This window comes from Sus scrofa, chromosome 13 (assembly GCF_054392235.1).
Source record: "Sus scrofa isolate SSC_HxYL_T2T_F1_AM1 chromosome 13, Sscrofa_HxYL_maternal_Yorkshire_Landrace_v2.0, whole genome shotgun sequence".
NCBI lineage: Eukaryota > Metazoa > Chordata > Mammalia > Artiodactyla > Suidae > Sus > Sus scrofa.
In genome coordinates, this window is record NC_139395.1 from 109884087 (window position 1) to 110151584 (window position 267498).

At 38.3% G+C, this 267498-nt stretch overlaps 1 protein-coding gene and 1 pseudogene across 4 annotated transcripts; one reads left to right on the forward strand and one right to left on the reverse strand.

Moving 5' to 3' along the window:
- Nucleotides 1-97055: 97055 nt before the first annotated feature.
- LOC106505720 (sarcoplasmic/endoplasmic reticulum calcium ATPase regulator DWORF) lies at nucleotides 97056-231626 on the reverse strand. Of its 3 annotated transcripts, none has more exons than XM_084990080.1 (4): nucleotides 150920-151559; nucleotides 99836-100876; nucleotides 97285-97380; nucleotides 97056-97186 (listed from the first exon to the last, which is right to left on the reverse strand). In XM_084990080.1, exons 2-3 carry the CDS (start codon nucleotides 99846-99848, stop codon nucleotides 97289-97291), a joined length of 105 nt encoding a protein of 34 aa, XP_084846206.1. In that variant the 5' UTR covers nucleotides 99849-100876; nucleotides 150920-151559; the 3' UTR covers nucleotides 97056-97186; nucleotides 97285-97288. The 3 variants fall into 3 exon arrangements, with proteins under 3 accessions (XP_084846206.1, XP_084846205.1, XP_084846204.1); XM_084990079.1 differs by having other exon boundaries at nucleotides 97285-97383; XM_084990078.1 differs by lacking the exons at nucleotides 97056-97186; nucleotides 97285-97380 and adding an exon at nucleotides 231521-231626 and having other exon boundaries at nucleotides 99889-100027; nucleotides 100780-100876; nucleotides 150920-151148.
- On the forward strand, nucleotides 101668-104702 carry LOC110256323 (neo-calmodulin pseudogene; annotated as a pseudogene). The gene has a single exon (XR_014822583.1). The product of XR_014822583.1 is annotated as a neo-calmodulin pseudogene (transcript).
- Nucleotides 231627-267498: the final 35872 nt, after the last annotated feature.

Genomic DNA, 267498 nt, shown 5'->3' on the forward strand with positions numbered 1-267498 from the left:
ATATTTCAGCAGATAGAATGTGGACAGAAGTGATGTATGCGACTTCAGAGTCAGATTATTTAGGAAGGAGAGTGCGTGCACTCCAAGGTACAGACTACAACATACAGATGTGGTGCTGATGAGCTAGTTTCCACCTGGGAAGAAGGAGTAATAAGATAGGTAGAGGCTGGGCCTGGGCAACCTCACTCTGGGCCTCTTCTGGACCATTTAATGAGAGAGAAACTCCTATCTTGTTTGAATCAGAATGTTTTGGGGTGAAGGAGAGGACTCTGTTGCATTAGTTTAGTCTGTGCAAATGCAAGGAGTCATTATAAAAACACTGGCTTCTGGAAGGAAGACACAAAATCTTAAATATCTGTATCTGAATGACCAGTGAAACTGTATTATACAACCTCAGGGACTGTGCAATGTGGAAATAATATCTACAAGGGGGGAAAAGAAAACCCGTGGGCTTAAACTTCAGATATGTTATGTTACAGACTGCATGACAGTCTGGAAATCAACCTATTCAGGATTTAAAATGATGAGAGAAAATTAGAGAAATTTTCTGGTGTCTTCTACAGCCACATCTTTCATATTAATTCCCAAGCCATCATAGTCAAATGAATAAGTAATTAAAATTTAAAAGACAGTTGGATGTTTCTAGGTAATTAATACAAGCTACTCCCCAAACTGGAGAACATAAGCAAAGCTTTCTTCTACTTAACATGAAATCCAGCACAGCTGGGCACTCTTCCTGGGTGGTTCTTCTCTTACCCATGACTGGAGCTTTTACCCACCATCCTGGGATTCTTTGCCTCCCACCACATGGATGATTGGGGGTTCAGAATGTCGAAAAGAGGCTGGGGAGGACACACAGAATACCCTGTCACAAGGCCTAGGAGTAGGAGCCAGTTTGTACTCATAGCTATTGACCAGAACTAGTCACAGGAAAGACTAGGAAATATAGGGAGCCCATCAATATTCATTAGGATTTACAGTCTCTTCCACAGCAGCCCTTTTGACTGTTCTGGAAAGTGACAGCCCTGAACATGTTGGTGATAACCTGTTGTCCTCCTAAACATTTGATCCCCAGCAACTCTGTGAAGTATGCCCTGAGGTGTAATCTGTAACATATTGCAGAGTTAGGAAGGATTCAGAATAGCCCCCATTCTACAAAATTGGTCCTAATTTTATGGGAGCACAGAGATAAAAATTAATTTTCTCATCATTTCATTTGAAACCCTTGATGAAATTCTGAAATTACATTTTAACTTAGTTCCAACTCAGAATTTAATTGCCCTTTTCAAGTTATACCTATACATTGCTGTGGGCAATGATGAACCATCTTAAAAAAAAAATTAAAAAGATGGGTCAGGAGGCAGAAGACGTGTGCTGTCAATCAATCCATATCCCTAACTGGCTGTGTGGATTTGGAAGTATTGCCCTGCCTGGGCTCCCTCTCCTCATCTGTGAGAAAATAAGCAAAACATTAAAGGCTGGGGAGAAGGGAGTTGAAATAGATGATTTCTGTGGCATCTTCCACCTCTGGTATTCCATGGATTGCTGTTTTTTTAATTTTTAGTTTTTATATAATTTTTAAAGGTTACTTTCCATTTATAGTTATTACGAAATTAATGACCATATTCCTTGTGTTGTACGATACATCCTTGTGTCTATTTTACACCAAATAGTTTGTATGTTCTACTCTCCCACCCCTATATTGCCCCTCTCCCCCAACATGTAACCATTACTTTGTTCTCTATATCTGCAAGTGTGCTTCCTTTGGTTATATTCACTAGTTTGTTGTATTTTTTAGATTCCACATATAAGTGATATCATACAATACTTCTCTTTCTCTGTCTGCGTTATTTCACTTAGCACAATGCCCTCCAGGTCCATTTATGTTCCTGCAAATGACAAACTTCTATTCTTTTTGAGGGCTGAGTAGTTTTCCAGTGTGTGTGTGTGTGTGTGTGTGTGTGTGTGTGTACACCATGTCTTCTTTATCCATTCATCTGCTGATGGACACTTAGGCTGTTTCCATGTCTTGGCAATTTTAAACAATGCTGTTATGAATATTGCCTGTATCTTTTCAAATTAGTGTTCTTGTTTTTTTGTTTGTTTCAAATATATAGCCAGGAATGGAATTGCTGGGTCATATTGTAATTCTATTTTTAGTTTTTTAAGGCACTTCCATACTGTTCTCCAAGTGGCTGTACCAATTTACATTCCCACTAACAGTGTAGGAGTGTTTCCTTTTCTCCATACCTCCTCCAGCATTTATTTGTAGACTTTATATGCTAGCCAGTCTGACTGGTATAAGGTGATACCTTATTGTAATTTTGATTTGCATTTCTCTTATAGTTAGTGATGCTGAACATTTTTTCATGTACTGTTAGCCATTTAGTATGTCTTCTTTGGAGAAATGTCTATTTAAGTCTGCTTATTTTTTGATTGGGTTGTTTTGTTTTGATATTGAATTGTATGAGTGTGTATATTTTGGAGATTTATTCCTTCTTGATCACATCATTTGCAAATATTTTCTCCCATCTATAAGTTGTCTTTTCATTTTGTTTATGGTTTCTTTCACTGTGCAAAATCTTTTAAGTTTAATTAAGCCCTGTTTGGGATTTTTTTGGGGGGGGGGTGGCTTTTGGTTTGTTTGCTTTTCTTTCCACTTTTTAGGAGACAGTCAAAAAAATATATTGTTTTGATTGATGTCAAAGAGTGCTCTGCCTATGTTTTCCTCTAGGCCTTAGACAGTGTTCTAATTTCATTCTTTTACATGTAACTGTCCAGTTTTCCCAGCACAATTTGTTGAAGAGACTGTCTTTTTTCCATTGTATGTTCTTGCCTCTTTTGTCATAGATTAATTGGCCAGAAGTGCATGGGTTTATTTCTGGGCTTTCTGCCTTGTTCCATTGATCTATATGTCTGTTTTTGTGCCAGTACTATGCTATTTTGATGACTGTATCGTTGTAGTACAGTCTGAAGTCAGGGAGCCTGATTCCTCCAAGTCCATTGTTCTTCCCCAAGACTTTTGGTTTTTCAGAATCTTTTGCGTTTCCATACAAATTTAAAAAATGTTTGTTCTAGTTCTGTGAAACATGCGATTGGTATTTTCCTAGGTACTGTATTCAATCTGTAGATTGCTTTGAATAGTGTTGTCAATTTAACACTATTGATTCTTCCAATCCAAGAACATGATATATCTTTCCATCTGTTTGTGTCATCTTCAGTTTCTTTTATCAATATTTTATAGTTTTTGGAGTACAGGCTTTTTAATCTCCTTGGGTAGACTTATTCCTACGTAGTTTATTCTTTATGATGCAATGATAAATGGGATTGTTTCCTTAATTTCTCTTTCTGATAGTTTGCTGTTAGTATATAGAATTTCAACAGATTTCTGTATATTAAATTTGTGTCCTGTAACTTTACCAAATTCATTAATGAGCTCTGCTAGTTTTTCTGGTGGCATCTTTAGGATCTTTCCAAGTGTAATATGTCATCTGCAAAGAGTGCCAGTTTTACTTCTTCCTTTCCAATTTGGATCCTTTCATTTCTTTTTCTTCTCTGATTGTTATGGCTAGGATTTCCAAAACTATGTTGAATAAAAATAGTAAAAGTGAGCATCCTTGTCCTGTTCCTGATTTTAGAGGAAATGCTTTCAGCTTTTCAATGTTGAGTATGGTAACAGCTGTGGGTCTGTCATCATGGCCTTTATGATGTTGAGGTATGTTCCCTCTATACCCACTTTCTAGAGAGTTTTTTTTAATCATAAATGGATGTTGAATGTTATCAAAAGATTTTTTTGCATCAGTTGAGATGATCATATAGCTTTTATTCTTCAGTTTAATGTGGTGTATCACACTGATTAATTTGCAGATATTGAAAAATCCTTGCATCTCTGGGATAAATCTCACCTGATCATGTTGTGTGGTACTTTTAATGTATTGTTGGAGTCAGTTCACTAGTATTTTCTTAAGGATTTTTGCATCTTTGTTCATCAGTGATATTGGCCTATGATTTTCTTTCTTTCTTTTTTTTTTAAATATCTTTGTCTTATTTTGGTATTAGGGTGATTGTGGCCTTATAGAATGAGTTTGGGAGAGTTCCTTCCTCTTCAATTTTTTGGAGTAGTTTCAGAAGGATAGGTGTTAACTCTCATCTAAATGTTTTGTAGAATTTGGCTGTGAAGCTATGTGGTCTTGGACTTGTTTGTTGGGAGTTTTTTAATCAGAAATTCAATTTCAGTACTTGTAATTGGTTTATTCATATTTTCTATTTCTTCCTGGTTCTGCCTTGGTAGATTGTACCTTTCTTAGAATTTGTCTATTTCCTCTAGGTTGTGCATATTTTTGGTGTATAGTTGCTTGTAGTAGTCTCTTATGATCCTTTGTATTTCTTTGGTGTCAGTAGTAACTTTTCCTTTTTCATTTCTGATTTTATTGATTTGGGCCCTCTCTCTGTTTTTCTTGATGAGTCTGGCTAAAGTTTTATCAGGTTTGTTTATTTGTTTATCTTTGCAAACAATCAGCTTTTAGTTTCATTGATCTTTTGTTTTTTAATCTATATTTTATTTATTTCTACTGTGATTTTTATGATTTCTTTCCTTCTACTAACTTTTGGTTTTGTTCGTTCCTCTTTATCCACTTGCTTTAAATGTAAATTTAGGTTGCTTATTTGAGATTTTTCTTGTTCCTTGTCTCACTATAAACTTCCCTCTTGGAACTCCCTTTACTGTGTCCCATACGTTTTGAATCATCATGGGTTTTTTTGTTGTTGGTGTTGTTTGTTTTTTGCTTTTTTGTTTTTTTGTGTGTGTGCTTTTTAGGGCCATGCTCAGGGCACACAGAAATTCCTAGGCTAAGGGTTAAATCAGAGCTATCGCTGCTGGCCTACACCACAGCCACAGCAACATGAGCTCTGAGCCACATCTGTGATCTTGACCTACACCACAGCTCACAGCAATGCCTGATCCTTAACCCACTGAGGAGTGCCAGGGATTGGACCCACATCCTCATGGATACTAATTGGGTTAGTAACCTGCTAAGCCACAACAGGAACTCCTGGATCATCTTTATTTTTTTTTTTAATTTGTCTCTGGGGTTTTTTGTTTGTTTGTTTGTTTGTTTGTTTTATTTATTTTTGTCTTTTTAGGCCCACACCTGAAGATATGGAGGTTCCCAGGCTAGGGATCTAATCAGAGCTGTTGCTGCTGGCCTACACTAGAACCATAGCAACACCAGATCTGAGCCATGTCTGTGACCCACACCACAGCCCATAGCAATGCCAAATCCCCAACCCACTGAGTGAGGCCTGGGATCGAACCTGCAACCTCATGGTTCCTAGTTGGATTCATTTCTGCTGTACCATGATGGGAAATCCTCTGGGTATATTTTTAATTTCCTCTTTGATTTCTTCAGTGATCCATCAGTTGTTTAGTAGCATATTGTTTCACCTCCAGGTGGTTTTTGTTTGTTTGCAGTTTTTTCTTGTAGTTGATTTCTAGTCTTATAGTATTTTAGTCAGAAAAGATGCTTGATATGATTTCAATTTTCTTAAATTTACTGAGCCTTGTTTTGTGGCCCAGCATGTAGTTTATCCTGGAGAATATACCATGTGCACTTGAAAAGAATATTGTATTCTGCTGCTTTCAAACATGGATTGCTAATTTTAAATTTTATCTCAGTCCTAGCATGGAAACCAAGGCATTTTAAGAGTGTCCTAGACCTTGAGTATTCTCACTTTTTAAAACTTCACCCTACTTTATAGCAAACATATTAAAATGTACTCAGATTTTTACATAAAATATAATTTGTGTGAATTTATACATGAGTTTCCTCTTGTGGAGTCAGTAACTTTTTTCAAATCTAAAATATTTTATTAACTTCAACACTGTGCAAGTAGGGCCCAATGATGCATTGATCCTCTAATGAACCATTCTCCAGATTCTCACAAAATGTATTTCGGTATAAGTTGGTGGGGTCCACCATGCAGTTCCTCCAAAATGGAACATATGTTAAAATACTCTATTCTTAATAAATAGTGGCCACATAAGTCACTACCCACTGGGAAAGTCAAAAAGCTAGAATAAGAATGGGCAGGAAGGGTAACATAAGCTGAGAAGACCCAGAGCTATTCAAGCAATGTGAGTCAGCAGACTTGATGGCTCTTACATGCTCTCAGAATGTGATGATAGGAATAAGTCCAGTGTATTTAAAAAGTCCAGGATTTCTCCTCATGGCCCAGCAGGTTAAGGACCTGAAGTTGTCTCTGTGAGGATGGGGGTTTGACCCCTGGCCTTGCTCAGTGGGTTAAGGATCCAGCATTGCTGCAAGCTGCAGCACAGGTCAAAGATGTGACTTGATCCAGTGTTGCTGTGGCTGAGGTATAGGCCTCAGCTGCAGCTCTGATTCTACCCCCAGCTCCCAGGAACTTCCATAAGCTGTAGATGTCACTGTTAATAATAATAATAATAGCAAAAAAAGGGTCTAGATATTTTAAAAGGAATTTAATTTTATGTGAAAAGATTATTTATAGAAGCTAAGGTACAAGAAAATGAGAAGTAGACACCTTAAAAATTACATGGGTTCTCAAACTAATTGATCTCTGTTCCACAGAACTTCAGTGGTTTGAACCCTTCCTACAAAAGGTTAGGCAGCTAAGTCAATCCATATTTTTCACTAACTTCCATGAGCCCTCAGAGAGAATTATTGTTAAATTCTAGATCTGCTTTTTAAGCCAGAAAGGCAGTCTAGCTGCAAACACTAAGGAATTTTTCAAAAGAACACTTCAAAAGGACTTTATGCCCAGGGATCTTCAGACGCTGAGCAGAGGATAGGAAACTGCTTGGTGCATAAATCTAGACTCAGCCCATCTAGGCAAGTACCCACTTATGGTGTTCATTCCTTATGACTCCAGCTCTAACTTAATAAGTCATCGAGGGGTCAGTGAGATTATCTGAGCTGGTGAAGACTTTGGCAATCCAAGAAATTCTTAATAGTCTTACCAACAAAAATCAAAATTAAACATCATTTGTGGCAACGTAGACTTTCAAAACACCTGTCACCAGGTTGATCTGATGGCTAATAAGCTTATTTATCACTTTGTTCTACAGAAAGAAGATAGGGAATACTTTTTTCTTGACACTAATAAAACTGAATATTTATGTGATAAATGCCTTCAAGATGCCAACTTTATTAAACTAACATAATAATCCCTTTGTTGGAATGCCTGTGGCTTATGTACCTGAAAGAACAAACTTAGAATTACTTGGCATTGGGAGTTCCTGTTGTGGCTCAGCAGAAACGAATCCAACTAGGAACCATGAGGTTGTGGGTTCAATCCCTGGCCTTGCTCAATGGGTTAAAGATCCGGCGTTGCTGTGAGCTGTGGTGTAGGCCAGCAGCTACAGCTCTGATTAGACCCCTAGCCTGGGAACCTCCATATGCTGCAGGTACAGCCCTTAAAAAAAAAAATGCAAAAAAAAAGGAATTACTTGGCATTCCCAGACTTGATGACTGCAAGTCTTTTTTTTTTTTTTTATCCAAGATCATGAATAAAGTTATCATGTGAGACCAGTAATAAAAATTAGTGAAAAATATTTTAAAACCATAATTCATTCTGGAAATTAATTGGATTTGGCAAGTACTTAACTAATTACACTCCTACTTTGCAACTTGGAATTAGGTCAAACCATGAAGATAGGCTATACAAAACAGGCCAGGCTAATAAAGGAGGAATTAAAAAATTCAGATGAACCCAAAATGAGCAGAACAGCTGCCTAATACCTAGCAGTTAATGAAAATCAAACTTAAATGGTAAGAATAGCTAGCAAAGTGGTTGCAATATATGTAGTAATGGACCACATCAAGACAACTATTGATAGGAGTTCCCCTCATGGTGTAGCAGAAATGAATCTGACTAGGAACCATGAGGTTGTGGGTTCAATCTCTGGCCTGGTTCAGTGGGTTAAGGATCCAGTGTTGCCATGAGCTGTGGTGTGGGTTGCAGACGAGGCTGGGATCTGGCGTGGCTGTGGCTGTGGCTGTGGCTGTGGCTGTGGCTGTGGTGAAGGCCGGCAGCTGTAGCTCTGATTAGACCCCTAGCCTGGGAACCTCCATATGCCACAGGTGCAGCCCTAAAACACACACACACACACACACACACACACACAACGACTATTTAGAGAAAAAGAAGAAATACCACAATGGGAGGAAAGGATTCAAGTTTACCAAGGTAATGAATTCTATTTCAAACAATTCAAGCTCTGATCTCAAATGATCTCAGACCAACCAATAACTCAATTTTGATAAAAGTGAGGAAAAGATAGAAGAAAATCCATTTATAAGAATATATAGAGAAATTGAAATAAAATTAAAATGATATTATTGCAGAGTTTCTACTGTGGCTCAGTAGGTTAAGAACCCAGTGTAGTCTCTGCAAGGATATGAGTTCCATCCCTGGCCTCACTCAGTCGTTTAAGGATCCAACATTGCTGTGGCTGTGGCACAGGATCCAGCATTGCTGTGGCTGTGGCACAGGCCTGCAACTATACAACTCTGATTTGACCCCTCGCCTTTTTATGGTACAGCCATAAAAAGAAACAAAAAAATGATCTTATCACTGTCTCATCAACAACTTCAAAAGGAAAAAGCACAGCCCTGGAAGTAAGGAAACCTGTCATGAAGGAGGCTGTGATGTTGGGCAGGTTTCTTAATCTCTACATGCTTCAATCTATCTTCTATATTGAGGGACTCAAACTAGATGATTTTTAAAGTCTATTCAGCTCCTGTGTGTTTTACCAAAGCACTTGCTAAGTCTCAGCATGATTAACTAAGGGAAATGGCACATTACAGTAAGAATGAGAGCCCAAGGGGGTCCCTATTCTCTCTTTTATTTCTTATCACTAACTTGGGCCCAAAATGCCTGCATTCAAAGTTCACTCCTCATTTCCTTAATAGGACATTCCTTCCTGTGTTGGGTTGGCAATGTGGCTGCCTTCAGGATATAATGCAAAGTTGCCTGGAAAGTCTTCAGTGTGCTGTTTTGAAGGGTATGCAAAATAGTACAGCCACAACAAACCCACTAACCCTTACCTTATCCCAATTATCACTGTTTAAGGGGTAGAGTGTACTTATTTCCTCTTCCATCAGGACCAGTTCTGAGACATAAGGGAGTCCTTGGCGCCTTAGGCTGATCACTCATAACTTTAATAGTATCTGTTCCTCAGGACCCTCCCTCTGTCCTAACTGGTCCTCACATACAGGACCATACCTGTGCAGATACCTCCTGTGCACAGACACATAGGCTTCTGTTGGGAGGAAAAGGTTAAGCCTTGTCTAAAGCAGATGCTGGCACAGAGAAAAGGCTCAACAGCTATCAAGTGAGTGGTTCACAAGCATTTTAGATGTAACAAACCTAATCTTATCACATTCTCTCAAGACCCTGCTGGCTTATCCAATAAATAGTATCCATGCTAATGTGCTCAAATGACAATCTCCCAAGTCAGAGGAAAACCTTCTTTAAAAAACTGTTGAGACTAAATGCCTTAGTGCTAATGCCTCACATAGAAGTCAGAATGGGAGACATAAGAACAGTTCAGAATCATTCCATCTTTACAATACATATGCAGCCTTCTCTTTCAATCATTTACCTTAAAATGATTGAAAGAGAAAAATTATAATATGCTATAAATTTTTCACTTATTTAAAGTCACTAGTATGGGCAATTTTAAGGCTTAAAGCATAAAAAGAAGCATGGAAAAGGGATTGGGAGAGGAGGGAAGTTCTATTTTTGAGCTCCGCTAAATTGCAGGTATAGTGCTGGGTGCGTTACATAGTGTCTCATTTAAGCCTTGAGCTGTTGGATCTTCTGTTTATTGACAAGGAAAAAGAGGCTCACAGAATTTGGTTTGCTTATTCAGGATTACTTACCTGGGAAAATGGCAGAGCTGGGATTGATGTCAAGCTTTTTTTTTTTTTTTTTTTCTTTTTAACAGTTTATCTCTTTCAATAAGACCTTTCCATTTGTGTTTGGCTCAGATGTGACAGAGTAATCAAAGAAATCACAATAAATCTCTGTTCCCACACCTTGTGAAATGTTTCATTTCTCTCCACCAGCCCTTGTACTCTGCCTTTTCAGGGCCCAGACCAACACTTGAAAGAAGTCTTTATTTCTTATTCACATTACCTTACACCAATGCCTGATCATGATAGGCCACTGTTATGGATTCATTATGCACCACTGCCACCACCGCCTCCCCCTGCCCTGTAAAAACATGGAAGTTTTAACCCACAGTAGCTGTGAATGTGACCTTATTTCAAATAGGGGTCTTTGAAGATGATCAAATTGAGTTCATAAGGGTGGGGTGGGCCCAACACAGTATGATCTATATCTTTTATAAGAAGGGGAGGGAGTTCCCGTTGTGGCACAGTGGAAATGAATCCAACTAGTATCTATGAGGACGCGAGTTCAATCCCTGGCCTTGCTCAGTGGGTTGGGGATCCAGCGTTGCCATGAGCTGTGATGTAGGTTGAAGACTCAGCTTGGATCTGGCGCTGCTGTGGTTGTGGCGTAGGCCGGCAGCTGCAGCTCCAATTCAACTCTTTCCCTGGGAACATCCATGTGCAGCGGGTGTGGCCCTAAAACCAATAAAAAAAAAAAGGGGGGAGGAAACTTGGGCACAAAGGCAGGCATGGCAATGGGGAGAACTCCCTGTGAAGATAAAGGAAGAGATCAGGGCAATGCATTTATGAGTCAAGGAATCCCCACATTTGCAAGAGATCTACTAGAAGCTGAGAAAGAGGCCTGGAACAGACTCACCTGCACAGCTCTTAGAAGGAATTAACCCTGCTTACACCTTGATTTTTGGACTTCTAGCCTATAGAAACATAAGACAATACATTTCTGTTGTTTAAGCCACTCCACTTTGGTATTTTGTTGTGGTAGCCCCGGAAAACTGACAGCCACCATGCAGACTCTGTAACACATAGCACAATGGGAGACAAGCTGCAAATTATATAACACAAAATTATTCAGAAAAGTCAAATAAAAATTCAGAAGACAAAAGAAATCCAATATGTGATCAATGTTTATTTATTGTACTCTAATCAGTACAGTATTTAGAAAATGAGACCTCACTCATTATCACAGATGTGACCAAGTATTTTTAACTATATTAATTGTTCATAAAAATAAAATCCTTTAGTCTGGAAAATAATTGTAATGCCCCCAAGAACTGTATTCTCCAAGATTCATGCATGTGAAATTGGCAAACTTGTTTTCAATTCACAGAGGAAATCGATATTGCTCAGAAACTGGAAGATATTTAACTATTGAAATCCAGTCAGAGCTTTCAATTCAGTGTAGGCAGGTTGTGATTCTGAAGCTCTACGGAATGAAGAGTGATAGGCAAGGACAGCCTTCATAAATACCTTTCCCCAGAATATTTAGGAATAGCTTCTAACCATCAAACTCAGGCCATGCTTTCATATGCTTTTCTAATTTGCTTAAAAGTACAAAGAGAAATAATTCAAATAATATGGAAAATAAGATTGTGTTTTAGTGGATCCAGTGCAATTTGTTGGCAAATATTGAAATTCGTTTGTGAATTAGGTGTAAAATCACCAGACACAGAGTTAAGATAAACATGATTCCATTCTGTAACAACTGAGGTTAGTTGTTACTACAAAAAAGAGACCATGATAACAGGTTATATAGATTTTTCTGTATTTTTCTATCTTATTTCTCACCAGCCACCACACTTCTTCCACATTTGTTCCAGCTCTAACTTATAAGAATGCATCATTCAAAAAACTATTTAAGGAGTTCCCTTGTGGGAATAGTGATTAAGGATCTGGCATTGTCACCACAATGGCTCAGGTCAATTCTATAGCACAGATTCAATGCCTAGGCCTGGAAGCTTCTGCATGCCACAGGTGCAGCCAAAACAACAACAACAACAACAAAACTTAAAAATTTATTGGAAACTATTAACTTTTTCATTAATTCAACAAATATTTATTTTGTTTCTGTAGTGGGCCAGGCACCATCCTAGGATACACTGGTAAATGAAATAGGTACAATTTCTGCTTTTGTAAAACATACCCATTTGTAAGTTTGTGTTTAGTGCCAAAGGAGTGCATAGATATGGAATATTCCCACAAGAAGTTCATGGTATATCACCATGGCCAGCCATACCCAAGATCTCTCAAGTAACAATACAATATATGACACAGGATGAGTCCAGTAGGTGATGTTAACAATTACTGCTGAGTTAAGGAAAATCACTGTATTTCAGACACCCATTGCTGTTCTGCCTAGAACCCTTCTTCTTCTATGAAATGTCCTTACCCCCACTCTATATCCGTGATTAAAGCAGAGGCACTTATACTTCAATGTGACCCTGACCCCAGGAACTATGCACATCACCTACAATCATCTAGAATCTGAAATGGATTATGATAATTGGTATAATTGAGTTGAAACCCAGAGAGCAGCTAAGGTTTTGCTGTCACCTGTGATGTAAAGAAAGTTGACTTAAATCCCCATTTTTGTCTTGTGACTTATAAAGTATCTTCAGCCTCCAAGTTCTGCTCTGCTGATTGCTTTTTTTTTTTCACTCTGCCTTGTGAGTGCACCTTTATTTCCACTGTTTTGAACAAAATATACGTCCCCCCCCAATAAAGATAAAAGCCACATGTCGCGAGACCTTTAAATGTGTGGCATACTTTACTGAATGCTTTAGAAATACAGATAGGATGTACATCACCAAAACAGACACCCTTACAGGGACTATTAATGTCTTTATCCTAATCTTTAGGCTCTTCTGCCATGTTACTCAGCTGTTTTCCCCAGTCCCCTCTCTGCTCACTGCAAACTCCTACTTATTTCTCAAGCACAGCAAGTGGGCCACTTATTACCAGGTCTTTCGCTATTCGATTGCATATTTGGGGATGATCAAGACCTTTTCCTAAACAAAGGTAAATTCTTCCCTAAAATAATTCTGTTCTCTGTTAATCAGATTTTTTTTTTTTAAATCCCCTCTACAGAACAATAACCAAGTGCTTTGGAAAAAGATAAAAAGGAGACAGTCCTTCTGGAAAGACTTAAAAGGTGATATTTAGTTGGGTTTGAAAGGATTAGCTTCCTCAGGCCAAAAAAGAGATGAATGGCATCCTTTGTGGAGGGGATCCCATAAGAAAGGATAGAGAAATATAAAAATACAGAGCAGGTTCCAAGAGTTTCGCTGCTAACCCAGGTATTTCTCAAGTAGAATTCCAGGTCAGATTGAGAAGGTGATTTAAGTGAGGGAGAGAATCTTGAAAGATGGTCCATGGAAATAGGAGTTTACTATGAATCCTCCAAAGTTTCTCTTCTTCATGACAGGAGGACCCTGTGTTTTAAGCTATCAGCTCTAGAAATTGGTTTGTACCACTTCAACAACATATATTACTTAGGATGTGATAAGCACACTGCTAATCATTGGTGATGTAAGATGAATACAGTGCTGAAAATGCTTATACACTGGGAAAGATCTATTGCAAAGCTTCTTACACACAGTATGGCCAGATGGACACACAATCTACATCTAGTGTGATATCTTCAGCCTTTGGGGTAGATTGAGATAGTGATCTCTTCAGCCTTTGGGGCAACTAGGAGGAAACTGGGATGGCCAGAATCTCCACCCAGTCTTCCCCAGTCACAGGAAAACTTCTCCCTTGACATCCGTGTGCAATGCAAATATCCAGCAGAGGATGAGGAGGATACTGTTGCAGAAGCCCAGGTGAGCTGGGTGAGAGTACAGTCATGGGGTTGGTAAAGAACAACTGAATTTGGGAGCTCTTAGTGTGGTAGAATCAACAGATATTGGCAGTTGAATTCTTATGGAAAATGAGGATGAAGGAGAAGATAATGGAATAAGCATGAGGAGCATTTGAATGGGAAAATTTCTGTTTTGAGCCACCCATCAAACTGAAGTAGATATAAGTTTGGAGAATTGAAAATATTTGAACCTGATCCTGGGGGGAGAGAGTTTGTATCCAAAAATGACTGAGAATTTCTGGAATTCAATGGTTTGTTTTCTGTTGTATCTTCAAACTTTTCCCTTGTTAAACACCCCAAAATATGAGCCTTGACAGAGTCTTGGCTGTGGGCAAGTTGGAGGTGGGATATTTATAGAGCTTTAGTTCTGGGCTGAAATGGCTTATTAGCACCTTTTTCAAAATGAGGAGCTGATTGGGATTCAGCAAAAATTGTGACAATAGTTTAGGGTTGGTAGACCAAATAAGGCAAGGGTTTTGAAGCAAGCCTTGATTTGTAGCCAGTTGTTTGATAAGCAAGAGTTTGCCCACGTGAGCAGACCACTGTCCCCAACAAATTAATTTGTAGGAACTTCCTAAAAATAAAAAAGGATTAAGCAGATTTGGACTCAGGTTTACTCACTGCCATCTAAGTTAAAGCTTGCATCTAAATAGCAGGGCTCCCTTTCTATCTGAAGCTCACATCTCATCTCCTCCACTATATTGTTCTACGAATTATCCCCACTTCTTTCACATTTTCTCTTTTCTTCTTCATTGGATCCTTCCTTCCTAATGTGTTGTCTTCTAATTTTCTTCTCACCTATTTGACTGTTTTTTAAAATTTCTTTTTCTGAGTTCCCATTGTGGCTCAGCGGAAACAAATCTGACTAGCATCCATGAGGACGCAGCTTCGATTGCTGGCCTTGCTCAGTGGGTTAAGGATCCAGCATTGCCATGAGCTGTGATGTAAGTCACAGATGCGGCTTGGATCTGGCGTTACTGTGGCTGAGGCTGTGGCTAGCAGCTATAGCTCCAGTTGGATCCCTAGCCTGGGAACCTCCGTATGCCTTGAGTGTGGCCCTAAAAAGACCAAAAAAAAAAAAAAAAAAAATTCTGCTAAAGCCACCTAATCCTCTATTTCTTATATTGTGGTGCTTATATCTATTTATTACACCATGGTTCAAAGAGTGTCTTTTTTCATACTCTCTACACTCTCTTATATAGTATCTTCTATAAAAATTCCTTCAACTATCACTGACTCTCAACTTTAGTATTACCTGTACAATTCTGTCTAGAGCTCTAATCTCATAAATTTGAGCATACATTTTTTACTTGGCTATTAATATATATACATTCATTTGAAACTCTATATGTAGAAAATAGAACTGAAGACTTTCCCCCAAGAATTTGTTCTTCATACCTTTGAGAATGGTGTTACCGTTCACATTGTTACATTCAGTATCTACCCTCCTTTTCCCTCATCATAAAGTTCTAAGTTCTATGGATTTTATCTTCCAATGTGTCCTGCTTCTGTCTACAACTTGCCATTTCTCTGCTTCTTCCCTAGTTCAAGCCCCTATTACATGGATTTTTGCAGTATCCTTTCTTGAGTATCCTTATCCCTTCCAAACTATTCTATAAATAGAAGTCCTGGGTATACTCTTAATGTCTCCTTTTTTCTCTTTGGATAAAGTACAGAAAATAAGGAAATGGCCTAAGGGTCTATCAATGGATGATTGCATAAAGAAGATTATGGTATATGCATACAATGGAATAGTATTTGGCCATGAGAAAGAAGGAAATCCTGCAGCTTCTCACGACTTGGATAGACCTGGAGGACATTATGCTAAGTGAAATAAGCAAGACAGAGAAAGACAAACGCTGCATAGTTTCACTTATATGTGAACTCTAAGTAAAAGGTCAAATTCATAGAAACAAAGAGTAGAAAAGAGGTTGTCAAGGCCTGGGGTGGGGAAATTGGGACAAATCGGTAAAACGTTACAAATTTTCAGCTATAAGATGAATAAGTTCTGAGGATTCCCCCTTCCAAAATATTATGCAATTCTTATCAGGGATTATAAGGCACTATTTTATCTACTTCTTTTGACTATACAGAGTCTTTTGAGTTTCCATACAAATTTTATTTCTTCTTTTTCTATGAAAAGTGACATTGGTAATTTGATAGGGATTTCATTGAGTCTGAAGATTGACTTGGGTAGTATAGTCATTTTAACAATATTAGTTCTTCTAATCAAAGAGCACTGTGTATCATTCCATTTGTGTCATCTTCAATTTCTTTCATCAGGGTTTTATAATTTTCCAAGAACATCTTTTATTTCTTTAATTAGATTTATTCCTAGGTATTTTATTCTCTTTGATGCAATTGAAAATGGGATTGTTTCCTTAATTTCTCTTTCTGATGGTTTGTTTTTAGTGTATAGAAACACGATATATTTTTGTATATTAATTTTATATTCTGAAATTTTACAGAATTCATTTATTCATAGTTTTTTGGCAATGTCTTTAGAATGTTCCATGTCATCTGCAGTGAACAGTTTTACTTCTTTCCAATTTGGATTTATTTTATTTCTTTTCCTTGTCTGATTATTGTGGCTAGGACTTACAACACTATGTTAAACAAAAGTAGCCTGAGTGAGCATCCTTGTCTTTTCTTGATCTTAGAGGAAATGCTTTCAGCTTTTCACTATTGAGTAGGATGTTGGCTATAGGTTTGTCATACGTGGCATTTATTATGGGACTCTATACTCACTTTCTGGAGAGTTTTTGTCAAAAGCTTTTTTATGTATCTATTGAAATGATCATATGAATTTTTTTTTCCTGGACCTGTGGTATGTGGAATTTCCCAGGCTGGGGGTGAAACCCTGTGCCACAGCAGCAAATTAAGCCACTACAGTGACATCTGTGTCTTTAACCTGCTGTGCCACAAGGGAATTCCCATATGATTCTTATTCTACAATTTGTTAATGTAGTGTTTATGTTGATTGATTCACAGATATTGAAAATTCCTTGCATTCCTGGATATATCCCACTTGATCATGCTGTGTGATCCTTTTGCTATATTGTTGGAGTTGTTTGCTAGTATTATGTCAAGGATTTTTGCATCTATGTTCATCGGTGGTATTGGCCTGTTATTTTCTTTTTTTATGATATTTTGTCTGGTTTTGATATCAGGGTGATGGTGGTCTCATAGAATGAGTTTGGGAATGTTCCTTCCTCTACAATTTTTGAAAGAGTTTCAGAACTATTTTTGTTAAGTCCTCTAAATGTTTGGTAGAATTCACCTGTGAAGACAGCTGGTCCTGGATTTTTGTTAGTTGAGAGTTTGTAAATTACTGATTTCAACTTCATTATTGGTCATTGGCCTGTTCATATTTTCCTTTTTTCTTTTTTTGTTTTTTAGGGCCACACTCAGAGCATATAGAAGTTCCCAGGCCAGGGGTCAAATCGGAGCTACATCTACTGGCCAACACCACAGCCACAGAAATATGGGATCCGAGCCACGTCTGTGACCTATACCACAGCTCACGGCAATGCAGGATCCTTAACCCACTGAGCAAGGCCAGGGATGTAATCTTCATCCTCATGGATACTAATTGGATTTGTTTCCTTTGTGCCACAATAGAAATTCCTGATATTTCTATTTCTTCCTTGTTCAATCTTTTTTTAAAAAATAATGTTTATTGAAGCATAGGTGACATACAATGTTGTATTAGTTTCAGGTGTATAGATAGCATTCCTGGTTCAGTCTTGGGAGATTATGCATGTCTAGGAATTTGTCCATTTCTTCTAGGTTGTCCACTTCAATGGCATATAATTATTCACAGTTATCTATTATCTTTTGGTATTTCTTTAATGTTGGTTATGACTTCTTTTTCATTTCTGATTTTACTTATTTGGAGTGCTCTCTTTTTTTTGATAAGTCTGAATAAACTATTATCGATTTTGTTTATCTTTTCAAAGAAACAGCTCTTAGTTTTATTGATCTTTTCTAATTTTTTTTTAGTCTCTATTTATGGTCTGATCTTTATGACTTTCTGCTAATTTGGGGTTTGTTTGTTTTCTAGTTTCTTTAGTTGTAAGGATAGATTCTTTATTGAAATTTTTATGTTTCCTGAGATACGTTTATATTGCTATAAATGTTCCTTTTAGAATTACTTTTGTTGCGTCCCATAGATTTTGGAACATTGTGTTTCTGTTTTCACTTGTCTAAAGATAATTTTTAATTTCCTCTTTCATTTTCTTCAGTGATCCATTGGTTGTTTAATAGTACATTGATGTATTCCTTTTGAATAATTTTCATTTCTGCCACATCTTACGTGACCTTCTTAAATATAGGCATAGCACCAAATCCTTCCCTGTCATATCATATATCACCCTGTTTTTAATAATTATTTTATTCCCCCACTAAATTGATGTCCAAAGGGGAATTAACCACTGCTCCCCATTACATCTAACAGCAAGGATAGTACAGATGGTCAATAAATGCTTATTTAATAAATAGTTGGATGGTTAAATACTGGGTTATTTGGTCCCTTTAGATGGCTCAACTCTCTGATAAAATCCTATGACCTTAAAGGAAACCTACAACAGGTCTAGCCCCTGAAAAAAAGTTATACTTCTTTTCATCCTAATGTGAGTATTTTATATTGGTATCTCAACTCAAAGAGTTTCTGTAGAAAACTCTGGTTGAGCTTCCTGATAGCAAGCTTTAGACCAAAGCAGGGTCTAGCTTTTCTTTGTTCTCATTTTTGTGTTTGTCATCCCTCAATAGTTTGTCTCATCTTTTTGTCCTTGGTTTTATATTTTTTTAATTTTTACTTTAATAAAAGTTAAAAAGGTATGTGGTTTAAGAAGTCAAATTGGGAGTTCCCATAGTGGCTCAGCAGGTTAAGAACCTGAAGTAGTCTCCATAAGGATATGGATTTTATCCCTGGACTTGCTCAGTGGGTTAAGCATCCAGCATTGCTGTGAGCTGAGGTGTAGGTTGCAGATGTGGCTGAGATCTGGTGTTGCTGTGGCTGTGGTATAGACCTCAACTGCAGCTCTTATTCAATTCCTGGCCTAGGAACTTCCATATGCCACAGGTGTGGCTGGGGAATGGGAAGAAGACAAGTAGTTTTACAAAACTTGTGAAAAACAGCAATCCCTTAGCCTCTCAACCTATTTCCCACTCTCCAGAAGCAATCATTTTAAAAATGTTTAGCTTTCTAAATAGCACACTTGTACTGCTACTTTTTGATATTTTATTTTTAACCATTATGCCTTGTTTTCCCAGCACAGGAAAAGAAAGCATAACTCTCTCTCTCTCTCTCACACACACACACACACACACACACACCATTGCACAGGTCTAACACTTCCTTTCCCCCTCCTCCCGCATATCCAGAGTTTACATAAACTCTTTTCACAACTGAGTCATTCACTAAGCTCTGGTAATGTTACATTCCTTGCACATTTTTTGCATCCATGGAATTAATTTTCTTCTTTTTATATTTATTTTGGTTCCTATATACTTATCACTAGCTCAACACCAAACTCTCCATCAGTTGTCCAAATCTCCTCTCTGTACCTTGAGATAGATATTATTTCTATTTCGCCTACTTGAAATTTCTCATTGAGTTTTCCAGTGGGCTTCACTCTGTTCTCAGTGTCCAACTTCTGTCCCAGAGCCCCTTTTCTGTCACCACGAGATTCCCTTCCTATCTCTTGTTTCTTCCATGTCTACCTTGGGTGTACACAAAAATCATCTGGGGAACTTAAAAAAATCCTGATGCCTGAGCCCCAGCCAGATCAATTACTTCAGAACTTTTGGAGATAGGGCCCCCAATCAGCTTATCTTTAAGCATTCCAGTTGATTCCAACAGGCAGCCATAGATGAGAACCACTATTCTGTCTGAATCTTTCTTTGTTTACTTTCTAATTTTTGTGATGCTCTGAGAAAAAGTATTAAAAGATATAGTTTTGAGATTTTGCTTACCCGAATATACTTTTATTCTGCTCTTCACTTGACGTATAAATTGTCTAATGTAGAATTCATACTTGGAAGTCATTCTTTTCTCCAAAATTTTAAAGGCATTGCTCCACCAGTTCTCAATGTTGCTTTTGAAATCTGAGGTTTTCTGATTCCTAGTCTTTTGTATATGACCTGTGCTGTCCCCTCTAGATTTCTATAGGATCTTTCATTTGCCCATATATTCTAATATTTTAAAAATAATTGCCTTGGTGTGGGTCTATCTTCATCCATTTTCTTGCATGTTCACAGCACTTTTTAATCTTGCAACTTGGGTCTTAAAATTCTGAGAAATTTTTGTTAATTAATTTATTAAAGACTTACCCTCCTTTTTTTTTCTGTTCATTTATTCTGGAGCTCACAGTTTTCAAATATTGGATTTTCCTAACCTGTCCTCAACCATTCTTTACTTTCTTACTAGTTTTCCATTTCTAAGTCTTTTAGTCTCTGTTATGGTCTTAGTTGTGTTCCCCTCAAATTAGTATGTTAAAGCCCTATCTGCCAGTCCCTCACAACATTGGAGACAGGGTCTTTAAAGAGGTAATTAGGAGTTCCGTTGTGGCTTAGCGGAAATGAACCTGACTAGTTTCCATGAGGATGTGGGTTCCATCCCTGGCTCTGCTCAGTGGGTTAAGGATCTGGCGTTGCTGCAAGCTCTGCTGTAGTTTTCAGATGCGGCTTGGATCTTGTGTTGCTGTGGTTGTGGTGTAGGCTGGCAGCTGTACCTCTGATTAGACCCCTGGCCTGGGAACTTCCATATGCCACATGTGTGGCCCTAAAAAGCAAAAAAAAAAAAAAAAAAAAAAAAAAATCTAGGTTAAAATGAGGTCATTAGATTGTGACCTAAATCCAATATGATTGGCGTCCTTGTAAGAAGAGGGAGCTGGGACACAGACATGCACAGAGGGAGAATGCCATGTGAGCATGAAGGTAGCCATCTACCAGCAAAGGAAAGAAGCCTCAAAAGAAATCTAACCTGCTTACACCTCAATCTTCAACTTCTAGCCTCCAGAGCTGTGAGAAAATAAGGTTCTGTTGTTCAAGCCACCCAGTGTCTGTGGTACTTTGTCATGATATCCCTCACAAACTAATAGTCTGCTTTTCTCTATTTTATAGCATTAATTTAAAACTTTTTTCCATATGCTATCACATTTTTTTAATTTCTGAGGGTTTTTTTTTTTTCTTTTAGGGTTGCACCTGCAGCATAGGGAAGCTCCCTGGCTAGGGGTCGAATCAGAGCTACAGGTGCCGGCCTACACCACAGCCACAACAACATGGGATCCTAGCTGCATCTGCAACCCACACCACAGCTCACAGAAAAGCCAGGTCCCCAACCCACTAAGCAAAGACAAAGATTGTACCAGTATCCTCATAGATACTTGTTGGATTCATTTCCCCTGAGCCACAACAGAAATTCCCGTGAGATTTTTTTTTCCACATTTTTTTTATTACTCAAATGAATTTATCACATCTGTAGTTGTATAATGATCATAACAATCCAATTTCACAGGATCTCCAACCCACAACCCAAGCACATCCCCGCACCCCCCAAATTGTCTCCTCCAGAAACCATAAGTTTTTCAATGTCTGTGAGTCAGCATCTGTTCTGCAAAGAAGTTCTGTCTGTCCTTTTTTCAGATTCCACATGTCAGTGAAAGCATTTGATGTGGGTGTCTCATTGTATGGCTGACTTCACTTAGCATGATAGTTTCTAGGTCCATCCATGTTGCAAAAAATGCTGGTATTTCATTCCTTTTAATGGCTGAGTAATAGTCCATTGTGTATATGTACCACCTCTTCTTTACCCACTCCTCTGTCGATGGACATTTAGGTTGTTTCCATGTCTTGGCTATTGTAAATAGTGCTGCAGTGAACATTGGAGTACATGTGTCTTCACGAGTCTTGGTTTTCTCTGGGTAGATGTCCAGGAGTGGGATTGCTAGATCAAATGGTAGTTCTATGTTTAGTTTCCTGAGGAATCTCCATCCTGCTTTCCACAGTGGTTGCACCAATTTACAATCCCACCAACAGCGTACTAGGGTTCCTTTTTCTCCACAACCTCTCCAGCACTTCTTGTTTGTAGACTTTTGGATGATGGCCATTCTGGCTGGTATAAGGTGGTACCTCAGAGTGGTTTTGATTTGCATTTCTCTAATAATGAGTGATGTTGAACATCTTTTCATGTGTTTTTTGGCCATCTGTATGTCTTCTTTGGAGAATTGTCTGTTTAGATCTTCTGCCCATTTGTTGATGGGGTTGTTTGTTTTTTTGGTATGGAGCTGCAGAAGGTATTTGTAAATTTTGGAGATTAATCCCTTGTCAGTTGATTCACTTGCAAAGATTTTCTCCCATTCTGTGGGTTGTCTTTTTGTGTTATTTAGGGTTTCCTTTGCTGTGCAGAAACTTTTCAGTTTGAGTAGGTCCCATTTGCTTATTTTTCTTTTTGTTGTCAATACTCTGATAGGTGGATCTGAGAAGATGTTGCTATCGTTTATGTCAGAGAGTGTTTGGCCTATGTTTTCCTCTAGGAGTTTGATAGTGTCTGGTCTTATATCTAGGTCTTTAATCCATTAGGAGTTTATTTTTGTGTATGGTGTTAGGGAGTGTTCTAATTTCATTCTTTTCCATGTGGCTGTCCAGTTTTCCCAGCACCACTTATTGAACAAGCTGTCCTTTCTCCATTGTATAGTCTTGCTTCCTTTGTCATAGATTAGTTGGCTGTAAGTGCATGGGTTTAATTCTGGGCTTTCTATCCTGTTCCACTGATCTATATTCCTGTCTTTGTGCCAGTACCATGCGGTTTTGATGGTTGTTGCTTTGTAGTATAGTCTGAAGTCTGAGCGCCTGATTCCTCCAGCTCCAGTTCTCTTTTTCAGTATGTCTTTGGATATTCTGGGTCTTTTTTGCTTCCAAAGAAACTTTAAAATATTTTGTTCGAGTCCTGTGAAAAATGTCCTTGGTAATTTGATAGAGATTGCATTGAATCTGTAGATTGCCTTAGGTGGTATTGTCATTTTGATAATATTAACTCTTCCAATCCACGAGCACATGGTATATCTTTCCATCTATTTGTGTCATCTTTGATTTCTCTCATCAGTGTCTTATACTTTTCAGAGTACAGGACTTTTGTCTCTTTAGGTAGGTTTCCTCCTTGGTATTTTATTCTTTTGGATGTGATGGTAAACGGGATTGCTTCCCTAATTTCTCTTTCTGATCTTTCATTTTTAGTGTATAATAATGCTAGCAATTTCTGTGTATTAATTTTGTATCCTGGACTTTGCCAAATTTGTGGATGAGCTCTAACAGTTTTCTAGTAGAGTCTTTAGGATTCTCTAGGTATAGTATCATGTCATCTGCAAATAGTGATAGTTTTACTTCTTCCTTTCCAATTTGGATTCCTTTTATTTCTTTTACTTCTCTGATTGCTGTGGCTAGGACTTCCAGAACTATGTTGAAGAGTAGTGGCAAGGGCGGACATCCTTGTCTTGTTCTTGATCTCAGCAGGAATTCTTTTAGCTTTTCATCATTGAGAATCATGTTTGCTGTGGGTTTGTCATATATGGCCTTTATCATGTTGAGGTAGGTTCCCTCTATGCCCACTTTCTGGAGCGTTTTTATCAGAAATGGGTGTTGGATTTTGTCAAAGGCTTTTTCTGCATCTATTCAGAGGATCATAATGGTTTTTATTCTTCAGTTTGTTAATGTGGTGTATCACACTGATGGATTTGCGGATATTGAAGAACACTTGCATCCCTGGGATAAATCTCACTTGATCATGATGTACAATCCTTTTAATGTATTGTTGGATGCGGTTTGCTAGTATTTTGTTGAGGATTTTTGCACTGATGTTCATCAGTGAAATTGGCCTGTAGTTTTTTTTTTTTTTTTTTGTGGAGTCTTTGTATGGTTTTGGTATCAGGGTGATGGTGGCCTCATAGAATGAGTTTGGGAGTATCCCTTCCTCTGCAATTTTTTGAAATAGTTTCAAAAGGAGAGGTGTTAGCTCTTCTGTAAATGTTTGATAGAATTCGCCTGTGAAGCCTTCTGGTCCTGGACTTTTGTTTGTTGGAAGTTTTTTAATCACAGTTTCAATTTCAGTTCTTGTGATTGGTCCATTCATCTTTTCTATCTCATCTTGGTTTAGTCTAGGAAGATTGTACTTTTCTAAGAATTTGTCCATTTCTTTTACGTTTTCCGTTTTATTGGCATATGGTTGCAGAGTCTCTTATGATCCTTTGTATTTCTGTGATGTCTGTTGTTACTTCTTTTTCATTTCTAATTTTATTGATTTGAGTCCTCTCTCTTTTTATCTTGATAAGCCTGCCTAGGGCTTTATCAATTTTGTTGATCTTTTCAAAGAACCAGCTTTTCGTTTCATTGATCTTTTCTATGGCTTTCTTTGTTTCTATTTCATTGATTTCTGCTCTGATCTTTATGATTTCTTTCCTTCTACTAACTTTAGGTCTTGTCTGTTCTTCTCTCTCTAGCTGCTTTAGATGTAAAGTTAGCTTGTTTATTTGGGCTTTTTCTTGTTTCCTGAGGTGGGCTTGTATTGCTATAAACTTTCCCCTTAGAACAGCTCTTGCTGTATCCCATAGGTTTTGGAGTGTCGTATCGTCTTTGTCATTTGCTTCTAGGAATTTTTTAATTTCCTCTTTGATTTCTTCAGTGATACATTGGTTGTTTAGCAGCATGTTGTTGAGTCTCCACGTGCTTGTGTTTTTTGCAGTTTTTTTCTTGTTGTTGATTTCCAGTCGTATAGCATGTGGTCGGAAAAGATGCTTGATATGATTTCAATTTTCTTAAAGTTACTGAGGTTGGATTTGTAGCCCAGGATGTGATCAATCTTAGAGAATGTTCCATGTGCACTTGAGAAGAATGTGTATTCTGTTGCTTTTGGATGGGATGTCCTATAAATATCTATTAAGTCCATCTGTTTTAATGCTTCATTCAGGGCCTGTGTTTCCTTATTGATTTTCTGTCTGGTTGATCTGTCCATTGCTGTAGGTGGGGTGTTAAAGTCCCCCACTATGATTGTGTTACTGTCAATTTGTCCTTTTAAGGTTATTAGCAGTTGCCATATATATTGTGGTGAAAATATGTTGGGTGCGTAGATATTTAAAATTGTTATATCTTCTTCTTGGATTGATCCTTTGATCATTATGTAATGTCTTTCTCTGTCCCTTAAAATATTCTTCATTTTAAAGTCGATTTTGTCTGTTATGAGTATTGCTACTCCAGCTTCCTTTTGATCCCTGTTTGCATGAAATATTTTCTTCCATCCTCTCACTTTCAATTTGTATGTGTCCCTAGAAGTGAAGTGGGTCTCTTGAAGACAGCATATATTGGATCTTGTTTTTGTATCCATTCAGCCAGTCTATGTCTTTTGGTTGGGGCGTTTAGTCCATTAACATTTAAGGTAATTATTGATATGTATGTTGTTATTGCCATTTTATTCATTGCTTTGGATTTGTTTTTGTTGCTCTTTTTTCTTCCCTTCTTTTCTTGTTCTTTCCTCTTCTGGTTTGATGACTATATTTAGTGTTGTATTTGAGTTGATTTTTCTTTGTTTGTATATCAATTGTAGATTTTTTGGTTTGCAGTTATTCTGAAGTTTTGATATAAGAGTCTATATATATGAGATTGTTGTAAGTTGTTGTTCTCCTAATTGCAAGTGCATCTGCAGTGTCCTGCATTTGTACCCACCTCTTCTCACGATTTCTTATTTTGGTGGTATAATTGTGCATGGATGATTTCATGTCTTTACTGTATATATACCTTTACCGGTGAGCCTTGTCATTTGTGGTGTTTTTGTTTCCTGTTGCTGTCCTTTCTTTTCTGCCTAGAGAAGTTCCTTTAGTATTTGTCGTAAGGCTGGTTTAGTGTTGCTGAATTCTCTCAGCTTTTGCTTATCTGTGAAGGTTTTGATTTCTCCTTCAAATCTGAATGAGAGCCTTGCTGGGTAGAGTAATCTTGATTGGAGGTTTTTTTTTCCTTTCATCACATTAAGTATATGGTGCCACTCCCTTCTGGCCTGCAGAGTTTCTGCTGAAAAATCTGCCTACAACTTTAATCGGGTTTCCCTTGTATGTTATTTGTTTCTCTTCCCTAGCTGCTTTCAAGATTTTCTCTTTGCCTTTAATTTTGGTCCATTTGATTAATATGTGTCTTGGTGTATTCCTCCTTGGGTTTATTTTATATGGTACTCGTTGTGCTTCCTGGATTTGAGTGAGTGGTTCCTTTCCCATGTTAGGGAAGTTTTTGGCTATTATCTCTTGGAATATTTTTTCTGTCCCCTTCTCTCTCTCTTCTCCTTCTGGCACCCCTATAATACGGATGTTGGTGTGTTTAACGTTGTCCCAGAATTCTCTGAGACTCTCTTCATTTGTTTCAATTTTTTTTCTCTTTTCTGTTCTGCATCTGTAATTTCTACTAATCTGTCCTCCACCTCACTTATTCGTTCTTCTGTCTCCTGTATTCTGCTGTTAGCTGCTTCTAGTGAATTTTTTATTTCAGTTATTGTATTTTGCATCTCTTCTTATTTAAGTTTGATATCTTGTATCTCCTTGGTCAGTATTTCCTGTAAGTTATCCATCTTTGCCTCCTGTTTATTTCCAATGTCTTACATCATCTTCAGCAACAGCAGTCTGAAGTCTTTTTCCTGGAGGCTAAGAATCTCCTCATCACTTAGCTGATTTTCTGGGGTTTTTCCTTTCTCCCTCATCTAAGTTATAGTTCCCTGTCTTTTCATTTTTATAGGTTTTTGGTGTGGTGACCTTTTTATAGATACTAGAGTTGTAGCCTCTCTTACTTCTGGTGTCTGCCCCCCTTGTGGCTGAAGTCAGTATGGGGGCTTGCTGTAGGCTTCCTGATGGGAGGGGCTGATGCCTGCCCACTAGTAGGTGGAGGTGATTCTAATCCCTCTGGTGTGTGGGGCTTTGTCTCTGGATGGGATTAGAGGCAGCTGTGTGTCTGAGGGGTCTTTAGGTAGCCTGTTTACTAAGGGGTGGGGCTGTGATCCCACCTGGATTGTTGTTTGCCCTGGGGCTTCTCAGCACTGACTAACAGGTGTGGCCAGATTTTCCCAAAATGGCCACCTCCAGAGAAAGTCACTTGTTGCTGAAAATTCCCGAGAGCTTTGCTTCCCATGTCCTTCCCTCACAACAAGCCATATTCAACCCTGTTTTCCCAGGATGTCCTCCAAGAAACTGTAGTCAGTTTTGACCCATATTCCTATGGAGACTTTGCCTTACCCTGTGAAGGCACACATGAAATTCTGTGTGCACCTTTTAAGAATGGGGTCTCCATTTCCCCCATCCCACGGAGCTCCTGCGAACAAGCCCCACTGGCCTTCATCGCCAGATGCTCCAGGGGCTCTTTCTTCCGTTGCTGGATCCCCACACGTGGGAGTTTTATGTGTGGCTCAGAACTCTCCCTCCTGTAGGTGAGTCTCTGTGAACCAGTTAGTTTCTAGTCTATGGAGCTTCCCACCCAGGAGGTATGGGGTTGTTTATATCACGAAATTGCCCCTCCTACCTCTTCATGTGGCCTCCTCTTTGTCTTCTGGAGTAGGATATCTTTTTGAAGGTTTCTGGTCCATTTAGTTGAAGATTGCTCAGCCTTTAGTTGTGAATTTTGCTGTTTTTAGGAGAGAAGTTGAGCTCCAGTCCTTCTATTCCACCATCTTAATCCCATCTCTCCCCTGAGTTTTTTATTGCTACATTTATAACACCACCTTGCTCACTGCTTGGAGGAGGATGTAATATCTTTTCTTATCTCAAAGAAGATATTAAGATAATTTTCCTTTCAATGTTTTCATGTTTATGCATAGTTTTGATTTCCTCAGGTTGTCTATCTTTTTGTGTGTTTTTTAATCTTTATCTTTTTTGTTAAGATCCCTGGGGTGTCTGATTACCAGCACATCTTTAAAGAAAAAAGGCAAGTTTAAAAAGTTGATTTGAAACACTGAGTGGTGGAAGGGGTCTGTTGATTGTGGCCTATGCCCTTTGATCTTGAACCCAAGAGCTGAAAACTAGCAGTCCACAGACTGAGTCCGGAAACAAATACAGCTGTGTTTTGTTTTGTTTTTCAATTAGAATTGCATGCATTTAGCTGGGAATGTAACATTTAACTATCTGCAAATCCTATCACTCTTTCTTCGTTTAAGCTACTATTAAGCTTAAAATTCCTATCTAGTACTTTTTTCTACTAGTCAAGTTCTTGCTTATCCTTTAACACAAGTTCAGATGTCTCTTCCTCTGTGAAATCTTCTCTGATACCCTGAGGCTGATTTAAACTTTACCTACTCTGGATTCCACCATCTTTCATTTCTCCATTAGAGCCCTTGCCCTGGTCCTCCTTCATATGAGCTATTTGATGTGTATGTTGGATACTCCATGTGACCGTCCTATGGAGGTAGGGACTCTTTTCAGGCATGTCAGTATCTCATATAAAAACTTTAGTAAATGCTCAAGAAAAAGTTGCTTGAAAACCTTTCTGCTCAGTGGGGCAGGGTTAGATGGAAAGGGTGAAAGGAGAAACATGGGAATATAATTTGATGTTCTTCCTGGACGATTAAATTTGATACTCATCCCTGAGTACTTTATTATTAAAATCACAACCCTAAATTAAGCAACATGCCATACAAGGCTGCAATATGGCTTTAATATACTTTCTGGCGATTTCATAGAGCATAATTTATTTCACATGATAGAACATTTCTCAAGTTGTTACAACAGAAAGAAGGAAAAACACAAACCCCAACATATCTAAATGAAAGACATCTTATTTCTGCATTTGAAGAAGTAATTTATCCTCATTTGTGATCAGGTGCCCTTTCAGAATTCAAATCAGATAAAGCATAAATCTTGGCAAAGTTGCTCATGTACAATCAGTCATAGTTTGTGGCAAATATTTTGAAAGCAGTGTTTGGGTATCTGAGGCCTTAGCATTTCAACTGTTTTTACTTCACCCCAACTTCAGTTGTAAAGCATCCTCAGTGTTTGTGAGTGACATGGGTTTTTACCATGCTTCCCATTTTCACTTAAAGCTCAAGGAGCACAATCTGTGCTCTCACCCTTGCAGCATCCCATCTGTAACTGAACTTGCCTTTTTCCTTTTCACTCAGCCATGCATGCTGGCCCAATGAGACCGCATTAGCTAAATCTGTGTTCCCATTAATATTTCCCTCCCAGGACAGTTTGGACATTATGGTTTTTAAATTATTGAGGGAGCCCCAGGAGTTACCAAATATACTCATTCATGTGAACAGTAAACAAAGTTGGTTTGGAGTCACACAAATTCTGCAAAGATCTTGAAGACCAGATGGGTTTTGAGAACTGTTTCACCAAGTACTCTTAAACTAGACATGGAGGTTAAAGCTAGAATGTGGTGCAGACAGCCTGAGTTCCCATCAAGCCACTGCTTTGTGCCACCTGGGTGGCCTCAGCAACTATTAGCCTCTCTATAAGCCCCAGTCCCCATCTATGAAATAAGCAAAATAATTGAATCTATTTCTGAATATATTTGTGGAATGCAAATGAAATAATGTGCTTGGCACATGCTGTAAATATCCATGGCTGTGTTTTTTGGGTTTTTTTTGTTGTTGTTTTTTTTTTTTTGTATTTTTATTAACAAGAACATCTCAGCTAAAACAGGGTGTCATACAAATAAACCACAAGAACAATTATCCACAGTTTTAGAAACCGGTTAGACTACTGTACCTGCCAAGTCCAAAGCTGGAATAAACTGAATGAAACTAGAAATATTAGGATTTAACAAATGACTTTTAATACAACATTGGAGAACAAGAATGATAGAAGAAATGGCAGTATATGGCTTCTAATTTTCTTGTTTATATAAAGAAAACTTCAGAAAGCAAGAAATAAACTGCCAGGTAAAAACCAGTTTTTAAAGAATCTTTTGCTCTTATTAGAAACCTAAATTTAATGGGCCCTCAAATTCAAATACTTCCTCCTTCCCAACAGTGTTTATTACAGCCCATATGCAGGAACCAGCTCACTTTCAGAAAGGAGGGCTGGGCTGCTAATGGCAAAGGCCATTGGAAGCCAAACTGAACAAAAGAATAAAGTTGTGCCTAAGAGAGAATTTGCTTAACAAGTTTTATTTGTCTTTCTGGGTCAAAAAACAAAAAAGCAATTTTGTTTTGTAAATCCATTTAGGGCCACACCTACGACATAAGGAATTTCCCAGGCTAGGGGTCGAATCAGAGCTGCAGCTGCCAGCCTACGCCCCAGTCACAGCAACTAGGGATCTGAGCTGTATCTGCGTGCAACCTATACCACTGCTCACCACAACGCTGGATCCTTAACCCACTGAGCAAGGCCAGGGATCGAACCCATGTCCTTATGGATAGGTTGAGTTTGATACTGCTGAACCATGATGGGACTCCAAAAAAGCAATATTTTTAAGGCAGAAGTATGTCATAAAATGTACTTTGCTTTGCTTTCAATTTGTTCATTGTTTTTGGGCTAAGTCGGTATTGAGTTGACACACACAATATTCAGTAATGTTGTTTTCCCTGAGTATTTGGATTGGTTGATTTTAAATTAACCTAAATTAGCCTTTCTCTGTCAACCCCAGAACATTGTTTCTAAAATTTTAATAAATATGCTAGGAGAAAATTGTACCAGCACGGATTAGTTTGAAATAGAGATGTTCATTATATACATTTATCAGCATGTCAAAAGCACATTAGCATATAAAAGACTGAGATGTCCTGTGGTGAAGAAATCTATTTCATTCTTTAATCCATATTTTCCTAAAATTATTTGAGTCTGGAATCTAGTTTTCCCAGCTCCTGTTTTAGAATCCTATAGAACCCAGTTTGCAGAATTCCATTTGGGGGAGATACTGAGTGTTATTTGGGCAGGGCTCATCCTGAAATCAATGGAAGGGCTCTCAAGCTAAAAGTTGTCAGGGTTCCACATATCAAAGATAAGAAGAGGACCTCCTATTGAGCATTTAGAAAATCTTAAGGAAAACACTTCTTCCCCTCTCCTTATTATTTTTTTTTTTTTTCGCATGAGAAAGATATCCCCTCAATACTTCCCACTTCTTGTCTTACTCTGGACTCTTCTCCTTGGAGATGGTGCTATCAGTGGCTGTCGTAATAGCCATGGGTCAACATTTCTTAAATGGAGATATACATCAAAAGTGAGAATGAACAAAGACAGCAAGCCTTTTCTCTTTTCTCTGCATCTGGACCAGGGACAATTAGGACCCTGGGTTAAGTGTCTACTCTAAAACAAAACTTTCCCAGATAGATTGTTCTAAGGACAAAAAAAGGGAGGAGGGAGGTTGTTTGCAAGTCCATTTTATTGGTCAGACTAAGTTGTGTCTTGCAACCTAGGCTTCCTCATTGCTGATGCTGATATTAGTCCTTCAGGGACTAACTTTACTGTATTTTAACTAGCTCAGAATTTGGGCTGCGAAGAAGGGTATTGAGTCCACCTCATAACCTCAACAGCATATTGCATTATTTTTCCATGATATTTTACATACATTAACTCGTTTAGTCTTCACAACAACATTTTTTAAATTTTATGGCCACATCCATGGCATATGGAAGTTTCTGGGTCAAGCTGCAGCTACAACCGATGCTACATGCCGGATCCCCTAACGCACTGTGCTGGGTGGAAGATTGAACCCGTGCCTCTGCAGTAATCCAAGCTGTTGCAGTCAGATACTTACTGTTTTATTTTATTTTTTTGCATTTGGGAGCTGCACTTGTGGCATATGGAAGTTCCCAGGCTAGGGGTCTAATCGCAGCTGCAGCTGCTGGCTTATACCACCACCATAGCAACACAGGATCCAAGCCATGTCTGCAACCTACACCACAGCTTTCAGCAGCACCAGATACTTAACCCACTGAGAGAGGCCAGGGATCAAACACGCATCCTCATGGATACCAGTTGGGCTCATTACCACTGGGGCCACAACAATAACTTCCTAAAATTATATTTATTAATGAAAACTATTCACTTCCATGTTACAAGTCTTGGCTTACACTAATTGTTTGGTTGAGCTGAAAGGTCATATGCAAATCTTTATGGGGTTTTTTTGTTTGTTTTGTTTTTTTGTCTTTTTGCCATTTCTTGGGCTGCTCCCACGGCATATGGAGGTTCCCAGGCTAGGAGTCCAAGCGGAGCTGTAGCCACTGGCCTTTGCGAGAGCCACAGCAACGCAGAATCCGAGCTGCGTCTGCAACCTACACCACAGCTCACGGCAATACCAGATCCTTAACCCACTGAGCAAGGCCAGGGTCCAAACCCACAACCTCATGGTTCCTAGTCGGATTTGGTTAACCACTGAGCCACGACAGGAACTCCCATGTGCAAATCTTTAATTGGTAAGTGATCAGAACTGCCTTCCAAGCTGCCAAAAGTGCTCAAGTCAGACAGATGTCATCAGGAGATTCTTAAAGAATGTGTAACTCAAGTCAGACAGATGTCATCAGGAGATTCTTAAAGAATGCGCCACTCTGACCACTGGAATATTCAGCAGAGAGACTTTCTCAAAAGATTTTTGAAGTGCTTATTGATAGTTATTTTTTTAATTTATTTTATTGAAGTATGGTGATTTAAAATGTTATATTAATTTCTGCTGTACAGCAAAGTGAGTCAGCTATATATATCCTTTTTCATATTCTTTTCCATTATGTTTTATCACAAGATATTGAATATAGTTCCCTGTGCTCTACAGTAGGACCTTGTTGTTTATCCATTCTAAATGTAATAGTTTGCATGTACTAAACCAAACTCCCAGTCCATCCTTCCCCTACCTCCCCCACCTTTGGCAACCCCTCTGTTCTCTGTGTCTGTATCATAATTGTTCTTAAATGCTTTTCTATATGAGCATTACAGAATGGGTGTAACTCGTATTCACTGGTATAACATTGTTCTCAATAGGGTTCTTAGAAACTTCTTTATAAGTGTGCTTTTTTTGTTGAAATGTACTTGACATAACATTGTGTAAATTTATTTATTTATTTTTTGTCTTTTTGCCTTTTTCTAGGGTCGCTCCTGCAGCATATGGACATTCCCAGGCTAGGGGTTGAATAGGAGCCATAGCCACCGGCCTTTGCCAGAGCCACAGCAATGCGGGATCTGAGCCACGTCTGTGACCTACATCACAGCTCACGGCAACGCCAGATCCTTAACCCACTGAGCGAGGCCAGAGAACGAACCCGCAACCTCATGGTTCCTAGTCGGATTCTTAAACCACTGCGCCACAACGGGAACTCCACATTGTGTAAATTTAAAGTGTACTGTATGCTGATTTGATACACATACTGTATTACAATTGCCATTATAGTGATAGTTGGCACCTCCATTGTGTCACATAATTGCCATCTATTTTTCATGACTGGAATAATTAAGACCTGGTCTCTTAAGAAGTTTGATTATAATACAATATTGTTGCCTATATTTGCTATGCTATGCATTCTTTTTTTTTTTTTTTTTTTTGTCTTTTATTTTTTTAGGGCCACACCTGCAGCATATGGAGGTTCCCAAGCTAGGGGTCAAATTGGAGCTGCAGCAACCAGTATTGATAGTTATTTTTAAACTTTAAAATATCATAATAATAACTAATATGAGTGTGGGGTTTGAATAGTATTCTTAGAAAGGGCACTACATTTTACAGGTGCAGAAAACAGCTGGGCCCAGGAAATTCAAAGAAATCTTTTGTTTCATCCTCTTTCAATATAGGGAAAATCAGTTTCCAATAAGGCCGCTGCTGGGCAGCTGATCTGACTCACTCTGGAACCACCCTGAGCAGTGGGGTGAGGAGGCTACAGCGCAGTGTACCTGTCACCAGGTGGCCTGCCCTTCACAGCTGAGCAGACACTGTTGCTCTCTCTCTTCCTGCTCCTGCCACAGAAGCTGGCAAGCCGAATACTCCCTTTTCCAACCTATCCCCCTTGCATTTAGGAATGGGTATGTGACACAGATAAGCCAATGAGGTGAGAAGAAGCATGCTGGGGGATTTCAGCAAAGCTACTGTTTTTTTCTTGTAAAAACAATGGCTGGCACACATTTCCTCCTTTTTCTCTTCTGCCAAGGGGCTTCTATTTTATGTCTGCTCATGTATGGGGCTTTGGAAGCAATTCTGTGACATTTTTCAGTCTCTGAAGCAGTGTCAGAGGCCTGCTTCCTCCTGGTTATGGGTCTATGAAAAGGTTTTTTGTTACTTGTAGCCAAAGTACATAGGTGAGGTCTAGTAACACCTTCTCTTGTGGTTTTTTGTCTCTTTGTAATAACATTGCACTGGATGGATTTCTCTCTCTTGGGGGCGGGGGGGAATCTTGAAGCATTCATATTTCATGGCTGGTGCACTCTCATTCTAGAAAAATGATCTTAAGTTCCCTGTTTATTATAAATATCCTTGGTGAGTTTTCCTCTCGTGTTTGGTGTGGGATGGTCTGCAGTTACCTCACTTTAATTGGACCAAAGTGTTTCTCATTTAAAACACAAATTATCCAAATGAAATCTGCACATTCTTGCTTTTTCACAAAGGCTTTTACATTTTATTTGATATTTTAGTCGTTATAGTCTCCTCGTTCATAAAACAAAAGCATATAAAAAGGATCACAGTGAAAAGTCTCCTCCATTGCTAGAACTGATGTTAAAAACTACTATCAGGTATTTTTCTTTCAAATAAAACTATTAGCCACGTGGAGATTGTACAACAAAGACTCATGCCCCACATTCCTAAAGCTAACTTGCTCCCTTCATCCCCATTTTATTCGTTTATTTATTCCAAGGATTTTAAATTCAAATATAAGGTAATAGAAATGTGCACTCTTTTTTCCCCCTTTCCTACCCAAAAGTTAGCCTAGGCATGCTGCTCTGGGTCTTGCTTTCTTTGCAGAACCACATGTCTTGGAGGATTTCCATTTCCGTGACTGGCGTCCACATGTTTACAGTGGCAAAGTATTCCATTGTTTGAATGTACATGAGATGTTTAACCATCCTCCCTATTGGATGCTTGGACTGTTTCAGTGCATAATGATGGAACCGAAAGCTTCATACACACGTCATCTTTCACAAGGGAAAAAAATATCTATAGGATAAATATCCAGAAGTGGGCTTGCCAAGTCAAAGGGTAAATGAAGTTTTAATCTATTTTATATATAGCACTGTGTATATGTCAATCCCAAACTCCTAGTTTATCCCTCCCCTGCCCTTTTTATCTTTAGTAAACTGTTTATTTTCGCTGTCTGCAGGTCTATTTCTACAATGCAGTTATAATTTTGATTGTTAGTGTCAAATTACTCTCCACAGGGGTTGTACCAAATTTACATTCCCACTAGCAACATAGGAATGTGCTTGAAGGCTAACAGATTTTTATCAATTTGGCTGGGTGAGAAACAGATCTTAATATACTTTTAATTTAATTTAGTTTAATTTTTTATGAGGAATTTTGAACAGCCTTTGTAAGTTTTTGGGACCATTCCTATGCCTTGCAATTTTTCAAAAATTATGTGTACTTTTTCATTTAAAGGAGCCCTCTTGGTGTTACAGAAGTTAGTTCTCATTTGTAATATAAATTGAAGAGCTTTTTCCCAGTTTGTTGTTTGCTTTTTAATACATTTCTGGTGAATTTTTTTGCCATTGTGAATTTTTTATTTTTACTTAGCTAATTTTTAGAGAGTCTGAATTTAAATCATAGAAAGAGCTTCCCTGTTCAAATCTTATAAAGAAATTTATCATTGTGTCCTTTTAGTAATTATATGGTTTCTTTTTTTGTTTAATATGTTTTTTAATGGGCCATGCCAGTGGCATGTGGAAGTTCCCAGGCTAGGAATCCAGCTTGCAGTGACTTGAGCCATAGCAGTGACAACACCGGATCCTTAAACTCTAGACCACCAAGGAACTCCGTTTCATTTTTTTACATTCCTTTTTATATATACATTTTAAATTTATATATACATTTTGTCCATTTGAAATTTATGCCAGTGTACAGTGTAAGGAAGAGATGCAGCTTTTTTTTCTCAGTTATTTTTTTCCAGTTAATTGTACCAATGGTAATTACTTAAAAAAATTCATATTTAGTGTCCTTAAATATGAATTTTAAATGTCTGGCTAAATGTAATAAAGTTTTGTTATTTTCTAAGCTAAAATTCATAAAAGAAAAGGGCCTAGAAAAGTAACTACTGGTTTGTATACAATCCACTTGAAGATGGCAGCAAAAATTTAAATATGCCTTTGAGATTCTGTCTTTAAATAAATAGTAAATGGATACAAATGGATGTAGAAAGTTTTGTAGGGAAAATGTTAGGAGAGAATTGCTATGGCTTTTTATCATTTTCCTTTTACAGATTTAAAGCAAAGATTATATATGGGACTTGAATAACCATTTCGTTGTCAGTAAATGAACAACCTAAAAAGGAATTTGATACAATCTGACTCAGTGACATTTGCAAACCCCACCCCCAATCTGCCAGATCAAAATATCTAGAGCTGGGACCAGGGGATCTGTTTTTATAACATGTTCCCAGATGATTATAATGCAGACAGGCCTGCAAAAGTCAGTGAACTCACATCCAGGGGCCTCTGACTTCTAGCTAAAAAAGAAAGGGCAGAAGCCAAGTTTAGAACCTCAGAGCTAGGGAGAATGTGAAGGCATGATTGGACCCCACCCACGGTCTTCATTCTAATTAAAGGATACAAAAGTGTCTTGTCCCTTCCAAAGTCTCAATAATCCACAAACATCATCAGAGGCTCAATTTCAAAGTCATCACCCCAACAATCAAGAATTCTTGTCTTACCACAAATGATCTATCTGGCTTTACTTTGAATCACTTTCTTTTTGGTAAATCCTATTCTCCCAAAAAAGAGAAATGAATAAATATTCCTTGAGCTTTGTGAGTATGCCAAGCATTTCACATATCTTAATATTTTAACTTGATCTTCCCACAAACCTTGTGAAGTGACTACCATGGTCTCATAATTACAGTCAAGAAAACTGATGTTTTGGAGATATTGCATAAGTAGTCCAAGGGCACTCAGTAAGTGCTAGAGTAACAAAGCATTCAGGACCTGTTTTGTCAAATCTTTCTATGGAGAAGAAAATGATTGATAAGCATCTCTTTCCATGACCCTTCATACAATACCCACAGTCATTTGAAGATAAAGTAATCAAGCAACTTTAAGTCTTTACGTATTTATTTATTTATTTATTTTTCTTAGGGAAGTACCTACAGCTTATGGAAGTTCCCAGGATGGGGGTCAAATTGGAGCTGTAGCTATCAGCCTACACCACAGCCACAGCAACTCGGGAGCCACATCTGCGACCTATACCACAACTCACAACAACGCTGGGTCCTTAACCCAATGAGCAAGGCCAGGGATCAAGCCCCTGAGTCCTCATGGATACTGGTTGGATTTGTTTCTGCTGCACCACAACAGGCACTCCCTATGTGTTTAATTTACATTATCTTAAATACTATTTTGGACCTGAAGAGCCTGTTTTTAAAAAGCACTCTTCCTACCTTATCACTCCTCTCCATCTCTTCACCTGTTCATTGTTTCCTCCATGTACACCTCAGTTCCTGACTGTAAATACTCTAATCTACCCTGTATTGCCTGCCTCTGTGGCTAGAATGAACATTTCTCCAGGGCAGACTCTGGGTCTGTCTTCTCCACTATATCCCCAGGACTTAGAACCCTGGAAATGCTCAGTCAATATTCACTGAAGGAATCACTGAAAGTGGATTCTTCCCTAGGACCAACTTGTTTTCTTTACAACTGCCCAGGTTTGAGATTTTGTTTTCACTTCATATCATGGACATATAGCTGGATATTTGGGTTAATAGCTGCTTTAGTAACTTGCTAGATATAGAATCTCCTTGCTTTGTTTTGTGGGAGGGTAAAGATCTACAAGAAGCAGAGTTTTGAAAATCATTATCTTTGTATCTCTTCACTGGGCTCACTGGTGTCCCTCTGCTTTTCCTTTTTTCTTTTCTGTGTAAATTTCCTTTCTCTCCATTATACAAAATCCATAACACTCTCATTCACTGAGTACTCCCCTATATGCTGGGAAGTGTAATTTGTGTTTTATATGGTAACTCATTAAACCATTCCCAAAATCTCAGTGAAGTGCCTTACACCCCGTTTGTACATAGGAATACTGAAGTTGGGAGAGATTAAGTCACTTGTCCAAGGAGTTGGCAGTAGGATTTAAACCCAGGTTTACATCCATTTAAATCCCAAGCTTTCCTCAGACCATCTTCAGTGTGTAAGAGAAACCTGATTGCCTATAACATCTCTATAGGCTCTTAAGCTACTATTCTCCAAAGACCTGTTCCTAAATGATCTGCTTCATGAAAAAAAGTAGAGGAAACATCGCATTACTTTTCTAAATCCTATTAAATATTGTTCATTTTATAATCCCCTAAGGTTTGTGGGAAATGTAACCTCAGTCACTTTCTAGGAGGTATCAGGAAAAGACTTCAGTTGTACATAACTGAGACTTAAAATGGCCAGAAGAGGAGTTCTTGGTGTGGCACAGTGGAAACAAACCTGACTAGTATCCATGAGGATGCTGGTTCAACCCCTGGCCTTGCTAAGTGGGTCAAGGATCTGACATTGCTATAAGCTATGGTATAGGTCACAGAGACAGCTTGGGCCCCATGTTGCTGTGGCTGTGGTGTAGGCTGGCAGCTGCAGCTCCAATTAGACCCCTCACCTGGGAACTTCCATATGCCATGGGTGGCCCTAAAAAGCAAAAAAAAAAAAGTTTAAAGAAATAACAGTTATTCTATCAAGTGAGAAAAGTCTGGAAGTAAGGAATCCAGATGTGGAATCTCCACTAAGCCTTCCAATTCCCAGGATCCTTCTAGTTTTCTCCTCTTGAAGTACACAGCTTTCATTTACAAATTTGTCTCATGATCCTAAGTGACTGCTGGAGCTCCACTCATGACATATAAATTCCAGGCAGACAGGATGGAGAAAAATTGAGGAGTGATGTTAAATAACTTTTCCAAAGATCCAACCTATCTAATTCCACCTTCCTCTGTACCAAACGTGGCCATGGAAACTTTCTCCATGACTCCTGCTGATGGGCAGTGGGTGCTTAGTTTCCTAATAACCACCAGCATCCTTGACTGTGAGGTTCTGTTACTTCTAGGATACACTGAAGATGCAAGCCTCAGCCACCATGTTACCCACCCTTATTCAAAACCTTAGACAGTCTACTTGTTTCAGTTATCTTTCGCAGCATAATAAGTAGCTTCTAAACTTAATAGCTTATTGTTTTCTTTTTGGTTTCCTTTGCTGTACAAAAGCTTGTCAGTTCGATTAGGTCCCATTGGTTTATTTGTGCTTTTATTTCTGTTGCTTTGGGAGACTGATCTGAGAAAATATTTATAAGGTCGATGTCAGAGAATGTTTTGCCTATGTTCTCTTCTAGAAGTTTGATGGTCTCTTGCCTTATATTTAAGTCCTTAAGCCATTTTGAGTTTATTTTCAAGCATGGTGTGAGGGTATATTCTAGTTTCATTGATTTGCATGCAGCTGTTGAGATTTACCAGCAATACCTGCTGAAAAGACTGTCTTTTTCTCATTTTATGCCCTTACCTCCTTTGTCAAAGATTAATTGACCCTAGATGTCCGGGTTCTCTATTCTGTTCCATTGGTCTGCATGTGTATTTTGGTACCAGTACCACACTGTTGTGATGACTGTGGCTTTGTAATATTGCCTGAAGTCTGGGAGAGATGCCTCCTGCTTGGTTTTTGTTCCTCAGAATTGCGTTGGCTATTCTGGGTCTTTTATAGTTCCATATAAATTTTTGGATTGTTTGTTCTAGTTCTGTGAAAATGTCATAGGCAATTTGATAGGGATTGCATTGAATCTCTAGATTGTTTTGGGTAGTATAGCCATTTTTTCAATGTTAATTTTTCCACCCCAGGAGCATGGAATATCTTTCCATTTCTTTACATCTTCTTTAATTTCTTTGATTAACATTTTATAGTTCTCAGCATATAAGTCTTTTACCTCCTTGGTTAGGTGTATTCCCAGGTATTTGATTTTGGGGGTGCAATTTTAAAAGGTATTGTATTTTTTGTATTCCTTTTCTAATATTTCATTTTTAGTATACAGAAATGGGACTGATTTCTGATTGTTAATCTTACATCCTGCTACTTTGTTGAATTTGTTGATCAGTTCAAGTAGTATTTTGGTTTGAGTCCTTAGGGTTTTCTATGTATAGTATTCTGTCATCTGCATACAGTAACAGTTTTACCTCTTCTCTTCCTATTTGGCTGCCCTTTATTTCTTCTGTTTGTCTGATTGCTGTGGCTAGGACTTCCAATACTATGTTGAATAACAGTGGTGAGTGTGGGCATCCTTATCTTGCTCCAGATTTTCGTGGGAAAGCTTTCAGCTTTTCTCCAATGAGTACTATATTTGCTGTGGGTTTGTCATAAATGGCTTTTATTATGCTAAGGTATGTTCCCTCTATACCCACCTTGGTAAGAGTTTTTACCGTGAATGGATGTTGGACTTTGTCAAATGCTTTCTCTGCATCTATTGAGATGATCGCGTAATTTTTGACTTTTCTTTTGTTAATGTGGTGTATGACATTGATTGATTTGCTTATGTGGAACCATCCTTGTGAAGCTGGGATGAATCCCACCTGGTTGTGGCATACGATCTTTTTGATATGTTGTTGGATTCAGTTGGCTAAAATTTTGTTGCGAATTTTTGCATCTAAATTCATCAAAGATATTTGTTGATGGTTTTCTTTTTTGGTGGTATCTTTGTCTGGTTTTGGAATTAGGGTGATGGTGGTATTATAGAATGTCTTTGGGAATGTTCTGTCTTCAACCTTTTGAAAAAGTTTAAGGAGGATGGGTATAACTTACAGAATGGGAGAAAATAGTTTCAAATGATGAAACTGATAAGGGCTTAATCTCTAAAATATACAAATTTATACAACTAAATAGCAAAAAAGCCAACAACCAATTGAAAAAAGGGCAAAAGACCTGAATAGACATTTCTCCAAGGAAGATATACAGATGGCCAACGAGCACATGAAAAAATGCTTGACATCACTGATTGTTAAGAGAAATGCAAATCAAAACTACCATGATATACCACCTCACACCAGTCAGACAGGCAATCATTAATAAGTCCACAAATAACAAATGCTGGAGGGGATGTGGAGAAAAGGGAACCCTCCTGCACTGTTGGTGGTAATGGAAGCTGGTATTGTTCTCTATGGAGAACAGTATGGAGGTATCTTAGAAAACTATACACAGAACTACCATATGACCCAGCAATCCCATTCTTCGGCATATATCCAGACAAAACTCACTTAAAAAAGACACATGAACCTGCATGTCTATTGCAGCTCTATTCACAACAGCCAAGACATGGGAACAACCCAAATGTCCACTGACCGATGATTGGATTAGGAAGATGTGTTATATATACACAATGGAATACTACTCAGCCATAAAAAATAACAAAGTAATGCCATCTGTAGGAACATGGATGGAACTAGAGACTCTCATACTCAATGAAGTAAATCAGAAAGAGAAAGAAATACCATATGATATCACTTATATTTGGAATCTAATATATGACACAAATGAACCTTTCTACAGAAAAGAAAATCATGGACTTACAGAAGAGACCTGTGGTTGCCAAGTGGAAGGGGGAGGAAGTGGGGTAGTTGGGGAGCTTGGGGTTAACAGCTACAAACTATTGCCTTTGGAATGGATTAGCAATGAGATCATGCTGTGTTATCACTGGGAACTACGTCTAGTCACTTTTGATGGAGCATAATGTGAGAAAAAAGAATGTATATATGTATGTGTAACCAGGTCACCATTCTGTACAGTAGAAAAAAAAAATAATGTATTGGGGAAATTTTAAAAAATACCAAAAATAAATAAATAAATAAATTTAGAAGCCTAAAATACCACCAGATATTTGCTCATGAATCTTCATTTTGGGCAGATCTTGCTAGGAAAATCTCATCTTCCTTCCACGTGGTATTGACTGGGAACATCTGTGCAATGGGTTTTTAGCTGGGAAGACTAAAGGAGCTAGAAAGTCCAAGATGGTCTCTGTTTTCCTTCAGGGGCTTCTCTATGTAGCCTCTTATCACTTGGTGCTCTAGTCCTCGCTTTTTCCATGCTGGTTGGGTCCAAAGCAGGAGGATTTCCAAAAAGAATAAAGAAAAACTGACAGTCCTATAAGGAGCTGGGCCTGAGGCTGGCAAGGCATGGCTCCCTCCATGTTCTATTGGGCAAAAGAATCCTTAAAGTCAGCCCAAATTCAAGGGGAAAGAACCTCCACACTGAAGGAATGTTGCCAGTGTAAGCTACCATTCTATGGCCTCACTTTGAGGTCAGACCACTCTTCTGTTCTTTAAACATCAGCTTCCCAATACTGCCTCCTTCTCCTAGGACAAGCCCATGGTAATTTCTTGAGAGACCTAACCTTTCAAAACAAAGATTTCCAGGCATTAAAGACAAAAAGTTGCTAACAAAATATACCTGCCTCCTTCTAGGCAAGGGAGCCAATAAAAATAGACTTCTTATGAAAAAGAATTGTTCTTTTCTTTCCTTTTTGAAACAAAAAAACAGTGGCAAAGTGTCAAGAAATTTATCATTTCAATAACTTATCTAGTTATGGTCACATTCATATTTTAAAAATATAATTAACTTCTAATTCTCAGTTGTCATTTGGTAGAGCATAGATATAAGAAAACAAAACTTGATGTTTATAAAGATTTATTTTGACAGCTTCAACCTCATTTGTACTCAAACATAGTAATCATTACCATTTTAAAAAGCAGAAAAGTGATTGAGTTGGTGCTCACATCCTTCCCCTTCTCATCATTTAAGAAAAAAAAAATGTGGGGAGTCATTAGTACAGAAAATCAGCTCAATGTAGCTCTAGCAAAAAGAGAACGTACTGGTCCCTAAGCCTGGGAAATCAAGGTGGGTCTAATTTGACATGGGGCTGGTTACAGGGATTCAAATATTATCCTCACTGCCCTTTTTTTGCCATGTTCTTGGCTGCAATTCTCAGTCACTTGGCTGGTCTCCCTCCTGTTGCCGATGAACTTCCTCCACGTAACTATAAAGATAGTGGCCAGCTGCCTCAACATAATTTTCTGCAAGATTAGCCACTCCCAAGAAAAATAACTTCTCCTCCCATCCTAATAATAATCCCAGGGAAGACCTTTAGTTTCCTGTTTAGGTCACAAGTCCATCTTTGGATGGATTACTTCCCCAGTGGGTGGTGTAGGATTCAGAAAAATGACCCCACCCCAAGGAGACTCTCATTTTAATCTCTTTAACCTGTGAATATGTTACTTTACTTGGCCAAAGTGACTTTGCAGAAGTGATTGCATTAAGGATCTTTAGATGGGTAATGTAGCCTGGATCATACAGGTGGGCCCAATGATGTAATCATGATCCTTATAAGAGGAAGGCACTAAGGCATCAGAGAGAAGGTGTGTGGTAAGGGAAGCAGGGATTGAGTTGATGTGCTTTGAAAATGGAGGGAACTATAAGCCAAAGAATGCAGGTTTTCTCTAGGAGCTGAAAAAGCCAAGGAAAGAAATTCTCCTCTAGAGCTTTCAGATGGAACCAGACCAGCCAACACCTATCTTGGATTCTGGCCTCTAAAACAGTAAGAGAGTGAATTTTTTATTTTTTAAATTTTAAGCCACTAAATTTGTGGTAATTTGTTATAGCAGCAATAGAAACCAATACAAGTGGGTTTCCTGATTTGGCTGGTTTAGTTAACAGTTTTTCACCTGTGGTCCAGAAATAGGGTGAGAGATGCCAGAGATTTGACAGGGGTGAGGGTATATGGTTGTATGGTATAACAAGACCACATCAAATCAGGGAGGATTTTCCTAAAAGGAAAATGCCTTTGTTACAAAAAGAAGTGGGTAGAAAAGAAGGTTTAATACATGAAATTAATAAGCAAACAACAACTCCATAAGTAAATACCATAATCTAATACTACCAAGAGGGAAAAAATGGAGTTCCCATTGTGGCTCAGTGGGTTATGAATCTGACAGGATGTGAGTTCGATCCCTGGCCTTGGTCAGTGGGTTAAGGATCCAGCATTGCCATGAGCTGTGGTACAGGTACAGTTCGGATCCCATGTTGCTGTGGCTGTGGTATAGGCCGGCAGCTGCAGCTCCAATTCAACCCCTAGCCTGGAAACTTTTATGTGCCACAGGTACAGTGCTGCCCCTGCCCCCACCCCACCCCCAAAAAAAAGAAGAAGGAAAAAACACTAAAAATCAGGCAGAAGGAAAGAACAAGGTAAGTGAGGAAAGGGCCTGTAGGACTTAGGGCGAGGCCTGGATAATCAAGCATCCGCAGAAGTAACAGCCATTGTTTTCCTGCTTTAAAGCCCTGGAAGTCAGAGAAGTGTGAAGACTAAAGCTTGAATCTTAGGATCAGTAATACCTAAGCCCCAATCCTCTACTAAAAGCTGACACTCTAATCTTGGTTTTCAATGACAAAGTGAAAGATCTGGTGTTTCAAGAACTTTTCCACAATGAATGCCTAATGTCATATAAGGGGAAACTGAACATAAACACTGAGAGCCTCACAAAGGACCCTAGGCCAGTGAAAGTTTCCTTGAGTTTTGATTTTAAAATTTACAATTCAGGTTATTTACTTTAATATAAAAACTAATATTTTGAAAGTCCTGTGTAATTTTCTCTTCTTATATATGTAAGTTAACTGATGCTCCAGGAAGGTTTGCCATTCTAGCTTCAAATACTCTATGATTTCAGTGATTTATCCGGCAGAGGTAGCCCAGCTATGGGATTAGGACCAGGACCCTTTTAGACCTCCATTTCTAAGTCAGTAACCATAGATCTGCTGTGCCCATCATCTTCCATCTAACACCTGAGCTGGGAGGATGACATCAGCAGCAGTAGTGAGAATTTAATTGTGGTGATGAAGAGAAGTCGGCCAAGTTCCCTTCAGGAAATGCTTCACAGCTACACAAAGGGGGAGCTGAAGTGGTAGGGTTTTGTTTGTTTGTATAGTTGATTTACAAGGTTGTGTTAGTTTCAGGTGTACAGCAAAGTGATTAAATTTATCTACACCTTTCCAGATCCTTTTCCATTATAGGTTATTTCAAAATATTGATTATATTGATTACAGTTCCCTGTGCTATGTAGTGCATCCTTTTTGGTTATATACTTTATATATAGACATGTATCTGAATCCCAAACTCCTAATTTATCCCTCGCCCCCTCTTTCCCCTTTGATAACCGTAAGTTTGTTTTTTATGTCTGTGAATCTATTGCTGTTTAGGAAATAATTTAATTTGCATCTTTTTTAGATTCCACATATAAGTGATATTATCTGATATTTGTCTAATTTACTTAATTTAGAACAATAATCTCTAGGTCCATCCATGTTGCTGCAAATGACATTATTTCATTCTTTTTATGGCTGAGTAATAGTCCATTGTATATATGTACCACAGCTTCTTTATCCATTCATCTGCTGATGGACGTTAAGGCTCCTTCCATATCTGGGCTATTGGAAATATTGCTGCAATGAACATTTGAGTCCATGTATATTTCCAAAGTATGGTTTTCTCTAGATATACGCCCAGGAGTGAGACTGCTGGATCATATGGAAGCTCTATTTTTAGTTTCTGTTTTTGTTTTTGTCTTTTTGCCTTTTCTAGGGCTGCTTCCCACGGCATATGGAGGTTCCCAGGCTAGGGGTCCAATCAGATCTGTAGCCATTGGCCTGTGCCAGAGCCACAGCAATGTGGGATCCAAGCTTCATCTGCAACCCACACTACAGCTCATGGCAATGCCGGATCCTTAACCCACTGAGGGAGACCAGGGATCAAACCCGCAACCTCATGGTTCCTAGTCGGGTTCGTTAACCACTGCACCACAACGGGAACTCCTATTTTTAGTTTTTTAAGGCACCTCCTTACTGTTTTCCATAGTGGCTGCACCAATTTACATTTCTACCAACAGTGTGGAAGGGTTCCCTTTTCTTCACATCCTATCCAGCATTTAGAGACTTTTTGATGATGGCCATTCTGACTAGTGAGGTACTATCTCATTGTAGTTTTGATTGGCACTTCTCTAACAATGGACGATGTTGAACATCTTTCCAGGTGCCTTTTGGCAATCTGTATGTCTTCTTTGGAGAAATGTCTATTTAGATTTCCTGTCCATTTTTTTGATTGGGTTTTTTGTTTTTTGATAATGAACTATATGAGCTGTTTGCATATTTTGGAGATTAATTCCTTGTTGGTCGCTTCATTTTCAGATATTTTCTCCCATTCTGAAGGTTGTTTATTTGTTTGGTTTAATCTTTGCTATGCCAAAGCTTTTAAGTTTAATTATGTCCTGTTTAATTTTATTTTCATTACTCTAGGAGGTGGATCCAAAAAGATATTGCTGTGGTTTATATTAAAGATTATTCTGCCTGCCTATGTTTTCCTCTAGGAGTTTTAAAATATTTGGTCTTGTATTTAGGACTTTAATCTATTCAGTTTATTTTAGTGTGTGGTGATAGAGAATGTTCTAGTTTCATTCCTTTACATATAGATGTCCAGTTTTCTCAGCACTATTCATTGAAGAGACAGTCTTTTTTCCATTGTATATTCTTGCTCCTTTGTTGAAGGTAAATGGACTATAGATGCATGGATTTACTTATGGTTTTTCCATCCTGTTCCATTGGCCTATATTTCTGTTTTTGTGCCAATACCATGCTGTTTTGATGACAGTAGCTTTGAAGTATAGCCTGAAGTCAGGGAGCCTGATTCTTCCAGTTCCATTTTTCTTTCTCAAGATTTTTTTTTTTTTTTGGCTATTTAGAGTCTATTGTGTTTCCATACAAATTAAAAAAAATATTCTTGTTATGAAAAATGCCATTGGTATTTTAATAGGGATTGCATTGAAACTGTAGATTGCTTTGGTTAGTATAGCATTTTGACAATATTTATTCTTCCAATCCAAGAATATATACATGGTATATATTTCCATCTGTGTCATCTTTGATTTCTTCTATAGCATCTTATAGTTTTCAGAGTAGATATTTTATTCTTTTAAATTGGATGTTAAATATGATTGTTTCCTTAATTTCCCTCTCTGATCTTTCATTTTTAGTGTATAGAAATGCAAGAGATTTCTGTGTATTGTGTATCTTGCAATTTTACCAAATTCACTGATAAACTCTAGTCCTTTTCTGATAATATCTTTAGGATTTTCTATTTATGTTACCATGTCATCTGTAAGCAGTGACATTTTTACTTCTTTTCCTTTTTGGGTCCCTTTTATTTTTTTTCCTTCTATAATTGCTGTGGTTAGGACTTCCAAAACTATGTTGAATAGCAGTGGTGAGAGTGGACATCCTTCTCTTTGCCTGATCTTAGAGGACATGTTTTCAACTTTTCACCATTAAGAATGTTAGCTGTAGGTTTATCATATATGGCCTTTATTATGCTGAGGTAGGTTCCTTCTATGCCTACTTTCTAGAAAATTTTTTTTAATCAGAAATGGATATTGAATTTCATCAAAAGCTTTTTCTGCATCTATTGAGATGATCAATGATTTTTATACTTTAGTTTGTTGATGTGATGTATCACACTGATTGATTTGTAGATATTGAAGAATCCCTGCATCCCTGGGATAAATCCCATTTGATTAAGGTGTGCAATCCTTTTAATGTATTGTTGGAATCAGTTTGCTAGTATTTTGTCGAGGTTTTTTACATCTATATACATTAATGCTATTTGCCTGTAATTTTACTTTTTTGTGTGTGTGGTATCTTTGGTTTTGATATTGGGGTGATGATGGTCTCATAGAATGGTGTTTGGGAGTGTTCCTTCCACTGCAGTTTTTTGGAAGAATTTCAGAAAGATAGGTGTTAATTCTTCTCTAAGTGATTAGTAGAATGTGCCTGTGAAGCCATATCGTCCTAGACTTTTGTTTGTTAGATTTTTAAAATCAGAAATTCAATTTCAGTACTTATAATTAGTCTGTTCATATCTTCTACTTCTTCTTGGTTCAGTCTTGGAAGCGTGTACCTTTCTAAGAATTTGTCTATTTCTCTTAGGCTGTGAATTTTATTGGCTTATAGTTGCTCATAGTATTCTCTTATGATCCTTTTTTTTAAAATCTCTGTTGTGTCAGTTGTAACTTCTTTTTCATTTCTGATTTTGATTTAGGCCCTCTACTTTTTTTTCTTGACAAATCTTGGTAAGAGTTTATCAAGTTTTTTAATCTTTACAAAGAACTAGCTTTTAGTTCCATTGATCTTTTCTATTGTTTTCTTCATCTCTATTATGTTTATTTCTGGTCTGATCTTTATTATTTCTTTCCTTCTGCTAACTTTGGGTTTTGTTTGTTCTTCTTTCTCTAGTTGCTTTCGGTATAAGATTAGGTTGTTTGTTCAAGATTTTTCTTATTTCCTGAGGTAAATTTTTATCACTGTAAATACCCTCTTAGAACTTCTTTTGTTGTGTCCCATGTTTTAGATTGTTTTGTTTCCATTTTCATTTGTCTCTAGGTGTTTTTTGATTTCTTGTTTTATTTCTTCTGTGATCAAGTAGTTATTCAGTAGCATGTTTTTTAGCCTCCGTGTGTGTGTTTCTTGCAGTTTTTTTTTCTTATAGTTGATTTCTAATCTCATAGTGTGGTCAGAAATAATACTTGATATGATTTCAATTTTCTTAAATATACCAAGTCTTGCTTTGTGGCCCAAGATGTGATCTATCTTGGACAATGTTCTATGTGCACATGAAAAGAATGTGTATTCTGCTGCTTTCATAAGGAACACTATAAAGTCCATATGGCCTAATTTGTCATTTGAAGTCTGTGTTTCCTTATTGATTTTCTGTCTGGATAAATTGTCCTTTGATAAGGGTATGGTGTTCATGTCCCCCACTATTATTGTGTTACAGTAAATTTCTCTTCTGATGTCTGTTAACATGCCTTATTATGTGGAGGTGCTCCTATGTTGGTAGCATATAACTTTAAAATTGTTATCTTTTTTCTTGAATTGATCCCTTGATCATTACGTAGTATCCTCCTTTATCTCTTGTAACAGTTTTTTTTTTCAGTTTCAAATCCAATTATCTTCTTTTATATTGGTATTATTATTTTTAAGTTATTTCCCCAATACAATTTTTTTTCTACTGTACAGCATGGTGACCCAGTTACACATACATGTACACATTCCATTTTTGCACACTATCATGCTCCATTGTAAGTGACTAGACATAGTTCCCAGTGCTACACAGCAGGATCTCATTGCTAATCCATTCCAAAGGCAATAGTTGTGTCTATTAATCCCAAGCTCCTAATCCACCCTACTCCCTCCCCCAACCCCTTGTCAACCACAAATCTATTCTGCAAGTGCATGATTTTCTTTTCTGTGGAAAGGTTCATTTGTGCCTTATATTAGATTCCAGATATAGGTGATATCATATGGTGTTTGTCTTTCTCTTTCTGACTTACTTCACTGAGTATGAGAGTCTCTAGTTGCATCCATGTTGCTGCAAATGGCATTATATTGTTCTTTTTTATGGCTGAGTAGTATTCCATTGTGTATATATACCACATCTTCCTAATCCAGTTTTCTGTCGATGGACATTTGGGTTGTTTCCAGTAACAGTTTTATTTTAAAGTTATTTTGTCTTATATGAATATTGCTACTCTAGCTTTTTTTTATTTCTGTTTTCATGGAATACATTTCTCCATCATCTCATGTTCAGTTTTTATGTTTCCCTAGATCTGAATTGGGTCTCTTGTGGACAACATACTACTGGTTTTATTTTTTGTATCCATTCAACCAGTCTATGTCTTTTGGTTGGAGCATGTAATCTATTTACATTTAAGGTAATTATTGATATGTTCTTATTGCCATTTGGTTAACTGTTTTGGATTTTTTTTTTTTTGTATGTCTTTTTTTCTTTTTTCTCTTGTGATTCAATGAGTATCTTTCATGTTGTATTTGGATTGCTTTTTCTTTCTTGTGTTTGTGTTTATCACTGATTCTTCATTTATGATTACCATGAGGTTTTGACTTAGCAGTTGAGAGACATCATAATGTATAACACATATATATGAAAAGCATATATATACAAAAATCGTATATATACATGATTGTTTAAAGTTACTGATATCTCATTTCAAATGCTTTTCCGATATTCTCTTCTCATGATTACTTGTTTTAATATCATATTTTACATTTAATTTGTGTATCCCTTAACTGCTTGCTATTGTGAATACAGATAATCTTATTGCTTGTGTGTTTTAACTTCCCTATTGGCTTTGTATGGGGTTTCCTATCTTTACCATATGTTTGCCTTTACTGATGAGCTTTTTCTTCTTGTAATTCCTGATTCTAGTTGTGACCTTTTCTTTTCCACCTAGAGAAGTTCCTTTAACACTGGTTGTAAAGATATTTTGGTGGTGCTGAATTCCTTTAGCTTTTACTTGTCTATAAAGATTTTGATTTCTCTATCAAATCTGAATGAGATTCTTGCTGGGTAGAGTATTCTTGGTTGTAGGTTTTTCTTTCATCACTTTAAATATATCATGCCACTGCTCCCTTCTGGCCTGCAGATTTTCTCCTGAAAAATAAGTTAATACCCTAATGGGAGTTACCCTGAATATAGTTTGTTGCTTTTCCCATTCTGCTTTTAATATTCTCTCTTTATCTTTAATTTTTGTCATTTTGATTTTAATGTGTTTTGGCATATTTCTCTTTGGGGTAATCCTGTATGAGACTCTATGCTTCCTGGACTTGGATGAATAATTTCCTGGGTTAGGGAAATTTTCAGCTTTTTTCCTTCAAATATTTTCAAGCCCTCTCTCTTTTCTCCTCTAGGACCTCTATTATGCAAATATTAGTGCACTTGATATTGTCCAAAAGTCTCTTTAAAATGTCTTCACTTATTTTCATTCTTTTCTTTTTTCTGTTCAGTGGCAATGATTTCTACTACTGTCTCCAGCTCACTGATCCATTCTTCTATATCAGTTATTCCACTATTAATTCCTTCTAGTGTAGTTTCAGTTCAGTTATCGGATTCTTCATCTCTGTTTGGTTGTTCTTTATATTGCCTGACTCTTTGTTTAATACTTCTAACTTCTTGCTCTGTGCATCCATTCTCCTCCATAGTCCTTCGATCATCTTTATGATTATTACTCTGGACTCTTTCTCAGGAAAATTGCCTACCTTCACTTCACTTGGTTCTTCTTTTGGAGTTTTATCTTGTTCCTTTGTCTGGAACATATTCCTTTCTCACCTCATTTCAGCTAAGTTTCTGTTTTTATGTACATGGTAGGTTAGTTATGTTTCTCAACCTTGGAGAAGTGGCTTTCTGTAGGAGACATCCTATGTGTCCCAGAAGTGCACTACCTTCTCATCACCCAAGTTGTGTGTTCTAGAGGTTCCCCATAAGAGGGCTGCATGGGTCCTTCTGTTGTGGCAGGCTGAATATGAGTGATCTTATAGGCTTGGTTGGCTCCTGTTCTGATTGGTTGCCAGGGCCTGCCTTGTGTGGATGCTGCTTGCTGCTATTTAGTGGAGGTCTGGTCATGAGGTGGCTGGTTGCAGAACCCTAGGAAGTCCTAGGGCTAGTGCTGGCTCACTCATGCATGGAGTCAGGGTACTGAAGACTGGAGTACTGCCCACTCATTGGCAGGTGGAGCCAGATCCTGGGGTTAGTGCCAGATTTCTGGCAGGGAGAGATATTTTGTAGAGTATGGCTGCAAGGCTCAGGGATCCCAGAGGTCATTTCAGATGGGGGGGGGGAGTGGTTCCTGACACAGTTTTGTATATGATCCAGTGTGTCCCAAAGGTTTCGCTGGACTACTGGTGGGCAGGGCTAGGGCCCAGCTGGTCCCAAGATTTGCTGCTGGTGACCTCATAGTTTTGCTGATTGTGAGATCATAGTTATCTCATTTTTGGTATCTTCCCCCCTGGTGGATAGAGCTGGGCCTTGGCCCTCTGGTAGGCAGGGTCATGTCTAGTGGTGTGTCTAGAGGTTGCTGTGGACTCAGGAAGACTTTAGGCAGCCTCCTTGCTGATGAGCGGGGTTATGTCCTGACCCAGTTAGTTGTTTGCCCTTGGGTGTTGCAGCACTGATGCCTACAGATTGTTGGGTGAGGCCAGGTCTTGGAGCTAATGAGCCAAGATAGCAGTCACCAGCAGCTGTGTTCACATTGTTGAATGTTCCCAAATATGTCTGCGCCCAGTGTCTCCATCCCCAGGGTAAGCCACAGCTTACCCCATACCCATCCAAGACTCTTCAAGACTAGCAGATAGGTCTGGTCCAGGTTTCTGTCAAAATAGTTTTTTTGCCCTGGTACTGATATGCATGAGATTTTGTATGTGCCCTTTAAGAGTGCAGTCTTTATCTCCCCCAATACTGTGTGGCTCCTATAGTTAAGCCCTGCTGGCCTTCAAAGCCAAATGCTCTGGGGGGCTCATTTTCCCAATGCCGGATCCCCAGACTGGGGAGCCTGATGTGGGGCTTAGATCTCTGACTCCTGTGGATGAACCTCAGTAATATAATTCATCAGGTGTGAGTCACCTACCTGGGTGGTATGTGATTTGATTATATTGTGAGTCCACCCATCCTATCCACCTCATTGTGGCTCCTTCTTTATGTCTTTAGTTGTAGGTGATCTTTTGTGGTAGTTTCCAGTATTTTTTATCAGTGGTTGTTTCGTAGATAGTTGTGATTTTTGGTATGTTTGTGGGACGAAGTGAGTTCAGGGTCCTGACATTTTGGCCATGCTCCCTCAAATTGTAATAGTTTTAAAACATGTCTAAAAATTCTTTTAACAGTCCTCACATCAAAAGGTTGATTCAAAGTCTTCCCTTGAGGCAGAACAGGCTTTTATGACTGCCTTGACTAAGAATGCAGTAGAAGTGAAACTATGGGACTTCTGAGGCTAATTTAGAAAAGGCAATTTAGAGGGAACTTTTTACCTTCCCTCTTTGAATTTTGACCTTTGTGCCCAGCTGCCATAGCATGAAGATGCCTGAGCCAAATGGAGAGGTGGCATGTAGGTGTTCTTGCCAACAGCCTCCACTAAGATTCCTGCTGTGGCCACCATTAGTTGCCAGACATGTTAAGCGAGGAAGGTTTCGAGTGGACTCCAGTCATGGTCATTGTTAAGGAGCCTTTGAGACAACTCTAGATCAGTTACTGTCATAATGCAACAGCAGAGAGACCTTGAGTAACAACAACCTTAGTCCATTCAGCTCAAAGAACCAAGAGAAATGAATAATAAGTTATCATTGTTTTATACCACTAAGTTTATACAGCAATAGATAATCAAAACAATGGTAGTATCTATAGGACTGAATCCCTAGAAAGGGAAAATGATGGACTATACGGCTCCAGATTCTACTACCTCATCTCTAATTTCGCTTTCCATTTCCACATTGGATTATAAACTATCTAGTTATTTTTTCACCTCCCTATCTAGAAGACAGTGGGTACTTCATTAATGTGTGATCGCATTAGGGAAAGGGAGTTTGGGGACAGGGGAGGCTGAGAACTGAACACAGGTGATGAAAGCAACAATCTCAGAACCCCACTGAAATCTTTCATGGCCTGAATTTGGTGAAGAGCTCCAAGGAGGGCAATGCAGCCTGAAGGTGCTGGTGATGCCACCAACTCCTTCACCTACCACTCGAGTGACCATGGTGTTTCATATCCCAGGGTGTGTTTCTTACACTGGAGGACATAATCCAACAGAATCAACAAGGTCTATCTTCTAGAAGTACTAAGTGTACTCTAATCATTCATTTTACAAATATTTATTGAAAATACACTATATGCTAGGGACTAAGTTTAAGTGACTCAAAACAAAATTTTAGATTAAACACAAATGTATTATGGAGAAAAATGAAAAAATTAGCATAGATTTTTTAAGAAAAGAAGAAAGAACATTCAAGAATATTCACCCTTGAAGAGGCATTATTTTATCCTCAGAACCTCAGAGGTGGGAGTGCAGAGTTTTAGAAACTCCCATGTAAAACATTAATGAAAATGTTTATAGTGTAATGTTTCCCTTTATCATAGGTCAAAAATTGGTTGTTCATAACCTAGACTATAGGCATCTTATTTGAATCACAAGGTGATTTTGTTGTTGTTGTTCCTGTGTTTTATAATTTGAATTAGTGGCTGATATTTAAAACTCAGAGGTGTAATAGTAAAAGTTGGATTTTTGGCTTCTCCTGAAAAATATTGGAAGAGCCCACAACCTTGGTCCTCATGTGGCTACACTCAGCTGGTGCCCAGCATCAGCTTCCTCTTTTTGTTTAGACAAGACCTGGACCCAGCACTCACCAGGGTCCTCGCCACTTCCTATCCACATCAACCACCAGGTTTATGGCCTGCTTCTCTTGTCCATAGCACCTGTCTGGGGCTGGGAAGTATTTGAATATAAATCCCCAGTTCCAGGTTGAATTTTTGGGGTCATTTTTCAATATTTAATACCAATTATTTCAAATTTCTAAAATTTTCAGGGTACTAGGTTTTTTTTATAATTATGTACTCAGTTTTCTTCCAGTTTTATTGAGATATGATTGACCTACAGCACTTTAATGCATACAGCATATGATTTCACTGCCATATATCATGAAATGAGTACCACAATAAGTTTAGTGAACATCCATCATCTTATAAAATACAAAATAAAAGAAAAAGAAAAATGTTCAGGATAATTTTCATGTCAGGTCCAGGAATTGAACCTTATCTGCCCAAGTCCCAAATTAGAGAATTAAAGTGCTGATGTGGACCCACTTTTCTGACCATGGTCATAGGATTCTGAAGCCTGCCACATAACCACAGGGTTCAGAAAGAGCCACAAGATTTCTGGAATTACTCTCAAGGAAAGAATCAGCCTCAAAGCATGTATCTTCCTCAAAGCATGCATCTTCCTCAAACACAGAGTCCCAGGAAAATTGAGCAAAAAGGGAATGAATAAAAGGAGGTTAAGTGAGGTTGTTGTAGAGCCTGAACTCGCCTTGTGGGATCCAGACTCCTTCCTACAGTGTTGGGAAACAGGGAGGAGGACTCCCAAAATGTCTTTGGATTCTGTCATGAACAGGTGGGGGTGGCCTTGACAGGCATGGACAGCTACATAACTGAGTCCAAGTTCCTGCAGTTCCTACAGTACTGTGTGTGTGTGTGTGTGTGTGTGTGTGTGTTTGTATGTGTCTGTGTGTGCACACACGCATACACTCTCATACAATGACCGTATCCACCTCTGGGGCAGCGAATATTCACCATAAGTCATGGTTTTGTTTTCTGGGTTTGGCAGCCTGCAGGCTGGCAGGAATAGAGGTCTGGGATTTTGCAACAGCTGTTCGTGTCACCTGGGAAGGCAACCAAACATGCACTAGGATCTTTTTTTACTTTTTTTGCACTGGGATCATTTTTATCAGCCCATGAGCACAGACTTTGCCTGCCAAAACGCCATGATTCTCAGCTAGAAAAATAACATTCCTATCTGGTACCAGTGTGGAGTCTTAAATGTTGGAGTCTAAGTTCTTATCTTAGGCCACAGAGTCTTAAATTGCTCACATTTTCTCTAATCCCAATTTAAGGTGATTAACTCCTATACCACCTTTTCAGAAGCTACCATAATATGCAGAGAATCACCAGTAAATAGAGTGTAGATAAAATCTCATTCTACCTCTTTCACTTATCTTAAAACATCTTTCTTATGGTTTTAGGAAATAGCTGCTCTGTCCTCCATTCATGAATTTAATATAAAAACTTCTCTACTAGGCAACTGTTACAGGCTACTTTATATCACTTTGCAGCCCTGGTCCTTCCAGACCTCATTTTTAGCCCATCATCTATGAAAGTCACCCTAATCCCTTGATCTTCAATTCACCTCTCCCTGGACCCTTTCCAGCCTCTCCGTGGAGAGAGGCACTGTGTCCTTTGGACTACAGCCATGGGAGAAGTGCTGATGATGTGATGACCACAGGCACTGCCTGTTCTGTGCAAATGGCACAGAGCAATGACAGAGGGATACCAAAGGGAGATGCTGGCTCCCCTTTTGCTGTGGGAATCTGTATTAACATGTTTGGGATAATGAATCCAGCTAGTTTCGTCAGCAGATGCAATATGAAAACTTACCAAATATACTTAGCTATCAAACTAAATATCTGAGCCATAATTAAATACTGGAAGACAGTTAAAAGCCTGAAAAGTCATAACAAAGTCTACCAATACCACTAATTGGGACTCTTCAATGCTCTCTCCTCTAAATGCCTGCAAAATAAGATGCTTATTTTGAAGGCTTCCTGGTTTAACAAAGAGAGGTTTCAGGGCAAAAAGCCCTTAACATGTATGTAATATTGGAGGAGAGGGAGTAGAAATTTTTGTTTAGGTCAGAATCATCTGCCTGCTGTTTCCAGATTCAATAGCAGTATTGACAGAAAATTCTAGATAAAATTTATTGCCACAAATTTGTGTGATTGTCACTTTGATGTGCAATGATTTACTTTTAATAGCAATTCTTGGTGTCATCAAATCTGGGCCTCTTATTACAAAGTACTGACTCCCACACTAATCATTCTTCTACTGTAACTTTTTTTCCCCTCTGCTTCTGTGGCATTCTTAAGGCTTTTGGTCTTCAGTCCTTTAAGATGCAAATAATACTGAGAGAGCATATCTTTTTGTTATTATCAGTGGATATCATGGGGAAAAAAACCTCAGAACAATTTATTGTCAGTAGAGGATACAAAGGGGATACAGGAGAGGCCTCAGAGAGGCAAAAAGAGCAAAGAATAAGGAGTGTGTGTGTATGTGTGTGTTCAAATTTGGAGAAAATGGCAGAAGTCAATTCCAGAAAGAAATTAAAAAACGCTTCTTCCTCCTCCTCCTCTTTCTCCATTCAACTACTTAATAATTTTGCCACAAGTTAGCTCTGCCTCTTGGGTCCCTGGCAACTTGCCTAACTCCCATCTTATTCAACTTATAAATTAAAAGGTCCCAAGGAAACTAACTCTAAGCGGCTCAATATTACATAGGGACAAAGAATAGTGGCTTGGTTCCAGGAAATACTGCACCACTCAGATGAGGCCACAAGCTACCTGTTTCTAGGACGCTCCTGGTCACTACTCCCAGGAAAGGACTCATTGCTGCAATCCTATGAGAAGCCAAGCATGCCTTCCTGATGAAACAGCATGCCAGCAGATCAGGGTTTTGTTCTGGGACAAAGGGGAACATACGTAGGCTATTCTGAGAAGGCTAAAAAGTCATGATTACCCCACAGATTGACCCAGAGAAATTCATCAGCATGTGGGCATTGCAGAAGAAAAGCATTTTATTAACATAATTTTCCTTTTTATTTAATACAAGTGGTAATTCTTGTCTAACTATCATGAGTTAACAAAGAGCAGAAGAAGAAATATTTTGCTTTTGAATATATGCATTATTATTTTCCTTGGGAAAGGGGATGAGTGGGCTGGATATTGAAAAGAAGGAACCAGAAGTCATAAACAAGGCCGTATTCTTGGCTCCCACTTAGAAGGAAGTAGAATATTTGGAGCAATATCACACACATCTGCTAAACATCCATGCTCTTTGGTCATCTATAAACCAATTCCTTCCAAATCATAAATATATACATGTTTTTCCAAAGAGAAGAATCAATACTGTTGTTTATTCACACTTTCTTAAAAATGTTAAATTTTACCAGACATAAAATATTATGAGGAATCTTTTTCAACTTATGCCTGTTTTTCCCTCTTAAAAACAGTTGAGGTTCTCAGTGTGAGATTCTTGTGAACTCTATATTTGAGACAGTTTCTGTAAAATAAACTAAAACATTGTGTTTTATGGATAATTTTCCCCTCAACTAAAACAGTTCATCCATTTCAGTTGATATTGGCAGGAAAATATCCACGTATTTCATTTTGGTTGGTTATTTCCATCAACTATAAAAAAGGAAGAGTGCCTCAAAGATACTTATGTCCTAGAAGATGGCTAAGCAAAAGGGTAAAACATTAAAAAAAAAAAAAAGAATGCCATCTTGTGAGCTGCAAGGCTAGAATGACAATAAGACATCAGCCTAGAAAGTAATGCTATGGTATCCAAACAGGTGCCCTCATGTTATATTAGCCATTGAGATGTTGATCCTCACTGAGAGAGCTATATCCTCTGCCTACATGGATTCAGATGCTATCTTATACTTGGACCCCAAAGGAAATGACATTGTTCAGTATGTGACCTAGAACCAGGTTCTCCTGGAAAAGCAAATTATTTGGAGAGGCTTTCCAAGAATTCTAATTTACCGTGGGCAGTGCCACTGGGTGTGATATTGTATGGTTTAGAAAGCCGTAAAGAACTGATTTCAAGATGATTAAGGAAAAGTCCAAGGGGTTTTAAGTGTTTGAATTCAGAGGAGAGCTGTTTTTTTTTTTTTTTTTTTTTTTTTTTTTTTTTTTTTTTTTTTTGTAGTTAGCCTAAAACAAAGTGGACTTACCCTAAATCCTGGAAATAAAAACTTGGAAATACCAGTTAAAGCAAATGAGTTGTCTTGAGCCAAGCGGTGGGAGAAGTAAACTCAGTAAGCATTTGTTATTTTAAAATGCTGATTCACAGTTAAAAAAGAGTTTAGATAAATTCATCATTTCTCAGTCCATAATGTATCCTTAAGAAAAGCCAATGATATTTAGGATACATTTTTTGGTTGATGTGTACAAGGTCAATGATAATCCTTTCACAAAATGTCTGCAAAAGGCCTGAAGGGTTATGTAGCTTGGTCTCTTTCATAGGGGAATTTTATAGAGGGAAAAAATAGGTCAGGAGAGGCTAAGTAACTCAGATAAGATCACACAGCCAACTGATGACTCTCAACTTGGTGCCAGACCTGGGGCGCACAATTTTACTCAGACGCTATTCAAAAAATATATACCTACAGGTAGACAGATACACATATATAATAGAGGTTCAAAATGTGCATTATTATATTAAAAAAATTCTGTATAACCTTTCAGTAAAGAATTCCATTCAGCTTTACTAAACTCAAGTTTTTCTAAACTTTCTTGACCATAAAGCCATGCAGCAATTAATATCCCATGGAACTAAATCATGAAAATTCTACATGAAAACTTCATTTGTGTCCATAATTATCCTATTTGGTCTGCTGGTTCATTTTTTTTTAACCTACTTAATTCAAGCTAGAAATATGGGAAGCACATAAAAATAGATTTTTAAATAAAACCCCAGACAGTTTTTCACTCAACCAGGTCATTAAAATAACAGTGAAATTCCAAGGTTACATCTGCTTGGATCTGCTGTATGACACAGCATGATACAGAAACAATTGTGGCCTCTATACTTCTATACACATGCCAACTACTACAGCAATGGCACACTATTTTCACAGGCAGATCGCCATCGCATTACATACATGACAACTGTTATAAAGAGAACTGTTTTCAGAACTTACAGATATTTTGTGATATAAAACAGAAAGTGGGGAGTTCTCGTCGTGGCGCAGTGGTTAACGAATCCGACTAGGAACCATGAGGTTGCGGGTTTGGTCCCTGCCCTTGCTCAGTGGGTTAAGGATCCGACATTGCCGTGAGCTGTGGTGTAAGTTGCAGATGCGGCTTGGATCCCGCATTGCTATGGCTCTGGCATAGGCCGGTGGCTACAGCTCCGATTGGACCCCTAGCCTGGGAACCTCCATATGCCGTGGGAGCAGCCCAAGAAATAGCAAAAAGACAAAAAAAAAAAAAAAAAAAAAAAAAAAAACAGAAAGTGGATATCCTATACAGCACATCTATGTCTGTGGACCTTTAATGTGTCATTAAGAGTATATTTAGCTTGATCTATAGTCTTATCTCTAAGTTAAACAAAAGGGGATTCCTTTAATGCTTTATAGAGATTTATAAAAACTTCATTCTGTTTTAAAACCTCCTCAGCAGTTTCTGTAGCCTCGTCATTTCACCTTTGTGAAATGAGAATGTTGGGCTGTCAGACGGTAGGGAAATTCTTATACACTGAAGGGTTTGTATTATCTTCTGGCTTAAGAAAAATAGACCTGCAGAGGTAGCATTCATTTTGCCAGATGCAGCAGAACCCTCTGTTACAGGCACTGACACTGCTCATTTCACCCCTTATGGCAGAATAACTTCTAATGAGAATCATGCTTACTGGAGTTCCTGTTGTGGCTCAATGCTTAACGAATGCAACTAGGAACCATGAGGTTGCAGGTTTGATCCCTGGCCTCGATCAGTGGGTCAAGGATGCGGCATTGCTGTGAGCTGTGGTGTAGGTGATAGATGCTGCTTGGATCTGGTGTTGCTGTGGCTCTGGTGTAGGCTGGCAGCTACAGCTCTGATTAGACCCCTAGCCTGGGAGCCTACATACGCCACCAGAGTGGCCCTAAAAGGACAAAAAAAGAAGAAGAAGAGGAATCATGCTTACTCCAGCAGGTATTGATGTCATCTGAGTTCTCTTGAGATGAGCATATTATACACACACCCCCTCCCCAAAACTCACGAATGCCTGGAAGCTATTTGACATCCTCTTGGCCTTAAAATGTACTCAGCACCACTATCTGACTGGTAGTTTTAGGGGCTTTAAATGCCTGTCTAGTCAAAATTCTGCCCAAGTGTCATCTGTAAGCAATCTGTATCCATGTTAGTTCCCTGAAGACTGCTTCTCTTGAAACAGCTGCTAAATTAAATAGAAAGGTACCTAGATAAACTCATGTGGTTATCATAGTCTAATACTGCTGGATTGCAACCCTTGGGAATATTGAGGAGATTATGCTTACATCTCCAATCAATGAACCAATGTTATGACTTACTTTCTAAACAGCAAATTTTTTTTTGAATTTGTTCTTCTCCACTTTGGATATTTTTAGACTGAGGTAGGAAGGACTATTTCTTTCTTTTTTTTTTTTTTTTTGTCTTTTTTTTTTTTTTTTTTTTTTTGTCTTTTGTCTTTTTTTAGGGCCGCACTGGCAGCATATGGAAGTTCCCAGGTTAGGGGTCTAATCAGAGCTGTAGCTGACAGCCTATGCCAGAGCCACAGCAACGCGGGATCCGAGCCACATCTGCGGCCTACACCACAGCTCAGGGGTTGAACCTGCAACCTCATGGTCCCTAGTTGGATTTGTTTCCACTGCACCACAATGGGAACTCCAAAGGGAAAGGGCTATTTGTTGTAATTTTGCCCTTAATTATGCCTTTGTGTGTTTTTCCTCACACATAATTTGCTCTGTGAGAACTGGGGGATAATAAGACTAATACCTCTACAGTTGCATAGGATATATGAGTTTCAAAGAATTTACAGAACTCAAAGTAATTGTCCTTGAAGAGTAGTTTCTCTCTAACTATCTGCCTCATAGAATAGTTGAAAGCAAACTTGATTATTTGTAAATCTGGTAAATTGAGTAACTGGATGCCCTATATTTTTGTTTTTTGAAGCCTATGTGCAAGCCAAAAAGTCTGAACAAAACAGTGAGATGATGTGTGATACTAAGAACAGGTCAAGTTCATCCATAATAACTCAGCCTTTTAGGTACTAATGGATTAACATAAACCTCAGTAGAAGCAGAGTTCAGCTATCTGGATAAATAATAAATACATGTTTGGTGATATTTTTACTCAGTTTTCTTCTAGAAAAGGCAGTTACAGAAGTACTAATTTCTTTGAGATTAAGGGAGATATTTCATTTGATGTAATAATTTTAAGATGATATCTCTACATTTTTTATTACCCAATAACCTTTCTGATGGTATTAAGTATCCATTTTTAAATTACACGCATAACATAGAACAATCTTTCCAAGAAAGGTTTTCTATTTTACCCTATTACTAAGGCAGCTGAAACCAACCTTTTTAAAACTTGCCGTCTCCTTCATTTTCCTCTTCTCTACAATCTCTCCCCCTCTCTCTTTATTTATTTATTTATTTTTTTGTCTTTTTAGGGCCTCACCCACAGCATATGGAGGTTCCCAAGCTAGGGGTCAAATTGGAGCTGTAGTTGCTGGCCACAGCAATGCCAGATCCAAGATGTATCAGCGACCCACAGTGCAGCTTGTGGCAATGCCGGATGATTAATCCACTGAATGAGGCCAGGGATCAAACCCACATCCTCATGGATACCAGTTGGGTTCTTAACCGCTAAGCCACAATGGGAACTCCTCCATAATCTTTTGATGTTGGAATTTGCCAGGGCCCAGTCCTAGGGCCTCTTCTCTATCTACACTCACTGATTTGGTGATTTCATACATGCAATAAATGCTATCTATATGCTGATAGCTCCAAATTTTATATCTCCAGTTCAGACATTCCTCCAAAATTCCAAAGTCCTATATCCAAATTCCTAGTCCACAGTTCCACTTGTATTTCTTTTTAAGTTGAAGTATAGTTTATTGACAATGTTGTATTAGTTTCAGATGTGTAGCATAGTGATTCATTTTTGGGTTTGTTTTTGCATATTATATTCTATGATAGGTTATCATAACATATTGAGTATAATTCCTTGTGCTATACAGTAAATCCCTGTTGCTTATCTATTTTATATATGGTAGTTTGTATCTGTTAATCCCTTACTCCTAATTTTTCTCTTCCCTACCCCTCTTTCTTCCCTTTAGTAATCATATGTTTGTTTTTCTATATGTTAGTTTCCCTCAGTTTTGTATATAGATTCAACTGTGTTATTTTTCAGATTCCACATGTAAATGATATCATACAGTGTTTGTTTCTATCTGACTTTTTTCACTAAGCATAATATTCTCCATCCACGTTGCTGTCTGGCAATATTTCATTCTTCATCATGGCTGAGTAATATCCCATTGTGTATATACCTAATCTTCCTAAACCAATTCAGTAATTCTGTTTTTATTTTTTTTAAGGTATCTCCATACTATTCTTCATGGTCACTGTACCAATTTACATCCCCACCAACAGTGTAAAGTGTTCCCTTTTCTCCACACCCTCTCCAGCATTTATTGCTTGTAGACATTTTGATAATGGCCATTCTGGCTGGTGTAAGTTTGTTTTGATTTTTATTGCTCTAGTAATTAGCAATGTTGAGCATCTTTTCTTTCTTTCTTTCTTTCTTTTTGTCTTTTTGCCATTTCTTGGGCCACTTCTGAGGCATATGGAGGTTCCCAGGCTAGGGGTCAAATCAGAGCCATAGCCACCAGCCTATGCCAGAGCCACAGCAACGTGGGATGTGAGACGCATCTGCAACCTACACCACAGCTCACGGCAACACTGGATCCTTAATTCACTGAGCAAGGCCAGGGATTGAACCCATAACCTCATGGTTCCTAGTCGGATTCGTTAACCACTGAGCCATGACAGGAACTCCCTGAGCATCTTTTCATATGCCTATTAGCTGTCTATATGTTTTCTTTGGAAAAATAGCTTTAAGGTCTTCCGTGCATTTCTTGATTTGATTGTTTTTGATATTGAGTTGTATGAACTGTTTGTATATTTTGGCGATTAACCCCTGTTGTTTGCACCATTTGCAAATATTTTCTCCCATTCCACTCTTTGTCTTTATGGTTTCCTTTGCTGTGCAAAAGCAAAGCAAGTTTTGGTTAGTTCCCATTTGTTTATTTTTGCTTTTATTTATTTTGCCTTGGGGGACTAACCTAAGAAAATATTGATATAATTTATGTCAAATTGTGTTTTGCCTATGTTAAATTCTAGGAGTTTTATGGTGACATGTCTTACATTTAGGTCTTTAAACCATTGTGAGTTAATTTTTGTAAATGGTGTGACAGAACGTTTTAATTTCATTGTTTTACACACAGTATTCCAGCTTCCCCAACACCACTCATTGAAGAGATTGTCTTTCCTCCATTGTGTATTTTTGCCTCCTTTGTTGTAGTTAATTATAGTTAGTGGTTTTATTTCCAGATTCTCTTTTCTGTTCCACCTATCTATGTGTCTGTTTTTGTGCCAATACCTCCACCTGTATTTCTAATAAGATCTAAACCTCCTCTTTCCCAGAAACTAAACTGCTGATCTTCCCACAACAGCTACCCTGCCCATAACTTTCCTCTTCTCACTTGATACAGAAGCTTTGTTCTTGGCAATTGTTCAGCTCAAAACCTTAAGTCATTTTAGACTCCTCTCTTTCTTTCAAATCTTACATCCAATCTAATTGGAAATCAAGTTAATTCTATCATCAAAATAAATACAGATATTGACATAAAATCATGTTTATTTTAGCATATAGATAAGTAGATACATAAACAAATGTAGTATGTATATAGATGTAGAATGGTAGGTAGAAGAATGCCACTTCCACTAAGATATGTACATTATAATTCTTGGAGCCTGTAAATATCTTACCTTACATGGCGAAAGGGACTTTGAATATGTGATTAAGTTTAAAACTTTGATATGGGGGTAATAATATGAGTTATCTGTGTGGGTCCAATGTAATCACAACAATCCTTAAAAGAGAGGGAGGGATGTGATGACAGAAACAGTGTGATGCAATGTGGATTTGAAGATGCTATGATACTGATTTTGAAGATGGAAGAAAGGGCCCATGAGCCAAGGAATGCAGGAAGTCCAGAGAAAATGGAAAAGTCAAGGAAACAAATTTTGTCCTAGAACATCCAGAAGTAGCACAACACTAAATGTAAGATAATTTGGAGAATTTTATAACACCAAAAATAGGGAAGTGCTCTCAAAAATGGGACACTTTGGGAGTTTCCGTTGTGGCTCAGTGGGATTCAACTCTTAGCCTGGGAACTTCCACGTTGCAGGTGTGGCCCTAAAAGGCAAAAAGTAGAAAATTTTAAAAAAATGGCATTTCAAAAGGACACTGGAGCAAGGCTGAAAGATTTTACAATGGCCAAGTTTGGGAAAAAATGAGCAAAAGAATAATAATAGTATTAGATTATAACTCAAAGGGGAAAATAATCCATGAATTTATGCTGATATAAATAAATAGTAAAACACATAAACACATTGAGTAGACACAAATTCTCTACAAAAATTCTAATTTATTAATGTGGAAGGAAGGAGGGGTATAAAACATCACAGCAATAACTTCTGCAGGCAAGATCCACTGATTAATGGAAATTTTTAAGAAACAAGATATTTACATAACTTCAAAGAATTTCCCCCAAAATATTTATTAATTACCATAGTGATTTTATCATATGTCCACAAATTCTTTTATATTCCTCCCTCTAGGATGCAAATATCAATTTCTTACCCCTTGAGTGTGAGCTCAAATACTTAGTGACTCACTTCTAAGAAAAAGCGTATGGATAGAGGAAAACAGTAGCTTTACAGAGAAACCTAGAAGATAGACTTCAACCAAGTGATCACAGTTGCATCACTGGTGTAAGTCATGTTGTTACCATGTATTACGTGTGAGGATGGGATGAGAAAGGCTCATCCTTTTTGTGGTATTCACCCACTAATCTACACCCTTAGTACAATTATCAGAAGATATCAAACAAACCCAAATTGAGAGTATAAAAAACACCTTGCTAGTACTCAAAAGTGGCAAAGTCAGGAAAGACAAGAACTGGGAAACTGCTACAGACTGGAGGAGATCAGGTCATGACAAATGGGTTCAATGTGGTATGCTGGATTGGATCGTGGAGCAGAAAAAGACACTAGCATAAAAACCAATGAAATCCAAATAGTCTATTTCTCCACAATAGAATGAACATTAACTGTCCCACATGAAAACAGGATTCTGAGTCTTTTTTTTTCACTGACATATCCCAAGAACCTGGAATAGCGTATGGCACATAATCCATGCACGATATATTTTTCTCATTGTTTGGGTTTTGTCTGAATTATTTTTAAAACTTTTTATTTTAAAAATAATATAGATTCATAGGAAGTTGCAAAGAGAGTACAGAAAAGTCCCTTGTAGTCTTCATTGAATTTCCCTCATTGGTTACATTTTACATTGCTTAATTCCAGTTTGAAGACCTACAATTAAAAAAGACTGATGACAAAAATAAACCAATGGGACCTAATCAAACTTACAAGCTTTTGCACAGCAAAGGAAACAAACAAACAAAAAAAGAGACAACCTGTGTAATGGGAGAAAATAGTTTCAAACAGTGCAACTGACAAGGGCTTAATCACTAAAATATACAAACAATTTATAAAACTCAACAGCAAGAAACCAACAATCCAATTGAAAAATGGGCAAAAGACCTCCAACAGACATTTCTCCAAAGAAGATATACACATGGCCAATAGGCACATGAAAAAATGTTCAATATCACTAATTATCAGAGAAATGTAGATCAAAACTATGGTCAGGTACTATCTCACACCATCAGAATGGCCATTATTAATTCACAAATAACAAATGCTGGAGAGGATGCAGAGAAAAGGAAACCCTCCTACACTGTTAGTGGGAATGTAAATTGGTACAACCACTATGGAAAACAGTATGGATGTACCTCAGAAAACTTAACATAGAACTACCATATGACCCAGCAGTCCCACTCCTGGGCATACATCCAGACATAACTTTTCACTGAAAAATGTACATGCACCCCTATGTTCATTGCAGCAGTCTTCACAATAGCCAAGATGTAGAAACAACTTAAATGTCCATCAACAAATGAATGGATTAAGAAGATGTGGTATATATATACAATGGAACACTACTCAGCCATAAAAATAACAAAATTATGCAATTTTCAGCAACATGGATGGAACTAGAGACTCCCATTCTAAGTGAAGAAAGTCAGAAATAGACAAATAACATACGATTGCACTTATGTCTGGAATCTAACATAAGATACAAATGAACCTATCTACAGAAAAGAAAAACTCATGGACTTGGAGAAAAAACCTGTGATTGCCAAGCAGAAGGGGATGGGAGTGAGATGGACTGGGAGTTTGGGGTTAGTAGATGCAAACTACTACATTCAGAATGGATAAGCAATGAGAGTCTGCCGTATAGGACAGGGAAGTATATCTAGTCATTTGTGATGGAATATGATGGAAGATAATGTGAGAAAAAGAATATATATATATGACTGGGTCACTTTGCTGTACAGCAAAAATTGACAGAACATTGTAAATCAACTATAATAGAAAAAATTAAAAAAGAAATTTTAAGAAGACTCACAATGCCAAATATTGGTAGGGATGCAGAAGACCTGGAACATTCACATATTGCTTATGGGATTGTAAAATGGCAACCATTTTAGAAAATTATTTGATATTTCATTTTGTTCAATTGAAATATACTTGATTTACAATGCTGTGTTAGTTTCACCTGTACACTAAGACACACATACACACATATATATGTATATTCAGATTCTTTTCCCTTGTAAGTTATTACAAAGTGTGGAGTAGTTTCCTGTGCTGTAGAGTAGGTCATGGTAGTTATCTATATATAGTAGTTTGCATCTAAACTGCTAATTTATCCCTCTCTACCTTTCTCCTTTTGTTTTTTATAGGTCTAGTTCTGTTTTATATATAAATTCATTTGTTTCATTTTTTGAGATTCTACATATAAAATATATTAATTTGTATTTGTCTTTTTCTGTTTTACATCACCAAGATGATAATCTCTAGGTCTACCCATATTGCTGCAAATGGTCTTATGCCAATCTTTTTTATGGCTGAGTAATATTTCATTATGTATACATACCACATCTTGTTTAACTATTCATCTCTCAGTAGATAGTTACATTATTTCCATGTCTTCGCTTATAAATAGTGCTGCTATGAATACTGGAGTGCATGTATCTTTTTTTTACACTTGAAAAAAAAATTTATTATACTCGATTTACATTGTTTTGTCCATTTCTGCTATACAGCAAAGTGACTCATTTGTATACATACTCTCTTGAGTTATCTTTCATTATGTTCCATTACAAGTGATTGGACATAGTCTCCTATGCTATATAGCAGGATTTCATTGCTTATGCATTCTTAATGTAACAGTTTGCATATATTAAACCCAAACTCCCAGTCCATCTACTCCCTCCTCCTTCCCCTTGGCAACCACAAAATTCTGCTGTCCATGTCTGAAATTCTTTTTCTATTCTGTAGATAGGTTCATCTGTGCCATGTTTTAGATTCTACATATAAATGATATCATATGGTGTCTTTCTCTTTCTGACTTACTTAGTATGAGAATCTCTAGTTCCATCCATGATGTTGCAAGTGGCATTATTTTGTTCTTTTTTATGGAAGAGTATTGTTCCATTGTGTATATGTATCACATCTTCTTAATCCATTCATCTGTTGATGAACATTTAAGTCATTTGCATGTCTTAGATATTGTGAATAGTGCTGCAATGAACGTAGGGATGCATGTCTCTTTTTGAATGAAAGTTTTATCTGGATATATTCCCAGGAGTGGGATTGCTAGATCATATGGTAGTTCTATTTCTAGTTCTCTGAGGAAACTCCATACTGATTTCCAAAGTGATTGTAACAATTTACATTCTGACCAATTCTGTAGGAGAGTTCCCTTTTCTCCACACCCTCTCCAACATTTGTTATTTGTAGTCTTATTAATGATAACCATTCTGACCAATGTGAGGTGGTAGCTCATTGTTGTTTTGATTTGCATTTCTCTAATAATTAATGATATTGAGCATTTTTTCATGTGCCTGTTGGCCTTCCATATGTCTTCTTTGGAGATATGTCTATTTCGTTCTTCTGTCCATTTTTCGATTGTGTCATTTGGGATTTTTTTTGCTGTCAAGTTTTATGAGTTTTTTACATACTTTGGAGATTAAGAACTTGTATATTGCATCATTTGCAGCTATTTTCTCCCTTTCTGTGGATTATCTTTTCATTTTTATAATGGTTTCCTTTGCTGTGCAAAAGCTTGTAAGTTTGATTAGGTCCCGTTTGTTTATTTTTATTTCTATTTCTTTGGGAAACCGCCTAAGAAAACATTTGTATTGTTGATATAAGATAATGTTTTGCCTATGTTCTTCTCTGAGTTTTATGGTGTCTTATGTTTAAATCTTTAAGCCATTTTGAGTTTATTTTTGTGTATGGTGTGAGGTGTGTTCTAGTTTCATTGCTTTACACACAACTGTCCAGTTTTCCCAGTACCACTTGTTGAAGAGACTGTTCTTTTCCCATTTTATATTCTTGCCTCTTTTGTTGATGATTAATTAACTGTAAGTGTCTGGGTTTACTTCTGGGCTCTCTATTCCGTTTCATGGTGTCTGTGTGTTGGTTTTTGTACCAGTACCACACTGTATTGATTACTGTAGCTTTGTAATATTGTCCAAAGTCTGGGAGAGTTATGCCTCCTGCTTGTTTTTTTTCCTCATGATTGCTTTAGCAATTCTGGGTCTTTTACTGTTCATATAAACTTTTGGATTGTTTGTTCCAGTTCTGTGAAAAAATGCCATGGGAATTTGATAGGGATTGCACTAAATCTGTAGTTTGCTTTGGATAGTATGGCCATTTTAACTATATTAATTCTTCCAATGCAGAATCATGGGATATCTTTCCATTTCTTTGAATCCTCTTTAATTTCCTTAATTAATGTTTTATAGTTTTCAGCCTATACGTCTTTCATGACTTTGATCAGGTTTATTCCTATGTATTTAATTTCTTTGGGTGGGATTTTAAAAAGTATTTTTATATTCTTTTTTTAATATGTCATTATTAGTACTCAGAAGCACAATCAATTTCTGAATGTTATTCTTATATGCTGTTACTTTGCTTAATTAATTGATCACTTCAAGTAGATTTTGTGTGGAGGTCTTGGGGTTTTCCATATACAGTTCATGTCATCTGCACAGAGGGATAATTTTACCTCTTTTCTTCCAATTTGGATACCTTTATTTCTTTGATTGTTGTCATTAGGACTTCCAATACTATGTTGAATGAAAGTGGTGAGAGTGGGCATCCTTGTCTTATTCCAGATTTTAGTTGGAAGGCTTTCAGCTTTTCTCCATTGAGTATTATATTTGCTGTGGGTTTGTCATAAATGGCTTTTATTATGTTATGTCCCCTCTATACACATGTTGGTAAGAGTTTTGATCATGAATGGACGTTGGGCTTTGTCAAATGCTTTTTCTGCATCTATTGAGATGATCATATGGTTTTTAACTTTTGTTAATGTGGTATATGACGATTGATTTGTGTATGTTGAACTATCATTGTGAATGTAGGGTGAAACCCACTTGGTTGTGACATATGATCTTTCTTATGTGCCACTGGATGTGGTTGGCTAAAATTTTATTTAGAATTTTTGCATCTGTATCCATCAAAGATATTGGCCTATAATTTTCTTTTTTGGTAGTATCTTTGGTTTTGGTATTAGGATGATGGTGGCTTCATAGAATGTCTTTGGGAGTGTTCCTTTTTCAACATTTTGGAAAAGTTTGAGAAGGATGGGTATAAGTTCTCCTTTGGTAGAATTCACCTGTGAAGACATCTTGTCCTGGACTTTTGTTTGCAGGGAGTGTTTTTATTACATACTCAATTTCATTTCTCGTGATGCGTCTGTTTAAATGATCTATTTCTTCTTGATTCAGTTTTGGAGGGCTATATGTCTCTAGAAAGTTGTCCATTTCTTCTAGGCTATCAAATTTGTTGGCATATAATTGTTTGTAGTATTCTCTTAAGGTTTTGTTTGTTTGTTTTGGTATTTCTGCAGTATCTATTGAGATTTCTCCTTATTCATTTCTTATTTTGTTTATTTGGGTTCTCTTTGTCTTCTTGGTGAGTCTGGCCAGAAGTTTGTCAATTTGGTTTACCCTTTCAAAGAACCAGCTCTTGGTTTTATTGATTTTTCTTGCTTGCTTGCTTGGTTTGTTTTTTTTTTTTTTTTTTTTTTTTTTTTCTTTTTAGGGCCACATCCACAGCATATGGAGTTTCCCAGGCTAGGGGTCAAATCAAAGCTGTAGCTGCCAGCCTATGCCAGAGCCACAGCAAAGTGGGATCTGAGCCACGTGTGTGACCTACACCACAGCTAACAGCAATGCCAGATCCCTAACCCACTGAGCAAGGCCAGGGATTGAACCCGCAACCTCATGGTTTCTGCTGAGCCACTATGGGAACTCCTTCATTATTTATTTGAATCTCTGTTTTACTGATTTCCTCTCTGATCTTTATGATAACCTTCCTTCTGCTGATTTTAGGTTTTGTTTATTCTTCTTTTTCTAATTCTTTTAGGTGGTAGATTAAACTATTTATTCAAGATTTTTCTTTTTGTTTGTTTGTTTCTCTTTTTTGCCATTTCTTGGGCTGCTCCTGTGGCATACGGAGGTTCCCAGGCTAGGGGTCAAATCGGAGCCATAGCCACCGGCCTACACCACAGCCACAGCAACGCAGGATCTGAGCTGCTTCTGTGACCTACACCAGAGCTCACGGCAATGAAGGATCCTTAACTCACTGAGCAAGGCCAGGGATCGAACCTGCAACCTCATGGTTCCTAGTTGGATTCGTTAACCACTGAGTCACAATGGGAACTCCAAGATTTTTCTTCTTTTTTGAGGAAGGCCTGTATCACTCTGAACTTTGATCTAAGCAACATTTTTGCAGCATTCCATAGATTTTGAATGGTTGTGTTTTCATTGTAATTTGTCTTGAGGTATTTTTAATTTTAACTTCCCTTTTGGTTTCCTCATTGACCCACTGGGTTTTTTTGTAGCATGTGTTTAGTCTGTATGTAGTTAGCTTTTTCTCATTTACTTTCTGTGGTTGATTTCTAGTTTCATGCCATTGTGGTCAGAGAAAATGTTTGAAATGATTTCTATATTCTTAAATATGGTGATGTTAGTTTTGTGCCCCAGTATGTGGTAAGTCCTTGAGAATGTTCCATGTGCACTTGAAAAAATATACATATTCTGATTTTTTTGGATGTAATGTCCTGAAAATATAATTTAAGTCTTAACATTTATATTGTATCACTTAGGAAGGATCTCTGTTGCTTTATTGACTTTCTGTCTAGAGGATCTGTCCATTAATGTAAATGGGGTGTTAAAATCTCCTACTATTATTGTATTTCCATTTATTTCTCCCTTTATGTCTGTTAGTATTTGTTGTATGTATTTGGATGCTCCTATATTAGGGGCATATGTATTGACAAGTGAAATATCCTCTTCTTGAATTAATCCTTTTATCATTACTGTCCTTCTTTGTCTTTCTTTATGGCCTTTATTTTAAGGTCTATTTTGTCTGATAATAGTGTTGCAACTCCCACTTTCCTGTCATTTCCATTCACATAAAATGCCTTTTTCCATCTCCTCATTTTCAATTTATATGTGTCCTTTGCCCTAAAGTGAGTCTTGTAGGCAGCATATTGCAGGGTCTTGTTTTTTTTTTAATCCCGTCTGCCACTCTATGTCTTTTGATTGGAGCATCCAGTCTATTGACATTTAAGGTAATTATTGATAAATATGTATTTCTTGCTATTTTAAACCTTGTTCCAGTTGATTCTATGTTTATTCTTTGATCCTTTCTTTTTCATTGGTTTAATGATTTCCTTTTATTTTATGCTTGTGTCTTCTTTTTAGTTCTTGAGAATGTATGTGATTGCTCTGTTTTTCAAGTTATGTTAACCCCTTGCTTTATCCTCATAGTCATATAGGCTCAAACACTTTCTTAAAAAAAAGAATCTAGATTTTCTTACTTTCTTTCCCACATTTTTTGATTTTGGTGACTTTTTTTACATCTTCATGTTTATCCTTTTGCTGTTCCTGTGTTTATTGTTGCTTTCACAATTATAGGGTTTTTTTTTTTTTCCTTTTAGATCTGTATACTGACTTATTTAAGAGATTACTTTCCAGTTGTGATTTCCTCCATCCTACTTCTTCTTACCTTTTTCATATTTAGAGGAGAACTTTCAGAACATCTTTTAGAATGGGTTTAGTATTGCCGTATTCTTTTAGTTTTTGCTGGAGAAGTTATTTCTCCTTCTATTTTAAATGATAATCTTGCTGGGTGGAGTATTCAAGACTGCAAATTTTTTCCTTTTAGAACTTTGGATATATCTTGCCACTCTCTTCTGGCCTGTAGTGTTTCTGCAGAGAAATCAGCTGATAGCTTTATGGGGGTTCCCTTGTAATCAACTCTTTTTTTCTTGCTGCCTTTTGAATCCTCTCCTTATCTTTAACTTTTGCCATTTTTATTATAATAGATCTTGATGTGGGCCTGTTTTTTGCCTGTTTGGGATCAATTTGTTTGGAGCCTTCTATGCTTCCTGTATCTTGATATCTGTTTCCTTTAGATTTGGAAAGTTTTCAGACATAATTTTTTCAAATATATTTTCAATTCCCTTTTCTTTTTCTTCACCTCCTGGAATCTCAATTATGCATAGATTGGCCCACTTTCTATTATCTCATAGATCTCCTATATTGCTTTTATATTTTTTCATTTGGTTTTCTGTCTATGGTCCTGATTGGGTGATTTCCATTATTCTCTTTCAAGTCACTTATTTATTCCTCTTCTTTATTGATTCTGCTCTTCAATGCCTTTAACTCAGCTTGCAACTCTGAAAATGAATTTTCTATTTTTCTTGGCTCTTCCTTATATTATCTAGTTCCTTTCTAAAGTAAACTGCTTTGCTATTCACATATGCTTTTAATTTCTTCAGTATTTTCACTATCTCTTTTTGAATTGATATCTGCAGCAACCTGTTTCATTGTTTCCTCCTTCAGGGGAATTCTGTTCTCTTAACTTGGAATGGTTCCTGAGCTTCTTCATTTTGCTTATATATATATATATATTGTTGTTGTTGTTGTTCTGTGAGTTTAAGGAAAACAACTGCTGCAGTCTTGGAGGACTACTTATATGGCAGAGCACCACTAGGTAGTTTGCGAGGGCTTACTTTTTTTTTTTTCCGAATGAGGGCTTCTTTTCATTTGGATGCTTGCTGTCTCTTTCCTCACTGTGTGCAAGCTGTTAGCTTCTTGATAGCAGGTGTACCTGTGTAAGGCCTATGCTTGGTTCCAGGAAGATGAAGGCAATGCATAAAGCCAGTAACCAGTGCCTGGTTGCTAGGCCCATGAGAGTGGCAAGGAATTGTGGGGAGGTGGCACAGTTTACTCCTGGTTACAGGGTCCTGGCTAGTAGCAGTGACCCTCAGGGAGGTATAGGTGGTGCCCAGAGCCTTTGGCAATGGCAACAGCAGGGTATATGCATTGCCAGGGGATTGAGAGCAATGGGCAGCACTCAGTTGCAGTCCCCTCCTCTGTGGTGACCCCAGAGGTGACTGGGTACCTGTTCATGGACCCCCAGTGGTGGCAGGCCATGCCCATCTCTAGATCCTCTAAGACTATAAGGGTTTGCCCCCACCACCTGAAATACCATTCAAGAGCTGCCCCACCTCCTGAGAGCCTGTGTGTGGGCAAATAAAGAAATTCCTATGGCAGTCCCAATTCTTCTCTTTTTGTCCTCCCCCACAATGGCACCTTGCTTCTCCTGTGGGCCCAGGTTTTCTTCTGTGTTCCTTCAGCTGTGGGATTCCACTCCACAGCCCAGGAAACATAGTTCCCTAGCCCCTCATGCTGTCTTCACGCAGCCAACCCTAGTTCTCTCCCTGGAACTGACATCCAAAACTTGAGTCTCAGCACCCAGCCCCTGCCCAAGTGTCTCAGGCTGTGGTGTCTGGGGGTGGTGGTTCAGATGGTTTGCTCAGCTCTCTTTATTCTTTTCCCTCCTCAGTCCATCTGTTGTGATTTTCTCTGAGGCCTAGAGGTGGCCTTCCAGGGTGTGGGTCCCTTTCATCTTTCACAGCTCCCTCTCAGGAATGCTGATCCCATCCTGATTACTTATTTCCCTTCTCTCTTTTGTTCTACCCAGTTATGTGGAGAGTTTCTTGCCCTTTTTGGAAGTTTAAGGTCTTCTGCCAGTGTTCCTTAGATGTTCTGTGCCAATTGTTATACATGTAGATGTTTGGTTTTTATTGTGTTTGTGGGAGAAGGTGAGTACCATGTCTTAGACCTCTGCCATTCAAATCACACCTCATATATTTTTGAATTATGGTTTTCTCCACAGAGATACCCAGTAGTGGGGTTCCAGAATAATATTGTAGTTCTATTTTTAGTTTATTATGAAAACTTCATACTGTTCTTCATAGAGGCTGTACCAACTTACATTCCCACTAACAATGTAGGATTCTTTTTCTCCACATCCTCTCCAGCACTTATTATTTATAGACTTTTTGATGATAGCCGTTCTGACTGGTAAATGGTGATACCTCATTGTAGTTTTGATTTGCATTTCCCTAATAATTAGTGATGCTGAACATCTTTTGCTGTGCTTGTTTGGCCATCTGTATATCACCTTTAGAGAAATCTCTATCTATATCTTCTGCTCACTTTTTAATTGGGTTGTTTGGATTTTTTGATATTGAGCTGTATGAGCTGTTTGTATATTTTGGAGATGAATCCCTTGCTAGTTGCATTATTTGAAAATATTTTCTTCCATTCTTTGGGTTGTCTTTTCATTTTGTTTATGGTTTCCTTTGCCGTGCAAAATCTCCTAAGTTTAACTACAACTGATTTGTTTATTTTTATTTAGGAGACAGATTCAAAAAAATCATTGCTGCAATGTATGTCAAAGAGTGTTCTGCCTATATTTTCCTCTAGGAGATTTTTATTATCTGTTCTAATATCTAGGACTTTGATCCATTTTGAGTTTGTTTTTGTGCATCGTTTTAGAGAATGTTCTAATTTCATTCTCTCACATGTAGCTGTAGTTTTCCTAGCATGCCTTGAAGAGAATGTCTTTGTCCATAGTATATTCTTGCCTCCTATGTCATTAGATTAATTAACCATTGATGTATGGGTTTATTTCTGGTCTTTCTATCCTGTTCCATTGATCCGTATTTGCTTTTGTGCTAGTACCATACTGTTTTGATGAATGTGTCTTTGTAATATAGTTTGAAGTCAGGGAGCCTGATTTCTTCAGCCCCATTGTCTTTTTCAAGATTGCTTTGGTTATTCATGGTCTACTATGTTTCCATACAAATTAAAAAATTTTTGTTCTAGTTGTGTGAAAAATATCATTGGTAACTTGATAAGCATGGCACTGAATCTATAGATAGTTTGGGGTATTATAGCCACTTTAATAATATTGATTCTTCCAATCCAAGAACACGGCATAGATTTCCATGTGTTTGTGTCATCTTTGATTCCTTTCATCAGCATCTTACAGTTTTTGATTACAGGTTTTTGCATTCTTATGTAAGTTTATTCCTAGGTATTTTCTCTTTTTGATGCAATGGTAAATGCGATTGTTTCCTTAATTTCCCTTTCTGATCTTTTATTGCTAATGTATAGAAATGCAAGAAATTTCTGCGTATTAATTTTGTATCCTGAAACATTACCAAATTCACTGATGACTTCTTGTAGTTCTCTGGTAGCATCTTTAGGATTTTCTGTGTATAGTATCATGTTACTTGCAAACAGTGACACTTTTATTTCTTTTCCAATTTGGATTCATTTTATTTGGTTTTCCCTCTGACTGCTGTAGCAATCAGAGAAAACTCCAAAACCATGTTGAATAAAAGTAGTGAGAGCGGACATCTTTGTCTTTTTCCTGATCTTGGAGAAATGGTTTCAGCTTTTCACTGTTGAAAATGTTAGCTGTAGGTGTGTCATATATGGCTTTTATTATGTTAAGGAAGGTTTCCTCTGTTCCCACTTTCTGGAGAGTTTTTATCAGAAATGGATGTTGAATTTTGTAAAAGCTTTTTTCTGCACCTATTGAGATGATCATATGGTTTTATTCTTTAATTTGTTAATGTGGTATATCATACTGATTGATTTTGTGGCTATTCAACTCACATTTCTGGAATGAATTCCACTTGATTATAGCATATGAGTCTTTTAATACATTTTTGGATTCAGTTTGCTAGTATTTTGTGCATGATTTTTACATGTATGTTCATCATTGATAATGGGCTGTAATTTTGTTTTTTGTGGTATTCTTGTCTGATTTTGGTATTAGGATGATGGTGGCCTCATAGGAATTTGGGAGTGTTCTTTCCTCTGCATTTTTTTGAATAGTGTCAGGAGGATATGTGTTAACTCTTTTCTAAATGGTAGAATTTGCCTGTAAAGACATCTGGTCCTAGATTTTGTTTGTTGGGTTTTTTAATCAGAAAATCAATCTCAGTATTTGTAATTGGTCTGTTCATATTTTCTGCTTCTTTTTAGTTCAGTTTTGGAAGATCATATTTTCTAAGAATTTGTCCATTTCTTCTAGGTTGTGCATTTTATTGGCATTCAGTTACTTGCAGTAGTCTCTTGTGGTTCTTTCTGTTTCTATAGTGTTGGTTCTAACTTCTTTTGATTTCTGATTTTATTGATTTGGGCCATCTCTTTTTTTTCTTGATGAGCCTGTCTAAGGATTTATCAGTTTTATCTTTCCAAAGAATCAGCTCTAGATTTCATTGATCTTTTCCATTGTTATTTTCATCTCTATTTCATTTACCTATGGTCTGATCTTTATTATTTCTTTCCCTCTACTAATTTTGAGTTTTGTTTGTTGTTCTTTCTCTAGTTGCTTTAGATATAATGTTAGTTTCTTTGAGATTTTCCTTGTTTCCTGATGTAAGATTGTATTGCTATAAACTTCCCTCATAGAACTACTTTTGTTGTGTCCCATAGATTTTGGATCATTCTGTATTTGTTTATGTTTGTCTCTACATATTTTTTTTTACTTTCCTTTTTGATTTCTTCAGTGATATATTGGTTGTTAAGTAGTATTTTTTTAGCCTCCACACATTTGTGTTTCTTGTGTTTTTTTTTCTTACAGTTGATTTCTAATCTCATAGCGTTATTTTTGGAAATATACTTGATATGATTTCAATTTTCTTAAATTTACCCAGGCTAGCTTTGTGGCCCAGAATGTGATTATCTTGGAGTATATTCCATGTGCACATGAAAAGAATATGTATTTTGATGCCTTCAGATGGAACTCTCTAGAAATATCAATTAAGTCTATAGTCTAATGCATCATTTAAGGCCTATGTTTCCTTATAGAGTTTCTCTCTGGATGATGCCCATTGATGTGGGGTATTAAAGACTCTACTACTATTGTGTTACTGTCAGTTTCTCCTTTTATGGATGTTAACATTTCCTTTAAGTATTGAGGTGCTCCTCTGTTGGGTGCATATATATTTCAATTGCTATATCTTCTTTTTGGATCGATTTCTTGATCTTTATTGTTACAGGGGACAAATAGTGTCCTTATTTGTCCCCTGTAATAGTCTTTATTTTAAAGTCATTTTGTCTTCTATTAGCATTGCTACTCCAGCTTTCTTTTAATTTTCACTTGCGTGGAATTCCTTTTTCCATCTCATTTTCATTCTGTATGTTTCCCTAGTTCTGAAGTGGGTCTCTTGTAGACAGTGTGTATATAGTTCTGTTTTTGTACCCATTCAACAAGTCTATGTCTTTTGGTTGGAGTGTTTAGTCCATTTGCACTTAAAGAATTATAAATATATATGTTCTTATTACCATTTTGTTAATTGTTTTGGATTTATTTTTGTGCTCCTTTTTCTTCCTTTGCTCTTTTGTTCTTTTCTCTTGCGATTTGTTGACTTTGTGACCTTGTCAAGATTGTGTTTTGATTTCTTTTTCTTTTTTTATGGGTATATCTATTATATATTTTTCATTTACAGTTACCATAAGGTTTTGATATAGCAGTGTGTATATACTATAATTAAGTTGCTGATCTCATAATTTTAATTTTTAAAATTTTTTATTGTTATTTCCCCAATACAATTTTTTTCTACTGTACAGCATGGTGACCCATTTACACATACATGTATACATTCTTTTTTCTCCCATTATCATGCTCCATCATAAATGACTAGACATAGTTCTCAGTGCTACACAGCAGGATCTCATTGCTGATCTCATAATTTTAAATGCATTTCAAATATCCTGCATTTGTACTCTACTCCTCTCAAGATTAGGGTTTTGATATCATATTTGTTTTATTTTATTTATTTCAGGGCCACACTCATGGCATATGGAGATTCCCAGGCTAGGAGCCAAATCTGAGCTGTAGCTTCCAGCCTACACCTCACCCACAGCAACGTGGGATCCAAGCCATGTCTGATATCATATTTGTGTGTGGATGACTTCCTACTATGAACTTTCCCATTCATAATTTTCTTGTTTCTATTTGTGGCCTTTTTAATTCCTTCTGCCTAAAGGAGTTTCTTTAGCATTTTTTATAAATATGGTTTGGAACTGCTGAATTCTTTTAGCTTTTCCTTGTCTATAAGGTTTTTGATTTCTCCATCAAATCTGAACAAGAGCCTTGCCGGGTAGAGTATTCTTGGTTGCAGGTTTCTCCCTTCCATCACTTTAAATATATTGTGCCACTTCCTTCTAGGCTGCAGAGTTTCTGCTGAAAAAAAAATCAATGGATAATCTAATGAGAATCCCACTGTGTGTTATTTATTGCTTTTCTCTTATTGCTTTTAGTGTTTTTTTCTTTAAGTTCTCAATTTGATTTCTATGTGTTTCAATGTGTTCCTCCTTGGTTAATCCTATATGGTATTCCCTGTGCTTATTGGAATGGGTGACTGTTTCCTTTCCCATATTAGGGAGGTTTTCAGATGTTAACTCTTCAAATATTTTTCTCAGGCTCTTTTCTTCTCATTCTGAGACTCCTATGATGCCATGTTGGTGCACTTGATGTTGTCCCAGTGGTCTCTTAAACTTCCCTGACTTTATCTTTATAGGAACACACCCTCAGCATATGGAGGTTCCCAGGCTAGGGGTAGAATTGGAGCTATAGCTGCCCACCTACACCACAACCACAGCAATGCCAGATCTGAGCCGTGTCTGCAGCCTACACCACAGCTCACGGCAACGCCAGATCCCTGACCCATTGAGTGAGGCCAGGGATCAAACCAGCAACCTCATGGTTCCCAGTTGGATTTGTTTCCACTGCACCATGATGGGAAGTCCCAGAATTGTTAACTATAGGATATATGTTATATAGTAGATCTCTAGGACTTATATCTTGCATAGCTGTAACTTTGTATCCTTTGACTAATTATTAAAACCCTGTTTACCCTTTCTTCCAGATCCTGGTAACCACAAAGATATTCTCTACTTCTGAGTTTGTCTATTTTAAATACTTTATGTGTATTGTTATGAAGTATTTATCTTTCTGTATCTGACTTATTTCACTTAAAATAATGTCCTCCAGTAGTTTCTGTTGTGGCTGAGTGGTAACAAGTCTCACTAGTATCCATGAGGATGTGGGTTTGATCCCCAGCCTCACTAAGTGTTAATGATCTGGCATTGTCATGAGCTGTGGTGTAGGTCACAAATGTAGCTCAGATCTTGCATTGCTGTGGCTGTGGTGTAGGCAAGCAGCTGTAGCTCTAATTCAACCCCTAGACTGGGAGCCTATAAATGCCACAAGTGTGGCCTTAAAAGCAAAAAATAAAAAATAAAATAATATCCTCCAATTCATCCATGTTGCCACAAGTGGCAGAATTCCCTTCGAAACTAAATAATATTCCATTATATATATATATCACATCTTCTTAATTCATGCATCTGTCCATGGGTGAAAGTTTCTAGTTTATAGAAAAGTGATTAAGATATGTATAATATATAATGGATACATATATATCCATATATATATATATATACTTCCATTATACATAATATTATTTACATAATATATATAATAGGTATAATGTAAAATATAATGGAAAATAATCTAAAGAGTACATATGTTCATATATATATATATATATATATATATATATATTCTTTTCAGATTTTTATCCATCATATTTCAACACAAGATATTGAATATAGTTTACCGTGCTATATAATAGGACCTTATTGTTTAATTCTTTTATATACAGTAGTGTGTACCTGCTAATCCCAAACTCCTAATTTATCCCTCCCCACCCTTTCCCCTTTGGTAACAGTAAATTCGTTTTCTAGGTCTATGAGTATGTTCATTTGTATCATCATTTTTTTTTTAGATTCCACATACAAGTGATATTATATGATATTTGCCTTTCTCTATATGACTTACTTCACTTAGTTGTCTCACTTAGGACTTACTTCTACAACCATCCACATTGCTCTAAATGGCAGTATTTCATTCTTTTTAGGCTGAATAATATTCCATTGTTAGTTCATTCTTCTGTCAATGGAAATTTAGGTTATTTGCATGCCTTGGCTGTTGAAAATAGTGCTGCTATGAACATTGGAAGGCATATATACTTTTGAATTATGGTTTTCTCTGTGTATATGCCCAGGAGTGGGATTGCTGGGTCATAAGGTAGTTCTATTTTTAGTCTCTTAAGGAACCTCTATACTGGTCTCCATAGTGGTTGTACTAATTTACATTCCCACCAGCAGTGTAGGAGGCTTGCCTTTTCTCCACACCCTCTCCAGGATTTATTATTTGTAGACTTTTTGATAATGGCCATTCTGACTGTGTGAAGTGATATATTATTGTAGTTTTAATTGGCATTTCTCTAATAATTAGCAATGCTGAACATCTTTTCATGTGCCTGTTGGCCATCTGTATGTCTTCTATGGAGAAATATCTATTCTAGGTCTTCTGCCCATTCCCATTTTTTGGTTGGGTTGTTTGTTTGTTTCCATATAGAGCTGTATGAGTTGTCTGTATGTATTTTGGAAATTAATCCCTCGTGGGTCACTTCACTGGCAAATATTTTCTCCCATTCTGTGGGTTGTCTTTTCATTTTTTCTTTTTATGGTTTATTTTGCTATGCACAAGCTTTTAAATTTAATTAGGTCCTGTTTGTTTTTGTCTTTGTTTTCTTTAGGAGGTGGAGACCAAAAAAATGTTGCTATGATTATATCAAAGAGTGTTCTGCTTTTGTTTTCCTATTATATTATCTGGCCTTATATTTAGGTCTTTAATACATTTTGAATTTGTTTTTGTGTATGGTTTTAGATAATGTTCTAATTTCACTCTTTTTTTTTTTTGTCTTTTTGCCATTTCTGGGGCCGCTTCTGCAGCATATGGAGGTTCCCAGGCTAGGGGTCTAATCAGAGCTGTAGCCACCGGCCTACACTAGAGCCACAGCAATGCTGGATCCAAGCCGTGTCTGCAACCTACACAACAGCTCATGGCAATGCCGGATCCTTAACCCACTGAGCAAGGCCAAGGATCGATCACACAACCTCATGGATCCTAGTCGGATTTGTTAACCACTGAGCCACGATGGGAACTCCTAATTTCATTCCTTTACATGTAGCTGTCCAGTTTTCTCAGCACCACTTATTGAAGACACTGTCTTTTCCCCATTGTATATTCTTGTATCATATGTTGTAGACTAATCAACCACAAGTGTTTGGGTTTATTGCTGGGCTTTCTATCCTGTTTGATTAACCTATGCCTTTGTTTTTGTGCTAGTACAATACTGTTTTAATGACTGTAGCTATGTAATATCATCTGAAGTCAGGGAGCCTGATTTCTTCAGCCCCTTTGTCTTTACCAAGATTGCTTTGCGTATTTGGGATTTACTGTGTTTCCATACAAATTTAAAATTTTTTGTTCTAGTTGTGTGAAAAATGTCAATGGTAATTGGAAAGGAATTACATTGAATTTGTAGACTGCCTTGGGTAGTATAGTCATTTAATAACATTGATTTTTACTATCTAAGAATATAGTATATATTTCCATCTGTTTGTGTCATCACCAATCTCTTTCATTACTTTCTTACAGTTTTCAGAATTCTTTTTTTAATATAGAATGATTTTTATTTTTTTCCATTATAACTGGTTTACAGTATTCTGTCAATTTTATATTGTACAGCATGGTGACCCAGTTATACATACATGTATACATTCTTTTTTCTCACATTATCATGCTCCATCATAAGTGACTAGATATCGTTCTGAGTGCTACACAGCAGGATCTCATTGCTAATCCATTCCAAAGGCAATAGTTTGCATCTATTAACCCCAAGCTCCCAATCCATCTCATGGTTTTCAGAGTTCTTTTGCCTCCTTAGGTAGGTTCATTCCTATATATTTATTCTTTTTTATGCAATGGTAAATGGGATTATTTCATTAATTTCTGTTCCTGATCTATTACAGTTAGTGTATAGGAATGCAAGAGATTTCTGGGTATTAATTTTGTATCCTGCAACTTTACCAAATCATTTATGAACTCTAGTAGTGTTATGGTAGTATCTTTAGAATTTTCTATGTATAGTATCATGTCACCTGCAAACGGTGATGCTTTTACTTCTTCTTTTGTGATTTGGATTCCTTTTATTTCCTTCTCTTCTCTGATTACTGTTGCTAGGACTTCCAAAACTATGTTGAATAAAAGTGGTGAGAGTGAACATTCTTGTCTTGTTCCTGATCTTAGAAGGAATGCTTTTAGTTTTTTGCTGTTGAGAATGTTAACTGTGGGCTTGTCACATATGGTCTTTATTATGTGAGTTAAGCTCTTTCTATGCCCACTTTCTAGAGAGTTTTTAATCAGAAATGGATGTTGAATTTTATTAAAAGCTTTTCTGCATGTATTGATATGATCACATGGTTTTTATTCCTCAGTTTGTTAATGTGGTGTATCAAACTGATTGCTCTGCAGATATTGAAAAAAATCCTAATATCCCTCTAATAAATCCCACTTGGTCATGGTATATGATCATTTTAATGTATTTTTAGATTCAGTATGCCTAGCATTTTGTTGAGAATTCTTGCATCTATGTTCACCAGTGACATTGGCCTGTAGTTTTTTGTGTGATATCTGATTTTGGTATTAGGGTGATGGTGACCTCACAGAATGACCTTGAGACTATTCCTCCCTCTACAATTTTTGACAGTTTCAGAAGGATAGGTATTAACCTATCCTATTAATTATTAATTTCTTCTCTAAATGTTTGATAGGGTTTGCCTGTGAAGCCATCTACTCCTGGACTTTTGCTTGTTGGAAGATTTTAAATTATAGTTTTAATTTCATATTTCTGCTCATATTTTCTATTTCTTTCTTCTTCAGTCTTGGAAGGTTGAACATTTCTAAGAATTTGTCCATTTCTTCTAGACTGTCTGTTTTATTGGCATAGAGTTGCTTATAGTAGTTTCTTATGATCCCTTTGTACTTTTGTGGTATCAGTTGTGAATTCTCATTTTTCATTTCTAGTTTTATTGACTTGAACCCTCTCTCATATTTCTTGATAATTCTGGCTAAGTGTTTATCAATTTTGTTGATCTTTTCAAAAAAACAGATTTTAGTTTCATTGAGTCTAATATTTTTTGACTCAAGGGCTGTTTTTAGTATAGATGCCTGCCACTACTTTCCCGTGTGTGTGCTGGCTATTATCCCCTTTATAGGGAGTGTGATTGGTGTTGTAGTGACTTAGATATATGTTTATATGTGTATTGTATATATATAATGGCCATCCTAACAAATGTGAAGTGATAGTCTATTATAGTTGTGGTTGCATTTCCCTGATGATTAGTGATGCTGAGTACCTTTTTATATTCCTTTTAGGTGTTTGCATATCTTCTTTGGAAAAATGTCTTAAGTTTCTTTGCCCATTTTAAATTGGGTTATTTGGCTTTTTGCTAGAGATATAAAAGTTCCCTATATAGTTTGGACATTTGGTTTGTGAATAATTTCTCCCATTCCACAGATATCCAAACTGGGATAGTCAGTCACCTTTCCAATGCCCATATGAAGCTTTACTGAAAACATTAAGATATATATGAGTTCAGTCTTTGCAAAGGACGTCCCACCTGGCCAGTCTTGTGCTCAAGAGCCATCTACTAGTGGACATCTAGATAGTAACCCCAGAAAAATTTGTCTTAGGGAACTCTGTCTCATGGACCAATACTTCAGAAAAAGACCACAACCTATACCATAATCCTTATAGCCACTAGAGAAAACATGATTAAGTGCTATCTCTGAGGACATAACCATAGAACACTGTGTCTGACTCAAGTAGTCTTTTTTTTTTTTTTTTACTTAGTGGACAGCACTTTGAGTACAAAGTGGGTTTTTTTTGTTGTTTTTTGGGTTTTTTTTTTTTTTTTTTTTTGTCTTTTCAGGGCCAAACCTGCAGCACATGGAAGTTCCCAATCTAGGAGTCTAATCGGAGCTGTAGCCGCCAGCCTACACCACAGCCACAGCAACTCAGAATCCAAGGTGCATCTGCAACCTACACCACAGCGCATGGCAACGCTGGATCCTTAACCCACTGATCGAGGCCAGAGATCGAACACACAACCTCATGGTTCCTAATTGGTTTCATTTCTGCTGCACTATGATGGGAACTGCTGAGTATAAAGATTTTTGTTTATTTACTTATTTTTGGCTGCGTCACAGCATATAGAAGCTCCTGGGCCAGGGACTGAATCTAAGCCACAGGTGTGACCTATGCCCCAGCTGTGGCAATGCTGGATCCTTAACCTCCTGTGACGCAGCAGGAACTCCAGGTTTCATATTTTTTAAAAAAGATATTTTCAACTTTTCTTGAAATATTGGATGTTCTGATAATATTGGTCTAAGCTCTTACATGCCATAAATCTATTCCATCTGAGAGTAGCAACTTATTACCTCAACTGGGGCATTTGTTTCCAAATTGTTATATTCTCCACAAGATCAATTTTACACTTTCCCTCACCTGCGCCCTGCAGGCCATTGAGTTTACAACCTATTCTTTAGTTGAAAGAGGATACAGAGAAAGGAAGACATGCTTCAGAAATGAATGATTCAGATTTCAGTTCTGCAACTGGCCAGTTTCTTAGTAAACTTTCAGAATTTTATCCACTTCCTGTTTGAAAATCCAGGAATCAAACAATTTCACTGTCATTAGAACATAAACATGAGTTTGAAAATATATAAATGACCTTGTTTGAAAGAAAACAGTAAAAGAGAGCTATTATCAATTCTACTTCAAATACAAACTCATAAAAAGTGATATCAGATTTGTGGTCACCAGAGGGGAGGGAGTGGCGAAGGGGGAATTGGATGAACACAGTTAAAAGGTACAAACTTACAGTAATGAGATAAATTAGGACTAGGGATGTAATGTATATCTTGATAAATAAAATGAACACTGTTCTATATATTATATAGGAAAGGTAAGAGTAAAACCTGAGTTCTTATCGCAAGGAAAAATATTTAATTTTGTATCTATATAAGATGATTGAATGTTTACTAAACTTACTGTGATAATCATTTCATGATGTAAGTTGAATCATTATGCTGTATACCTAAAACTTAGTGCCCTAAGCCATTTCTTTCTCAATAAAACTGGCTGAAAAGAGACCCTAGATCTAAATTGTACTTAATTGTATGGTATAGATCCCAGAAACTCAACAAAACAAATATGCATTATTTAGCTTAAAGAATATATTTTTCAAGTGTTGAGGCAAAGGAGAGAGGGAAGTGTATGCTAAGAAGAAAGTCAATATTGTCTCTTAAGAGGAAAAAAAAAAACCAGAAATGTCATTTCCTTTTCTAAACCTTCATTAGATGATAGGGAATCAGTAACACTTGCGTTACCTAGATTAGCTTCTTATCCAAAAGCCCAAGAGTCATGTATAGCGATGATCTTAGATCAAAAAAGTATATCTTACATTAGTTACTCTGCTTCTCCACACTGATTTCTTTTCAAGTGGCAGCTGTCTTGAATTTACTCTCGCATACATTTAACTTAATGCTAAGTGAAATCAGATGAGGAAATAAAATCATGTCATTGTAAAAAGATCTCAAAACCTGCACAAGTCTTTAAACCTTGTTACAGACCTTACTTTGGCTTTCTAAAGTCTAACTCAAAGCAAATAATCTTACTGTGTTATGTTTTTATTTTTTTAATTTACTCTGAGGTTCATATACGTATATATTATATACGTACTTCCAACAGCAATCAGAATTAAAGTCACTATTTACAAATTCTTCAGAGTAGACTTTAAATAGATCTTTTTTTATTGACTACAGTGTAAGCCAAAGGTTGTAGACAGATGTTCTAACAGACAACTTTTAAATATGTATTTCAATGAATTTGAGTAGGAAGAAGTGAACACTCCATTCACAAAGTTGTCAGTATTCTCTATTTTCATAAGTTGGTTTTCCATCTCTCACCTCTTTTACCTTATGTCCCCAAAGGCATGTGAGTCTGGGACCCCTGAATTGTCAACATGTCTACTAACATAGAATTTGCCACAACTAAATTAATACCAGATTCAGAAAGAGAGCAAAAACTATTCTGTAATTTTTTTAATTTTTTCTGTTTTTTAGGGCCACACCCACAACATCTGGACATACCCAGGATAGGGTCAAATTGGAGCTGTAGCTGCCAGTCTACACCATAGCCACAGAAATGCCAGATATGAGCCACCTCTGTTGACCTATACCATGGCTCACGGCAATGCTGGATCCTTTAACCCACTGAGCAGTGCCAGGGATCAAACCCATGTCCTCATGGATAATAGTTTGGTTTGTTTCTGCTGAGCCACAATGGAAACTCTTGTAATCTTTAATTTAGAAAGAAATTCATGGATTTCAAGAAACAGACTGTGTCTGGATTTTTATTGACACATGCCCAAGCTGAGATATTTCAGGAAAGTTAGAGAGATGGCTTGGAGACAGTGGTTCTCAAACTTGAGCAATTGCGCATCTGAGTCACCTGGAAAACTTGTAAAAATACCACTTGTTGGGCACTACCCCCAAAGTTTCTTATTAAATAGCCTTTGCATTCTAACAGGCTTCCGGGTGATATTGATACTACTTGCTCAGAGACCAAATTTTGAGAATTACTGAGTAAGATATACCCGTAGACTTGACATAGTTTTAAAAGGAAGGACAATTTTTTGGTCAAGTTTCTCTTTTAGGACACATACACATATAGCCACTCAGACTTTATTTTCTTTACTAAATATTAAAATTCCTTTAGATAGACCCTAGTGGTAACAATAGTGATGGTGGTAAGTTACTGGAAAACAATAAATAAGATTTAGAAGGATGGAGAGAGATGGGTTAGGAAGGTGGTTTGAGGGTTAGACCTTATACTCACAGAATACACTGACTTGAGAGAGACCATTCTCGAGCCAGACAGCATGAACAATATTATAGCTTTGGCAGTTCCTTTTGTGGCTCAGCAGGTTAAGAACCAGACATAGTATCTGTGAGGATGCGAGTTCAACCCCTGGCCTCACTCAGTGGATTAGGATCTGGTGTTGCCTCAAGCTGAGATGCGGGTTGCAGATGCAGCTCCAATTTAACCCCTAGACCAGGAACTTCCATATGCTACAGATGCAGTCTTGAAAAAAAGAGAGGAAAAAAAGAAAAAAAAAACCTATTTATAGTTGTGGACACTTATTTTCAAAGATGATTCATAATACACAAATCTCTGGTCTGGTTGTAAAACACATTATCAACTTGGTAGAGGAAAAAATCTGTACACTCTTATCAAACTATGAGTCAGACATTTTTTAAAAAGACAATACGTTGAGTGGTTTTGTCAGAAATCAGTCTTATTAATTACAATGCAGTTGATATTTACTGAGTCTTTAGGTTTCCATTGCTCTTTAATCTTCTATAGGCACTCACCCACTCATACACCATCTATGCTAAGGGCAGAGGAATTGCAACAGTTTTTCCAGGGCTGAGTATTGAGTCGGGTTTTTTTCCTTTACTGTTTCTTAGACCAAGGTGATTAATCAGAAGGGCACTAATGCTTCACTACCTGGGCTTTGACCTCCCCCTAGATGAAATCCCAGTTGATAACTGTTAAGCAAAATATTCTCAGGCAATGAGTTGCAAATGCTTCTCGGTAGCTAAGTTTCTTACTGCGACATAAAAAAATTCGGATATGGTTTGAAAATGTAACCTGGAGCTCTGCCCTACCCTTGACCCTGGGTCTGCTTTCCTCCAGATGATGCATCAAAAAACCCTGCTGTCTGCTTTGATTTCACTTTGTTCCTATTACCTGACATATTTACATGGCATGCCACTTTTCTTCCTCAAAGTTTTCCTTGTCACTAACTGTGGCCATAAAATTACAAAGATTAATAATGAGTTGTTGCTGCTGCTGTTATTGTTTTAAAACCTCTTTGGATTCCTGGATTAGAGTTACCACTGAAATGTCTTCTGATTTGTTTTTTTCTCTTTTTCTAGAGTGAATTTATGTAGAGGTATATATTCTTTTAAAAGTCTTGAAGAAGGTTACTTTTGTGGGTATCATTGCATCATATATAAGTCCCTGGAGTGTAAAGCAAAGTCTCTAAACTTGAAATTTTTAAAATCATCACTTTCTAGAGGAATATGCCAGGCAACTCCCAGTGAGACTTTCAGACCTTATTGTCATTGTATACCACCCTCAGCAGACAGGCAATCAAGGATGGTAGGAAAGCAGATATATTAAGCCTTCCTCTTCCTTATAATAAGAAAAAGAAAAGGGAGGGGGAAGAGGAATGGGAGGAGGAAGATTAAAGAGCATCTCCCCCACCCCAAGCAGAGTTGTTCAGAGTGCTTTAACTACATGAAGATATATTTTAATGGGATATCAAAATATAAGCAATATAGCTATGTGCAACCACCTAAATAAGATCTAAAACATTTGTTGTAAGAGTTCAATGTTCTCCCCAGCTCTACCTGGCTTAAATGCACAGACTTTGAGACAGCATTTTCTATAGCAAAAAGAGTATACAGCATTTTCTATAGCAAAAAGAGTATACAGCATAACATAATCATCTCAAGGTTAAAAAAGAGACTGCCTGAGCTAAAGTTCTGATACCGTCAAACTGTGTGGCTGGAGCTTGTTGCTTAATCTCTCTGCACCTGTTTCTTCATCTTTAAATGAACATAATCATACCTATTCAAGAATTCTGATATAAAATTAAATGAGCTAACACATGCAAGATGCTCAGAACAGTACCTGGCACATGATTCAGAGCCTTAGATCAAGAATTTAAGTTCTGCTGAGCCAATGACCAGCTGTGAGACTTTGGGCAACTCTACTTCCGTGAAATCTCATCACACACATCTAGATACACCTATCTTTCACGAGAATCAAGTGAAATAATGTATAAAAAAGCCCTTTTACAATTATAACCTGCAAACTATTTTGTAAATGCATTGAAATGATTTGGGGTTGATACCCGGTAAATCGCTATTAGTGGTAACCGCTGGAGAAGGGAATCTAAGCTTTTTACTTTCTTCTAAATTGTTTGAAATGTTTAGAGGGAAGTTATTTATTGCATATGTATCTTTTAATGACAGTGCCTTCTTCATACATTATTGTTATTAGTGAGAACTATGTAAGCGTCTAAAAACCCTTGACATCTAGGAATTATAGTTTTACTCCCAAGCACCTGCGTGAATATTTGTACATTACTTACAATATGAAAATATTCAACCCATTCTCCATATCTGCAGATATTGAGACAAGTTTAAAGCTTTATGTCCCTTTGCTTCTGGAAGGAGAGTCATGTTGAGCCAAAATGTAAAAGCTTGAAAGAAGTAGTTATATAAATGTAGATGTTGGGAAAGGGGTTGGAGTCTACTTTGGCCAAGAGTGGTTCTTTCCTGGAACAGAATTGGACAAACAGGCTTAGAGCTACAAGCAAGAAACAGCCAGCCCAGAGAGGGTAGGTTGAGGATAAAAACTGAAAGTGCTATTTAAGTCAGTTCTGAGGCCCATTTTGGCATAGGTAGCACTGCTTTAGAGCTCCACAAACAGCAACTTGACCACAGACCACCACACAAGTCCAATGAGAGCTGCAAGGGGAGGGATGTGGAGAAGTGGCAAACCACCCATAGTGCCTGGGAGAGACCATGGGTTGTGTGAGAGCTGGTAACCAGAAGGAGCAGACATTTACATGCCCACATAAGACCTTCCTGGGTTCCTCATCAGAAGGAAGGCAAGAATCAGGGAAGTCTGAATGCCTGATATCAAAATTCATCCCACTACTGTGCACAGGCTGCTTAAACCAGAAAAGAAGTGTTGGTTATGTATAACAGAAGAGGAAACGTGAGAGAATATGACATAAAAAGAGCAGAAGGAAAAAGCAAAATTGGATGGATTTGGTGACTTTCTTGAAGAAATAACTGTACACTGACTTCAATCTGTCCGTCTCTTGCCGACAGGCTCAAAAACAAGTTTTTACCTTTAGCAAGATAAATGAGGAATATGCCCAATGCCTACAAGATGCTGATGAGGTTACCATCTTTATTAGACTAAGAGATTACATTTTTAAATCAAAATGCATCCTATCCTGGGTTTGCCTTCACATGATGCAAATGAGGGAAAATGTAGCTTTGAGCACATCAACATGTAAACCACTAAAAAGCGTATTTCCATTTACTCCTCATTTGTGAACACATTTTATAGAGCAAGTAGCCTATAACTCAAAACGGTTTCTCCTTGACCCTTTTCATTCACCATCAAGATTCTAATCAATATCCTATTTCCTTTAATATTCATAGGCATAAGGGTCCAAAATGAACTTTGACAGATATATATTTGTGTTATTTGTAATTTTGAATTTATAAGGGCATGTATACCCAGCCCAGAAAATGACTGAAAGTGGACTTAAATCTAGGACAATGACCAAAGTCCAAAACTCTGGACTATTGCTGACCTTCTGAAAAAAACACAGCTCTGTGCCCACTCATGATTCATTCAGATGATTTATAAGAAATTGCATACCCATATCACTTTTACAAACCAAGAAATCATTTTCAAAAGAGAGTGGAATGAAAGTAAAACATTCACCCATCTCATTCTCTGAGAAATTACCAAAGCAAAATGTTATTCTTCAGCTCTTGGGTCTATTTCTTTTCCTCTAAAGGAATTTTAGGCTAATGTATATTTATATTTTAAGTGGAACTCCTCTGCCTGTGCAAAAAAGAAAGAAAAATCGGGAGGCTATCTGAGAAGCTGCAATGAGCAAAAAGAAGAGATAATAAAGAATTATGATGCGTTTTTTAAAATAGGAAATAATTTCCTCAGAAAAAGAGAAGATTTATTTAATTATAAAATCTATAGATGGATATTATAGTCATCCCTGGGTATCTGCAAGGGATTGATTCCAGGACCCCCACAGAGAGCAAATCCACAGATGCTCAAGTTATATAAAATGGTGTAGGGATGGAGTTCCCGTCGTGGCGCAGTAGTTAACAAATCCGACTAGGAACCATGAGATTGCTGGTTCGGTCCCTGGCCTTGCTCAGTGGGTTAAGGATCCGGCATTGCCGTGAGCTGTGGTGTAGGTTGCAGATGTGGCTCGGATCCCACATTGCTATGGCTGTGGCATGGGCCAGCGGCTGCAGTTCTGATCAGACCCCTATCCTGGGAACCTCCATATGCCACAGGAAGCGGTCCTAGAAAAGGCAAAAAGACAAAAAAAAAAAAAAAAAAAAAAAAAAGGTGTAGAGAGTTCCCATTATGACTCAGTGAAAATGAATCCAACTGGTACCCATGAGGATGCAGATTGGATCCCTGGCCTCACTCAGTGGGTTCTGGATCCAGCATTGTCATGAGCTGTGTAGGTCGCAGACTCGGATCCCATGTTGCTGTGGCTGCAGTGTAGGCCAGCAGCCATAGCTCCGATTCGACCCCTAGCCTGGAACTTCCATGTGCCACAGGTGTGGCCCTTAAAAAAAAAAATTAAAATAAAATAAAATAGTGTAATATTTGCATAGAACTTAAGCACAATCCTTCCATATACTTTAAATCATCTCTAGGTTATTTATACCTATTACAACATAAATGCTATGTAAATAGTGGTAAATATAATGTAAATCTATGTAAATAGTTGCTGACGTGGCAAATTCAATTTTTGCTTTTTGGAAATTCTTGGAATTTTTTTTTCAAATATTTTAGATTCTTGGTTGAATCTGTAATGCAGAACCTATGGACACACAGGGCCAACAACTTGAAAACATCACCGTGGGTTGTACACAGGGATCTCAGTTCTAGCATTCCATTCTCTAGGAATTCTATCAACTCTACCAGGCTTGCTTGCTCATGAGGAGTTCCCTTAAGACATTTCGAAACTCATTGGAATTTATCTCTTTTCCTAGATACAAAGAGTAATAAAATTCTTCAAGACATTTTTTTTTTTTTTTTTTTTTTTTGCCTTTTCTAGGGCCACTCCCGCGGCATATGGAGGTTCCCAGGCTAGGGGTCGGATAGGAGCTGTAGCCGCCGGCCTATGCCAGAGCCACAGCAACGTGGGATCCGAGCCACATCTGCGGCCTATACCACAGCTCATGGCAATGCCGGATCCCCAACCCACTGAGCAAGGCGGGGGATCGAACCCTCAACGTCATGGTTCCTGGTCGGATTTGTTAACCAGTGCGCCACAATGGGAACTCCCTCTTCAAGATATTTTTATATTTTATATCCTAATACAGGGTATAGAGAAAGAAATAAATATCCTCAGCTCTGACATCAGTATATCCTGGGGGGGGTGGAGGTGAGTAAAGTGGGAGGGGTGATGACATAAGGCTGAGTATTACACAATCAGAAAATTTGAAGAAAGAAGTAACTCATTGTAATCTTCTTAATTGTATCTGACTTTGATGGAATGTAAGCTGAAAATTTTGGAAATTTAAAAGCCTCTAAGTTTCTACACCTTGTGAAATCTATATGCCATCACTCATGGGATCCTCTTGTTTATAGATCTGTAATCACTTCTATGAGAATTCCAATCCAGCTTAAACTGCTCCAAGGACACCTTCAAAGTTCAATGTTAGAACATCAACATTGTGCATTCAAAATATTGTAAGGGGAAAATAATTACCAATATGACACATATTTGTTATCTGTTTGAATTACATAAGTCAAAGTTGAGGAATATATTCACCGATAAATGGCTTAAATTTAACAGAAAATAAAACTCACATATATGAAAATATTAATGAAAAACAATATGTATCATTATCCATTATACAGTGGATAATATGTATATTATCATCATTTTACTTCATTTAATTAAAATATAAGCTAATACAGTGTTAATTTTTTGTCACAGCAATAAATAGGAAAGTAGTTGGAATTTACTAATATAAGCAAGCTGTCATCAATCAGGGAGTAATGTCTACACACACACACACACACACGAGAGGTGTGTTTCCGAACTTCTGTGATATAAAAATCACCTGGGGAATTGATTTTTTAATAGGCCTTGTCTAGACCTACTGAAAATGAACTCTCCAGAGCAGGCACGAGCTTAACAATCTGTCTTTTTAACAAATGACTCAATTGTTTCAGTTCAGACAGTTTTAGAAAACACTGCAGTCTTCACAACAATCACATGAAAATATTATTCTTCTTCTATTATAGTTGAGAAAACTAAGGTTAAAGAGATTAATTAACTACTCAAAAGACTCCCAAGTTAGAATACAACAATCTGACTTCCAAAACTTGAGTTCTTTTCACTGCACTAAGCTTTCTTTGTTCTGAGAAAATGATCAGGTTGGATGTGAAAACATGGAATTAAAATACTTATTATAGAGAAATTCATTTCTACCACTGCTTAAAAACAACATTATGGTCTGTTTTAAGTGCTAAAGAAAAGAATATTGAGTCCTTGAAATAAGAAAGTCTTTGTCAGAGGTAGAAAGTTAAGATTTATGGGAACGCTGAAGCTTTTTGTGTTCCAAGGGAAAGTTGGGCACACATCTTAACAAGAAATGAGATATCCCATAGCTTCAAAGAGCAAAAGAAAAGGACCAGTGCATGAGTAAAAAAATACTCCAGACAAAAGAAAAGTAAGGTGTTCTGAAATAGAACATAGGTTACTACAAATCTTGTTTTCCAACTCTGCCTGTGTAACAAACCAAATGCCAGTACCCGTGGTGTAAGAATGCAAAAAAGCTGGCAGGTGGTACAGGAATGGTGTCAGCAGAAAGAAATAGAGAAAAACCCAATCTCTACCCAGAAAGAAAGCTAAAATATGAGCAGATGTCCTTAACCCAGGTGAAAACCAGAGCCAAGTTATGAAGGTGCCTAAAGCCTTCGGAAAGTTAGTGACAGTCCAGGAACTCCTCTACCTAGGGTGTCTTTTGATGGATTCCAAGAAATCCACTGATACAGCATCTTGAAACAGCATATACAATTTTATTTGCATATGTGTATTCTAAGAAAGTCTACAGCTTTCATGGGTTTCTCATTAAAGTCTATACAGCACAGAAAGAGGTCAAGTGGATAGAAAGACCGTAGTTTTAATTAATTCAAAGAGAAAATGTGAAGAAGGGAAAAAAAAAAGGTAGATGGTCTTGAAGGCCTCACAAGCCTATATGAGCATCACGGAAGACAAGAAAATTCAGGTCTAGGGTATCCTGGTATGTTTAAGAACTGGCTGTCTAGTGGGAAGAAGCTCTGATTTATAGCACTTGTTGATTTCTATAATATAAATACTCCCACCATGGCTAATTTCAAGCTACCAATGAGATGTCAACTCACAAAATTCCTGAAAATTTAGCAGTCAGCTTTTACAAGATAGCAAGAGCTGAACCAGCAGCTCTCTGGTTCAAGGTGAGCTCATTCTTCTCAAGTCTGGAGAAAACTAAAATTAGGTCAAGATGTTAAAGAAAATGGTTGAGCCTAATTTTATATACATTTGCTGTTAATATTTTGTAAAAAAGTAGAATTTTTAAAAGAACCTTTTTTGAAATGTTTAACGAAGTTTAAAAGAGTCAAGGAACAAAACCAAAGCTTTCTCCAATTTTTTTGATGAGATTAATTTATGTAGAAAAATTAATTGAATATGCAAGTATGCCATAGTTATAAGGAAGAAACTGGATCCCTTCTTAATCCACTTGGGTTGCTATTACCAAATAGCTGGGTGAGTAGCTTATAAACAACAAACATGTTTTACTCACAGTTCTAGAGGCTGGAAGTTCAAGATCAGAGTGCCAGCATGGCAAGGTTCAAGTGAGGCCCTCTTCTGTCACAGACTTTTCATTGTATCCTCACAAGGTACAAGGGCTAGGGCGCTCTCTGGGGCCTCTTTTATAAGGGCACTAATCTCATTCACTAGGGCTCCACACTCAAGACCTAGTCACTTCCCAACCCCCCACCAATACCATCATCTGTAGGGATTAGGATTTCAACATGTGACTTTTGCAGGGACACAGACATTCAGACCTTAGCACTTCTACAGCAGTGGTTCTCAAACTCCCCATTCTGGGCCAGCAGCATCAGCATTATCTGAAAACTTGTTAGAAATGAAAGTCTTAGGCCTCCACCCCAGATCTCTGAATCAGAAATTCTTCAAGTGAGGCCAGCAACCTGTGTTTTAAAAAGTCCATCACTAACATGATATACTATTAGGTTCGTTTCAATTTACTTTAAATTTGGAGGATTACTTTTTCTTTTTTTTTAATTTATAAAATATTTACTTGGTTCCAAAATGAGGGTCACTCAAAGATTATCTTGCCACTCGTGGCTCCTCTGTCCCAATATGTTCATATAAGCAAGCATGTGTGCATATTGGTATAGGCTCTCCTTTTCAACACAATACATTGCTCCATACCTGAAGGTGACATCACATCGGTATCAAGGGATCCCCTTCATTCCTTTTTACAGTGGTCTAAGTGCCACAGTATGTAGACAGACCACAGTTTATTCAGTTAGTCTTCTATTAATAGACATTTGGCTTTTTCCAGAGTTTTGATCTAAGAAATTATGCCATAATGAATAGACTTGTACATATACCATTTTGTGTTTTTATCAAAAGACTTGTGGAAATGTCAATATTCTTAGAAGAGGGATAGCTGAGTCAAATGTTAAATACATATGTAATTTTGGTACTTTGCCAAACACCCCTAATAATGTGCCGTTATGAATTTCTAAAGACAGTATTTGAGCATAGTTACTTCTGCAAGCTTTCCCAGTACATATATTGCCAAATATCTTCATTTTTTCCTATCTTAAAGCTGAGCAATGGTTCTTAAATGCACTGTTAATTATAGTTCTCTTATTAAAAGAGGTTAAAGGTTAAGTTTATACTTAAATTTTTGTTTTCTGTGAACTATCTCTTTGTATCTCTAGCTCATTGTATCTCTAACTCATTTTTCTATATATTTTTCTACATATTCTATATATCTGAGGGATGACCAAAATTTTCTAATATAAGTTACAAAACTTCCTATTGCTTATCCATTTTAAGTCATGGTTGAGAGCATTTTTTTCTACCCCAAGCTTATAGAGAAATTCATCTATATTTTCTTGTAGTTCTTATTTGTACCCAGAATTTTAAACATGCTTAAACACTTTAGAATAAAGTGATTCTTAAGCCCACTAAAGAACCAGTTTACAAATCCAAGTTAATAAACTGATGTCAAACATTGCTGTTATTTACATGAGAAACGTTTAATTATCTTGTCATTTTCATGATTTTCTTAATTCTTCTAAATGATGTCAATCTGAAGTCTTCTTGCCTGCATGATAAAATGTTCCATTAGTAAAATAGAAAAGACTATTTCCAGAGTAATGTATACTCTTTATTCATAAAGGATTCAGTTATTGAAAAGTTTACCTTTCTATGAGAAGACAACATAAACCATTACGATGCATCCCACAATCCAGCCAATCAAGAGAAGAATAGGGACCAGAAGGTGTGATAATGTAGATTCTGCTTTAAAATAAACAAAGAAAAACAGATCAGGTAGGTCATTTTGGCATTAAATCTTCTGAACCAAGAGGATAAGAGGAAATATGGTGTAATATCAAGGAAAAAAATACACTCTCTAATCATACCCATGCCCATATTTTCTTTGCTACAAAGGGTACTTGTGACTCAGCTGGGTATTTGGAATAGAAAACCTGTGTTCAGACCACAGGCTTCCCTTTTACAGTTATGTGACCTTGGGCAGTTCTGAGCTTGAACTTCCCTATTTGAAAAATATGGATGGTGAAACTTGTGATCTCCACCTCCCAGAGTTGTGAGGATAAAATGTGAGGCCGTACATGTGAGGCTGTGTTTGTTTGTTGTAAACAAAACACATTTGTGCATTTGTTCAATAACACAGAGACCAGCTATTTACATAAAAACACTTGAAAATGACTCTGAAGTAATTCCTACTAAATAATTGTAACATAGGAAAAGGTGTTGAAAATCTTTCTTAGCTTTGATAGCTAAGTGTCATATCTTAAGTATCACAGGAAAAGCAAAGCATTATACTTTATATAATCATTCTTGACTAGAGACAAGAGATTCTATTTTTTTTAAACTGGTTCAAAATAGCAACCAACACTGATCCAACACACACATAAAAAACAATGGTACAATAATTCCTCTTATGTCTCCTATTTGAAACCCTACCTGTAAAAAGCAATTTATAGAAGTATCTTTTTAAAATATTCACTGCTTCTCAACCTTGTTCTTTCAAACACACAAAGACCACACAAAAAGATTCAAAACAGGATAGAAAAACATAGAATTGATGTCTTTGCGTTAAAGGCTCAGCTATATTCTTAATTGAAAAGCACAATTCGATTTGATGCCATAGCTAACAGAGAATGCATATTCTTAGCAATTGCATTCCTGTTACAATTTCCATCACTTTAAAATGTGAAGTTTTTAAATGGCATTAAAACAAAATCACCAGGATATGAGACACTTCTAAAATTAGAAGGCACTCATAATAGCATACCTTCTGAAATGAAAATTAATTTTTGTAGTTTACATCTATGTTTCTAAAAATGTTGGAGTCTCTCCTAACTCTCACAAGTTCAATGGCTTTCCTTGCTTCTCCAACTCATTGTGACCTTGAACAGTGTTAACCACACTTGGTAAATGGAAAAACCCCTCTCTTTACCTGTCATCTGATACTCCTTTAAGCATAAGGCAAACATTATGAGATGCCTTTTACTCTCATTTGGATGAAAGCCTTTTTATGAATTAAGGCGCCATTACAGTGGAAGTACATAGTAATTTTTTGAACTGTTCCTATATTTAGTATTTTTTCCAATTTCAAAGAACTTTAAAGTTAACACATATTTTAATTGAGCACTTATTTTATACAAGCATGTTTTAATATGATTCTAAAACTTCCATATAATAAAGCACTAAAAAGAGTATTACTTATTATTCCTTGTAAAACAATATAAGTGTGCATTTGAATACTCAACAGAACACAAATACAGGTATACTTTAAATTTTTTATAATCTAACACCAGTCTGAAATAGGACTACATAGGAACATAACATTCTGTGCATTAAATATGAAGAGTAATTTCAAAATACCTCTCCCTTTGTCCAATCCTGAGCATGTCCAAGCAGTTATGCCTGCAAGTATTCTTAAGGGCACTGTGCTCTGGAATGAGACTGTCCAGGCTTAAAACATGGTGCCACTACTCTCTATGTGATCACAAGCAAGTTGCTGAACTTTGCTATGCCTCAAAGCTTTGCAGTTTCCTTATCTGTAAAATGGGAATGATAATAATACTTCACGTCTCCTGAGGTTATTGTCAGGATTAAAAGCATCAATTCCTATAGGCATTGAAACACTCTTGGACATGGTATATATATTCAGCCCATTTTATCACATTACAGTCAATCATTTTTCTTCAAATATAAAAAATTTAAAAGCAAGGAAAAAAAGAAATTTAGTAGTGAAGCATATTAGAGGTGACTAAGACTATTTTATTTATTTTTATTTGAGAGTTATTAAAGAAACTCAGAAATGTGTAGGGATTTCCTCAAATTCACATGGCCATTTAGTAGCGATCAGACACAGAATTCAAATTCCTTAATTTTGGCCCAGCATACCACCCTACCTCAAATCTAGCACCACCCCGGAGAGTAACCTACTTCTAACTCATCTTTCAAAACAAACATGAACAAATTAAACTCCTTTGTTTCTTTAATCCTTTCAAAATTATTCATATAATGTATAGACATGGTCCATAAATTGAATATCATGCATTTTTTTTGCATCTATACTAACATACATGGTTCATACTCCTTAAGTAGAGATATCACATTCTTCAAAATAACCAAGAAACAGCAAATATTGGGGAACATAAAATAATCCAGGGAGCCTGGACTCTTTTTTGCCAAGAGAGTTGGATGCCTTAAATCTTACCTTTTTCAGCCATTCTTCCTGTTGTTGGGTGGGTTGGTCAGAGCCACGCTTACCTTCTTGTTATTGTTATCCTGCGTCTTTTTGAACTTTAAATAGATCTCTGAAGAGTGTGGCAGCTGCCCTTCTCCTGGCTGCCAATTATCTGGGTGATGTAAGACACTGGAAAGCAGAACCTCTGTCTCTTTCTTTATCCTGTTGTTATGGAGGAAACAAGGGGCTACACGACCTGAACAAATGAAGATGAATTATCCTAACCCAGAGCTACACAGATTTTTTAAAATTTACCCAATGCCTCCGAAAACATGAAGAAAATGTTCATTGAAGGGAGTGAGTGTACAGAGAGAGGAAAGATGGCATTGTAATTAGATAAGTATTAGTAAAGAGAAAGGGTGAAGGAAAGAAAGGACTTAAGGGTTAGGGAGACCGGGCTTCAAATTCCAACTCTGCTATTTCTGCAATAAAGGCCAAGTTGCTTAACCTGAGCATCAGCTTCTTTAATTTTAAAATGATGATAATAATACCTACCCACAGAAGAAGTGTCACAAGATTAAATGAAAAAGCTAAATGAAATATAGACAGTTCTTTATTACATTACAGAATGCAAAAGATACAATAAATGGTGCCCCTTCCTATGAACCATTCTAAAACCAAAAAATTATAATATAAATGTCCTAGAAACTAAAACAATAAAATGTTACGGTATTACCTAGAATTTTCAGAGAGAAGTCATCAGCTTGTTGTTTTTATTAGCAATGTATAAAAATAGGACATTCCATTTTTCAAAGTCCAATCTGGTTTATGTAACATGACCTACACTATGCTCTAGATTCTCATTGGAATAACTTTGTCTGGATGGAAAAGTTTTGCAAAATGACCTTGTAACCGACTTTCACATCTAACACATGGTTGAGAAAGAGTGTTCTCCTCTGTAAGACAAGACTTACCTGAACAGATCCGCCTCCACAGAATTCCAAGAGCAATGTTTCCCTGTGGTTGACCTTGCTCATCACTGATCAAAACCCACCAATGTTTCTCCATCTCCTAGAGAATAGAAATATGAACTACTTGTTAACATGCTTAAAAGCCTCATCTCTCTACTTTCCCATTTGTGATAGTGTGGTTGAGACATTATTACATGAATCCTGGGTGCTACTACCCACCCAAGCAAAGATAACATATGAATTTCTACCTTAAGTCATACACCTACAGATTAGAGGGTACAGCCAAAAATCTGGTAAATTTATTGACTGTTTAATGTCATTTAAGCCAAGTTGTCATCTCTTTCACACCTGACTATATCAGAAAGGAAGAACCTGTGATTAGTCTGTTCCTATTTTCTATTTCTTCCTGGCTCAGCTTTGGGAGATTGTACCTTTCTAAGAATTGGTCCAGTTCTTTTAGGTTGTCCAATTTATTGGCATATAGTTGTTTGTAGTAGTCTCTCATGATTATTTGTATTTCTGTAGTGTCCATTATAACTTCTTTTTCATTTCTTATTTCATTGATTTGAGCCCTCTCCTTTTTTTTTCATGATGAATCTGGGTAACGGTTTATCAATTTTGTTGATCATTTCAAAGAAATAGCTTTTAGGTTCATTGATCTTTTCTACTGTTTTCTTCATTTCTGTTCCATTTATTTCCACTCTGATCTGTATGATTTCTTTCCTTTTACTAACTTTGGGTATTGTTTATTCTTCTTTCTCTAGTTGCATTAGGTGTAAGGTTAGGTTGTTTATTTGAGATTTTTCTTGTTTCCCAAACTGAGATTGTACTGCTATAAACTTCCTCTTTGAACTGCTTTTGCTGTATCTCACAGGTTTTGGATCATTTTATTTTCATTTTTGCTTGTCTCTAGGTATTGTTTGATTTTCTCTTTGAAGACACACAGATAGCCAAAAAACACATGGAAAGATATTCAACATTGCTAATTATTAGAGAAATGCAAATCAAAACTAAGATGATGTATCATTTTACACCAGTCAGAATGGTTATCATCAAAAAGTCTACAGACAAAAAATGCTGGGAGTTCCTATTATGGCTCAGCAGGTTAAGAACCAGACATAGTATCCATGAGGATGTGGGTTTGATCCTTGGCCTCACTCAGTGGCTTAAGGATCCAGTGTTGCCACAAGCTGCTGCATAGGTTGCAGAAGGGGCTCTAATCAGGTATTACCATGGCTGTGGCATAGGCCTGCAGCTGTGGGTCCAACTCAGCCTCTACCCTGAGAACTTCTATATGCTGCAGGTGTGGTCATAAAAAAAAAAAGAAAGAAAAAAGTAGAAAAAGGAAATTGCTGGAAAGGGTGTGGATAAAAGGGAACCCTCTTACACTGTTGGTGGGAATATAAGTTGGTATAACCGCTATGGAAAATAGTATGAGGGTTCCATAAAAACTAAAAGTAAAACTGCTGTATGATCCATCAATCCCACTCCTTGGCACCTATCCAGAGAAAACCATGATTCAAAAAGATACATGCACCCCAATGTTCACTGCAGCATTGTTTATAATAACCAAGACATGGAAGCAACCTAAATATCCATTGACAGAGCATTGGATAAAGATGTGTTATGTATATACAATGAATGCTACTCAGCCATAAAAAAGAACAAAATAATGCCATTTGCAGCAACATGGATGGACCTAGAGATTATCATACTAAATGAAGTAAGTCAGAGAATGCTAAATATCTTATGACATCATTTATATGTAGAATCTTTAAAAAGGATATATATGAACTTATTTGCAGAACAGAAATAGACTCACAGACTTTGGAAATAGATTTATGGTTACCAAAGGGAACAGGTGGGTAAGGGGAGGGACAGATTAGGGATTTGGGATTGGCATATGCACACTGTGGTATATGGAATCGTTGGCCAATGGGGACCTGCTGTACAGGGAACTCTACCCAATATTCTGTGATAATCTATATGGGAAAAGAATCTGAAAAATAATGGATGTGTGTATATGTATAACTGAATCACTTTGTTGTAGAGCATAACACTGTAAGTCAACTATACTTCAATAAAATCTTAAAATAAATAAAGTGCAAGTGGAATGCCAAAAAACAAACAAAAATCAAAATAAAACAAAGTACCAGATAGGAGGAGAGATTATGTACTATGTAACAAAAATCTCTGGTAAATTTGGGAGTTTTTTTTCAATATTAAATATACTGAATATTTCAATATATTCAATATTAAATAAATATAATTGAAGGAAAGATAGACAAAGAGAAGTAAAATGTGATTGATCTCAGACACTAAAGTGTTTAACTAAATAGACTCAAATGAATACTTTTTCTTAAGCCAAAAAAAAAAGATATTCAAAATAAACAGTGAGGTACCCTCCAAAGAACAAAGATACATATAGAGTAAAATAATCTGCCTAAAATGTACAAAAATAGAATTATGAAAATGTTTCTACATTTAAAATATTTATTTCTATTTCAGTTTTCTATCTTAAGCTTTCTTTTTTGATGTGAAATATTAATGTTATTACTACAAACATGGGTTCTGAGGAGGGATTATAACTATTTTTCTTAATTTTCTATAGAAAGAGAGAAGGAAAGAAGAGAAACTTATTCAATGAACATGAATTTGCTCAGATCTCAGAAAAATGTTTAATCTAGAATCTCATTTCCTTGGTATCCTTCGGTTAAAGAAAATTTTATAGTATTTACCCAGGAAAAAAATGTTTTATTCATTAATAGACTAGTTTTACTTTGAACTCATAAACCTAAGTGCCTATATTTGTCCATTTTCTAATATTCCTCTTAGAACATACCAGTTAGATATTTAGGTACAATTTCTATTTCTATTTTGCATACTTTCTTGACTATTTAGCTCTCAAATCCTTTATTATCAAGGGGACATTAGATTCTTCTGGTGTTTTTAAGCTAAAAAATTCAAATATTTGTCTCCTTATTCAAGATAAGTCGGGATTCTTCACTTATCAAACATTTTTAACCTTCAGTGTCTGGAGTTATAGTAGATAGATCTGCATATGGTAGATTAAATGTACAAATCCCTACAAATTATCAAAACTGCCTCAAAAAGGAATATAATATTTGCATAGACTTATAAAAAAGAGATTAAAGTCATAATAAAAAAATAAGTCCCCAAAAGAAAAGCCTTGGAAGAGATGGCTTCACTGATGAATTCTGCCAAACATGTAAAGTAAATACTAACACTTCAAAAACTCTTTCCAAAAGTAGAGGGAGTGGGGGAAAGTCTTCTTAACTCATCCTACGAGTCCAGTATGACCCTGATACTAAAGCGAAAGATATTATAAGAAAACTACAGAGTCCAGGTGGAGCAAGAGAGCTGAGTGGTTAGGTAGTCATGTCCCAGAGATAGCTAGTGCTTGCAGCATGGATGACCAACTGACTGAAGAGAAGATTGCAGAATCTGCTCTTTTTCACTATTTGACATGGATGATGATGGAACTATAACAACAAAGGAACTGGGAACTGTAATGAGGTCTCTTGGGCAGAATCCCACAGAAGCAGAGTTACAGGACATGATTAATGAAGTAGATGTTGATGGTAATGACACAACTGACTTCCTGGAATTTCTGATAATGATGAAGAAAAATGAAAGACACTGACAGGGAAGAAGAAATTAGAGAAGCATTCCATGTGTTTGATAAGGATGGCAATGACTATATTAGTTCAGCAGAGCTTCGCCATGTAATAACAATCCCTGGAGAGAAGTTAACAGATGAAGAGGTTGATGAAATGATCAGGGAAACAAGTATTGATGGAGATGATCAAGTAAACTATGAAGAGTTTGTACAAATGATGACAGCAAACTGCAGACTGTTTGAGAATGTGTTAAATTTCTTGTACAAAACTGTCTTTTCTTTGTAACTTATCTGTAAAAGGATTCCCCTACTGTCAAACATGTATATAGATATACACACACATATACATATGTATATGCGGGTATAGTAATTGGGACTTCATTCCTCCATGTTTTCTTCCCTTATCTTATTGTTATGGTTCTGAAACCTTATTTTAGAAAATTGATCAAGTAATATGTTGCATGTGGCTTACTCTGGATATATATAAGCCCTTCTGCACATCTAAACTTAGATGGAGTTGGTCAAATGAGGGAACATCTGGTTATGCCTTTTTTAAAGTAGTTTTATTTAGGAACTGTTAGCATGTTATTGTTAAAATGTGGAATTGTAACTCCACATGGATATGCACAGTTGACAATATGTACTTAGAAATGGCACTATTGCAAAATGGGTGTTTTATACAGATACTCATGCACTATTTTTTATACTGCTGGTCCTGTGCCAGAAACATTTTCTATTATTGTTACTTGCTCTTTAAGCTTTGTTTTAGCCACTTAAAGAAAATCTGCTTATGGCACAATTTGCCTCAAATCCATTCCAAGTTGTACATTTGTTTTCCAATAACAAAATTATAGTCCCCCCCCCAAAAAAAAAACTACAGACCAAACTCACTTATGAAAATAGTTGCAAAAATTCTCAGCAATAAACTAACAAACCAAATCTAGCAACATATAGAAGAATTATTCACCACGACCAAGTGGGATTTATCCCAGGAATGCACCCAGCATAATATTCAAATACCAGTTAATGTTATACACCCATATGAATAGAATAAGAAACAAAATCCAAATGATCATCTCAGTAGAGTCAGGAAAAACATTTGACAAAATCCAACACCATTTGAAGATAAAATGTTCCTCAATACATTAGGAAGGAACCTCCTCAACCTCATATAAGGTGTCTACAAAAAAACACAAAAACCAAAAAAACACACAAAAAAACCCACCACTAATATCATACTTAATGGCAAAAAACTGAATGCTTCCCTCCTAACATCATGAATAAGACAAGGATGATTACCCTCACATTTTTATTCAGTACTATACTAGAGGTTGTAGCCAGGAGAATTAGGCAGGAAAATGAAGAAAAATACATCCAAATTGGAAAAGAAGAAGTTTATCTCTATTTGAAGATGACATGACAATAAATATAAAAAATCCTAAAGAATCCACACACAAAAAATCTGTTAGAGCTAATAATCAAATTCAGCAAGCTTACAAAATAAAAGATCAACACAAAATCAGTTACATTTCTACATATTAGCCATGAACAATTTAAAAATTAAGAAAAAATAACATTTACAGTAGTATCAAAAAAAATAAACTACCTAGGAATAAATTTAACCAAAAATACACAAGACTTGTAACTGAAGAGTAAAAAAACAGTGCTGAGGGAAATTAAAAATCTAAATAAATGGAAAGATTCCATTTTCACAGATTGAAGTACTTCATATTGTGAAAGATGGCAGTACCACTTACAGCAATCCACAGATCCCATATATTCCTATCCAAATACCAATGGTCTTTTTTTTTTGACAGAAATGGAAAACTTAACTTTAAAATTCATACAGAATTGCAAGGAACCCTGAATAAACAATCTTTAAGAGGAGAACAAGGTTAGAGGACTCCTTGATCTCAAAACTACAAAGCTACAGTAATCAAGAATGTGTGGTACAGGCATAAGGACATATAGGTCAATGGGATATAATTGAGAGTCCAGAAATAAACCCAAACACTTAAAGTCAATTGATTTTCAACTGAGCTGCCAAGACAAAATATTAGGGAAAGTGTAGTCTTTCCCTTTTCACATACAAAAGGATGAAAGTGGATCCATACCTCATACCATATACACAAATTAACTCAAAATGCACCAAAAACTAAATGTAGGAGTTAAACTACAAAGTCAGGAGAATATATAGGGGTGAATCAGGCAATGACTTCTTAGGTATAACACCTTAAGTTGAAGCAATCAAAGAAAAAAAGGTAAATTTGCCTTCATCAATATTTAAAACTTTTATACATCAAAGAATGCCATAAAAAGGCAGTCTGTGAAATGGGAAAAATATTGCAAATCGCATGTCTGATAATGATTTAGTATCCAGAATTTTTTTTTTTTTTTTTTTTTTTTTTTTGCTTTTAGGGCCACATTTGTGGCATATGGGAATTTCCAGGCTAGGGGTTGCTTTGGAGGTGCAGCTGCCGGCCTACTCAACAGGCACAGCAATGTGGGATCCAAGCTGTGTCTGTGACCTACACCACAGCTCATGGCAACCCCTAACCCACTGAGTGAGGCCGGTAACCCACATCTTCATGACTACAAGCCAGGTTCATAACCGGCTGAGCCACAATGAGAACTCTCAGAATATATTTTTAAAAAAACTCTTATAGGAGTTCCCCTGTGGCTCAGTGATAATGAACCTGACTAGTAACCAGGAGGATGTGGATTCGATCCCTGGCCTCACTTAGTGGGTTAAGATCCAGTGTTGCTGTGAGCTGTGGTATAAATCACAGACATGGCTTGGATCTGACACTGATGTGGTTGTGGTATAGGCTGGTAGCTACAACTCCAATTTGACCCCTAGCCTGGGAATTTCCATGTGCCATGGGTGCAGCCCTAAAAAGACAATTAAAAAAACCAAAAAAACCTCTTACAATTCAACAAAAGAAGTTTAAAATGGGCAGCAATTACACTGTTGTTGGGAATGTAAATTGGTACAACCACTGTGGAAAACAGTACAGAGATTCCTCAGAAAACTAAAAATAGAACTACCATTTGACCCAACAGTCCCACTCCTGGGCATCTATCTAGAGAAAACCATGACTCAAAAAGACACCTGTACTCCAGTGTTCATTGCAGCATTATATACCATAGCCAAGACATGGAAACCACCTAAATGTCTATCAACAGAGAAGTGGATCAAGAAAATGTGTACATATACACAATGGAATATTACTCAGCCATTAAAAGGAAAGAAATAATGGCATTTTTAGCAACATGGATGGACCTAGAAATTATTATGCTAAGTGAAGTCAGTCAGACAATGAGACATCAACATCAAATGCTATCACTTACATGTGGAATCTAAAAAAATGACAGAATGAACTTATTTGCAGAACAGATGCTGACTCACAGACTTTGAAAAACTTATGGTTTCCAAATGAGAAAGGTTGGGGGTGGGGGAATACACTGAGGGTTTGGGATGGAAATGCTGTAAAATTTGGTTTTGATGACTGTTGTATACCTATAAGTGTAATAAAATTCATTTAGTAATTAAAAATAAATAAATAAAACAGGCAAGAAATTTGAATAGACATTTATCTAAATGCCCAATATGCAATGAAAATATACTTAAGTCATTAGGAAAATGCAAATCAAAACCACAATGAAGTGTTCCCACTATGGCTCAGCAGGTTAAGGACACAATGTTGTCTCTGTGAGGATGCAGGTTCGATCCCTGGCCTTGATCAGTAGGTTAAGGATTAGGTATCACCATAAGCTGCCACATAGGTTGCAGATGTGGCCTGGGTTCAGTGTTACCATGCTATGGCATTGGCACCAGCTTCAGCTCCTATTCAACTCCTGGCTCAGGAACTTCCATATGCCATAAGTGCAACTATTAAAAAAAGAATAAAACCAAACCAAACAAACAAAAAACAAACAAATGAAACCCATAATGAGCTACTGCTTCACCTTCACTAAGATATGTATAATAAAAAATGACAGACAATAATAAGTGTTGACAAAAACAGGAAGAAAACAAACCCTTACAGTGCTGGTAGGGATGTAAAATGGTACAGCCACTTTGAAAAACTGTTTTGCAATTCCTCAAGATGTTAAATATGGAATTACTTCATGACCTAGCAGTTTCATTCTTCCATGTATACTCAAGAGAATTAAAAGCAGGTATTCAAACAAAAAGTCCACACAAATGTTTGCAGCGGCATTGTTTAAAATAGTCAAATAGTGGAAACAACCCGAATGCCCATACAATGTGATATTGTTCAGCCACAAAAAGAAATGAAGTTCTGGTACATGCTAAAACATGGTCAAATTTTGAAAATATTATCTTAAAAGAATCCGTATTGTATTGTATGACTCCATTTAATGAAATGTCCAGAATGGGAAAATCTAGGAGACAAAAAGTTGATCAGTGGTTGCTTGAGGATGAATGGGAGATGAGAATGGGGAGTGACTGCTAAGGGCTGGGGACTTTCTGTGGGCAGTGATGAAAACATTCTGGAATTAGATGGTGGCAATGGTTGCACAACCTTATGAATATCCTAAAGGTACTGAATAGTACACTTTAAAAGAGTGAAGTTTACAGTACATGAATCATACCTCAACTTTAAAAAGTTCAAATTTGTTCTTGAAATAAAGTTTTAGAAAAGAATCCCCAGGCCCCCATGGTGAAAAGGGGAAGGGGAGTGGAACAGAATTAGGAGAAGTGCCAGGCCAAACAGTAACAATTACCGAGCACCTACTGTGTACTAGACACCATTCTAGGCACTTGAAATCCATTAATGAATAAACAAAGATCCCTGCCCTCCCAAAATTACATTCAGAAAGGTGCTAAGCGCTATGAAAAAAGAAGTAAGGATGACCATGGCTAGTAATTAGGTTGATCCTAAATCCAGCTTTTCCTGGCAGGATTGAAGAATAGCAAGGAGTCAGTGTCACTCCAGCAAGGAGAGCAAGGGGGAAATCAGTGAGAGAAGAGGTCAGAGAGTAGACTAAGGAGGGCTTCATCTGCCATTGTTAGAAGTTTGGTTTTTCTCTGAGTGAAACAAGGAGCAGAACAAAAATTTTAAAGGGAGAATAAAATCTGACTTGAATATTTTTAAATTTTTTTTTTTTTGTCTTTTTGCCATTTCTTGGGCCACTCCCACGGCATATGGAGGTTCCCAGGCTAGGGGTCTAATTGGAGCTGTAGCTGCAGGCCTACACCAGAGCCACAGCAATGCAGGATCCGAGCCGCATCTGCGACCTACACCACAGCTCACGGCAATGCCAGATCATTAACCCACTGAGCAAGGGAAGGGATTGAATCCACAACCTCATGGTTCCTAGTCAGATTTGTTAACCACTGCACCACGAAGGGAACTCCTGACTTAAATATTTTTAAAGTGTCATTCTGGCTGTTGTGTTGGTGAGCAAGGATAGAAGCAGGGAGATTATTAGAAGGCTATTGTAATAATCCAGATAAGGGAGATGATGGAAACTCAGACCAGGTGGTGCTTGATTACTCATCAAAAAGGGGGATTATTGATGGGGCCAAAGCAGGGTTGGTACATTTATGATGGGTCTAATGAATACAGTTTTGATGGGTTAGATGAGACTTTCCCCTATTATCAACTTTTGTTGACTGAGTTGCTATGAGGAAAAATTTATGTGTTCAAAGTCCAATCAAAGGGTTCAGCAAACTACAGTAGAATATACTGAGCAAAGTTTATCCAGTCTGAGAAGTCCAAGATATGAAAAGTATCAAGATTAATGAATAAGAGGCAACAGAGTTTTACAGACTACCTGATCCTCCCTAGGACTCTTCCTTGCATGTCACAGAAAGGGAAGGGTGGCTCAGAGCAGAGGGCAGCACTATAGTTCCTCAGGTAAAGGGACCATACCTAGTGAGCCTCAGGCTGCAGCATGAAAGGGGCTGCGGGAGTCCATTTTTCAGCTTCTACTCATTTCTCCATGCACTTCCGATTGGGCTTCAGCCTACATTTCTCCCTTGAAACAACTTATTTCTAAGATTATAAAAATCTAAGATCAGGTGACTTCTGTGTTGCTAAAGTCAATGGAAAATTTTCAGTCCTGATCTTACTTACTGATGACCTCTTGGTGTCCCTTGACACCATTGATTACTTTGAAGTATTCCTTGTCTTGGTTTCTGTGGCATCGATCTTCCGAATTTTCCCATTTTTTGGACAGTTCATTCTTAGTCTTGTGAGTTTATCTTCATCTACCCAAACATTAATTAATGGTACCTTGCTAAACTGAACTGAGCTTTTATGATCCAGGAAAATGAATGGGAGAAAGCCAGTAAGTGAAATCACCGTCATATGAATTTACAGAGCTCTGAGAGTGCTTTCCAGGGCAAGCCTCTCAGGCTGCCACCTGTACAATTATTAGGACTCCATGCCAAGAAGGGCCCCGTGCTTGTTTTAGTGCTCTGCTCCCAGTGTCTTGAAATTCTTATCTTTGAGCTTGCATTTTGTCAGCGTAGATGGGGCAATAGAGCATGTGCATGAGCAGTTATGGAGGAGGCAGCGCATGTAAGCTGTGATGGTGATGCAGCAGCCCATGCGTGGGCAGGTTCAGACTCCAAGTTTTGCAAATGGCATCCATACAGCAAAGGACCCTGCGAGCCTGGGACAGTCCCAAGCCACCAAGAACAGGGGAGTGGAACTAGACCAGCATGTGGGCACAGATGGCAGTAGGGACAGTAGCAGGCATGTCTGGATGCAACTGCTGGTGGATATGCAGTGAATTTTGGCAGTAGATTGTGAAAAACCTTGCAAGATGGAATATCCACAGGTTTTGAAATAGGAATTAAATTTAATTTTCTTACATTTGATGGAAAATAACACTATTTTTGTATGAAGCTTTGGATGAACCAAATATAAATCAGTAGACAATTTCAGAATTATTTTTCCTTTTAATTGGGGATAAGGCAATAGAATGCATAACATGTTTTGAAATATATACAAATCATAAAGCTACTTTTGGTTTCTTGCACAACTTCCATAAGTGATAGAAAATTGTCAAAAGAAATATTGAAATGTCATTGTATAAATTTACATTTAAAATTAAGTTCAGAATTACACAAAACTGATGTATGGAGAGATAAATATTTTTCTAGAAAAATTGTTCCACAAGAATCACCAGCTCCTGATGTAGTAAAATTTATATTTTGTATAAATTTATCAGAAATTTATTATAATACTATCACAGCCTGTAAAAGACTCCTAACAGCTCTTTGGTAATAGTTACATCTGCAGAAAAATCTTAAAAAATTATCAAAAATTCCTGAAAAAGAAAAATGGTGCTGGAGGAATCAGGCTCCTGGACTTCAGACTATACTACAAAGCAACAGTCGTCAAAACTGCATGGTACTGTCACAAAGACAGACATATAGATCAGTGGAACAGGATAGAAAGCCCAGAATTAAACCCATGCACTTACAGCCAACTAATCTATGACAAAGGAAGCAAGACTATACAATGGAGAAAGGACAGCTTGTTCAATAAGTGGTGCTGGGAAAACTGGACAGCCACATGGAAAAGAATGAAATTAGAACACTCCCTAACACCATACACAAAAATAAACTCCTAATGGATTAAAGACCTAGATATAAGACCAGACACTATCAAACTCCTAGAGGAAAACATAGGCCAAACACTCTCTGACATAAACGACAGCAACATCTTCTCAGATCCACCCATCAGAGTATTGACAACAAAAAGAAAAATAAGCAAATGGGACCTACTCAAACTGAAAAGTTTCTGCACAGCAAAGGAAACCCTAAATAACACAAAAAGACAACCCACAGAATGGGAGAAAATCTTTGCAAATGAATCAACTAACAAGGGATTAATCTCCAAAATTTACAAATACCTTCTGCAGCTCCATACCAAAAAAACAAACAACCCCATCAACAAATGGGCAGAAGATCTAAACAGACAATTCTCCAAAGAAGACATACAGATGGCCGAGAAACACATGAAAAGATGTTCAACATCACTCATTATTAGAGAAATGCAAATCAAAACCACTCTGAGGTACCACCTTACACCAGCCAGAATGGCCATCATCCAAAAGTCTACAAACAAGAAGTGCTGGAGAGGGTGTGGAGAAAAAGGAACCCTAGTACACTGTTGGTGGGGTTGTCAATTGGTGCAACCACTGTGGAAAGCAGCATGGAGATTCCTCAGAAAACTAAACATAGAACTACCATTTGATCCAGCAATCCCACTCCTGGGCATCTATCCAGAGAAAACCATGACTCGCAAAGACACATGTACTCCAATGTTCACTGCAGCACTATTTACAATAGCCAAGACATGGAAACAACCTAAATGTCCATCGACAGAGGAGTGGGTAAAGAAGAGGTGGTACATATACACAATGGAATATTACTCACCCATCAAAAAGAACGAAATACCAGCATTTTTAGCAACATGGATGGACCTAGAAACTATCATGCTAAGTGAAGTCAGCCATACAATGAGACACCCACATCAAATGCTTTCACTGACATGTGGAATCTGAAAAAAGGACAGACTGAACTTCTTTGCAGAACAGATGCTGACTCACAGACATTGAAAAACTTATGGTTCCCGGAGGAGACAATTTGGGGGGTGGGGGATGTGCTTGGGTTGTGGGTTGGAGATCCTGTGAAATTGGATTGTTATGATCATTATACAACTACAGATGTGATAAATTCATTTGAGTAATAAAAAAATGAAAAACACGAACACTATCATATCTCACTAATTACCACAAAAAAAATTATCAAAATTACTTACAATCTTGCATATGCCAAGAGTGACTAACATTGCTTTCACTTATACAGAAAATGAAGTTGCTCAAAATACAAATTCTGATGATCCAATATATAATTTGCAGAAAAGTGAGGAGGATAAAAAAATCTTATAGTCAATAAAGACAACAAATTATTAAGGTATTATTATACATTATATTACATAAAATTATGACACCCAATATATTTTTTTTCCTTTTTAGGGCTGTACTTATGGCATATGGAGATTCCCAGGCTAGGGGTCGAATCAAAGCCGTAGCTGCTGGCCTAAGCCACAGCCACAGCAAGGTGGGATCCAAGTCATGTCTGTAACCTATACCACAGCTCACTGAAATGCCAGATCCTTAACCCACTGAGAGAGGCCAGGGATCGAAACTGCACCCTCATGGATGTTAGATTCATTTCTGCTGAGCCATGAAGAGACTCCATTTTTTTTTTTTTTTTTTTTTGCTATTTGTAAGTTTCTGTTATTACTCATGTACCACCATGACACCTTTACATTTAATGTCATCAAATATTTTTAAAGGAAAACACTTTATAACATATATAATGACACTTCTGTCATTTTTTTTTTGAACAGCATTTGTGAATTTTCATCTTGCACTGGGCTCTGCAAATTCTGTAGTCAGCCCTGATCCTTCCCCAAAGGAAAGGAAGAGATGGAGCAGCAAGAAGGCAGGGCCTTCCACATCTGTTTCTTCTTCACTCTAACCATAGTGTTTCTCTTTTATTTGCATTATATATTAAGTTGTGGTGCTTTAAGGTTTAGAAATCTCTCATCTAGTCCAACCACACCTATAGGAAAAAGCAAACTAAAGTACAGAAAGGTGAAGTGACATTTCTAACTTTAGGGTCGGACTTCCAACTCCCAATCTCTACACTTTGTGATATTTTCTTGGTATTCATGACCTCATTCTCGTGATGTGACATGTTCAGTGATTACATGAGAACCCTTTTTCTGGAACCCAGTTTGGAGACCACTATTAGTAGCCTACTTTAAAATGTGAAGGATGTTGAGAAAGAATGTAGGCAGAGGGATGCCAAAATGTGAGAATCTATTTATCTGTTCCTTATTCCAAAAGATATTTCCTAAACTTCAAGCCATTGGTACCAAGATCCCTATCTTGCAAAGCAGTTTGTGGAATACACTTCCAGCCTAAAACTTTCTATTTCTCAAATATTTCAATATAGATACATATATAAGTAAAAAAAATAAAGTGCTGTTTCAGTGTCATTTTTTATATAATGATTTTTTTTCATCATAGCTTGTTTACAGTGTTCTGTCAATTTTCTACTATACAGCATGGTGACCCAGTTACACATACATGTATACATTCTTTTTTTTCACATTTCCATGCTCCATCATAAATGACTAGATATAGTTCCCAGTGCTACACAGCAGGATCTCATTGCTTATCCATTCCAAAGGCAATAGTCGGCATCTATTAACCCCAAGTTCCCAATCCATCCCACTCCCTTCCCCTCCCCCTTGGCAACCAGGAATCTATTCTCCAAATCCATGATTTTCTTTTCTGTGGAAAGGTTCATTTGTGCCCTCTATTAGATGCCAGATATAACTGATATCATGTGGTATTTGTCTTTTTCTTTCTGACTTACTTCATTTTTAATTGAACTATGGTTATTACTTACAATAATAGTTCCCATATTTAACGAATTTACTTGCTAGCTTGTAAATTTTTTTTTCCAGTAGAGATGTAAATAATTTCCATGCAATGGAACAGATAAAACCAAATATCGAGGGCCATCTGGACACGAAATAGTTCTACATCCAGCTCAGCAACGTCATCCAACAATTCTTTAAGTTGTGTACAAATACGCTAGCATCGTGGAAGCTCTTTGAATTGATCATGACACTTTTTTCCCTCCTTAATTAATGAATTCAATAAAATATTTGATGCAGATACATGGTCCTTTTTATAGTTGCCCAGGAGGCCTGATTTTATCTTTTTTAAAATTAAGCTTTAACATGATTAACTCTCTTGGCCTCAGTTTTTGACCTGTAAAATTGAGATAATAAAACTTACACTTTAGTGCTGTTGTGAGAATTGAGTGGCAAGGTAAGTAAGGCACTGAACACAAATCTGTTGTCAAGGAAATGCATACAGACCTTGAGCTTTTGAGCTAGGAATCTGGATATATTTTTTTTAATCTTTCTGTCTTTTCTAGGGCCACACCTGTGGCAGGTGAAAGTTCCCAGGCTAGGGGTCTAATCAGAGCTGTAGCCGCCAGCCTATGCCAGACCCACAGCGAAGCCAGAACCAAACCATGTCTGAGACCTACACCACAGCTCACGGCAATGCTGGATCCTTAACCTACTGAGCAAGGCCAGGGATCGAACCCAAAAACTTGTGGTTCCTAGCCGGATTCGTTAACCACTGAGCCATGACGGAAACTCTTTTTTTTTTTTTTTTTCCTAGGAATCTGGATTTTTAAAGAGGGTATTAAAGCAGCTGGAATCAGGGATGAATTCTAGTTCCTCACTGGTTGGCTTCTGCTCTTTTCCGAAAACACTCACATATTACAAACTTGCCTGAAGTGACTTTTCTGCTTCTCTAATCACATTCTTTAAAATCTTATTTGCTGACCCTCTGCTAATTATATACCTCACACCTCATGGAAATACTGTCCAGTGGGGATTATGTGTAAGAGCTGGGTGACCTCCATCCCTGAAAGCTTTCCAGCATTTCTTTCCAATAGGGATCAGGCAGGTGACAGATTTAAAAAGCCCATGATATTGTCAATGAAATAAATGTAAACCCAGGGACCAAAAAAAAAAGGTATTTCTTAGAAACTCTGCATTAGCACCTCCATATTTCAAATGGTAAATTTTCAAGTTAGAAAAGGGTAACATCAAACATAATATTGTCAATGAAGTCTATGCTGAGGAAATATAATCAGTTGTTAACACATTCTGTAAACTGTTTTAATACTTTCCCAAAGAGCCCTCAGAACTAAGGAATCCTCATATATTCAAATTTCTGGTATTTCTCTTTTGCCACCAAAATATATACCCACATTTCCACCTCCACATTCCAAATAAAAAGAACCCAGTGTTTACCCATCAGAGTCTAAGCACATCTTTAAGGCTGAGGAAGCCTGGCTGTTTCTCTCCACATGGTAGCAAAGTGACTCCTGCTGGGAGCTGGGCTGAGTTCCCAGGAGCCCCACTGTTTCCAAATTCTGTATATAGAACAGCAGAATGATGTGCCTCCCAAAACACCCATTCCACTCAATCTTTAAGAATCATAAATGTAGGGCTGTAGCACAAAACCACAGCAGACAAATTGTTAAATCATAGCACTTTATCAACTACTCAGAACTCTGCAATAAACTGATCTAAATCCTAAAGCTGTTAGGTATCAAAGAGCAAGGTAACAAAAAAACTCCCAAGAGTGAATAATCACCATACCTCAAGAACAGAGCTGCCCTTGGCCTGCACAACATACCCTCTGACACAGCGACACATTTTCTCCTAGATTTTTTTTTTTAAGAGTATAGTTGACTTACAGTGTTGTGTCAATTTTTGCTGTACAGCATAGTGACCTAGTCTCATATATATATACACATTCTTTTACTCTTCTCCTAGATTTTTAAACGTGTACGGGTCTCCCCTTGCTAGCCAACATGGCTCCTAATTGGGAAGCACTCACCCAGCAGAGAGCACTTACCGGAAGTGGTGTGAACTTTCCAGGCAGCCAAATTAAGTCAGGATACCAGGAAATCCTGAACAATCTGTGACATCCACCAGGAGCAAATCTGCTCCCTACAAACAACCCTTCCCACTGGCATTCTGGTTCTTGAAATTTTTATAATGAGACAAAAATCTTTCATTCTATAAACTATAGTCTAAAGATCTGCAGTTTCATCTTTAGTGTATTCTAAGTTTCTCTATACATTTGAGTCTGTTTTTCCAACACTTTAAAGTTTTCAAGCTTATGTTAATGTTGAAATAATTTTACATAATTACAGAAGTTTTCATACTTGCAACCTGCTAGCCATCATCAATCCATCTTATTTTCTGATTTCTTTCAAAATAAATTGCAGATAACACACTTTCCTCCAAATACTTTACCAAGATCTTACTGTACTGGGAACTATATTCATTATCTTGTAATAAATTATAATGGAAAAGAATCTGAAAAAGAGTATGTCTAACTGAAACACTTTGCTATACACCACAAACTAAAATAATGTTGTAAATCAACTCCACTTCAAAATAAAATTTAAAAAAAATAAACTTGAAAAATTTGAAAAAACATATTAGTAAGCATGTCATTGGGCTAAGTCCAGTAAATTTTAATAGATTTTCCTCTCAAAATAAATTTTACATATAATGAAATGGACAGATTGTAACTATACACTCAAAGTTTTGACAAATGCATATGTCTTTCTAACCCAAACTTCTATCAACATACAGAACTGAAGAAGATGTGGTATATATACAAAATGTAATATTACTCAGCCACAAAAAAGAACAAAATAATGCCATTTGCAGTAACATGGAAGGAACTAGAGACTCTCATACTAAGTGAAGTAAGTCAGAAAGAGAAAGACATATACCATGTGATATCACTTATATCTGGAATCTAATATACAGCGCAAATAAACCTTTCCACACATGGACCTGACGAACAGACTTGTGGTTGCCAAGGGGGAGGGGGTGATAGTGGGATGGACTGGGAACCTGGGGTTAATAGATGCAAACTATCACATTTGGAATGGATAAGCAATGAGATCCTGCTGCATAGCGCTGGGAACTATATTGAGTCACTTGTGATGAAACATGATGGAGGATAATGTGAGAATAAGAATGTATATATGTATGTGTGACAGGGTCACTTTGATGTACAGTAAAAAATTGACAGAATGCTGTAAACCAACTATAATGGAAAAAATAAAAATCATTTTAAAAAAAGATACAGAACTGAATCTATTGCTTAACTTGCTACCTTTTCTAATGACCTGTCTCTTCACATCCTAGGTATAATCTGCTTCAAATATCCCAGCTTTACAATGTTTGTAAATATGTTAGGTCTTGTTCCCTTCATTATTCTTATTTTCAGAATTATTTTGATTATTCCAACATGTTTAATTTTCCTCTTGAATTTTCAAATCACTTTACTTAGTTCAAAAACAAAGGAAAGGAAAGGAAAACCTTCTGTTATTTTTTAAGTGACTCCCTTTAAGTAGAGTGATTAGTTTTGAGATACAAAAAACACTGTAACATTCAGCATTCCAAGAATACCAGATACTTTTCCATTTAGTCAAGCTTTCTTTTGTGTGTTAAAATTTTCTTCTTAAATTCCTGGACATTTCTTAAGTTTTTTCCTTGTAAAACATTTATTTGTTGTTATTATTATGTTTTTCCCATTATATGTTTTATATGAATTTTGTATACAAAAAAAAACCTATCAAAATTTTTATGATCAATAGAAATTTTTTTTTATTCTCTCAGGTTTTGATATATAAACCTAAATATAAATCAGATATAAATCAAAGTTTATAAACAACCTTACTTCTTTTTCAATTTCTGTCTTCTACTTTTTTCTTGCTTTATAATTGTATGTAATTGTTAGAGCAATCCTTTCATTAGGGACACATCAATAGTTTTAATAATTTCATCTATCTCTTGAATTATAAACAAATTCAGAATATAGTAAATGGCCCTCCTCCTCTATGGATGGTTTTAGAAATTTGCCTTTTCCTAAAAATTATTCCACTTCACCTCAGTATTGAGTTGAATGAGAATCAAATTATTCCCGTTTCCCCTCTATCTGTCGTCATTTACCCATTCTTACATCTTATTTTGTGCTCTTCTTTTAACTAGTGTTTCAAAGAACAAGCTCTTGAACTTATATTCAGGTTTACATTTTTTCTGTTTTGCCACTTCATTCATTTTTGCTTTTAATTTATTCTTTCCTTCAACTTTTCTTTTGGTTTGTCTTGTTTCATCTACTTTTAAAACTGATGCTTAATTCATTTATTCTTCATCTATAAAAACATTTAAGGGCATGTGCTCTCCAAACATAGTTTTAGCTGTATGCCATGGGTTCTGATAAGTATGTTTTAATTACTGATATTTTCTAGATACTCTGACATTTTACTTTGATTTTCTCTTTGACCTGGAATTGTTTGAATTTTCAATTTCCAGGTGGGATTTTGCTTTGAAAATGAATCATGCTGTGACACTTTTTATAGGACAACTACTTTAATGTAAGGTACTATGTATCTGTTCAGGGAATTTTGTTTCCCCTATGTCAGAATTTTTCCTGCAAAACATTCCTATTTAATGTATACCTATGTATGTAGGTATACTTAAATACATTTTAACCAATGTGTATTAATTACTATATACTAGCATTTTATTTGTGACCTAATAGAATGAATAGTTTTTTCCTTAATTATTCTCTTTTATGATAGAAGACTAAGTAAGTCTCAGAAAGATGAAGCAATGTGTCAACTACTACACAGTGAATTCAGAATCACAGTAGAGCATGGATGTCTGCCAGATGTGGCTGATTCCAAAGACAACATAATTCCACCTCCCCAGACTGCATCGCCAGTACCACATGAGTAAATGAAGGACAGATTGTAAACCATCTACAGGAAATAGAGACAAAACGCACCACTACAACATGCAAGACTTTAGGATGTTAGAAATGCCTGATGAGGAATGTAGATATGTTATTTCACATTTCTTGAAAGCTCAAGGCTTTTGCAGATTTTGAACATGAAAAGCACTCCAGGAGAATCATTCTGCTTTTGGAATACTTTCAGATGTTAAGGTATTTCTTTCAATGTTTTGCTCTCACCATCAGGAAATTCTTCTTCATACCAACCTCATTATTTCATCCTGAGGCTTAGCCCTCTCTTTGGGATGCTTTGGAGATGGAGAACAGCTGGTCCTGATTCTCTGCATAATAATCCCTCATAAATTTGAAGCCTTCCATAGTAATTGTCTCTGAGATAAATACTCCTAATCTCTAAAGCCGATCCTTTTTTCAAGTGTTTTCTAAAAGTGTGGTTATTTTTATGCCAGGGAGAAGGATGCTGTTTAAGTAGTCTACATAAAGTTGTTGTTGAATTGTGTTGACCATTAAGGGGCTATTGCATAGTGAGGTGATGAGGTGGTTGCGTTACTATTGTTTTATAGTATCTATGAGTCTAGTCTGTTCATGCCTCCTGAGGCCTTTTAACCTCGGTCAGAAGATTCCAGACGTTTGCCATCTATCCTTCACACTCAAGGTGCCGAGGAAAAGCAAAAAGGCACATTGTCCAAGGAAAATATGAGAAAAGCATGTAACTAGCAGAGGAATTTGAGAGGTTTGCAGTGTTTTGTAAAATACATTTATTCTTATTTTTAAAAATCAGGAAAATTTGAGAGCAGAAGGAAAATAAAATGAACACCCAGGGTCTGTAAGAGCAGAGTAAAAAGATATTATGTAAAGAAAAGAAAGATAATCCATCAAAGTTTCTTCCTATTTTGAAACAATAGAATGATTTCTGAGACATAGAAATCCTATGATAATGATGGAAATCTAGTCACATGTTACTGACAGAACAGAAAGATTACTGTACAAAAGAAGATATAATTACAAATGTGGTTTTTATAAAGATAAAATCATCAATGCCTATTATATATTGCTTGAAGAATAAATTAATTCTGTAAGGTATCACAAATAAATATTAATAAGAGACAACAATTTCCAAGAATTTATTAGGTGCCAGGCATTGCTTTAGGTGTCTGACATGCATTAACATTTAATTCTCACAACACCCTATCCAATAGGGTTTTTTGCAGATAAAAAAACTAAGGCAAAGGAGGTTAAATTACTACATGATGAAAGTCACATTGGAGGTACATGGCAAATTCTGAATCCTAACATGTAGTCTGACCCAAGGGTCTCTAGTCACTCTTCTCTGCTAATATCAGAAGGTGATTTAACCCAGGACTAAGCTACTGGATCCACCAATTCAGCAAAACTAACCATTCCCAGGCAGTCAGAGAAATAAATCTTAATTGCAATGTTCCCTTATGCTGCGATCACAGGTATGATTAAAAAAGACTACCCCGTGGTTCGGTTTTAAAAGAGGACTGCTGCCAGATACGTGTTGCTGGTTCAGATGGAGATATTCTTTTAACCACCTCCACTGGAATGCACTTGGATTTAATACCCTCCAACCCCAGTGTTTCTACTTTGAGCTTACAATCACTCCAATGGCTTCTTTTCATGCAATTTTTCTAGTATTATTTGTGTCTGCATCCCACTGGATGACAAGACCCTAAAGGAGGAAAGATTCTGCCTTCTTTATTGTTTATTCTTGTATCATCAGATATTCAACTCTCCGTAATGTTCTCCACAACAAGCAGGGGCCAGTGGAGGTGGCACCTAGGCAAGTATTCATCTTGAGCGAGAGCAAAATGCCTTAACCATCAGAGAGTTCTGGTATGAAAGATCAGATGTACCTAAGGAAGCCAGATGAGTAGTCCAAACACTCTACTGCCCTGTCCAGAGATCAAGATGGAAAAGAGGAAGTGACTCCAGCAGGAGAGAAATTAAGGCATAAGGATAATGGCTTAAGACTAGGGAATGTCACAGTAAAATCAGACATCTGTACACCAGCAGACAAATATCTATCTCATTCGGTCCTCATAGTAAAGCCTTTTAATGTCACCAGTTCCATTCTGGCTATGTGGCCATCTTTGTCATTACAGATATAGTTATTCAATTATTTTAACATTTATTTCCATTTCTTAAAAAGAATGGAAAGTAGAAAACTACAATGTACATTATCATAGAAACAAAAAGCACAGGCCTTATAAAATTGTTACGCAGATGAAAGGCGTTCTATGTGCCTTAAGTGACGGATGACTCTTTAGCTTCAATGTATAGTTCATTGAATATAAACTGGTTGAGTATGGGTTCAACTATAAAGGAAAAATGCAAAGCTTAAAAATATGTAGAAATTTGTGTAACTACCTCTTCATAATGTGCTACTGAATTCAATAGTAAGTTAATTTTTTATTTTCCTTTTGTCTTATACAACAGAATTTTTTTTTTTTTTTTTTTTTTTTTTTTTTTGCTTTTTAGGGTCGCACCTGCAGCATATGTAGGTTCTCAGGGTAGGGGTTAAGTAGGAGCCACAGCAATGCAGAATCCAAGCCATGTCTGCAACCTACACCACAGCTCACAGCAACACCGGATCCTTAACCCACTGAGAAGGGCCAGGGATTGAACCTGCATCCTCATGGATGCTAGTCAAATACATTAACCACTGAACCATGATGGGAACTCCTATAACAAAACTCTTTATCATTATATTGTTCGCCTTTCAGACTTTTGACTTCAGATTTTTCAGAAACTTGTTATGTAAAAAAGCAGGATCTTTCTGTGTAAAAAAGTTAAGAACAAAAACATGACTATATTACACCAGCAGTCTTCAACTAGGAACAATTTTACATTTGGAGTGACTGGAGACATTTCTAATTGTCGTGGCTTGAGGAGGAGGGGGTACTAAGGCATCTAGCTAGTAGAGGCCAGGGATGCTGCTAAATATCCTATAATGCCCAGGCCACATAACAAAGATGTATATAGTCTGATAAGTTAACTTTGCAAGGTAGAGAAACTTTGGCTTACGCTGAGAAAAGAACTGTAAACAAACAAATAGTAATAAAACAAAAAACAATGCTCTTGTCTCTGTGACTTACCACACCAAAGGTTTATTGCCTCTATCATAATCCAGTGTGGGTTGGTGGGGTTGAGGGGTGGGGGGATCTCTGCTCCTTACAGGCATTAGCCTGTAACTATAGCCAATTACCCCCAAGACTTTGATCTTTAAGGGAGAAAGATAGAAAAAAAAGCCTTCACACACAAAAAAAATGTATATATATATATATGTATAACTTTCGGGCTCTTCCTAAAGACAATACATGTCAATCTACCCACTTGCCACTGGCCAGCACTCCATCACATGTCTACCAAGGGAGGCTAGGAAATAGTCTAGCCATGTGTTTAAAAAGTGGAAGTAAGTTTGGTGAGCACCTATGCAGTTTCTACCACCATGTCTAATTATCTTTGTGACTAACAAAATACTGTATTCATGGGTGCTTAATAATAATTTAACAATATTAATACAAAGCAATATTTCCTTTTAAAATTACAAACTAGAAGAATCTGAAACTAACATTTAATATGAGGGCATCTACAAATTTTATTTTAAACAATATATGTCTCACTATAATAAAATTTGATGGTTGGCTAACCAGATTTTTAAGCACTGTTTCTAAAATAAAAGTAAATATTGAGTATATATACTCATTTATTTAATATCTTTGACTTTTCATGCTCCTGTCTATATTAGCTAATATGACCCATGTTTCTTTTCTAATTCATTTTTTAAAATTTCTTCTTTGTGAATTTTTTAGTTGCTTGAATTTTAAAATAAAAAACATGCGATATTTACACAAATTACAGAATTATTCTTATAAAATTAATGTAAAATCAAATGTTGGCTTTTTCTATCTACCATTCTAACAAGGAAGAGAGAGAAAACAGCAATAATGATCAACAGCTTGTTTTAATTTGACTTTTTGACATCTTTAGAGATATTTTTAAAGCAGTTATTTCCATATGCTTCCTTTTAAAAAATAAAAAAAGAAAAAAGAAAAGGCTAACTTAAACATCATTAGTCTTGCATAATACCCCAAATGTCAACAATGTGGAATTTTCCAAGCCCAATAAGCGAGAAAATAAATTTTAACATCATCAGCAGGTAAGTTAAATTACCAGGTAACCATCTTCTCAACTGCCTATATTGGCATTGTTCTGATATTAACTATTGCATTTAGTTTAGCTGTGAATAGCATATTGTTCAAAAATAACCAGTTTCAATAACTTCTATGATATTTTCCTCTTCATTCCTTTCTGAATGCCAACATTCCTCTCACTAGTGGATTATGATATGCCAAGGAGTCCATCATCAGTGTAGAGTAAAAGTAGAGATAGAATGTGGTCATAATGAAATTGCTGTATTCCATCGCTGTGGTGATAAAAATGCAGGGTGCCTCATAAATATTTTTGACCCGTTTGCTTACAGAGATGGAAGTATTTATGGTTTGGAAGTCTCTGGCTATAAAAATGCATTCCAGTTTATTCTATGCTATCAAATAGCCTTTTGTTAGAGTAAAGTATTATGGGTAAGTTATTACTGGGAAATCTGCCTTTAGAACATTAGTAATGCAATAAATTCCATCCAGTCCATCTAGGCTATTTTGGGCAGAACTATGTCTAAATGAGCCAACTGCATTTCACCAAAGATATTATATTCTATTCAGAGGCTCATATGTGATCTTTGTGGTCTTTGTTTTTTTGAGATTAATAAAAGCAGAAATAGCCATGATAGGAGCTTCTCTTATTTAGAGAATTTCAATCAAAAGATGACATAAAAAATTCACTGAATCAGAATGTATAGTTAAACCAAGTAACTGAACTCATATTTGTTAGCTACTGAATCACATTGCAGCTCGTGAAAAAGGCATGTGAAATCCATGAAAATATTTTTCTCTCTTGAATCCCATGCATTTGAAGTTTATAATAAATACTTTCAAATGTCTACAAGCACTGTGGAATCATAAGTCTTTGGCTGTATCTTGTTTGTTTTGTTTCCAAGTTAGACTGGAAACATGTTGCTCTAAGGGACTGGGTAATCACAAGAAGCAGTTCAGCTTTGGAGTCAGATGTCCTGGGACTGAACAATGGCTGCCACTTAAAAGCTGTGTGGCCTTGGACAAGTTAGAAAGCAATCCTGTGCCTCACTGTCCTGCTCTGGGACAGGCAGACAATAAAAGTATTTGTTTTGTGAGGATCAAATTAGTGTTTGCTACTATTATCATCAGTCTCCTTCTGTGTGTTCTCACACACAGCATCCTGCAGAATGATGGCACCACAGGAGACCCTTGGTTTTATTATGGGATAAATCAGCCACAGTAGACTTTATGTGAGATAGGGGCATGTAGTGGGAGCCTAGTATGGGCAGGGGGCGAAGGGGAGGCAGAGATTGGGAGTCTGAGAGAACTGAAAATCCAGTTAGAAGTATTCCCTTCGCTCAGTAATTAAGTCCTGGTTTTTTCATCCATAAAATGGTGTCAAGAAAATGAGCTTAAAAGATCATTGGAATCATTTGCACTATCAAAATATTGGGCACTCAATAAAATGATAGCTATTACTAACTAATACTATAGTGCTCCCAGAATACCTTTGACACCAAATGTATGAAAGTTTTTCCCACACCAACCAGCTTTCCAACGCTTGTGTCTTACAGTTTAATTCTGACACTAACCACCTGGAGTTAGGGAAGCCCCCACACGTTGAGGGCTCAGCTCAGTCTTGCTAGACTAACCCCACTTCAGATGCCAACTGCAAGTCTGGGCTTTCTATACTTTGGTTTAACTAGCTATAAATGAACGGTTCTCATGACCCTGGAGTTTGCCAATTTTCTAGAATGGCTAACAGAATTCAGGAAAACAGTTTACTTACTATTACTTGTTTATTAAAAATCTTATAATTCAGGAACAGCCAATGGAAGAGGGACATAGAGCAAGTTATGGAAGGCAGCACAGATTTTCCATGCCCTCTTTCAGCACATTGATGAGTTTACCAACCTGAAATCTCTCTGAACTCAATCAGCTATGATTTTCTGAAGTTTTTATTACATCTTTCCATATACATGACTCATCAAAACATTGGCCAATGGTGATTGACTCAATCTTCCCTCTCCTCTCCCTGGAGATCAGGTGGTAGGACTGAAAGTTGGTTTCTCTAGCAATGAGGCCACATCCTCCAAGAATCACCTCATTAGCATAAACCCAGGTATAGTTGAAAGAAGCTGGTTATGAATAACAAACAATGTTCCCCACTCCCTTATCACTCAGGAAATGCTAAGGGATTTAGGAGCTCTGTGCCAGGAACTGTTAAGACCAAATATACTTATTATATCACAATATCCCAATAACACGTGCAGGATGATGCCAAAAAGAAGGATGATGCTGATCTACAGACATGATTTTACCACATTTTGTAAATGTCTACGGTGTGCAAGACTCTTTGCTGGTGAGATGGATGGAGATAGAGGAAAGACAGGACTTTTGTGGCTTGTGCTCTGTCAAGAAGTAGGATTTTAAAAAGATGATGAAATAATGTTATACAAAAGCACTGTCAAATGGCAAACTAAAGCAATTTAGTAATAAGTTTGATGTCCTTTATTCAAGAAAAAAAACAGTCCCACTCTTCCCATGGGTTTGGGACAAGAGTGAGTTTTATGGAACACTAGAAGTGGCAGAGAGGAGAAAGGGCTAATTGGCTGGGGTTGAATATCTGACCTTATCTAGAAAGATCAAGGAACCAGGAAATAAGTACAAAACCCAGAGTTAGCTTGGCATTTGGGCAGTGGCTGACTGGATGTACTATGTTTCTAGTCAAGCAAAGCATTTACAGGAATGCAAAAGGGCAGTTTGCTGACACAGCAACGTGGGGGAATGCTGACCCATCTTGGGCCTAGAAATATATTTCAACAACATAAAATTTTCAAAAGTGACCCCTCAATAAGTAGAAAAACGTAGATATAGATCAATAAACATAGTGTAGGAAGCCATGGCCAGGCCTGTTTCATCAAAATCTTAAGTAAGTACAATAGCATAGTAAAAAATTTAAAACTAGCTTATATATAAGATGCTTTGTAAACATTAGGTACTTCAGTGGCGCAATGTAGTATTCAAAAAAATTTAAGTCTGGAACCCAGAAGATGGGTCTAAGTGACATGGTTTAAATAAAGTAGAAATGTACTTTTTAGTACAAACCCTTTAGAATCCACCTACACACACACACATACAGACACACACACCCCGCACCCCCCAAGTATAGGAGGTGCTATCAGGCAGTTAGCTGCCAGGGGTGGCTTTTCCAACGTAGCAGACCTTTGCATCTGTGTGGACAACTGAGATCACAGAGGACAGCATGCCTCTATGAGGGACAAGTGTGGTGCTGAAAGGCCCATGCACTCACACGTCACAAAGCTTTAATCTCCTTATATCCTCCTTGCTTGTTTGCTGGCTAGCAAATCAAACCAAAAAAATTGGGTTGTTTAAAATAGGTATTTTTTTAAAAAGACGAGGAAGGAGAAGGGGAAGAGGAGGAGAAAGAGAAGAAGAAGAAAAAGAAAGTTGTGTTGCTCAATAAATAATTCTCATTGATCCTCAATTGTGGGATGACTTTAGCAGTATGGTTCATCTTAACAGAGAAGAAACTGAAAGAGGCACAAATTATTTGCATTATTGTAATGACTTCTAAAGCACTGGAGAAAAAATACAAAGTTTCCAATTCATTTTACAAAGCTAGAAAAACTTAAAAAATATATAATCAAAAACAAAACTATAGGTCAGCATTTCCAAAACGGTCCATCCACAAATCCCTCTTTCTAATACATATTAATGAATAGTGCACTCAGAAAAAAAGATTTTGTGATCAAACAACTTAGAAAAGTGCTGCTACATATGTTATCCCTTTCTTGTAGACTCAAACACATTTTCATATAAAAGGCTCTAAGAAGTTCTACAGTAAAGAAACCAATTTAACCAAGAATTTCCCAAATTTATTGAACTATAAAGCAATCATTCCCTTTTTTTTTGTGGCCCCAAACGTTTCTAAAGCAAAGAAGGTATAAGACACTAAAACAAAGATTGCCAAGTCAGCGTGGAAACATATCAGATTTCATCAAGACAGTAAATATAGACCACAAACCCTGCTCTGACTGTTAATAATGATTTGGTAATACATCGTTAAGTCTGACAAATACTTACTGATTTGGTAATACTTCATAAGTCTAACAAATACTTACATGATTCTCCATTTTTACATTTATACATTAAATTAGTAATTTGATCTTTCAAAGGACATTTTATTACCTTAAATATCAGCATTAGTACAATTTGTTTATATATATATATTTTTTTTCTTCATTAGCTTTGAGAGACACAAGTGAAATTTGGAAAAGCCAGAATTAGCCCCAGAAAAAAGGTTTGACCAGTCAGAAGTTATTTCCTGAAACATCTAGTCAGAGTCCTCTTTACCTTGACACTTAAGGAGAAAGATATGAATGGACTAGGATGGGCTTCCAAGATAGGTTGTGGTTTATTGTTGTTGTTGTTGTTGTTGTTTATACAAGACACTGGCTCTATTTTGCCATGCCCAGAGCCATGATATTTCTCTGCTAACTCTGTGTTGGCAGGGACAGGCTTTAACTGGAAATGCTTTATGTAGGCTTCATAGTGAATGCTAATGATACAGTGTTTCCTTGTCCCAGCTTGAACAACTCTGTGACTCTCACAATATCAATTCATACAGACAGCAGGCATCTAGTAGAGGAAAGCATCCATTATGCAAATTGTGTTGGGCTACGAACACACTGGGCTTGGAATAAACCAAATTTTAAAATGTCATGTATTACATGCACAAAAGTTTCAGAGCATCAGCGTAAAATAAAATTTTAAACACATCTTGATTTTGCTTCCAAAGAGTCTTAATTTGGTTTCATAAAAGACATTATAAAATTATGAATTCCTCTATTTACTAGAGAAATAAAATTTCCATATATCACATATGTATTTGAAATGTGTATCAATCAAAATTTCTAGGTGTAATTTTTATACAAAGTCTACTTTGTTTTGTTTGCTAATTTCTAAATCTAGCAATAGATCATAACACTAAAAACCAACATTTTCTTTAAGAGGTAGATATCAATAGTCTCAGTTGAGTTATCTCTTCTGGCTTGGTTAAAAAGTGGACAGAAGATAGTAGATTCAATTATGCCTCCCCCAAATCCTAAATATTTTAAAAAGTTGACTTTTCATACAAAGCACAGGGCATAAACATATGGACTGGTACCAATTAGCACAAGTTTAGGCTGTTTCTTTGAAATTTTCATGGTTTTTTTACGGTTGTTATTTGAGCTACAACCACAAATAAATAATTAATCATAAGAAAAAAATTTGGTTATATATGTGGTTCAGCTACATTATTTCATAAGAAACTATATCAAGCATTTAAATTTTTTCTTCTAATGAAGATGAAAAAGACTTAACAGCATAAATCAGATGGAAACATTAAAAAGAGGCAGTATTTATCACATTGAGCAATATTTTGTAATTTTTTGAAGATTGCTCCAATACATCAAAAGAGGGAATGAGGTTTTTAAGGATATTTACAATAAGTAAAAGCAGTCATTTTTATGACAGAATCACAGAATCACATCATTAAAAAAAAAATCTACTAGACACTAGAGTGAAAAACTGAATTTAATGTGTCAAAATTCCAGATAGCCAATATTAAATTTTCCAGAAGAATTCGTCTTACTAGGATTCAGAGTGGGCACTGGGGAAATCTGCACCATTTTTTTTTTTTTCCCCCACTGTACAGCAAGGGGGTCAGGTTATCCTTACATGTATACATTGCAATTACAGTTTTTCCCCCACCCTTTCTTCTGTTGCAACATGAGTATCTAGACATAGTTCTCAATGCTATTGCACCATTTAATGGAAAAATTCATCTTTGTTCAGTTCTAGGGAGACAGACTCTGAGACTGAGATTAGTGTGCAGGAGGCTGATTTGGGGGCAGACAGAGGGCAGAACACTGGGAGATAGAAAGGGATGAGGGACTGGGTAGAGGGGAAAGTTGCCCTGTGATACAGCTATGATCCAAGTCTCAGCTCCAGTGAATTCTGGAGGAAACTGTGGAGCTGGGATGGTCCTTCAGAGCTGTGCAAACTTGAGGCAAGAGAGCCAGGCCTCTGTATCTCCACACTGACTGGTCTTTGGATGTCGACTGCCCACGGGAATAGATGGAACCTGGGGCAAGACCGTCCACTTTGGCCAAGAGCAATGCCTGGGGAAGGACTCAGCTGTGAAATAGGAAGACTCATGGCAACTGGTAGAATGAAGGGTTCCTGGGCACTGCAGGAAGCATCTGGTACAGTCCCAAGAGTGGGGACTGTTATTAATACTCAGTGATATTGAGCAGCAGGAAATCCTGACATTAGTGAAATGCAATGAGAAATTCATTTCATGCTTGTCTACTCAGGTAAAATCCAAAGAAAAATCAGCAGAACAAAAATAAATAAACAAACAAACAAACAAACTTTTAAAAGCTAGAATATGAGTTGGGAAAAAACGGAAATAGATGTAATATAATTCTGAGATAATTGGCATCTGCTGAAGTTTGATATTAAGTATTTATTTAGAGATTTTCTTTCCCCCACACACATGCACATAACACACACATCACAATCCTTAGGTCAAGAAAATTTAGTCTAATATATACCATGGAATACTATTCAGCCATAAAAAAGAATGAAATTAATGCCATTTTAGCTACATGAAAGACCTAGAGATTATCATACTAAATGAAGTAAGTCATGAGGAGAAAGACAAATGGCATACGATATCACTTACATGTGGAATCTAAAATATGACACAAATGAACCTATCTACAAAACAGAAAGAGACTCACAGACAGAGAAAACAGCCTTGTGGTTGCCAAGAGGGGAGGGGGTTGGGAGAGGGATGGAGTGGGGTGTTGGGGTTAGCAGATGTAAGCTATTGTATATGGAGGGGATAAACAACAAGGTCCTACTATACAGCACAGAGAACTATATTCAGTGTCCTATGATAAACCATAAAGAAGAAGAATATTTTTAAAATTTATATATATATAAAATGAGTCATTTTGCTGTATGGCAGAAATTAATACAATGTTATATGTCAACTATACTTTAATTTTTAAAAAAAGGAAAAAAAATGAAAAAGAAAAGGAAATGATGTCACATTTCTCTGGCAGTAGCTCCTGGTCAGAGAAATGTGACATCGCCCCGTGAACAGATATAAAATGAAGAACTCAGCATGCTCTTATTTAGGCCGAAACTAAAACCACAAACTCATAGGTAGGTAATCCAAATGCATAGGGACCTTAGCTTAGCAACAGCATTTTATATCCTCCTATTACAGTGTTTTGACTACTAAGAAAAAGTCTTGTTTCCAAACATTTAATCCAAATAAAATGTAAAATGTAAACTCCCTGTTTCCTGTTTCTCAGTCTTCATTGCATCTCAAATCTAAAATGGCTCACACCAGCCTCTCCACCCAATTCACTTACAGATATTCCTCAAATTAACAAGATATAGAACAGAGAAGATGTAAAGACACGGTATAAAGACAAGGTATTATCAGTTGCATTCACTAAAATCAACCTGAAAAGCAAAAAATCATTAATTATTTTTAAGTCAAAGGAACAAAATAGTCTAACAAAATATTAGAAATTCGATCAATTTTAGTGGCACAAGTTTTAGGTGGAGGTGTTGATGAAATGGATGTTGTGCATTTTTCTTTAATCAGAAACCTACCCGTTTTTTTAGAGTTACAGTTTCAAAGCAATATACATACCTAAAATATATTTGAACAAGCTATTGCTTGTGAATCATACAGTGTCAGAGCAAGAAAGGCTAGATCACCTCATTCAAACAACCCATTTTATAGATAAAGAAAGTGAGGTCAGAAATGTATATAACTGGGTCACCATGTTGTACAGTAGAAAAAAAAAATCGTATTGGGGAAATAACAATTAAAAAAATAAAATAAAATAAAATAAAATTCTGAAAAAAAAAAAAGAAAAGAAATGGGAAACCACTCATCAAAGAAAACAGAGCTAATTAATAGCCACTGACTCAGAAGAACTCAACTCTCAAAGCAGTAACAATAACTCCATTAACATTTCAGGAAGTTTCAGGGTGTTCTTGTTTTGTATGTCACTGAAATTAACATTTAATCTAGTAGCTGACTATTGTTCCTACTGTTCCCAATGTGGTGGTTAATGCTAATGTTTAAATGTTTAAGCTACATTGGTGTTTTGTGACTACAGGAAACTGTAGCCAGGTTCCGAATCTTAGATAAATCTGTTTATGTATTTTGTATGGCTCTTAAACTGGGTAATGTGGTTACTAAATCACAAACTTTTAAATGCATCTAATGATAGTTCTTTACCTACGCTCCAGGCCCATGCAAAAGAATTGAGTCCACAACACCCATATGCTGATGGAACTGGCAGCTCTAATAACCTCCAGCAATGTTCTATCTGGCAAGAGGTTTCCAGCTTAAGTGGGTGCATGGCCCAAAGCCAGCACCAATCATACAGCATCAAAAAAATTAAAACCAGAATATAGTTTCAAAAGCTGTAAGGCATTTTGAATGTCTGGCTAACCTGGCAAGGTAATTTTCATTCTAGCTTTCCAACTTAATTCAGAATGGGACTTTGTGTTAAAACATTTGGAGAAAATCCAGAGGGAAAAAAATTCCATAACCATATATCTTCCCAACCACTAAAAGTAACCTTACTGCTTTTGCTTTTGTTTTTATTCTGGGTCTTAAAAGAAAAAAAGGAAAATATATACATATTTTTTCAAATATACATATATATTCTCATATTTCACATCATTTCATCCACATTTCCAGACATGATACACTTTTGCTGAGCATATTTTACGTATTATCTATGGCAAATTGGCTCATTCCATGCTCATGAAACCAAGGTTAAAATTTCAAGCACAAATGTCAAGAACCTTCACTCTGACTTGTGGCCCTAGACAGTACTTCAGAACCTAACTACTTTCTAATAAAAGATATCAGAGGAGTTCCTGTCATGGCGCAGTGGAAATGAATCCAACTAGGAACCATGAGGTTGCAGGTTCAATCCCTGGCCTCGCTCCGTGGGTTAAGGATCCTGCATTGCTGTGGCTCTGGTGTAGGCCAGCAGCTACAGCTCCAATTAGACTCCTAGCCTGGGGACCTCCATATGCCGTGGCTATGGCCCTGAAAAGACAAAAGACAAAAAAAATAAAAATAAATAAATAAAAACTATGTGTGTGTTAATATGTTAAAAAAAAAAAAAAAGATATCAGAAAAAACCCATACCAGAGTGAGTAGTCTCCTCATGATACTGGAAAATATCTTCAGTGATGCATCTTTTACCCAGATGCAGATAGCACTATCTCTACATATAAAGGGCAGAGGCACTGATATTTTTAAAAACACAACTACATCCCAGGTTTTTCTCTGGACCCTGCGGACACTTTAATAAGAAAGTTAAGTACAATCCCTGGATTCTACTCACCCATAAAAAAAGAACAAAATAATGCCATTTGCAGCAACATGGATGGAACTAGAGACTCTAATACTGAGTGAAGTAATTCAGCAAGAGAAAGACAAATACCATATAATATCACTTATATCTGAAATCTAATATACAGCACCAATGAACCTTTCCACAGAAAAGAAAATCATGGACTTGGAGAATAGACTTGTGGTTGCCAAGGGGGAGGGGGAGGGAGTAGGATAGGTGGGGAGCTTGGGGTTAATAGATGTTGACTGTTGCCTTTGGAATGGATTAGCAATGAGATCCTGCTGTATAGCACTCGGAACTATTCTTGTCACTTATGATGGAGCATGATAATGTGAGAAAAAAGAATGTATACATGTATGTATAACTGGGTCACCATACTGTACAGTAGAAAAAAAAATGACATATTGGGGAAATAAAAATAATAATAAACAAGCAAAAAAAGAAAGTTAAGTACCATCCCTGGATTCTAAATTCTGCTTCTTTCAGGAAGACTGTTGGAAAATTTCAATTAATCCTCATTCCTTTCTTCTTTGCACTCCTATAGGACTTAGAATCTGGAACTGGATAGGAGAGCACCTTCCTCTGGTACTCTGCTTTTTTTATTTTCATTCATTCTGCAACACTAGAGAGCCTCATTTCCCCAACTAGATTTCAAGCTCTTTGAAATCAAGAATCATTGTTCTTTACAATCCATGGAATGGGAGAAAATATTTGCAAACAACCTGACTAGCAAGGGCTTAATTTGCAAAGTATACAAGCAACTCATCTAGCTCAATATCAGAAAAATAAACAACCTGATCAAAAAAATGGGCGGAAGACCTAAATAGACATTTTGGCAAAGAAAATATACATATGGTCAACAGACATATGAAAAGATGCTCAGAATTGCTAATTATTAGAAAAGTGTATATCATAACTACAATGAGGTATTACCTCATACTGGTCAGAATGGCCATCACCAAAAAGTCTACAAAAAAATAAATGCTAGAGAGTGTGGAGAAAAGGAAATCTCCCACACTATTGGTGGGAATGTAAATTGGTGCAACCACTGTGGAGGACAGTATGGAGGTTACTTAAAAAACTAAAAATAGAGCTACCATATGATCTTACAATCCCATTCCTGGGTATATAGCTAGAAAAGATGAAAACTTTAATTTGAAAAGATGCATGCACCCCAGTGTTCATAGCAGCACTATGTACAACAGCTGTGGAAGACATAGGAGAAACCTAAATGTCCATTGACAGATGCATATATATGTGTGTGTATACTGGAAGATATATATATATATACACTGGAATATTATTCAGCCATAAAAATAAATGAAATAATGCCATTTGCATCAACATAATTAGATTATCATATTAAGTGAAGTAATTTAGAGAAAGACAAATATCATAACACATATGTGGAATCTAAAAAATGATATAATGTATTTATTAAACAGAAATACAGACATGGAAAAAAAATCTATGGTTACCAAATGGGAAAAGAGGGGGGAGGGGATAAATTATGAGTTTGGGATTAGGAGATACACACTACTATATATAAAATAGATAAATGACAAGGACCTATTGTATAGCACAGGGAACTATATTCAATATTCTGGAATAAACTATAATGGAAAAGAATCTGAAAAAGAATATATGTGTATTCTGGGTATTACATGTAACTGAATCACTTTACTGTACACAGGAAAACAACACACATTGTACATCAACTACACTTCAATTAAAAATAAAATAAAAAAGGACAATTGCTCTTTATTCTCTATCCCACATAATGCTTAACACAAGAGTGATCACTTCACTGATACCAACTGACTGTTGCTCTTTTTATTGCCCTTAAGCAGTTAAAAAAAAATTACCGTTAGATAAGATGAAGTTATTTCCAATAAAATTTTGACTGAGAAGTAATTTCCTTGAAAATTTTCTCTCAAAATATTGCCAATAACCTTTAATCCACACAAAACTCAAAAGCCTAAACATAAACTAGTAATATATTCATACGTGAATATTAATGCACAGTCTCTACAGGATGTCAAGTGAAAAGGCAAATTATTATCACTATATATAGGGAGAGAGAGAGAGAAAAAAATAAGGATAGATACCAAAATATTATGTTAAACCATGGGAAATTGTATGGGGTTTTGCTCAAGAATGTTTAATTCCCAGCAAATCCATATTGCTATTCCTATTATAAATTGTGTTTGGTTCTAGATGTAAATATTATAAGTGATGTAAATGTTCTTAATATTTTAGAATATTTCTATTACTTTTCTATTTTTTTTAAATGAACATTTATGCTTAAATTAGAAAAACAATTTAAAATATACTCTTGATTTATTGACTATAGTAGTAAAGTTTTTTCTTTTGTTAAATCTATGGAAAGATGGCTCTGCCACAGGAAATCTGGAGTCTAGCCTCTTGAAGTCTTGGTCAGATCCACTGCATTACATTCAGCTTGACACTCCTCGAGAAGGCAGCTCTTTAGTATCTAACCCCCTCTAGTGAGCAGACTGCAAACCTTCAGTTCACTCTTGGAATTACACTTGAAAACAGAAGACTCCATACCTTAGGTGCTAGCATTGCTGCTAAAGTTTTAATTGCAAGTTCACTCCTAAATGAATTGTTTGTATTTTTCCTGGCCCAAATGAGTCCAAGTTTGTTTTATTACTGGGTCCAGCCTTTACCTTCACTTCAGTTTGAATTGCAAAAACTCCGAGTAGAGAATGGTATCACAGTGTCAAGGACATCAGGGGTAACTGAATTGTCCACCTCCTTTCTAACTTCAGCATTCCCCATCTCCAGTGCACATGCCACAGGGAGAATGCCCACGGGACTGACAGGAAGAACCAAATACGTAATCTAGGTACAGGCAGGCTGGAGGCAGTATTAAATGCTCCACAACAAAGCCAGGGACCAATACCAAACATGGCTTTTCATGTCAGCATGTATTTATTCCAAAATGGTGAAAATGTCAGTCATTCATAGAATTGCAATTTAGCCTTCTGTTGAATTTCTAAACTGCAGGTTTAGATTTATTGTGAACATTTTTTTTGTCTTTTAATGGCCACACCCACAGCATATGAAAGTTCCTGGGCTGAGGGTCGAATCAGAGCTATAGCCATTAGCTTACACCACAGCCACAGTAACCCCAGATCCCAGCTGTGTCTGCGATCTACACGACCTACACATAGCTCACGGCAATGCTGGATCCTTAACCCACTGAGCAAGGCCAGGGATCGAACCTGTGTCCTCATGGATGCTAGTCAGATTCGTTTCCACTGAGCCACAACGGGAACTCCCTATCGTGAACATTTTAATTTGATGCATCACATAAACAAGTGAACATCTAAATATATGTATTCCTTTGTAACTATGCCTCATTCACTTCCTCAAGTTCTAATCCACTCCTTTCTGAAGTTGATTAACTCCTGATGGAGACGCTGTTGACACATCCAGAGGACCAGCTCTACTCTTCTCCCAGGAAGGTCCTGAAACAAGTCCACACAAGTCCACGCACATGAGAGGGCTCTTTGTGAGATCCAAGCCTCAGCCTGAAAACCACCTCACATTTCCTACTATTGCTGGTTTAACTATCATTTACTATGATCCCATTAGAAGTAAGTTACTATGCTTTGTGACGTGTGGTAATATAAAGAGGAATTATTCTTTTTAATGGAAAATTCCCCCAGGGCAGCTGGTAATCTAGAAAAGAAACTCACATCTATATGTAAGTAACTATTAAATAAGGCAGAACATGGAAGAGGCCCCTGTGAAACATAGTTGTGAGGAGGGAGTGGGGCCATCATGACAGATGAATTTAGGGAGCAGGTGGCACTAGCTCTTAAATAACAACCCAACTCAAAATCTTCCCTCTGCCCATTCCTACCCCACTCTCCTTTGTACCAACCTCTCTTCTTCCAGATGGTTCCTTTTTTTTTTCCTATCACCCACTAGAGCTAAGTCATAGCTAGATGTTGGTCAAATGCCAAGGGAGAAGTAAATGTGGGAAAAGGAAAAGAAGACAGAAAGGCCAGGAAGCAGGAGATCAAAGAGAAAGACAAACGTGTCCCACAGAGACAGGCAGATGACTCACACTTCAGGACTGAGAGGCAGTGCAAACCCACTGCAGGTCCTCCTTTCAACCCAGATCCTGGTGTATGCCCAGGGGCAAGGGCAGCGTGTAGGTCCCCACACCAAGACATTTAAGTTCTTTGGGCTCCGGGTAAGTATGACCCTTCTTTGAGTCAAGCCACAGCCATGGTGCAGGAAAGAAAAGTTTTTTCCACTTTCATGATGGCCAAGAGTCACCTAACCCAGGGAGGAGGAAATACTCCCTGGGTTATTCCAGCAAATTCAGAGCTTTGAGCTTAGCCTCACTTGGTTTGGATCACCACGTTTCATGTGGGTTGAGGAACAAGGAAAAGAGTCAGCCTTCTTAAAGGAGAAAATAGGAAGGACTTTTTCTTCAATGTCCCTAATAATCTCCTGTTGTAAGTGAAAGACAGAGAGTAGATCTGGGGGAAGAGTACTTTAAGGACATAGCCCCACCTTACATCCATACACAGACAACAACAGAAACCCAAAAGGACCAAAGCATGCAGGGAACCAGTCAGTGGCCCCCTCTGTTCTCTTATTGACACCCCTTCCTCCTCCCTGGTTCCTGCCTCTAACCTATACCTGTGTCCCCACCACTGTCCAAGCTTTCAAACTCTGCCCTCCAGAAAGACCTGGATGTGATTCCTTAGATAACTATTCAGGAGGCATTTAACCTCAATTCCTCATCTAATCTCAATTCTTACCTGTTGAATGGAAATAATAAGGACTACAAAAATATCGGGAGGACCGCATGAGGTGATGTTTACAAATTAACTGATTTTATGTATGTAAATTTTATGTACATGATTTTGTGTATGTCAGTGATTTCCAGTGAGGTGATCTGCATGCGTTTAGACAATGTTGTCTAACACACGGCAGTTCTTTAGCCCCCTTGCTGCTATCGCCTTGGATTCGCTGTCATTTATGCTATCATGTACATTTAGCATTAGGAGGTGTGAAAGTGATTTATAAACTGTAAAGAGCTAGGCAAATGTGATACTACTAATGATTTACTTAATCTGAGGTGCTACCCTTCCCAAGGATATTTGTATTTTATGTGGAGACAAAATCTTAAGCTAAAAGTGAGGATGTAATGGCAGGAATTCAGACATCAGTGAAGCAGTTTAGGGGAAGAGAATATAGAAAAGGAAGACAACATCCTCAGGGTCTCCCAAAATAGTATTAAGCAGAAGGATAAAGCAGCTTTATGCTTTCTCGACATGTAAAGGCAGCTCTGAGTAACGTCCATTAATGATTGTACATGATGTTGAGGATAAACAGAAATATATGGTTCCAAACAGTTTGTCATAAAGATAGGACATGTTAGTCTTTGAGCATCCCAGGTCTCCTCTGATCTCTGTCATCACACAAGGATGTAAGCACATAACACACACACGCCTTCAATTGTGCGACACTGAGCCCACTTTCCTCCCACCCTGGCTCTCCCCCAGACAATTGGGAAATTCTGAGTTTTGTTTTGTTTGATTTTTTTTTTTTTTTTTTTTTTTTTTTGCTTTTTAGGGCCACACATGCAGCATATGGAAGTTCACAGGCTAGGGGCTGAATGGGAGCCACAGCTGCTGGCCTAAGCTACAACCACAGCAATGCAGGATCTGAGCCATGTCTACAGCCTACACCACAGCTCATGGCAACCCCAGATCCTTAACCCACTGCGTACGGCAAGAGATCAAACCTGCATCCTCATGGATACTAGTCAGGTTCTTCACCCACTGAGTCACAACGGGAACTCTCCATTCTCTTTGAATTGAAGGATCAGAATCATTCACTATCGAAGCTTCTATTTTACACTCAGAAGTATAGGCTAGAGAGGAGATGCAGCTGAGTGTGAATAACACATCCAGGGAAGGGAAGACCCAGCTGGAATCTATGCCTGCTTTACCCCCACTCTTCCACGTCCACACTGCTTCATGCTGGCATCTGGCTTTTAGTCTGGGGTCTAAGGTGAATACAAGTTCCAGTATCATTAGCCACATAAGCTATTTCAAGGGAGAAGCTTTGGTCAGTTATGCCTGTCTGGATTTATTATAACACTTATTCCATCAGATGGCAATGAAGAACTCCATAATCCCTACATATAAGCAAGAAACCCAGTTTATGCTCCTAGATGATTACAACAGTTTTTGTCCTGATTTAATCAAGGTTTAGATACAAGAAGAAAATTAGACCTGATCCTTCTCTTCTGAATGACATTTATTTTTTCCCTCTTTGAAAACAAAATATCTGAAATCTAAGTTTGTTTGCATTTACAATGAATAAGCGATGGGGTCCTCCTATAAAGCACAGGGAACTATGTCCAATCTCTTGGGTTAGAACATGATGGAAGATAGTATTAAAAAAGAATGTATATATGTACAACTCAGTCACTTTGCTATACAGCAGAAATTTAAGGAACAATATAAATAAGCTATACTTTAATAAGAAAAATTTTAAATCTGAAATCTAAGTTTGTTAATTCATATGATCCCAAATTTATATGATCCCAAACTTATCATACTATGGCTCTGAGGAAGGTGCTGTGGAGGCTCTGTGGGGAGTCACTGAGATAAACATGATGTAGGACAGGATGCCCCATCAGATCAATATTGATGGGTCTGATCCATCCATGCAGGGATATTCATAAACAGCTCGACAACCAGAAGTTAAAGAGAATGGATTTTAAGAAGACCTACTTATTTCTGACTGTAAATGTGAAGACTTAAAATCATGACAGTGGTTGGACCAGAGCAGTGATTCCCAGATCTGGCTGGTGTTTTTCAGGTCCTTCTTCCAGATATTCTGATTTCCTTGGCCCAGACAAGCACTGAGAGGTATGTATTTTTAAGGTCTCCAGGTGAATCTGATAAATCTGACATCAGGTTTGAGATCTTGTCACTAGATGGCCTCTGATGTCCCTTTCAAGACCAAGTGCCCTCATTATTGTGAAAGGCAGTCAAGGGCCACAGAACTGGCTCCTACTGGGCCCCTTGTAAGCTGAAGCCAAAGCTGAGAGACTTGCAAGTTTGGAAGTAGTCTATTTGGAAATAGAGGTGGCCTTTTATTCTGCATGTGGACCTTACGACCCCATGTTTTGTATACACATATGTATGCAAACACATATCAACCAAAGGTAGCTATCAATATAGGGGTTATAAAATGATATCAATGCCACTTCCAAAAAAGAGCCACTGTTTCAGTCTTTCTGAATACACCATATGTGGTAAATGCTTTTGTTTATTTATTTATTTGCTTTTTAGGGTGCACCTGCTACATATAAAAGTTTCCAGGCTAGGGGTTGAATCAGCCTACACCACAGCCACAGCACTGGGGGATCTGAGCTATGTCTACAACCTACACCATAGCTCAGCAAATGCTGGATTCTTAACCCACTGAGTGGGGCTAGGGATCAAACCTGCATCCTCATGGATACTAGTTGGATTCATTATCACTGAGCCACAACAGGAACTCTGGAGAATACACTTTTGAAGAAATATGTGAACATTTATAATTACTGAACAGAGAGCAACAGGTTGCATGATATTGCAACCTGTTACTTGAAAGCAAATGGAACACTGAATTGTTTGGCTTATATTCCCTTTTCTGGGAATTAATTTAACTGAGAGCCAAATAGACAACACAAAGCTCTATAACGTAGAAAATGAGTTATTAAAACTGTCAAGGGCAACACACATTTAAGATGAAGTAAACTGTAGCTGATTTCTTCTTCCCATTTGCTCTTAATCATATTTCCCTTGATGTGGGCTTGTCAATTCAAAATTAAGTAGTTCCAAATGAGTCATTTGTTTAGTTTTGATGAGAATATCTGAGATTCTTTTTAGAGTGTTATTTCTGAAATAGAAATAAAAATGCACTTCTACAATTATTGGCAGACTTTATTTTTACATAAGAATCCCCAAAGAATCTGCTCCAGGAATATGCCATCTTTACCAAGATCTTAGGATAAAGGTCTTCAGCTCTAATGTTCTTCCAGTTCCTGCAGCATCACAGTCAGTGCTATTCTTTGGACATTTGCTCTAAGTTCCTGATTTATTACAATGTAGGTGTTATTGTTTTGTTTTATGTGAAATGTTTCCTGGTAGACAACTGTTTGCAGGCTGTGTCTTCTGTCCAGGTCAGAAAGAAGGGACTGTTAGATTATTCAAATTGATATTGGTGCCAGATTTCTGAAGTGTGATCCTGGCCCTCCTCTTTGGGGGACACAGTTATGGTGTGACAGATGGAGTCCACTGGATCTGTAAACCTACCAAGTCAGTGTATACCTGATTCTTGAATTTATAATCAGGATCAGTATGCTTAGTCAGTTGGTATAATGCCCACATTGTGTCCTCAGCCTATGAAATAAGAGAATCTCATGGAGAGGAAATTCAAATTGAAACCTCAGGAACTGCCTGCCCCCAAATTAAAAAAATATCACATCCCAGGGTAGGGGGTGGCAGGAATCATTGCCACACTTAAAGATCTAAAGGATGCAGCCATGGTGGTCAGCATCATATCTTCATTTGAGTCTCTAGTCTGGCCTATGTAAAAAACATGAATTCTAAAGGGAACCCTCCTATACTGTTGGTGGGAATGTAAATTGGTGCAGCCAGTATGGAAATTCCTTAAAGAACTAAAAATAGAGTTGCTATATGATCCAGAAATCCTACTCCTGAGCATATATTTGAAAACTCTAATTTGAAAAGATACATGCACCCCAGTCTTCATAGCAGCACTATTTACAATAGCCAAGACATGGAAACAACATAAATGTCTATCAACAGATGAGTGGATAAAAAAGATGTGGGAGGCAGCATCAAGATGGCAGAAGAGTAAGACGTGACTCTCACCTTCTCCCACAAACACATAAAAAAAAGATCTACATGTAGAATGATTTGCACAGAATAATTACAGAATGCTGGCAGACCTTAAACTTCCAAAAAAAGTCAAGAAACCCTCCACATAATTGGGTAGAACAAAAGGGAAAAAAAAAGAGAAAGGAATCAGGACAGAACTATAACTCCTGAGAGGCAGCTGTGAAAGGAAAGGAACCCACACACTGGGAAGCCACCTGATGGGGAGGTCAGCCTAGAAGGAGGGACCTCAAAGTCTTATAGAAAAGTGCAGCAGCTGAACTGAGGTGGGGGAGAGAAAGAGAGCCACAAAGATCATTGGTACCACCACCCAGGACACCACAGCCTGATATGTGTGGAAAGGCGCTGGTGCTAAGAATGAGGATCCATAGGGCAGTTCCAGGGAGAGGACTAGGGGTGGCTATGAGAGACAGCATGAGGGGCTAGGGAGCAATGCACCAGGGCTGGGGACTGGAATGCCACAACCAAGGGAATCTAGGAGGAGGTCTGGGCCTGCAGAAGAAGCAAGGTGCCAATGTTGGGAGGGCAAGAGGAGGAGGGGCGGGCCATCATAGAAATATCTCTGATCATGCACGGACACTCACAGGGTGGAGCTAGAGGCGGTAAGTTACCTCTTGTGTGGGCTAAGGGTGATGGGCCCCTCTTGCACAGGTCATGGGTGCCAGATCCGCCTGTGTGGGTAAGTGCAATGGGGCACCTCTTGGGTAGTCTACAGGAGGTGGGGGAAAACCACTGCAATCATATCAGACTGCAGAGGTGGGTGTGGCCCACCACCACTGTGAGCCCATTAACAGGTGCCACCTGCAGCCCTAGTCACCTCAGAGGTCTGCACAGAGTAGGGCACTGCAACTGAACACCACACGTTGTTGCTCTTACTTCTCTTGGAATGCTCACACCCTGCTGCTGCCACTGCCAAATGCTCCCAGCACCACCTACACTTGCCTGAAGGGTCACTGCCCTTTCCCAGGTCCCTGCAACTAGGAGCAAATTGCAACACCTTCTAATGGGTCCTTGCCACTGTCAAGGGGTCAGCAACCAGTCACTGGCTACTATTGCCTCCATCTCCCTGGAAACATGAGCAGCACCCTATCAAGTGGATAACAGCCTGCAAACGCTGAGGAAAGAGAAAACAAGCATTCAAACAAAAAGCAGCCCTCACACAAAAAATAAATAGTAAGCCCTCACAAAACACCCAGGGGTGCTCCCTCCAAGACTATAGTAGTTGTTTTCCCAAAACTCACAGAGTAAGAAAAATATAAGCAAAATGAAAAGCTCAGAAACCATTCCCAGTTAAAACAACAGGAGAATTCCCCTGAAAAAGCAAACAGTGAAACAGACCCTGCAGTCTAATAGACACCAAGTTCAAAAAGAAGATAGTGAAAATACTGAAGGAATTAAGGAGTGAATATGAAGAATTAAGAGCAGATATGAGCAGTAATGCAGATTACTTTAGAAAGGAACTAGAAAATATAAGGAGGAGCCAAGAAAAATTAGAAAATTCACTTGCAGAGACACAAGCTGAGTTAAAGATACTAAAGAGCAGAATGAATAATGCAGAGGAACAAATTAGTGACTCAAAAGATATAATAAACGAAATCACCCAATCAGGACAGCAGACAGAAAACTAAGTGAAAAAACTTGAAATAAATATAAAAGATCTACAAAATAATATAAAGTGGGCCAATCTACACACAGTAGGGAGTCCAAAAGGAAAAGAAAAAGGGAATTGAAAATATATTTGAAGAAATGATGGCTGAAAACTTTCCAAATCTAAAGGAAATAGATATGAAGAAAAAGGAAGCACAGAGGGCCCAAACAAGTTGAACCCAAACAAGCCCATACCAAGACATATAAAAAATGGCAAAAGTTAAAGAGAGGATTCTAGAGAGAAAAACAGGTAATTATAAGGGAACCCCCATAAAGCTATCAGCTGACTTCTCTATGGAAACACTATAAGCCAGAAAAGAGTGGCAAGATATTTTCAACATTCTTTTTTTTTTTTTTTTTTTTTTTTTTTTTGTCTTTTTGCCTTTTCTAGGGCCACTCCCGCGGCATATGGAGGTTCCCAGGCTAGGGGTCGAATCGGAGCTGCAGCCACCGGCCTACGCCAAAGCCACAGCAACTCGGGATCCGAGCCGCATCTGCAACCTACACCACAGCTCACGGCAACGCCGGATCCCCAACCCACTGAGCAAGGCCAGGGATCGAACCCACAACCCCATGGCTCCTAGTCGGATTCGTTAACCACTGAGCCACAATGGGAACTCCCTATTTTCAACATTCTAAAAGGGAAAAATTTGAAGCCTAGAATACTCTACCCAGCAAGGATATCATTTAAAATAGGAGAAATAAAGAATTTATCTAACAAACAAAAACTAAGAGTAAAGCAATGCTGAAAGGGCTTCTCTAAATAAAAAAGAATTAAGAAGAAATAGGATGGAGAAAATCACAATTAGAAAGTAATCACTTAAATAAGCCAGTATACAGATCTAAAGGAACAAAAAAAACCCTATTTAAAAGCGATAATAAACACAAGGAACAGCAAAAGGATATACATGAAGATATTTAAAAAAAGGATTTCAAAATCATAAAATTGTGGGGAAGGAAAGTAAGAAAATCTAAACTATTTTCTTTTAGAATGTGTTTGAGCCTATATGACTATCAGGCTAAAGAAAGCAGATACAGCAAGGGGTTAACATACTTGAAAAACAGGGCAACCACAAATCAAAACCAAACAATACATTCACAAAACTAAAAAGAAAAGGACAAAGTCATAAAATAAAAGGAAATCATCCAACCAAAAAAAGAAAGGAACAAAGGAGAAACATGGAATCAAATGGAAAACAAAGCTTAAAATGGCAATAAATACCTATTTATCAATAATTACCTTAAATGTCAATAGACTGAATGCTCCAATCGAAAGACATAGTGTGGCAGACTGGATTAAAAAAAAAAGCCTACACTATGCTTCCTACAAGAGACTCACCTTAGGGCAAAGGACACATATAAATTGAAAGTGAGGAGATGGGAAAAGATATTTCATGATAAGAAAAGAAAGGACAAGACAGGAAAGTAAGAGTTGCAATACTCATACCAGACAACATAAACTTTAAAATGAAGGCCATAAAGAAAGACAAAGAAAGACACTATTTAATGATACAAGGATCCATTCAAGAAGAGGACATTACACTCATTAATATATATGCCCCTTATAAAAGCACCCAGATACATACAATGAATACTAACAAACATGAAAGGAGAAATTGATGGGAATAAAATAATAGTAGGAGATTTAACAGACCACTCACATCAATGGACAGATCCTCTAGATAGAAAAATCAATAAGGCAACAGAGATCCTAAATGATTCAACAGAAATGTAAGACTTAATTGATATTTTCAGGACATTACATCCAAAAAAATCAGAATATACATTCTTTTCAAATGTACATGGAACATTCTCAAGGATTGACCACATACTGGGGCACAAACCTAAACTCAACAAATATAAGAGTACAGAAATTATTTCAAGCATCTTCTCTGACCATGATAGCATGAAACTAGAAATCAATCAAAGGAAAAGAAATGAGAAAAAACTGACTGCATGGAGACTAAGCAACATGCTACTGAAAAACCAATAGGTCAATGCGGAAATCCAAAGGGAAATTTAAAAATACCTTGAGACAAATGATAATGAAAACACAGCCATTCAAAATCTATGGGTTGCTGCAAAAGCAGTTCTTAGAGGGAAGATCATAGTGATGCAAGCCTTCCTCAAAAAAGAAGAAAAATCTCAAATCAACAACTTAACCTATCACCTAAAAGAATTAGAAAAAAGAACAAACAAAACCTAAAGTCAGCAGAAAGAAGGAAATCATAACGATCAAAGAGGAAATCAATAAAATAGATATTCAAGAAAACAATGGGGAAAAAAAATCAGTAAAACCAAGAACTGGTTCTTTGACAAGGTAAACAAAATTGATAAACCTCTGGCAGACTCACCAAGAGGAGAGAAAGAACTCAAACAAAACAAGAACTGAAAACAGGAGAAATCTCAACAGATACTTCAGAAATAGAAAAAACCATAAGAGAATACTATGAACAATTATATGCCAACAAATTTGAAAATCTAGAAGAAATGGACAACTTTCCAGGGACAAACAGCCCACCAAAACTGAATCAAGAAGAGACAGATCGGAGTTCCCATCATGGCGCAGTGGTTAACGAATCCGACTAGGAACCATGAGGTTGCAGGTTCGGCCCCTGGCCTTGCTCAGTGGGTTAACGATCTGGCGTTGCTGTGAGCTGTGGTGTAGGTTGCAGACTCGGCTCGGATCCTGCGTTGCTGTGGCTCTGGCGTAGGCCGGCAGCTACAGCTCCAATTAGACCCCTAGCCTGGGAACCTCCATATGCCGCGGGAGCGGCCCAAGAAATAACAAAAAGACAAAAAATAAAATTAAATTAAATTTAAGAAAAAAAAAGAAGAGACAGATCAATTGAACAGACTGATCACTAGAAATGAAACTGTATGTGCAATAAAAACAGTCCCTACAAACAAAAGTCCAGGATGGCTTCAAAAGTGAATTCTACCAAACATACAAAGAGGAACACATACCCGTCCTTCTTGAACTTCCAAAAGGTTGAAGAAGAGACACTTCACATTATATGAAGCCACCATCACCCTAATACCAAAACCAGACAAGGATATTATCACAAAGGGAAATTATAGGCCAGTATCTTCAATGAATATAGACACAAAAATTCTCAACAAAATTTTAGCCAATTGAATCCAACAACAAATAAAAAGGATCATACACCACAACGAAGTGAGATTCATCCCAGGTCCACAATGATGGTTCAACATACACAAATCAACAATGTCATACACCACATTAACAAAAGAAAAGTCTGGGGAGTTCCTGTCGTGGCGCAGTGGTTAACGAATCCGACTAGGAACCATGAGGTTGCGGGTTCGGTCCCTGCCCTTGCTCAGTGGGTTAACGATCTGGCGTTGCCGTGAGCTGTGGTGTAGGTTGCAGAAGCGGCTTGGATCCCGCGTTGCTGTGGCTCTGGCATAGGCCGGTGGCTACAGCTCTGATTCAACCCCTAGCCTGGGAACCTCCATGTGCCACGGGAGCGGCCCAAGAAATAGCAACAATAACAACAACAACAAAAGACAAAAAGAAAACAAAAAACAAACAAACAAAAAAAAAACAAAAGAAAAGTCAAAAACCACATGATCATTTAAATAGATGCAGAGAAAGCATTTGACAAAATCCAACATCCATTCATGATAAAAACTCTTACCAGAGTGGGTATAGAGGGAATACACCTTAACATAATCAAAACCATTTATGACTAACTCACAGCCAATATAATGGAGAAAAGCCAAAAGCTTTCCCATTAAAATCTCAAACAAGACAAGAGTGCCCACTCTCACCACTTTTATTCAATATAGTATTGGAAGTCATAGCCACAGCAATCAAACAAAAGAAATAAAAGGTATCAAATTGGAAGAGATAAAATTATCACTCTATGAAGATGACATGATACTATATAGAAAACCTCAAGGACTCCACACAAAAACTACTTGAATCGATCAATGAATTCAGCAAAGTAGCAGGATGCAAAATTAACATTCAGAAATAAGTTGCATTTCCATATACTAACAATGAAATATTAGAAAAGGAATATAAAAATACAAACCTTTTAAAATCACACCCCCAAAAATTAAATACCTAGGAATAAACCTGATTAAGGAGGTGGAAAGACATGTGCTGAGAACTATAAAACATTAATTAAGGAAATTAAAGAGGATTCAGAGAAATGGAAAGATATTCCATGCCCCTGTATTACAAGAATTAATATTGTTAAAATGGCCGTACCACCTGAAGCAATCTACAGATTCAAAGCAAACCCTATGAAATTACCCATGGCATTTTTCACAGAACTAGAACAAACAATCGAAAAATTTATATGGAATGATAATAGACCCAGAACTGCCAAAGCAATCCAAAGGAACAAAAACCAAGCAGGAGGCAAAACTCTCCCAGACTTCAGACAATATTACAAAGCTACAGTAATCAAGACAGTGTGGTAATGGTACAAAAACAGACATACAGACCAATGGAACAGAATAAAGAACCCAGAAATAAACCAGACACCTATGGTCAGTTAATCTTTGATAAAGGAGGCAAGAACATAAAATGGGGAAAGGACAGTCTCTTCAGCAAGTGTTGCTTGGAAAACTGGACAACTGCATGTAAATCAGTGAAACTAGAACACACCCTCACACCATGCACAAAAATAAACTCAAAATGGCTTTAAGACTTAAACATAAGATAAGACACCATAATACTCCTAGAAGAGACAGAGGCAAAACATTCTCTGACACCAACTGTACAGTTTTTTTTCTGAGGTTAGTTTCTCAAAGCAATAGAAACAAAAGCAAAAATAAACCAATGGGACCTAATCAAACTTACAAGCTTTTGCAAAACAAAGGAGACCATAAAAAAAAAAAAGACAATGTACAGCATGGGAGAAAACAGTTTGAAATGATGCAACCAACAAGAGTTTAATATCCAAAATATAAAAATAACTCATACAACTCAAAAGCAAAAAGCAAACAACCCAGTTGAAAAATGGGCAGAAGACCTGAATAGACCTATCTTCAAAGAAGATACATGGATGGCCAACAGATACATGAAAAAATGCTCAACATCACTATTAGAGAAGTGCAAATCAAAACTACAATGTGGTACCACTTTACACCTGTCAGAATGGCCATCTTTAAAAGTCTACAAGTAACAAATGCTAGAGAGGGTATAGGAAAAAAGGGAACCCTTCTACAATGTTGGTGGGAATATAAATTGGTACAATCACTATGGAAAACAATGTGGAATTTCCTCAGAAAACTAAATACAGAACTACCATATGATCCAGCAATCCTACCCCTCAGCATATATCTGGACAAAACTTTTATTGAAAAAGATACATGCACCCATATGTTCATTGCAGCAGTATTCACAATAGCCAAGACATGAAAACAACATAAATGTCCATTGACAGATGAATGGATTAAGAAAATGTGGTACATATACACAATGGAATACTACTCAGCAAAGAAAATAATGACATTTGTAGCAACAGGGATGGAACTAGAGGCACTCATACTAAGTGAAGTAAGTCAGAAAGAAAAAGACAAATACCATATGATATCACTTATATTTGGAATCTAATATATGGCACAAATCTAGGGTTAGCAGATGCAAACTACTGCATTTGGAGTGGATAAGCAATGACATCCTGCTATATAGCACAAGGAACTATAAATCATCACTTGTGATGGAACATGATGGAGGATAATGTGAGAAAAAGAATATATACACACATATATAGATATATAACTGGGTCACTTTGCTGTACAGTAGATATTGATAGAACATTGTAAACCAACTAAAATTAAAAAAAAATTTAAAAAGATGTGGTACATACATATAATGGAATAATACTTTGCCATAAAAAAGAATGAATGATGCCATTTGTAGCAACATGGATGTACCTAGAGATATTTACTCTGAGTGAAGTCAGAGAAAGACAAATATCATATATCATTTATATGTGCAATATAAAAAATGATTCAAATGGGCTTATTTACAAAATAGAAACAACTCACAGAATGCAAAAAAAAGTGTGGCTACCAAAGGCAGAAGCAGGGAGGGGTAAATTAGGAGCCAGGGGTTAACAGATACACACTGCTATATATAAAATAGATAAACAACAATGACCTACCCTACAGCACAGGGAACTATATTCAATATATTGCAATAGCTATAATGGAAAATAATTTGAAAAAGTATGTGTATATATATATATATATAACTGAATAACTTTGCTGTACACCTGAAACTAATACAACATTGTAATCAATTATGCTTCAATAAAACAAACAAACAGCAAACGGCATTTAGTGTGGATTATTGAAAACCCAGCCGGGTAATTGCCCCCATTGCAGCCATTGTACCAGATGTGGTATTTTTCTACAGCAGATTTACACAGCTTTAGGCACATGGTATGTGACCATTGTTTGGCATATACATTTTTTTTATTCTAATCAGAAAAGAGGATGAGAAACAGTTTGCATTCGCAGGAACCATGCAGCACCATACATTTACAATATGCCCAAGAGCTATGTTAACTCTCCTCCCTCTGGTCATAATATAGTCCAAAGATATCTGGACTATTTGGGTACTCAACAGAGAATCACAATGATTCATCACACATATAATGTGATGCTATCAGGCTGGATAAATGAAAAATCTAGCATGCTAGAGGCCTAAGACCCATATACTCCAGACAGTGGAAAACAAAGCTTACAAAGATCCAAGCAGCTACTTTAGTAAAAAATTTGAGTCCACTGGTGCACAGTATGCCAGTAAATCCTCTCCAAAATAAAAGCAGAATTATTGCAGCTTACCTTCATCCCTGAAGTAGGAAGCTCAACGCATTCAGTTCTGATGTCTGCATATTCCCCACACTTGGGAAACAACGCTCCAACCTCTTCCAAGTGACATAAAATACCGTCAGCCTTGAGTGGGGCCCCAGGATGGAAAAGGCTCTGCAGCAAGTCTGGACTGTGAAGGTACAAGCAGCCCTCGCACCTGAGCCTCTTGAGCCACCAGAGCCTATGGTGGTGGAGATGTCTGCTGTGGAAGAATATGCCGCATGTAGTGTACGTAAGCCATGGTGGAGGATGACGACGCAGGCCCTGGGAGTCTGTAGCAAGTCCATGCCAGAGGCAGAGAGGAATTAAACACCTTTTGAAAGAAGACGCCTCATTTGGCTCCTGAGCTCTAGGAAAGACGATATGCTTGACCACAAGGTACTAAATAACCATACGTCCTGACCTGCTCAGCACGAGCTTGGTCCAATCAGACCCACTGAGTGGTAAGGCCGATTAGGCCCAGCAGCGATTCATCACAAGATGGAAAGACTATATACCTGGGGTCAAAAGCAAGCCAGTTCAGAGGACATAAGCAAGCTATATGTGCAAGTAACTCAGAACTCCCCAAAGTTAACCCTGTTGCCATTCCCTCAACTCACGCCCATGGCCTTCTGGGAGATCACATCTGATCAGCTGAGGACCATGCTTTAGGGATGGGTTGGCCCAGTGGGTGGTGCAAGCTAGAAATAGGTGGCAGCTGTTTCAGCCCCACTCCTAATGCAGCCTTGAAAGAAAAGTTTCAATCCTTCTGAATGCTTCTATCAGGATCAGAAAATAACCCAGCCTGTAGAAGTTAATAACCAGCAACATCTGACCCATGCTAAAATGATTTATTTTTTCAATTGACTGATACCCAGGATACAGTCATTGTTCACAGGTGTTCATTATCCAGCAGATGCTAACTTTTTCATATTAACTGACAACCTGAAAGCTGGGCAGCTGAGCTACCCTCAAGCTAATTGCAAATGATGTTATTCAGAATCCCAGATCTCTTTGATTTCTAATATCTTCTTTACTTGCTGAATGAGTAAGGCTTTGATAATGGGTCACCTCACATCACAATGCAAAACAGGGTTGGCCAGAAGCCCACAGCCACATCGATGTACACACATCCCTAGCAATTCACAGGAATGCATGTATTGCATCTGTCCATGTCAGTTACATTGAGAGCCGTGAAACCCGGCTGCCACTTGAAACAACAGACTTAAAAGGAAGCCTGGTTCTTTGAAAAGTGATAAACCAACGAATGACTTTATTCCTTCTTGGAAAACTCATTCAGGAAAGGCATTCTATTTTACACACAGGAAGACAAATGCATAGTCATTTTAATTATACCACATACGGGAATCTAGCCCAGCAACTACTGTTACACCTTCTTAGCAACTTAATTAGCCTCCTGGTTATCACCTTATTTTGGTGCCACACTTTTGGAATGACCACCTTTCAAACACAATTGTGTTGATATGTAACATGCTGGCCTGTGACACCCTCGTTGCTATGTGCTTTTTGCTGAGTCTGACATGTACTACATCCCCTAGCCAAGTTGTCTCATTTGAACTCAGCAAAGACTGTACAAAACCTTTTTCTGTTATCTGTCCAGGAGGCAGTGCATACCCATGAGGCCAAATCAGGAGGAATTGAGCAAAGTTGTCAACTAGTTCAAGAGAAAATTAGAGCTGAAAGGAAATGTGGAATTCGTTTAGACTAATCTGCACATTTTGCAAATGAAAATCCATGCTTTACATAGTGAGTAAGACTTTTACAAGACCACTCAGCTAGAGAGCAGGAAATGCTATATCAGGCACATGTTTATGACAATGCACCCTGCCAAAGAGAAGGCATCAGCTGAGTTAGTGGGATTAACTTAGAAATCCAACCCCAGTTACTGTCTCCCATACAGCCCCAGCCTTTTTCTCTGATTACCGACCCTCTGCTTCACCTTCTGCATCTTTCTGGTTGGTTCCAGCTGTTGCTCCTGATGTATGATGTCAGTTGGGAGTCTAGTCAAGAGGATAGTTTAATCCCCCTGTATTAAAACAAAGGGGATTTAATTTGGGGACTTGGTTATATGGTTGTTGGAATACTGAAAGAGCAAAAAATAGCACAACAAAATAACCCAGAGATTAGTAATTGCAGAAAGCACCACCACAGATGGGGGAACAAAAGAAACTGGTATCACCTGAGGTGCTCCAACAGCCAAGGCTGTAAGCCCTCAGCTGGTGCCTCTTGGCTGACCCTTGATCCGTGAAGGGATCACCATGTGGCTGGTGCTGGTCGAATCATCCCAATACGCATTATTTTATTGCTAAAGAAAACAAACAGTTTATGAAAAGGAATCCTTTTATAGCAAGTGAAAGCCTCGTTATGCTAATGAAAGATCATTTTATGTAATCATTAAAGCCAGTCCCTTAAGGATATATATTAGGCAAAGTTGCATGGAGTTAAAAGTAATCAAAAACCATTTCTTCAAAAATATTCTGTAACTAAGACTGCTCATCAGTTAGATTTGGTTTTTCCCTCTCTCAACTTGTCTGAATTAGTAAAGCTCTCACCAAGAGTAGTGACTCCAAACCATTATAATTACACAGATTGTCTTCAGCCTCAGCCATCACAGGTCTGTAATCATTTGACCTATAGTTGATTTTGTCATTACTTAGGGTTTTATTAACAATAATTGCTGATATTTATTGAGTTGACTAGGTAGCAAGTAAGTTATAAAATTTTCATTTGATTATTGCAACTTATCTGAGAGGTAAGTATTATTCCCATTTTAGAGATGAAGCAGCAGTTCTGAAAATGTCTATGACTCGCATTCACAGAGATCTTTTTTAGGAATTACTTTATGATTTATAGTATTATCTCTGCTTTTTATGCTATTACAGAGATTAATTATATCAAAATAATTAATCCAAAAGAAGACATAGCAATAAAACTATCCAAAGAGCACATGGAGCATTTTCATTATAATCGTGGTAGCATCTGTGTCTGCTAATTTTATTATCTCAACAGTTGTCTCCTCTCTATCTGCTGACTGATTGTTCTGATTATAGGTCTTTTTTCCTACTTCTTTGCATGCCTGGGATTATGGGTTGAATTTTGTCCCCCAATAAGATCCTTTGAAGTCCTAACCCCTGGTACTTCAGAATGTGATCTTATTTAGAAATAGGGCTGTTGAAGATGTAATTTGTTACAATAAGGTCCTAATGGATGATGGGACACTTAATCCAATGTGACCAGTGTCCTTAGGAGAGGAGAGGGCCGAAACACACAGGGAGTATACCATGTGACAGAGGCAGAGGCTGGAGTTATGCAGCCAAAGGCCAAGGAACACCAAGGATTGATAGCTACCACCGGAAGCTAGAAATCAGCAAGGAAGAACTCAGAGTACAGTTGTGCAGACACCTTGATTTCCTCCTTCCAGCCTCTGGAACTGTGAGGAATGCATTTCTCTTGTTGTAAGCCACCCAGTTTGTGTGACAGCCCTAGGAAACTGATAAACTTGCCAATTTGCATTGGACACTGCACACTGAATTTTGCATATTTGGGTACTGGCTTTGGTAGTATCACTTTGAGGAGTATTAGACTTGGTTACAGCATGTGATTAAGTTACTTAGGGGCAGCTTCATCTTTTCAAAACTCGAGTTTCATGAGGATGGCTCAGAGAAAGTATCAGTCAAGTGCTAACACCCAACCATTCGAACTCTATTCATTGGCCAGCTCTTTCTTACAAGGCCTCCCACTCTTGATGGAAATATGAACTATTCCCAGCCCAGGGTGAGCTCTGGGAAATGTTTGATCTATTGCTGTCTGAAGGTCTTCCTGTCATTGGGAGTTTCTTCTCAGGCTTGTACAGATCAGAACTCAGCCAAAGACCATACAGGACCCTCTGCCCATTTCTGGAATCCTGTGTGGAGCACTCTCTTCTCTGATGTTCTGTTCTGCAAATTCTAGGCACTTGTTCTCTCAGAATTCCGATTTCCATCCTTTCAACTCAGCCGGTCCTCAGGGCTCTCTAACCTGGAAAATGCCTTTGGGCAGAAAGTTGGGTCAGTTTTAGAGTTCACCTTATCGATTTGCCTGTCTTTTTCTCAAAGCTCACAGTCCTGAACTGCCTCTTAGCCAATTCATGGAAACCTTTGTTTCAAATATTTTCTGATTTTCCTTTTCTTTTTTTATGTTGAAGATTGAACCCAGTCCCTATTACAACATCATGACTGGAAGGAAACTATGCTATTTATTTTTTTAAGTAAACAAGAATATGGCGTTTTTGAAGTGTTTTTTTTTCCCCCTTTCTTAGTGGCTGGAGTGCACGTCCTACCTCACTACTCCAGGCTAATGTGAAACATATCATGTATCTTTTTGGCACCGGCAGGTTTGCTGTGAAGTCTCCAAGAAAAAGAAATCTAAAAAGCGAATCAGAGCCTGGCAGATCAGACCCAAGGAACTCTCATTTCAATAAACATCTTGGGTTACTGATGACTGTTAGAGGCAAACTGATTACAGAAACCGCATTTAGCTTTTTAAGTGATTTTGTGAGCCAAGCAGATGGCAAGTTGCCTCACTAGCCAACAAGTGCAAATTCTAGGATTGCCATCTTTGAAGCAACCTTCCCTCAGTACTGTGTTGGACCAGGAGGGGTGGGAGGCTAGGGGAGACAGAAAGCACTCAGATGACAAGGGAAAGCAGATGTCTTGTGTGCTATGTGGTGTAATCATTGGACACCAGGAGATCTACACAGGAGTAAGTTGGACAAAATCAATACTCTCTATTAAACAAATGCTAAATTGTATAGAGTTTATAAACATACCCAATTCCATATTTTTATAGCAATTCATAAGTTATAAGATCTTTCCATATTTATTTTTTTTCAGAACTACTCTATTCACAGTCTTCTATTTCACAATGGATGGAAATTCCATTTTCCACATGTTCAGGCAAAGGCCTTGGGTCATTGCTGGCTCCTCTCCTCTTACACACCTTCTACCCACCTCCCATCTTATCCAATCCAGCAAATCTAACAAATTCTAATTGTAAACTAGATCAAGATGCCACCACACCTTAATATCCTCACTGTCTGAGGAACTGTTCTCTTCCCCCAGATTCCTGCAGGAGCTTCCTCATTAGTGAACCTGCTTCTGGTCCCACCTCCCAAGACCATATTCAATCCAACAATCATAATTACCCTAATATAAAGCAGATTGTGTCACTCCCTTGTTCAAAACAAGTGATGGCTCCCTGTTTCTTTCCAAGGAGAAGACAAAATTCTACCAATAGCATTTAAGACCCCACAGGATCCAAATACCCTGCCTGGTTCTCCTTACCCTGGTCTACCTATTCTCTTTTCTATAATTTCATCATCTAGTGTGCTGCATAATTGGGTTATGCCAAAATGCAATCCAGGCTAGCAAACCAACAGCACTGATGGATAAAATGATGCATATGTCCTCAAGTAAGGCATCTGGCAAGGACAGGTTTCCATACTGTTACAAACTACCTTAGGCAACAGGGTCAAATAAAACTCTCCTTTCTGATAGCAGTAATCTGTAGAGCAATTTGAGATAGATGAGGATGAATTTCTGCCCCACACTCTTGCTGTTTAAGTTATAACAAAAGCAAAGCAGGCATGCATGCAGGTGTGGTTTGAGCAACCCTTCATGAGCAAGCAGCACAAAACAGCCCTGATAAACTGTGTAAGTTCAGAGACGTTCCAGCTCCCTGGATCCCTGAGAAGTTCACTTGAGGCAGACACGACATTACAGAGGCAAGATTCTCTTAGCCTTGTAGACATCATTAAGCCACCAGAATCCTCTGAAGCCAATGCGACAGAGGATACTTTCAGGAAAAGAGCCTGGGGTGCCTTCCCTAAGGACATAGACTACAGGCCTCTCCTGGTTTTTATACCTTATTCATGCAAGAGGTATAGTCAACTCTGTTATCCAGAGTACCTCAAATTTCACAAAGGAGAGACCATGTCTAACATATACTATGTAGTCAACAGGTCCCCATTTTATCAGTCACACAATTCTGACATTCAATTCTAAAGATACTCTTAGTTTGATCACAATACCAATAATACTTAAGGTGGCCCTGTCTATCATGGGGCTGCTACAGTCAGTAGCTGGTTACCCCTGATGTGTGGATTTTCCAACGAGGCAAATCTCAGCCCCTAGACTTAGAGCTTGTATTGACTAGTACATACTAAGTTCCCATTATCTACATGGGATATTTTAAAGTAGATTAGAAATCTTATAGCACTTGGCAATGAGTTAACTGGCACCTCCATTCACAAATAGTTCAATGCCTGCTATTTTTACTATAACAAGCACCAAGACAGAATAGGTTTTATTTTCCTTTTTTTTTTTTCCTTTTTAGGGCCGCCCTCATAGCATATGGAGGTTCCCAGGCTAGGAGTCAAATTGGAGTGATAGCTCCCAGCCTACGCTACAGCAGCCAGCCTACACTACAGTCAAAACAATGCAAGATCCAAGTGGCATCTTCGACCTACACCACAGCTCACAGCAATACCAGATCCTTAACCTACTGAGTGAGCCAGGGATCAAACCTGCAACCCCATGGTTCCTAGTCAGATTTGTTTCTGCTGCACCACAATGGGAACTCCAACTTTTATTTATTTATTTATTTATCATAGCCACAACTGTTGATTAAATCCTGGTATCATATAACATGCCTATGGCAGTAACTGAAAATCCATTCGTAAAGAATTAGAAGACAGGATGTCACACCAAAATATCTTATATGTGTCTCAAAACTTCTTATGTCTGTGGGAAGAAGTGATGACAGAAAAATGGCCGTTCTGCAAAATCAGAAAATTCATAAGCTAGACATACAGTGTAAATGTAATGAGTCCTAGATGTCAATTGTTTTTATTCTTTTTAGATTTTTTTTAATCCTTTATGACTTGAATGATTCTGCTGTGAATATAGAATAATTAGCTTCTGTTTTAAAAGCCATAATGTGTTTCTAGTAAAAGTACTTGATTAAAAATATTCTTTTCATTGTATGCCAATATTTTTCATTTTTATGTTTGCTAACATGTCTGAGCAAATAGAAACATCAGATAATTTAGATGTGAATTTCAATGCCAAATTATTCACTGTATGTGATTCAACAATATTCCCTACAGAAAGTTCTGCTAAACACTATCAGTCTAAAAAATATTGCTCTATCAAGCCATGCATCATTCAGGGAGAATTGTAAAAGAACATATTTCTTCATTTTTATTGGGTTTTATCAAATAATATTTCCAGTGTTTATATCCCTCAGATCATAAGTTCTCTAAAACTAACTATTTAAAAAAGGAATCTTGGAGTTCCCGTCATGGCTCAGCAGAAATGAATCTGACTAGCATCCATGAGGATGCAGGTTTGATCCCTGGCCTCACTCAGTGGATTAAGGATCCGGCATTGCCATGAGCTGTGGTGTAGTTCGCAGACGTGGCTCAGATCCTGTGTTGCGGTGGTTGTGGTATAGGCCAGCAGCTGCAGTGCCAATTCCACCCCTAGCCTGGGAAGCTCCATATGCTGCAAGTGCATACCTGAAAAAGAAAATTAATTAATTAATTAATTTAAAAAAATAAAATAGAGATCTTGAATTGTGTTATAGAAAGCCAGCCACTAGGTTTTTCCAAATTCTCAGTTATTGATGAACATAAACATTTACATATTGACTCTGGCAGGGCCAAAGTGGGGTTAAAAAATGTTTCGGACTTTGGAGGAGGCATGATTTGGGCTGGGCCTTAGAGAATTGCTGGCCTTCAGCTTGTGGCTCACACCTTTTCAGGTGAGAAACAAACATAAGTTTGTCACGGAGATCAGAAGGCGCACTTGTCAGGGTGAGAGTGAGGCTGAGGGTGGAGGAGGAGAGTGAGGTAGGAACAGGTAAACGAGGCCACTGAGGAAAATCCACTTGGCAGACTAAGGTGCATAATAGAAGAAGCAAATTAAGCACTGGCTTAGGGCACGAGTACAACAGAGGCCCCAGGAAAGGAGAAATATTCAACTTCATTAAGATGATATGGAATCTTGCAAGCCAAAATTCTAAAGAGGGATTATTTTCATTTCAACATAGATATGACTTGTATCTTTTACAGATGAGTGATGGTTTACTTTGAATTCTGTCTGATGAGCAATGAGGGGGATGTTGCACCATCATCTCCTTAATCCTGGAGTCGCTAAAGGATCTCCTTATCTGGGCTCCAAATCGAGCTCTAGAGGAGAAAGCTTGGAAAAGTAATAGGAAAAAAATCCACTGGCACAACAGGTGAAAGAAAGCAGCCTCTTGCTGAGATAAATTGAGCAGTGATCTATGAAGTGGAGGAGAGCACAGTGAGAATTGTCACACAGGTATGAGGCGATGGGAGCTGCCAGGAAGACTTGTTCAAGGATATTTTGAGATATATTTCATTTATCAACATAAAGAGGCAGTGTTGAAGGCAGCATAATCCACTTTCATTCTATTTTTCACAGCAAAAGTTTCCTATTTATGTAAAATATAACTAAATCTGTTAATACTTTTTATAAAATCTTCTTGAAATAACATTAAATCTTATAACATTAAATCTTATATGCATATACGTGTGTGTATGTATATGTGAGCATGTACATGTGTATATATACATATGCACATAGAAGGAACTGATTCAATTCCTAAAATTACTAATGTCAGTGTATCTTTTTAAAACAGCTTTGAGATAATAGTTCACATAGCATACAATTTACCTGTTTCACCCATTTAAAGTGTTGAATTGAAGGATAACAGCTGATCTTCCAGCAGAAATTCTGCAAGCTAGAAAAGAGTGGCAAGATATATTTAAGGTAATGAAGGGGAGGAATCCAGAACCAAGAATACTATACCCAGCAAGCCTCTCATTCAGATTCGATGGAGAGACCAAAAGCTTTACAGACAAGCAAAAGCTAAGAAAATTCAGCACCTCCAAACCAGGTCTATGACAACTACTAAAGGAACTTCTGTAGACAGAAAAGAAAAAGCCACAATTAGAAACACAAAATTACAAATGAGAAAACTCACTGGTAAAGATGAAAATGATAACAGCCAGGTTCGTTGTTGCTGAGCCACAATAGGAACGCCAAGATTCATGTATTTTTTATGTAAGCTTCCTCATATACTCTGAATTATACAGGTAATGCTGCAAAGCAAGGAAGGGAGGGGGCAAGAAAGAAATAAAGGAGGAAAGAAAAGTTCAATTCTACCTTCAGTCTGATTTATTAATGTTTTAAATTTACTTGTCTTTAAAACCCGGATGATTTTTGGAAATTATTTGAATGACTCCATGTCAGTAAAACAGTTATTTAAAGAAGATTCTATTGCAGGATTTTTCTGTCAGATACTCCTTGAGGGGAAAACTACTCAAATCATAACTTTAGCCATTTCCCAAAATAACATGCATCTCTCACTTCTGGCCACTAGATGGCACACGCCTATAGAAATAAACCAAGGCATTTGTATGAGGAAATGAATCCATGGTAAAATAAGCCTTGTCACATCAACATAGCCATGACATTTGAAATGGAGGAAGATGGAGAGTACCTAAAACCCATTATCGTTTTGACAATCAGGAAATGATATGGGGAAATTAACAATTCAGCCATTATATTAGTTTCCTAGGGGTGTTGTAACAAAGTATCAAGAACTGGGTGGCTAAAACAACAAAAATTTTTTACCTCCCAGTTATGGAGGCTAGACATCAGAAACTAAGGTGTTGGCATGGTTGGCTCCTTCTTGAGACTCTGATGGAGAGTCTGTTCCAAGATCCCCTCCTACCTTCCAGTGGTTGTCAGCACTCCTTGTCTTGAAGATACAACCCTCCCATCCCTGTCTCTGTCCTCACATGCTTGTCTTTGTAACTCTATGTCATCACGTAGCTTTCTGTGTGGGTTTGGGGTCCACCCTAAACCAGTATGACCTCATCTTAACTAATAACATCTGCAAATATCCTCTTTGCAAATAAGGTCACATTCCAAGGTTCCAGGTGGACAGGATTATCAGAGACACACTTCATTTGGCCCAGTACACACAGCAATACCCAAATTGGGCAGCCGGGTTTAAAGCTGAGCTTTGAAACACATGGACAAGCCATGCAACCTGCCTAAGCAAGATGTTCTTATCTTGTTAAAAAAAAAAAAAACTAATAACAGGATATTCCTCATAGCATTTTGTTGTCAAACTCTACCTTTTAATAAAACAACCATTCTAGGGGTTTCTTATTAGATTGATAGCCCATTGTGGGTTTAAAAGGAGCCTATCCAAAAAAAAAAAAGGCACCCATCAATTGTGAGAGTAGAGATTGCATCTTTCTCAATCCTAGCATGATACCTTACATAATGATGTTTGTGGAATGGCAAGATCTAAATTCTCAGGCTCTTAAGACTTCCAGTCTGAGTTTTCATCTAAGGTTGGGTCTTTGACAGGGATCCTGACAATCTGTCTTGTATTTGGAGGGAGCAGATGACTGACCTGGATAATGCACCTACTTCTGCAGCAAGAAGCCCATGGCAGGCAACCTTGATGCCAGGGGCAGGAACTCAGAAGGGGAACTGAGGCAAAGAGGAAGCAATGTGTGCAAGTAGGAGGCAGGTGAGGGGCTCACACTGATTTGTGGATGGAGCCAGTTATGAAAGTCCTGGAGGTAAATCCCAGGATGGTTAAGTCAGGAGACATATGAAGACGTCAGTGCTGGAGCCCACACCTCAGGGGCAGACACCCATTCACATGGGTGCTCCTCCGCATGGGTCATCTTCAGACTGAACTCTGTAACTCCAAAATTCACATGTTGTTGGACTTGGAGAAGAGACTTGTGGCTGCCTGATGGGAGGGGGAGGGAGTGGGAGGGATCTTGAGCTTGGGCTTATCAGACACAACTTAGAATAGATTTACAAGGAGATCCTGCTGAATAGCATTGAGAACTTTGTCTAGATACTCATGTTGCAACAGAATAAATGGTGGGGGAAAAAATGTAATTGTAATGTATGCATGTAAGGATAACCTGACCCCCTTGCTGTACAGTGGGAAAATAAAAAAAAAATTATAAAAAAAAAAAGAAAAGAAAAAATAAATAAGCAAATGGACAATAAAAAAAAAAAAATTCACATGTTGAAGCCCTACTCCCCAGTGTGATGGTATTTGGAGATGGGTCCTATAGGGAAGTAATTAAGGTTAAATGAGGCTTAAGGATGGAGCCCTAATCCAACAAGAGGAAGAGATACCAGATAGCACTCTCTCTCTCCCTATCTCTCTCCCTCTTTCTCCCCGACTTGTGCACACAGAGATGAGCCATGTGAGATACAGCAAGCCAGGAAAAGAGTTCTCACCAGGAACCAAACTGGCTGGCACCTTGGTCTCAGAATTTAATTGGTCAGCTTGGGCTATTTTAACATAGTACCATAGGTGGGGTGACCTATAAACAATAGACATTTCTCACTGGAGACTAGAAGGCTGAGATCAGAGTGCCCCAAGGTCAGGTGAGGGCCCTTTTTTGGGTTGGTTGCAGATTCCCAACTTCTCATTGTAACCTCGCATGGAGGAGAGAGAGCTAGCTAGCTCACTGGCCTCTTTTTAGAAGGGAACTCCACCCTCAGGACCTAATTACCTCCAAAGGGTTGCACTCTGAATACCATCACATCGGGATTAGGATTTCATCACATGAATTTTGGGAGTGACACAAACATCCAGTCCACTGCAGATTTCTAACCTCCAGAACAGTAAGAAAATAAATGTATGTTGTTTAAGCCACCCAGTCTCTGGTATTTTGTTATGGCAGCCCTAGCTGACTGAGACTGGTTTCTCTGGAAGGACCAGGACCTGCTGGTATCAGAAGCACTCTGGTCTTCCCGTAGAAGCCACACAGTGTGGTAACTGCAGAAGACAGCCCCTGGGGCACATATGTGTGCATGTTTGCAGTGAAAGAATTAATCTACAAGCATGGAATATTGAGTATCAACAAAACAAAGCAAAGGAAGTAAGCCTATGCAAGCTGTCCATAAGGCCATATCTCTCTCTGAAAAAGTTATTTAGGGACCCTACAAAGAAGGGCATTAAAGCAGTGACTGTGTAGTTTGGAGACTCAGAAACATCAAAATGTTCAGTCACATTGTCCCTAAGTGATTGGCTTCCAAATGTCTATCTAGGTTCTTACTTCTTCCTCACTCACTTGCTGGCTGATTTTGCTGGGATTAACCTACTTCAAGATCAACAGTCTTCTTATATGTAGACTTCAGACTATACTACAAAGCTACAGTCATCAAAACAGCTTAGTATTGTCACAAAAACAGACACACAGATCAATGGAACAGAATAAAGAGCCCAGAAATAAACCCAGAAAACTATTGTCAATTAATCTTCAACAAAGGAGGCAAGAATATACAATGGAGAAAAGACAGTCTCTTCAGCAAGTAGTGCTGGGAAATCCAGACAGCTGCATGTTAATCAATGAAACTAGAACACACCCTCATACCATGCACAAAAATAAATTCATGACACCATACAACTCCTAGAAGAGATCATAGGAAAAACAATCTCTGACATATATCTTACCAATATTTTCTTAGGTCAGTCTCCTAAGGCAATAGAAATAAAAACAAAAATAAATAAACTGGACCTAATCAAACTCATAAGATTTTGCACAGCAAAGTAAACCATAAAAAAAAAAAAAGACAACATTCAGACTAGGAGAAAATATTTGCAAATGATGTGACTGACAAGGGCTTAAATTTCCAAAATATACAAACATCTCATTCAATTCAATAAAAAAAGACAAATAACCCAATTGAAAAATGGGCAGAAGACCTACATAGACATTTCTCCAATGAAGCCATACAGATGTCAAATAGGCATAGGAAAAGATGCTTATCATCACTAATTATTAGAGAAATGCAATCTTTTAAAACTATAATGAGGTATCATCTCACACCACTCAGAATGATCATCATTAAAAAGTCTACAAACAATAAACGCTGGAGAGAGTGTGGAGAAAAGGGAAGCTTCTTATGCTGTTGATGGGAATGTAAGTTGGTATAGCCTCGATGGAAAACGTAGGGAGGTTCCTCAAAAAACTAAAAATAGAGTTGCCATATGATCCAGCAATCCCATTACTGAGCATATACCCGGACAAAACTATACTTCAATAAGATACATGCATCCTTATGTTCATAGCAGCATTATTCACAATAGCCAAGACATGGAAACAACCTAAATGTCCATCAACAGATGAATGGATAAAGAAGATACGGTATATGTACCACGCAGCCATTAAAAAGAAGAAAATAATGCCATTTGCCACAACATGGATGGACCCAGAAATTATCATATTAAGTAAAGTTAAGTCAGACAGAGAAAGGCAAGTATAATATCGCTTATACGTAGAATCTAAAATATGACACAATCAACATATTTATTAAGAAGAAAAACAGATTCACAAACATAGAGAACAGACTTGTGGTTGCCAAGAGAGAGGGGTGGGGAGGGAAGGATTGGGAGTTTGTGATTAGCTGAGGCAAACTATTATATACAGGATGGACAAACAACAAGATCCTACTGTATAGCACACGGAACTATATTCAATATCTTGTGATAACCCATAATAGAAAAGAATATGAAAAAGAATATATATAAATATGTAGAATGGAGTCACTTTGCTGTGCAGCGGAAATTAACACAACATTGTAAATCACCTGTACTTCAATAAAATTTTAAAAATAAATAAAATTAAAACATCAAGAGTCTTATCTCCATGACCATGAGGCTTCCTGATTCCATTTATGCTTCAATTTGGAGATTTGGGAAATTAAAGAAACCATGAAACCAGACAGCTCTGGATCTCTGATAAATGCATAAACTCCTTTTATCTTCTCCTTTTTTGCAGGAAAAGTCCTTTAACAAAATTATTACTTATACTCCATGAAGATGCAATTAAGAAAATTGCTTTCTCCAATCAATCTTTTTTTGACAATTTTCCCAAAGAGAATTTATTTATATGTTTGCTCTAAGTTAATGAAGCCATATACAAAAACACTTTTGAAAACTCTTTGGTCATGAAATATACAAGTTGTTGTTTGCCCAACAAGTTCCCCAGAACATATGAAGTGATCCTGTAGTTGAACCCCCTGTGTATATAAAAATCTGTCTGTGAATAGTGACCGTGCTTTTTTTTTTTGCTGCACCCTGGGCATGAAGAAATTCTCACGCCAGGGATCAAACCTGAGCCACAGCTGTCACAATGCTGAATCCTCAATCACTAGGCCACCTAGGAACTCTCGTGATTTGCTTTTAAACCCCTACTAAAAGCAAGTCTGATTTCCACTGAAATCCACTGGATGGATCATTTCTATATTCCTACATTACTGCAGGAATTTTGCATGCTTGCCAAAGGGATATTTTGACAATTGTCTTTTGTGTTCCAGGTAGACACCTGAACCAAAATAATTCATCTACCATTATGTAAACTTAAAAGAATGTCATCAGTGCCTTGCATGTATCAAGGAGGTCTGTCACTCTAAAGGGGAGTTTGCAGTACACTTAAAATGCAGTTAGACTAAAGAATTGAGGCGCTGGGAGTCAGGATGGTTTGTGTAGGTTTTAGGATGTTCAACAGGGAATCTGTGAACCCCAATGTGATGAAAAGCCTCCTGCACCAGGAACCTTGAAATCTGGCCTTTCCTGACTGAGTCAGCTGGATGACATGGGGGCAAGTCTCAGTTTCCCAAATACAGAGTTTTTTTTTTTAAATAATTAATTAAAATAATCAAGCAAATGTGTTATAAACTGTTTACTGTTTATAACAAACTCAATAAACTTATCCTGAAAATCTTATTTTCTGGCAATTTTTCTTCAGGATTAAGAAACACAAAAAACAGATTATTAAAGAAAAAATTATTCAGCAATAAAAGGCTTAGGGAAAAATTGAACGTATTTGCTAATTAAAACTAAAACCTTTTAACTCGAACTGTAGGCTGGCATCTCAGTGAAATTCTGGATTGCACTTCTCACTTTGTACCACCAGGGGTCGTGATTTGTGCTCGCTGGCAGAGAACGAGCACGCTGGCTGTGAAACAATGTCAGGTGGGAGTTCTTCCCTAGTGTTTTGAGCAAAGGCCCAAAACCAAGAACAAAGACACTAAAGGCCCTTTCTTAGTTCACAGAGCTGACAATCTCTGCCTGCAGCTGGAGATCTTCGCGGGGCCTATAAGCTCACCAAGGGTTCCCAAAACCAACCTGACCTCCAAAAGCATCCCCCACCTCAACCTCCACTCAGGTTACATGAGAGGAGGGAGGGAGTCTGTGACTTGGGGGGAGGACCACGTCCATGGAGAGAGACAAAGCCTTCCTTGTGGGAAGACAGGCAGTGCTTACTCTCCCCAAAATCTAGTGGCCTCTTGGCCATCTAGTGACTCTCCTGTTAAGATGGAGTGTCTGCAAGAAAGAGGATGGGGGCAATCCATTCCCTCCCCCAAGTCTGCTTAGTCCCTGTCCCCAGCAGAGGACAAGAAAAGTGAGGTCAGAGCTGGGGAAGGGCGGCAGTGGAACGGCCCACACCCCTCTGATGGCCCTGGCAAATGTGTAAGGTGTCTTGGAGGATGGGGTAGTCGCCTTAGACAGTAGCTGAGCTCACACTGCCTCCCCAATCCTCACCCTAATGTGTGTCAACCAGGGGGAGACCCCAGCCCTGGGGGCAGGGACGGGTGGTCTTTGGGAGGGGTGTGGTGGAGGAGGCTTAGCAGGAGCTGGCTCTCCCAGCCAAGACAGGGCCACCAGGGTGGGGAGGCCTCCAACTACAGAGTGCCCAGAGGAAGGGACCCTGGACCCCAGCCCCTTGGGGACTGCACAGGAAAGGACAGCCACGATGAGGCAGCGTCAGCAATGAGGAGACCACAGCCTGCCTGGTGCAGGAGAGGAAACTGTGCTCTTTGCCTCTCTTGCCCTCCGTCCTAATGACCAGAGGGCTTAGCTTGGGAGGGAAGGGGAAGGGGATTTGTAAAGGACAGACTAGGCTCCCCGCTCCCCCCACCCCTCCACAGAGCCATGAAAATCATAGAGAGGTGTGACCTCCAGGGGGAGGAAGAGAGCTTTAGAGGAAGTTTGAACTCGAAATTTAAAAATGAATGAAACTAAGCCAAATGCTCAAGTAAGATTGTGATCAATCAAAATGACTATAAACTTAGTGGTAACTCCTGGTTGTACGCAGTTACCCGTCTTTCACTGCCCTTTTTGAAGGGTATCTGCTCTCTTTCCCCTAAACTGGGATTTGCAGTGAACCAGATCACTCAACACAACTGGGAACACAAAACACACATGGGCATGCACACACAGAGAAATCATCAGTTTGTGAAATTAGCACAATAAACCTTAAATATTATGAGAAATAGTCCTGTGTGATAAACAGACTTAGATGTAATTTCAAATTTATGGAAAAAGATATACTCTAATTACAGACTATTCGGACCATCAGTGGGTATGGAGAAAAGGTGAAATCAAGCCAATGCCACCCCCCCCCACACACACACAGGGTAGATCAAATGGGAAGATCATTGCCTGCTTCCCTACCTACAAAGTAGAACTTGGCTTCTAGGGTCCCTTGCCACCCTCTGATTTTATAATCTGATATATACATCTGTAATCTTTATTCAAGCACATTCTCTATTTCTCACATTCTTTAAAAAAAAAAAAAATCTAAAAGACCACACTGAACTTTCAACTCTGGCAGTTAGAGAAAGTGGACTCCTGGATGGGGAGGTCTCCGGGGTCTGGAAAGGAGGAAGTCAGCCACCGCCCACTGTAGGCAGATGGTGCACTCCTACCTCCAATTTGCCAGTGATCTGAGCTCCAGACATTTTTCCCAGCCAATTGCTTGGAATTTGGGGCCCCAGAAAAGTACTGTGACTTCCCAATGTTTCGTGGCTGGTTAATGAACTTGGACAACAGACTGGTTCTCTCTCCAAAGTGCCTGTCTGGAGATGAAAGCTAATCAGATTCATTCCCATGTTATACACAGTGGTAAGGACAGTGCCTCCCCAGAAAAGCTCCTCTGCCACCTCCTCATCCAGACACTAAGAGAGCAAGAGCTGCCATTTCCATGGCCACTGCCCCCACTACCCCATCCTGGGTCATTTCACTTATGTTTGTCTCCACTTCTGTCCTGGTCTCCCCATGCCTGCCATGCCTACCCTTCCTTCCCAGCTCTCCCCAACTCCTCCGAAACTTAATAATATTCTCTGTAGCACTTTACAGTGGACCAAATGCTTTTGCCTGAGAGCACATTATCCAAATCTCACCAAAGTTCTACCTTGTGGTTAGGGACAAACCTTGTTTTACAAAGGAGGGTATTGAGGGGGAAAAGAGAACCCTCCCAAGGTGGCAAGGCTATTGTTAAACACAAGACAACATGCTAAGAAACTGAGTCATTTTGTTACTGAACCAAATTTGTTCATGCACAGTAAACCCAGTCTACTGACACCAGGTCGTGGTGAAGGATCGTACGGTGTTTATTGCAAGGTACCCAATGTGGGGCCGAGCAATGAGAATAGCAGCTCATGCACAAAAGACCCAAACTCTATGATGGTTTTCAGGGAAGAAGTTTTTAAGGGCAAGGCGAGGAGAGGGTTTCAGGGATGCTTGATCTACCCCTGAACATTCTTCTGATTCGTTGGGGGTAAGGTAATCCAGAGTCAACAGCAAAAGCTTTGTGGTTCCAGCTGTCTGGGGTCTCAGTGCTTGTGGGCAGCATGCAGTTAACTTCTTCCACCTGATGGGGGTTTTAGTATCTGCAAAACATCTCAAGACTATGGCTCAGGGTATTGTCTGTAACCCTCGAAGAGGAACTAAAAGCCCTTGACTTTATTTTATGGCTAAGCTATTATTATTTTGTCTTGCTTGACTGTTTTCCTTTGTTTCTGCACTTTCTCACTTCTCTGATTAAATTTGCTCTTTGGGACTCAGGGAAGGTCTAGCAGCCTAAGGCTTTTCTGCAAACAACAGGCAGGGGAGGGACACGGGGACCTGTCCCTAGGAAGGGCTGACAGTGTCCTGCTCAACTTCTGTTTATGCTAGGCCTCCTCAAACCAAGACTTGACTTAAGCACAGTTTCATGGTTTCAGCTCTTCCAGAGATGGAAGCTTAAACCAGTCAGGAATTGCCTGATCAACACTAGTTGGGGAATCAGCCTGAAAGACCCCTGCCACCTGCTAAAGGAAAGGAAACTTGCAGTATACAACCTGTTTTTTGCAAGTCCCTTGTTCCTGCTCCCTTTTTCCTAGAAAAGTGTTTTACTTTGTACAGCTTTTCAAAGCTCCTTTTTGTCTGCTAAATTGTGATGTTGCCTGATTCAAATTGATTTTTGCCCAAATAAACTCTTAAAATGTTTATTATGCCTCAGTTTATCTTTTACCACTAGTAGATGGTAGAATGAGGACACGCCCTGTCTTTGTTCTTTGCCCCATCATTTTTGTTCTTCCCATTTTTTGAGAGTGTAATTTTTTTTTAAAATAAGAAACTATGCTTCATCGTAGAAAACAGTATTTGTGCACTTAAAATCCAAATCATGTTAGTCATGGGTATTTGATTTCACCTACCTACTGATAATTTCCCCTCTGATGACAATCTCTCGCTGCCTTTATTCTAATGCATTTACATCCACCAGAAACGTGGGTGGGTTTTTGGTTTTGTTATTGTTGTCATTCTGTTCCCACTGACTCAAACCGTGCCTGACACTTAGAAGAGTTTCAAGAAATTGTAATTAAATGAGTGAACAAGCCAACCAGTATTTTAAAAAGACAATATAGACTCTTTTAGAATTAGAAACATAGGCAAAGGCATTCCTTCTTGTGAAAAGTTATTTTTAAGTAAAATAGAATGATTCTAAAAGACTAAACCTGATGAAAATTGTGGTTTGTGATTTTTGTTAAGAAGTTATTTATCTTTCTCCCCCCCCCCCACCTCCATGCCATTGCTGGCACTGTCCAAGAAAATCCTGTCCCAGTACCAGTCTGGAGATGAAGTGAGAATCTAAGAGAATCTAAGTGTGTGTGTGTTTGTGTGTGTGTGTTTGTGTGTGTGTGCCCGCACACCTGGGTGCCTGTAGGCACACACAAGCATTAGTTAAAGAGGAAAGAGACAGGAGCAAGGGATAGACAAATAAGAATGGGAAGGGGGGAGTTCCCAATGTGACTCAGCAGGTTAAGAACCCAATGCTGTCTCTCTGAGGATGAAAGTTGAAAGTTCAAACCCTGGCCTATCTCAGTGGGTTAAGTATTCAGTGTTGCTGTAAACTGGGTCACAGATGTAGCTGGGATCCAACATTGTCATGGCTGTGGTGTAGGCCTGCAGCTGCTGCTCCAATTAACCCCTAGCCTAGGGACTTACACAGGCTACAGGTGTGCCGCCATAGAGAGAGAGAAAAAAAAAAAAGAGAATGGGAAGAGGAAGGGAAAACCCCAGGAGGCAGCCTCCCACCTCTTTACCTCTTAAAGTTGATATAAAAGCAAATACATTCGGGAAAACATTGTTTCAATTGCCAATGGGACAGATTCCAAGATGACAAGGAAGGGCCTCAACAGGTAAAACTACAAGAAGCCATTTGGTGGACAGTCTGAATCTTGCATTTTACTAAAAGCTCTCATCTGGAACCACTGCCTCAAGTGTCTTTCTCTGCATATCACATAAGCAATTCTAACATTGTCACATAAATTGATTCTGAGGGCAAAACTTCTCAGAGCATTTCATTGCTGATTTTTCTAGAAGCCTAAACAAAAGCCTCTTGGCTTGAGAGATGTTTACAAAAATCATTTCCGTAGCATGGGGTTCACTGAACTGGAAATGAATGAATCAAACTGAATTTTAAAATCATTTGATAAAAATAAGTGGATTTGAGTATAATCATGACTATTCTAGTCTAGTCATTCATTTGTTGGGTAAGATTCTACTGGGGACCAGGTCATTTAGCTCTCATACTTTCCCCCAGTCATTCCACCTGCTCAGTTGAAGGACAGTTATATGCAAGTGAGAATAGCCTAGCTCCTCCACCCTCTGTGTAAGGGCATGCTGGCTTGTCACTTTGGGCACTGCTGGACTACTGCTCCAGGAATTAAATACCACCACCTAATCATTGCAGAGTCTGCCTTCCGGCAAAGGCCACCTGAGAGAAATGAGAAGGTCTTTAGGAGAATGCTATGAGACTGCCATTTTTTTTTTTTAATGCCCACACCCATGGCATAGGAATTTCCCCCAGGGCCAGGGATTGAATCTGAGCCACAGCTGCAGCAACGCTGGATCCTTTAACCCACAGCACCAGGTCAGGGATCGAACCCATGCCTTGAACCTGAGCTGCTGCAGTTGGATTCTTAACCCACTGAGCCACATCAGGAACTCCAAGATTGCTGTTTTTTAGGCAATGCACAGTTGCCCAACCACCTACCAGAAATGCACACATTATTTAAGAGCATTGTTTGTCAAATGTAGATAGAGTATTCATCACCTTCATCATCACAACATCTAACATTTCCATAGCACTTTCTCAGAGGTGGTAAATTATTGGTCCAAATACCAAGTTTGGCCAGTTGCCAGGCTTTTCTCAGGCCCACTCAGTATGGTTTTTTGATTTAATTAGTTGCCACAATTTAAAGTTTGGGATACTTTACATTTTTAAAAAAATGTATTTCTACCTTATCTTAAAAATAATATAATATCTAATTTTAGGTCCATGTTTCCTCATGAAACAAAATCTCTGAAGTTGAGGGGCAGCTGGTCTTTTTAGACAGGACATGGTGCTACTAGTTCACCACAGTCCCCACGACTTTCTCTAGACATACACATAATCCATTACAACTCACTCTCATCACCTGCCTGAACCATTTGAATTTGCAACTTCTGCTTCTCACTCAACAAAATATTCCTGAAGGTGTACTTCTTATCACTTAGAAATCCACTTGTGCTTGTTATTAGTTTAGGAAACACCATGCATCTATAATTTGTCCATTAAAAATACTTCTACAACTTAGTCTTTAACATGTATCTTTAGTCTTAAGACCTATAATAGGATATCGAGTGGTAATTTTCTTCTTGTCTCAGAACTTATAAGTCCCAAAGCTGAGGGTAATTAGTGATAATGTCCTCAAATCCTAAAGAGGAGCTGCTGGACATGCTGAGTGAGAATCAATGAAAGAACAGGTCATCCCCCAGGCCTTCATTCACCTCTGTGTCCTATGTCAGGAAACAAATAGAAATCCAGAGGGAAGGCATCAAAGAGCCCTGAGGAGAGTTTTGGTTCCCCTGACTCTGGACCAAAGAGCGTCTCCTGGGACGTCAGAAGTGCCTGCGGGGAGGGGCTACTGACAGCCACCTCCTTATCTGGATGCATCCAAGCAGCATAATCTTAGCCTTTGTACCCTTCCAAGGAGGAGCATAGGGAGGGGGACACCTAGGAGAATGTGCCATGCAGTCTCTTGAGTTGGTGGCATGCATGAGCAGAGACTGGGGCCCACTTCTCACCTCAAGATGCTTTCAGGCAAAAGGCAAGGAGGCTGAGCAGAGAGGGCAGTGGTGGGTTCACCTGCACTCTCCCTAAGGATGCTCCAGTGTCCTGGGGAGTCCTATAGTAGATAAGTTTTGAGACCATTGTAATCTGATGGCTTGTTAAGTCACTAAAGACTCAGACCCTTTCCCTTTATTTCACTTCCTGAAAAATCATGGCCTCTCAAAGCTGCCTCTTACCCTGGATTCAAGATGTCACTTCCTCGGGTGACCTCTGCCTCAGCTCCATCCAGAAAGAAAGTATGTTAAGGTCCCAGCATTTCAAGAAAGGGTCCTGAGATTCTGTTGCCCCATCGAAGGGCACACCCCAGCCTCGAACCAATGATGGTGACAGGAGAGTTGTTGAGAGGGTTGAGGTGGCAATGGGCTTAAGCTGGTCAGCATCCATCTCTGGAGCAGCATTTGAGCTTTGAGGGTAGGAATAGCCAACTGAATGAAAATCATTTGGAAGCAGGGAGTGAATTGGTTAGGCAACCGATATTTGTTTTCTGAAGAAGTAATTAAAGATATTTAAGTAGGGAGTGACACATCCAACCACAGATTCGAAGTCATGCTGGTTGCAGTATGAAATCTGAAATGCAGGAAGGCAAGACTAGAATGGGTAACTTTCCTATAAATAAACCCTTTTCTATATTTGAAAGTGAAATTTTGGCCTTTAATATGTGCCTCAGCACTTATATCAAAACTTGAAGCAGTGAAGAAATGAAGGCAAATATTTCCTGACGTTGCCAAGCATCTCTCAATACCTTTGAAGTGTCTTCAGCCTATTAAGCCACTATTCTGGAAACTGTGCTGTCAACATGGATACAATTTCCCATCTAAAGAGCATTGAAAATAGGTGTGTCATAACTAGATCTACAGCAATTTGACTTGTTTTCAAAAGAAATAAACATCTCAGCTTCTATTTGCACATAAATGCATATACATCCATACACTCACACACATATTCACGCACTCACACATAGTCACACACATGCACACTTATGTATTCACATACACTATCACACATAGTCACTCTCATGCACACACACACACACACACACACACTTTCTCACTTGCACACTTAAATATGAGAGAGCCAATGCAAAGAACACCTCGTATTACTCTGGAAGGCCCATAATGGAAAAAGGGAAATGATGAATATGTATTTGGGTGCAGTTTTTAAAATCTTGCTGGTTTACTTTTCTATTTCAAGGAGAGAGGGGAGATCAGCCTGGGTTTGGGGATTTAGGTCTTGGAAATTTCCATCTTCATCATGTATTCTAACTGTCTGGGGTAAAGCACTTTTCACATTTCAGCTCTAACCTGCTCGGTTTGCAATAGCTAGCATCTCTACATGAAAGGGCATCACCCTCTTTCTTGGAATACAAGCTGGGAAAAAATCTCAAACTTATATCTGCGCCACTATATGAAAAGAGGAAAGGATGTGGATAATATCATGGCACTGATAGAAATAATGAAACAACAGTGAAGGAAACTATGGTGGCCTCTCAAGTTGCAGCTCCCAGCTCTACCCTGACCAGCAAGTTAAGTTCCTTGAATTTTTGAGTCCAGTCTTTTCATTTATTCCATTCTAATAAGTTCTTTTCAGTATTTTGCAAATATAATTGGGTAATAGTGAGCTAGGTAATTTTTCCTTGCAGACTCTGAACTTAGCTAGCTCCTGGCAGTTGTGTGCTCTCGGCAGCTATACGCTGAGCCCAGGGAAGCTCATTGCTGGGGCATCTTAAGCCACTGACGTGCTCCTTAAACCCTCAGCACAAATTCAGACCTCTCCCTGCTATGCCACGAGACTTCCCTCTTAGGGGTGTTCGGGCCCACAGGCTGAGGACAGTGGGTGGAAGTGAGGGAACATGGTGGGTCATCTCCATAGCGCTGCTCTCCCTGGGGTTCAAGTGAGGACACGCTGTAGCAGCCTCGGTCCTCTGAGACTGACTGCACCCAGCCCTGCCTCAGCTAATAAAAGCCTTTGTGTACACAAAGAAGATTCACTCTTATCTATGTCGGAATTTGTTCTTGATTTTTTGGGGCTTTGTTTTGTTTTATTTTGTTTTTTGCATTGGCTTGAATAAAATTTAGCAAGTTAGACATACCAGTGTCAAATATATAACAATATTGACTCTGTTACAGTTTTATTCCAACCCAAGAAGAAAATTTGAGAAGTAGGTAACCTGTGTGAGAGCTTACGGTCCCTCCACCGTTACTCCATGGGATTTCAACCCCAACATTGAAGGTCTCCCCACTGACCACCACATTCCCAGGGTGTTCTGCAAGAGTACTCCAAAACAGCAAAATGTATCTTAAGCCTTTGCCCTTTTGCCCCATTCAAAACCTAGAGGTCCTATGTTCCTATTCATTAGTACACAGCTCGTTACCAGAAAAGCCATTATAGCTTCAGCTATGCATATTTTCCTTGTGCAGATTGGATTATATACAAGCAGAAAGACAAAGTAGAAAAATGTATATATTTATATACACACAAGCCAAGTATATCTCCTTGTGTTCACTAGAAGTAGTGGTCATTTATTCCAACTCTGGAAGAAAGAATTGCTGTATGGGGCTTATCAAGAAGTCACAGAATCCACGAACAACCAGGTCCACAGTCTCCACAGTCGTTACGGACCCAGCACCTTGCAATTCCACTGTACATCAAGGCAAAGAATTGGCATATGCTCAAAGCTTGGTATTTTACCCCTTATGAGTCATTTTTCTATTTTACCAGGACTCTTCAGTGTTCAGTACAAAATTGGAGTTGCTGAAATGCCCTGTTACCTGCAGGGTGAGTCAGTGACCCCAGCTGCACAGCCCAGCTGCACAGCCCAGCTGCCTCATCTCCCTCCCCCGAGTCTCTGCTCTTCATTCTGGAACCTTTTCTACCCTTCCTTTTAACTTTCAGACTTCATATTTGTCCATTAAAACAACATAAACTCATAAAAACCTGGGTTCAAAAAATATAGAGTAGCAAAAACAATATGTATATTTTTCTTCTAGATTTTTATGTAAAAAAAGATGCACTCATTCCATGAAGACAATTATATGCCCTTATTTTTCTCTTAAACCTGTAGCTTAAACACCTCCAATGATATTAAAATCTCTCTGTAAACCTCACTGTAAGATGGTCACGTGATAGTCCATGGTGTGACTAGTTTGTGGTGCACTTACACCTTCCCCTTTGGTGTCAAGCATTTTAAGCTACTTCCATTTTTCACCATGATAATATGTACTGATCATAGGCACTTAATACTTCTCTGCCATCATTATGCTGTCACCTGCCTATCACATCTTTCCCTCTGTTCTCTGCCTGGTAAACTCCCACATACCCTTCAAGTCCCAGCTCAAGCATCACTTGTTCTGCCTGCTAACTTGTTGTTTAACTAACTCCTCTGGGTTAGTTACTTCTGTTCTGGATTTTTGCATCACTCTGTGCAGCTCTATTACAACACCATAGACATGATATAGTATTAAGATGTATGAGCATGTCTTCCACTAAAATGTGAGCTTCTTGAATATAGAGTCATGTGTTTTTCATCTTTCTAACCATATCACCTAGCATAATGCCTAGCACATAGTAGGTGCTCGATAAATATTTGCTGATTAAAAGAATTTCAGTCAAGGAGTTCCCATAGTGGCACAGTGGAAATGAACAAATCCGACTGGGAACCATGAGGTTGAAGGTTCAATCCCTGGCCTCACTCAGTGGGTTAAGGATCTGGCGTTGCCGTGAGCTGTGGTGTAGGTGGCAGACACTGCTTGGATCTGATGTTGCTGTGGCTGTGGTGTAGGCCAGCAGCTGTAGCTCCAATTGGACCCTTAGCCCAGGAACCTCCATATGCTATAGGTATGTCCCTAAAAAGCAAAATAAAAAAAAAAAAAAAAAAGAATTTCAGTCACTTTAGCAGTCTCTGAGGCCCAGGGTTTATTTTTCTCCAGAACTCTTCAATTGTAGAATTCAGAAATTATGTCCATTCATTCTTTTTTCCATTGTGTTAGTGGTCTGCTTGGTAGGAATTGTTGCTCTGACTAAAGAGTATATTAAATATTTTCTTAAGTTCCTACCAAGTATGTGCCTGGAACTTGGCAAGGTCTGATATGAGACTCGAGGGAAGAGGTTGAAGTACTTTTCAAAGGGAAGCTAAAAATTAATGGGAAAACAGAGATAACTTAAAAATGTGAAGGTGAAAAGGATAGTTTATAATATTTTTTAAAAATGGATGTCAGTTGGAATTTTCAAGGCAGGGTTTATGGAAGAGGTAGATTTTTAGTATGTACACAGACAATATGCTGTCTCCCCTTCCCCCACCACGCCTCTCTTTCTCAAGGTTTACCAACCTGCCTGTGTCTACATCTTTTCACGGTTTCAAACAAAATTCTAGGACCTGGCGGGTCTTGTCTCTCTACTAGAGTGGGAGGAAAGTTTGGATCTGCTTTTCCTGCCTCCATCTCCTGTCCTTATTATGTACATTGTTCTTATCTCTTCTTTCTATAGAAGAAAGAGCAGAGCACTCACCTACCAGAAAACTCTTGTATCTGGTATTATACACATTAATCTCTCCTGGTGGATCTGAACACTATCTGCATACCTAAAATTTATAGAGAGAAGTACTGTGTTGGATTTAAATAAAAATGATTATTTTTCCCCGTGTGAGAACTCCCAGAGGGAACATCTAAAGGGAGAATTTAGGAATCAATTATAAAGGCCATTCGCACTAGGCTCTGGATGAGAACATACAAAATAAGAATAGGAACACAGTCCTGAGGCTTCAGTGAGCACAAGTGAAGCAGGTGATGGAGATAAGGTTGTCAGCAGACTTCTCACACTCATATTAAAATGCCATGTCTGTACTTTCCAGGGACTAAGAAGAGTTTTACAGATCTGCCCTTCTTAGTGACAAAACCAGATGTGCCTTTACCCAAGAAGCAGTTTTCAGTACTGGTTTGGTGTTTTTTATCACAACCTAGATTCCTTTCCCTGAAAAATAAGAATTTTCCTCTTCACAATCTTCAGTCAAATTTGCAGTTTTAGAATATTCCCCAAAAATCTTATGAAGAAATGAGGTGGGCTGAATTTGATCCCTGGAAACTTCATACCAATAAAAATCATACTAACTCTAATACCTCAGAACATGATGGTATCTGAGACAAGGTCTTTAAAGAGGTAATTAAGGTTAAATAAGGTCATTGGGGTGGGTCCTAATCCAATCTGACTGGTGCCCTTTTAAGAAGAGATTAGGACACACACACACACACACTCAGGAAACACTTTGTGAAGACACAGGGTGAAGATGACCACCTGCAAGCCAAGAAGAAAGCCCTCAAAAGATACCAACTGTGCTGATGTTTTGACATTTTAATTTTTTTCCTTTTTAGGGCCGAACCTGCAGCATATGGAAATTCCTGGGCCAGGGGTCTAATTGGAGCTGTAGATGCCGGCCTGTGCCACAGCCATTGCAACACAAGATCTGAGCTGCATCTGTGACCTATACCACAGCCATAGCAACACTGGATCCTTAACCCGTTGAGCAAGGGCAGGGATCGAACTCTCATCCTCACAGAGACTATGTCAGGTACTTAACTTACTGACCCACAACAAGAAAACTTGACATTTTGATCTTTAACTTCTAGCCTCCAGAACTGTGAGAAAATACATTTCTGTCATTTAAGCCACCCCAGTCTGTGTTATGGTAGCAGACTAATGCAGGAGGCTTTTACTTCCACAATTTTGATAGATAAGTAGTGAGAGAATTTGCAATTCGTGATTAACAAGATCAAATAACAAAGTGTGAAGTCTCGTTCATTTGCTTTATTTTTAATTCCCAGGGTAAAGAAAGTGTTTTAAAATTCAAATTTCTTACTTCTGACATTTACCTATAATGCTTACTTGAGTACTTATCACAAATATAATCTGTTAACTAACTTCCCCATGACTTGAGCTTTCATTATACTTGTTTATTTCTAAAAGCCAGAAGATGAGGGATGGAGGCGGTGGGCAGGCAGAAGGGAAATCCTTGATGAATCCGCTGCCTGTAGAGTGCCTCCAACATGAGGCTGCCTTTTGCTCAGGGCTTCCTGAACTGATGTCCCTCCAGGAGGAACAGAAGAGAATGTCTGAGTCTGGGCCACATTGTCAGCAGGTTAGTGGTGGCTCTCTTACAGAGGTGTGTATCTTCCTGGACAATGGCTTCCCGGCTCTGCCAACACTTGCCCTCCTCCCAAGATTTCTCTGCAATGCCCTTCTCAGCCGACGATGCCTGCTGCTCTCACCACCTTCCATTGCCCCAGGACCCTCAGGGCACCACAGCTGAGCTCACACTGTGTCCACAAGGAGATTTCTCTACCCAGGCTTTGCCTTGTTAATCTCTTCAAGCAAGCAACTTCCCTCAGTACTATGTGTAGAGGGAAGGTAGACATTTTCCCCCAAAAGTCTTTAAAACAACAAGAGCACAGGCAGAAAGGCAGTGCAGCCAGTCTGCAGAGACCATAGTGAATATCACACCTAAAGACTCCGATGTGCTAATATAAATCACAGGGTGCCTTATTTTTCAGTCACACTGTGTTCTCCATTCTCACCTCTGTTTTCACAGGATCACAACAAAAAGCTCCATAAAGAAGGCCCACTCAGGGGTGATCATTTCTCTGGCCTGACACACACACCCATCAACATGGGAAAGAGTGTCCCCTACCTCTCAAAATGGGAATATATCAAGAGACCCACTGAGACAATCTATCCCAGTACAGTAAGGGACAGACTTGTCCAAGTGACCATTATATCCTGGTAAAAGCCAAAGTAAATTCAAATTCCTTGCTTCTTAATCTGCCTCCTGGGATTTCCCCTTAAGAATTAAAGTAATTAATTAAGAAAAATGGTCCAAAAGAAAGAAGAGTAGATTACACATGTTTATTTCAGCATTTGTGGGACAGTGATACCACTATCACCAAATGGGGAAGTGATTAAAAACAGCAAGCATTTGCAGTTCAGGATGTTATAGACTGATTTCTGGAGCCATATAGATCAATAGAATGGATATAGCCTTAGAATAAATCAAAGCGTAGGAAGATTTGGCAGAATTTCCCATGCATGTGCTAGGAAGAAGGAGTTACTACTCACCTCTCTCACCCAGGAAACAAAAACAAAAACAAAAGCAAAACAACAACAAAAAAAATGCTCCCTTTTTATATGTGAATGAACAGCCTTGTCAGGTGAAAGCAGGACCTGGAAAATGCTGGAGCTGGTAGGTTGCCAGGCTCCCATAAGATAAGGAAAGTAGGGACCACTTGGCAGGTATGAACACTTGGCCTCTCGGAAGAGCCCTGGGAATGGTGAGGCATGTAATAAACGGTGAGGGAAGGCGTGTGATGACAGTTCAATGCCAGCTGTGCCGCATATGATCCAAATGACAGCTGGGCCCATCAGGAGGTTTCCTTGGACACACATATACAGAAAATAGCTGGAAAGGAGCATGGTAAATAAAAACAACTAGTTCGTTAGTGTACTAAGATTATAAACTCATTTTTCCCTTTGAATTTCTCTTTTATTGCTATCGCAGAACAGTAAATATTTCAAACATATTTTAATACACTCTTAAAGAATGGAATACGCTGGTTGGCAGAAACACCATGCATCCTGTTTAAGATATGGATACATATCCTTAAATCCCATCAGCAGGGACTTTTGGCACGTTCAGTGGCCAGGAAAGAGGCCTGTTTTCATTTGCCGACAGTTTTAACATCCCCTGCCTCCTTCCTTTCCCCAGGCACAGTGTCAGGGAAAAGGACACCCCCACAGACTTCTTGCCCTCTTCCACTGCCACTTCTGTGCCTCCTTTGCCTTTCACCAGCCACACTACCTCTCAGATTTAATGTGGCCCTTTGTCAAATCCAAGCAGCTGCCTTTGCCTCCTCATTTAGGACAAATTGGGTAGGGATAAGTTCCCTGGGGACCCTTCCTTCAGGGACATTCTTTTGGTGAAGTTCAAGGCATACCTAATGGTAATGAGGGTCAAGTGTTGGTTCTTACCGACTTCAATAACCCCTCCCCTTTAAAAACACCTGACATGGAAATAAAGAAGAATAATTCAATTAAGTTTCTCTTGGGTTTTATGCCTGAACTCTGGGAGAATGATCAGACTGCCAGGACCATCATTGCCTTAGAGCACTTGTTAATATTAAATAAAATGCAAGCAAATTATTCATTCAATAAATATTCATTGAGACCCACCATGGGTACTGAGTAGTGACAGAGCCGGGGCGAGAATCCAGGTCCACTTGCTCAACAGATCAGGTCCTTTCTCCTAGGCATCCCGTGTGGGCGGTGACTCCGGGCAAGACACTCTTCTCAGACCAGAAAGATGGCAACAATTGCACTCTGCACACTTACAGTCAATTTGGTTGGCTAAAGTTCCCTGTTCTCTTTAAGATATCAGTCTCAGCAACCCTCCCTGGAGGCTTCACTTGCCACAACCATCACTTGGCACCCCCTAATACCCGCACCTACGCTTCCATTTGCTTTTTTTTGAAGGTTGAAAAGAATTTTTATTTTATTTTTTATATAATGATTTTTATTTTTTTCATTATAGCTGGACATTTGCTTTTTATTTCCATGTTTAGCTCCAACTAAAAAGCATTCCTTTTTTAGGATATGTTTTCAGCAATTGAGTTACCTACTTTGAACTTGTTTCTCTTAAGCCATCGGCCTTTCTCTCTTCCCCACTGTGAAATTGACTAAAAACAGCATGAAGCTGACAGGTTTTTCTATAGAGACTGGACATAGCATTAAAAATGTCTGAGATTTTTGTTCCCTCTTTTAACACATGGCATCTTCCAGTGCATCTTTTTCTTCTTGTTGTTATTATCATTATTCACCAAAAGTTTTTGTTATCCAAAAAGATAATTCAGAACTAAAAATTGTATCCAACCAATTGCTTTCAAGTGGAGCTCTCCTGGTGACTGACTTATACCCTAAATGCAATATTAAAACCCTTTATATGAGAATAAAGTAAGTAAAAATGGATTCTTCAGATTTTCTTTGCTCATTTGAGTTTATTCAACCCATAGCACATTTTTCAGTAAAAAGTGGCAGGATATTCACCCTGCTTCACTCAGAGAGGAAGGAAAATACAGGAGGGGACACAGAACTTTAAAAATAGCGTCTATAGCAGAAGTAGACACACACCCAGGTGTTGTGTCTTACTCAACCTCCAGTCCACCAAGGCAAGCACAATGCCCGGCTCATAGCAGATGCTCAATAAGTGTTTGCCAAATAAATTCATGAGTGAGCAGATCCTGTGTCCTGGCATCAGCTCTTTGTTGAAAGAGGGGCTGGTGGACAGAGATGCTCAGTCAACAGCTTCACCACATTCGTGGTCCTGGCCAGCTGAAGATAGCCCAAGGGTCATATTTAAAAAACATCCTACCCTAAAACCTGCACCCACTGTGGAGTCGACCTCAAGGGAACTCTGTCTGGATTTGAGTGTCCTCCAAAAGCTATGACCCGAAGATTCTGGGTCCCCTCTAGAGTTTTAGAAGCCTGGGGTTCCCAGGGCTACCTCTGGAGTCCAAGCTGGAGTGTGGGTCCACCCAGCATCCCCCACAGCAGCACCCAGGGGCTGCTGCAAATATGCCCAGCAGATTCTTAACTGTATGTTTTGGTTCCCCAAATTATGTCTCCAGTAAAACACCTCTCCTGGATTTTACAGAAACACCAAACTCAAGCCATCAACTTCCCTCGAAACACACACTATCTCTTGTGTACCCCAATACCAGACTCACTGTGTGTGCATCCAGAGCACCCCATCCTCCTTCAACACTGAACTCCCACTGTTCCCTGAACACCTCCACAACTTCATGAATGGCATTTCCAGTGGCTAAAACCTCCCAGCACCAATGTCTTTCTTGGAAAACTACTCATCCCTCAAGAACTTACTCCATGTCACTTCCTCTGGCGACCTTTTCTCCCTCCTCCAGCACGGAGTGAGCTTCCAGACAACTTTGTTCAGGGCTTCTGCCAGTACCTGTAGTTTATCCATGGGCTTATGTGTCACCTCCCCCCAAGAGATTCTCAAACCCAAGTGAACATTGAAATCATCTGGGGAATTTTTGAAAGAGAAATTCCCCGGCCTCACACATGGAGATTCAGATTCAATTTGTCTGGGGTGGAACCATGGCTGCTAAATGTCTAAAAGCTCCGAAGGGATTCTGGAGTCAGCCTCCTCCTCGATAACGGCTCCTGTGTTCTGTTCAGCTCTCTCCTGCAGCAGGAGGCACAGCATCAGTGTGTAGTAGAAGATCCATCTTTGTTTTGGGGGGAGCATGGGTGAGTGGACAGACAGATGTCCAGTAGATGCTGAGGAGAAGTGTGATGCTCTGAACCACTATAGACCTAGAGGATCCTGAAAGAGACTCTCCAGTTAGTTCAGAGCCTCTGGAAATAGGCAGCAGAATCGAGCCCCATTTCCAGCTCCAGAGAGCCTTTGCTTTTCCATTGCATTTAATTTCGATAGAGTTTCTCTTCTCCCTCTGTGCATTTCGTCCCTATCTCCTCCACCTCCTCAAAGGCTCTAAAGACCAGTAGCTTCTCCAGTCTCCTTCAAACCCCACATCAGGTGTCTCTAAAACCCAAGGGAAAAAGGTTGCTGAATAGCAGGGGCCTGGGATGTCCCATAAATGAGTCCAGCTGCCCAGAAGGTCAAATAAGATCTCTGAGTCAACCCTAGGCAGGAAATCCAACCAAACACAAAAACCAGGTTCAGAAGGGTGAGAAAAACCTCGAGTTGGACATGCATGTAGTTGGTTTCCTGCTGTACAGGAAGGAAAGTGGTCCCTCCCTCAGTGTTATCTCTGTCAGAGGCAGCCACTGCTGGCTCCCCTGCACAGCTCCCCTGCCATCTGGCAGCATTTGAAGCCCCACGGGGGCTCTGATTAAGAACCATTTGAATCCATAATTCAAACTCAAGAGCATTTTCAATGTAAAAAAAGTAATGCTTGATTTAATTTTATTGCCTTTGGCTTACGGGAATAAGGGAAGCGAGGAGGGGAGAAGAGGCTGCACTTCTTCCCCACAAGCAGTGACATCTGCTGCTGGTAGGGAAATGCCCAAGGCATTGCCTTTCCATGTCATTACTTCTGGGCAGAAAAATAAAAACAATCCATATTTTCTACCCTATCTACCAGCCTCTTCGTATCTTAGGAAACAAGCTCTCTGCCACCGGGCAACTTGACAGGCTGCCCTGCAACCAACATCAGATGTTACAGGCACAGTGGAAGGAGAAAGGATGCCTGCAGGGCCAAGCAAAAGGAATCAGGATAGCTCAAATGTGGCCACCAAAGGGACCCTCCAGATAAGCATGAGAGAGCAGTGGGGTAGATTAGGGTCCCGCAGATGGCTCTCCAGGGTCTGCCTGCATTTTGATGTCTGTTTTCACATGGAGAATTCATGAGCTATCTCTACACAGAACTCCCACCCCCTTAGAAAACCAATGGTAAGGTTAGAACAAAAAATGATGAATTTAAAACAATATCATTGAAATCTTCAATAAGCATAAATTCATAGCAACCCAGCACTCTTCAAATGTTCCCAGCTGGCATGCTCCCGACTCTCAAGTTGAGATGAGAAGAGGATGCAAGTCTCCTGGAGGTGGAAAGCCCAGGAGCTTCTCTTGCTCCTTTGCCATCTGCAGAGCCTAAAGTGGTCTGGCCAAGGCCGCATGGCTCCCAGGAGCCCTGGCCTGTGAAGACCAGGGTCTCTCGAAAGGTTGGTGACATCTATTAGTTTGGACATTGCTGAATGTATCACATTTCACAGTGAAATAATTAATTGTGGTGTAGCATGTAGCAGCAAGCAGGTCCTCCAGAGGTATGTATGGTACAAATACAAATACCCATGCAATCCATCTGCCTGGGCCATTGCTCACTTTGTGATTCCAGCCACACCTACCCAGTTAGCTATTTGGTACCATCTAGTTCTGCAACACTGGTTATAGCTGGCTGGACCAAGGAGGCATGACTGACTGAAGAGCAGCCTGGTTCAAGGACCCTGCCCAACAGCTATAACTGTTACCTAATTAAGCTCATCAAATCTCATAGATTAGACCTTTTGAGGGCCCAAGATTAGTGGGAAAAAAGAGAATTAGCGGTTGGTAGAAGAAATAAAAGCATTCTGCTTACCAAATAGGCAGACAAATTTCATACCTAATCACTAGAGTGCCAAAAACACTATTTTGGAAATAATTGATACCTGTTTTATTTTATAAAAAAAAATAATCATCACAAGGAAAAAATAATAAATTGTTCTAGAGTTATTTATATTTACCTTAAAACTTTGTAAGGCATTTATTTTGAAATTCAGGGTTGGAATGTGGAAAGCAGCCTATACATTCTGGTCTAAATGTCTTAATATGAACCTGAAAAGGAAGCTTGAAGCAGTAGGATCCAGGAGTAGTAAAGAAGAGAATATCAAGTAGACAGAGGCCGGAGCAAGAGGTACGAAGTCAGAGGCTTGCTGAGTCACCATAGTGACTGAGGAGCAGAGAGGGAATGCAGGTACCCACTTCTGGAGAAAACCTCTCAAAATTCCTGCAATGCCCAGAGCTGCTATTGAGGCCTCAGGGTGATCTAAGGCTCCCATATTTCCTCATGTAGACTTACTGTAATTTTTATCTCCTGAGCTTGAATTTTGTCTTTGCTTCTTGAAACCCAAAAGAACCTGAGGCATCATATTAGCAAATAAAATAAATATATTCAGATACCAATACCAAAGTCAAACATAAGGAAATTGAAAGACAGAGGAAAGGTATTTTGATTTGTGTGTTTCAATTAAGAAGTTTGATTTAAGAACTTTGAGGTGAAAGAAAAACATTATAGGACATAGAATACCTTCAGGAGATGGAGGCCAGAAGAAATGCATGCAGAAGCATGTCTTAAATGGACACAATCAGGAAGTTAGGGATGTACCACCAGAAGAAGGGAAAACTCAGGGGGCTCATGATAGATGTTGTCAGGTGGAGGAAGGATTGGAATTGTTTCATGTGCCAAAGGGGAGAACTAGGAACATGGCAAGTAAAGATTTCATTTCAATTGTTAGAAAAGCTTTTCAAAAATCCAAATTTTCAGAAGGTGGAGTGGTCTATTTTAAAAGGTAGTGAAAGGACATTTCCTTGTGATGCTGGGGATTAAGGATCTGGCCTTGCCACAGCTATAGCACAGGATGCAACTGTAGCACCAGTTCAATCTATGGCCTAGGGATTTCTGCATGTTAGGGTGTGGCAAAAAAAAAGGCAGTGAATTGTTTTTCATTAAAAGTGTTCAAGGAAAAATTGACTGCTCTTTGGCAGCAATGTTTTAGAGGAAACTTAACAATCATTTAAATTCTGAGAATATTTGAGAGACAGACCCTCCCTTTATCCCTGACCTTTTCTATACAGAGAGCTTCATTACCCAGTCTTGTGGGTGACCCTAAGCAAGTTACTTTGCCTTATATGCAGATTCCTACTCTAGAAATTGAGAAAATAGTAGTACCTATATCATAGAGATGTTGTAAAGGTTAAATGAGGTCATTCAAATAAAGAGTTTAGGACAATGCCTGACACCATAGAAGATATATATAGTCTGTTCAGACTAATTTCTAACTGTGAATACATATATCTCTCATCACTGAAGGAAACAAATGTTAGAACTATTTCATTGTCTCATTAAATTAGGAAGTGAATGGTGAAAATTGTTCTAAGTTTTGGGATATTCCCTTCTTCTTAATTATAAAGACATGTATGACTTTAAAAAGAACAAAGAAAGGCAAGCCCAAGCTCTATAATTTGTTCAGTAAATATTTTGGGGTTGCCCAGCATGCACCTTGTAGTGTATAACATACAACAAACACAACCAAAGAAATAACTTGCTCCTAAGGAGCCTGACAAAGTTAGGGGAATGAATAAGCAATCATGATTATGATTGATGGGTGGCCAAGATGGTGGAGTTGAAAGATCCAGAGCTTACTTCCTCTTAAAGGTACACCAAGATTACAACTATTTACAGAACAACTACTTATGAGAAAGACCTTATGAGTAATAGAAAATATCTTCCACAACTAAAGATATAAGAAGGAACCACAATGAGATGGGTAGGAGGGGGCAGAGATGGGGTATAGCCAAGACACATACCACCAGGTATGCAACCCACAGGTGTAACCAGCTGTTCTGGGACCCAGTGCCTTATACCAACAAGTCAGCACCAGCCCAGGTTTCCCCAGACTCCACAGCCACTGCACCAGGACCTGGCCTTGCACACCAGCAGCTGGCAACCACCAGAAGAGGCAGGGCCTGGAAGCCAACTGGGCTAGGGGCCAGCCCCACCTACCAGCATGCCCACAATAGTCAGCCCCACCCCAATAGAAGGGCCCATTTAGTAAATACAGGGAACACCCCTAAAGCACATATCTTTGGTACCAGAGGGGAGTGCACTACTGGGCCCCAAAGGGTGTCTTCTACATAAGGACACTTATCCAAGGTCAAAAGCATAGCCTACACAGAAATAAACACAGAGAATTAGGCAAAGTGAGCAGACAGAAGAATATGTTCCAAACAAAGGAAAAAGGCAAAACCCCAGAAGAAGAACTAAACAAAGTGGAGGTAAGAAACCTACCTACTAAAGTATTCAAGGTAGTGATCATAAAGATGCTCAATGAACTCAGGAGAAAAATGTATAAACATAGTAAGAAGGTTAACAAAGAGTTACAGAATAAAAAGAAGGACCAAATAGAGCTGAGTAATGCAATAGCTAAAGTAAAAAAAATAAATAAACTAGAAGGAATCAGCAGAAAATTAGATGACACAGAGGACTAGATCAGCAAACTGGGAGACAGAGAAGCAGAAATTGCCCAAGTTGAACAGAAAAAAAAGAATCTTAAAATATGAGTACAGTTTAAGAGACATCTGAGACTACACCAAGTGTATAACATTCACATTATATGGAGTTCCAGAAGGAGAAGAGAGAAAGAAAGGGGCAGAGAACTTACTTGAAGAAATAATAGCCCAAAACTTCACTAACCCGGGAAAGGAAACAGACATCTAGATCCAGGAAAGAGAGTCTCAAACAAGAAGAAACTACAGATGTCCACATGAAGACATGTTGTAATTGAAATGGCAAAAATTAAATATAAAGAAGAAAACTCAAAAGCAGCAAGATAAAAGCAACAAGTTACACACAAGGGGACTCAATAAGACTATCAGCTGACTTTTCAGAAGAAAGCCCAAAACAGTGTGGCAAGACATATTCAAAGTGATAAAGGAAAAAACTTACAATCAAGAATATGCTACCTAGCAAGGCTATCATTCAGACTTAAAGTAGAGATGGAGTTTTGCAGACAAGCAAAAGCTAAAAGATTTCAGCACCACTACACCAGCTTTATAAGATATGTTAAAGAGACTTCTCTAAGCAGAAAAGTAAATAATAGATCACAACTAGAAATATAAAAATTATGAAAGGAAAATTTTCATTAGTAAAGGCAAACATACAGTAAAAAATCATTTAAATTCACAATAAGTAGTTAAAGTATACACACACACACAGATGTAAAATATGATCTAAAAATATTAAACATTGTAGGGGGAGTCAAATGCAGGGTTGTTAGAATGCATTCAAAATTAAAAGATCAGCAACTTAAAATAATCATATCTTCTTTTTTTTTTTTTTTCAGAGCCACACCTGCAGCAAATGGAGGTTCCAAGCCTAGGGGTTGAACTGGAGCTGTAGCTGCTGGTCTACACCACAGCCACAGCAATGCCAGATCAGAGCCATGTCTGAAACATACACCACAGCTCACAGCAATGCTGGATCCTTAACCCACTGAGCGAGGCCAGGGATCAAACCTGCGAACTCATGGTTGCTAGTCAGATTCGTTTCCACTAAGCCATGATGGGAACTCCAAGATAATCATGTATATATAGAGATTTCAATATATAAACCTCATGTTAACCACAAACAAAAATATACAATAAATACAAACACAAAAAAGAAAGAGGAATCCAAACATAACACTAAAGATATTGAACAGGAAGTTCCCATTGTGGTGCAGCAGAAATGAATCCAATTAAGATCTGTGAGGATGTAGGTTCAATCCCTGGCCTTGCTCAATGGGTCAGCAATCCAGCGTTGCCATGATCTGTGGTATAGGTGGCAGATGCAGCTCGGATCCTGTGTCTCTGTGGCTGTGGTGTAGGCCGGCAGCTGTAGCTTCAATTTGACCCCTAGCCTAGGAACTTCCATATGCCATAAGTGCAGCCGTAAAAAGAAAAAAAATAAATCAACAAATCACAAGGGAAGAGAGTAGGGGAAAAAAGAAGAAAGGAACAACAACAACAACAAAACCCTATAAAACAATTCCAAGACAATTAACAAAATGGCAATAAGTAAATACTTATGAAAAACCACCTTAAATCTAAGTGAATTAAATAGTCTACCCAAAGACAGAGTGACAATGGATTTTAAAAAAACGGCTCACATACAGGTTACCTACAAAAAATCTCACTTTGGGTCTTAGACATATACAGATTGAAAGTAAGGAGATAATGGAATTCCTATAGAGGCCCAGCAGAAACAAATCTGACTAGTGTCCATGAGGACATGGATTTGATCCCTGGCCCTGCTCAGTGGTTTGAAAGATCCATCATTGCCATGAGTTGTGATGTAGGTCACAGATACAGCTTAGATCTGGCATTGCTGTGGCTGTGGTATAGGCTGGCAACTGTAGCTCAGATCAACCCCTAACCTGGGAACTTCCATATGCTGCAGGTGTGGCCCAAAAAATCCAAAAAAGCCAAAAAAAAAAAAAAAGGAGATGGAGAAAGGTGTTCCATGGAAATGGAAATGAAATGAAATGAAAGCTGAAGGAGCAATACTTATATCAAACAAAATAGACTTTAAAACAAAAATTGTAACACAAGATAAAAAAGGACATTACATACCAGTTAGAAATGGCCTTTTTTTCCCTTTTGCTTTTTAGGGCACAGCAATGCCAGATCTTGGACCCACTGAGTAAGGCCAGGGATTGAACCTGTGCCCTCATGGATACTAGTTGAATTCATTTCAGCTGCACCACAACAGAAACTCCCAGCATGGCCATTATTAATAAGTCTGTAAACAACAAATACCAGAGAGGGTATGGAGAAAAAGGAATCCTCCTACACTGTTGGTGGGAATGTAAATTGTTTCAACTACTATGGAAGACAGTATGGAGCTTCCTCAGAAAACTAAATACAGAACCACCATATGATCCAGGAATACCACTCCCAAGTATATATCTGAACAAAACTATAATTCAAAAAGATGCATGTACCTATGTTTGTAGCACCACTATTCACAATAGCCAAGACATGGAAACAACCTAAATGTCCATTGACAGATGAATGGATTAAGAGGATGTGGCAAATATAGACAGTGGAATACTACTCAGCCATAAAAAAGAATGAAATAACACCATCTGAAGCAAAATGGATGCAACTAGAGATTCTCATACTAAGTGAAGTAACTCAGAAAGAGAAAGACAAAAACCATATGATATCACTTATATGTGGAATCTAAAATATGGCACAAATGAACCCATCTACAAGACAGAAACAAACTCAGAGACATAGAGAACAGACGTGTCTTGCCAAGAGGGAGGGGGGAGGAAGTGAGATGGACTGGGATTTTAGGGTTGGTAGATGCAAAATATTACATTTAGAATGGATAAACAATAAGGTCCTACTTTATAGTACAGGTAACTATATCCAATTTCTAGGCATAGACCATGATGGAAGATAATATAAGTAAAAAATATTTATATATAAATTCTTATATATATGAGTCACTTTGCTACAGCAGAAATTGGCACAACATTGTAAATCAACTATACTTTAATTTTTGAAAAGGATATTATATGATAGAGGGATCAATCCAACAAGGAGATATAACAATTATAAAGATATGTGCACCCAACATAGAAGCACCTAATGAATAGAGAAAATACTAACAAACATAAAGGGAGAAATTGATAGCAACACAATAATAGTAGGGAACTTTGACATCACACTCACATCAATGGACAGATCACTTAGACAGAAAATCAAGAAGGAAACACTGGTCTTAAAAGACAAATTAGTCCAGACAAACATGATATATATATATATATATATATATATATATATAATATTCTATCCAAAAGCGGCAGAAAACACATTTTTTCCAAATGTATATGGAATACTCTTCAGGATAGATCACATTCGAGGTCACAAAAAAGTCTTAATAAAGTTAAGAAATCAGATAAAGCATTGTTCTGATGACAAATGTATGAGATTGAAAATAAACTATAAGAAAAAATCTACAAAAAAAACAAACACATGGAGGTAAACTAATATGCCACTTAAAAACCAATGGGTCACTGAAGAAATTGAAGAGGAAATTTAAAAATATCTGAAGACCAATGACTACAGAAACAAGCTATTTAAAATCTATGGGATGCAAAAAAAGTAGTTCTAAGAGGGAAGTTTATAGTGATACAAGCCTACTTGAAGAAATAAAGAAAATATCAAATAATCTAATCACATACTTAAATGAAATAGAAAAAGAACAAATAAATCTCAAATTTATTTAAAGGAAAGAAATAAAGAACAGAAATAAATGAAATACAGACATAGAAGCAATTAAAAAATCAATGAAACTAAGAGCTGATTCTTTGAAAAGATAAAAAAAAATGATAATGCATTCCTGTCGTGGCTCAGTGGTTAATGAATCCAACTAGGAACCATGATGTTGCGGGTTTGATCCCTGATCTTGCTCAGTGGGCCGGGGATCCGGTGTTGCTGTGAGCTGTGGTGTAGGTTGCAGATGCGGCTTGGATCCCGAGTTGCTGTGGCTCTGGCATAGGCTGTAGCTCCAATTAGACCCCTAGCCTGGGAACCTCCATATGCCACAGGAGAGACCCAAGAAAATGCAAAAAGACAAAAAAAAAATGACAAGCACAAGCCTTTAGCCAGATTCATCAAGGAAAAAAAAAAAGAGAGAGGAACCAATAAATAATTAAAATAAAATCATAAATCAAATTGGAGGCCACAACAAATAGTGCAAAAATACAAGGGATTTCTAGAAATGATTATACATTAACAAAATGGACAACCTAGAAGAAAAGGATAAATTCTTAGGAATGAGTAATTTCTCAAGACTGACTCAGGAAGAAATAGATAAAATGAACAGACCGATTACTGGTAATGAAATTGAGTCAGTAATAAAAAAAAAAACTCCCAATGAAAAAAAAGTCCAGAGATAAACAGATTCACGTGTAAATTCTACCAAACATTTTAAAGAGTTAGTATCTATCCTCAAATTATTTTAAAATTGAAGCAGAAGATATGCTTCCAAATTCATTTTATGAGATCAGCATCACTCTGGTACCAAAACCAGACAAAGACACGTACACACACACAAAAATAAGAGAGAGAGAGAGAGAGAGAGAGAGAGAGAGAGAGAGAGGGAGAGGAAAAGAAGAAAATTTCAGATCAATATCATTGATCATGCAAAATCCTCAGCAAAGTATTAGCAAACAGAATTCAACAATTACATTAAAAGAATCATACACCAAGATCAAGTAGGATGTTTCCTAGGGATGCAAGAAAGTGTCAGTATCCACAAATCAATCAATATGATATATTGCTTTAACAAATTGAAGATTAGGAGTTCCTGTCATGGCTCAGTGGTTAATGAACCCAACTAGTATCTATGAGGATGCAAGTTTGATCCATGACCTCGCCCAGTGGGTTAAGGATATGGTGTTGTCGTGAGCTGTGGTGTAGGTTGCAGACATGGCTCAGATCCCATGTTGCTGTGACTGTGGTGTAGACTGGCAGCTACAGCTCTGGCAGCTACAGCTCTGATTTGACCCCTAGCCTAGGAACATCTGCATGCCAAGGGTTCAGCCCTAAAAAGACAAATAAAAATTGAAGATTAAAAACCATATTGATGCAGGAAAATCTTTTGATGAAATTCAACATGAATTTATGATTAAAAACCCTCCAGAAAGTGGGCATAGAAGGAAGATACCTCAACATAATAAGAGCTGTATATGACATACCTGCAATCAAACATTACATTCAATGGTAAAAATCTAAAAACATCTCCTCTAAGATCAGGAGCAAGACAAGTATATCCATTCTTATCAATATCATTTAAGAGAGTATTGGAAATCCTAGCCACAGAAATCAGACAAGAAAAAGAAATAAAATAAATCCAGGAGTTCCTGTCTTAGTGCAGTGGAAATGAATCCTACTAGGAACCATGAGGTTGCGGGTTTGATCCCTGGCCTTGCTCAGTGGGTTAGGGATCTGGCATTGCTGTGAGCTGTGGTGTAGTTCACGGACATGGCTTGCATCTGGCATTGCTGTGGCTCTGGCGTGGGCCAGTGGCAACAGCTCCAATTAGACCCCTGGCCTGGGAATCTCCACATTCTGCAAGTGCAGCCCTAAAAAGACAAAAGACAAAAAGAAGAAAGAAATAAAAGAAATCCAAATTGAAAAGGAAGAAGTAAAATTGTCACTGTTGTAATATACAGAAATCTGTTGCAGTTCTGTATGCTAACAACAAAATATCACAAAGAAATTTTTTTTAACTTTTTATTTACAATTGCATCAAAAAGAATAAAATACCTAGGAATAAATGCAAGGTGATAAAAGACTTGTACACAGAAAACTATAACACTGATGAAAGAAATTGAAGATAACACAAATGGAAAGATGCACCACATTCACGTATTGAAATAATTAATGTGTTAAAATGATCATACCCTCCCAAGGCAATCTATAGATTCAATGCAATCCCTATCAAAACACCAATAGAATTTTTTATAGAACTAGAACAAATAATTCTAAAATATTTATGGACACACAAAAGACCCTGAATTGCCAAAACAATCTTGAGAAATAATAAATCTGGAGGTGTCATGCTCTCAGATTTCAAACCCCACTACAAAGCTACAGTCATCAAAACAGTATGATACTGGCACAAAAAGAGACACAGATCAATGGAGCAGAATAGAAATCTAAAAAATAAACTCACATGTATATATTCAATTAATCTATGACCAAGGAGGTAAGAATATACAATGGGGAGAAAACAGCCTCTTCAATAAGAAATGTTGGGAAAACTGGCCCACTACATGCAAAAGAAACATACAGGATTACTTTCTCACACCAAACACAAAAATAAACTCAAAATAGATTAAAAATTAAATGTAAAACCTGAAACTATGAAACTTCTAGAAGAAAACATAATCAGTATGATTTTTGACATTGGTCTTCGCAATTTTTTTTTTGGATCTTTCTCCTCAAGCAAGAAAAACAAAAGCAAAAATAAATGGAACTACTTCAGAATAAAAAGATTTTTTACAGAGGGAAACTGTCAACAAAATGAAAAAGTCTGGCTACTGAATGGGAGAATTTATTTGCAAATGACATATCTGATAAGGAGATAATATATAAAATATTCAAAGAACTCATACAACCCAACATCTACAAAACCAAAACCAAACAAAACCGATGAAAAAATAGCCAGAGGACCTGAATGGACATTTTTCCAAAGAAGACATACAGATAGCCAACAGGCACATGAAAAGATGCTCAACATCACTAATCATCAGGGAAATGTGAATCAAAACCATGATAAGATATCACCTCAGAAGTGTCAGAATAGCTATTATCAAAAAGACAACAAATAAAAAGAGTTGACAAGGATGTAGAGAAAAGGAAACCATCATGAGCTGTTGGTGGGAATATAAATTTGGTGCAGTCACTAAGGGAAATAGTATGGAGATTCCTCACAAAGTTAAAAATAGAATTACCACATAATCCACTAATTCAAAAAGATATATTCACCCTAATGTTCATTGTAAAATCATATGCAATAGCCAAGATATGGAAGAAACCTAAGTGTCTATCAATAGATGAGTGGACAAATAAGATGTGGCACACACACACACACACACACACACACACACACACACACACACAATGGAATATTACTCAGCCACAAAAATGAATTAAATAGACCTAGTAGGTAACATATTAACTAAAATACAAAGAAAGGCAAATACCATATGATTTCACTTATACTTGGAATCTAAAGCACAAAACAACTGAACAATCATAACAAAACAGAAACAGACTTACAGATACAGAGAACAAACTGGTAGTTGCCAGAGGAAAGGGGGTGGGGAATTGAGTGAAATAAGTGAAGGGAGATTAAGAGATACAAACGTCCAGTTATAAAATAAGTAAGTCATGGGGACGTAATAATGTACAGCATAAGAAATATAGTTGATAATACTGTAAAACTTCGTAAATGACAGCTGGTAGCTAGACTCATCATGACAATCATTTTGTAATGTATAAAAATATCAAATCTCTACATTATACCCTTGAAACTAACATAATATTGTAAGTCAATTATACTTCAATTTTAAAAGGTGGGGAAAAGATTATAGCAGATTAATGCAGGGAATAAACAGAACACTGTGAAGGATGTGAGAGGGGAAAAGGGGTGAAACACTTCTTGTGGTCTGCATCCTCAGGAAAGGACAGGGTCCTTATCCCCATGCAGGAAAATGCAAAGGACAAATGCAAATCCTCGTTACCACAAAGAGGAGGAAAACTGAGGTTAGGTAAGACTCTCTGTTTAATGTCTCATGTTCTTTACCAAAAATAAAAAGTGGTTGCCCATTTTTACAGACGAGAAGCCTCTGCAATATTTCAATCATGTAGCCTCAATTTAATTATCTAATCCATTTCTCTGCAACCTCCTCAAAAATTAAATTTCTCACTTTTCTCATAGTCAATTCTGCTTCAGAGTAATAAGATCACATCGATAACTGAAACTAATACATAAACCCAAAATTTCATTTTAGGGAAAATATCCAATTTCTGCAGCAAATCTTTAGTACCCAGCATATCTTCTGACAGGCTGGACTAAAAGGAAACCAGAGATTAAAAGAGACATAAAGAGGTCCAAATCACACTCCTCTTGGGCTTTCAGCTCCCACACAGAGTCTTCTGACTGGGCGGTTTATTAATCAGGTTAAGCTGGACTATTCTAACAAAGCATTACAAACCTCCTAATCTCTAGTGGTTTAACTTGACAGCAATTTATTTCTTTGGCCAGTTAAAGTCCAATTCAGACAAGCATTTCCCCAAGGAAACTTATCCTCCACATAGTGACTTAGAGATATGGACTCCCTCCACTGTGATTGCTAGGATGCGTGCAGCAAAGCAAGAGAAAAGTGCAAAGAGCTCACACCTTCTCTTAATTGCTTTTCTTTAAAAGAAATACTATCTCTTCCATTCACTCTGTTAGTCAAAACCAGATATATAGGTTCGAACTCCCAGCAAGGAATGTCAAGAAAACTGGGAAGCACATGGGATACTGGGGGAGCATTATTGCCTCTTTTGGTGTATGCAATTTTCACCAAAACCCAACTTAGACCAGGGATACTCAGATGCCTTGGAAATTCAGCCTCAAGCAGATGTAGGTACCCCAGCCTTAACATTCCACAGTTTGAGAAGAATTTCTACTTGTCTTTGTCTAAAACACATGTAAGTTTTCTTCATAAGGCGAGAGCACCCTGACACTTAAATAAAGTGTTACAGAAAGCAAACAAAGCCCCAGTTTTTGCAGAAGATGGAACTTTAAAGATGGCAGCAAAACCAACACTGTTCTTGTCACACTGGTTCCAAGATTTGGAGACTATCATGCACCATAGGCTGGACGCCATGCACATAAGCCCATCATTGGACAAAGACCATTAAATTAACAAACTTTTCAAATTCTATCTGTGACAAAACATAGAGCCTTTCCATTGTTCTATATTTTTTTTTGAAATGGTGTAGTCTTTTTTTAAATGTTCACTATCTTGTGAAACAAAGATAAGTCTTTATCTCTATAGGAGAAGGGTTTGGGGTTTTTTGTTTGTTTAGTTTTCGTAGTTATGAGTGGATCAACCGTCACTGTGCAACTGCTTTGCTGACAAGTCTATGTGGAAATGCACATCATGACTTTTTTCTCATAGTGTTACACCTGATCATTTTTGGAAAAGCCTTCAATTCATAGAGTACCTATAGGAGGATGGTGTTCAGGAAAGAGATTCACAGTAATAAATCTGATTTAGGAAAGATATGTGATTGAGAAATGTGAAATCTTCCTAATAGCACCTGGAATGGCATCTTTGCAGATCTTTTTATTCTCTCTCTTTTTTTTTTTTTTCATGGCAATTAGTGACCTCCAGGTTTCTTTCCAATATGAATTGACTCCTTGACACATTTTTACCCAGCTACCTCTGCCATCATCTTGGACAATAGGAATCCACTTTCTAACAAGGAAGCTCCCATCTCCATGACTTCCTGAACTTCAATTACCTTACTGGTTCTATACACTTCAGTTACCCATATAGCTATGACTCAAACTCTGTGACTATCCCCAGTAATTCAGTGGCTCAAATTTAAATGTGAAAAATCCCAGTCTTTTGATTTCCCATTCTTACAGTAACTCATTCCATCAATCCCTACACCCACTTTTCCTATTTTTACAATATCCAGTCCCTTGGGAGTCAGTGAGCTTTTTTTGTCTCTGTAGATGTTCAGGAAGAAGAAGAATGATCATCTGTCAGCAACACAACCCAGGGCTACCCTGGCCTTTTGAAAAAGTCATGTTGCCCTAGAAGGTGGTGGGATATGGAATTCAAAGACATAGTGCAACTGTGATTTAAATGATTGATTATAGTAGCTGCAGAGGCCTGAACTTCCAAGAAGTTTTCTCTATTTAAATAACCAAGGTTCTAAATTAGGCACCAGATAATGACAAAATAATTAAAGCAATAAATGCTGAAAAATTTTAGCAGGATAAAGAAAAGATGTGTGTCAATTTAAATAAGCTCAGTAATAGGGGTAGGGTATTCAGAGGTATAAACTGTTATGTATAAATTAAATAAGCTCTGTGGATATATTGTACAACAAGGTAATATAGCCAATATTTTATAATAACTATAAATGGAGTATTACCTTTAAAGATTGTGAATCACTATGTTATACAGCTGTATCATAAAATATAATATGGTATATCAACTGCACTTCAATAAGTAAATTGCTAGTTAGCTACCTGGATAACACTGAGTAATACCTTGCAAATGCAAGACATACAGTGAGACACAAGAGACTGCAATATGTAATACCTAGTTTATTGAAGGAAAACGGTGCTGCTCAAAAACACATACAATGTGTAGGATAAGACTTATTAGGGCTATAACATCAGCCTCAAAACCAGTGTGCTGAGGTAAATTAAAATTTGCCTCAGTTTTTAGACTCAAATTTAGATCAGACTCAATTAGAAGAAACTTACTGATTGTAACAAGAAAAGATAATATAAGAAAAAGAATACTAAACTTGCAAACTAAGTGAAAGCGACATGAAAAGTCAAAATATATACAAATTTATGACCAATCTGAAATCCAAATGTTAATCTCCAGACTGCTGGGATAAAAATACTCTTACATGGAAATTCTAAGCATTTATTGGACTTGGGATTATTGTTTTAGTATCTTACATTGTCATCAAGGCAGACAATCATTAACAATCCACCTTTTTTTAACTATTAAGAGGTCAAAAAATAGAATAATTTATGCATCAAAAATGTCTGAGACATTGGTTACCAATTAATAAAATCAAAGGGTAGAATGTTAGAAGAGACCCTCAAAAATCCTAGGACAATCTAGCATGAACATGGGATTATTTTTCTTTTCCCTGAGGAACAAAAGGAAGTTAATACACCATAACCATTGTTTGCAAGCTATGTACAAGATCTATGTGCCTCCTTTCCAGAAAATAAATACACTGAGGGAGGTGAAAACATAACACCTGCCATATACCTTGCTCAAAGCTCCTTGTTAGAAAATTATGCTGACTTGCTCACTCTGGTTCTTCTAGAAAAGAGAAACAACGTCATCTCTCATCGTCCTAAATGAATGAAGAGAATTATTGTTGACAGATACAATGAACCTCAAATTTGGGCTCTGAATAAAGTCTAAAAAAGAATCATACCACCTTCCCATTACTACTGTTCTTTCCTGAAACAGCCACTGAATTTCTGCCAAAGACCTGAGAACTCTGAGCAAAACCTTTCTACTACATCCTATCATCAAGCAAGCTCTGCCATCTTGAATTCCAGGGTGATTCAGATCTTTATTATTTTATTATTGAATTTTCTGATCCATTATTTTCCTATTACATATCTTTTTAAATTATTTTTATTTTTTCTGATTCAGATCTTTAAATCTCACTTTTGACATAAAGCTGGAAGCAAGGTAGATAAAACAAGGATATTTCTTAGCACCATGTTTGATAGCGAAGAATGGACTGACAAAACTCTTGACATAAGAGCCCTGAATTGTCCGTTTCATTGCAAGGAAAGCATATGCATAACTTCTCACTCAGACTTCAGGAGACATCCTTTAATTTGGGGAAAGTCCTATGACACTTTATTCAAGGGTCAACTGGACAAATAACTGCTAAGTTTCCTTGCAACTCCAGAGCTTTACATAAGTGCTTGTTATGTAGCTAGCTCCACATATAGCACTGAAATAATCTCTCATGCAAATGTTCAAAGGGTAGGAAAGGAAATGCAATGAGAATAGTTTTAGCATTTCCACAAAGGGAAAGTTGATCTTTATCATCTGATGTGCAGTTAGACACTGGATGGATTTAGTACACTTGTTAACGTCAGCAAGAATCCTAACTTGATGTTTAAAAGCTGCCACTATTGTTGGTGGTGGTTTTAACTCCCCTTCAAATATATATATAGGAGTTCTCATCATGGTGCATCTGAAATGAATCCGACTAGTATCCATGGGGATTCAGGTTCGATCCCGGGCCTCGCTCAATGGGTCAGGGATCCAGCATTGCCATGAGCTGTGGTGTAGATCACAAACATGGCTTGGATCCCATGTTGCTGTGGCTGTGGCATAGGTCAGCAGCTGTAGGTGCAGCCCTAAAAACTGTGTGTGTGTGTGTGTGTGTGTGTGTGTGTGTGTGTGTGTGTGTGTATGTATACACCCCACTTAAGTAATTCAAGCCTGAAAAAAATTTGTAAAATACTTCAGTTGTTAGCATACTATGGAAAATTAAGCAGGTACTAAGCTGTTCAAATGAAGTAAATAGGTGAAAAATGTATCTAGCTCTTTAGCTTTACTCAGCCATCCCCATTACGGCCAAAAATTCTTCAGGAAAATAATACAAGACAAAAGCTAGTTTGAAACCAATGTCACAGGGGAAAATGGTTCGAAACTCTAAATAAGCTGAGTTTTAAAAGGAAAATAATGAAGCCACTAGCTTAAAAGCAATATACAATTTAAAAGATAGTCATGCAGTGTGGACTACTTCACATTTAAAATGACTAAGCTCTTTCATTTAAGGCAAGCCAGGTATGGTGTTTACACAAACCATTAGAAGCTGCTGGAATATATGAAATCCTAAAGAATCCAATAACACATGCTGTGTGATGAATCACACAAAGCTTCTGAATATAAAATAGCAGAGACAACACAAATTTGAGATTTGAAATCTTAAAAGTGAGACCTGACATCTTTGATAGAAGTGCTGGAATTAATAATGGCATTTTGAAGTCTATATTAAAAAGAAAATAAGCAAATCCATGTTCTTTTGGAATGCACATGCTCATTAAGAGATCCTAACAAGCTGACTGCCACAAATGGGACATAATAGGTGTCTGAGGAGTGTCTGTGGCTCCCTGTCTCCCAGCCCATAGAGTTGCCTTGGTGACTTTCTGTCTCATACTGGTTAGCTCTCCAAAAATACAACAAGCCAGATGCCTGTGGGTTCGGGTGTGTCTAATTGAGCCACACTGAGCACCAAATGACCTGGAAATGTTTAATCCAGCTTTTGTCAGAACAAATTACTGGGATGTTCTCATGCCCCTTAGGGACTAATTTATCATCGGATCCCAAGTCCTGTGCTATGGGCCAAGGCTGAGGCTGACTTTGCCCCTGCGTGCAGAGTCTCTGGGTCTGGTGCTCTGATATGAAGAGGAACCACTCTAAATGGGGGAACCAATAAGAAGATGGCCACATGAGATACTGCAAGGGCTCTGGAAAGAGGTGTGCCTCTTGTGCCTTTTGCTCCTCAAAGAGCTCTTCTTAGGAAAGAGAGGCTTAGTATGCCCTCTACAAATGGCCCTATGAGACGTTACCGCTGAGACTGTATACCATGTGCTATGGATCGAATGTTTGTGTTTGCCCCCTCCCCCACCAAATTCATGTCTTGAAACCCTACTCCATAGTGTGATGGTTTTAGGAAGTAGAACCTTGGACAGGTAACTAGAATCCTAGGAGGCCATGAGAGGGCAACTCTCATGAATGGGATTAGTACCCTCATAGAATCATGTTAGATCCTGCCCCTTCTCTTTGCCCCCTGCCCTGTAAGGATATAACAAAAAGACAGCAGTCTGCAAACAACCTGAAAGTGGGCCTCTGCAGAACCCAACATACTGGCCCCGGATCTTGGACCTCCAGCCTCCAGAACTGTGAGTAATATATTTCTGTAGTCTATAAGCCACTCAGTCCATGGTACTTTGTTAACAACAGCAGGAACTAAGATACCATGCCATGGCAGTGAGCACTAAACTAGCAGTTCTACTTTTTCAGTTTCAAATGATTCCTATTTCATAAACAATTCACTAAGGCACAGGGATTGCAGGAAAAAAACTTGAAAATCAGGTTTGAGCTTAGTTTATATTAATGTCAGATAGGATAAGCTGAGCTCCCTCTCACCTCACTGCTTACAACAGGACCCTGATGGGGCACAGAGTGCTAGCTGCAAGGGCTTCCAGGAATCTCACTAGACCTTCTCTGCACTCAAACTCCTCACTCAGCCTCATGGACTCATGCTTCACACTCCTTGACTTTGTTTTGTTATTGTTCTTTTGGGCTTTGGACTCGGAGTGTTGAGTACAGTAGTCTTGAGTTTCAGGCTTTTCATTATCCTCAATCCAAGCAAAGCCCTTCTCTTGTTTTATTTCTGTATTTTTTCCCATAGTAATCTACCCACACAGTTACTTCACCTCCCTCCTGCCCCATAGGCATTAATTCCAATGTGTTAATAGAGGTCCTTGGATCTATATGGATCTTGGAAAGATATGTGACTGTGATTTCAATGTATATAAATAGTATTGAATTTTATATATATATATATATGCATATATGTACATATATATCACTGCATCTACATAAATGTAATACTGTTGCCTCTAGCTGATGTCAAGAATTCCATTGTTTGCATCTACTGCTTCTTACTAAGTGCAGCCATTCTGCTCTGCAGAGATTGCTCCTTTACATTCCCAGGAGGGATGCACCAGAATTCCTGTTTGCTCACACTTGGTTTTATCCAACTTTCTAACTTTGGATGATCTGATGGTGGTACAGTGGGTCTTGTTAACTGTTGCATTTCTCTGATTGCTGCTTAAATTGGAAGTCTCTTCACATATTTGTTACCCATTTACATTTCTCTTTTGGTGGGTGTCTTATTTCTTTTGACCATTTTTTGTTTATTGATTTATTCACTGTATATCTTAGATATTAGTCCCTTGTTAGTAAAGTATGTATCTTCTTCATGATGGTAACAGAGTTCCAAGAGAGAAAGCACAGAAGCATGTATACAAGGCTTCTTGAAGCTTCGTCTCAGAGCTGACCCACCATCAGTTTTTGCCTCATTCTAACGGCAAATCAAGTCACAAAGCTAAGGCAGATTTAAAGGATGGGGAAATAGACTGCCTCTTGATTAAATGAACTACAAATTCACATTGCAAAGGGCTAGTCAGGACCATTTTTGCAATCAATCTACTACTCAATTATTTTAGTTATCTATTGATTTATAGCCAAGCACCCCCCCCCCAATTTCATGGCTTATGACAACAATTCATTATTATCTCTTATGGTTCTGGATGGATTTATATGAGAAGTTCTCAGTTGGGGTCTCTAAAGTAGTTACAGTCAGATGATGGCTGGGACTAGAGTGGTTAATGTTAATGACTGTTATATTCTTTTAATTTTGAATTATTTCCTTTGAAAAATTTTGGTGAAGAAATATTCTTCATTTTGGGAGTTCCCATTGTGGCTCAGTGGGTTACTAACCCAACTAGCATCCATGAGGATGTGGGTTTGATCCCTGGTCTTGCTCAGTAGGTTAAGGATCCAGTGTTGCCGTGAGCTGTGGTGTAGGTTGCAGATGCTGTTCAGATCCTGTATTGCTATGACTATGGTGTAGTCTGGAAGCTGCAACTCCAATTTGACCCCTAGCTTGGGAACTTACATATGGTGCAGGTGTGGCCCTAAAAAAAGAAAAGAAAAGAAATATTCTTCATTCATATCAAGTATAACATGTGTTTCTAAAATATATCATCACTGGCATGTTTAGATTCGTATGGGATTCAGTCAGAAGTGATCCTTAGATGTAGTGACTATAACTCAAGTAGCAATTTTATTATCAAACGGTATAACTGGCATGTTTTGGCACTAAAATATTAGAAACAGTTGAAAGAGTTGACTTTTTTTTTTCTTTTTAGGGCCACACCCATAGCATATGGAGGTTCTCAGGCTAGGGGTCCAACTGGAGCTACATCTCCTGCCCTATGCCACAGCCACAGCAATGCCAGATCTGAGCCACGTCTGTGACTTACACCACAGCTCACAGCAACACCGGATCCTTTAACCCACTGAGCGAGGCCAGGGATTGAACCCGAAACCTCATGGTTCCTAGTCAGATTCATTTCCACTGCGCCACAATGGGAACTCCAGAGTTGATTTTTAAGAGAGAGTTGATTTTAAGTTTTTTGTTTGTTTTATTTTGTTTTTAGGAAACATTTGGAAGCCTTTTTCTCCTAAGGGCTTCCCATGGGTCCTAAATATATAATTTCTTTAGCAGGAGCCCAACCCTACTCTGTGGCAGCCCTCTGCTCACTCACCAAAAAGATCTGGGTGAGCGGAGTCCACTCCCCACTGTGGTGTGGCTCCAGCCAGGCCCTTTGGTGCTAGGAAAGGCATGGAGGCCAGAAGCGAGAAGCCGCAGATGGGCCCAGCCCCTCACTCTCCCCAGCCCCTGTGGGATCTGAGCATTATCCAGATGGTTTTGATTACAGAGCCCACTGTTACTCTTGGTTCCCTGCTTGTTACTCCCCTGGCCTCAGCTGAGCCCACTCTATTCCCATCCTTCATCTCATTGCCTGGAAAACCAGTCTGTGCCAGGTCAGCGCCCCAGGAAGGAAGTGAGACACTTAAAGTCTATAACCGACAAATATGAAGTATAGCCGTTATGCTCTCAAGAACCCTTCTTGAGAGCTGAGTATCAACATGCTTACCACTTGGGAGAAGATTGGAGAGAGGCAAGTTCATTCTTGCAAAGAATACAGCATGGTGAATTCAGTTAAATGAGAGGTTGGGAACAACCATCTGCTTACTGTGCCAAGTAAGCAAAAAGCAGACTTCTGGGAAGACAGGTGATGGAGTGGAAATAAAGTTGAACTGAAATTCAGGAGCTTGTGTGATAGCCCCAGCTTTGCCCATCCTGACAGCAGTGTGACCTTGTGGGAGGTCAGTTAACCTCTGAGGGCCTCTGCTTCCTCAGCAGCGCATCAAGGGTATAGGACTAGATGACACAAAAGTACTTGCAAACCCAAAGGATTTTTTCTTGACCCTGATTGACCTCTCCCGCTAATGCAGACACACATCAAACACAGCTGTTTGTTCATAATAAGGATTCAATATGCTAAATGGAATGTCCACAGGCAACTTAATTAGACAGGCAGTGGGGCTGTGGCTTTTTCTGATGTGACTTCAATGCCCTTGAAAATCATCCTTTGGTCTGCCCGGCCTTGACCCTAGCTGTCAGAGCGGTAGCATTCTTTGTTGACTTACGGAGAACCACAGCTTCACACATGTTGTCACCCACACAGAATAATATCCTTACTGAGAGTTAATACACTTTATTCCATGTGCAGAAAGCTTTGGATTTCAGTTGATTTGTTTGTAAGTTGCAATAGAGTCATTTCCCCACAATTAGTTCCTATAAATGTTGGCAATGAGGCCAGACGGTGGCTGAGGGGTAAAGAGGAAAGGTCATATCTCAAAACTGAATGGTGACAGGCATGCCAAGTCTCACCTCAGATGGCAAGATCAAGAGGTTACTCTTCACATGTCCTGGGGTCCTTTCATCAGCTTGCACATTTTCATAAGTAAGAGTTACTTTCTTCCAAATAGGAAGGCATGTAATACTCTAAGCTCATGTGTTTTTTTTCAGAAATTATTCACTGAGGATGAACTGCCATTTTCATGGCAGGAAAACTGCCGTGAATTTATAGGGCAAGAAATATTACTGTGGGTTCAGAAATTATATACACATTGCAAAGAAATAAAATATTGATTTACAATAAACGGCTTGTCTCATATTTTATTGACCCAAATGGTTGGTGCCACAGAAACAATGTGATTTCTATGGTATATCAATAATTCAATAGTCTGAAGAGGCATTAATAATAAAAGAATTCATTTTGTTAAATTGTTTTACTGCAAAAAGCCATGAACAAAATCAAGGTAAAAGGAGAACATCCTATGAGGATTAGTTTGCTGGATTGAGACTGTTGTTTATTAATATAAATAATCCTCTAAAATAAATCCTTATTCAAAACAGTAGCATGCAAACCTTTCTCTTATTCTCCCTACATTTGACTCTTAAACTGAAATTAAGAACTAACTTAGTTCTGTTTTAGAATGATCTAAAGATATAAATATTTTTGGATACATTATAAAACATTTCTTCTAGTTATTATTAATTCAAGTAAGATTTTTCTATCAAGTATATTTTAAAATCCATTATGTCTATACTTTTTGGAGTTTTTTTCAAACTCTTATGATCAGAACTCTTTTGCTTCATCAGCAGGTATTTATTGAAACAACCATGTGCTAGGATGATTTTGTTTTCTTCATTATGTGATATGAATCAATACGTGATTTGATAAGAACAAAATAATTCTCCAAGAAATCTCAGAAATGTTGGCATAATAATCTGGATTTTTGTCTAAAAATGATGGTTAAAGTACCAAAAGCCAAGTTGCTTTTTCTTTATTGTCTCTGTTTAAAATATTTTTTTCATAGATTTGTCAGAAAAGCATAAAGTATATTATATCAATTGTGGGGTTTGGAATCCTTTATCTGTCTGTGACTTCTAAATTTTCTAATTTATCTATTCAATTACCTATTGTTTATAGCTTGGCCTTTGGAGTTAATAGGACTTGGGTTTAGATCCTAATTCTGCCACTTATAAAATATTCAACCCTAGGCAAGTGACTTGGCCTTTCTGTGTCTCTATTTCTTCATCGCTGAAAGCATGCCTGCCTCACAGGAAGCAACACTACTAATGGAGGCACAGGTGTAGTATAATTATGAAGCCGCCATTAGTAATATTGCTTTTTCCTAACTTTCTTCATTGCCTTCTCCCTGGGTATTTTAATATCCAGGTTAATTGAGATTTTTCCTGTGCTAATGAATTAGCATCATTTCATGCACTATTCTAAATAGACCGGAAAAAATAATCCTGCCTTTTCAACTATACCCTAGTTGAAGTCAAAGGATGGGGCATGTTTCTTTAAGGGCTCCTCAAGCAACAAGAGTAGAAACGACAGAAATTCCCATGCCATTGGTGTTAGTCAGGAAAAGGTAGGTAACACTGCAGTAACTAACCGCCTCACACCCCTAGACATTTCGCCACATAATTTATTTCTCGCTCCTGCACATGAGAAGGGCATATCAATGAGAGGCTCCATAGCACACTATAGCAAGAGGACTAAGGCTGAGAGGGGCCTCACTATTCCTGGAGCTCTTCTGTTGGAAACATTTGAACTTCTCTGTCTCTGCAACAGGAAGAGAGAGCACTATGCTTTGGCTCAGTAGTCACACGTCACTTCCTTTCAGAGCCAATTACCAGACATAATTACCTAACCCTGCCTCACATAATTCTCTTGTATACCTGGAGAAAAAATGAGCAGGGTGTGGGTAAGCATTCAGGGTCTTTATGACATCACACATAGCAAAAGACACAACATGGATCAATGACTGCAGGATAGGCATTGGACTGGGACAGCCAAATGGACACTTTCCCCTTGCCCTCACTTGGTGCCATTTTTTCCCGTGTGACACTTGTGGAATGCAGAAGAGGGAGGCCCACAAGAGTGTCATATTCATATAAGGGAACATAGCCACTAGAATTGACAGGAAACCATTTGAGAGATTTGGTTCCTTTACAATATGCCTGAGGATAAATGATGATTAGAAAAAAAGATGGCTTACATAAAGAGTGGATGCCAACTAAGGACATAATGCCCCATTTTTACTCACACGATAACCCATATAAATGACCTCACCATCCACATGCATAGAATTTTGATGAGATTTTAGGGAGAAAGGGAGAAATTTTGAATTTAAGAATATCTCAGAAGTGAGTAGTCCTGAATTATCCAAGAATAAGTTTCACGTACAGTTAGAATGAGAGTTCAAGATCAATACTACATCATTTTGGATAAAATTATACTCTTAACCATGGTTTGTAAGTATCATGACTGGTAATGTGTAATATGACTAAGGAGCTATAGAAAAACATATCTGTCAGGTGTGGAATATCCTGGATGGGAAAATTGGAGACAGTGGGAGAGAGAGCAGTGCCTAACCCAGAAACACAGCCAGAAAACAGGTGTTCCTGGACTAAGCAATCAGGAAGTAGGAAAGAAGGGTTTGATCAAGCCAAGATTTAGGACTGGTTTCCCTCCATTTTATTTATTTATTTATTTGTTTGTTTGTTTGTTTGTTTGTTTGCTTTTTTGGGCTGCATCCAAGGAATATAGACATTCCCATGCTAGGGGTCAAATTGGAGCTATGGCTGCCCTCCTACACCACAGCTCACAGCAACTCCAGATCATTAACCCACTAAGCAAGGGCAGGGATCAAACCCACAGCCTCATGGTACTAGCTGGATTCGTTTCGGCTAAGCCACTAAGGGAACTCCTCCCTCCATTTTAAATTAACTTATTTTACCTCAGTGCTTTCTTAGGATAAGAACTGGGGCTTTGTGGAAAGGAAGGAGTAAAATTATCTCTGTTTGCAGATGACATGATCGTATGCAGAGAGAATCCTAAAGACTTGCCAAAAAACTATTAGGACTAATAAACAAATTTAGTACTTGCCAAAAAACTATTAGGACTAATAAACAAATTTAGTAAAGTTGCAGGATCCAGAATCAACATAGCAAAATTAGGAGTGATTATATATATTCACAAGTTATCTGAGAAATAAATGAAGAAAACAGTCCCATTTACAATAGTAAATTATTAAAATACTTAGAAAGAAAATTTAGCCAAGTCGTAAAAGATCTGCACCCTGAAATCTATAAAACCTTAATGAAATAAAATGAGTATACCAAAAAGTAATGCAATGTTGTAAATCAATTACACTTCAAGGAAAAAAAAGAAATTGAAGACGACACACTAAATGAAAGATAGCCTGTGTTTAGGGCTTGCAAGAATTAACATTGCTAAAATGTCCATACTACCCAAATTTATGTACAGATTCAATGCAAACTTTATCAAAATTCCAATGACTTTTTTTTTACAGAAATAGAACAAAAAAATCTAAAATTCATATGGAACCAACAAAGGCCCAAATAACTCAGGCAATCTTGAGAAAGAAGAATAAATCTTGAGGCATCACACTTCCTGATTTCACGTTATTTTAGAAAGCTATTACTGGCACAAAAATAGGCACATAGATCAGTAGAACAGAGTAGAGAGCCCAGAAATAAACCCACACCTATATGGTCAATTAATCTTTGACAGGGTGACAAAAATACATTATGGGGAAAGGAAAGCCATAAGATGGAGAAGCACATGAAAAAGAATGAAATTCAACCCATATCTTAAATCATTCTCAAAAATTAACTAAAGTGGATTAAAGATTTAAACCAAAGATCTGAAACTTGTAATACTTATAACAAAAAAGAATCTGAAAAAGGAGATATATATATACATGTACCAAATATGTGTGTGTACATATATATATATGTATATATATATACACACACACCAAATATATATAGAGAGAGACTGAATCCCTTTGCTGTCCACCAGAAACACTGTAAATCAACTATACTTCAATTTAAAAAAATTGTTTTAAATAACTGGGGGAGGAAAGAGAGATGTCCTTAAGCAGATGAAGGGAGATGAGATCCTGTGCACAAGCAGTATTATAGACAGAATGTTTTGCCCCCTAATGTTGAAACTTCAATCCCCAATGTGACTGCATTTGGAGATAAGTACTGTGGGGGAGGTGACAAAGATTAAATGAGGTCATAAAAGTGCTGACTGCCTCCCTGTCTGGAGACTCCTTGTCCAGCCTCACTTTCCCTGCTCCTTATTAGAGGCTGAGATACCACAATTACATCCAGTTGGAAGATATCCTTCCTCTTTCTTTTCCCCCTCCTTAGAAGACAGCTTCCCATCCTAGGGGACCTGTGACCATTCAGCTTGCAGATAATGAGCAGGAGAGAATACGTCCCCCAGGTTTCCTCCAGACTTAGCTGTAAAGCTTGTCCCCTCTGCCCTCCCCTCAGCCAACAACCAGAAAGGGTTAACAGAGATTGGGTAGTCTGTCTCAAGGCTATTCACTCCCGTCAGGGTCTAATAATGACACCTGAGTTCTATGGATAGTAAGAAGCACAAGCCAGTCCACTGAGACCCAGAAGAGCCTATTTTCCAATCACTCACTGATAAAAATAAAGTTTTCATGCTCAATCACCTGTAAAACCTGTCGCTGGGAATAAAGATTATCACTGTAACAGGCTCACGCTATGATTATGAGAAAAACACTAACATTTGATCTCTTAAAAGCCCATTTCCCTTTCATTGTGTTTCTAACTGAGTCAGAAATACTGGTTCTAGAGGGTCTCCTTCCCAAAGAATTTCTTGGGTTTAGGGCCAAGTATAGTAGTCTCTTTCATCTGCTCCAACAAATAAGACAGACTTGGTTGTTAAAACAACAGACATTTGTTTATTTCTCACAGTTCTCGGGGCTGGGAAGTCAGAGATCAAGGTGCCAGCCAGTTCTGCTCCTGGTGAGAGCTCTCTTCCTGGCTTTCAGAGAGTCACCTTCTTGAGTCTCATTTTCTCTTCTTATAAAGTCACTAATTCCATCATGAGGACTCCATGCTCATGACCTCATCTAACCTGAATTACCTCCCAGATGCCCCACCTCCAAATAACACCAAACTGAGGGTTAGAGCTTCAACCTATGAATTTTGCAGGGGGACACAATTTAGTCTTTAATATTAGGTAACGCTACAAACTTGGATGGCTTCAAATTTTCCCTTTCTCAATTTATACTATTCCATGATTTTTGTTTGTTTCCCCATTTATAACACCCAGGATGACTGTAGAATGTGGTATATTTGGAGATAAAGACTTTAAAGTGAAATCACAATGATGGGGTTGTAATCAATAGGACCAGTGTCCTTATACAAAGAGGAGGAGATACCAGGGATGGCTGCACACAGAGGAAAGACCACTCAGGAACACGGCCAAGAGGCAGCCATCTGCAAGCCAAGGGGAGAGGCCTCAGGAGAAACACAACCTGCCCAAACCTTGCTTTTGAACTTCTGGCCTCTAGAACTGTGAGAAATAAATTTCTGTTGTTTAAACCACCTGAGCTATGGTATTTTGTTATGGCACCTCTAGCAGACTTATACATATATGTAGTGGGAAATAATCTCAACCAAAAAACATTAGTACTTTATTATTTTTATAGTTCAAAATTTACAAGTAATTTCAGAATGTGAACTCCTATCTGTGCCCTACCCTGGGCAGGGAAGAATTGAGCCACAGTCAGTCAAGGCATGGAGAAGGGGAGGCAAGGGCTCTATCTGGCCCTTTGTCCACACGGGTCATTCAGGTGGGGATCTCTATAGGCCGCAAAGGTCCCATGGGCCCAGATGCACCATTGCATGGTTTTTTTTTTCTTTTCCAGAGTCACATCACCTCTCCTTGACACTATCAGAAAGCAAGACCTGAGACCCCTACTCTTTTAGAAGGTACAGGGGATGCTCTCTCTAGTATAACAGAAGGCTTAGCTTCCCAACCAACTTTTTTCAGTCTAAAACTACAAATTTCATTAACTGGGGTCAAATCAGAAAATGAAGGACATCCCTTGTGGCCTACAGCATAAATATGCAGTGTTGTCACTGCTACAGCTCTGGCCCTGAAACTTCCACATGCCACAGGTGCACCAATCAATTTTTCAAAAAAAGAAAATAAAATTGTCCTGATACCCTGGAAATGGGCTATCATCCTTCCATACCCTAATTATAGCTATAGGCTGAAGTGGTGTAACTTTGCTACTGATAATAAACCAGTCGCATTGGCATCACCTGGAAACCTGTTAGAATGGCAATGTTAGGTCCCAACCTAGAATCAAAAGCTACATTTTAATCATACCCCCAGGGGATTTTTTAATTCGCATTAAAATTTGAGTAGCAGCTGTACTGCAAATGATTCTCAAAGTATAGCAGGAATCGAAATCACCTGGAGGGCTTGATGACGCACAGGTGTCTCAGATGTATCCCCAGACTCTGACTATATGTCTAGGGTGGGACCTGAGGGCTTCTATTACTAACAATCTCCCTGGCCATGGTAATGCTGCCAGTTTGGTGACCACAGTTTTGTAGAACTGGTATAAAGCCTGTAAATATACATGAGAGTCTTATAAGTTAAGAGATCTTGAGTAACTTCTGACTATTTCATTCTTAGTTCAGGCAGGCCTGTCATAACATTTGCGGAGTTCAGGGTGAGAGTACAAAAGGACACCTATATGTACCAGTTGTATAAATATTTAACAGTTATAAATCAGGCTGAAAGAAAAGGGATTTTAAAATGTCCTGTACTCTATCTTGACAAATTTGCATGATGATGTGGAAGATCAGGTTCAAAGGTAGAATTCTCAGGATTTCAGAATTTCATGGCTATCCTTGTCCCAAGCCTGCACCTTCTCTCTTCCTTTTCTCTGCCCCTTCCTCAGCTTGGGAAAAGACCCTAACAGTGGGCTCAAACCTTTGGACAAGGAATCCCAACATCTCAGGAATTCAGATGAATGGGTTTGGAAGGAAGACACCGGCTCTGGGATGGCATATTACTTGGGCTCATGGACAACTTGCTCAAGGGGAAGGGTGAGGTCAGAGAAAGACCAAAATGGGGCCCTTGAAAGCACAGAACATAGAGGAGGACTCAACATGGTCAAATTCTAAGAATAATATAGATTGGAAGGCTTGAGACAGTCTACGGTTTTCTGTTGATATTCTTAGAGTCATAAAACTATTTAGTGCCACCTAGGAAGTCTGCAAGATAATATGTAACAGTTAACCTACTAAATTCTATGACTCTCCGTGTGGGCCCCAGACCAGCAGCACTGTTACAACCTAATGTTTGTGTCCCTCCTAAATTCATATATTGAATTGCTGTGAACAGAATGTTGATAGAAATGTGGACACTAGTTACCATTCTGGTAACAGACAGAAATGAGGAAAGAATTACTGGGAAATGGACAAAAGATGATTTTTGTTATAAAGTGGCAAAGATTTGGCTCGACTGTGTTCTAGTGTTTTGTACAAGATACACTTTGGGAATGACGCAATTGGATATTTAACTGAGATTTCTAAGCAAAGTGTTGAAGGAGTGGCTTGGTTTCTCATGACTGCTTTCAGTAAAAGGTGAGCAGAGAGATGAATTGAGGAAGGAGTTTTAAGAAAAAAATGAACTAGAACTTGAAGGATATGAAAATTCTAGGCCCATCCACATTGCAAAAAAGTGACAACACTTGTTCTGAGAAGAACACTGAACGGTCGTTTCAATCATTTGATAAATAGATCATATTGCAACTCATGGACTTATCAGTCATCTCTGAAGTCAGGAATGGAGATGGGATTATACTTGGGGGACTACTACTGGATGAGACTAAAAGGGGGATAGAAAAAAAATGGAAGAGAATGAAAGGAGATGGTCAAACTTCTGGAATTATATAGACCAGGTGATAGGAATGATAGGCCAGATGGCATATTACTTGTGCTCATGGACTACTTATTCAAGGGGAAGGATGAGATATGTAGCTGTAAACATGCTTTATTTTTCAAGAAAAGGGAAGAATGGAGAATGTGCATTGATGTGACCATTATGGAAGACAGTATGGAAGAACCTCAGAATACTAAATAGAGAACTACCACATGACCCAGAAATCCCACTCTTGGGCACATATCTGGACAAAACTTTCACTGAAAAAGATACATGCACCCACATGTTCATTGCAGCACTATTCACAATAACCAAGACATGGAAACAACCTACATGTCCATCGACAGATGAATGGATTAAGAAAATGTGGTATATATACACAATGGAATACTACTCAGCCTTAAAAAAAGAATGAAATAATGCCATTTACAGCAACATGGATGGAACTAGAGGATCTCATACTAAGTGAAGTAAGTCAGAAAGAGAAAGAAAAATACCGTATGGTATCACTTATTTCTGGAATCTAATATATTGCACAAATGAACCTTTCCACAGAAATGAAACTCATGGACTTGGAGAACAGATTTGTGGTTGCCAAGGGAGAGGGGGAGGGAGTGTGATGGACTGGGAGTCTGGGGTTAAGAGATGCAAACTATTGCCTTCAGAATGGATAAGCAATGAGAGCCTGCTGAATAGCACTGGGAACTATATCTAGTCACTTGAGATGGAGCATGAGGTAGGATAATGTGAGAAAAAGAATATACATATGTATGTGTGACTGGGTCACCTTGTACAGTAGAAATTGACAGAACACTGTAAAATCAACTATAATGGAAAAATAAAAATCTTTTAAAATGTTTACAAAATTTAAAAAATAGAATATCCTCTTTGATTTGATGCTCTGCCTTCTAGGCTCACTGAGGTGGCAGTGTCACCCCCATAGCTCAGTGGGGTGGTCACCCTTTTGGCTTCATGGGTCACCATGCCCTAACTCTCTGGGAGTGCCCCGCACTTTGAAGCCAAAGAAGAAGCAGCCTTGACCTTGGGCCTATGTTGGAGGTGGTAGCCTAATGATCTCCAAATTTTGTTCATGGTCATTCTTCCATTTTCTTTTCTTTTTTTTTATTTAAAGTTTTGTTGAAGTATAGTTGATTTACAAGGCTGTGATATTTCTGCTCTACAACAAAGTGACCTAGTCATATATATACATGCATCAATTCTCTTTCAGATTCTTTTCCTGCATGGATTATCCCAGAATATTGGGTAGAATTCTCTATGCTATACAGAAGGTCCCTGTTGGCCAATCATTCCACATACTTTAGTATGCATATGACAATCCCAAACCCCAGTCCTTCCCTCCCAATCCCCCATCTGTCCCCTTTGGTAACCATAAGTTTTTTAAATTCTGTGAATCTGTTTCTGTTCTGCAAATAAGTTCATTTGTATCCTTTTTTTTTATATTCCATATATAGGAATCATATGATGTCATATGATGTTTGTCTTTCACTATCTAACTTCATTTAGTATGCTTGTTTCTAGGTCTATCCATGTTGCTACAAATGGCATTTCATTCTTTTTAAATATTTTGTTCCATTGGAGTTCCCGATGTGGCGCAGTGGCTAACGAATCCGACTAGGAACCACATGAGGTTGCAGGTTTGATCCCTGGCCTTGCTCAGTGGGTTAAGGATCTGGTGTTGCCATGAGCTGTGGTGTACATTGCAGACGCGGCTTGGATCCTGCATTACTGTGGCTCTGGCGTAGGGGCGTGGCTACAGCTCCGATTAGACTCCTAGCCTGGGAACCTCCATATGCCGCGGGAGCGCCCCAAGAAATGGCAAAAAGACAAAACAAATAAATAAATGTCTGATTTTTTGTTCCATCAATTTCTACTGTACAAGGTGACCCAGTCACACATACATATGTATATTCTTTTTCTCACATTATCCTACCTCATGCTCCATCTCAAGTGACTAGATATAGTTCCCAGTGCTATTCAGCAGGCTCTCATTGCTTATCCATTCTGAAGGCAATAGTTTGCATCTCTTAACCCCAGACTCCCAGTCCATCACACTCCCTCCCCCTCTCCCTTGGCAACCACAAATCTGTTCTCCAAGTCCATGAGTTTCATTTCTGTGGAAAGGTTCATTTGTGCAATATATTAGATTCCAGAAATAAGTGATACCATACGGTATTTTTCTTTCTCTTTCTGACTTACTTCACTTAGTATGAGATCCTCTAGTTCCATCCATGTTGCTGTAAATGGCATTATTTCATTCTTTTTTTAAGGCTGAGTAGTATTCCATTGTGTATATATACCACATTTTCTTAATCCATTCATCTGTCGATGGACATGTAGGTTGTTTCCATGTCTTGGTTATTGTGAATAGTGCTGCAATGAACATGTGGGTGCATGTATCTTTTTCAGTGAAAGTTTTGTCCAGATATGTGCCCAAGAGTGGGATTTCTGGGTCATGTGGTAGTTCTCTATTTAGTATTCTGAGGTTCTTCCATACTGTCTTCCATAGTGGTTGTACCAATTTCCATTCCCACCAACAGTGTAGGTGGGTTCCCTTTTCTCCACACCCTCTCAAGCTTTTCTTATTTGTGGACTTACTAATGATGGCCATTCTGACTGGTGTGAGGTAGTACCTCATAGTAGTTTTGATTTGCATTTCTCTAATACAGTGATACTGAGCATTTTTTTCATGGGCTTGTTGGCCATCTGTATAAAGAGGATACGCTTGAGTCTTAAGGTCTCATGGAATTTGTCTTGCTAGGTATTGGACATGCTTGGAACCAACTATACCTTTCTTCCTTCCAATTTCTCATTTTTGGAATGTAAATGTCTATACCATGTGTATCCCACCATTGTATTTTGGAAAGTCATAGCTTGTCTGATTTCACAGATTCACCATTATAGAGGAATTTTGCTTCAGGTGGAATCATCTCAAGTTTCACCTGACTTAGATGATATTTAAATACGACTTTGAACTTTAAAGTTGATACTAACATGAGTTAAGATGTTTGAGGGCAGTAGAGATGTTATTTCCCTAAATTGGAGATGCTATTATAATTGATTCATTCACAAAAAGAGAAAATGCACACCTTCCAGATCCTTCTTTTTGGTAAGAGAGAAAACTCAAGAAACTCTGATTGTTCAAGATTCTACACAGGTATGAGCCCTGACATTGGCTTTCATCAGTCTCCTTGCTTCTAGGCTGCACAGGGAAGTGATGATAGGCAGGGCTGATGAAAGTCAGAAGTGAACACAGTGGTCTAAGAGTGGTTAAACTTCTCCGGAAAAAAAAATTACATATTTTCTAGTTTCCAAGCAGCGTCAAACAGCTAAAAATCCCCTTGAATCCAGCATTTTACTTAGAATTCTTATTTTTTGGGACAGTTGATTTGATCTCCTAGAAAAGACAGATGAGAATTTGGCCAAAGTCCTCAAGGAAACCTGCTTTTTTCTGGTCACTCCTGCTTCATGTGGAAGTTCCCAGGCCAGGGATAAAACCTGTGCCACAGCAGCAACCCAAGCCACTGCAGCGACAATGCCAGATCCTTAACCCACTGCACCACAAACGAAATCCTAGGAAAACTGCTTTATAAAGAAGGAGAGGTGTATCATCAATTCCTTTCTTTCCCTTCAGAAGTGGCGCTTTGCTAGATTCAGTACATTCTACCCTGATAAGTCCTACCCCAGAAAGTTTTACCCTGTAGCCTAAAGCCACAGAGTTTGTCTGATCAGCCAATCCAGGGAAGTCTAGTTAATGGGTCTAGTTGACCACTGGCTAAAAGAGGCTAGACAGCACTATAGCAGGATTCAGGAAAGAAAAAGCTGGCTTATTTTCCCCTGAATTTGAAGGGCAATGCCTGGCTATTAGAAAAACAAGCACATCCCCAGTGTCAGAAGTGTAGCTGTTGCCATGGCATCCATCCAGCCAAATCTTCAGATGCTGTGGAGGCTCCACAGAGACCAGGTCCTCAGAGCTGACAGCAACAGTAAGATGCAGCTGCTAATTATGTATTAAAGCAACAAGGAACCCCCCCTGACATGCTGTAGATGGTGTCATGTCCTAAGGTAAGCTCTTGGCAAGAACAGAGTTACCACAGATAAAATCCTTGTTTGCCTTTAAAAATTCACAATGCTGGGTCATGTCTGGGGCAACCAAACCCAACCTATGAAACATTGAAAGTACATACCTCCTTTGCTTGTCCCAACAATTTATGTTGTCATCCTGCCCTTTTTACCTTTAGCACATTGGGACACTTTTTATTTTAATGATATGATCTTGGTATACATTTATTCAGTACCTTCAATGAAGAGATGAGGAAATTCATGTTTGAAGATGTATATTACCTGGCCCAAATCACATAGCTAGTAAATGACGGAGCCAGGATTAGAACTTGGCTTTGTCTAATTCCAAATAAAACCCATGTTTTTCCTCATCTATCTGAATTGCTTTCCTGAACTAGTAGGAAATGTATTATGTCATATATTAATTAGGAATGATTTTGACTGCAAGTAATATCAACAAGACAAACAAACATACAAACCCCAAACAAAATCAAAAACAAACCTAAGAGTATCTTAAGCTACACAGAAATTAAATCTGAATATAGGTAGTTCCAAAACTGGCTTAAAAGCAACACAGGGTCAGGACCCTCAGCCAGCATCTCTGCAGTTCTCAGGCCTTCTTCACATGATCACAAGATGGTTATTGCAGATGCAAGCATCAGGGCCACATGAGCATGTCCAAAGTCAGGATCAATGGACAGCTATGCAATAGGAAGAAGAACGTAAAAAGGAACTATTGCCATGGTCTCTCCTTTTCTCAGGGAGTAAAATCCTTCCCAGAATCCTCCTTGTGGATCAACGTTTTCTTAAGTTTCACTGGACAAAACCAGGTTACATGGAAAACTGTAGCTGCAAGGGAGCCTGGATAAGGATTTGCTTTTCTCAACTGCTATAATAAGAACTTAAGGATAAGCAATGAGATCCTGCTGTATAGCACAGTAAACTATATCCAGTCACTTGTGATGGAACATGATGGAGGATAATGTGAGAAAAAGAAAGTGAGAAAAACACACACACTATGACTGGGTCACTTTGCTTTAAAGTAGAAATTGACAGAACCCTGTAAATCAACTATAATGGAAAAAAATTAAAATTATAAAATATAAAAAAGTAGTTAATAGAAGTGCACTGGAATGGCCATTAAGTAGCCAAACACAAATGTCTGCCACATGTCCTCACAGGTTCCGGGGAAATTTTGCTCAAGGGCAATTCCCTGGTTCAGTGCTCATAATCTGTTTCTAACATTACTCTAAGAGCCGGATGTTCTCTATCCATGATTCATACATTTAGTGGAAGGACTTGGCTCAATCCCAAGTTGTCTTACTTATATCCGCCTTTTCCATCATAGGATCTAACGAACCATCCATACATTTAAAACATAAGCATTTAGAGAACTGTTGTTTACATTTTCTATTTTGTGCACAAGGGGAAAATATTTTTGACAAAAATACAACAGAAGAACCCACTGCCTTACTCCTTCCTGCACCACCATTCCTGCCACGCTTAGCCCCAGGGTCATTTCATGAGACTCTCCACATGATCTCAATCCCAGATAAACTTGAAATGTTGTACGTTGTCTAGAGGAAGAAAGAAACATACAGAGACGCTAAAATCAAGAATAAGAGCAAGGCAAAATGCATTCAGACTTACAAATTGACTACATGGAAACTTAGAGGGTTTTTTTCTTCTCTTTTTAATACAATCATTAGAGTCTGGTTGCTGGTTTTCAGATTTATTGACTTGGAAAATCAAGGCTTTTCTATGGGATATTTTATTCTTATCACTAGATAAAGTCCCTGCCTATCAGATTCAAAGCCCCAGACATACACAACTTCATTTCAAAAGTCACTGAACACTGGCATTTGTTTTTTATCTGTAAAAAAGGGCTGGAATGATGCATCCATAAGGATGCACAGCAGCACTCCTTAGCACCGCAAACTCCTGGAGGAGCCACTCACATATTCCATATAAATGCAGCCCTCTGGAGCTCTGAAGCTGCAGTCCTAACAGTGGCTGCTTGGACAAACAGCAAAAGGTACACTAATTAGCCTGGGAGCTAGTCCCCTCAAGGTCTGTGCTCACAGAGATGAGCCAGTCTTTCCTGCTGTTGCCAGAGCATGTGTATGAAGGTTATGCATAGAATGATTTGTTCTGTTCAGAGCCCAGGCTGATTGCACCCCGAGAAGTGCAGTCACTCCTTTAGTCTTAGTATATGAAGCGTAGCTCTTATTTATAAATGACAAAAGGAAAGGGAGCCCTGATGTTCCAAGCCCTCTACTCCTCAGAAAGAATAAAGACAAAGGACAAAATAAGAGAATGAAGGTTAAGCAAGGGACAGAGGCAAGTGCCAGGAGGAGACTGAGCACACAGTTATTTGTTCTCTGAGAGAAAGATGCAGGTTACTTTTCAATGAGAGGGCATGCTGATTTGAGGGGAGCTTGAGAGTAGCATGTGTTGGAACAGAGAAGAGGAGTTCCAGCAGTTACATGAGGCCATGGGGAATCAGATTTAGCAGAAGAGCAGTCACAGAATTTTTATTGTGATTTTCATTCATTCAATAAAAAAAATATTGTCATGCATAGATCTATGCCAGGCACTGGGGTTGGGATTCAGCAGTGGAGGCACAAGTGGTCCTTGCCCCCAGGAAACTTATAGTCCATTGGTTAAGGCAGATATTTAATGAATAATCACACAAATAAGTGTGAAATTTGAATTGTGACAAGTGACAGGGTTCAGGACACGCTACTCAAAATTTGGCACCTTGGCATACTATATATTTCAAGCTGAAGGAACTAGAAATGGCATATGCAGGAAGGGCTTTCTGACTTTCCCCTGAAGCAGATCATTAAACCCTCATGTGAGAGGTGCCTTCCCTATACCCTGAGGAAAGGAGCATCCTTAACTATCTCCAAAGATGAGGAGACAGAGAGAAATCTGAACTAACAAGCCTAGCAAGGCTTCTGCCAATTTACTATACTTAACTCACCTTTGTCCTATCATGACTTTGCATTCTCCATCAAACCTAGCATAACCCACTCAGGTCTCAATGTTTCTTTGGGTCTTTGTTTCCTTATGAAGGCTCCTGTGTCCCATAAAACTTCCATAAATTTATGTTTTTCTCCTGTTAAAAAATATATAAACATATAAAACATATAAAAATTTATATGTTTTTTCTCTGTCAGTTTAATTTTCAGATCCAGCCAGGATTCTAAGGAGGTCAAGGAAAACTCTCTTCTCTCCTACATACACCTATCAAAGGAAAAAAAAAAAAAATACAGGGCAACAGAGAGTGAATAAGAAAAGAATATCAGGAGCGCCCCTTGTGGCTCAGTGGGTTATGAACCTGACTAGTATCCATGAGGATGCAGGTTCAATCCTTGGCCTCACTCAGTGGGTTAAGGATCCAGCTTTGCCGTGAGCTGTGGTGTAGGTCACAGATGCAGCTCGGAATATACACAGACTGGGCAAAGTGCCCAAGAAAGTCATGTTTAACCCATGAAGGATGAGTAGGGTCCAGCCAAGTGAAGAAGAGAGTGTTGGAAACAGCGTGTTGGGAGCTCCTGAGTGTGGAAGAACATGGCACATATGAGGATAGAAAAGAGGCCAGTATGAGCAAGGAGAATGGCACTGGAAAGCTGAGAGCTCAGATTGGCTATAACATGCAGGAACTTTCACAGAACAATCCCCATCTGGGTTCTGAGTCTTCCCTTAAGTTGCGGTCACATCTACTTCAAAATTGTCCCACTGGTCAGCTCATCAAATAGCAGGCAGAAAGCCACCTTGCTTTGAGAACACCATGCCCTGCTCTGATCCTTCAGCTGAGTATGAATTTGTGCCCTAAAGTAATTCAGAGGTACTAGTAGAGGAAGCACCAGATGAGGGCAGGCCAAAGGCTATTCAAATCTCTGTCAGGGAGTTTCTGCTCTGGCTCAGCCGTAACAAATGGGACTAGCATGCATAAGGACATGGGTTTGATCCACAGCCTTATTCAGTGGGTCAGTGATCCAGCGTCACCCATGAGCTGCGGTGTAGGTCGAAGATGCAGCTGGGGTCCCATGTTGCTGTAGCTATTGTGTAGGCCGGCAGCTGCAGCTCTGATTCGACCCCTAGCCTGGGAATTTCCATATGCCACCAGTATAGCCCTAAAAAGACAAAAAACAAAAAACAAAAAACCTCTGTCAGGCTCCTGGGGGCCTCTCTTAAATCGTACATGGCAACTGCCAATGCCAACAGGTAGAAGAACCGGCTTCAGACCAAAGTAGCAGGTCCTCTGCAAAGATCTCTCTCCCCATCCTCCCTTCTCCCTCTGCAGCCTGGTGACAGCCCTAGGCAGCCTGGCCCATGGCTTCAAGACCTCTTTGGCTTCACTGCCTGGTATTTAAAAAAGGAAGAAATTTCCATAAATGTGAAGTTTCAGGATTGTAATTGTTTCAGTTACCCAGTACCTGACACATCAGCAATCCCTCCCCAGTTGACAGGCAAGGAGAGGAGAGTCAGGAAGGGGAAGGCAGCTCCCCACAGGCACAGGCTTGGCATTCAAGAGGCCAAAAGGAATCTGCCCACAATAACTTCCACTAAAATGCTAATGTGGAACTAGCTGGAACTCTTAAGATCTGTAGACTCCAGAGAGAGGCTGCTCCAGAACTCTCCAGAACGGTCTTGAGCAAAATAGCAAAGTAGAGAGGGAAAACTCTGATCTCATTTTGTAAAAACAAAAAAATAAGCCAAAAAACACAAACAATACAAATCGAAAATCAAAAAGGACTTAGTAATGAGAGACTAAATATTCAAACAGACAATATGTGAACTAGAACTCTGACCCACAGCCTGCAGCAACCAGGTCAGGAAAACAACACTTTACCTACATTACCCAGGCCTGCTATTTAAGTCAAACTTACCGGAAGTCAGATGACATTCTAGTAAAATCCAGGAAACCAATCAATGACCCCTGTAACAATCAGGCCAAAAAGTCCAGGACTTAATTAGTAACTGACATCTTCCCTAATATTTGTCCTCTTTCGAAGTGAAGACCAATTAGAGGAGAGCCTGCCATGCACCACTAACCAATCATATTGAAGCTGCCTATAGCTTCCCTGTCAACAGCCTCCAATCAGGCATATCTGAAGCCTTCCCCTTTTTCCACTATAAAGCCTTTTCCACTCTCCTTTCAGCCTTTAAGTCTCTGCTAAAGGCAAATGACAGTGGCTAGTTCTCTTGCTGTAGCAAGCCCTGAATAAATCAATTCTGCTTGCTCTCATTTGGTCAGTCTGCAATTATCTCCAAATTAGGGTTTCATCTTTTTCTGGGTACCTGATACATCCCTAATCATCATCCCTGGATCTCAGCCTCCTCCTCTACAAAATGGCATTAATACTGCTAACCTCTGCCTCATTCACAGTATTATGAGAAAGAAATAAGTGCTCTGGAAATTTAAAGCACTAAAGCAACAAGATTATTACCTTGGATGCCAATGCTGCCTCTCCATCACTTTCTTCTGTTTCTTCCTTCCTCTTCTCATTTTCGCATCTCTTGATCTTAGTTCAGCATTTAAATTTTAGTATGTAAAACATGGGGGAAGCCATGTAAATGCCTATCAATTTAAAATGTTAGAAATAAAGACATGGAGTGTAATTTTCCACTACAGTGCCGCTTAGCCCTTCTTAGCATCCTTCCTTTCTTCTCTCTGGCCCTCTGCCCCCTCCACTTTGATTTTTCTTCCCCAAGTTATGTCTTTTGTATGGTGAGATTTTCTCTCTCTCTCCTTCCTTCCTTTCCTCATTGTTGATGTTTTCTGTTCTCTTATGCTAGATTCAAGGATTTTTAATATCTTTTTTAATTGAAGTATAGATGTTTTACAACATTTCAAGTGTACAACAAAGTGATTCAGTTTTATATATACTGAATCTGAAAAAGAATACATATATATTCTTTTCCATTACAAGTTACTACAAGATATTGAGTATAGTTTCCTGTGCTGTTCAGGGGGTCCTTGCTGTTTATCTATTTTATACATAGTAGTGTGTATCTGTTAATCCCAAACTTCTGCTGTATCCCTCCTCTGCTTTCCCCTTTGATAACCATAAGTTTGTTTTCTATGTCTGTGGGTCTATTTCTGTTTTGTAAATAAGTAATAATAATAACCTTAAAATAATAAAATCCTACAAGATTTCCCTATTTGAGGACAAATGTTGGTCTGGTGAGTCTGAGAGCATTTTAAAAGAAATATAGTTTCATAACTCCCAAGGACAAAAGATAACACTGGTTGAAACGAGAATAAGAGAGCCCTGCACTTGAACAGATTAAAGTTGTAATTAGCCTATTCATTGTTTGAATGCAAATTTGGGCTCACAAATTGATGAGTGTTTCCCTTGTTTATGCTCTTAATTCCATTAGCAAATCTTATTCTCTGAGATGCAGAAAATCCCATTACAGAGTAATATTCATCATAAAAATTAATCCCAAGGTCTCCCATAATCACAAATATTAATCCCTGGGGCTGGACCAGTGCTTTGTTTGCATGATTACAACAAATTTTCCACATGTAATAACTTTACACAACAGATGTTGTCACAGCAAATGGGCCTGGCTTGCTTGTGCGGGCCCAGAGTGGTGATTCCCAGGGCAGTGATCTCAAACCTGAGGGTGATTCCACATTGCTCCCTCTCCCCCTCACCACCTTGAATTTCTGAGTTAGTAGATATGGTTGTGCAAGATTTGAGCATTTCTCAGAAGTCCCCAGATGATGCTGATGCTGTCAATCTAGGGCCCACATAGGAGAACTTCTGCTCTAGATGCCTCAGGGACTAGGGCATAGTGGAAACCCAGCAAGACCCACTCCCATCCACTGATGCATGCTTCCATGCATGCATGAGCTTTCCAGCTGAGACCAAGCCTCTTGTCCTTTGAAATCAAAAGACAACTAAGGACTTCAGTTCATGTTAAGATACAATTGACTGACTGGTTGCTCCTACCAGATCCTGCCTTGAACGGAGATTGGAGGGAGGACAATGACAATAACTCAATTGAAATGGCTGGGCCAGAGATTAGAGAAGAGCTGAGAGCACAGAACAAGTTTTGTCCACACCATCTGTCCAACCCCAACTGGCTTTCTCAACAAGAGCCTCTCCCCATAAGGACCTGGCTGTTTCTATGTCTTCTGGTTGCAGGTGAACAGTAAAGAGAAAGCTGAGAGTTAGTGTGACATTCTGGGGTTTAAGAATTTGAAAGGATGAAAGTCACATTTGACAGCTAATATGTTTGCTTTAGATGTAAAATGAACTGGATAGATTGCTATTGGTTCTCTTTACCTGTAGCTCTAAGAAGGCTTTGATTTCTGGGTATCACTGAACTGTGAGCACTGAGCATAATAAAGCAGTAGAGCCAATAAGAATTAAGTTCCCACTTCTCTGAGCAGGTCTGAGGAATACACAGGTCAAGGCAATAAGCTCTTGCTGCTGATAGGGCTAGAAGGACCTGGGAGGAGGAGGATTTAACAGGCCTAGAGAAATGTGAGGAGCTCTGGAAGAGGACTAAGTGTAGGCAGGATACCCATCTGTTGCCTGTGTATTTTTTGCCTGTTCACATGATGGGTTGAGCCCCCACCTTGATTTCACTGACTTCTTTAGCAAGAAAATCAAGCAATCAAAATACATGGGGTCAGGGAGTAGAACTGCAGGGGCATGGCCATACTGCAGGGCATTTTCTCAATTCTAGGGACTGCTTAACTATTTTTAACATAATGTATGGACATAGTAGCTGTCAAGACAATGATAAAAGAACTCAAAAATGAAAGCAAGACTTCCTCCATAGCCTCTTTCTATTCCTATATACCTCTTAGGTTCATTTGTGGACTGGCTAATAGTGAAATAAGAATAGTGAAATAAGTTCCTCTTGTGACGCAGCAGAAATGAATCTGACTAGGAACCATGAGGTTGCTTGTTAAATCCTTGGCCTCATTCAGTGGGTCAAGGATCTGGCATTGCCGTGAGCTGTGGTGTAGGTTGCAGATGCAGCTGGGATCCTGTGTTGTTGTGGCTGTTGGCGTAGGCCGGCAGCTATAGCTCTGATTTGACACACCTAGCCTGGGAACCTCCATATGTTTCGAGTGTGCCCCTGAAAAGCAAAAAAAAAAAAAAAAAAAAGAAGAAGAATACATGCCATGCCATAGGTAGTAGGTTGATTATGAGAGAAGTCCAAGATAGTGGTGAAAATAATATAATTACTAAGTCAAATAATAAAAATATAATTGTTCCTATGAAGAATTTTATTGAAAATGGTAGGCAAACAGACCCTAGTGGGTCAAGTCCAGATTGGTTATGGGCTTGATTTTCTGTGAATATGTTTAATTGTGATCATCAGATCGTGATAATCACTAATACAGAAGGGAATGGTGTCTTAACTACTAGTGATTGTATTAAATTATTTCTTTCTTGGATTTATGTCAAAAGTAGCTGATTTGAAGTCATTATACTATTAGTGTCTGAAGAGTAGGCTCCTCATCAACAAATTAATATACAAAAGAACAGTCACATGACATCAACCAAGGGGCAGTATCAGACAGCAGCTTCAAACCAAAGCCCTGATTAGATGTGAAATAAAATTTTAGTTGATGTGGAAGGTGTACCATTAGAAGTGATGTGCCAATAATTATATGCAATCCATAACATCCTGTTTCTTTAAGCAACGCTGAGCCATGGATGCTGTCAGAAATAGTGACTCATAATATTGTGAAGTTAATAACAATGTAAACTCTTAGAGCAATAGTGATAAACACTGGTTGTGATATTTGTTTGTGACTTCCTTTTGTTAGACAATGGTGAACTCAAGTAATAAAAATGCCAGCAATCAGAAGGATTGAAGTGTTTACTAGAAGCACTTCTAATGGATGTAGCAGGTAAATACCTCTCATTGGTCAGCATCTGCCAAGTTCTAGCACAGGGGTGATGTTTGAGTGATTGAGAACTCAGAAAAATCCTGCAAAGAAAAATGCTTCTGACATAATGAAGAGGATTTTTCCATATCAATGTTATTTTATACAACTGATGTGTGACAATCTTGGAAAATATACTCCTGTATACAATGTCTCATCATTATCAGTATGTTGTTAACATACTGGTTAATAATTGTAGTATTAATAGGGTTGATATGTTGAAGCAGAACCATCAAATCAATCCTGAGATTATTAATAGGCAATAGGATCAACACAAAGTTTGAAACTTATTCTGAGGAATTTGATTCTCAAGGGGTTGGGTGTTTCAAGTGTTTGGGGTACTTAAACTTTTGTATAATTTGGTTCTTCAAATGTTTGTTATGATGGAGGGCATATTTCTTGTTTTGAAGCAAATGCTTCTCCAATTATAAATATTGTTAGTATTACTGTTTTTGGATAAATAAATGGCTCTATGGATGAGAATCCATTATGCTGTATAAACACATAGAACCTAGATAGTCTGAGTATTATTGTAGTATACCAGAGAAACTAAGAATATGTTGTGAGGGGGAGTTAACACCTAGGATATAATTGTAAGATGGGCTTTTGGCTCATGTAACATGGTGTATCCTGGAAAAAAAAAAAGAGAGAATCAGTATACACAGCCACCTGCTTCTATAGATAGGACAAAGCACTGGAAATAGGCAAAAACAATTTATATCCTGTGATGGTCAACTTTGTGTCTCAATATTATTCAACTTGGTTAAATAATAGTACCCAGATGTTTGATCAAACACAAATGGATGTTCCTGTGAAGGTATTTTTCAGGTGAGATTAACATTTAAATCAGCAGACTTTGAGTAAAGCAGATACTCTCCATAATGTGGGTGGGCCTCATCCGGTCAGTTGAAGACTTTAAGAAAAGGCCTGAGCTCCTTGAGGAAGAAGAAATTTCTCCAGCTGACTGCCTTTGGACTCAGGCTGCAAACAACTCTTCCCTGGTTCTCCAGACTGTCAGCCTGCGGATTTTGGACTTGTCAGCCTTCACAATTGTTTAAAGCTAATTCCTTAAAATAAATTCTCTCTCTCTCTCCCTCTCTCTCTCTCTATCTCTCTCTCTCTCTCTTTCTCTCTCTCTCTCTCTCTCTCCCTCTCCTTTCCTCTCTGTTACAGGTTGGAGATTATCTATCTATCTATCATCATCTATCTATCTTGGTATCCTATATCTACAGCTAAAATAAATATATACAATTGTATGTGTAAATAAATATATATAATATATGATATATATACATATATATTCAAAGTTATTCAGAGAAACAAAATCTGTATGTTTATACATACATCTGAAGAGATTCTATGAACTTGGATCATCTGTTTGTGAAGACTTGAAAATCTGAAAATTGCAGGGCAGGCCAATAAGCAAGAAACTCAGGCAGGAGTTAAAGATGCACTATTGAGAGAAAATTTCTTCTTCTGTAGGAAACCTCAGTTGTTGCTCTTAAGGCCTTCCAAATGATAAGATAAGGCCCACATTATCAAGCATAATCTCCTTTATTTAAGTAAAACAATTGTAGATGTTAGCCTCATCTACAATATACCTTCAAGGCAACACCTAGATTAGTGTTTGATTAAATAATTGGTACCTATCAAAGTTGACACAAAAAGCTAACCATGGTACCTACCAATAGAGAACAAGAAAATAAAGCCTGGAGTTCCCTTGTGGCTCAGTGGGTTACAAACCTAACCAGTATCTGTGAGGATGTAAGTTCGATTCCCAACCTCACTCAGTGGGTTAAGGATCTGGTGTTGCCGTGAGCTGTTGTATAGGCTGCACATGCAGCTCGGATCCTGTGCTGCAGTGGCTGTGGCAAAGGCCAGCAGGTGCAACTCTGATTCAACCTCTAGCCTGGCAACTTCCTTATGCTGCGGGTGCAGCCCTAAAAAGAAAAAAAGGAAAAAACAAACAAACAAACCACTAAAATTCTTAATGTTGAGCTCTAGCATGTGAAAGTCCCTAAACAAAACTGTCTCGTTTCTGCTATTGCAAAGAGCCAGGGAATTGGAAAAAAGAAAATAAAGCCTAAAATTTATAAGATATCTGGCCATTACTTAATATTTTCTCTATGTAGGGTGCTAGTCAACTGAAGAATTTTACCCTTGTTAGGCAAGCAAAAACTATTGCAGCAGATGTGAAATATATTTTGTGTCTAGAACTATTTCTATGGTAAATATATAATGTACTCACAATATGTTCTAAAAATCTGATTGAAAGTATTGCTCACATTATATCTAAATAACCAAAGGATTAATTTGGGTTCCTGCATAATAATAAGGGAAATTTTTTCTGAATCCAGGTAACATTAGAATCAATCCTTCAGGAAGTTCAAAGAATCATAATAAATGTTGATGTGAGGTTGGGTCTTTACATCCCACTTGATCAAAAAAGACATATTAACAGTAAAATAGTTAGCATCTAGTTCAGTACTTTAAGTACTAGAAGTGATAGTAATACAATGGCAGCAATTAATACATATGGAAGAGAAAGAGGTGTGCTGTTTGGGGCATATTAGGTAGTTTTATGTTAATAATTGTAGTAATGAGATTATTGGCATCCAAAATGATAGACATGGAAACAATCCAAATGTCCATCTAAAGACAATTGGATTAGGAAGATGTGGTATATATACACAATGGAATACTACTCACCCATAAAAAAACCCAAAATAATGCCATTTACAGCAACATGGGTGGAACTAGGGGCTCTCATACTTAGTGAAATAAGTCAGAAAGAGAAAGACAAATACCATATGATATCACTTATATCTGGAATCTAATATAAGGCACAAATGAAGCTCTCCATAGAAAAGAAACCCATGGACTTGGAGAATAGACTTGTGGTTGTCAAGGAGGAGGGGGAGCTTGGGGTTAATAGATACAAACTATTGCATTTGGAATGGATTAGTAATGAGATCCTACTGTGTAGCACTGGGAAGTATGTCTAGTCACTTATAATGGAGCATAATAATGTGAAAAAATAAAATGTGTACATGTATGTGTAACTGGGTCACCATTCTGTACAGTAGGAAAAAAACTGTATTGGGGAAATAACTATTAAAAAATAATAATAATAACAAAAAATTAAATAAATAAACAAATAAAATAAATGATAGACACCTGCTACAAGAAGGGAAGAGAGAGTAAAATATATAAAGTGCCTGCCATGCGTTAGATTGCCAGCTTAATGAGGTACATTCCTCATCCTGTTTCAGTTCTTCAGACCCATGCAGGCTTAGTCCAGTAGATGAAAAGGCATAGAGGCTTTCTGCAATTCTGTAAGCCTCTCAAAGGGATACTGTAAGGAATTTATGTAGAATCACTTCAATGAGAATAATCCACAAAGAATGTACTACTTCAAGCCAGCATTACCTCAGCCTTCTATGAGGATTGGGAATCAGAGTGAAGATGCAGCTCAAACCCAAATGGACAGGTCTGTGCTTCCAACCCTCCCCACTCTTCTCCATACCCCAAATCTGGTCCTGTCACTTCCCTTAGGTCTATTGAGAAGTGGTGATTTTTTCAAGCTGATTCCCTTATTCTGATACATGCCCTGGTGGGGGTGTAATTTAAAGCATTTGAATCTTTCTTTTCCCCTGACCTTGAGAATGACTGCTCGATTCACCTCTACTGACAAAGCAAGTTTCCTTCATGGGTCTTAAGGAATATTCTAGCTTGGGAACCCAAGAATATAGTTGAGGACCCTTGGTGTATTACTTGGTATATTAGCCAGATCTACAAGGTTCATCATGACCTGCCGTCTTCTTCCACATCCTACATCATCTCCTACCGTCCTCCACCCCCATCCCCACACACCATGTTTCCTACAATCACATGGTGCTTGCTTACCCCTAGGAAGATTTCCCCTTCTTGTCAATTTGAATAGTCCACACTGATTCTTCAAGACTCAGCTCAGTGAAGTCTGCGAAGTCTTTCCTGTCTTCTGTCCTGGGCAGAATTAACCACTTCCTTGTTGCTGCTTTTACAGTAACCACTGCATTGTACTGCTAGGTTTTTCCGTGTCTGTCTCCCCACCTGGTAAGCATCCTAATGGCAGGAACCATATTCCAGTCATATTTGTATCTTATAAATTTTTGATCTCCTAACACATGACCTGGCACAGAGCAGGTATTCAATCAATGCTTGTTGAAAACATAATGAAAGGCAGCAGATTATAATCCTTAACTGCATGCATGGTGTTTGCCAAAGTAACCAACTCTCTTCCCTTTTGCCTCTCCACCACACAGGAGTCACTGTGACACTTATGGCAGAACTGACAGGGACAAAGATACTCATCTTTTTCACTAGAAACCACTCTAATCCTCAGATAGCTCCCTCACTGATGATTTCCAGACCTTCCCTTGAGGTCCAGCTTTGTCTCTTGAGGCAGGACCAAGATGCACTGCACCTTGTCTGGAATTCCTTCCTCAAGGCTCATGGCCTCCCACAAAGCACCCTTTACAGTTACACCCCTTTCTGGCACAGTCTGTAAGCAAACTGCTATGGTGTTTGGCAAAAAAAAACAAACAAAAAAAAACCCAGTCTTCATAGCATTACTCACAAGGATGAGGAGGTGGCCTATTAACTAAGTCCTTCCACAGGCTGACACAGACACTCAGCATTCCAAAGAAGCAAATTCTCATTGCTAATGTCCTTCTGTTACACTGTGTTGTCCGCTGTAACTTTTCAAGCCTTTTTTTCTTTTTTTGGCCACACCCATGGCATATGGAAGTTCCTAGGGCCAGAGATTGAATCCAAGACGCAGCTGTGACCTACACCACAGCTACAGCAACACCAGATCCTTAACCCATTGTGCTTTGCCAGGAATTGAATCCATGCCTCAGCGGTGACCCAAGCCACTACAGAGCCAATACCATATCTTTAAACCACTGTGCCAAAAGGGAAATTCCTCAAACCATTTTATCTTTTATTTTGTATTTTTAAAATTTATTTTTAATGAATTTTATTACATTTATAGTTGTACAATGATCATCACAACCCAATTTTATAGCATTTCCATCCCAAACCCCAGCACATCCACCCACCCCCCCAACCTGTCTCATTTGGAAACCATAAGTTTTTCAAAGTCTGTGAGTCACTTACAGCCAACTAATCTATGATGAAGGAGGCAAGAATATACAGTGGAGAAAAGACAGTCCCTTCAAAAAGTGGTGCTGGGAAAACTGGACAGCCACATGGAAAAGAATGAAATTAGAACACTCCCTAACACCATACACAAAAATAAACTCAAAACAGATTAAAGACCTAAATATAAGACCAGTTAACAGAAGTACTCTCAACTACAAGTCCATTCTGAGATACTGCTGGAATTTTGTTGTGAATATACCGAAAATATTTTTTATTCTTCTCCAGATATTATAAAACTCTTAGAGGAAAACATAGGCCAAACACTCTCTGACATAAACTACAGCAATATATTCTCAGATCTACTTCCTAGAGTAATGACAATAAAAACAAAAATAAACAAATGGGACTTAATTAAACTTAAAGGTTTCTGCACAGCAAAGGAAACTCTAAACAAAACAAAAAGCCATTTTACATGTAATATTTTCATCTGACCATCACCATATCTCCCTGTGCTAAATAAGCAGAGTAGATCGAGTATTCCTATTTTGCAGATGCAGAAGAGACTCCAAGACCCACTAGGTGAGGACTCTAACCAAAACTTGACTTCAGATCTTGACACCTACTGCCATGCTCTGTGCACTAAACCATATTATGTATATTCTGAGGTATATCCAAGACCTGCTCATCCAGTACAAGTTCATTCAACTCACCATTCCATAGGTTAGTTCAAGGAGTATCCAGCACAAGAAGCAACAGTAGCAGCAGAGTTAGTAAGCTAAGCTAGAAACACTAGTTAACAGAAGTACTCTCAATTACAAGTCCATTCTCAGATACTGCTGGAATTTTGTTGTGAATATACCAAAAATATTTTTAATTCTTCTCCTATTAAAATTCCTTTCACATACTTAATGTATTTCAAGTGGCACATTGTGCCTTTCAAGAAATGGGAAGAGATTGTATATCTCAACTGCCAATAAAGAAGATTTCAAGGCTACAGCTTACCCTTGTATGAACCCAAAACAGTCCTTCCCCAGAAGCTTCTATTCTGAAATGTTAAAAGGTAGCTGAAGAGGAGAAAGGGTGAATTATTTTCCAGAAAGCCTTCTCTCCCCCTCTCCCCCCACTTCTCTTTCTCTCTCTGTCCATGCTATTTCCTTTTAAGTTCTTAGATAAAATCATCTCACTCCATTCAAAATAAAACTAAAGAACAATTCATTCAAAGAATACAAATAATGACAGACATTGTCAAAGAAAAATTAAATATTCTAATGATTTTTCCTGGCTTTTGGCAATAATTAATTTTTACTTTGAAGAAAAAAAAATAGGTATGTACTTTGTAAAGTTGAAGTGATTCATCTTTTTTCTCCAAGGTGACATAACCCACATCATGTCATCATTTTAGACTCGCAGTCATATGAGGTTTCAAAATGAAATGTGATTGCTCAAAGGAAAAAAACAAGCATACCACAATGAAAAGTCACAATATTCAAGATTTTCATTCCTCTATTTTGCACTTTCCCATCCTCCCTGTTCACATTTCTTTCCAGTTTGCCAGAATAAGATTTTTTTACATAATAAAATGAAGTGTTTAGATATGGAACTGTTTGCCTAAATTTCACTTTATAAGGAAGTCCAATGGGGAAAATCTCAAATATTTTCTTTGATTTCCTAAACATCTCAGGCTTTTGACTCTGTTCCTTGGGAATAATCAGAATGCAAATCTTATTTTCCCAATAATTATAATACCGACATTGGGAAAGAAAATGATAAATTTCCCTATTCCAAGTGTCATGGATTCCCTAAAACATTTCCCCTAATTTATTGGATTTTCCAACTTTCTTGCACAGATAATATAGAACTTTACAAATACTTCTTTGTTCCTTCCCTTTGGTTCCTGGATACTTCCCTCAAGATTTAGCTGAGATGTAGCCTCTGAGCTTTTCTCCCTCTTCCTCTGAGATGGGTAGTCCTCCTTTCTGCTCCCACAGAAAGGTAGGCATAGTGGCTAAAGTATCTGAAGGGCAAGATTTGAACTCCAATTTTTTTCTATTCATTAATTTATAACTTTGAGAAAAAAGAAATAAAAAAGATAGACTCTCTAGGTTTGAGTTTTCTTATGTATAAAACCCAATGAAAGAAATTAAACACAAATAAATAGAATGTTATCCCATGTTCATAGTCTGGAAGAAGTAATACTGTTAAAATGTCCATACTATCCAAAATGATCTACAGGTTCAATATAATTCTTATAAAAATCTTAAAGACATCTTTATAGAAATAGAAAATACAATCCTAAAACTCATATGTAACCACAAAAGACCTCAAAACAGCCAAAGCAATCTTGAGCAGAAAGAATAAATATGGAGGCAGCACCTTCTGAATTCAAAATATGTTACAAAACTACAGTAATCAAAATGGTATAAAAATCACTGGCATAAAGCAGATACCTTGACCAATAGAACAGAATAGAGAGCCCAGAAATAAAGCAGTGCATATAGGTCAACAGATTTTTGACAAGGATGACAAGAATCACACAATAGGGGAAAGGATAGCCTCTTCAATAAATGGTTGGGGAAAACTGGATTATCCACATCTAAAAGATTAATGCTGAAGCCTTATCTTACATCATACACAACAATTAACTCAAAATGGATTAAAGACCTAAACATAAGATCTAAGACTATAAAACTCCTAGAAGAAACATAGAGAAAAATATTGGCGTTTGTCTCAGCAATGATTTCTTGGATATGACACCAAAAGCATAGGCATCAAAAGTAAAAATAGACAAGTGGAATTACATGAAACTAAAAAACTTCTTCACAGCAAAATGAAAAGGCAATCTAAAGAATGGGAGAAAATATTCACAAACCTTATATGTAATAAGGGGTTAATTCCCAAAATATATAAAGAACTCTGACAGCTCAATAGCAGAAAATAAAATTTTTCAAATGGGAAAAGGACTTGAATATATCCTTCTCCAAAGATATCTAAGTGTCCAACAGATAAGTGAAAAGATACCCAACTTTACTAATCACAAAGGAAATGCAAATAAAAAGCAAGTGATATCTCCTGACACCTGTTAGGATGGCTATTAAATACAAAAATGAAAACAAAAATTAAGTGTTGACAAAGTTGTGGAGAAAGGAAACTGGTACACTGTTGGTAAGGATGTAAGTTGGTACAGGTATTATGGGAAAAAGTGGTTCCTCAAAAAATTAAATATACAAGTACCATATGATCAAGCAATCCCATTTCTGAGTAAATATCCAAAAATAATTGAAACCAGGATCTTGAGGGGATATCTGCATTCCCATGTTCATTGTAGCATTATTTACAGCAGTCAAGATATGGAAACAAATCAAATATTCATTAAAAAACAAATTGATAAAGAAAATGTGGTATATACATAAAATGGAATATTATTCAGCCTTTAAAAAGAAGGAACTCCAACTATTTGCAACAGTATAGATGGGCCTAAGAAGACCATTATGCTAAGTGAAATAAGTTAGCTGTGGAAGAATAAATATTACATAGTTTTTCTTATATGAGACATCTAAAATAGTCAAAGGTATAGAAGTAAAAAATAGAATAATAGTTTCCAGGAGATGGGGGGGAATATGGGGAGTTGTTGTTTAATGGTTATAAAGTTACAGTCTTACAACATGAGTAAATTTCATAGCTCTGCTATATAGCACAGTGCCTATATTTATCAATAGGCATTATGTACCTAAGAATTTGTTAGGAAGGTACATTTCATGTTGTGCTTTCTCATCTCAAAAAAGGGAAGACAGGAAACTCTTGGAAGTGATGATATATTTATTATCTTGTCTGCAACATAAGACCATACATGTCCAAACTCACCAAATTATAGACATTATGTGCAGCGTTTTTTCTTTGTGCATAGCAATTATACCTCAATAAGTCTGAGAAAAAATGCAATGCCTTGATTTTAATAAATGCCCAATAATGCCAGTTATTGACAAATTATTATTCTAATACTTATGGTATTACATTACAATTTATGTTTGTATGCATGTCCCCTACCTGTGTCCCTGCCAAGTGCTTCTTACAGACAGGAAATAGCAGATTTACCCTATAAAATTATGCTTGTAAAAATATAATAGTTTCTCTAGCAAAGTATTTGGAACAGAATGGGCCTTCAAAATATAGTAGAATGAATGAATGACTAAAGAAATCAAGTTTAATCATGTATCTATGACAGGGTTCTTTATTCTTTTAACCTAATTAGTTTAATATTTATCTTTAAGACAGCCCAAAGTTCTGAGAGATCCAAGGCACTCACATGTCCAAACAGTGCGTTTATGCCAACGGTCTGATCCATCATACCCTGGACACAATTATAGTGACATAATTAAAAATACAGACTCTGGAGTTCCCGTCGTGGCGCAGTGGTTAACGAATCCGACTAGGAACCATGAGGTTGAGGGTTCGGTCCCTGCCCTTGCTCGGTGGGTTGACGATCCGGCGTTGCCGTGAGCTGTGGTGTGGGTTGCAGACGCGGCTCGGATCCCGCGTTGCTGTGGCTCTGGCGTAGGCCGGTGGCTACAGCTCCGATTGGACCCCTAGCCTGGGAACCTCCATATGCCGCGGGAGCGGCCCAAGAAATAGCAACAATAACAACAACAACAACAAAAAGACAAAAAAAAAAAAATACAGACTCTGAGGTCAGGGCTTAAAACCTGGCTTTGAAACTTAAATGCTCTTTGACTTGAAACTCTATTAAATCAGAGTTTTCTCATTATAAAGTGATAATAATTATAGTTCCCCTTCATTGATTTGTTATAGGAATTAAGAAAAATAATTTTTTTTGTCTTTCTAGGGCCACACCCACAGCATGTGGAGGTTCCCAGGATAGGGGTCAAATCAGAGCTGTCGCCCTTGGGTCTGCTACACCACAACTCACGGCAACAACAGATCCTTAACCCGCTGAGCGAGGCCAGGGATTGAACCCGTGTCCTCATGGATGCTAGTAGGGTTTGTTAACCACTGAGCCACGACGGGAACTCCAAGAAAAATAATTTGCACAATTCTTGGCATATAGGAAGTGTTCAGTTTCCTGGCAATGAATTCTTCTGAGTCTTGCTTGTTTAAAAACAACTTTATTTCATCTTCTCTGGTTATATATAGAAATCTAGTTTGGCAAATTATTTTGTGGAGCACTTTAAAATTGTCACTTGATTGCCCTCTGGCTTTTATCGTTTTAAGAAATCTGTCATCAGTCTTACCAGTTATCCTATGAAAGGAATGTGTTTTTGTTCTCTTTTTTTTAATTTATTTTTTTTTACTATGTTCTTTGTTTTTTAAGGCAGTTCTTTTGTCTTTGATTCTCAACAATATTATGCGACAATGACTTTTTTTGGCCTTCTTTTTTTTTTTTTTTTTTTTTGCTTTATAGGGCTGCACCCGTGGCATATAGAGGTCCCCAGGCTAGGTGTCAAATCAGAGCTACAGCTGCCGGCCTATGCCACAGCCACAGCAATGCAGGATCCCAGCTGCATCTGCAAACTACACCACAGCTCACAGCAATGCCAGATCCTTGACCCACTGAGCAAGGCCAGGGATCAAAGCTACAACCTCATGGTCCTTAGTCGGATTCCTTTCTGCTGCGCCACAACGGAAACTTCAAGATTTAAAGTTTTTATTTCATTCGTAGTTTGATGACCTTTTTGATCTTCTAAATTGATGTCTTTTGAAAACTCTTAGCCATTGCGTCTTCAAATATTTCTGCCCTAATGTCTTTCCTTCTCTTTTTGAGACTGTAAGTAATATATGTTAAATCTTTTCACTGAGTCCCACGTTCCTAACACTTGTTTCCATGTTTTCATTTTTGCTTCCTCTATGTACTTCATTCTGGATACTTTTTTATAGACCTCTCTTCAGCCTGGCTCTGTGTGTGTGTGTGTGTGTGTGTGTGTGTGTGTGTGTGTGTGTGTGTGTACATGCATTTTGGAGGCTCCTCACTCTGCTAAGGGATGGTTTATTGAATACTGAAGAGACCCCATTATATTAAGTAAGGGAATTTTTCTTTGGTGTTTTGCAGAAGTTCAATTTTGACAACACTCAGGACCTGGAGAAAAATACCTCATTTTAATTCCTCACATCAATAAACTGGATATTTGTGTTTCCCTCAAACTCTCATTTTGTAAAGCCAATCCCCACCATGAAGGTATTTGGAAGTGGGACCTTGGAGGACGTTAAGTCATAATTATGACCTAATGAATGAAATTATTGCCCTTATTAAAAAAACTCCCTCATCCTTTCTGCCATGTGTGGTTCAGCAAAAAACTGATATCTATGAAATAGGAAACAATTTCTTACCAGACACCAAATTTTTCTGTGGCTTAACCTTGGACTTCCCAATCTTTAGAACTATGAGCACTGACTTTCTGCTGTTTATAAGCCACCTAGCCTGTGGTATTTTATTATAACTGCTTAAACAGACAAAGACACTTACTTTTTACAACCAAGGTCATTATTCCTACCTGGCATTCATTAACATTTTTCTCTCCTTTTTTATTTTACTTTCAATGTTCTTTACACTTTTTAACCCCTTCTGGGATTGCTTCTAAAAACCAGGACCAGATATCCACCATCAACATCAGGGAAACCAAGAAAAACCTAGATGGAGATGGGCAGAGAGCTAAACCTTTTTCTAGGATATTCTAGAGCTATAGTAAGGTCATTTAGACCAAAAAGAAAAAAGAAAAAAAATCACACCTAAATTTCTGGGAATTGTGAGAAAAAAAAACTAATATAATCTAAAATAAGAAACACTGGAAAATTGCATGAGAATTAACAGACATCTGCAACTTGGAACTCTCTTAAGTGTTTATTATAAGAAACTAAAAACCAAGAATCATCATGCTTTTAAAAAACATAACATTGACACACCCAAATATCATTTAAAGTCTTCTGGAAGAGGAGTCTTTACAACATATAAACATTTATCACCTGATACATGAGAGAATATAAACCCTACATTTGGGAGTTATGGTATTCTGAATAGAACTAGGTTATTCCAGGCAAATAAACATGAGGAGGCAACACAGAACTGTGCCATGTTTATATAAGAAATTACTCCCCCTTAGGGAAAACACTTTACATTTTAAAACGCCTCACTGCCTCAAAGTGCAGTGAAGTGACATCACACAAATTCAAATGCCTTCAAGTGTAACCAGTGGCCTGGGGACCCTAGAGAAGAAAGCCATAGGCTAAGAAACTCTCCAGCTTGGTAACCTTTAGGAAAATTTCCAGGAGCAGGAAATTCCTGACCCCTTCAGCTACTCTAACAAGGGCTCCTGCATATCATTCTTTGCCTTTCCAGCTACAGCACCCACCTTAGAAAAATGCATTACATTCTGAGGAGAAATTGATTTTTATCCTCAAAACTAGAGGTAGAGTTGGCAGGGGGTTGGGAAATGGACAGAATATGGTTACATAGAATAAAGGATGAGTAAATATAGTCCAATTCTCTTGTCACTTGTTCTCTCCTTCATAGTTTCTTATTAGTGAGCTGCAAAGCCCCTTGAATAGTAATATTTATCATCTCAAATTATATATTAAAATAATTTGTCTTAGAATTCCTAGAAAGTGTTATGGGATTCATAGCTCTCAGATAACATCTACTGCATTCTTTGCTTTCTGCCACTAAATAAAGCATGCTAAACATTAACTGGGAAATGAGAAAAGCTTCTTTTGCATTTCTAACACAGTATTACAACTAAGCACCAAGTTGCAGGATACAACTGATTCAGAGACCCTTACAAATCCAAAAGAATACCGATGTTTCCACCTGTATAAGTAGTCAATTTTACTTTAAGAAAGAAGAAAAATTACTAAGAATCAACTTGTTAATAATGTTTATAGGCACAGCATAAAATGGACCAGCAAATGAAGCTCTGATCTCCTTACCAAAGGCAAGAATGGCTAGACTAAGGTTTTGTTTTTGTTTTTGTTTTTGTTTTTTCTGGTGATTGTAACACCTCTGAAAAGTAACATTTCATCAGTCTTGTTTACCACTGTTGACTACGGGAGACCCTGCAAAGTGCAGTCATCAAAACAAGCTAAATGGCACACTATCAACTCCATCATCTGTAGCCATTTGGATTTCAACTTTCACTAAATGTTATTTCAATCTCTCACACCCCACCCCACTGCAATAAATTTGGTACTATCACCTCCATGGGTCTTTCTTTGTTCTTTGATGTAATGAAATTGGTTGTTTCCAGAATATTTTGCATGACTAGGAAAAAAGAGATTGAATAGAATATTATAATTTATAAATCTCACTTGGGAAAATATGTGCATATAAATCAACATTTCTCATGAAGGCCCCCAAATCATTTTAGTCTCCCACTGAATCCACTCAGTGTTCTGCCTATGAATACATTCAGAGGAATAATGCATTTTGAAAGTGACTGACTTGATAAAAGTAGTTAAAAAATAATTCAACAAGACAATCCGAGCTTTAAGTCTCAATGGAATCTTCAAAACAGAGGTGGGGCTCAGTCATAACTGTTTATCCTGAAACTGCCAAGGTGAATATCTAAGGGATAAAGACATCTAGCCTTTAGCCATGTAAGTAGTGCTGTTCTACTCCAAAAAAGGGGAGGGGGGCTCTTTATGACACATACTCATATACATCCTAGGAGACGGTGTGTAAGATGAACAGAATCTGGACAGAGCTTCAGAGAAGGGGAGAACTAAATTTGAACCCAAGCTCTTCACCACAGTCAAACCACTCTTGACTTCAGTCAAATCATGTAATCTTGTTAAAATTCAAGTCCCTCATCTGGAAAATGAAAGTAATAATATCTACCTCCTGGAGTTTAGTGAGGATAAAAAAGTTACTATGTGAACATGTACCCAGCAATAGAAGGCTCACATCCAATGGTCATTATCACACCTTCATCCTCCCCACCTGCCAGCTGTAATAGGCTGATAAGGAATAACCAAAGAACCATAAGTCAAGTAATATTTCTTAAATTATATCCAGTCTTTCAAGCTCTATGTCTTCTACCTAGGGGAAAAAAATCACATATATTCCTGGAACCCCCGTATTTTCGGCTTTACATAGAAAGAGTAGTCTAGTAAAGTCTAGATGTAAATTGTCTTCCTATTAGCCCATCAGACACCTAGAGTCCCAAAGAATATACAGAACAATGAATTTCTTCAGATTTGACTTTTTGCTGGAGTGGGCCTTAGTTCTTAACCCTCAAGACACCCACGCAATAATGCCATCTGCAGCAACATGGATGGACCCAGAGATTATCATACTAAGTGAAGTAAGTCCGACAGAGGAAGACAAGAATCATATGGCATCACTAATCTAATAAAACAGAATCTAAAAAATAACTTATTTGCAAAACAGAAGAAACAGACTCAAAGATTTTAAAGCCAATTTATGGTTATCAAAGGGAAATCGTGGGGTTGGGGTGGGGAGAAATTAGGAGGTTGGGATTATCATATACACACCCCTATATATAAAATAGATAAGTAACAAGAACTTACTGTATAGCACAGGGAAATCAACTCAATTCTGTATAATAATAATTCTATAATTATCCCATACTGTAATGATCTATATGGGAAAAGAATCTGAAAAGGAATAGATACGTATATGTATAACTGATTCACTTTGCCATACACCCAAAGCTAACACAACACTGTAAGTCAACTATACTCCAATAAAATAATAATAATAAAGACACCCACCCACATAGACACTACCTTAGAGACAGCAGAGAAAACTCCTCTCCTCTTCCATCTTTATCTTCCTCAAGACTCCTTGGACACTTTAAAGGTTTCTATTTAACTTTGTGCCTTCAAAATGTTCTCTCTTTATGTGCAGGTAATTATCCTTTCACCTCACCAAATGCCATCTTGGACTGTTCTTGGGTAAGGCATCCTGAGAGAGAGAGAGAAGAAAAGGAATAGAGGGAAAGAGGCATTCACAGCTATTTTCACTGAGGATGCTATAGCTTCCTGGGGAGCACTTTCAATGCTCAGAAATCCTGCAGGCATCTTCAATGTGTTCTTATGTATTTTTCCACCAATGAGAACAGGAGAAAGAGAAAAGAGACCCATCCTGCCATTCCCCACTACATGAAAACTTCTCAGTCCTCACAAAGGTGAGTATCCCTCCCCAGCCCCACTTGTGGGTGAAAAGGTACTGAGGTTTCTCCATACATACTTGCCTGCATCATTCAGTCTCTAGAGGTGTAGCTAGTCTCTCAGGACCAAGAGCTTACATACAGCTCTGTCCCACTCATACACATCATAGGCCACTCTGCTTTAAGGACAACATTTACAGTCCCATCTTGACACTGCTGGCTCCAGATGAAGTTCTTTACAAGGGGTGAATTTCTTCCCTGTGTAGGAATGGTAGAAATCTCCCCACACACCTGAAAGGAGGAATTACTGAGCCCTGTGTCCTCATTTTCAAGTGTCATCCTCCCACAGTACACCCCTCCCTATCACTAGGGAGAATAAATACTTTTGTAGTAGAAGTTTGCAACCTACTCAAGGGACATAAGGTCAGTCTCCTGAGAAACAGCAGATCCTTTCTCCACTGGCCCCCAGATGAATAGGAGAGCATTTTGAGCCCTGGTTTGGTTCAATCTTGAAACAAACTTTATAAACTTGATGGCATCCTAGATGACCTTTTATTAGATTGAATGTTGAGTTCAAATACTCTTTAGTACCCATCTATTGAGTATCCTGGATTGTTGATACCTCTGTAGATGACAATGGACGAGACCTTGGCTTTTTAACCCCAAACAATTGAAACACTTTTTGTAGTAAACAGCTCTCAAGATTTCTTATTTGATCAGAATGGACTCAAGAGAGAAATCTTTAAATTTCTAAGATTTTTTTTTGAATCTGTGTGATATGTGCCTCAGGAAAAAAAAGTGGATAAACAATCCATTGTCACCAACAAGGACTGTCACATCAAGGATTCAGATGTCTAGCTCTCAATAAAGAAAAAAAGTCAATGTGAATCAATTATAGGGATTTGCTAATTAAATCTTTTCTAGATGAGCTGCCTTTGGGGAAAATATTTTCCTTGAAGGCAGCAGACACATTGGTCTCATTTTGTCACCCCATTCCCCAACATCAGAGGCAGAGAACTGCCCAGGCACCCCCTGTGCTTCTTTCCTTCTCAAGTGGCTCAAGTCACCTACCTGCATCACCCAGGTCCTAGAAGGCAGTATTTCCAAACGCTCCCACAGTCCATCTATGGCACACTTAATGACTTCATATGACACAACATTCCCAAAGCAGAGTCTTCTGGTCCTGGAAAAGCCAGGTAACCTTCCCTGATGCAGGGCTCACTTTCCCCTTCCTCTGCTATGCAAAGCTCTTGAGGCTTCTCATTGAGGATTTTGCCCATCCCATTCTTATGGCAGCAGTGGTGAGGAGCCTTGCCTTACAGAAATTCTGCAGTGTGTGGGCATCTCTCCATAGCTTATCTTATCTTCCTCAGTTGGAAATCTCTGATAAAACCACTTCAACATAAAACTTAGAAGAGTGACTCTTTTCCCAATAGTCTAAGGCATTCAGAATCTGCAGCGGGGTATACTGATCCCTTTTTACCCATTTGTTCACTGTTACATTAAAGATTCTAGCACTTTTTATGTCCTATACTAGAAAGAGAAGGGGAAAGGAGAAGTATGTCCTTCCACTAAAAAACATGCAACATTTTATACACAATCTTTACACTAGTTCGCTGGGGCTGCCATGACAAACTAGGTGACTTTAAAAAGAAAAATGTGTTTTCTCGCAGTTCTGGAGACTAGAAATCCAAAATCAAGGTATCAGCAGGGTTTGTTACTTCTGAGCTGCAAGGGAAAGATCTGTTCCAGGCCTCTCTCCTGTTCTTATAGATGGCCACCTTCTCCCTATGTCTTTTCACATTGCTTCTCCTCCATGTATATCTATCTCTGGGTCCAAATTTCCTCTTTTTGTAAGGACACCAGTCATATTGGACTAGGATTCACCTTAATTACCTTATTTTAATTTGATGACTTGTGTAAAGACCCTATATCTCTTTTTGGGGAGGAGGGGGGTCATATAATTCAACCCACAACAGTGCCCATTCATAGACTGTTCAAGGATCCATGGAATAAAGTATCACCCTGGTACAAGAGAGACTCTAGTGGCAGAAAGGAACTCTGTCAAGTTCTTATACTGTTGCTCAATCAACAATCAAAAAACTGGATTTCCTGTCGTGGCGCAGTGGTTAATGAATCCGATTAGGAACCATGAGGTTGCGGGTTCGGTCCCTGCCCTTGCTCAGTGGGTTAACGATCCGGCGTTGCCGTGAGCTGTGGTGTAGGTTGCAGACGTGGCTCGGATCCCGCGTTGCTGTGGCTCTGGCGTAGGCCTGTGGCTACAGCTCCGATTCAACCTCTAGCCTGGGAACCTCCATATGCCGCGGGAGCGGCCCAAGAAATAGCAACAACAACAACAACAAAAGACAAAAAAAAAAAAATTAAAAAAAAAAAACAATCAAAAAACTATTCCCATCATTTGATTCATAGATTTCTTCAATTATATAGAATCGATAAACATGTTTTTTATTCCAAGTGTCTATATGTAATGTGAACTCTTTCTGGTGTCATAAAGTTCAACTTTTATTTATTTACTTATTTACTTACTTATTTTTATTTTTTATTTGTCGTGCTTTTTTAGTGCTGCACCTAGAGCATATGGAGGCTCCCAGGCTAGGGGTCGAATGAGAGCTGTAGCTAATCACCTATACCACAGCCATAGCAATGTGGGATCCAAGCTGTGCCTGTAACCTACACCACAGCTCACAGCAATGCCAGATCCTTAACCCACTGAGCAAGGCCAGGGATTGAACCTGCATCCTCATGGATGCTAGTCAGATTTGTTTCTGCTGAGCCAGGATGGGAACTCCAAAATTCAACTTTTAAATGAGCTGTTTTTAAAATGCTCTTAGTAAGAAGATGAAACACTCCCAAAGACAGTCTGTGAAGCCACCATCATTCTAATACCAAAACCTGATAAAGATAATATCATAAAAGAAAATTATGGAGTTCCCATGGTGGTGCAGTGGTGAACGAATCTGACTAGGAAACATGAGATCTCAGATTCGATCCCTGGCCGTGCTCAGTGGGTTAAGGATCCAGTGTTGCCGTGAGCTGTGGTTGTAGGTCACAGACTTGGCTCGGATCTGGCATTGCTGTGGCTCTGGTGTAGGTTGGCGGCTACAGCTCCAATTGGACCCCTAGCCTGGGAACCTCCATATGCTGCAGAGAGTGGCCCTAGAAAAGGCAAAAAGACAAAAAAAAAAGAAAAGAAAAGAAAATTATAGCCAATACTTTTGACGAATACAGATACAAAATTTTTCAACAAAATTTTAGCAAACTGAATCCAACAACATGTAAAAAAATATCATACGCCATGATCAAGTGGGATTCATCCCAAGTTCACAAGGATGGTTCAACATACACAAATCAATCAATGAAATACACCACATTAACAAAAGAAAAGTCCAAAATGACATGATCATCTCAACGGATGTAGAAAAAGCATTTGACAAAATTCAACATCCAGTCATGATTTAAAAAAAAAAAAAAACTCTGACCAAAATTTGTATAGAGGAAACATATCTCAACATTATAAAAGCCATTTATGACAAACCTACAGCCAATATAATATTCAACAAAGAAAAGCTGAAAGCCTTCCCGCTGAAATCTGGAACAAGACAAGGATGCCCATTCTTACCACTTTTACTCAACATAGTATTAGAAATCCTAGCCACAGCAATAGGACAAAAAGAAAAAAGAAAAACAGAAAAAGAAAGAAAAGATATCCAAATTGGAAGAGAAATAAAATTGTCACTATATACAGATGACACGATACTACATATAGAAAACCCTAAGGACTCCACAAAAAACTACTTGAACTGATCAACAAATTCAGCAAAGTAGCAGGCTACAAGATTAACATTCAGAAATAGGTTGAATTTCTGTATACTAACAATGAAATATTAGAAAAGGAATATAAAGAAAACTATATCTTTTGAGGGACGGGATTAAGATGGCAGAATAGAAGGAATGGGGCTCAACTTCTCTCCTAAAAACAACAAAATTCACAACTAAAGACTGAGCACTCTTCACCCAAATGGACCAGAAACCTTAAAAAAGATACCCTACACCAGAAGAAAAAGAGGAGGCCACATCAAGAGGTAGGAGGGGTGATTTCACGATATAAACAACCCCATACCTCCTGGGTGGGAAGCTCCACAGACTGGAAACTAACTGGTTCACAGAGACTCACCTACAGGAGGGAGAGTTCTGAGCCACACATCAAACTCTCATGTGTGGGGATCTGCTACAGGGAGAAAAAGCCCCGGAGCATCCGGCATTGAAGGCCAGTGGGGCTTGTGTGCAAGAGCTCCACGGGACTGGGGGGAATGGAGACCCCATTCTTAAAAGGCGCACACAGACTTTCACACGCACTGGATCCCAGGGCAAAGCAAAGTCTCCATAGGAATCTGGGTCAAACCCGACCACAGTTCTTGGAGGACATCCTGGGAAAACAGGGGTGAACATGGCTTGTTGTGAGGAAAGGACATTGAAAGCGAAGCTCTCAGGGATATTCAGCAGCAGTACCTTTCCCTGGAGGTGGCCATTTTGGGAAAATCTGACCCCACCTGTCAGCCAGCTGCTGAGAAGCCCCAGGGCAAACAACAATCCAGGTGGGATCACAGCCCCACCCCTCAGTAAACAGGCTACCTAAAGACCCCTCAGGCACACAGCTGCCTCTAATCCCAACCAGAGACTAAGCCCCACCCACCAGAGGGATTAGAATCGGCTCCTCCTACCAGTGGGCAGGCATCAGCCCCTCCCATCAGGAAGCCTACAGCAAGCCCCCATACTGACTTCAGCCACAAGGGGGAGCAGACACCAGAAATAAGAGAGGCTACAACCCTAGTATCTATAAAAAGGTCACCACACCAAAAACCTATAAAAATGAAAAGACAGAACCTTAACTCAGATGAGGGAGAAAGGAAAAACCCCAGAAAATCAGCTAAGTGATGAGGAGATTCTTAGCCTCCAGGAAAAAGACTTCAGACTGCTGTTGCTGAAGATGATGTAAGACATTGGAAATAAACAGGAGGCAAAGATGGATAACTTACAGGAAACACTGACCAAAGAGATACAATATATCAAACTTAAGAAGAGATGCAAAATACAATAACTGAAATAAAAAATTCACTAGAAGCAGCTAACAGCAGAATACAGGAGGCAGAAGAACGAATAAGCGAGGTGGAGGACAGATTAGTGGAAATTATGAATGCAGAACAGAAAAGAGAAAAAAAATTGAAACAAATGAAGAGAGTCTCAGAGAACTCTGGGACAATGTTAAACACACCAACATCCGTATTATAGGGGTGCCAGAAGGAGAATAGAGAGAGAAGAGGACAGAAAAAATATTCCAAGAGATAATAGCCGAAAACTTCCCTCACATGGGAAAGGAACCACTCACTCAAATCCAGGAAGCACAACGAGTACCATATAAAATAAACCCAAGGAGGAACACCCCGAGACACATACTAATCAAACTGACCAAAATTAAAGACAAAGAGAAAATCTTGAAAGCAGCTAGGGAAAAGAAACAAATAACATACAAGGGAAACCCGATTAAAGTTGTAGGCAGATTTTTCAGCAGAAACTCTGCAGGCCAGAAGGGAGTGGCACGATATACTCAACGTGATGAAAGGAGAAAACCTCCAACCAAGATTACTCTACCCAGCAAGGCTCTCATTCAGATTTGAAGGAGAAATCAAAAACTTCACAGATAAGCAAAAGCTGAGAGAATTCAGCAACACTAAACCAGCCTTACAAAAAATACTAAAGGAACTTCTGTAGGCAGAAAAGAACAAGAGAAGAAGGAAAGGAAAAAGAGCAGCAAAAATAAATCCAAAGTATTAATAAAATGGCAATAAGAACATACATATCAATAATTACCTTAAATGTTAATGGACTAAACAGCCAAAAGACATAGACTGGCTGAATGGATACAAATACAAGACCAATATATATGCTGTCTTCAAGAGGCCCACTTCACTTCTAGGGACACATACAAATTGAAAGTGAGAGGATGGAAAAAAATATTTCATGCAAACAGGAATCAAAAGAAAGCTGGAGTAGCAATACTCATATCAGACAAAATAGACTTTAAAATGAAGAATATTTTAAGGGACAAAGAAAGACATTACATAATGATCAAAGGATCAATCAAAGAAGAAGATATAACAATTTTAAATATCTATGCACACAACACAGGTTTACCACAATATATAAGGCAACTGCTAACAACATTAAAAGGAGAAATCGACAATAACACAATCATAGTGGGGGACTTTAACACCCCACCTACAGCAATGGACAGATCAACCAGACAGAAAATCAATAAGGAAACACAGGCCCTGAACGAAGCATTAAACCAGATGGACTTAATAGATATTTATAGGACATCCCGTCCAAAAGCAACAGAATACACATTCTTCTCAAGTGCACATGGAACATTCTCTAAGATTGATCATATCCTGGGCTACAAGTCCAACCTTGGTAACTTTAAGAAAATTGAAATCATATCAAGCATCTTTTCCGACCACAATGCTATACGACTGGAAATCAACAACAAGAAAAAAACTGCAAAAAACACAAGCACGTGGAGACTCAAAAACATGCTGCTAAACAACCAATGTATCACTGAAGAAATCAGAGGAAATTAAAAAATTCCTAGAAGCAAATGACAAAGAAGATACGACACTCCAAAACCTATGGGAGTGTTCTAAGTAAAAGCTGTTCTAAGTAAAAGTGTTCTAAGTAAAAGTGTTCTTAGTAAAAGCTGTTCTAAGGGGAAAGTTTATAGCAATACAAGCCCACCTCAGGAAACAAGAAAAAGCCCAAATAAACAAGCTAACTTTACATCTAAAGCAGCTAGAGAGAGAAGAACAGACAAGACCTAAAGTTAGTAGAAGGAAAGAAATCATAAAGATCAGAGCAGAAATCAATGAAATAGAAACAAAGAAAACCATAGAAAAGATCAATGAAACGAAAAGCTGGTTCTTTGAAAAGATCAACAAAATTGATAAAGCCCTAGGCAGGCTTATCAAGATAAAAAGAGAGAGGACTCAAATCAATAAAATTAGAAATGAAAAAGAAGTAACAACAGACATCACAGAAATACAAAGGATCATAAGAGACTATGCAACCATATGCCAATAAAACGGAAAACGTAGAAGAAATGGACATATTCTTAGAAAAGTACAATCTTCCTAGACTAAACCAAGATGAGATAGAAAATATGAATGGACCAATCACAAGAACTGAAATTGAAACTGTGATTTAAAAACTTCCAACAAACAAAAGTCCAGGACCAGATGGCTTCACAGGCGAATTCTATCAAACATTTACAGAAGAGCTAACACCTCTCCTTTTCAAACTATTTCAAAAAATTGCAGAGGAAGGGATACTCCCAAACTCATTCTATGAGGCCACCATCACCCTGATACCAAAACCAGACAAAGATACCACAAAAAAAGAAAAAAAACTACAGGCCAATTTCACTGATGAACATAGATGCAAAAATCCTCAACAAAATACTAGCAAACCACATCCAACAATATATTAAAAGAATTCCCGCTGAGATCAGGAACAAGACAAGGATGTCCGCCCTCACCACTACTCTTCAACATAGTTCTGGAAGTCCTAGCCACAGCAATCAGAGAAGTAAAAGAAATAAAAGGAATCCAAATTGGAAAGGAAGAAGTAAAACTATCACTATTTGCAGGTGACATGATTCTATATCTAGAGAATCCTAAAGACTCTACCAGAAAACTGTTAGAGCTCATCCATGAATTTGGCAAAGTCGTAGGATACAAAATCAATACACAAAAATCGACAGCATTTCTGTACACCAACAATGAAAAATCAGAAAGAGAAATTAGGGAAGCAATCCCATTTACCATCACATCCAAAAGAATAAAATACTTAGGAGGAAACCTACCTAAAGAGACAAAAGGCCTATACTCTGAAAACTATAAGCCACTGATGAAAGAAATCAAAGATGACACAAATAGATGGAAAGATATACCATGTGCTCGTGGATTGGAAGAGTTAATATTATCAAAATGACAATACCACCTAAGGCAATCTACAGATTCAATGCAATCTCTATCAAATTACCAAGGACATTTTTTACAGAACTTGAACAAAATATTTTAAAGTTTCTTTGGAAGCAAAAAAGACCCAAAATAGCCAAAGATCCTGAAAAAGAAAAATGGAGCTGGAGGAATCAGGCTCCTGGACTTCAAACTATACTACAAAGCAACAGTCATCAAAACCGCATGGTACTGGCACAAAGACAGACATATAGATCAGTGGAACAGGATAGAAAGCCCAGAATTAAACCCATGCACTTACAGCCAACTAATCTATGACAAAGGAAGCAAGACTATACAATGGAGAAAGGACAGCTTGTTCAATAAGTGGTGCTGGGAAAACTGGACAGCCACATGGAAAAGAATGAAATTAGAACACTCCCTAACACCATACACAAAAATAAACTCCAAATGGATTAAAGACCTAGATATAAGACCAGACACTATCAAACTCCTAGAGGAAAACATAGGCCAAACACTCTCTGACATAAACGACAGCAACATCTTCTCAGATCCACCTATCAGAAAAATAAACAAATGGGACCTACTAAAACTTCAAAGTTTCTGCACAGCAAAGGAAACCCTAAACAACACAAAAGGAAACCCACAGAATGGGAGAAAATCTTTGCAAATGAGTCAACTGACAAGGGATTAATCTCCACAATTTATAAACAACTTCTGCAGCTCAATACCAAAAAAAAAAAAATAACCCCATCCAAAAATGGGCAGAAGATCTAAACAGACAATTCTCCAAAGAAGACATACAGATGGCCGAGAAACACATGAAAAGATGTTCAACATCACTCATTATTAGAGAAACGCAAATCAAAACCACTCTCAGGTACCACCTTACACCAGCCAGAATGGCCATCATCCAAAAGTCTACAAACAAGAAGTGCTGGAGAAGGTGTGGAGAAAAAGGAACCCTAGTACACTGTTGGTGGGGTTGTCAATTGGTATAACCACTGTGGAAAGCAGCATGGAGATTCCTCAGAAAACTAAACATAGAACTACCATTTGAACTAGCAATCCCACTCCTGGGCATCTACCCAGAGAAAACCACGACTCGCAAAGACACATGTACTCCAATGTTCATTGCAGCACTATTTGCAATAGCCAAGACATGGAAACAACCTAAATGTCCATCAACGGAGGAGTGGATCCAGAAGAGGTGGTACATATACATAATGGAATATTACTCAGCCATCAAAAAGAACGAAATACCAGCATTTTTAGCAACATGGATGGACCTAGAAACTATCATGCTAACTGAAGTCAGCCATACAATGAGACACCAACATCAAATGCTTTCACTGACATGTGGAATCTGAAAAAAGGACAGACGGAACTTCTTTGCAGACAGATGCTGACTCACAGACATTGAAAAACTTATGGTCTCCAGAGGAGACAGTTTGGGGGGTGGGGGGATGTGCTTGGGCTGTGGGATGGAAATCCTGTGAATTCAGATTGTTATCATCATTATACAACTACAGATGTGATAAAATTCATTTGAGTAATAAAAAAAATGGAAAAAAAAAAGAAAACAATATCTTTTAAAATCCCCCCAGGAGTTCCTATTGTGGCCCAGCAGTAACATACCTAACTAGTATACATGAGGACGAGAGTTCAGTCCCTGGCCACACTCAGTGGGTTAAGGATCCAGTGTTGTCGTGGGCTAGAACACAAGTGGCAGAAGATGCTAGAATTTGTCATTGCTATGGTTGTAGCATAGGCTGGCAGCTGCAGCTCTGGTTTGACCCCTAGCCTGGGAACTTCTATATGCTGCAAGTATGGCCTTAAAAAGCAAAATAAATAAGTAAATTAATAAAATAAAATAAAATAAAATAAAATAAAATAAAATAAAATAAAATAAAATAAAATAAAATAAAATCACACCCCAAAAATTAAATATCTAGGGATAAACCTGACCAAGGAGGTGAAATACTTATATGCTGAGAACTATAAAACATTAATCTAGGAAGTTAAAGAGGATTCAAAGAAATGGAAAGCTATTCCATGCTCCCAGATCAGATGAATAAGTTAAAATGGCCATACTACCCAAGCCATCTATAGATTTAATGCAACCCCTATCAAATTACCCATGACATTCTTCACAGAACTAAAACAAGCAATCCAAAAATTTATATGGAACCACAAAAGCAATCCTGAGGGGGGGAAAAAACAAGCAGGAGTCATAACTCTGCCAGGCTTCAGACAATACCACAAAGCTATAGTAATCAAGACAGTGTGATACTGGTACAAAAACTGACATATGGACCAATGGAACAGAATGGAGAGATCAGAAATAAACCCAGACACTTATGGTCAATTAATCTTTGACAAGGGAGTCAAGAATATAAAATGGGAAGAAGTGGTGCTGGGAAAATTGGACAGCTGCATGTAAATCAATGAAGAGTAAAACACACAACACACACTCATACCATGCACAAAAATAAACTCAACATAGCTTAAAGACTTAAACATAAGACAAGACACCATGTAACTCCTGGGAGAACATAGGCAAAACATTCTCTGACATCAACCATGCGAAAGGTTTCTTAGGGCAGTCTCCCAAGGCAATAGAAATAAAAACAAAAATAAACCAGTAGGACCTAATCAAACTTAGATGCTTTTGCATAGCAAAGGAAACCATTAAAAAAAAAAAGAAAAAGAAAGACAGCCTATGGAATGTGGGAAAATAGTTGCAAAGGATGTAACCGAAAAGGGCTCAATCTCCAAAATATATACACAACTCATACAACTCAACAGCAAAAAAAAAAAAAAAAAGACCACCTAATTGAAAAATGGGCAGAAGACCTAAATAGACACATTTATCCATAGAAGACATAGGGATGGTCAATGGGCACATGAAAAAATGTTCAACATCAGTGATTATTAGAGAAATGCAAATCAAAACTACGAGGTACCACTTCACACCTGTCAGAATGGCTATCATTAATGAGACTACAAATAACAAATGCTGGAGAGGATGTAGAGAAAAGGAAAACCTCTTGCACTGTTGGTTGGAATGTAAATTGGTACAACCACTGTGAAAAACAGTATGGAGGTACCTCAGGAAACCAAATATAGAGCTACCACATGATCCAGAAATTCCACTCCTGGGCATATATTCAGACAAAACTTTCTTCGAAAAAGATACATGCAACCCTATGTTCGTTGCAGCACTGTTCACAATAGCCAAGACATGGAAACAACCTAAATGTCCATTGACAGATGAATGGAATAAGATGTGGTACATATACACAATGGAATACTATTCAGCCATAAAAATAATGAAATAATGGCATTTGCAACAACATGGATGGACTAGGGATTATCATACTAAATGAAGTAAATCAGAAAGAGAAAGACAAATACCATATAGTATCACTTATACGTGAAACCTAAAATATTACGGCACAAATGAACCTACCTACAGAATGGTAAACAGACTCACAGATATGGAGAATAGACTTGTGTTTGCCAAGGGGGAGGGGGAAGGGAGTGGAATGGACTGAGAGTTTGGTGTTAATAGATGCAAACTACTACATTCAGAATGGATAGATAATAAGGTCCTACTGTATAGCACAGGGAGCTATATCCAATCTCCTGGGACAGAACATGATGGAAAATATATTTTTAAAAATATTACTGTACAGCCATAATTGGCACAACATTGTAAATCAACAATTCTTTAATTACAACAAAAACAAAAACTCAATTCCCCTACCAAAAAAAAAAAAAAAAAAGATGAGATAGAGTTAAAAAAATGCTCTTGGTATTTTCAATTAATTTTGTTCATAATATTGTGCATAATTATGAAAATATTTTTGAACTTCATTACTCTAATGAATTGATATATGCTGAAAAAGTTGCCAGAGTGAAGAAAATCACATAGAAAATGAGTTGTCCACTTGCTAATTTTCTGTTTTGCATTGTCTGAGCAGTTACTACTTGCTTCCATAGTCAAGCAAGACCAAGAAATTATTATTCACATATTTAACTCAGGAGATTTCTTTAAAAGTTATACCTTTAATCCACTGTCCTTTGAACAAATGGCACCATAAGGCAAAATAAGTCAGACAGGAAATAAGGATCTTAGAAGGCATATTGGTTTTACATAGATTTGAAATTTCAGAATCACACCTGCCTCCCAGGCTCAGTCTATTTCAGAAACGAAAATCACTTTTGCTTTTAGCTTTCATGATTTGAGAAAACCTAAATTCCATTTTCCCCTTAAAAACCTCCTGTCTTAGAATGATACCATCTTTTCATAAAGGTCTAAATATTCTTTATTTTCCCATATAAACCCAAAAAGAATTCTGGAGTTTCCCTCAAATAAAAACTCAATGAAAAGATGCAATGCTGAGAGGCAACAAGAGCTTATTCTCCTCTAATATTAGGTGAAGGCCCTAAAACGTTTAGTGACTCAAAATTTCCAGGAAGGGTGAGGTCATCTGAGCCTCAGGTACTTGAATTAGGTCAATTCTATGGTCAGGGGAGGGTGTGGAAAGGAGGGAGAATATCCAGAACAATGTGTCATACTTAATAACTGAGACAGCTTATCAATGTCCAATGTCACAATGGAATACAGATGGCTAATATCCTTCTACACTAACTTTATAGGGCTTAGTATCTATTTTCAAAAATGTGTCCTGGGTGATCTCCCAGCCTATTCATCTACTGTTAAATATTATTCAGTCTGAACATTTGAGGGAGGTAAATAAACGTGGTTGACCCTTTTGGACTCAACTGTGCCTGGCATGTTAGGTATGAGTCTGAAAAACTGACAGTCCAGCTCCCTAAAGGGCAAGTCCTACTTCTATCCCTTATGTTTCTACCTCTGGGGTTCACCAGCCCGGCCAGCATCTCCTTCTTTGCCTGGGTTAACCCAATGGACACAATTATTAGCATCCCCATAGTTTGGGATTTGTAAACTAATTTGCATGTCAGTTTTTTCTGGATAATTATGGATGATACATCAGTACTGAAAAGCTATATAAGCCCATATGATATCGTTTATATGTGGAATCTAAAATACGGCACAAATGAACTTATCTACAAAACAGAAACAGACTCACAGACATAGAAAACAGACTTGTGGTTGCCAAGGGGGAGGGTGAAGAGAGTAGCATGGACTGGGAGTTTGAGGTTGGTAAATGCAAACTATTACATTTAGGATGGATAAACAATGAGATCCTACTGTATGGCACAAGGAAATATATTCATTTCTCGGGAGAACATGATAGAAGATAGTATGAGAAAGAAAATATATGACTGGTCTATGATCTACACTATGAGAAGAAATTGATGCAATATTGTAAGTGAACTATAATCTGTTAAAAAAAAAGAAAGAAAAAACAAAACAAAAAATAAAAAAATAGAAGCTGTATAAGCTATTTAGTCACTAGAGTTGTGACTTGGTGGGTAGACACAATTTCAGATGGAAAGGTTGGCAGTAAAAAAGATACCTCCAAAAGGCTCAAATGGATGGGTTCCAACTTGGGTTTCTTTCCTTTCTTTTTTTTCTTTTTTTTTTTTTAGCCATCCACTTCGGTTTCTGACTTAGTGGGAATTAGAAAGTGAAATCAGATGTTGGAGCGTTTTCTAAATGAGCAGTTTAGTTTGGGTTCTGTCCTCTTCCAGTGGTTTTCTTCAAGTCAGTTACTAGAAATTGGGGATTGTTTCTCACTGGTCCATGTGTTGGTCAGAGTTCTCCAAAGGAACATAATCAATAGGAGATACATTTCGAAGATTTTTTATTCAGATATTGGCTCACATGATTATGGAACTGAGAATTCCCATGATCTGCCATCTGCAAGCTAGAGACCCAGGAAAACCAGTGGTATAGTTTGAAGACCGGATACTGGGAGGGCTGATAGGGTAGATTCCAGTTCGAGCCTGAAGACCTGTGAACTAGGAGTTCCAAGTGCAATGATTGAAAGCAATACTAAATTTCTTTTAGAGTTTAGTGAAAATAAAGATGCAAATTTTTTCCATCCAAATTCACAAACCCCAGCTTACAACCCCTCTCACTCTAGCATTGCTTAGGGCATCTTTGGAGTTTTCTTACGGGTGCCCTATAATCAGCTGCAACAGATAAAGAGAGAGAACATAAACTTAATCATTATTTGCCTGGGATACTTTTCTTTTCTTTTTTAGGGCCACACCTGTGGCATATGGAGGTTCCCAGGTCAGAGGTCAAATCAGAACTACAGCTGCTGGCATATGCCATGGTCACAGCAATGTTAGATCCGAGCCACATCTGCGACCTACAACACAGCTCACAGCAGCACCATATCCTTAACCCACTGAGTAAGGCCAGAGATCGAACCTGCAACTTCGTGGGTACTAGTCGGATTCATTTCCTCTGCGCCACAACGGAAACTCCTTGCCTGGGATACATATTTCTTTTCTTTATTTTTCAGTCTTTTTAAGTCATTTTGTTTTAGACAGCTCATGTACACATCACTCTTAGACTTGAATCCAGTCTCAGAGTCACTTCCATTTACACTGAACTACTTCAGACTCATCTCTGCAATCTCACTTTTCTTTGATGTTATTCTTTCATGCTTTCATTTTGTGTGATAACTTGTACTTTCTCTGCTCCACTTTTTCCTTTGAAAAGTATGGAAATTTTATGTAACCAGTTTCTTTCCTTCCAGAGTTTTAAAACCTATGAGCTTAAATCTTCCTATTGCTGTTACTATCAACAGTTACTTAAGACCTGAAAACAAACATAAAGATATGCACATTTGAAAGAGTGTTTATTTGTCTCTCTTTCTGTCATCCATGACCCATTTACCTCAAAAGACCATAAAGGGGTCAAGGGGAAGGTGGGAGAAATCCTATTACCTATCTTCTGGTCAGGCAGGCTCTGAAGGAAAGAGAACACACGGCTAATACAAGATGGAGCAGGATCCCTAAACTTCTTTGCAGATGACAAGTAGTGAAGCCCCTCATCAAATTCTGAGTAGCAAATGGCCTATGAAAGTTATTTCTTCTTGAGGTGGTTTGCTTAGGATTGCAATGCTAGTAACTGGGAAAACACAGGTATGGTCAGGAGCCTGGCCACCAGTGGCAATATTTACCCAGTGCAAGTGTCCATCTTTCTCCATCTGTCCCTCCTCCAAGGGCTCCTCACCTATTTTCTCTGTGTTTTGGGCCCCAGGCTTGAAAGACAGATTTTACCTATAATACATCCCCACCCTGCCTTGCACTATACTAGTACTAACTTATTAATCTCTGACTTTTCTCTGTCATCATCTCCATTGGTTGACAAACATACATATGTTTGTATATATTTGTTTATTCCTATACAAATACACACACCAATACAAACAACTTCTCTGTCACTCACATATATTTCAAGGACAAGCACAGAAATGTAACTAAGAGCATGGAACTGGGATCTAAAATAAATAATAATAGCACCTACTTCATGGGGTTATTGTGAGGATTACTTATTGATCCACATAAAGTGTTTAAAATGGCAGATGACACATAGTAGGTATTCCGTCCATGTTACGTATCATGTATTACACACATATAACAAGCAATGCTCACAAATGTTTTCTCTCTGAAACGAGGTTAGGGTTAGTAAATGTACTGAGGCCAGAAAGGAGGAGTCTCCCATAAGGTGAGTCCCCCAAAGTCCAGTTGACCTTACAAATATGTTGTCTTAGACCCCATCCTGCTTATGATACCCAGAGCAGAGGAACGTGAGGAATTCTCCAATACCAGCAACACACTGGCACCACGGTTCTTTGTACCCAGCCTTCTCACAGGGCTTATCCCAAGAAGTCCCAGTGGTGCACTGCGTCCTGGAAAGTGTAGCTTTCACACTTCTGTGTGGACAGGGCTGAGATCTCTGAAATAATTTAGAAGCAGGGATTGGGGAAGAATTCTCCTGACTTTCTTAAAGAAGCAAGTGTCTCTTTTTTGCTGGGGGTAGACTCTTTCTCCACTGAGGCTGATAGAGGGGATATAAAGTATCTTCCTAGTGTTTTATTCTGTTTTTGTTTCCAAAATAAAAGACTAAATAAGATTTTTTTTTCCCCCTCAGTCCAGCTCCATTTGTTTTAGACTTGGTGAATTTCACTTCTTCCCAGCTTATTATAATCATTAAGTTTTAGCTTTTAATGGCATTGCAAACTTTTTTCTTTTGCTATCATAAGCAAAGTAACTGGAAGTTAACAGACAACTTCCTTTGAAATAGGAGTCTCTGCTGCCACCTCTTCCATTTTTTAACTGCAATTAAATCCCAGGTGACGTGTATGATTCTGAAATACAGAGTAACAGGTATTTGGTGTTGTTCATTTACCTGCCTAGAGTCATAAAGTTGGTTCTTTGAAAAATAGGCCAAGTTGTGATTTGCTTTCAGAATGGAAAATTTTCACAATCAAGCCTTGGTTTCCTACTCATTTGTAGTCTACTATTTTGATTATGAGTTCCAAAAAACTCTGTATCATAGAAGCTTCTTTTAAATTGCTTTGAATTATCAAGCAAGAGCCATTATTTCTCATCTGATCTGCCAAACAGTCTTGTTCCCAGGAGGTGGCTTGATATTGGATCTCAGGAAATACTCAATTTTCTCAGGAATAGGAGGTTGTGATTGAATACGACTCTGCCATCAGTAACTATTATTCTGAGTCCTACACAGTGGGAATTCAGGACGTTGTATATCAACAGGGTGGTGTTCTGGGGCAAATATTTGATACTGCCATTCTTGGACATTGAGAATCTTTTTGCCTTGTGCCTTATTCTGTTGATGTTGAACCCAACAACCACCCCCTACCCCTTTTTCTACACTGGCAGAGACTGTTTCTCATGAGAGAGGCTGAGAATGTCAGATGCTCACTTCGTCATGCTCGCTGCAGCTAGAGGTGGCTACGTGAGCCAGTTCTGACTGGTACAGTATAATGGGAAGCCTGTTGTGAAGAAAGATTTTCTCCCCTGGTTGGAAGGGGAGAGGAATTGAGAGAGGGCCCCCCGCCCCGCTCCACTTGATAAAAGAGGCAAGGAGACACCAACATCCTCTTCCTGCTTTTTGAAGAGGATGTGTCATCTGGAGCCCCTCTAGTCATCTTGTGACAAAAAGATGTCCCTGATAAATTAGGGGTGTCAGATTGGAAAGACAGCAACCACCTGAGTTTTTGATAATGGCTGAGCCACTGAAACAACCTTGGGACTACCTCTAGATTTTCTTTCTTTTTTTTTTTTTTTTTTTTGCTTTTTTTAGGGCCAGCCTGCAGCATATAGAAGTTCCCGGGCTAGGGGTCAAGTCAGAGCTGTAGCCACCAGCCTATGCCACAGCCACAGCAACACCGGATCTGAGCTGTGTCTGCAACCTACACCACAGCTCACGGCAATCCCAGGATCCTTAATCCACTGAGCAAGGCCAGGGATGGAACCAGCATCCTCATGGATACCCAGTGGGTTCATTACCGCTGAACCATGATGGGAACTCCTAGATTTTCTACTGGAGAGAAAAATAAACCCTTGGGGGTACCTATTAACTCAGATTGCAGATGTCTTATTCTTCTCTACTTGTAGAAACACAAGGGCACAACAGTTCTCCACCACCAAAGCATGGCTCTATGACTTGAAATGACGTGTAACCAGAAGTGTTATGTTTGATGTCCAGTGACTGACTCCCTGTCCCTCTTCCCTGCAGTGGTAATCATGAGAGCATGTACATTTAGGGAGGTGCCAAAGATCCAAGTAGCCTGCAATAAGTCAATGCCTAAAAAACACCTGCTGTGGCCAACGACCTGCCTCAGCTGACTTGGCATGCATAAGAAATAAACTTCTATTGTGTTAAGCCACTGCTGGAGGTTGTTACCACAGCATAATGTAGCCTATCATTCCAGAGACAATCTCTGTTCTTTGAGCCATTTATATTTTGCTGTGCTCCTACTTGTATCTGAAAGCATCATAGTTGATACAACATATAGCAACTGGACCTGCAGATGACCATTTCCATAAAATGAGAAGGGTGCATTAATGAGGAAAGGAATATCTACCATTTTCTCCTGCCCAGACTTTAGTCACTATCTTCTAGTAATCACATCCCAATTTTGTTCAAGGAAACCACCATATCAGTCATATCCATTCCCTGACTGTGTTGTCTCAGCACTTGCTTCTGTTCACAGAAGGCTGCTCACTTCAAATTCCAGTGACTCCTTGCCTGCGAACTTCTGTCCAGCTGTAATAACATGCTCGATACATACATAAGACAAGCCAGAAGTACCCAAGACTTGATGCTACAGAAGCCCTCAATCAATCACGTAGAGAGATGGTTAGCAAATATTCTAGCTTCCTCCCTTCTCAGTTGAGATAACTCTGATGTGTGTTCTAAATCATCTCCCTGTGAGAGTCAACCCCAGTCGCCCAGCATGGGAACTGCTTTGATAACATCTTTTATTGGCTTCTTTCCCTTCCCTAACTTTCTCCTCCACTCTTGAATAAACTTCCCAGGGGTCAGCTCCCAAATGAAGTTTGCTTGCTCTTGAATCCTTATCTCAGAATCAGACTCTGGAGGAACCCAAACCAAGATGCTGCCCCTCCCCAAGCAGACTCAGTCTTTTGGGGACTGTTGATAAAAGTACATTACTTGCTGGACCTGGAATGGAATCACACAATGAACATTTTCAGGAAGGTGTTCTACTCAATTAGTTCCTCTTTATGGATTCCTGAAGCCCCCCTGACATTTGCATTTTTTGAGCCAGATTCCTTAGTTGTCTCCTCCAGTTCTGTGAGTTAACCCATATCTTTTCAATCAATTCACTTTAGAATGAGATAGCTAGAATTGCTTTACGTGACTTGCAGTCAATGAAACAAATGAATATAGATGATGTATTAAGCCTCTTTCAGCTATAAAGATTTTATGATAAAAATGAACCAGTTACAAAAAAGTACAAGAGAACTAAATGCTATATGTTAGTCATAAAATCAAGTTCATAGAAGTCTCTTTAAAATGTCAGTGTTTTCGACAGACAGACCAATGGAACAGAATAGAGAATCCAGAAATAAACCCTGACACCTATGGTCAATTAATCTTTGACAAGGGAGGCAAGAACATAAAATGGGAAAAAGAAAGTCTATTCAGCAAGCATTGCTGGGAAACCTGAACAGCTGCATGCAAAGCAATGAAACTAGAACACACCCTCACACCATGCACAAAAATAAACTCCAAATGGCTGAAAGACTTAAATATACGACAGGACACCATCAAACTCCTAGAAGAAAACATAGGCAAAACACTCTCTGACATCAACATCACGAATATTTTCTCAGGTCAGTCTCCCAAAGCAATAGAAATAAGAGCAAAAATAAACCAATGGGACCTAATCAAACTGAAAAGCTTTTGCACAGAAGAGGAAACCAAAAGAACAAAAAGACAACTTACAGAATGGGAGAAAGTAGTTTCAAATGACGCAACGGACAAGGGCTTAATCTCTAGAACATATAACCAACTTATACAAATCAAGAGCAAAAAAGCCAAACACCCAATGGAAAAGTGGGCTAAAGACCTGAATAGACTATTCTCCAAGGAAGATATACAGATGGCCAACAAGCACATGAAAAAATGCTCAACATCGCTGATTATAAGAGAAATGCAAATCAAAACTACCATGAGGTACCACCTCACACCAGTCAGAATGGCCATCATTAATAAATCCACAAATAACAAGTGCTGGAGGGGCTGTGGAGAAAAGGGAACCCTCCTGCACTGCTGGTGGGAATGTAAACTGGTACAGCCACTATGGAGAACAGTTTGGAGATACCTTAGAAATCTATACATAGAACTTCCATATGACCCTGCAATCCCACTCTTGGGCATCTATCCGGACAAAGCTCTACTTAAAAGAGACACATGCACCCGCATGTTCATTGCAGCCCTATTCACAATAGCCAGGACATGGAAACAATCCAAATGTCCATCGACAGATGATTGGATTCGGAAGATGTGGTATATATACACAATGGAATACTACTCAGCCATAAAAAAGGATGACATAATGCCATTTGCAGCAACATGGATGGAACTAGAGAATCTCATACTGAGTGAAATGAGCCAGAAAGACAAATACCATATGATATCACTTATAACTGGAATCTAATATCCAGCACAAATGAACATCTCCTCAGAAAAGAAAATCATGGACTTGGAGAAGAGACTTGTGGTTGCCTGATGGGAGGGGGAGGGAGTGGGAGGGATCGGGAGCTTGGGCTTATCAGACACAACCTAGAATAGATTTATAAGGAGATCCTGCTGAATAGCATTGAGAACTATGTCTAGATACTCATGTCGCAACAGAAGAAAGGGTGGGGGAAAAAACTGTAACTGCAATGTATACATCTAAGGATGACCTGACCCCCTTGCTGTACAGTGGGAAAATAAAAAAAAAAAAAAGTCAGTGTTTTCATGTTTCTTCACATTTTAATTGAAATAGCATCTCTAGCTGGTGAGAATTTCTTACTAACATTTCAACACAATTCCCACGAATTGTTATTGATCTGGAAGATTGAAATAACTTTGTGGTGGTGGGGAGGGGTCACTGTGGTTTCTGTAGTTGTTCAGTTTTGTTGTGATCTGAGTGATTATTAAGTTCCCATTATCTGGTGTAGAATCCTTCACCAGATTTTTAAGAATAACAAGTTCTTAGATTTCTATGCAAAGAACTCCATAATGCTGCACCATAGAGAAATTTTATGTTAATTTTACATATCTGAACATGAGAATTCATATAAAAAAGCTATTTAAGTATGATTTTAAAAGGGCCTCCTAATAACCAAATCTAAAACGAGATAAGAAATAAAATAATGAAAGTAATGAATTACTACCTAGTATATATATTTTAAAAGTGTGTATGTGTGTGTATATATATACACATATATGATTCATGAGTCCATACTGATATAATCGAATAAATAAGTGGAAGAAAACTCCAATTAATAAGTGTAGAAGGAATAATGGCAAAATAAGTCATCATTTGGCAAAACTACAGTAATGATTTCAATCAAGAATCATTAATAGGAAGTTCCCACTGTGGTGCAGCAGGTTAAGGATCTGACAGCAGCGATTCAGGTCGCTCTGGAGGTGTGGATTTGATCCCCAGCCCAGTGCAGTGAGTTAAGGATCCTGGGTTGCTGCAGCTGTGGCATAGGCCTAACTATGACTTGGATTCAATTTCTGGTCCTGGAACTTCCATATGCCATGGCGTTGCCAGAAAAAAAAAAAAAAAGAATCATTAATAGACTCTATAATTAGCAGGTGAAAGTGTGATGAGCAACAGAATAATTACATAGTCTCAAATATCTCCTCACAGGACCTTGCCAAATACAAAGTAGAAAGTAGTAATGTTACAGTGGAGAAACTTGGAAGCCTCTGCCTTATTCAAGTGATCCAAGTTAATACTGTCGCTAAGGGACAAAGAGGTATAATGAGCCTCCTGATTTGATGTGCTGAGAAGGTGTGGTGTTTTTTTTTTTTTTTTTTTTTTTTTGGCCACTCCATGGCCAGGGATTGAATCCCAGTCACAGTAGTCGTTAATTTTATGTGTCAGCTTGACTGGGATTTGGGGTGCCCAGATAGTAAACATTATATATGGATGTTTTTGTGAGAGTGTTTCTGGATGAAATACACACTTGAATCAGTAGCTTGATTCAATGTAAGGGAGCTTCATCCCATCCGTCAACAGGCTGAGTAGAATAAAGAGCCTGAGTGAGAAAGTATTTTTTTCCCTGTGTGTCATACTGTCTTCAAGCTGGAACATCATTCTTCTCCTGCCTTTGGCCTCAGACTTGGGCTGGAGCTGTCCCATTAACACACATGGATCTCGATTTCTCAGCCTCCATAATCACATGAGCTAATTCCTATATGTATTTTGTGTAGGTGTGTATATATATATATATATACACACTTAGATACACACTACTGGTTCTCTTTCTCTTGAGAACCCTAACAAAAATATTTTGGTACTGAGAGTGGTTCTAGAGGAACAGAATTTTAAGGATGAGTTTTCGGATTGATTCTGGACCTTCTGTAATTAACTCTCTAATCCAATTAAAGATGTGAAAGACTCTGTATCCATATCCTGAGAACACTGGTAGTCCATGGAATGATCTGATGATGGAGATATGTAAAGTATCTGCATTGGATATTCCTAATCAATCACTTATAAGAAGTAAGGAGCTGGGTGACTGTGTATATGATACTTTCAAACAATTTTGGAAATCTAACAAATTTATAATGAGGCTGACTGGTTGCTCCTAATGTTGCTGGACCAAGTGATAGAAAAAAAAAAAAAAAAGGATGAGTTTATGGATTCAATTTCCCAGCTCAGGCACAATAAAAATGATTTGAAAGCTTTTATATGTGCTTTGAAATAATACCCTTACCTCCTATGGCTGCAGGGCTGAGACTGTTGAAAATCAAAAGTGAAATCTCATCTTGTAATTAGCTAAATTATAAGTTAAACTCCTAGCCTCATAGAGTGTCTACTGTCAAAGAGACATTGACTGGGATAAAACAGGATCCTGTGTGCTATCATGGACGACTCTGATGAAGCTGGGGACATCGAGATTCTAAATTTTTTTTTTTTTTTTTTGGCTTTGCTTTTTAGGGCCACACCCGTAACACATGGAAGTTCTCAGGCTAGGGGTAGAAATGGAGCTACACCGGCCAGCCTACACCACAGCCACAGTGACACAGGATCCAAGCCTCATCTGCAACCTATACCACAGCTCACAGCAACGCCAGATACTTAACCCACTAAGCAAGGCCAGGGATCAAGCCCGTGTCCCCATGGATACTGGATGAGTTTGTTACTGCTGAGCCACAATAGGAACTCCAAAGTCCTAAATTCTGATGTCTTCTTTGTCAATAGAAAAGCCCTCTCACTCCCACCCCCAATGGAAGTGGCTTCAGGTCAGTGGGATTTCTGCCAACAATGCATATCTTGAATTTTATCATGAGACAGTATCAGACCAAAACAGAGGGACATTCTACAAAATAGCTGACCAGTGCTCTTCAAAAGTGTTAAGGCCACAAAAGACAAAGACTAAAGAATTTGCACAAATTTGAAGAAACCAAGAGGATATATCAACTAAATGTAATGTGGGATCATATATTGGAATCTGGTTCAGAAAAAGGTCATTAGTGGGACAATTGATAAAATTTGAATAAGACTGTAGATTAGTTAACAGTACTGTAGCCAATATTAACTTCTTGTTTCTGATGATTTACTATGGTTATGTAAGATGTTAACATTTGGGGAGGCTGGGTGAACACTACGCAGGAATTTTCCATGCTGTTTTTGCAACTATTTTTATGTCTTAAATTATCTCAAAATGAAAAGATCAAAAATTAAAAATAACTTCAAAACATTATTTAAAATTAATTACATAAAGATGCACTGAAACAGCAACTGGAGATGGAGAATACACTGAGGGAATAAATGTAAAAAAAACATCCAGGAGTTCCTGCCATGGTACAGTGAGTTAAGAATCCGACTGCAGCAGTGGGTTAAAGGGTCTGGTGTTGCCACAGCTGCCAGTTGGATTCGATCCCTGGCCTGAGAACTTCCATATATTTTGGGTACAGCCATTGAAAACAAACACAAAAAAAAATACCACCAAACACACACACACACACACACAAACTGCCCACCAAAAAAAAAATATCCAGAATATTGATTAGGCTCTCTGAAATCATCCTATGTTCAAAGCATTCTGTGGTCTCACTGTGAAAAACAAACAAAAAAAATTTACAAAACAGCATGAAGAAGAATGCAAAATGACCACTTATCCAACACATGAATGCTAAGGTATTCAGAGTAAAGAACTGATTGAAGAAGGGTTTGTAAGATTTAAGAAAAAAGTGACTGGACACAAGTGAAGACTTTCAACATATGTGAGTGATTTCCTTCTTCTACTATTCCTGATAGAAATTATAAATATGTATTGCTTTATAGATGAATTCATTTCTTCTTCTTATATAAGTATTCATGTGTCTATAAATTATAAATAGAAATTTCTCACCATCTCTATAAGTAGCAAATGGTGAATGTACAGAATTCTGCTTAAGTCAGAAAATTCTACCAAAACATGGAGTTGTACTCCAGAGAGAAAGAAACTAATGAGCCCAGTGGTTACACAATGACTAAATGGAAAAAGGATGTAATAGCATGCCATAAGATGATGGTAATCATGGCAACACAGTGTAGCAGCAAAAATTTGAGCATGTACTATATACCAGCCACTATTAATCAAGGACTTCACATGTCAATTCATACAATTCTCACAACACATGAGGTTAGTCAACTATTATTTCCATTTCACAGATAATGGTAAAAAATAAATGGCAAAAATGGGATTTGACTGTTTGGCCCAGAGGTAAAGCTTTTAACTATTGCTGTAAATTTGCAAGAAAAGACTTGACTAAACAGACTGGTTTTCCCTTCTTCTGGGAGATGAAGCTTCTAATGTAAGATACTACTATGCTATAATACGATCAGGACCACAAGTTAGGATCTTCCTGTCACTAGGAAGTGATAGACTAGAGCATGGGTGGCAAGTGAGGAGTTCAAGGTAGGGAAGGGGTGGAAAGGCAGCTCAGGCTATAAGATGTAGAGCCCACAAACCTCACTCCATCACTGAAGCTGGGTGTAGCTCCCTACTGGCAAGGGCTCTTGCAGAGTAAACTACCCCTACCATACAGACACTGCCTTGTTGATGAGAAAGTGGTCTTTCAGGTAGAATTTGAGCTAGTGATGTCTGGCCTTTTCACGTGTACCAAAGCTGGCAGGTGAGTGAGTGGAGGACAGTGGACAAATGCTAAGTGTGAATTTAGATTTGAAAAACATCCTCAGTTGGTTCATATATTCCATGTTCAGAAGATATGGACACCAACAGTCAGAACTCACTGAGGTTAATTGAATAGGAAGAGCAACATGATGAAAACATTTGAGAAAGATTTGTTCTGGAAACAGAATTTTCAAATGAATTTGGAGTAGGGTCAACTCAAAAGCCTGTAGAAGACAAGCAGGTAATGAGTTATAATTGAGTAAAACAGGCAGAGCTGTTTCTTTTGGAGAGGCTTTGTTTCCTTATTAAACACATAGACTATTCATCACTTCCACAAAGAAATATGCTCTCTTCAATTCTGCTTTTAATACACAGCTCTTTGGGGCTATCTTTTGTCTGCCTTGCTTTGATGAAGAGACTTATACAGAGAAATAGTTCTCTCCTGTGGGACTTTCAGGAATGAAAGCATGATGATAAATGAGGGCTGACAAACCCTAATAGTCACAGAGACAGGAGGCAGTGGGTGGGAGGATGGGAAACTGGAGGGCGCATGCACACTGATGAGCACAGGAACCATCGGCCTGCAGCTGGTTTTTACCAAGCAGAAGGTGGGCCCTGTGTTGTCAGACCTGCCAGTTGTTCAAGAAAAGCTGAAAACCTATATTTTTATATGAAGTATGTTGACCTTCCAATATTTACTTACAACTTTGGAACTAGGTGCTGACATCTTTCTGAAAACACTTTCTTCTTCTTCAATGACACTCTCCCAAGTTTCTTCCTTCTGTCCTTTTCTGGATCCTCCTCTTCTGCTGATCATCTAAAGTGAGGGTGTCCCAGATCCCCTTCTCTGCTCTATCTGCATCCTCTACCTGGCCAACCTCACCTGATCCCATGGCTTTCAGCTGCCTGTGCCAGAGATTCCCAAAACTATATCCAGCCCTGACCCCTGCCTGGCACTCCAGACTCTTGTTAACTTGACATCTCCAAATAGACGTCCAGTAGGAATCTCAAATTATCAAGGTCAAGAGGGAACTCTCCCCCTGATCCAGCACACCTTCTCCCCATCTCAGGAAATGGAACACCAAGATGTTCAAAACAGGAAAAAAAAAAAAAAGGATTTTTTAAGTATTTATGCGTGGTATAATTTAATGCACCACACATTGGTTCATGTTGTTCCCTCTTTGTAGGAGACTCAGCACCCTCCCCAAGCTTTTCACCAGGAAAACTCCTACTTATCCTTCAAGAATCAGTTCCAGTATCATCACCTCCAAGCAGGGCCTATCACTGGGCCATGTGCAAAATGAAAATATGGATGAAATCAATCTACTCATCATACACTTGGCCACAAGAACCCAAAGGAATTTACTCATTGCACAGGACACACTTAGGACCTGAATTGAGGGAAAGCCAGATTTGCTGCCCCATGGCTCCATCAGCTAAGGATGGGCTGCTGAGAACCCCTCCTGGGGAGACAGGGAAGCAGAAGAAGGTGGGACTACACTGAGCTGGGGCTCCAAGGCCCTGTGGCCCATGCCCTGTTGTCCCATTGGACTTCACCTACAAAAAATACATTTCAAAGACAAAACTACAGTATTAAGAATGTCAAAAGGAGGTCACAGAACACTAAACTCCAAGCATGATCACTTCTGAGTG

What these genes read in the sequence shown, in the direction of transcription:
- LOC106505720 (XM_084990078.1), bottom strand. An exon ending in TTCCTACTTCAGGGATGAAG is followed by an intron (nt 100,877 to 150,919) that starts GTAAGCTGCAAT and finishes TCTATTCTCTAG; the next exon opens with GAGATGGAGAAACATTGGTG.